Here is a 251,208-nt window from a genome sequence, read left to right as displayed (position 1 = left end):
AAATAATTCCATTATTAATGGAAGACATAATTGCAGAATTAACGGCAAAAATTTTTCCAGCATTAATAAAAATCTATGAAATTTGTATTTTTTCTTTTATAAGAAAGTATTCTGAATAAATACGAAATACTGCGACACTAAAAGAGGAATTTAAAGGTGGGTTGAAGGAAATAATGGAAGGTTGAGGTTTAAAAACATCCTTTGACTTGATAATTATGTTGAAAAAGCTTGAAAAATAAGAATTTTCTTTTCCGGTTAAAATAAGAAATAAAATAATTGGCTAGAAGTTACTGCCAGTTTGCATGCACCTCTCTCTCTCTACTTTTACGAGCCATTTCTGTTAAAAATTTCTCTTCGGACAATAAAACACAATTTTAGCTGTTTTTGGCAGCAACTAAATTACTACTTATAATGGAAGAGCACTAAACTAAAATTTTATGGTACAGACAGCCGCGAATCTAAGGCGATGGGTTGGGTGGGGAGATTAGGTTTGCCGAATCATCCGTATTTAACGGGACAGGAAAATTTGTCTCGCATTCTTATTTCTTAGGGCGATCGCCCCCCCCCCCACACGGATCCACACGTGAGCCAAGGCAGACATCTTCAGCTGCGGAAAAAGCTAAGGGAGATATTTTCAGCTACGAATGGAGCCGAGGCGATATCTCCAGCTATAAATGAATCGGAGGCGGATGTCTTCAGCAGTGAAGGGAGTAGAGGCAGATATCTTCGGCCTAGAATGAAGAGGAGGCGAATGAAGCAGAGGCAGACATCTTCAGCTGCGAATGTAGCCGAAACAGATATCTGCAGTTGCAAATGTAGCCGATGCAAGCAATCCCAGCTGCGAACAGGGCCGCGATTAGGGAGGAGCAGGCGGGTCTCGTGCCCAGGTCCGGGCGCTGGACCATAGGGGGCGCAAATTTTATTTTCAAACCTCTCCTTCAACATTACAAGGGGGCGCCAAAATGCGCATTTGCCCCGGGTGACGAAGCTCCATCTCCCAATGGAGCGGAGGCAGATATCAGCTGCGAATGAGGTGGAGGCAGACACCATCAGCTGCGAATGAGGTGGAGACAGACACCTTCAGCTTCGAATTAAGCGGAGTCAGTTATCTCCAGCTCCGAATGAGACAGAAATATTCAGCTCTAAATTGATAGGAAGCTCACATCATCAGCTGGGAATGAATGAAGCCAAGGAAAACATCATCAGCTGCGAATGTAGCGGAGGCAGTCATCATTAGGTTCAGTGAATCGTCCCGCATTTTACGGGACAGATGAATTTTTCCATACTTTGGCTCTTGGGAGGGGCGATTTCCTCCCTTTGGATCCCCCCATGGGTACAAATCTTTGGTTTGTCAATTGTTCTTTAAGAAAAGGGGGGGGGGGATTTATCTCACTTCTTTTATCATTTACATAAATAGAGATATCCGCCTTATATCGTATCGACTTTTTCTTAATTTATTTTTTCTTGGTGATGGACTATATCTACTGCTTTATTCGTGAAGACGTTTTTTTCACTGATTTATTTTCACCCTTGCAGATTAACTATCTAACCACTCTGCGGCTTTATTATTGCAATAGACGTTGATAAGATAAGAAGTGGCTATCTATTTTGAAGCTTTTCTGTCATGAAATAGATGCGTGAATTGAGGTATATAATCATGAAATTCAATCAATCAAATTTATTTGCTTCAAAGAAGAAAAGGCAAGGCGAATGTGGTGAACAACGCTCACCTGTTTACCCATAACCGCTCTTAGGGAAGTGCGACAGGGGCGATCGCACCGGGCCCGCACTCGCGATTAAATTATTGGAAGCTTTCACCAATTCTGGAATTAAATCCTGTTTTCAGTTTCCTAAACTTTTCTTGCGTTGATTCTGAATATTTATTAATTCTGAAATTATTTCTTCCATTAATTCTGGAATTATTTCTTTCATCAATTTTGAATTTTCATCGATTCTGAAATTATTTCTTTCAATTATATGTAATTCATCAATTCTGAAATTTTAATTCGTTTCGGCCCGAACTGTTTCTCCCATTAGTTCAAATTTATCTTCAGTGATGAATTTTCATAAATTTTTGTGTTAGTTTAAATTTAACCATGTTTTTGCAAATTCTTTCTATGCATATCTCTCAACATTCCTGTACATTCTGAAATAGTGGACGCCAATTTTCCCTTTCCCCCCCCCCAAAACATATAAAATCAGGGCGGTGGGGGGTCCTAAACATTTTTTGGTAGTCCAAAATTGTCGAGCCGCACTTGACACCACTATTATTTTCGCATCGGGTAACGTGTCTTTCTTTCTTTCAAACCAAGCACAACTCAGGTCTATCACCATCTATGGGCGATTTACTACCTAGTGAGTTGTGCCGGAAGTGTAACTGTGTGTGTACCTGAGTGCAGTGTCGAGTTTGATTTTTCAGTGCTGCCATCTATATTTCAGAAGGGAAGTGAGTGATTGAATTACATTTGCACTGTTTGTAGGTCTGTTACCACAGGTGGGAACCACAGAAAACCAACTTCAGCCGACCACCACTATGGCCACGGTGGGGTTCGAACCCGGGTCCTGGTAAGGGCAGCCCTGTGTTTACCATATGTAGGGAAATAGCTACAAAACTATCTATATTGCACTGCGTCGAACAGTAATACATAACGAACCAGAAGTGAGTCTGGTCCCCCCCCCCCCGAAATGTAAGAAAATGGCCGAAAAAAGGGAAAAAGATGACCAAATCTACTGTTTTAACTTTTTGGTTTTCTCCCCCCGAAATGAAAGTGGTCCCCCGGAACGAAATTTCTGGCTACGGGCCTGAGTCTGTGTGTAATCAAATGAAGCACTAAGGGGACCAAATGAATCATGAGTGAGCAAGAGGGCAAATGAATCAGTGAGTGAGCAAGAGGGCAAATGAATCAGTGAGTGAGCAAGAGGGCAAATGAATCAGTGAGTGAGCAAGAGGGCAAATGAATCAGTGAGTGAGCAAGAGGGCAAATGAATCAGTGAGTGAGCAAGAGGGCAAATGAATCAGTGAGTCAATGATTTTCTCGCCAGGTAGCTCACTCTGTCGCTAATTTCCTAGGTCACTCATTCTATCACTCACTAGGTCACTCATTCTATCACTCACTAGGTCACTCATTCTATCACTCAGGCCGCTCTTTCACTCCATGAGTAGCTCATTCTATCCCACACTTTAACCCACTAAGTAACTCACTCTGTAACTGACTTACTCACTAGATTGCTCATTTCATCACTCACTCACTAACTTACTAGTTCATTCATTCTCATTAGGTCGCTCACTCAACCACTAGGTCACACTAACCGCTCTATTACTCATTGATTCACACGCACTGCCATTGTTCACTCAATCACTAGCTCACTCACCGGTGTTCGTAAATTGTTGGCCAGTGAATTTTCCGGACACGGTTCGTAAGGGGGGCTCCCCAATGCATTGCTCGGCTCGGAGACCCGTAATGGTATTAAGGTGACCTTGAATAACCATAGGATTTCCATTCCCATCAGACACCCTTCGCGAAACATCCCGAACATTCTGGGTTCAAATGATAAAAGAAATATAAATAACAAAGAAAACGAATTTCTATCATTTCCAACAGGAGTAAAGAAAACCTGTTTTAGATTACCCGTTATAACGCATATATTGAGCGTACGTTCCGAAAAGGTAGGAAGGTCACGGTCGTGGAGGTAGGTAAATAGAGGCAATACGCATAATATGTGCATGTCACGGTCGGGTGCAACACCTCTGTAAGTCACGTGGTCCGAAAAAGACTCCTTGCAGATTGGCTCTAGCAAATTTCGTCATTATCACCAAATATGTTACTGTACTATCACGTGAGGTCGTTGAGGGAGAACCATTACGGACATTTCCACAAGCTATTAACCGGGTGAATATTTTTTGTTGAATGGCGGACCGAGGGCCCCATAATTTTTGGGTGAGAGGACCAAAAAGTTAAACAACATACCGTATTACCCCTCATTAGCCGGCATGCTGCCAAACTCGAGGGACACCAGATTTTTTAATGTTCGGGTCTGGTCCGTTCCCGTCATGCCGCGAAAAGTGAGGTTTAATAAGGATCAAAGTATGCATCCAGTCGACCCAATGAATTTTTACAATAGAGGTATTTAAAAATTTTACGGAATCTCCATGATTCAAATTTCCTGACGTGCCGGCTAAAGGTATCTTCACACACATCCGTCTCGTATCAGTTGGAAAAATTATTTTTCTCTTCCCTCCGCTGCTAGTAAGTGCAGCAACCCGGAAATAGTAGAGGGAAGATTTCTTTTTTGAACCGATACGAGCCGTGACGGATGTGTGTGAAGATACCCTAATGCGGGGGGGGGGGGGAGAGGAATACGGTATATTCACTGATTAATGAGAAACCTTTAACGCTAGTCGTAAGGCCCCTATTACCTGCTTTACTCAGGGTCACCCCCTTCGTGTCAAAATTCGGGCGGACGGACTGAATCGCCGTAATTCAGATCAGAAACGAATTGAAACAGTACAAATCGAAACATTGACAGTTCGAAAATTAAAAGTGTTCAATGATTATAAAGCTGTTGGGGACGGGGGTTGAACTTTAATAAGCCGCATAATTTAATTGATGTATACCAGCGTGAAATGGGAATACCCATAACGATACACGCTTTAACATGGTGCTGATACTTTCTCTACTACGGCTGTAATCAAACCGGACATAATATAATAAATATCCCCCCCCCCCCAAGGAATTGTTAAGACGTTGATACACGCCGGACCGGAAGGAGTCAGTGTCAAGTCATCTTAGCACGAACTCATTTAAGAAAATGGCCAACATGTAGGGATTTTTCAGGAGAATTGCAGCTGAATTTCAGGGAACTAACAGCACCCATTGCAAGAATAAATATAAATATGAAACCTGCCCAAGGCCGATATTACACTATAAAAGTTTTAGAAAAGTTATTTTTTAAAACTTGAAAAATTCAACCAATAAACGTATTACATTTGAGTGAATGTAACCAATAGGCATATTGGTTTTTTTTTTTCATATGTTTTGTAAAAAAATCTTTTGCCAAACTTTTATAGTGTAATTCCGACCTATTTCTTCTTCTTTGGTGTTCTATGCAGGAAAAACTTAGGCAATTTTTCCCATTATTCTAGCACCAAGTAGTGTAACATGACTTGTGGGTCATGTGTTTGTGAAGAAATATTATTCTGTGAATTCCAAGAAGTTTTGCAATCGGCGTAGGGGGTGTAAAGTATGGTGTCAGTTACCATAGGCGTAAACTTATTGAAAATGTTGGGGGGGGGCTCCGGCTCTAATAGAACCTCGTTTATACGACGCGTCGTATAAACGCGAAAGCAGTACTGCAAAACGAACTTTTTCCGAAAATTACCCCCCCCCCCCCACACACCTTTTTTTTACAGACGTTTCCGAAAAAAAATTTGTGAAAATCTGTCGTTTTGATTCAAAATCTTATGCTTGAGAAGAAATATACTTATAATACTATCATAACATTACTGTTGCTAAAGTTTCAAGCAAGTTTACGGTATTCATTTCAAGATTCAACAGAAAAAAAAGTGTTATTTAAACGTTATGTAAAACGTCCTTTGCTTGACAGAGAACACTGTTACAAAATTATCGAATGTGGGGGCGACAAAAATCCCAGTTACAGCCCTGGCTATCAGCATACCGTAGCCCGTTCAGTAATTATTTCAGTACCTGTCAAAAGCCATTGCACACAGGGCCACAACTAGGGAGGAGCAGGCGGGTCTCGTGCCCCGGGCGCTAGACCGGATGGGTCCGCTTACAACGTTTCTTCATGATGGGTTTTTGAAAACCGTAAAACACTGTATTTCAGTGACACGTTTTCACCAATTGAAAAATTATGTGATTCGATTGATAGAAAAGGTGTTTTCCAAAGACTTGGGAGTTCGAATCGAAGTGAAAACGTCGATTAATTGAAGTGTATACAGGCAGGGCCCTGGGTAAAGCAGGAATTAGGAGGCTCTTGCGACAAGAGTCAAAGATGTTAATTGGTCAGTGAATGTATGTTGTTTGAATTTCGGGGGCTCAAAGTTATAAAGGCTTCATTTGCCCATGAAGAAATTAGGCCCTGTATACAGGGATAATGTATAGAAATGTATAGCAACTGAAGCAAAACCTCGTACAAATAAGTAAGGTCAGAAACGTAATAGGGAGATATATACAAAGGGTTCCATTACATTTTCCTAAATACAGTAAAATCTCCACAAATGATCCCCTGTACTCAAACACAAATATGCATCAGTGGTCGCCTCTATTCGGCGTAAAATTTCTATGGTGGAGCCCCGTACGCTCTCCTCTTATATTCATTTATCGAATTTACTGATTTATTTTCTTCGAGTGGGTGCGGAGCCCCCGGGAAGTGTACACGGAGCACCGGTTGAGAACCGCTGCTTCAGTGAAAAGTTTCCCAAACTTTTTGTGTTCCATAGCTCTTCTTTAAAAAAAATTTCTTTCTCATTTCTCCCAACTCAAGCCCACCCATAGGATCCTATACTAAACCCATAGCTTCTATCGACCCTTTGGACAATTGCATCGACCCCTTCCCCCAGGGGTCGATATTTCACATTTTGGAAAGCACAGCTTCAGTGGCCATTCTTGGTTATTATACAACTTAATTTAATAAAAGGTCACGGGAAATTGACCTTTTTATTTTTGATTTATTCTTTTTTTTTTTTTTTTGCACTATTTATAAATTTGTTATGATTAGTCCTGTTTGTTGCATTTATATAAATTAACCTCTTTTTAGCATTAATGTGTGTATAAATGTATGTAATTGAAGAATTTTCAGAATAAGTGCAAATTTTCAAGTTGTGCGGAAGATTAATTAAATTTTTGTAATTTTTCAAATTAATATTGCTCATAATACAATAAAATTTCGTTATAGCAACTGCTCACAACCACAAGAAATGTTTTCGCTGTAACGTAGTTCTCATTATTAACGAATTTTCACGTTTCGCTCTGTAAGGACATAAAATTATTGAAAATTGCTGCTTTATCTGCATTGGGACGTCTTTGAGATCATTTCGTTCTAATATTAACGATTGAACGGAACTCTAGTCATGTGAAATTGATTTTTGATCTCAAATCAGTTGATTCTCTAAGAGTATAAGACGTTTTCCATAGAATTTCGTATCATCAAAGCGGTTTAGATGACCAACTGAGCAATTAAAAGTCTGAACTTATTACATTCATGCTCACTTCCATGGATTTATGGATCAGGCAACATCGTCTATCGAATCGGAAATTCGACATTTTCAAATAGTTTGGTTGCTCAACTCCAAGGACCTTCTAGCTACATGGACCATACCCGAAGCCCGGGTGCTTTATTTGCTTGTCATTTCTTTTTTTTTCAAGTAAAAAGAAGTAAAATCTCAGGAGAAAAATCCGCCCATTTTTGTCATTATTCATGTTTTGTTACTTGTGTGCACGTGTAGTTTGCTTCGTTTTCGAGCAACTTTTTCTTTCTATTAGTGAGCAGCTACAGTACTAATAACTAGAAATTCCTAAATAAAATACATGTAGAAATCATTTGCATGAGAATGTTTTTGCAAATGAATATGCATCGAGATAAATAGAAAAGGTGCATTGCTTGGTTATTTGTTCTTTAGCACATATTTTCTCAGTTTTAGTTCATATTTAGCCATTTTTTTTAAGTGGAAAATTCGGGCTCTAATTACAGGCGAATCCCGTTTTAACGAATACCGTTACAGCGAAAATATCGTTTTAACGAATGGTTTTCTAATCCCTCTAATAAGTATACATAGGAACAATGCAAACAATCTGAAATTTTTTTATAACGAAGTGTTTTCTCCGGTTTCTTGGACTTCGTTATAACAGGATATTCGACTGTATAACAATCATTTAATGTATTGTTACCAAAGTGAATGGGACAAGGGCGTAGCCAGAAATTTCGTTCGGCAGGGGGGACCAAAGTAATAGAACAATAGATTTGGTCATCTTTTTCCCTTTTTTCGGTCATTTTCTCACATTTCGGACGAGGGGACCAGACCCCCAAGTCTTCCTCTTCGCTACGCCCTTGGAATGGGACTACCCCTGAGCATGAGCTACCTAAGAAAACCAATCTATTGGGGGAGGGGGGACACGGAATTTCTTCCAGAGAATTTTTGAGTTGGTGCCAATTTTCCAAAAGCATTTAATTAACAAAAATTTATTTGATTGTTGGGGGCGTAGCCTTTGCCCTTGAGCCCCATTCTAGTTTGATCACGGTCCAAGTAAAAATATACTTTCATTCTCTCTCTCTCATTGAAACGAGCACAACTCCGGTCTATCGCCATAGGCAATTTATTCAGATCTAGTCATGCCGTAAATCTGAGTATATCCTCCGAGGATCCCCTAGATCTCATGAATCCCGAAATCCCCTGGGCGGGGTCATGAAAATGACTATATACAAAAAATATATTTAGAACAGTATATGCATCTTTATTTATTCCAGGGTTGGACAAACCCCAAGTGCCAGGTCACCATGGTGACTGGAAAATCTGTATTCGCGCCTAAAATTTTGTATATGTGATTGCTAAATCAGAATCTAGTGATGGCTCAAAATTTTCCGATTTCATAATTGTCTTTCAACATGGAAAGGAGCAGAGCCACAACTAGAGAAAGCAGGTAGGTCTGGTGCTCCGGACGCTGGACCAGAATGTGAGTCGAATTCACCCTTTAACTGCTTCTTCTACATACAAGGGGCGCCAAAATTCCGAATTGCCCCAGATGACAAAGTATCTAGTTGCGGCCCTGGGAAGGGGTCATCAATTCCCAGAAAGGTTGAAAAAAGATTATTTAAGATACTTTTCTCGTGAAAAAACCATGCTTGGCTCTTACAAAATTTGGCTGGTGCCTAAATTTTTTAATGATTTTTGTCAAGCCCTGTATTTATTTATATTTTATGATACAGTGTGTATTTCCCCCAAAATCAAATTACATGTCACTTATTTAAGATTTATTTTACTCTCATATATTGAGTCATATATCAGGTTTTAAATTAGAAAAATAATAATTTTTTTAGTAGCATAAATTTCTTATTAAAAACTCGATTCAAATATTGTCACTTTTACAAGTATGCAAGCCAAATGGAGTTTAAATTTTTCTTAAATAAATTTTAAATATGATTGAAAAAAATAAGACATATAGTAAGTTTTATTAATTTATTGATGTGTCTAACAGAAAAAAAATTATTTTATAATACGCTTTTTTGATTATAAGTATTAGAGGGCTGCAAAATCTAGATTGTTTTTGAAGATTCTGAATAAATTATCATTAAAGAAAATGCTTAAAATGCGTGAATTTATCAAAAATGTGTAACTATATTTAATATTGCTTACTTTTTCTGTCAGGAAACTGTGCGGAATCACGAGGAACTGATCGGGAAAGGAGGAACCCTATTGAAACCTTGAGAATAATTCTTCATTTTGAAATAAACACAATTTTTTGAATAACATAAGTAAGAAATACTACATCCTTTTTAGAAAAATTCCCCAATTTAATTTGCAATGGAACATAGGAAAAATTACAGTATTTTCCGATAAATAGAGGTCGCATCCTGTAAAATGGCCGGAAAAAGTGTTTGTGGAAAAATCGCCACTTTTTTTTTTACATGTCACAGCTTCGTATAAAGGCCGAAACTCACTGTACTGACGTGATGTGATTATTCCGAGTCTAGGTGTGGAAAACGTGTCCATGCGATTTTTTTTGGGGGGGAAGAAGGGAAGATTGAGCCAGCTCTCCGAAATTAATAAGAGGGGGGGGGGGTTGAGTCTCGATCCCATTGGCTTAAAACAAGTTACGACAGGTAATACAAGTTACGACTTAATGCACTTAACATACGACTTAATACAAGTTACGCTTACGACAGGTCCAAGCACTTCCCTGTGAAAAATCGGGGTCCTCGCGAAAGATCTGTCCAAAAGCCCGGTCCAACGGAGACAGGATCATTTTAGTCATATACGGGACTCAAGCGTGTACAAAGGAGAGGGAGAATGCATTGCACAATGGTTTTTTTCAGTAATTACTGGGAGCAAAGCGTATTAAAGCGTATTATTATTGATACGCTTTGACTGGGAGGCTCAGTCCCCTTACAAAATTTATTGCGGGGGGGGGGGGGGGTTGCTCAAATGGCCTCAGCCTCTAGGTTCTGGCACCTATTCTTTATAGAGTGTAATTTATTTCGGTTTCAATATCATTGCTTCCCAATTTTCAACCTCCCCCTCCCCCCCACCATGCATCTTTGGGCTTATTTTCATGTCGGCGCCATGGCCGTCCTCCGGTCGCAGTGAACAAAAGAAGAGACACTCAGTTTTTGCCACAGGCAAAGAAGAAAGAGCCCCCTCAACACCTCAAAGAATCTTCCTCTCAGCCGTGCCTTCTGGCAGTAAGGATTGGAACCGATGGAGGGTGCAATTGGGGATTGAACGGCAGGGAAGAAATGAGATAAACGTATTGTCATGGAACAAGAAAGCCAAAGACCATCCAGATTTTTTAAAAGAACTAAAATTTTGAGCAGATTGTTTCCATTAACTAATTCATAATTAGGACAACTTTTGGTTAAAAAAAAATTTTTCATCATTGCAAAATGAATAAGCCATATTCATACGAATTTTTGGGGGGGCTGAGCCGCGTCTTCAAAAATGTTGGGGGGGCCCTATAGAAGTTTACGCCTATGTCAGTTACCATATTGTTGAGCCTCTTTAGTGGGAAAACGGTATAACTGCAAACAGATATGGGCCCTATCTAAATAATGAGGAGGGGTTGCACCTATCTGTGATACCCTTTTAAAGGAAAAAGGAGCAGAGGAGATCTCCTAAGGATATGGTCAAAACTCAACATGAGAGGTTATTTAAAATAACTCATGAGAGTATGAATCAGAGCAGGAAAATATATACTCAACATGAGTTCAGGTGTTTAGTATAATTAAGGAAATTTACCAAGTTGTAAATGCTAGTTGCATTTACAACATCACTCAGTGTCACCTAATGATCACCAAAGTAGTTCCTTCTTGGGATTGAGAAGGCAGGGCATCATCCCATACAGTGAATTGGAGTTTCGTCTTCCTCTCCATACACGGGACAAATAGGTGAATCTGTATAGCCATAGTTGTGTAGGTGTTTCACAAGGTTAGCATGACCAGTGATAATCTGTATAACCTGTCGAATCTGTTTTCTATTCAGTGAAGTTTATTGGCAATATTCGGTTGGGTTTCCAAGGCCAGCTTGGCTTGTCTGCAATCCTGCCTTGAGATCCATTGCCACAAATGCTTATTTTTTATCTATTGTTTGACATCTCCTTTCGTGGCAAAGTTCTGTCATTCATTTATTCATGACATCTCCTTTGATGGTTAACATCGAAACAGAATAGAAGGGTTCAGGTCCAGATAGCTTCAGGTTTGCTGCCTCTTTGGCTATCTGGTCTTACAAGTTCATTTCCCTGGAAATTTTCATGTCCAGGAACCCAGTAAAGGTTGATGTTGTTGCCGGCCTAACTTGGACATCTATTTTCTTATAAAAATCTATACAAGTTCAGTGTCCAAGATTCAGAGGTACAGTATTATGGATATTCCGTGATATAGAATTATAGCTGGTTCCGTTCAAAACTATCAAATGTAAAAATTAAGGCCAAGTTGGCAGATTTTAGCGTTCCTATCTATGCTATACTACTACGACTTAACCATACATTCACCTTGTACTCATTCCTCAAGTGAAATTTCTAACGCAAATGAATAGATACATGTCAGAACATGTTGTGCAAGTATATGTATATGGATGGCCCTAACATATAAGTATTCATATTCTTTGAGTTGTGCTTGTTTCATGTTCTTGCTGGTGCTACAATTTGTGTTTCTTACTTTGAAGTAAATGCTCAAATATTCATGTTATGTAAGTATCATGTTGAAAGTCTGCCTGCATGTTGAAAGCCTCTGCAGAGAGACTTTTTCAAATAGGAGACTGGCTTGCATTCATGCCTCAAAGTTGGAAAACTGCAGAAAATCAGCTTAACTGACCACCACTGCACCATCAGCAGAGTTCGAACCTGGATCCTCATGATGAGGGTCCAGCATGATACCCACATGACCAAATCACTAGTCCACATCACAGCATAGCTCTTTCCACACCAGTGACAGCATAGCCTTATCAATTCAGTCGAAATAAATTTAAGGCACCTAGAAAGGCGGGCAGACCCATCATTCTCCATCTTGGAGAAGCAAACCAGTTTTCCATTCAAAGTGACTTCTAATCATCAAAAAGAAAACAGCACAGGAAACAGAGTTTGGCTCTAGCCACTGGAAAGATTCAGGGCAACTCACCAAAAGCCATTGCTGCGCACTGTGACATCATTATTATCGTTACACCCAATACCCATCTGTGAAACTCACATTTCATCTGTATGCATGTGGTCTCAGGCACATAAGAAAAAAAAAACCATTTCAGACATTGCAATGCTGCTAATCAATGTGTTACAATTCCCCCGAGGAATGTTTATGATGTGCATGTACAGTTAAGTAGTAAGAAGTAGTAACATGTTATTTCTTTTGAGACATTCCATGAAATTTCAAAGCAACAAACTTTTTTTCCTTTAGACAGTTTCTTGCATTTTAATCAGTGAATGCTGTCTGAATCTCAAGCTATTTACATGGCCGATTTCAAAAATTTACAAGGTAATAGTCATTGTATTGAGAGGTTTGACATGTCATGTTTTCATATATACATATTATAGACATAAATTTCATATAATGACAAGCAATAATATTTTTCCTCCTATCTAATTTTTGCAACTTGTAATATAATAACAATGATTTATTTGAATGGTAAGTTTAAGATGCTGAAACAACACACTGCAAATTAAGAGAACAGCTAATCTAATAGCAAACAAAAAGCACAATCAAATCCTTTTATAGTGCCCCCCCCCCACTCCGATTTAGCACCAAACATGTTCAATGAACAAATCTTTGTATGCACAGGGATTGCAGGGGTTCAGCCATGGCCCCCACAATGACAGGGCTCTAGCCCTGATGACCCAGAAAGATTCTTAACACTTTTTGATTTTTCACACTATAAATTAGCCATAAAGAGGGCCTGTGGAAAAGCTGGTTTGGGGCTCCGCCAACAATCCCAGCTTACAGCCCTGTTGCAGGATGTGGGAACCGAGAGTCAATATACAAAACTTGTTATAGCACCAGAAATCTATGAAATAAATAGTGGCATTGAATCAGGGTTTGACTGTATATGCAGATCAAGCAAACAAAAAACCCTTTCATCTGATTTATCACTGAACTGGCAAAAAAAAATTACATGATTTACTTGAAATTTTTCCGATATAAATATGATTGCCAAAGTTGTTGATATGTATGTAGTTGTATGCACAATGTTCTATACATCAGGGCTCAACAAATCTAAGGTGTCAGGTTGCCATGGTGACTAAAAAATGGTAATGGCACCTTAACATTTTCTTTATGTGATTATTGAATCACTTTTTGAAAATTTTGAGCACATACATAATTTTGTGTTGTTCCCATGAGTCTGACAATCACATGAAATTTTCTGACTTGGTTTCAGAAACTTTTTTACATGCTCATAAACACAAAAAAAGTTATTTTATATAGGCTGTTTTTTATCACAAAAAACGGTTTGGCTCCGATGAAATTTAGCTGGCTCTAAATTTTTTAACAATGTGTTAAGCCCTGCTATAGATAAGCATATTTACGCTTTTATCAAAAACTCTTTGGTAACTGAACCCCATGGATACTCTGCTCTCTCAAATATATACATATACATTAGAACCCCACAATTTAATGATTTCCTCAATTTCAGGACAAAACTGCTGGCCCAACCCACACAATTCCTTTAATTGGGGTTCGATAAAAGCTGGGTTGAAAAATTTTTTTGGGTAAGACTGCATATAGATATTTGTAAAGTAAATGTGTCCAACGACACAGAAGTATGGGAAAAAATTGGCACCATTATACATATAGCAGGATATGCACAAGATATGGGACTCAGTCAGTGAGATTTCTATGGACCACAACTAAGAGCTGACATCTGTTCCTCGAGTACTGGAGATGCTGGATCGAAAAGCTTGAACCGCAAGTTCTGGTAGAGCCTAAAATCAGGAAAAAGTCACACATAAATATGAATTAATTTTAACTGTGATTCGCACAACTCTGAAACAAAAATGCATAAACTAAATGACAAAAAAATATATTAAAGCAGTATTGAGGGAGTAACCTCTAAAAGAGATGGCTCTTAAAAATTTGCATGAAACCAAATCCGAAAGACAATGTATTAGAAAAATGATTTGTATGATTTTTTTTCTCATATCATAGACTAATTATACCAGGTCTGACAGTTCAGTGTCATTTATACATCCTAAACAAGGATTTGAACCCTGACTTGAAATAGAGATTGTTGTGTAAAGCAGCAAATGTAATAAACAGGCATCATTAATTTTAATATATCTAAAGATTTATTCAAAGAAATATGAAAGAATCAGAATAAGGTAGAGAGACAAAACAAATAATCACCCATCAGTTTTCGACCAATTCTGCAGCATTTTGTCATTTGCCTTCTTTACAATAAACTTGATGTACTGTGAATTAGAAAAAAAAATAATTAATGAATAACAGGAATTTAAAAAAGTGATAAAGTACTTTCAATATTCAAAGCAGAATATGCCAAAATCTGTGATGTGCGTCGCAGAACAATCAGTACTACTGAAGAACAGTCTGGAAGAATTTTAAGAAAAGTGTAGAAAACACTATCAGAGATGTGTCCAGACTTTTTTGATATATTTTACGTTTTTATACATTTTTAAATAGATATTTTTCAGCACATTTCCTTACTTCCTATTATTAATGTTATGTCTTTATTTTAATGCAGACTTGCCTCGCCAATATATAATATCTAGGCTCAGGAAGCCTCCAAAATGCCAAGGTTCTGGGCCCCGAAATCATTTCCTTTTGAAAATGCTCATCTACTCTGGGGGGGGGGGGCCTGCATCCAGAGTTCATGAATGAACTGTGTTCCCAATATGCACATTCCCTCGCTATGCATGAGGCATGTTGACGTCATCATGATTGGGTCTGGTCCACTCACGAATGCTACACATGGCTCAATTTGTACCTTCCCGAAGAACCACCTTTCTAAACAGCCAGCTTACTGAGGAATGGAGGATGATCCCATAGCACCTCACATCCTGGAGCCAGGCCCATAGCTTGGGATCATTAGCAAGGATCACCAAGCCAGAATTTTTCACAGGTATTCCTCTACAGTAAGTTTATAGTGTAAAATAACATTAACAATATTTATCGATGCTTTGCCCATATTTACCCTGCCAACCCGTCCCCATATGTTGAGGGGGCATGCCCTCTATGAGACATTTTACTGTATATCGATTTTTGGCCAAATTCATAATGTTTTATGAATTCAAAAAAAACCGTCCTTCTACATCTGAAAAAAAATATGAACAGTCAACCTCACTTATAATGTTTCTTCAAAAACCATCATAAAAACATTATAAGCAGGAAAACTTTAAATCAGACATTCAGATGAGCATTAGTAAGAGTTGGGACAACAAAAATAATTATTAAAAAGAAAACGTTCTAAGACGAAACGTTATGAGCGGGATCCACTGTATAATCTCATGGGGGCGGGGGGGGGGTGTTCACACCCATTTATATATAATTGATTTTCTGGCTGGCTGTCTATGCGTATGTTCTCTATACAAATCCACAATTTTAGACTGATCATCGCCAAATTTTACATTTATACCAAATGAGGCTCGACTTGGACGATAGGCTAAATTAAAAGTTTGTCAGAGCTGGGCAAAAAAACTGTCAGACAACAATGGTTTCTGGGCCTCAACAATCACTTTCAGAATGTGTACTTTGGTTACTGTAGTACCCTAGCAATGCGTTTCAGACATGTACGGGGTGATTATAAAAAAACTATCCCGACATATGGGCCCCTAACTATCATACCATTCACAGAAACTGAATGAAATTTTGGCATAAGGTATTTTGAGGTATGCGCTCAAGAATGATATGGAAAACAACAGTGTCACTCTAACAGTTACGGTTACAGTGAGAAAATTTCGAAAATATCAAATGGCAACACCAAGTTTTTTGTATTGGAATGCGATCTCCATACTGAAAAACACTAAATAGTGTTGGAATGGCACCTGTAGCACGAAAATCCCCGGAGCTAGGCAAGGGAAAAGTAAAAAGGACTTTGCCGTGCACCAGAGCATTAATGTTTGTTTCTTTGGCTGAGATCCCAGCCTGATTAGTCCTCCACAAGGTCATGTGGAAAATTTGTGAAACACAATAAAATGCTTTATTTTATGCTGCTTCTCTGTCCTTATTGGTTGTCCTCACTTTTAGCCTATCTACCGCCGGTGATTTTCATGCTACAGTTGCCGTTCGCATGCTATTTAGTGTTTTTCAGTATGTAGATCGCATTCCAATACAAAAAACTTGGTGTTGCCATTTGATATTTTCTCACTGTAACCGTAACTGTTAGAGTGACACTGTTGTTTTCCATATCATTCTTGAGCGCATACATCAAAATACCTTATGCCAAAATTTCATTCAGTTTCTGTGAATGGTATGATAGTTAGGGGCCCATATGTCGGGATAGTTTTTTTATAATCACCCTGTATATGCCTTTACAATATGGTTTGCCACTTCTTTAATGCAGCCAATATATGTATAATAATTTATTCCTTCATACTGGTTTGTCACATTTTCAATCTGCCCAGTAATTGCAGAAAACTCGGGTAGCGATGAGTATTATAGCTAGTGCATTATAAAAACTCGCATAAAACTTTTACCTCATCAGAGACCATCAAATCTCCTTCATTCGAAAGCGGAATTTCTAGGCTTAGTGTGCTTCTCACTGCCTGAAACAAAATGAAAAGAACCATAATTAACAGAATCCTCGAAATCTAACGTTTCACATAAAAATAATAGTAAACAGGAACTTGTAAATACGGCGGTTCCTCAGAATTAAACTAATCTGACTTCAAATGATACAAAATTATGGAACAAACAGGCACGCCCATTCAACTGAGACTATCAAATTGCAACACACCATTGTATAATTTTGAATAAGTAATCATAAAATATACACATATAATACACTAATAAAATATGATTTCGAAAAACATATTTACCAAAGTGATTCGTCCTGCTTTACTAACTGTTAATCCAGAATTTCTGAACCCATTTGCAACACATATAGCTTGCTATAACATACATATAGTCTGTATTACTTATCTCAAACAGTGAAACTCACATGTAATGATAATCTTACCTTATATACAGGATGATTCAAAACTCAACATATAAACTTTTAGTGGAGGTAGAAAACACAAAAACAATACAGAATCACATGAATTAGTATGAACGGAAACCCCAACCTGATCAGCTGGAAGATAAACAAACATGCAGAAATGACAAGCCAATATATAATGGGTGGAAAAAAATTCTTTATTTAGCTATACTTTATACGAGGACAGTACGTGTACGTATTAAGTTTCACAACAAGTGCTCAAAGTTCTTACCATACGCAGTTATGCATTGAGGATGCCGTTGTTCGCCAGAGCTGTAGTTGGAATGCCACGCTAGTCAGTTAAAGTTCTAATTGTGTACAGAGAGCATGCAAAAATTCATGAATATTGAAATGACGCTATGTATGGTGCCTTTGAAAAATTGTTGCAAGAATCTCTGTCACAGCTACAAATGTCCGTAAAATGACGGGCATTTTTGAAAGGATTAGACAATCGATGTGTCACTGTTGTGAAGCGTGAATAACTGTGGATGGTAAGAACTTTGAGAACTTCTTGTGAAACTTAACGTATACATGTGCTGTCCTCGTATAAAGTATCACTAAATAAAGAATCTACATTTCTACATCTTTGTTTACCCTCCAGCTGATCAGGTTGGGGTTTTCGGCCATACATTCCTGTGTAATTGTTTTGTATTTGTGTTTTCTACCTCACCCTAACAATTTGTACGTTGAATTTTTAATCCCCCTGTATATAACGATATTACTCTGGTGTATGCAATGGGCATTATGCACCTTTAATAAAGTGAAAAACAAAAGAATTCTACTCCCCCCACCCCAAGTGACTATACAGTAAATAATGGCTTACCTAAACTGGGATACATTACTTTAGAGGGCAGTAAATTAACCGAGCAGTGTGCTACTGCACTCCGGCATGGCCCCCCCAAAGGGTGGGCTGGCAAGGCTCTAGCCCTGGGGCCCGGGATGATTTTTATTATTTTTTTGTTTTTCACGCTATAAATCCACCGTAAAGGGGCCCGTGAAAGTCTGGTTGGGGGGCTCGCAAAAGATTCCAGCGTAGGGCCCTACTCCAGGATGTGGGGGTCATGCACTCCAGAGTGCCAATGACATAATCAGGGCTGCCGCAAAATATTTTAAGGATAAAATTACACTGAAAGTAGTAATAACAAGGCTGTGATTTCAATCAGCATGTTGCAATACATTAGTTGAAGTTGTGGTGTACTGCTGTGGTGATCGACTGGTCATAGTGATGAACTCGCATTATAAGGATCCGGGTTCAAACCCCAGAGTCGCCACAGTGGTGAGCAGCTGAAGTTGGTTTTCTGGAGTTCCCAACTTCAAGGTGCAAATGCGAGCTGACCTCCCCTTTAAAAAGTCTTGCCGCAGAGAGCAACAGGCCTACAACAATACAATTATTCAATCATTGCACTTCACTCATAGTTAGAAAAATTGAGGGGCAGATGGAAGCACTGCACACAACAAGCATTACACAGAAACAAACTTCATGTCAGGTTCAATACACATACACACACATTCCAGCATGCACAAATTCATTAGAAGTTCTGCAGAGGAATATGGACAAGCAACAGGCCTACAACGTTACAATTATTCATTCATTACACTTCACTCACTATGAGTTGAGGAAAAACTCACAGTTAAAAAAAATTGATTGCAGATGGCCGCATTACACAGAAACAAACTTCACGGAAGGTTCATTATACATACACACACATTCAAACCTGTACCAATTCGTTAGAGGTTCCTCAGAGGAATATGGACGAGGTACATAGTTTAGTAGTTGTAGTTGAAGTGGTGACAGGGTTTCTCAAAATTAGTCATGGGTGCGCCAAGATGTATCGAATTGCAATCTCATTCCCAAGAGTGCAGTTCCTAAGAGAAAAAGGTTTAGGAAACCCTGGTTTTTTTGGGCACCATGCTAGTTGAAGGAACTTTCCTTTCGTTTCTCAAGGGAATGAAGTTTCTCGTTTCTATGAGCAAAATATGCACATTTATTCTAGCATCATGCACACTCTTACACAAAAATGCACTCCTCGCAAACTGCTCAACTAATGCCATAAATTTATAAGATATCGTTTTCGGTATATTAATCCAGTGAATTTTCTAGAGTTGAAGTTTTTGCTGCTACTACTTAACCACACATGCACCTTGTACACATTCCCATTCCTCTACGGAAATTCTAACAAATCAGTACATGTCAGAACATGTTGTGTGAGTGTGTGTATATGCATAGTCCATGTATTTATGTTGTTAGAGTTGTGCTTGTTTCATGTCCTTTCTTATGCTGCCATCTGTGTTCCATATTTTGAAGTAAAGATGCTAAAGTGCTTGAACTTTCATGTTATGTAAGTACCATGTTGTGGATCTGCTTGCTCTCTACGGAGAGACTTTTTTAATGGGAGACAGGCTCGCATTTGTGCTTTCAAATTGGAAAACCACAAACCTGCACGAAAACACTTGAATAATAGCGGCAGATGCTACTGCATTCCTTTTCTACTTTTATATTCATTGTTTTGATCGATAGGTATAATACCATAAAGCAAGTACAAATATGTACATGCAGTCGAACCCCATTGTAATGCCACCATTCGTCCCAAAGAATTTTGGCTCTGTAACGAGTTTGGCATTATATCGGATCATGGTCAGACTAGCATTTCAGAGAAGCTCAGTTACATAAATTCACGTTATTATGAACTACTGTATCTCAGTGTCTTATTAATTTTTTACTCCATAAATAAAATAACCTATTTTTTATGAGCATTCACTTTTAAGTTGAGAAAATTTGTAAAATTATAAAAACTGTACGATTAATTAGATATTTCTTGACAAAAACTTAACAGAAACACATACCACTTACTTTATTTTAATTCTGAATAAATTTAGTGATGCATTTACAAAAACAAAATAAACAAAGGGAAATAATGGCTGCATTTGATAATCACAAATTTCCTGTTTCTCAGGCATTGAAAAAGTTGGTTTCCTGTGGTTCCCGACTTCAAGGCATAAACGCCAGCCGATCTCCCCATTAAAAAGTCTCTTCGCCACAGAGAGCAAGAGGCCTACAACAATAAATCATTCAATCATTACACTTCACTCATAGTTAGAAAAACTGGTGGCAGATGGCAGCACTACACATAACAAGCATTACACAGAAAAAACTTCACACCAGGTTTCACTACACGTACATGCACATTCCAACATGTACCTATTCGTTGGAAGTTCCACAGAAGAATATGGATGAGGTGCATGTTTAGTAGTAGTAAGCATTGAAAGAACAACTCCTTTTACGACATGATCTAAATGAACCAAATCGAGCGAGACGATAGCACTCAAAATGTAATGACCAGCGAGTAAAAACATGCACCGTTGAAAAAACTTTCTTGGCAACCTTGAACAAACTGGTGCTTTACACTGGTTGTATATCTTCCCTTATCAATAAATCAATTTCTATGAATACATTGTTTAGCTATGTCCTTACACATGTTGTGAATGCCATTTGCCCCTCCAAAATATTCAAATTTCCGAAATTGCTAGAGAGAATTATTCTCATTTGAAATATAGAGAAACACACTTTTCTTTTCTTTCATATCATCTCTTGCTTACCACTTTTTGATGTACATGATTGAAACCAGTGTGCCATGACTTTTGTGTCTACTGATGATGTTAAACATTAAAACATATAAATGTAGATATCATTCCATCCTCACACTTCAATTAACCAATCAAATTAGAGCTTTTTCTTTTAATGTAGAAGTAACTCTTAGTTACACTTACTTTCTTTCAGGCCATTTTGTGTAAGGGTTTGCGTATAGCTAGTTCCCTGAGGTGCTTATAATAATTAAGCAGGGGAACCCCTTCAAAATATTGAAAATGTAGTATTTAGTGCCTCTTGACCATCCCTTGACCGCAAAGGAGCCAGTGGAGATGAGCAGTACCTTGATAAGTCCTATTTATTTATGTGTGTGGCATTTCATATATTTCACATTATGATAATCTATTCTTTTACATTTGATTAATAATTAATTGAGTTAATTAATTCAATTCAAATATGGCACAAAGATGAAATTGAATATGCTTAACAGAATATTTAATTCTAGTTTGATTCAGTGATTCTAAATATGTTCGAAATGATAAGAAATAAAATAGAATCTATATTGCGGCACAACGCCAATCTTGATTATTTATTTGTGTACATGCATTTTTTTAAAATAATTAATATGTTTGTGATACGGCTCACAACACACATGTTCAGGTATTCAACGTGCTTTCTAAGACTCTCTGGCCACACTATTCTCTATTCTTCAGGTCATTTGCTCTAAACTGTTGTTACGCTGACCAATAATGACAGTGGAATGAAAAGGATAAATCCTCCACTCTTTTGGAGAAAAAAGGCAAAATAATGGAAGAAGAAATGCTGTGAAAATTCTTGGAAAATGACACATATACCTTGTATACGTCCAAAGTTGGCATTATAATGAGTTGGCGCTAAAACAGGTTTTTTAGATTATAATCTGTATATGGAAAATTTGTGCCACTAATTGGGGTTGGCTGGTGCCACAATTGGGGGAGGGGGGGGGGGATATAACGTGATGCAACTGGAAATTGAATAAAATGTGAAACAGTACAAATAAAATATACAGACATATTTTCAAAAACTACTGATAGCTAACAACAGATAAGAAAACGTTTGAGCATTATTGAATGAAAAGCTGGTAAACCTACAATTTTCTGAGCATCTGGCAATGAAATGCACCGTACATGAAGAATGCATGGTTCAAATTTGAAAACAGCCGATCCTGCGCAACCAGCAAGTGACTTGATCTATTCACATAAAAAGAATACAATATTCATAATAAATCATCACACACAATGTTCTCTCTTAAAAGCAATAGATCTATTTCCGCAACCAAATCAACTTTTGATTTTAATTTTTTTGCTTTGAACGGATTTCTGATAATGTGTATAACTTTTAAAATATTTTTTTTAAGGTTTCGATCTTTAAATGTTTCCAAAATCTTCATAACAAAAAAAAACCTTTTAAACCTCTCACCATGACAGTGGTGTCAAATAGTACATAAACAATGTATAATTTGATCATTTTTTGTGGTGCACCTTTTCTCCTGATGCCAACACCACCTATAGGCCTCATCACAAGAAGCTCATGACGTGACGTCACTGGAGAAGGCCATTTCACCTAGTGCCATTGGATATAGCAGGCCGATGCATGTGATGTCTTTACCTTTATTTGTAGTACATCTAATACCAATAGGAGAAATGACCTTCTTCTTCAGTGGCATCATGAGCTTCGTGCAGAGGCCTTCTTCTGTAGGTGGTGTTGCCTAAGCACATGATTATTTTGCTTATTGGTTAATCCAGCCCTGGTCCCAACTAGTAATGCATCACAAAATTTACGACTTATTTTTCCTCTCTTTAGATGTTCTTTACCTTTTCCAGTAGCTCAATACGTTTCTTGTCTAAGTACATCCTTCAGTTAGTTAACTTGTGTAATTGCAGTAGGATTCTGTTTCGAGTTTCATGTTTTCCTTATCCTAGAAATTCACCTGACATACCTTTCACTGAAAGGTATATGTACACACCATACAATCTATATATGTAAAATTGATTTTCTGTGTGTTTTCTCTTTGCTTCCAGCAAATCTACAATTTTAGATGGATCGTCGCCAAATTTTGCATATGTACCAAACGAGAACCGTCTTGAACAATAGGCTACTTTAAAAATTCATCAATGCTGGGAAAATGCCAAAAACGAGCAAAAAAAACTGTCAAACAACAATGGTTTCTGTGCCTTAACAATCACTTTCGGAATGTTTACTTTGGTTACCATGGTTCCCTTTACGATGGTTTGTCACTTCTTTAATCCTGTTACCATATGTATATTAGTTTATGCCTTTGTAAGGTTTGTGACTTTTTCAATCCTTCCAGTAATAATTGAAGAAAACCCGGGCAGCGCCGGGGATTAAAGCTAGTAAAATATAATCAGTAAACTTTTAATTTATGGGTGAAAAAAAAAATTTTTAATTACTTTGACATACTTAGTTGTAGTCACACAAGCATTCGGCCGAATGATGCTTAGGTATTACAAGCATTAGGATGAAATTCGGAAGAAGGGTCGATTAGCAGCCGAATGCTTGTGTCATCTCTATTTTATAATATAAACGAAATTAGTAACTGAAAAGAATATTCTTGATTATTCCCCCAATTTTTACGTCCAGGAGAATACTCTTGCCTCGCGTCTCTAGGTAGGGGACATTGAATATTTTCACACATTCACGACATTCTCCCAAAAATGACTTGCATGAGCTACACTTACAACTTCATCATGTTGAACGAGATCGTGTGATGTGAACAGCCATTCGCAACCTTTAGATTTGGACCCCTATTGACAAATGAAATTAAAAACAAAATTAGGATCAATATTCAATTAATCGAAGAGATCTCATAATTCAGATCTGGATAAACAAAAAAATTAAATCAACACCCTGGATCTCAGTGGTTTTAAAAACGTACACTGTAGCTTGCCAAACTGGCAAAGAAACAAATGGAAAAAATGAGTCCACACCTTACATGAAAGCATTTTGACAGTTTAAATGTAAAAAAATGTTTCAGTTTCCATTTAAACCGCAAGCACAAACTGAAATGCCAGGCTGCCAACAAAAGCCTTCTAGATTTCTAGATCTCGCCAGCAGTAGGCAACTTTCTGAAGAGGTCTAAACTGCATCCCACCCGAAATATGCAAATTAGTGACGATTGAGACATAATTTCAAGTACAAAAATTGAGCAATCATTAAGAAAAATTAGAAACATGATTTTAGTCAGTGATATGGCATGTTTTTTGACATGGTTTGTGTTAGTGTAAATAATGCCAGATAAATGGCAGCATACGTAAGGGGAAATTCTTGTTATTTTATTATACTGAGAATGTTTATTTATATATTATTTATATTATAGTTGGTTTCCATTTGTTATGTTTCCTATCCGGCGATTCATTTTTTGGACAATTCCCAATATATGGTATCCTGTTTTGTCGTCAAATTTTCGTATGCACCGAAACAGCTATATGTTTAAGAATAGCCAACATAATTATTCCAGGTCCTAAAACATAGATGGCGCCACTGTGCCAGATTTTATTTTCCAGCTTATTGTTGCAATTTCATTTTGCTCAAAGTTGGTTTTGCTTTTCCCGTGACGTTTTTTCACGCTATTTCCTGGGTTGTTTTCACGTTGTGGCTGATTGCTAGACTTAATGTATCTACACTACCTACAGTTTGAAGGGCAGAGAAGCATTATTGACTTCCGTATGAAGATGGGCCTTTTCAATTGTTTCTGGGTGTTCAGGCAGTAACCCTAGTGCATAGCTCCTTACCATAGCCTTTCTGGTGTTCCGGGGCCGCCCCCTTATAAGTGTGAAATTGGTGGCAAAGCCGTATCTTTGGAACGCCTATATGAAGGACGGCCTACAGGCATATCCAGAGCTATTACGCCAGCCCTGGCGATCTGGATTTGATGATATTCCTCTGATAGTGATTTATTATTTAAAACAGAGTCCGGGTTTTATTTTTCTTAATGAGAAAATTTATTCATACTATTATTGATGGTTTCCTCTTTTGTTACGTTTCTTAAGCTGGCGATTTTTTTCTTTCGGCGACCGTAGCGTCTGTTTGGCCTTGGCGACAATCGTCCGGGACGAGGTGTTTGGCGACGACAATAAGGGAGCGAAATATCTGGATCATACTGCATCTGTTCCCTAGATTTTTGTGAAGGGTCCGTTTTTCAGATCCAGATTTTTGTGAAGGGTCCGTTTTTTAGATCCAGATTTTTGTGATGGGTCCGGAACGTGGACCCAGATTTTGGCTGGACAGACCCCTGATTATGTGATCCAAATATGGTCACCGTTAATTTCATGACTTAAACCTCGCAGTCCAGTCGTTAGGGAGAATTCATGACTTAAACCTGAGAGAAAGTATTGATATGGAAGGTGAGGGAGAGAAAGAAACAATTTATACTCATTAGTTACCGCCAAATTGGTGAAGACGACTGTCCTACCAGAGCACGAGCTGGTCGTGTAATACTCCTCCAGGTCGTTGATGCAATTGACGAGATCGACAATCCGACTGTCGATGGAGCCTTTGATACTCTGGTCGGTGCTCTTCAGACGATCCATCTTCTCCGACTGAAAGCTGTTGGAATTTCGCTTTGCCATGATTGCGGCCGGAAATAATCAGAAAGACCCGCGGAAAGTTTGTTTACATAACTCTTTTGTTTACACTCGTTAGAATCGGTGTTGCCATTAAGTTGATACAAAATGTTTGATTTTATCTGTAGAAAATATTTATTTCTATAAATGATAGAAATTTCTTGAAATATGTTGTCCTCAATAAAAAATTTTAAATAAAAAATATTCAAAATTCTCCTTTTTTAATAATGGAGTCTAAAATTGTTCAAAGTGGTCGAAGTATGAAATTTATGCTGCCATCTAGTGCTACGTTATGGTACTTGTCTTTTATACTTCGGCGTACTTTTGTTTCTCTCTTTTGCCGCTAGATAACAGCACGGGTTCTAATCCGATAAAAAAAATTAATATTTAGAGAGCCAATTTCAAATCATAAATTTTCGTTATCTAACGAATTTATCTCGGGTTTTTATAACAATTTTTTGATGAATTTAATTTCAATTCATGAGTTTGTCTTCTCATGAGATAAAATGCCTTGGAGCAGTGTTTCTCAACCGCCCGGCCCTGAGATCAATCAAACCGGGCCGTGAGAGATTCACTGTTTCATTTACCCCCCCCCCCCCCTATTTATTTCCCATTAGTTGGGTCTATGACCGGCATAGGTGGAGATCGACTTGGAAGTCTGGGAAGGGGGGGAGGCATAATAATATGTTGATGTCAATTCATATATACACATATACATTAGATCAATCGACTCCACCTTTGAAGCTGGGGGATGTTGACCGAGCCTTCCACTCAGAGAGCCGCATGCATTCTAGGGTTGAGAACCGCACTGCCTCATAGGCGTCGATAGACGCCTATGATAGACGCCTATCGCCTATGATAGACGATAGACGCCTATGAGGCAGTCATTTTTGCTGGGGGGGGGGGGGGCACAATGAGGATGATGTAAATTCATATACAGGCCCTACATACACTTATATACATTCGATCAGTCGACTCCCCATTTGACGCTGGGGGACATTGCCCCCCCCCCGTATCTCCGCCCATGCACTGCCGACAGGTGCGGTCGCACTTGACCCCCCCCCCCCCCCCCCCCCCCGCTTTGTGAGGGCCAAGCACTGACGGTAAATTTTTGGAGGCTTTTATATGAGTTCTTAAAATATTTCTCGCATTAATTCCGAATTTTCATTGATTTTCTAGATTTCTACTTTTCATCATAGGCAGAGATAGTCATGAAAGGCTGGAGGGGGGGCATGACAATGAAAGCTGGGGGACCATGATAATGATGATGCCAAAAAAGGCCTATGCCTATGCTTCAGATCAGCCGACTCGTCATTGAAGCTGGGGGAGCATTGCTCCCCACGTCCCCTCCCCGTATCCCTTCCCATGCTTTTTATTAGTTATCTCGGTAATTAAGTAATTATCTCTTTTCCATTAATTAAAAAAAAATTCAGTTCCAAATTTTCGTCAATTTGTAATTTCAGTGTTAATTTACGTTTTACACATTATATACCAGAACACTATTATTCAACTTTTTCAACAACAAAAAAAAACGAAATATATGAAAGGTAAATTATTTTTGGAAGAAAAAAGTTTTATATTAAATTAAAATGATTGATTAATTAATTAATAATTATTCATTAAAAATTTTTTAATATTTTTATCGAGTTTGTAACGTTTACAGCAGACAGTTCTCGAAAAACTATTTGCTGTGACACTTTAAAATATGATAATAAAATTGAATATATACAGTATATGTATTTCATAATAAAATGAGAACATTCACCAATCATAACAGATATCATGGAGGGAAGGATTGTTTCGAAACGTTAACATTATTTGCGTTAAAAAATAAAAACATAATTTGTGTTATACGTAATCTTCGTTTTATTATCACTGTGTTTCTTTCTATTGGAAATAAATATATTTTCCCTTTCTGTTTCTGATCACGTTGTTGTGTTTACGTATTGGGGGAACTGATAACAGAGAGGGCAAGAGTTCTCTTGTTATAATCTTTATCAGCAACCCTCGGAATCAGCGAAACGTTTTATTCTGTGTTGTATCTCAAACAAACGAGAAGAGTTATTTTTTAGGGATCGACGACAACCATGGCGTTTTCGTTTCGGACATTATTCATCGCGACACTTTTCGGCGGAATATTTTGCTTCGACTACATGGTGAACTATTTCGATCAAAAGATCGATCACTTCAACTTCAAATCGAATGGCAACCGGACTTTCTTGCAACGGTATCTCATAAACGGTAAGTACTGTACCTCGATGAGATTGACTAACCCAAGGCCGCACTTACCAGACACTGAGCACGATGCGAAAATACTGTACAGTCAAACCCCGTTATAACGAACTCCGAGAGACCGGAGAAACCACTTCGTCATAACGAAATTTCGTTATAAACGAATTCCAGGTTTTTGCATTGTTACTATGTAAACTTATCGGAGTGATTAGAAAAGTGTTCGTTAAAACGAGATTTTCGCTATAACGGTATTCGACTGAATTTTTCAAGTGTCATAAATGAACATTTCTAAAACTTTTAATAATGTAATCCCGGCCCAAGAAACAAAAAATTTATCTGATGTCCAACATTCACCGAGCTATGATCTTTCCATTTGCAGACACTTGGTGGGACCATGATTCCGGACCAGTGTTCTTTTACGCCGGGAACGAAGGACCGATAACAGGTTTTTGGGATAATTCGGGATTCATACACGAAATCGCCCCGCACTTCGGGGCATTAGTTCTATTCGCCGAGCACGTGAGTATATACATTACATACATACAGTATTTTATTAGAAGTTTATATCGTTTTTTCGTAAGAGTCACAGCAGAGTCTGATAGAACACCCATACAATCTCACCTCTCAGGGCCTCATTTTCTCATGGCGGCAGTTAGGATATCCAACACTATCTACAGCAGAAGGCCTCCGCGCGAGCATTGAAGTCACTGAAGAAGTCCATTCCCACTTGTAGCCATTGGATATAGCAGGCCGATGCGTGCGATATCTTTACCTTTTTTGCCGTATATCCATTGACTATAGGTGAAGTGGACTTCTTCAGTGACGTCACGAGCTTCGCGTGGAGGCTTTCTGCTATAGAAGGTGTTGGGATGTCTCATCCACAGTTCCCCATTATTCCCGGAGTCCCAAAATTTAAACAGTATGTCCAGTGACAAAGTAAATAAACGTCTTTGAAGATGGATTTTTCTCTGCCCAATATATCAACGAAATGGATATCTTCTGAATTCCTTATTTCACGCACTGTGGCGTGCTGCTAATGCCTCTACTGCAGCACCTCGCGCCACAGTGCGAGAAATAACGAAGGCAGGGTCGTGTTTAAAGTGGTGTAGATGGTAGCATGCTTATCCTGTATGCAAGAGGGCATAGGTTCGAGTCCTGGCGGAGACCAGATGACTTTTCTTTCCGAGTTCACATCGGCATAAAATCCAGAAAATACCCATTTTCCTTGATAAACATCTTTGGTTAGTCACAGGTCCGCCACACCAATTAATAATTCACTCAGCATTCCTCCTCATCCCTCAGTGTTAAAGTCGAGTCCTGCAGACTCATCATTATGACCTGAGCGTCTAGAATGTCTTGATAAATACTACTGCTTGCCACAAAAAACTAAGAATTGTCCCAGGGCCCCTGTGTTGGATACCTGCCAGTTCCACCCATGGCTGGCCATGCCCCTCCCCCCGTATCGATAAAATGGTGTATGCGTACTCCTTGTACCAATAAAATAGAGGCCGCAGACCTATTTTCAGAATATTATTCACTGTACAGGGTGCCCCGTAAGTCCTAAGTCAGACTTCATCTCGCCAACTGTTTGTCGTAGAGGTATGGTTCCAATTCGAAAAACGCTCAAAATGTGTTCACAAATCGCCCTGTACCAGTTTTGAGAGTGAATATAGAGTGTGTCGTGAAATAAAAAGTCTAAATTTTTATATGGACACCCTGTCCTCAAAAACCCAATTAAAAACTTGCTGTCTTGCTTCCTCCTCCTCCCCTCGAGACAAACAAAAAACGTCGGGTTTTGTACCCTCCTGTGCCTCTACGAAAAACGGGTGATGAGATAAAGGCCAAATTAGGACTCGCAGGACACCCTGTATATTATAAAAACAATTTAGTTTTTTCATCCAAGCTCACGGAGTCCCCTTCCGAATGATTCCCCCAAGGGGGTCTGTGCAGGGTCGCAACTAGATGCTTGGTCAAGCGGGGCAAGCACGCATTTTGGCGTCCCCCTCACCCATGATGGAGAGAGAGAGAGAGGTTAAGGGATGGAATTTGTACCCTCTCTCTGGTTCTGCCTCCTGGGCCACAGACTCAGTTGTTCCTCTCTCCCTGGTTGCGGCCCTGGGTCTATGGACCCCCTTCTTAACAACCCTTGTTTTATAGGGAAAGCAGAGCTGTGTGTTCATAATAAATAAGAATTTAGGATCAACACCAAAGCTGAAAAAAAGAAATGATTTTGCATTCAATTGGTTTTATTGAAGCGTCAAAAACCACGAGCTCCAAAAATGCTGTGATTATTTTATACATTCACAGGTTTACGGAAATTTCCCCTCTGACATTTCACGCCGGCCATTTCCCCTGCCCTGACCGTGTGAGTGGGTGAGTTACCAAGAAAGTGACTGTATGAGTGACCAAGTGAGTGGCCGAGTGAATGCGTGAGCAATCGCATGAGTGACCAATCGAAGAGGAGAGGTGAGTGACCGTATGAGTGGACAATTGAGTGGAAGAGGAAGCGAATGGGTCCATGACCGTATGAGTGAGTGACAGTCTGTGCCCATATGTGAGACCAAGTGAGCGTGGTCCCTCATACGGTCACCAACCTGATAACTCATACAGTCACTCATTGGGACAAGCAATTGCGGATCCCGCATTCACAAGACAACGATCGCCGAAGGACGTTTCGGTGCGGGGGACCTCGAGCACAACAGGCCCAGTCCGTCACGTATCCTGGAACTGGAAGACGTCAGGACGAACGGAGTCCACAGGGAGTGGAGCTCGCCGATCCACAGAAGCCAAAACCTCGTGAATTCGTCGGCGGCGTACCTGGAAGACAACGACTCCACGAATTTCATGAGGCACCAGGGTGTCCACGACGCGAAGAAGAGCACCGTCAGCATGAACGGGGTCAACACGTCCGCGTCCTGTTCGTCCGAGTCCTCGCGCACCACCGTCGAGGACGCGGCCGCCGATGCTGCCGCCGCGGCACCTAGTATGTTCCCGTACGTGTAGAAGAGTGTCAACACCGTCGGCGTCAGAACCAGGAACCCGACTGTGACGCTGTACGGCAACATGGCGCTGGCGTTCAACATGCACTTGAAACTCTCCTCGTAGAAGTGGCCGTCGACGTTGCCCAAGAGCGGCGGGCAGCACAGCGAGAAGGACATGATCCACGAGAAGAGCACCCAGCACGCGCAGCGGGTCCTCGTTTGGATCACGTTGTACCTCATCGGCTTCTTAGTGGCTATGTATCGGTCCACGGACAGCCACATGAACGTGTAGAGGGACACCGCGCACAGGGACACGTGCAGGTATCCGCTGACACTGCACATAACGCCGCTCAGGACCGGGACCAGGTCGCTGGTAGCGGCCACGGACAACGGAATCACCAACAGGCCAGATATGAGGTCCGCCACCGACAATGACAGCACATAGAAATCCACGGCTTCTTTCTTCTTCCTGTGTAGGCACGTTGTGGAGATAATGGTGAGGCAGTTCCCCAGCACAGTAATGGCACAGAGCACGAATATGGCCGCCGATTCCACTGCGTGGGTAAGGGACGCGTAGAAATGGTCGTTGAACTCTTCCGGGTCCTCGCTTTCCAACGAGAAGATACCTGGTACGTCCGACTCGTCCATTTCTGAAAAGAAAAAAACATGACACCAAATGAGTGGAGTTGAAGTCAGAGCAAAGCCGCTTAGGAGGTATGTGACGGGTGTGGTCTCACCGAACCCCGCGGTTTGGCGGCACTTAAATTGAGAAAATTAGTATAAGTGAAAAAATATGTAAATGTGTGTCATCGACTAGTTTTTTCGGGGTGAAACAAGGTGTCTGATCTTAAACTGATTAGATTCTGGAATTTCCATGAATTCTGGAATTACTTCTCTCATTAATTCTGAATTTCAATCAAAAATTCTGGAATTATTTCTCTCACTATTCTGAAATGTCATCAATTTCGTGATTATTTCTCTCATTAATTATCAGAATTTCAATCAATTCTATGATTTTTCTTTCATTAATTCTCGGATTTTTTCTTTCATTAATTCTGGGATTCTTTCTGTTATTAATTCTGGGATTTTTTCCCTTTATTAATTCTGGGATTTTTTCCCTTTATTAATTCTGGGATTGTTTTCCTTTATTAATTTTGGGATTGTTTTCCTTTATTAATTTTGGGATTGTTTTCCTTTATTAATTTTGGGATTGTTTTCCTTTATCAATTTTGGGATTTTTTCTTTCATTAATTCTGTGATTCTTTCTTTCATTAATTCTGTGATTCTTTCTTTTATTAATTCTGGGATTTTTCTTTCTTTTATTAATTCTGGGATTTTTTCTTTCTTTTATTAATTCTGGGATTTTTTCTTTCTTTTTAATTCTGGGATTTTTTTCTTTCATTTAATACTGAGATTTTTCTTTTATTAATTCTCGATTTTTTTCTTTCATTAATTCTGGGATTTTTTTAATTAATTCTTGGAGTTCTTTCTTTTATTAATTCTCGATTTTTTTTCTTTTATTAATTCTGGGATTTTTTTCTTTTATTAATTCTCGAATTTTTTTCTTTTATTAATTCTGGGATTTTTTTCTTTTATTAATTCTGGGATTTTTTTCTTTCATTAATTCTGGGATTTTTTTCTTTTATTAATTCTGGGATTTTTTTCTTTCATTAATTCTGGGATTTTTTTCTTTCATATAATACTGAGATTTTTCTTTTGTTAATTCTCGAATTTTTTCTTTTATTAATTCTGAGATTTTTTTTCTTTCATTAATTCTGGGATTTTTTTAAATTAATTCTTGGAGTTCTTTCATTAATTCTGGGATTTTTTTTAAATTAATTCTTGGAGTTCTTTCTTTTATTAATTCTGGGATTTCTTCTTTCATTAATTCTGGGATTTTTTTTCTTTCATTAATTCTGGGATTTTTTTTCTTTCATTAATTCCGGGATTTTTTTCTTTCATTAATTCTGGGATTTTTTTAAATTAATTCTGGGATTTTTTTAAATTAATTCTGGGATTTTTTTCTTTCATTAATTCTGGGATTTTTTTAAATTAATTCTGGGATTTTTTTAAATTAATTCTTGGAGTTCTTTCTTTTATTAATTCTGGGATTTTTTCTTTCATTTAATACTGAGATTTTTCTATTGTTAATTCTCGAATTTTTTCTTTTATTAATTCTGGGATTTTTTTCTTTCATTAATTCTGGGATTTTTTTTCTTTCATTAATTCTGGGATTTTTTTCTTTTATTAATTCTGGGATTTTTTTCTTTCATTAATTCTGGGATTTTTTTCTTTTATTAATTCTGGGATTTTTTTTCTTTTATTAATTCTGGGATTTTTTTCTTTCATATAATACTGAGATTTTTCTTTTGTTAATTCTCGAATTTTTTCTTTTATTAATTCTGAGATTTTTTTTCTTTCATTAATTCTGGGATTTTTTTAATTAATTCTTGGAGTTCTTTCTTTTATTAATTCAGGGATTTTTTTCTTTCATTAATTCTGGGATTTTTTTCTTTCATTAATTCTGGGATTTTTTTCTTTCATTAATTCTGGGATTTTTTTCTTTCATTAATTCTGGGATTTTTTTAAATTAATTCTTGGAGTTCTTTCTTTTATTAATTCTGGGATTTTTTCTTTCATTAATTCTGGGATTTTTTTTCTTTCATTAATTCTGGGATTTTTTTTCTTTCATTAATTCTGGGATTTTTTTCTTTCATTAATTCTGGGATTTTTTTAAATTAATTCTGGGATTTTTTTAAATTAATTCTTGGAGTTCTTTCTTTTATTAATTCTGGGATTTTTTCTTTCATTTAATACTGAGATTTTTCTATTGTTAATTCTCGAATTTTTTCTTTTATTAATTCTGGGATTTTTTCTTTTATTAATTCAGGGATTTTTTTCTTTCATTAATTCTGGGATTTTTTTCTTTCATTAATTCTGGGATTTTTTTCTTTCATTAATTCTGGGATTTTTTTAAATTAATTCTTGGAGTTCTTTCTTTTATTAATTCTGGGATTTTTTCTTTCATTAATTCTGGGATTTTTTTTCTTTCATTAATTCTGGGATTTTTTTTCTTTCATTAATTCTGGGATTTTTTTCTTTCATTAATTCTGGGATTTTTTTAAATTAATTCTGGGATTTTTTTAAATTAATTCTTGGAGTTCTTTCTTTTATTAATTCTGGGATTTTTTCTTTCATTTAATACTGAGATTTTTCTATTGTTAATTCTCGAATTTTTTCTTTTATTAATTCTGGGATTTTTTTCTTTCATTAATTCTGGGATTTTTTTTCTTTCATTAATTCTGGGATTTTTTTCTTTTATTAATTCTGGGATTTTTTTCTTTCATTAATTCTGGGATTTTTTTCTTTTATTAATTCTGGGATTTTTTTTCTTTTATTAATTCTGGGATTTTTTTCTTTCATATAATACTGAGATTTTTCTTATGTTAATTCTCGAATTTTTTCTTTTATTAATTCTGAGATTTTTTTTCTTTCATTAATTCTGGGATTTTTTTCTTTCATTAATTCTGGGATTTTTTTAAATTAATTCTTGGAGTTCTTTCTTTTATTAATTCTGGGATTTTTTCTTTCATTAATTCTGGGATTTTTTTTCTTTCATTAATTCTGGGATTTTTTTTCTTTCATTAATTCTGGGATTTTTTTCTTTCATTAATTCTGGGATTTTTTTAAATTAATTCTGGGATTTTTTTAAATTAATTCTTGGAGTTCTTTCTTTTATTAATTCTCGAATTTTTTCTTTTATTAATTCTGAGATTTTTTTTCTTTCATTAATTCTGGGATTTTTTTAATTAATTCTTGGAGTTCTTTCTTTTATTAATTCAGGGATTTTTTTCTTTCATTAATTCTGGGATTTTTTTCTTTCATTAATTCTGGGATTTTTTTAAATTAATTCTTGGAGTTCTTTCTTTTATTAATTCTGGGATTTTTTCTTTCATTAATTCTGGGATTTTTTTTCTTTCATTAATTCTGGGATTTTTTTTCTTTCATTAATTCTGGGATTTTTTTCTTTCATTAATTCTGGGATTTTTTTAAATTAATTCTGGGATTTTTTTAAATTAATTCTTGGAGTTCTTTCTTTTATTAATTCTGGGATTTTTTCTTTCATTTAATACTGAGATTTTTCTATTGTTAATTCTCGAATTTTTTCTTTTATTAATTCTGGGATTTTTTTCTTTCATTAATTCTGGGATTTTTTTTCTTTCATTAATTCTGGGATTTTTTTTCTTTCATTAATTCTTGAATTTCATTGGTGAGTAGATATTTTTCATCATTCCTGTACACTTTGTGATAATTTATGAATATTTGTATGCCCGATTCTTTCCACAGTATATATAAAATCGCAGCTGAGGAGACCCGAGATTATTTTCTCACCGAGCTCGCCGAAAAAATTAAAAGAGAAAATAAGTAGAATGGGAGGAAGGCAGTAGAATTTGCGTAGCCCACCATAGATCCTCGTCTGTCCAGAGAGTGATGGACTAGGTCAGTGAGTGACCAAACGAGTGACCTAAAGCATGGGCAAACATGCGAATGATCAAAAGCGTCCACTATAAAGCGAGGTACCAGGTTAGCGAGCGACCAAAACAGCGAGCTAGAGGGTGTATGACCATGGGAATGAACAAAAGAGGGAACTGGAGTGTGGGTCAAGCATGTGAATGTCCAAAAGAGTGACCTAGAGCGTATGCAAGAATGTAATTAATGATTAAAAGAGTGACCTAGAAAGAGAGGGATCAACTCAGTGAGCAACAAAAAGAGTGGCCCACACAGTGTGTGAAAGTGGGACTGAACAAAAGAGTGACTTAGAGTGTGTGCAACATGGGCGGAGATACGGGGGCATCTCCCCCCCCCCCCACCTCCAGCGTCAAAGGTGGAGTCGACTGATCTAATGTATATGTTACTCAAGGGATTTCTCCCCATTCCTCCCCAATACACATAACGTAGTTTATAAAAGTGATCACAATTATTAGTTATTATTATCATAATCGTGCAAAATCGTTTTCTCAAGGCTAAGGATGGAGTACGCCGTTGACTGAAGTCATCTAAAAAAAGTTTCCGTCAATACGATTGGCCAACTTAAGATTTTGATATCCGACTTGTTTATTCTGGCGTATGCTAATTGGGGTCGTCCTCATTCATGGTAATAGGAACAATAGAGATTAAGATTTTCAAAGCAAAATATTTTCGTAGATCTACAAAGTATATTGAAAATCATTTATACTGAAGAAAATGGGCCCCCCTCCGTTATCATTTTCACACCAGGGACCCGCGCCTAGAAAGGTCGGCCCTGTCTACTGGGTCGCTAGACTACTTGAGATCACCGTTCCATTGGTAAGTTTATTACATCTCTGGCGATATGCAGACTCTTTCCTCTTGCTATCGATATTACGGCCGACGTCCGAAGTCTTAGCACTTCAAATGTTTTTATGGCGACCATTTTTGCTAGACATGGGGCCCAGTGCGCAAATAATATTGATTGGGCCAGCGATGCTTCAACAATTCAGAAAATGCAGAATTAATGAAAGGAATTGAATACAGAATTGATGAAAATTCAGAACTAATGAAAGATATTGCAGAATGTATTACGTAAATGATTGCGGAATCGACGAGAAAGAAACGATTCCAGCATCTGTGAAAGAAATGATTGATGAAAATGTTGTTGGAAATAATTGATGAAAATGTTGTTGGAAATAATTGATGAAAATGTTGTTGGAAATAATTGATGAAAATGTTGTTGGAAATAATTGATGAAAATGTTGTTGGAAATAATTGATGAAATTCAGAATTAATGAAAGAAATTGTTTAATAGTGAAATTATTCAATAATGATTTGATGTCCCTTGCTGGATTTGGGAATTTGGGTCCTTTTTGGTTCACAACTAGAAACAAAAACGTTTTAGTCAACATTTATTTCGGCGCTCCGCCCATGATTTTGGATGGTGAGTGAATCGAGTGCCTCAAATGCATAATACTCACCTTTACCTAGTGATGGTTCCTCAGCGCAGTCCCCTTCGCGAGACGAATAACTTTATTAATTTATTTTCACAGCTGAGGCTCAGATAACTTTTTTTTTATATAATTAATATATTTTTTTCACCTCTATCACTGTCAGTGCAGGGCCCGATGAGACCGCACCTGTGGCACAATCCTGAGAGCAACTCCGGTTTTTGTGAAATGGCCGGACACTCCTCAAAGTGTTCAAACTTCGGACATTGGTCATAGATAGGGCCCGTAACTAGGATTTTTGTCGGGGAATTCATACATAACTCTACCGCGTAAAATTCAATGAGTTTTATAACGGTGTTTTTTGTTCCCACACCTAAAATAAGCCACCCCTGAATTATGTCGCACGGGACAGCTGCCCTTTTTGCCCCCTCCCCCCAGTTCCTGCCCTGGCCACCCATATCGATATACTGTGCATTCATGCTGTTTTTATCTCGTCACGTATGCAAGAGGGCAGAAGTTAGGGCCTTATTATCTCCGCCAGATGATCTCCTGGGCCATCAAATATTTTGAAATGGATGCCGAGCACTGGATTAATGATGGCTCTCCACCCTATTTATTGTACATTCAGTATCACAGCCGCCCCAACCCCTCTTTTTTTTGTCCTTGCCCAACTAGCGGGTTTTTCAAGGGACGCTCGAGTGAGTCCCGTTTACGTCTGGTTTGTCCTGCTCTAATTGTCCATTCGAAACGCTTACAAAAATAGTTTTAGAGTGGGTTGTTTTTTTTGTCACCATTGATACCATAAAATTGCAACTGTGTGTGTTATAACTCCTCACTACAAATCCATTTGAGACTAGATAACGCATATTCATTCACTAGTACGTGCCCGTAGGGGACCTTTCTCGCAAGCGTGGATCCAAGACGATGTCTCTGGAGGAGCGAATCGTGTAAGCTCGTTGGGTCGTCCTGTATTTTACGGGACACAAATTTTCCTACAATATCTGGCTCTTGGGAGGTGGCGATCGTTCCCATCGCCCCCCCCCCCTGGATCCGTGCCTGTGCGAAGGCAGACACATTCAGCTGTGGAGCAGAGGCAGGCATTTTCAGCTGCGCATGGAGCGGAGGCAGGCATCTCCAGATTCGAATGGACCGAAGGCAGACATCTTCATCTGTGAATGAGCCGAGTCAAGTACTTCAGGTATGAAAGTATGTGAGGCACTTACTTCAGCTGCAAAAGAAGCTGAGGCAGACATCTTTAGCTGCGAATGAAGTCGAGGCAGACATCTTTGGCTGCGAATATAGTGGAAGCAGGCTCTTCCGGTCACTCCTATGCTTACACACTCTAAAGTCACGCTTTTAGTCATTCACTGACATGTTACTCTCTCAAGACCACTCTTTTGGTCACTCACATGCATACTTTCTTGGTAACTCACTGATCTAGTCCTTCGCTCCTTAGGCAGAGACGGATTTATGGATTTTTCCGCCTGAAACCTATAAACGTTTTGCTTCCCTTCTGTCATTCTATACTAATTTTCCAGCTCACTCATTCCTCAAATTTGCCCCCCCCCCGAACTTGCCGCCCTGGGCTATATCCCGCTAAGCCTCCCCCCCTCCCCTGTAAATACGCTTCTGTGATCGAACAGGTTCCGCGCCACTGGATATAATCTCTACATCAGCGGTTCTCAACCTTTTTTGATTCGTGGAGCCCTTTTTAGCAGAAAAATTCTATGGCCCGTAAGCCAATTTTTTAATTATTCATCAAAAAAAGTTATTGATTTATTTTTACTATTTAAAATATTTATAATAATTTTTTTTAATTTTACTGTTCTTTTTTATTTTCCTCGAGAGGCCGCGCCCCAAAGGCTCCGCGAAGCACCGGTTGAGAACCGCTGCTCTACATCATTCTATGTACTCATTTCTACATTCAATATGCTTGAGTGGGAAAAGCTTCCTGAAGCCCGGGGCACTGGCGTGGGCAGAGTCCTGTTTATTCCCAAGGGTTGTATCATGTAACGAAAACCATTTAATAATTAAACTGTTGTTACAATGGATTTAGATATTAGACCCGGAACCCCAAGTGCGCAGGTGGGGCCCGCCCTGGTAATGAGATCTGGTGCGATGTATTATTCCATGAGTTGATGACTGGAAATTTCGGGCTATTCATAATGAAACGCTGTCTATTGTTAAGACACTAGTAGCAATAGTTAAAAATGATACTCGTACATCGCTCCTCGGAGTGAAAGGGTTTACGGAAACTTGGCCCCTTCGCCCCGTATGGGGCCAATTTGTGTTTGAGCGACCGTATCAGTGACCGAGCGAGTGGATGAGTGACTAAGTGAAGGTGTGAGTGACAGTGTAAATGACCGAAGGAGCATGCGATTGAGGGACCTAGTGAGTAGGTGAATTACCGACTCAGCGGGCGATTCAGTGAGGGCCCGTATGGAAGTCTCACTCACATAGTCATTCATACATTGGCTTACCCCCTTACTTGGCCACCCAAATGATCACTAACCAACTCACACAGTGACTCACCCACTCCTTATCTGATCTCTCACTTAGTCACTCATATGGTTACTCCCCCACTCACTTGGTAACTTATAGGGTCACTCACCCACTTACGCGTGGTCACTCGTACAGTCACTCACTAACAGTGCTGTCTTAATGCATGGGCCACCCGGGCACGACCCGGGGGCCTCAAGAGAAGAGGGGGGGGGCCTCGGAAAAACGAGAAGTAGTTGAATTCTTGGAGAATCGGTCAGGTAGAGGGCCTCAGAAAAATCACTCGGCCCGGGGGCCCTTCTCACCATCTCACTTGATAACTTAGACGTTAACTCACCCACTCATTTGATCACTCACTTTGAATTTAATTTACGTTTCGCAATTTGTGAACCTCAATTATTGGCGTAAAAATGCCGAAAAAACTTCAAAGTCAAATATCTCCGCTTTTAAATAGCATTTAAAATATACATTTTTCTTTGTAACTGACTTCCCAGAGCCGCTTTACATTCTACTAACTAGAAGTTTTAGCATACAGGGTCTACATAAAGTATTAATTACTTTTTTATTTATTTTTATGTATGCGACCCCCTCAAAGATATCATGATATTTTTAAATAACCGCAAGCAATTTGAAAACTTTTTGTGACTAAAAGTATGTTTCTAAAGCCAACGGTTGCAAAGATACAGTCGAGTCCTCTTTTAACGAATACCGTTATAGCGGAAATCTCGCTTTAACGAACACTTTCTAAACCCCCCCCCCCCCAGTAATTTTTTACAAAGGAATAATGAAAATACCTGGAATTTCCTTAAATCGAAATTTCGTTATAATGAAGTGATTTCTAGGTCTCTTAGAGTTCGTTATAACGGAATTCGACTGTATCAGCTCTACAAACGATTCGGGGCAGCCTGTATACGAAAATAAATAACAGATGTGAAGGAATAGCACACACACACACAAAAGATAATATCAACTTTCATAGTATCAAAAAGAACAAATCAAATTTAGGGGGTGATTCAAGTATTACGTCAGCATCGATGGGGGTTCGAGTTTGCTGATCTCTGATGACAAGGGGAGGGAGGAAGGGTTTGAATGATGCTTACGTCATCAACCACCCTTCATAAAAATATGAAATATTCTTTACTCGGTGTGCCGAAAACGAGAAAAACTTTTCCCTAGTTTGTGGGGAACTGAACTGACATTTCTTCCTATTGAGATAAGTTCTCTAAACACTTTAGTGATCTCTAAATATTCCGAGGATCTTTCAAGTGATCTATAAATTCGTCTGGGCCGCTCAAGTGCTCTAGAAACGTGTTGCGGGCCACTTAAGTGCTCCAGAAATGTACCACGGGCCAGCTTAAGTGTTCTGAAACTGTGCCGTGGGTCACTCAAGTGATATGTAAATGTGCCATGGGCTTATTGAAGTGATCTGAAAATATGCCGCTTAGTTCATTTTCGCAAAATTGGATTTGAGGTGGCGGGCCACATCAGATAACCCCGATGGCCACATTTGGTCCGCGGGCCATGTGTTAAACATAGATGGCTTAGACTGCTTAGAGCGTTGTTTCTCAACCGCCGGGCCCTAACATCATTCATACCGGGCAGTGAGTGATCAGCCGTTTCATTTTTTTTCATTCATTTTCCGTTGATCTTGTGTTTGACCGGGCCTTCCACTCACAAAAATGAATGAAACCGGGCCGCGGGGGCTTGCCAAGGTTGGGAACCACTGGCTTAGAGGGTGGGTTATAATGAATATAGATATATCAAGATAGATTTTTTGAGTTCTTAGAAACTTCAAATAATCATTATTAAAATTTTTTTATAATAACGTGATCCTCATGTATTCCCACAAGGGATCAGCATGATCCATCCAGAGAATTTGTTAGCCTCAGTAGACATACATGCCCCAACCAGGATTCGAACCCAGACCTGTACAGTGAGAAGCTAGTTCCCTAGCCACTCGATTGAAATAACATTGAAATTAATAGAAATCTATATATAAAATTGATTTTCTGTCTGTATGTGTGTGTGTGTGCTCTACAAATGTACAATTTTAGATCGATCGTGGTAAAATTTTGCATTAATACCAAACAGGACCCGACTTGAACGATAGGCTACTTTAAAAGTTTGTCAGACCTGGGCAAATGCCCGAAACGGGCGAAAAACTGTCGGGCAGGAATGATTTCTCTTCCTCAACAATCATTTCCGGAATGTTTGCTTTTGGCTACCGTGGTTCCCTAGCAAGGCGTTTAAAGCATGCATATGCCTTTACAATCGTTTGTCACTTCTTTGATGATGCCAGTATTATGTATGATAGTTTATGCCATCATAATGGTTTGTCACTTTCCCAATCCTCCCAGTAATTTAAGGAAACCCGGGCACAGCGCCGGGTATTATAGCTAGTTTATTATAATGACACATAAAGGTATTTTCTTCCGAAATTTTAATTTTTTTTTAATGTTTTTCATCAAAAAAATAAATTAGCCTCGCCCCTATTTCCTCCCCCCCCCCCCCCGCGTACATCTCTGATCCCAATATGCGTTCGGAGGGGGCATATGCATAGCTGACGAAATTTTGCTGATAAGGGGGGTGGAGGTGTCACAAATGGCTAAAAATCTGCTGACGTAATACTTGAACGGCGAATTAAGACACTCCCCCTCCCACTACTTACTACACGCATCTCGTAAACATTTCTAAATGAACGTTACATAATTCGCTGAGATATTGGAATTCCAAAAATCGGAGTAAAGTTGGGAAAGAACAGCATAACCATTAACTTATTATTATTTTTTACATTGCTCTGTACGGAATATTATTTTGTAAAACGGGGTCGCGGCTTTTATTTTATTGGTAGGGATGCGTAGACTCCAAGCTGTTAGGACAAAGGATCCTAGAAACACCAAGGATTAAGAAACACCTGACATAGTATAAGTTGAAATTAAGGGCCCACTTAATCACCAGCACCACGAAAAAGACCGAATGATGCTAGTGATAACAATCATTCAGTTCATTTTGATCAAAATTCAGTTTGAGTTCGTGGGCAACATCAGAGGAGTCCGAAGACCATAATGGTTGAGCATGTATCAACTAAAAAGCAGCGTTTCTTAACCTTCTTTAGTCCATGGTTCCCTTTGGACCACAATTTCTACCCGTAACCCCTTGTCATTCAGGAGCGAGATCCTTTCTACTTATTGAGTTCGTTTTTAGAGTAAATTTATAGTGAACAAAAAATTCAAGAATAAAGTCGATCTTTGAACCCTTGGACCAGAGTTCAGTAATGGTTCTACGCTAGGCCGTCTCAAAATATCGTAGGCCTCGGGTAAAATGATATTCTGCCGACCTCCTGAATTTTCTGGAGGTCCATCAGCTCACATATTTCAATTCCAAAATCATAGCTCCAATTATCCTTATGAAGCTTCGTGTGGACATGGGCACCCCCCCCCCTCTCACGTGACATACTCGGGGAGGCCCATGTGTTAATATGTTAAGATAGCCTTGGTTCTATGGGCAGTTTAGGCTGTTGGAGTTTAAAAATAGCCACACTTTACTTAAAAAGCTCCATTTCTCCACATCTAAAACTGTTTTTACTCTCCTCGGCTTCCCCTTTGCCACTTTCTATGGTTGCCCTCCTATTTAATTTTCACCCGTGTCCCCTCTTAGTGCCACGAGGGTGGGGGCACATGGCCCCAAGTTGAGAAACACTGAACTAAATAATGCGGTCCACGGGGCCTTTATAAATACCAAAAATGAATAAACTAATAATTCCTATATTAATTAATCAATTGGAATTTTCTGAAGAAGTTTTTTAAAAAAGTATATATCTTACCACATGCGCCTGATGAGAGTCCGCTATTCAGCGACGAAGGAGCAAAAATGAGTAGTTTTCTTTTTTTTAGGCCGGGCTCGTTGTTTTGGTCCGCTCACGTGAAATGACCGTAACTTTTTGCCGGTACGCGGCCGTTTGTTACCTTGGGAACTTCTCCCATCTCGTTAGTGAAGATCATTATTGACTGCAATCATTCGATTATTCTTTTTTTATTCTCTCTCTCTCTCTCTCTCTCTCTCGTGTGTGTATGTGTCTAAAACGGGCGCTAAAAGAAGTGGAAACGTTGCCAAAAATTTCCTCCGTTTTCCGATTCCAAAAAACCTTGAATTTTTTTTTTTTTTCATTGAGCGGAATTGATTTAAAAATCGAGCACCTGGGGCTTGGCTCTATTTGAGCGGTGTTTTATCTCATACTTTTTTCTATGGAACTCCATGTCACATTGAGAGTCCTTCGTTAAAAAGAAGCTGGAAATATACAGGAAAAACGGTCATGTAGAAAAAGTGCGGGTAAAGTGCCGTTCAAGTGTTACATCAGCGGGTTTTTAGACGCTTTTGACCCCCCCCCCCCCAACCTCCTTGTTAGCAAAACTATGACCCCCACCCCCTTGTCAGCAAATTTTCGTCAGCTCTGCCCCATCCCCAACGCACATTGGGATCAGAGGCGTACACGGAGTGGGGGGGGGGCTAGGGGCTCGTTCCCCCTATGTTCCCCCCAGACGATCAAAAATTTATTTTTGATGCAAAAAATATTTTTTTTTTAATAAAATTTTTCGGAGAAAATGCCTTTATATGTAATTATAATCAATTTCTGTTAATTTCAATGCTATTTGAAGGCTAAGAATTCAAAATTTCTCTTTAAGAAATTCATTGCTAGCCCTCCTCTAAACCATATATGCTATGTCCCTCGGAGTTATCTGATGTGGCCCACCACCTTAAAATTTCGCAAAAATGAACGGTGGCACATTTACAGATCGCTTAAGTGACCATCGACACATTCACAGATCACTTGAGTGACCACCGACACATTTACAAATAACTTAAGTAGCCATCGATACATTCACGGATCACTTGAGTGTCCCGCGGCACGGTTCCAGAACACTTGAGTGGTTCGTGGCACATTTAGAGGTCCCTTAAGTGACACGTGGCACAGTTTTAGAACACTTAATTACGGAAATGTTTGTCAACAAGGGAGGCGGGGTGGGAAGGAGAGAACACCTTCTAGCCTTCTACTAGATAGTCTTGCAGCCTGATAACTATAACTTGCAAGACTAAATATCGTAAAAATAATAATACACATAAAAAAATATGCAAAGTCATAGAAATCCGAGCCCTAGTTATCAAATTATTGTTTTTTGCAAAGAACGGAACGGACCAATATCATAACATGGAAAAAATTCGATCTGGACTTCGTGGATAAAATTACATTCCCACAAGCCAAATTATCGCTCAAAAACAAAATTATTCCGCATAAAACAATTCTTAGACCCACCTTATTATATGCTTCTCCTGCATGGTCTCATTCATGTAAAATGACCATTAAGAACTTGCAGACCATGCAAAACAAGATACTCAGAAGATTTGCAAAAGCTCCCTGGTTTATTAGAGGAGTCAATATTAGAAACGATTTGGGTATTCCTCGTATATTTGACTACATTAAGAACATAAATAAAGATCAATTTGACAGAATGAAAGAATCTACATATCAACACATCTTAAAGATATTGTGGACTATGGTACACAAGTGTTGAGGAAATACAGAAGGCCTCAACAAATCTTTCATTTAGATTGGAATTCGTTATAAACTGCATTTTTCCCCTTGTGGAAGTTCGGAAAAATAGTTTGAATATCACATATATTGGACTCTCTCATCAGCTTCTTTTTGCATTCATCATGAAGATTGTTCAATAACTTTTTTTTTTGTTTTTCATATTTATATATTCCTAACGGAACCCTATGAACGTAGTTGATTTTTTTTTCCTTTTGTAAATATTTTTGATTAAATGAGACACTCATTCTATTTTGGTTATTGTTTTCATGTAATTGCATATTTAACTTGGATCAACAAGTTTGAAATGAACATTGTACATTGAATTATTGTTTTCTTTGGTGAAATAGTGACATTTCTCCATAGTGTGTGTGCTCAAATAGTTTGAGCAGTTAAGATCAGAACTCATACCTAAGTGTTAAAATGTATAGTACACATATCTGGAATATTTTTTAACTGTTTTAATTTCGTATGTAAGGTTTTTGCGCTGCGACACCCATGTGCGGTGTTTTTTCTCTTTTTTCACCTGTGAACTGAGCTGTTTGAGTGGTTTTTTTTTTTTGGTGATTGTGGCCGTATGCTCTGATAATCTTGTATCCTGGGTCTGGCTGTGAATGTGTTGGTTGTGGTGACAATAACTCCCTGGCATAATTTTGTTTAGCCTGTCTGATGTTTTTTGACCATTTTTCTGTTCTTCTTGTTATTCTTCATTCTCTTTCTTTCTCTTTCCAATTTTTCTTTCCCTCTTGATAGGCCTTCCTGGCCAATTTGTATGCCGACAGGCGTCCTGGCTTGGATGGGAATCGGCTCTACATTCTATTCTGGTCTGGTCTGGACTTCGCGGATAATGTCATCATTTTTTTTTTTTTTCCTGTTGAAAGGTTTTTTTTGCGAATTCTGAAGCTAAGGTTTAATTATTATTTTTATCGGAAGTTCAGATCGAATTTTTCCCCATGTTATGATATTGGTCCGTTCCGTTCTTTGCAAAAACTAATAATAATTTGATAACCAGGGCTCGGATTTCTATGATTTTGCGTATTTGTTGTTTTTTTTTTTAATATTTCTCTGTTTTTTTATATATTTCTCTGTGTTTTTTTTTTATATTTCTCTGTTTTTTTTTTAATATTTCGCTATTTTTTACGTAATAGAGCATATTTTTTTAAATTTTCAGGCATATTTCGCATATTTCATAATTTTCGATTAAAAAAAGTACATTTTTTCCTCCGCTTTTCAATTTCGTTTCAGACTTGATTATTCTGTCCCCCGCCTCTGACGAGAGCTTTTTTCCCCGTTATTCACAGAAATATGACTGATAACCTTGGCACCATCGCCCCCACATCCTGGAGCAGGGCGCCTAGGCTGGGATCTTTGGCGGATCTCAAGTCGGACTTTACACGGGCTGTTCTATAGGGAATTTATAGCGTAAAAAAACAAAAAATAATGATAATTATCACGGGCTCCCAGGGGCTAGAAAAATCTGAAATTTAGGTTTTTCAATCAATTAGAAACGACATTGCATTTTCAGAGAATAAAAATACTAGTCCTTCTTGAATACTGGTGTGTGGCTGTACATAGTCATCTGAATCACCCGGTGGTGGTAATTTTTTTTTTTTTAAATAACGTGATTTCCACGTATTCCCGAGGGATCAGCATGATCCGTCTAGGGAATTTGTTAGTGTTAGCTTAGTAGACATGCATGCCCGAACCGGGATTCAAATCTGGACCTACACAGTGAGAAGCTAGTTCCCTAACCACTGGACCGACAGGGGGCGTGAGAAATTCGACATATTCGTGGGAAAAATCCACCAGTGTTCTATAGGTGATGTTGGACGTCGACGTACAGAGAAAAAATGATGCCACCGTCTACTGTTGATACAAAGTGCAGATGACTGGATACAATTCTTCATTGAAGGCCCTGCACAAGGCCGTCTTCCAACTAAAATTCTACAAACTGCTCCTAGTTATTTGGAAGCGGCACCACTATATAAGTGGGTAGAAACAGAGCCGTCTCTATTCTACCGGTAGAATAGAGACGGCCCTGGTAGAAACCTGCCAAAATAATCTCGTCATTTTTCGCGTGATCTTTACACTTCCATTGGCGCAATGACTTCGCCAAATCATCGCTATCGCCAAATCTACCAGGTTTGTCGTCAATTTGGCGAGATATACAGAGAAATGGATTAATGATCGTTTACAGGCGAAAATGACTATTTACATAGTTTTCATAACAATATTGACACCAGATTTGCTCCGCCGGGGGTCATCGAACTGTTGTCACCAGATTGTCACTTCGCGAGGATCTTTCGGGGTTCTTCACCGGGTTCTTGACGATGCGTGAAAACTCACAGAGGAACGAGGATTTGAGAACGAAGAAACTGTTTTATTTGCGTCAACTAGAATTCCTGCTAAAACTACAGCAGCCTTCCAAACACACGCCTTCTCTCTTTGAATTCTCCTGTCCGAGTCCTTTTTGGAATTTCGCTCTTCTATTCGAACAGTCGCATGCCGAGCGTCCCTTACATGCGTTCACAAGCTCTCTGTGTCCCCCTGTGTCATCGTAATGTCATTTTTTTGTGGAGGTTTTTTTTTTTTTGCGTGTTTTTCTCAGTTGTTTTGATTGTATGTTTTATGTGTTGTGTTCAGTCCAATTAAAAAAAAAAATTTCTACCCGTCGTAACAATATTTTGAACACACACATAATATTGTTATCTCACCAACAGAGGTACTATGGGGAATCGCTTCCATTCGGTAATCAAAGCTTCGAAGGCAACAACATCGGATACCTTAGCATGGAGCAAGCTCTCGCCGATTACGCTTTTCTTATTCAAGAACTTGTGCCAGGTTACCAAGATCCCGGTTCTTCTGATGTCAAGGTGATAGCATTTGGTGGAAGGTGAGACAAACCTCTTTCTTACTATTTTAATAGTGCGTTTAGTCAACGCCTCCTAGAGATATAAGGCCTCCGCACGCTGCTCGTGACGTCAGCAAGTAGTACATTTTCCCTTAGAATATTCCGGGGGAAAATTCCCTGCTCGTTGCCAGTATAATCGTTGTGCGGAAAAAAAATGATCGGGCTCAGAATTTGTGGTTTCTATATCCCGCATCCAATTACCATACAGTATTTGTGAGCCAACCAGGAAGATTCTACGAAAAAATAAGAAAAAACAAAATAGGATGTTGTGATTTTCAAAATGTGGCAAACTTGCTAGGTAGTCTTAATGGCATTACAGATGAACTTGGCAACCGGTGCGGAGGCCTTCTATCTCTAGGAGGGGCTGGTTTAGTCCAGCGTTTCTCAACCTATGGTCCGCGACGATTATACAGGTGGTCCGCAGGCAGACCAGGTAATTTAATTCTAACTGAACGAAAAATTATTGAATTGGTGTAATTGATAAGAAGTACAGTGATGGTTTGAAAGAGAAAAATATATGAGAAATTGCGTTACTAAATACAAGATATAATTGTAGCCAAAAAATTCAATTTACAGCGAAATTGCTAATTATTGCTGAAAGATATGGAAATGAAGAGCAGCAAACAAGAATTCATTTCAACAGAATGACATTCATCATGATTTAAGTGGCCATATTTCATTAAGGGAAATCCGGGAAATTGAGAGATTTAATACGGTAAAATATACGGAACAACAGGCAATTTTCACCTAAAACGTTGCCAGAAGTCAGAAAAATCACCAATTATTGGTTATAAATTACTAATTATCGAGTAATGAATCCCTGGAAATGGAAGAATTGTTTACCGAAAATTTCTGGCGCTAAGCGGGATTGGTGCGACATGGGGGGGGAGAGGCACTATAACGGGGTTCGTTTTTAGTCGTGATTATCATAATATAATGAAGATAATCAAAATTATCTTCATTCACAATTTTAGGTAAGGGGTCATTCAAGTATTATGTCAGCATCGAGGGGGGGGGAGAGTTTTCGGATTTGCTGTCTTTTGATGACAAGGGGGGGGGGGTTTGAAGGTTGCTTACGTCATCAACGACTCCTTTTTGAAGATATGAAATATTCTAAGCTGCTGACGAAATTTTGCTGACGGGGATGAGGGGGATCAATGTTTTGCTGACTTTTGCTGACAAAGGGGGAAGGGGGTCAAAACTGGCTGAAAATCTGCTTACGTAATACTTGAATGCCCCCCGAGATTGAAAATATTTGCGTAGAAAAGAGACAAGTGTGTGAGAAAGAACGAAAAAAAACCAGGAATATATCACTTAAAATACGGAACATTTTTATTTTCTTCCTGAATATTTAAGGCCGAGCACACATAGTGAGGCGACCACGAGGTACGGGAGTGCATAATATAGACTAGAGACGAAAACAATTGTATTGTTTTGTTCTACACCTGATACTCGATCAGCGAGACAAAGAAGAGAAAGAGGCCACTCAACGAGGTGCGTGACTTGAACAATCCAGTTTGTTTTCGATTCGATGTGCCAATTTTCACTATCTGCTGATTGGTCCGCTTCTTCCCCCCCCCCCCCTTCTCTCTCTCTCTCTCTCTCTCTCTCCCTGTTCTGGGGAGGAATAATCATCATCATACCCCTTCCTAGTCCCGATTCTCGTACCGCTTACCTCTTAGCTCTGGTCATCGTAAGTTGATGGTCCGTCGAATTGTTTCTGACATTTTATTGATCCTTGGGTATCAGGAAGGTTGAGGGAACGCAAGTCAATTCCAACCCTTTTTTTGAGACACAAGTACCACCTGGTTTCCAAGACGGTATGGCAAGACTAACATACACTCAAGCCAGAATTAGCCACATCTAGCATTTCCATTAATTTCAGAAATTAAGTCAATTAGGAAGAAAAGTTTGTAGCGAACACAGACCTTTATATAAAGAATAATTGAAATAAACAGTTCTTCAATATACATGTGCTGTACAGTCCTTTCGTCGCTGTGTTATAATTATCACTCTTTCTTTAGTTTCATTAATTCATTCGTCTTCTTGTTTTTTGTTTTTTTTTCAATAACAATTGTGTGGAAACAGTTACGGGGGAATGTTGGCAGCGTACATGAGGTTCAAGTACCCGAACGTGGTTGCGGGATCCATTGCCGCAAGTGCTCCAATTTATCAGGTTTCTGGATGGGAACCACAAGGAAACCACTTCTTCCAGACTATCACTAAGGTAAATAATTCATTATTTCTAGCCTGGAATTGAATTATATATTGCCGGAAGGGAGCACCTTATATGTACAGGGTGTCCTGCAAGTCGTGATTCGGCTTCTATCTCATCAACCGTTCGTCGTATAAATATGGTTGCATTTTCAAAAATGCTCAAAACGTGTTCAATAATCATTCTGTACCAGTCTCTAGAGTGAAAATACAGTGTACACAAAATAAAAAAATCTAATTTTTTTACACGTCCCCCCCCCCCTACTCTTTAACTTCCAGTTAGAAAGTTGTTGCTCTGTCTCTTCCGAGCAACAACAATATTCGCTGAGTTATTTGAATTCAAAAATCAAAAAAAGTTGGGAAAGAGCAGCATAAACGCGGGAAAGAAGCGTAGTCCATTAGGGGTCATGCTGTTTTTCCCCAACTTTTTTCCGATTTTTGAACTTCAATGCACCGAATAGATTAGAAACATGGATTTCTTTTTTATTTTTGGCCTCAGGGGGAAACAAATCATACACTCTCTGATTGGAAGTTACATTACACCACTTTGACGGAGGAGCGTATAAAGATTAAGATTTTCTTATTTTGCGACGCATTGTGTTTTCACTCTAGTGATTTCGGAGCTCATTTTGAGCATTTTTTAAACTGCAACCATATTTCTACGCCTAACGGTTGATGAGATAAAGACAGAATTAGGACTCACGGGATACCCTTTATATAAAGATACAGCGAGTTTCTTACATATTGTGGCTTTGTTCCTCCGTCTGCTTTTTTTATAGGACTTCAGAGATGTATCGCCGAAATGCGAAACGGTTGTGAGAGCCGCCTACAGCCAATTGCAAAGTTGGGCGAGTGTCGGAAAACCAGGTGAGAATTATAAAGAAAAATGCTATGTGTGTGATTATACAGGATGTCTTTTTGAACTCTATTGCCAAAATGAGAGGCACATGGTAGTGCATGTCAAAAAATCAATTTTTTTGCAATTCAACCTAGAATAGCACAATTTTTTTCGTAAAATGCATGACGTCTTCCAGGGGCGCAGCCAGAAATTTCATTCGGGGGGGGGGGGCACTTTCATTTCGGGGGGGGGGACCAAAGTGACAGAACAATGGATTTGGCCATCTTTTTCCCTTTTTTTTGGTCATTTTCTCACATTTCGGGGGGGACGGGACCAGACCCCCAAGTCCCTCCCCCCTCGCTACGCCCTTGACGTCTTCATGCCAAAACGTTGCTGACCTGTCACGAGTAAACTCGTGATCGGTGCGCCTTTGGTTCGGTCGGTACATTCTTGGATACACTCACTTGGACTTTTATAAAGTCACTCACTTGGTCATTTATACAGTCACTCACTCACTCATACAGTCAGTCACCCACTTACATAGTCACTCACCTAATCACTTGGTTATTCATACAGTCAGTCACTCATACGGTCAGGGCAGGCGAAATGTGAGGTGCGAATCCCCGGAAGCGAAACGTACCGGGGGAAATGTTGGGGACGAATTTTCCGGATCCCCCAAAACAGGGAGAAAAACATTAGCCCCAAAATAACTCTGAGAGTCAGAGGGAAAAAATATTTCCCCTACACTCACATAATACAGCACCATTTAGAGGTAAACATCCTTTTTCTTTTCTCCTATAACTTTCTTTTTTTCTCATTCGTGTGAATAAACAGCCTTGATGAGGCTCGAGCTCCCGTGGAAAAGATTCGACTTTCTGATCTTTCCTATTTTCTCTTCTTTTTTCTATTTCGGCCACCAGGATAGGCCAATCTTAATTTCTAAACTTTCTCAATATCCTAATTCACTGAATTCTTTCAAGCGCCATACTATATGGCACATCAGTAAAGGTAAGTTGTGGCTTACAATCTTACAGGCGTAAACATGAAGGTCTGTCCCATCCGTCTGCCCGCTCCTGGTCAGGCCACTAGCGATTTCGAAGCCTTGAGCAAGCTAGCGAAACTCGCTCTTGAACATGACGATATACGTCAGATATACCAAAAACGTCTAATGTCGTTCTTGGGACTTTACTTAGCTGACTATGACAATCGTCTTCTTCTTGTTGAGGACAAATGTAGCGTTGCTACAAATTTCAGCACCGTTATGGCACACTATGAGGATTACTTAGCTGATGAGACTAATACTTCTAACTTAGATGAACTCCTCAAGTATTCTGTTTGTTTCTTTCTCGAAATCGATGAGGCCCCCTGTAAGCACACGCTTGCATCCAAATTCAAGGCCCAGGAAAATTCCCCGGTATCATCGCCGCTCATTATCAAGTCTTCTCTTAGAAGTGCAAAGAAGGCTAAAAAGAAACACAATAAGTCGCAAGATTCTGTCCCAAAGTTGGTTTCTCATTCTCAATCTGTCCCAGATGACGACAGTAATATCCCCTCTGCTTCCAATGAAGCCCATTGTGAGGTGCTGTCACAAAGTGAGGATGAAGATGGGAATCGTAGAATACAACAATCGGACCAAGGCGGCAGTAGCACGGTACTACAGGATCTCATTAGCTCAGAGGATAAGGGTAATGAAGATGATATAGCTAATGAAGATATTGATCTTACCGGTTTTCAGAAGGTGACCCACACTAAGAAAAAAGACAATATCCCTCCTGTCATGTTGAATAAATGGACGGGTTGGCATGAGCACTATCCTAAGATCGTTGATATGTGCAAGCACAAACCCGAGGTTAAATCGGGTGCTAATAAGATGTCAGTTAAATTCTTTCACACTGATGATTTTCGTAACTGTACGAAGCTCTTTAATGAGCTTGGTTTTGAGTATCATACGTTCCAGGTGGACGTTGAACGTCCACTAAGAGTGGTTATCAGAGGGCTTCCAGTAAACATGGAAGTTACTAGCATACAAACGGCTCTTATTAGTGAGGGTCATGATGTTGGGAAAGTAAGCCCAATGAGACACTTCAGAACCAAGAGATTCATGCCCCTGTTCATAATTGAAACGGGAAAAGGAAATAGTGGAATATATAAAATCAAGGAGTTGATGGGGCTTCCAGTCACAATTGAGAAACTTAGGGGTGGCCCTGGAAAATTAATGTGCAGAAAATGTCAGAGGTTTGGCCATTCGGCCCAGACCTGTTTTAATTCTGCAGTCTGTGGCATTTGCGCACAAAAACACAGGGTTCAAGATTGCCCCCAACACACGAACAAAGCGCATAAAAACAAGTGTTCTCGTTGTGGTCTGGAACACAGAAGCTCATTTCAAGGATGTCCGAAGTGGCCCTGGCCTAAACCTAAGACCCTCTCTTTCACTCCTTCGGGTGAAAACGCACCTCAAGTAGAAAAAGAGGTTAATCTCATAGACTTCCAAGATAAAAACAAGGAAACAAACACTCAGCCCAGGGTAAGTTTTTCCGATGTGGCTCAGCCTAAAAAGGTGGTTAACAAAATCCACAAATTTGTGGGAGCGCTGAAGAAACGTCCTATCCCTCATACTTTGAGTGGGGAACATGCTTCAACAATGACCTCAACAACGGAGGCCCAGGACCCACTGGTCCCATCACTGATCGATGTAGAATCACAAGGGCCGTCGAAAAAGGTTGTTGAGAGGAACGAGCACACTATTGAGCATGACGCAAATGACATTGCTACTGCTCTAACAACCATCACAAATACCACCTTCCAAAAGCTTAAGGATACCACTGAAGAGAAAGATAAGCTCGCAGTTATCTGGCAGAGCTTTATAGAGGTTATCCTATTGGCCAAGAAAATCTAATTCACTTATCACTTTCTGCTTTTTGCGAATATCAAACACTAATACGATAACAATTAGTAACACCACTTTTACAACGGCTCCTAAGCCTTTTAGAATCATCAGCTGGAATGCTGACGGAATCCATAATAACCGCCATGAATTGCGTGAAACTATTGATGAATTTGACCCGGATGCGGTTCTCATACAAGAATCGTGGCTTTCACCGGCACGCAACTTCAAAGTCCATAAATATGAATGCCATAGGCTTGACCGCCCCAACCTACCTGGAGGGGGTGTCCTTATTCTTATCAAGAGGAATTTTCATATTGAGACAGTTGATCTTCCTACATCCACAACTTGTGAGGCCATCGCTATTAGGGTACATCACCCAAATCAACAACCGATGGTAATCTGTTCCTTCTACAAGCCACCACGATATCGACTCGATATCACCTTAGTAAAAGCGATATTTAGAAGTAACGGTAATAAGCCCATATTTGTAGCTGGTGATTTCAACTCTAAAAGCCAACTTTTCAATAGCAACACAACAAATCAGGATGGTAGGATGCTCGCAAATTTTTGTCATTCAAATATGATTGATGTTCATGCGCCGCAATCATCTACACATTACCCCTACAACCTTCAGCATAGGCCAGACGTACTTGACTTTGGTTTGACAAAAAACCTTCTACACGGAGTCACCATTGAGGTACTCAGTGCTCTCGGATCTGACCATAATCCGGTACTATTCGAGATTGACAGTGGTATCACTTATGAAATTCCATACATGCTTCGTACAGATTGGACCAACGTCCGTACAACACTGGAAAATGAACCGGTCATTGAGATCAATAGTTTGACAAAAGAGAGCATTGATATAGCAGCAGAAAAAATCACTGAGGTAATTCAAAATGCCGTAAATAATTCGACAAGGCGTATTAAGCCTTTTAAAAATTATGGCATCCCTGAGGAGTTGAAGTGTAAAATTAACTTCAAAAATCAACTCCGAAGACGAGTGCAGCGTACGAGAGATCCCAATCTCCGTAACATGCTGAACCGTATATCCAGAGAAATAAGAAACAGCCTCAAGGAATATCACTCTCAGAAGTGGAATGATTTTCTTGATGAGGCTGATGTATCGGATGGGTCTCTCTGGAAATTAATTAGAATTTGTAAGCCCAGAGCCATCAACATCAACAGAATACATGGTACAAATGGTCTTGTATACACTGATGAAGAGATAGCGGAGTCATTCGCTAATACATATGAAGACCAGTTTTCACCAAATAGTAACCAACCGCCTATTGTAGAAACACACTTTGAACAGGTGGTTAACAACTTTCTACAAAACAACCAGCCACATAACATCGTGACGGCTGCTCCCACTGATCGTGAGGAGATCCTCGAGATAATTAAAGGACTTAAAGAAAAAAAGGCCCCTGGGTTTGATAATATTATTAACACAGCTTTGAAGATACTTCCATATAATATTATCACCACATTAGTAAACATCTTTAATGGTATGTTAAAAATTTGTCATTTTCCGTATAGCTGGAAACATGCCATTATTAAAGTCATTCCAAAAACTAGGGAGATAAGTCTATTTGCGAATGATTTTCGCCCGATCAGCTTGCTTCCGGGATTGTCCAAGATTTTTGAACGAGTTTTTAAGGCGAGATTATCTTTGTATCTCGAGGATAACAGCTTTATCCGAGATGAACAACATGCCTTTCGTAGCGGACATTCTTGTGTAACACAACTGGTCCGTGTTGTGGAGTACATACAGGATGCTTTCATCCACAAGGATTATGTAGCATGTTTTGATTCAGACATACAGAAGGCCTTCGATAAGGTTAAGCACTCAACACTGATTGCCATTATGATACTTAGAAGGTTTCCTTCCCACTTTATACATATGGTTCACAGCTACCTCAGGGATAGGACATTTCAGGTCCGTATCAAAAACGCCCTCTCCACCAGACGTCCACTAAAGGCATCTATTTGTCAAGGGTCGGTAATTGGCCCAATACTCTTCAATATTTTTATTAACGATTTTCCTGCTCCACAAAGAGGAATCTTAGCTTCTTATGCTGACGACTCGAAAATCCTTATGGCATCTAGGGACCCTCAGCAAGCTCTGAGGAACTTGCAAGAAATGGTCCGAAGGGTCGAGATCTGGTGTCAGCTACATGCAGTGGTCTTAAACGAGGGTAAATGCAACTTTATATGGTTTGCAAGGAGACAACTCCCTCCGAACACCACTATCACAGTGGGGCAGACCATATTACAACCCAAGTCTCAGACAAAATATCTTGGTGTTATTTTGGATAAAAAGCTCAGTTTCAAAGCTCACATTCATGAGGCAAAAGTTCGAGCCGCTAAGGCTGCAGGACTTCTAAACAGAGTCTGTTACACACGCTCTGCACTTAGCCTCAAAAACAAAACCATTATGTACAAGTCAGTCATTAGACCAATTATGTGCTATGCAGCACCATGCTTTTCCACAGCGAAACCCTCGGTCATCAAACAATTACAAGTGCAGCAAAATAAAATACTTCGGCGATATACCGGGGCACAATGGTATATCAGAAATCTTGACATAATGAAGGATTTGAACATTGAAACCATACATGACTACTTAGGCAAACTATGTAGAGGATATTTCGATAGAGCTGAAACATCAGAATATCAGCACATAAGAGACATCTCGCCTTATCCTGCGGTAGAGGTGTTGAGGTTTCTTCGACCTAAGAACATACTGGCCTGATATGGCCCAATGAATTGGTTTAGTTTTGTAAAAAGTGTAAATAGTTCTAATTCTCTCTTCATTGATTGGAAGCATAGTGTTGCATATATACTGAACGCCTACCAATATTTATCGCATTTAATCTTGTATCCACATGTAATCATATATATTGTATTCACGCCATTTATTAGAATGAACATATATATATATACTCTTTTGTAACCATTAGGTGCAGTATTCCACTTTTTTGTCAATTATTTGCTGAGATAATTGACTGATTTTGTAATTGTGTATAAAATGCGTTCTTGAATTTTGATACTTCACCTCCTTCGGACATAGCTCTACAAATTTCAAATTTCTGTGATAAGTAAGCCACAACTTACCGAATTCATTTTTTTCTAATATGATCTGAATTAATTTGACGTATACTGACTCTCTGAGTACAGCATGGGCTGTAAATTTTATTATCTTTTATTGACACGCCTCTTATACACTTACACTCACACACTCAACTATCACATACAAACAGCTTCTTAACTTCTTCATCCAGCTCGTACGGAGCAGCATCAAACAGGGAAGCTTATGGGAGTCTTTAAGACTCGGTACGCCCTGAGAAAATGTATCTACCTCAGTCAGTCAGTCTTTTTTTCTCCTCATAATGTGAACAAGGTTGCCATATTTTGGGAACTTCTGAAGTAGGGTAATGTACGTATCGGCCGAATAAGTGGGCTGTGAGCCCAGGTTACATTGGAAAAATGATAGTCTTGACGCTTACTATCACCCATCTCATTTTGGAGAAACTGATGGCAGATGGCAGCACTACAAGCATTACACGGAAAGCTCACTACACGCACATTCATATACCACTTCGTTAGAAGTTCCGCAGAGGAATATGGACGAGGTGCATGTCAGTTTAGTAGTGGTCATCTTTATTTGATAGATATGTTAACAAACAAGGCGGGGCTTGTTCCAGAGGCTTGGAAATGGCAAAAAATGCCTAGGGAGAGTGTATACCGATAATAATTTCTTGTAGATTATTTCCGAACATACAGAACATGAGGGTGATACTGCCGGTTTTAAGGTTGTTCGTACAATAACAACTTTAAAACAAATAGCTGTCGATACTCAAGAAGTCAAACTCGCACCGCTGCTCTCCAAAAGATATGGATGACCGCACGTGCTCGTATTCAAAATCATCTGAACGCGTATCTGAACGCGTATCTATCATACAACGGTACGTAGAGTTACGAGTTCAGCATATCAATCGATCTTGCTACCAGATGATCATCAAAACTACGAGCATCTACCAGGGAACTATGAAAAATTCGGCCTTGTCCAAACGTCTGGCGTCTCGCCGCCAATGAGCTGCGTCGTAAGGGGTCATTCAAGTATTACGTCACCGTCGGGGGAGGGGTTTCGGATTTGCTGACTTTTGATGAAGGGGGGTTTGAAGGTTGCTTACGTCATCAACCACTCCTTTTTGAAGATATTAAATATTCTAATCTGCTGACGAAATTTTGCTGACAGGGGGGGAGGGGGTCAAAAATCGCTGAAAATCTGCTTACGTAATACTTGAATGACCCCTAACGTCCTGCTTTGTTAAGGACCCTCGTCACCTTTTGGACCAATCCAAGTATGCCTGCCTGGATGATTATTATGCCTGGCTGTTCGATTTTTCAGAATGTTCTTTAATTAATATCTATTACTTCTCTGTGGGGAAATTTTTTAGGCCTCCAGAAGATCTCTCGTTATTTCCACTTGTGCAAGGAGCTCAAGACCGAAGCCGATTTCCACCACTTACTTCTATGGAGCCGGAACGCTTTCGTGAGCGCCGCGATGGGAGATTATCCTTATCCAGCGAATTTCGTCGGCGATTTCCCGGCTTATCCCGTAAAAGTAAGTAAGAAAGTCACTACGATTCTTTTATTTCTCCCGTCCTTAAAAATATTACTCTATTACTAAAACCGCGCAGCACACACCGCCTAAACATTCCTTTGACGAATTTCTAAAGAATTGGTGCATGCAAGAATGCGATGTGATTCTGTAAGCGTCACTCTAAATTATCAATGATATCAGAATCGCGCGTGTTTCGTGTTAGAGAAGTAACTGCCACCTGTCTTCCAAACTAAAAGTTAAAGTAGCAGAGGTCTAAATTTTCGTGTTGCTTAAAATTATGGCAGGAATTAGAAGCTTGCTAATGTGATTCCGATATTTAAGAATTCCCCCGGGTTATGGTGAATGGGGAATTTCCTGATTTGATTAGTTGTGAAGAGTGGAGCGCCCCCCCCCCCTCAAGGAAGTGTTCTTGGGCAACATACTTTTTTCACTTTTTATCGATAAACTCGATCAGAATATCGATGGGATTGTTAACAAATTCGCAGATGGCGTGAAGCTAATGGGGTAGTCGGAAATCCAAGCGATAGGGACATTCTCCAGATGAACTTGAATATGATTGTAGAAGACTAATGAATGGAGCATGACCTTTGGTGTTGATAAGCGCATGGTTGGTCATTTTGTTTCGTACAACCAAAGCCTCTTAGATATTAGGAGGCTTTGGTTAAAAATATATGGAAAAAAACCACCTATCAGGGTATAGAAAAAACAAAGAGGGAAAAAATGCTGAGGTTACAATAAAGCTTCGCGTTGATGAGAAGAGAGGAAGGAAAACAGGGCGAGCTCTTGTTTGAATTTATGTCACTGCGTCTAGACGCAATATTACGTCCGTGCCGTGATCGTAGAGTGGTTAATAAGCTGTGAAGGAAGACTTGATTTCTTGAATATGTTCACATTAGAGGAACGCAGGTTTCGGGGGGGGGGGTATGGTCGAAGTGTTTAAAATTTTCAGAGGGATGGATAAGATGAGTTATTAATACACCGTCAATCAACTGCTTGGACAAGGGGACACCAATATCAATTAGTAAGAGACAATTCCAGGCTGTGGTGTCGCAGGAAGTTTTCCCTCTAATAGACCTGAGAATAAATGGAATAGCTTACCATGGGGGGGGGGGGGGGGTTCGTGAATTCTAACACAACTGACACGTTTAAAAAGAAGTACGATAGATATAATAGGGTAAATCGAGAAGCTATCCATACTTAGAATAAGACAACCATAATCTTTTTTTTTATGGACAGTTTATTATATATACAGTCGAAGTGGTGGTCGCTGTGGTGGTCGTGTGGTTATAGTGCCGGACTCGTGATGCGAGGATCCGGGTTCGAACCCCACAGTGGTGGTCGGCTGAAGTTGGTTTTCTGTGGTTCCCAACTTCAAGGCGCAAATGCGAGCCGATCTCCCCGTTAAAAAGTCTCGCCACAGAGAGCAACAGTCCTACAACGGTAAATCATTCAACCATAACACTCCACTCATAGTTAGAAAAACTGGGGGCAGATGACAGCACTACACATAACAAGCATTACACAGAAACAAACTTTACGTCAGGTTGCACTACACGTACACGCACATTCCCGCATGTACCGATTCGTTGGGGGGTTCCGCGGGGGGGGGGGGGGAGTGCATGTGTGGTGTAGCAGTAGTAGGTAGGGCCTCCAAAAAATGGCTCGGGGATCCATGATGTTCTTAAGTCAGCCACCTCGTTGGGCATTTGCCTGTTGTGGCGTTGTATTTGTATTTATATTTGAATCCCGTTATAACTAACTTCAAGAGACCGGAGAAATCACTTCGTTAAAACGAAATTTCGTTATAACGAAGGAATTCATTGTTCCTATGTAAACTCATCTGGTGGATTAGAAAAGTGTTCGTTAAAACGAGATTTTTTGCTATACCGGTATTCGTTAAAACGGGATTCGACTATATCTGACACATCCATAGTTTTATGGGAATCTTTTTCCATCCACTTCGTTGGGCAATTTGCCTGTTGTGACCTTTGTAATTGAAATGTAATTTCTTCTCAGAATTTTTGCCTGAGAAATAGTTTTAAAGCATCTTTGTGCCAGAACATTTACACATTTTTCCTCTTGTTTTCCCTTCTCTACGATTTAGGCCATGTGTAATTTGCTGCTGAGTGCCGACTCGCCAGTGTCTGGTCTATGTACTGCCAATGGCCTCCTCTACAACTCTAGTCGGACATCGAAATGTTTCGATATCTGGAACGAATACATCGAATGTGCCGATCCCACTGGGTGTGGGCTGGGAGACAGCAGCAAAGCTTGGGATTATCAGGTACTTATAGGACACTATAAAATTTTTATAAAAGATCTTTTACGAAACTTGAAAGAAAAACCAATCAGTAATCCTATTGGTTACATTTGCTCAAATGTAACCGATTGCTAATTCATTTCATTTCATGGTGACTCAGCGTCTTTTTGTTTTGAGCGATACCATTTCACTAGGTCATTATTACACTACAAAAATTTGATAAAAGGTCGTCTTTTACAAAACGTGAAAAAAACAACCAATAAGTAAGTCAATTGCTTGAATGTAAATCAATGAGCTTATTGGGATATTCGGAAGTTTCGCCCCATTTTTCGCCTGCCTGCCTGCCCTGACCGTATGAGTAAGTAAGTGCGAGTGTCTATATGGGTGAGTGAATGACCATATGAATGAGCAAGTGAATGATTGTATGAGTGACCAAGTGAGTGTGCGAATGACCGTATTAGTGACCAAGTGAGTGTGCGAATGACCGTATTAGTGACCGACGGTCGTGTGAGTAACTGAGTGTGTGACTGTATGGTTGAGTGAATGAGTGATCAAGTTTATGAGAACATCAGAAAAGAGTGTAAGTGACTGTATGAGTGAGTGAATGACCATATCAAATGAGTGTATGAGCGGTGAGTGATCGTATGAGTGAGTGAGTGACCATATGAGTGACCAAGTAGGTGTACAAGTGACCATATGAATGAGAGTGAGTGACTGTATTAGTGAGGGAATGACCATATGAGTGACCAAGTGAGTGACCGTATGAGTGATTAAGGGATCCTACTCTGGCGGTGAGTGACCGCATGAGTAGTCAAGTGAATGGGTGGGTGGCCGTATGAGTTACCAAGTGAGTGGGCGAGCGACTGTATGAGAGTGAAAGGTCGTATGAGTGACCGCATGAGTAGTCAAGTGAATGGGTGGGTGGCCGTATGAGTTACCAAGTGAGTGGGCGAGCGACTGTATGAGAGTGAAAGGTCGTATGAGTGACCGTATGAGTATGTGAGTGTGAGTGATTGTATGGTTGAGTGAATGACCATATGAACGATCAAGTGAGTGACTGTATAAGTTAGTGAGTGATCATATGAGTGACCAAATGAGTGTACGAATAACCGTATTAGTGACCGCGTGACCGATCAAGGTCACTCACTCGTTCATTCACTTGTTTATTCATACTCTATCACTCACGTACCTCACCCACTTTGTCACTCATACGGTCACTCACCGACTCATTTGGTCAGTCTTACGGTCATCAGCTCATATGGTCATTTCACCATTCATGTGGTCACATCACCACTCATATGGTCACTTGACCACTCATACAGTCGCTTACTTGGTCACTTCGTCTCTCCAACGATTAGTGCAACCGATATGTCCTGGACAAAATTTCCGTAAGCCGCTTATCGGTTGCATTTTAAAGTTTTATAAGCGAACTTTTATCAAACTTTTATAGTGTAATCCCCATCTTACAATTTTACCATTTATACATTCGCCAGAATGTATAAATGGCACGATTCGTAAGATGGTGGTGGTGGTCTCCTAATTTTTTTGTTGTCAGGCCTGCACTGAAATGAACCTGGAAGTGAACTCGAACGGCCACGACGACATGTTCCCATCGCTCCCGTTCAATTCCAGCGCCAGGGACCAGTACTGCATGAAGACTTGGGGTGTGCTGCCAAGGAGAAACTGGATGCAGACCCTGTACTGGGGCAACAGTAAGTGAATGGGGATTTAAAAAATGAAATCTGCTACAATTATTATCTATGATTATACATGATATGATTATACATATATATGATACTACAAATATAACGAGAATAGTTTTCGTAACCCCCCCCCCCCCCAGAAACAGAGTCAATTTTTATATAGAGCAAATATGAGTTACTTACCCCGACCCGGAGAATGTGAATCTCCATACAGGGGTTATAGGGCATATATGCTCAACCCATGGCCCGCGGGACCTCAACCCTAATTTTATAAAAATGAATTTAGCGGCACATTTCCTGAGCACTTAAGTGACCTTCAGCTCATTTACAGATCACTTGAGTGATCCGCGACATGTTACGGATGACTTGAATATTCGTAGCACAGTTCTGGAGCATAATATCAGTTATAGATCATTAAAGTGACTCGTGGTGCTGTTCCGCATCATTTTAGTGGTTCGCGGCATATCCCCAGATCACTTAAGTAACTCGTGACGCTGCTCCAGATCACTCGAGTGAACGGCGGCACATTCTCAGATCACTTAAGTGACCTGCGGCCAAGGAACATGAGGATGGGCTAAGGAGCCTGCAGAGACAAAAAGCCGATTGGCCGGCAACTACGAAAAGGCGGCAAGGGCTCAATCCAGCAATGTGGGCTAACCTGGGAGGCCTACCACCCAAAGACCCATTGGTTGTCCTCAGGGCCGGCCGGCAACGATGGCAAGAGAGCAAGGGTTCAACCGAGCAATGGAGCTCACTTGGGAGCCCACCACCCAAAAACTCACTTTCCACACTTTAAGAGCATTACTCGTGAGAGGGCAAAAGCTGCTCCGTAAACGGTGGGCAGCTGTGTATGCTATGTGTTGCTTGTATACTTTGTATATAATTTTAATCGCGGCGCCCCGTCTAGGGGTTTGGGTTCCAGGAGGTTGCCTCCTGAAGGTTGAGCACCCCTGATATAGGGCAATGGTGTCCAGCCCTTAGGAGAGTGCAGGTCACTTCATTGATTTGAAAGCATGTCGCAACCCAATTAATTAAGTGATCTGGAAGAGCACCGCATGTTATTTAAGTGATCTGTAATTGTGCCACGGGCCACCTGAGTAATCTGCTATTATACCGTGGGTCACGACACGAAGGGCTCACCCGAGCCACCAAGCTAACAAGAATAGACGTGGTCCAGGACCTGGCCTGGCTACGGTAAACAACAAAGGACTCACTCTATAGCTACAAAGCCATAGACATTATTACTAAGAATTTTTAAAGTGATATTATTTTGAATTGTTTATCGGCAGAGAAAAGCTTCTCGAGGGATCTTTTGGCGTCGTGACATCGCCAACTTATTGGCACTGTCGCCAAACGTGCCAGGTTTGTTGTCAATTTGGCGAGATTTAAAGAGATGCCTAATTTTCATTCTCACATAATGACTATTTAGACATGAGAATGTCGTAATAAGTTAATAAATGGTAAATAAGAACTATTTACATAATTTTCGTAACAATATATATAGTAATACATAGTTGCCGGCCAAAGTCCGGTGAAAGCTTGAATTTTGAACATTGGCTGGGTTAACTGGACCAGCCAGTTCGCGAATCGGCCAATTACGGGCTTTGTCATTACTATCCGAATGCAGCAATTCGTGGGGATAAACAAATTACCGTTTTTTTCTCATGTCGAGAATGAGCTAATGTATGTTTCCCAAGTGTGTGATTTGCTTTCCTTTTTCTTCACCAGAAATTTCTACAGCTTCGAACATTGTATTCAGCAATGGCGATTTAGATCCATGGGGTCCAGGAGGCGTAAGTATAGATAGAAATTTTTATTTAATCCATTCTCTCTTTTTTGCTCTAGATTTCGCCACACATAGTAAGTAGTTAATAGTTAATAATAATAAAAAAACAATATTCTATTAGAGAGAGCCGTCTTAACGAATAAGCGTAGCCCTCGAAGCTCGGGTGACAGAACAATAGATTTAATCATGTTATTCCATGTATCTCAGTCATTTTCCAACATTCCGGGGGGGGGGGGGGTGTCCGGTCTCCCCCCCCCCCCCCCCCCCTCGTGATACATCACTTTAGGGAGGCGTGTGCTTATAATCCCAGTGAAAGTAAATGCCCGAGTCTCAAGATGCTCGTCCTCCACTGTGAAGGCCCACGGGTTCGAATCAGGGCATAGAACGTCAGAAGTTAAGCTTGGCGCGACCACCGATGGATGGAGTCTTCATTTCCCACCCACCTCCACTGTTTGGAAATTGCCGTATGGCGACGTATAACCAGAGTTGGTGTGCGGTAAAGTAGGTGAAGTAAATAATAACCATCATCATGGCGGGGCGAAAATGCCTAGCAGGGTCAAAGGCGTCTTAATAATTTCGGGCCCCTCAGCTTCGATTTCATATATTCTGTGGGAGACGAGCATCGGCATCCAAAAATTTCTGTGAATGTAAATTAACACAAAGAGAGAGAGAGAGTTAATGAATTTTGTGAACTGAAGAAAATTTTAAATTAAAGAAAGAAATAATTCAAAAACAAATTAAAATTTGGTCCCAATGAAAGGAATTGTCTGAGAACTAATGAGAAAATTCAGAATCCATGAATTGAAAATTAGAAAAATAATTGAAAGGAGATAATCCAGAATTGGTAAAAATTCTGAATTTATTAAAGAATAATTAAAAATGGTATTTAATTATTCATTAAAGAATAATTAAGATGAAAATGCAAGAAATTACAGAATTATTTCTCTCTAGATGAAAATGCAGCGTTCTGAAATAATTTCTTCTTGATGAAAAAAATGCATAATTATGGAATTATTTCTAGTTAATTTGCAAATTCCTTTAATTGATAAAAATTCAAAATTTATTAACGAAATTATTATTACTGTAAGAGCACTTGAGACGGGATACCCGGTGCAACGCCACCTGTGGTACACCCTAAGGTCGACTCTGCGTCATGGTGATTGTGGGGAAGAGATATTCAATTTATATTTTCCTCATATTGTATATATGTCTCTTGCCTCAGGTGTGTGGTTTGTTCTTATTTAATTAATTTGTTTAAAAAAAATTATTTCAGGTATTGAACAACATTTCTGACTCACTCGTAGCAGTCCTCGTCAAAGGAGGTGCTCATCACCTTGATCTGCGGTAAATAATCTACTTTCACCTACTTTTGCCATGGCAGATTTTCATGAATATTAATACTCGAAATACAGTCATCGTTGCAATGTCTTACCGCACGCCTGATGCACAAAATGGCTCTCTATTCAAAGAATTTGATCAGAAGAGACTTCTCCCCCCTCCCCGGTTTTCAACCCACATATACAAGGGGGGTAACATTGGCCCAAAATGTTTTTATTTTTCTAATCAGTTTAAGTTGAAAAAGAAATCTGTTTTTTATTTACGTATATAGAATATATGATGGCCTATCGAAATTAAAAAGGTTACCAGAACTTAAAAGTAGTATTTTAATATGTACAGTCAAACCTTTCTTTCGAAAAATGACCGTATCTCGAAAAATGAAAAAAAAATTTACATTATCTGTTCTAAATCATCAATGCATTTTCACCTGTGTCCATGTAATTTTCAAAATCTCGAAGGCCAAGCCCAATAATAGTGAAAAGAAAACACAATTTTTCCTTTCGCGCAAATAAGGCTTTTTTCCGAAGCTGAAAAAAACTGATAAGGAACGATTATTCTTATCATAGCCATTGTGTTGATGGACCTCGTCAATCATAGGCGGGTACTATGATTGACAGAGAGTGGATGTCATGTGAATGACTTGTTCAGCATGGCAAAAAGTCTGCCAACAAGCAATTTAAAATTGCTTCAAGAAAGCTGCGGGTTCGGAACCAGTCATCTCGGTGATGAAGGATCAGATCCGATTGTTTACTGGTGATTCTCAGAACAATTTTGAAGATAAAATTGCAAAACAGTTTGGGGCATTACTAAAAAACATTTGAAACTAGAAATTTTATCTTCCGATTTTGTTGAAATAGGCCAAGTTCGCTATAAACTTGTTGCACCTACACTGATACCGAAATTATTGGTGAATGCATGGCCGACTCATGTGACGAGAATACAGCAGAAAATGCTCCAGAGGAATTAGAAAAAAAGTGAATGAAAAATGCCGAACGCGCATGCTGTAAAAACGCTGCGTCATTTTCTGAAGCAAACTGAGAAGATAGGGCCCAAAATATTAGTAGCTCTTGCTAGTATATATGAAATAGTGAAGGCTCTCGAAGAGCAAAAAATATCTATCAATCTAAGCTTAAGGATTGTTTTAAATATGGTATGTGAATAAAATTGAATTGAACCCCAAAAAAAGAAAAAAATTGAACATATTTTAGTTTCATTTGCAAACACTGTAGTTGAAAATTGAATGTCTAATGGATTGTGTGAGTAACCAATAATTTCATTTAGTACGTAGTAAAATACAGTACGGTATTTTTTAGTTTTTATCAGTCGAATTTTTCGCCATTCTTGGTGTGTTTTTCCATTTTTACTGAAAAACTCGAAAACTCTCTATCTCGAAATTTTTTCCGTCCCGTCAGTTTCGAAACAGAGAGGTTTGATTGTATACTAATATGGGGTTAATAAGTAACACTGGGTTTATTGGAAAGTGAATTTGAAATTTTTTTAAAAATGGACCAAAGTAGGCCGCGTTTATGGTACAGGAAGAGTTTTCATTCGTTTCAAATTTCATTATATATATGTTTTTTGTTTTTGTTTCAGTGCTCCGAATCCAGCGGATCCCCAGTCGGTTATCGACGCGAGAAAATTCGAAGTAGAAAATATCCAGAAATGGGTATCCGGTCGGTGAGATCTGTTTCCTCTCTATTCACACCGAACAGAACATTTTATTTTCAAATTTATGTAACAAATGAGGAAATTTAGTACAACCCATTTGGAGAAAAATCTTTATGTGTATGTGAATAAAATATTTTACTAAAACACCCGCATGTTATATGTAATCAATGTTTCTAAAAAATCGACTATGCATCTAACTGAACAGGCTGCATACAAAGCAGAATAAAAAAAGTTGACAGTAACTTCACGAAAAACAGGTCCCCCCCCCCGTAGAAGACCGGACACACCCTGCTTCCCATCTTAGAGAGATATCGAAGCGCTCCCGAAGGATAGGTGTATCCGGAAAGTTTTATTATAAACAACAAAACATTGTTGCCTCAGATAATGGCAACAAAAATAAAATATATTGCATATTTGCAGCAGGGTCCCTAACATAGAATCTAGCCAACACCTCCTAGAGATAGAAGGCCTCTGCACTGTTCGCCATAAACGTCATTCAGACTACCTAGCAAATTTGCCACATTTTAAAAAACACAGCATCCTATTTCGTTTCTTCTTATTTAGGCGTAGAATCTTCTTGACTGGCTCACAAATACCGCATAGTGATTGGATGTAGGGCATAGAAATCGCCAATTCTGATACTGTTTTAATTTTAAAAAAAATTAATAATAGTTCCCGTTACATTTGTTCGGTTTGAATACGTACTGGAAAGTTGCGGGAACATGTTTTTTAGCATCCCGATGGGCCGTAACTCGTGCACCAAGAATCTCGAAGGCTAGAGTCAAAAATGTTTGGTCAGCCAGTTAATAAATATAGGTGATCGGCTGAAGTTGGCTTTCGGTGGTTTCCAACTTCGAGTCTCAAATGCGGGCCGATCTCCGCATTTGCGATAAAAAGATTGCCGATAAAAAGTCTCGCCGCAGAGAGCAACAGGCCTACAACGATACAATTATTCAATCATCACACTTCAGTCACGGTTAGAAACATTGACGGCAGATGGCAGCCTTACTCATAACAAGTATTATACAGAAACAAACTTAGGTTCACAACACGTACACACATATTTCAACATGAATTCGTTAAAAGTTCCGCTGGACGAGCTGCATGTATGGGTTTAGTAGCGAATAAATATAGTTTAAATTTCGTCTGTCAAAATTTTAAGGTTCCCGAAAGCTGACCAAATGCCCCTTCGCTCTCCCCTTGTCCCATCAATCATGCTCGGAACACATATCATCTCAAATGATGATTATTGTGTTAAAATTCATCCCTACCAACGCTGCAGACATACGTAGAAAGGGGGCAAAGAAGGCTCGTGTGCGCCACTCCTCCCCAGAAGGCGATCAAAAAATTGAAAAATACTTTTATACAATATTTTAATCAACTTAAAATGCTAATTTTCTCGTTTCAAGGTTAATAACTTGAATCTTTCCTTGCATCCTCCTCCTCCTCTCCATTCCACCAGTGCGCCTCTTCATTACAAAGGAGGGTCCTGCGTAAGCCCCTGGCGAGTAATGTACGAAGTGTAAAAAATAATAACCGCAATCCTACCCTATAATTTTTATTGTTATTTTTGTCTGGACATAAGTTATGATTTAACCCCCCCCCCCCTTTCGTGGATAGGGGTAGCTCAGTGTTTCTTGACCTTTCTGAAGACCAAGAACCAGTTAAATGTGTGAAACAATTTGACGGACCAATTGTGTCCCGGGACATTCCTGCAATTTGGTTGTTATCCCGTTTTTTAAACGATTACTTATTTGAATTTGTAATACTTACTGAAGTCGTGAATGTGCACAGCTTTTTCATAATATAAATTATATTATGATAATTATGGCAAAAAGTATAAATATTCATCTCACACGTCAAGTTTAACGTGTTTCGTCCTCAATTTTTTTGGAATTTCAATAACGATTGAGGTGATGTCCCGTATATTTTAAGGATTATTATCAAAGTTCCCAATTTATCGAATTTTATTTCTCAATATTCAAATGATCTGATGACCATATTTCATTGAGAAATATGGTCATCAGATCATTTGAATATTTTTTTCCATGGAAGCACATTTTTGTTTACTGCAATTTGCAGCAATCCTTTATTTCCACACCTTCAGCAATTTTAGCAGTAATTAGTAAATTGCACTGAAAGCAATGAATTGCAATTTTTTTTTTGCTAAATTCAGTGTCACCCCGTGTTTAGGATTCGCAATTTCCGCTATTTTCCTGAAGGATGTATGGTGAACCTAAATATGAAGGTAAAATTTTGTTTGAACCCATATGGATGTTAATAATACCAATTACAAAGGGTGAATAATTTTATCAACTCTGCCTGCAGACCACCTATGCTATCGTCACGGACCGCATGTTGAGAAACGATGAGATAACTGAATCCCGATCTCAACCCTTGGGAAGTAGGGAGAGGGGGTTGACATTCGTTCACATAAAGGAGGTTGATGGGGCAGGGTTGTCTTAAGAGCATCTTGGGCCTCCGGGCCAAGTGGTTTTTCTGAGGCCCTACCTTGTAAATTCTAAAAAATTTCAACTGGATTTCATTTTCACTTCTTGCCCCTCAACGACAAGAAGCTGAGGTTTCGGCAAACCCAGATGACCCTGTTCAAGAGCGGCATCGGCATCACGAAGTTACCGAGGCACAATGTGTTCAGTGCGGCTTTCGTGAGATATCCAATTGGACCCTCTTGATGTGCGATACGGAAAGTTTTGAGCTTCTCGGACGGAATCTCTGGTACGTTCATCACTACGTCGTAATAATTACAGATGTCTAATCGCTCAAGTTCTGTGTAATTCTTAAATAACAGGATCAAGTCGAGACCGTGAAAGACACACAGAGCCTCGGTGAATTTCCTCATCTCTTTGAATCCCGCGAACTTTTCGGCACCCTGGTGCACTACATCGCAGTTGCAAAGTTCCAGCACCCGGAGCTTGGGGCAACCGCTCTGGAGCTTGTCGATCGGGCACGACAAACGAAAGTTCGTTCCGACGCAGCGCGTCTTCATCAGGAGGAGTTCTTCGAGCTTAGGACAACCAGACAGTTTCGAAATCAGCTCGTCATCGCGACTCAAAGCACATGTGTCTAAGTCCAGATGCCTCAGCTTCTGGCCCCAGCCGCTGAACACCGGATCCAATATGCGTGACGACATCACCATGAAATACTCGAGCTGATGTTCGGGATCGAAGTCGCCTTTCGAACCGGTGACGTAACGGATGATCAGTTCCTCGACGTGTGGACAGGTCACGGTTAGGTACTCCATGGCAGTATTCGACATCTCGCTCGAAGAGATGTTCATCGACTCCAGGATAGGGGGCAGAAATTCATAAAAGGGTGCAGTGCAAATCAGGGCCGCCCTTAGGGGTGTGTGACAGGTGCGGCCACACCGGAGCCCGTGCTTCTGGTAATTCAAAAAAAAAAAAACAATGTTGCAATTTTTGTAAAAATTTCAATAATAAAAAAGTTTCTGCTGCATTTTGACAAAGAAAATGTTAGAAATAATCAAAATAATGTAATGAATAAGCGAAAATTATTCGTCACACATTCACTAATTAGGGGCCGTTCAAGTTTTTCGTAAGCACATTTTTAGCGCACATTTTTGACCCCCCCCTCCCCCTTGTCAGCAAAATTTCGTCATCAGCTCTGCCCTCTGAATCCTGACGCATATTGGTGAGATCAGAAACGTACACAGGTGGGGGCTCGTGCGCCACCCCCGACGATCAAAAATTTATTTTTTTAATGCAAAAAAATATTTCATTTTAATTAAAATTTCGGAAGAAAATACTTTTATATGCGTTATTATAAGCAATTTCTGTTAATTTCAATGTTATTTGAAGGCTATGAACTCAGAATAATTTATCTAACAAATTCATTGCGACCCCCCCCCCCTCCAAGCCATATAATGATAAATCGCATAAAGGCCCGCGATCCAAATACGCCCCTGGGGGTTATCTGATCCGGCCTGCCCTTCTCAAACCTAATTTTGTAAAAGTGAACTAAGCGGCACATTTACAGATCGCTTGAGTGTCCCGTGCTACAGTTTCAGAACACTTAAGCGATCCGTGACACATTTAGAGATTCCTTGAGTGACATATGACGTAGTTTTAGAGCACTTAAGTGGCCCCCAGTGTGGTTCTACATCCATGGCCCCCACAAGGGGTGGGCTGACAAGGCTTCAGCCTTGGGCCTGTGAGGATTTTAATCATTTTTTTGTTTTTTCACGCTATAAATTAGGGGGTGAAAATAAAGGGGGCCCCGTGAGTCTGGTCGGTGGGCCCGTAAAATATCCCAGCGTAGGGGCCCTGCTTCAGGGTTATAGAGGCCATGATATAGATATAGAGGCCATGTCTACATCACTCAAGTATAGGCGGAGATTGACTTGGAAGTCTGGGGAGGGCAAGGTCGTTATTTCTGGGGGGGGGGCACGATGATGATGATGTCAATTCATATATACATATATACATTAGATCAGTCGACTTCACCTTTGACTCTGGGGGGCAATGCCCCCCACGCCCCCGCCCCCCCCCCGTATTTCCGCCCATGCACTCAAGTCACCCGTGACGCATTCTAAGATTATTTAAGTGATCCGCGTGCAGCATATAATTGCGGATCACTCGAGTGATGCGTGGCACAGTGCCAGAGCACTTAAGCGGCCCGGACACATTTCCAGATAACTTGGATCCGCGAAACATTTAGAGATCACTAAAGTGGGTCTGTAAGGCACTTATCAATAGGGGTGAATGTTACTTCAAGTGTCCACAAACTACCGAAAATTTTTCTCGTCTTCGGCACACCGAGTAAGATGCCAGTAAAAAAATTTCATATTTTCATAAAGGGTGGTTGATGACATAAGCATTATCCTCCCCCTTGTCATCAAAAGTCAGCAGTTCGGAAATCCCCCCCCCCCGATGCTGACGTAATATTTTAATGGCCCCTTATATACAGTAATGATAAAACAAAAAAGAATCGTTATTTGGTGAGAGCGGATGTGGGAAGCAGTTGGGAAAAATTGTGCTAAACATCCCAAAGAAAACCTCTCGCCTTGCTTCAGCATAAGTGATAAAACTGACTATAGACCATCGAGGTATGACTATAGACCTCGTGTGCTAAACATCCCAAAGAAAACCTCTCGCCTTGCTTCAGCATAAGTGATAAAACTGACTATAGACCATCGAGGTATGACTATAGACCTAAGCTATAGACTGTGAACAATTCATTATGAGCGAGGGGGAGACGGATCATTAAGAAACATTGCTCGTTTTTTCCCCCCTGGGTTTCTTCAGTGGTTCCGTTTGGGGCCGTTCAAGTATTACGGCATCATCGTTGGGGGGGGGGGGTTCCGATTTCCTGACTTTTGATGACAAAGGGGGGGGGGTTAGGATAATGCTTACGTCATCATCCACCCTTTATAAAAATATTAGTTAGGATTCAGAGGGGCAGAGCTGATGACGAAATTTTGCTGACAAAGTGAGGGGGTGTCAAAAATAGCTAAAAATTTGCTTACGTTATACTTGAACGGCCCTTTTTAGTTGGGAGAGATAGTGTGATGACGGGTGGGGGTCTTTTGTTTGGTATAGCGGTGTCATCTGTTGGGGAAATCGAGAAAAGTAACGTTATCTAAGGTGCGTAGGGTGTAATCTACGTAGGGTGACCATACGTCCCGTATTTCCCGGGACAGTTCTGGTATTTTCTGTTTTTTTGGCTGTCCCGACTTTTTAGCAAAAAGTGTCATGGTTTTTCCCGTATTTTGCACGAAGCCTACTGGAATTTTTATTCTTTATTGAAGTCAAAGATTGAAATTATTTTCAACTTATATAAATTATATTATTATAACTACAACTATAAATGAGTATATGAATCTCGCACATTTGTCTTAGTGAAAAATTTTTTTCGTCTAATTCATTTTAATCCACTGCAATTAGCAGTAATGCTGCATTTCCCGCCATTGTGATTTCTCCGTTATTTCAACAATATTTGGTAGTTTTGTTCGGTTTTGGCGTCATTTTTGGCGATAATTGGCGATGCCCCGTATCTTCCCGTATTTGGAATCCCAATGTCCCGTATTTCTCTCCAGGAAATATGGTTAGCCTATGCATGCGCAAGCGTCTTCCTTTCTCGGTTTTCGAATCTGGTAACGAAGCCTGAGAAATTTTTTTGGAAGAGTAATTTTTTCATTGGTTGTGAACGATAATTTTGTTTTTTGTTTAGATACATATCTCATATTTTGGAACCCCTAATGATTATTATTTAACTTCATTCGCTAAAGTATGTTTAAAATTTCGAACGTCGTTTGTAACGGAGCACACGCCCTCTAACTTGTGCTTGTGCAAATAATTAAAAGTGGGTTTGTTGTCATATTGAGTTGTACGAATTCAGTATCTAGAAACTCGTGGTAAGTTGGTTGGTAAAGTTTATTTCTATGTGGAAAGCAACGTTTTAATTCTCTACGTCCACCAAGTCTATGGCTTGTTTCGTTCTAGTGGGATAACTCGTAAAGATTTTATTAACGGGTAGGGCCTGTCTTTGATGCTCAACTTATGGTTCGCTGACCGAATGTGACCCATGAACTCAGATCCCTGACAAACCAGTCACGGCCCAGACTCTGTCCCTCCAGGGATGTAAGCCTTTTACCCTTGCGGGTTGGGTCGCGCTGGGGAGTAAAAAACACCCACGGGTACTTCGAAAAGTTCTCATGGTTACTGATGCTTATCTACGTTGCGCTTACGATGATTACGAACTCAGATCCCTAGCACGATTATTAACTAATTCACGCTTGAGTCACGGAACAGCTACAGCAGTGTTGCCCGACTTGTGGTCCGCGAGTTCCCTGGGAGTACGTGAATGCTTTGTAAGGCACGCGTGCTGAACCTGTGGTCCTGGACCTCAAACTCAAGGAACAGCATTTAAGTGGCCCGTGGCACATTTAAAAATCAGTTGGAGCACTAATAGATCACAAGTGGCTCGCTGCACATTCTTACCTCCTTTAAGTGCACATTCCCAGATTGCCTGAGTGACGCGTGGCAGGACTGTCATAAGAGCATCGAGCCCCCTTTCCACTGGCAAATTCTTGAAAATTTCAACTAGATCTCATTTTTTGTGAGGTTCCCCCTTTTCTCTTGAGGCCCTAGTGAGCCCCCATGCATTAAGATGACACCAAGCCGTGGCACTCTTAAAAATCAATTTAAGTGACCTGGGCCACTGCTCTAAATTTCCCAATTGATTAGCGGCACAATTTGGACCCCTCAAGTGGCACTCTCCACATTCCCATATCACTTAAGTGACCTGCGGCACATTTACAGATTACTAATATAGCCTGTGGCAGAGAGTGTGGCACCCTTTGAGAGTGGTGTACACTCTTCAAAGGGTTCAGCACCCCTGTTATAAGGAGTCTGTGGGATCGTTTTCTTTTATCACCATTGCATGAATAACACATTCTGTTCCGTGAATTTAATTTACTCTATTTTCTATGGTGTACCAATTATAAAAATATTTAAAAAAATACATTTAGGATTTTATGCGAGTTGGTCATGTTTTCACAAGGCTGAAAATAACTTTGTTAAAAATCAACAAAGTTAATGCCAACTCTGTTAAAGTTGAGTAAAGTTGCTATTTACAGCTGAAGAAAAAATTGTCAAATGCAAGAAAAGTGGTCATATACAGTGGCAAACATTGTCAATGGCGACAAGGCAAGTGAAGTTACCATTCAAAGCCAAAAAAAAAAAAAATTGTCAAACACACAAAGGCACGTAAAGTAGCCAATTACAGCAAAAGAATTGTCAAAGTCAAAGTAAAGTTGCCAACTGTCATTAAAATGCTGAAAAATCGCCAGTTGCGGGAAAATGATGAGTACCACAAATCAAAGGTAATTCAGCAAAAAAATGTATAATGTTTGGCAAATATGGGAGATGAATATATTTATTATGACTATAATAAACTATGATTATTGGAGTCGCATAATTATATTAGTCAATAATAAAGATTATTATCATGAAGTATCTGGCTCATGAGTGGCAGAAACACTGCATGTCCACAGACTGAAAAAGTTGTGCATTTCTAGTATGCTTAGTAACCATTATTTTCTGGTGGTTATGACGACCTGGGATTTTTCAAACCCTGATAACCTATATGATTTTTAAACTAGACATCACTCTTTTATAAAAAATATAGTGCAGCGCATAAAAGTAGTTTTTCTCTTTCCTAAATTCATCTTCTAATCAGCCAGCTGTTGAAAACCTTCGGATGGATAGGGAAAAGTGACATTATCCTTGATAAGTTGCCATCTGGTAGCAGTTGCTGCAATTATGGACTTTGGCTTGAGTTAGATCAGACCTTCTATATATGGTCTCATTCAGCGTACAAGAACTCTGTGGAAAAGATTGAGAATCATTGCCTTTGTGGTCTAGGACACTCACCTGGCAAATGAGAGGACGTGAGTTTGATTCCCCACAAGGGCAGTTGAATTTTGTATTTTCTAAATTCATCTTTATGTCAACGAGCTGTTGAAAAACGTCGTGTAAAAGTATTACAGACTTAGACCTTCAAATATGGACTGCCTGCTCTAAAAATGAAGTTGATTCCCAAATGAATGCAGATATTTGGTAGAATTCTAATGACATAAAGAGTTCCACACTTTTCGTTAATCATGGATGAACCCTATGCAATCCCTTTCACATAAGATTTGTTCCCTGAAAATTTATGGTCAAATCGGGCAGAGGAACCTGTAACAGGGAAGGGTGCTGTAGATGTCTTGTAACACCATCTGTGTGTATTTAAATGCCGAATTTAAAATGCTGCTTTATAATTGTTATCTGGCATAATTCTATCCTATGTTTACTTGCCTTGAGCTTTGAATTTCTTTTATCTATTTATATGCTCGTATTCAAATGAAATTTGTTTCTGATTATCTTTGCAGTACTATATTTTGCTGTGATTAAGACGCAAAATGTCAACAAACGAAGCTGAAGATGAGCTGAACCTGCCTCGTGCGGCTATGAATAAGATGATAAAGGAATTGGTTCCACACATCCGCGTCGCAAATGATGCTCGAGAGCTAATCCTCAACTGTTGCTCAGAGTTCATCCATCACATTGCTTCTGAGGCCAATGATATTTGTAACAAGCAACAAAAAAAGACTATATCGCCCGAACATGTTCTAGCAGGTGCAGTAAGAAACTTGTTTCTTTTTTTCCCAAATTTATTTAATGTTAGTTCTTCCATAAGATTGTGATGTAAGTCATTGATTTATTTATTCATCAGTAGCAGTATAGAGTGGCCAAACTGTTTTTTTTAGTTTATTTTTGATGGTTTGTTTAAACCAGGAATGAACAACCTCCAGCCCATGGGCGAAATGTGGCCCGTGAAAGGTGTTCCACTAGAAAAGTATCAATACACACAACATGATAAATTCCTAGGCTGGCCAAATTTCTCTCATAAATGTGACAGACAAAGAAAGGTGATAACTATCAATAAAATTGTCGAAAAATCACCAATTGTGGAAAATATTGGTCGCTTTAAGTCACAATGTATAGAAAATGCATGTTCATTCAAAAAAAATTTGCGAATGCAGTTTGTGAGATGAATATGTGGACAGCTTTTATATGAAAGGAACCAAGCACCATTAAATTAAAACAGAAAAAACTATTTAAAGTTATTTCTGATTCAGTTATCTCTTCCGTTTGGTAGTTGGTTCAAGTGCACATAGACGCCATCACAGCCTTTATGTCACTTAGTTCTATTTAGATTTAAAAAATCCCACCACTTTTAACAGTTCAGATGTGAGTATGTCTCAAAAATGTTAAAAATGGTGCTTGTGGTTCCTTTTATATAAAAGCCGTCCATATTTATGGGACTGTAATTAATTATGATAGTTATTGTTATCATAATATAATTTTTAAGTCATGAAAATAATCTTGGTTTTAAAAATTCAGCTAGCCTTGTTGAAAGTGAGGGGAAAAATAGGACATTTTCTAAAAACATTGAGACAATGAAAATTACTGAAATATTCATTAAATTTCATGTCATATGGCCCAAACCCACCCTTAGGAGTGTGTGAGATGGCTACAGTGGTACCAGGCCCCACATTAACGGTAAATTATTGGGGGCACCAGCTGGTAAGGGCAGCCGTGATATGGTCACATACTGAATTTCATCTGCTTTTTTTTTTTCAGCACTAACTTCTCTAGGATTTGGCTCATATACTGAAGAGGCAGAAGCAGTCTTGAAGGATTGTAAAGCTGCTGCTGCAAAACGCAGAAGGCAAAGCACTAGGTTAGAAAACTTGGGGATTCCAGAAGAGGAACTTCTGCGTCAACAACAGGAGCTTTTTGCAAAGGTGATATTTGGTTCCTTTCTTTTAACATTGTTGTGCTATAAATATTTATTAAATCCTTAATGATCAGGGATGGCATAGCTCGTCCCAATGCAAATGGAAGATAATTATTTCAGTTATCTCCTTGTTTTTTTTCCCTCTTTTCTCATTATCACTAAGCGTCATTGTTATCCTATGAACAGAAGTTTCTCCCTTCTCTGCTCAGCTCCACATTTTTTTTCTTTTTATCGTCTTTATGGAACTGTGTAACGCAAAGATTAATTAATTTAAAATTAAAAAGACAATTAATTCCATAATTTATTCTTCTTGTGTAACATATTTTTTTCCTTAAAAATTACGAAAGAGAAATCAACTGCGCTCATCTTTTTCTCCCTTCTTCTATTTCTAACGTGTCAAAGAAACCAGTTTTTGATATTTATCACAGATATTTCAAATATGGATCATCCAAATTGGTTGTCAAAAAATCAAGGTTAAGGATTGCCAGAATATAGGCCTGACAAGTACGGTTTATGACGAGTGATTTGCAGGTGATTGTCAAAAAGACATATTAAAGATATAAAAGAACAATGGTTTATATTGTGTTGGAAATTAGAAACATTTGTTATAGCGTCTGTAAAATTCCCAAAAAAAGGCCAGTTTTTTTCTTTTCTACGTCTTCTAGAATTAAATTTAACTGGAAATTTATACCACTTATCGTTGCATGTGTTTTGTGTAAACAGTATTCTTAAGTATAGTCAAATCACGATTTAAAGCAATGCACACGACAAGCATTACACAGAAAAAAACTTCACATCAGGTTCGCTACACATACACTCACATTCCAGCATGTACTAATTCATTAGAAGTTCCTTGGAATATAGACAAGATGTATGTATGGTTGAATAGTAGAGTATATTAATTCCTTGTTTCAACTCTTTTATCCAATGTGATGAGTCTATCCTCCTCAAATGCTAGAAATCCCCATATTTCTTGGAATGGCATCAGTGCTGAAATCCAAAAGCTATTGAAAAAGAGCTTCAATGACAGAATGCATGTGCTGTTGTATCGCTGATTTCCAAGCTTTTTACATTTACAGCACCATTGAAATTTTCAAATATCTTGCACCAGTGCAAGATTTTTCGATTGTTTCTACTACTACTACTCAACCGTATATGCACCTCATACACATTCCTCTGCAAAATTTATAACATTGGTACATGCAGGAATGTGTTGTGTGTGTATGCACAGTGATTCTAAATTCATGGGACAAACTTGAAGAGTTGATGAAATACACTTGAAGAAGCATTTTTGGTCATAGAATGTGTGGTTGAATTGCAATAGCAGAGCACCCCCCCCCCTAAAAACACCCTCTACCCTGTTTGATATTGCGATTTATGACTACACATTATGTGTCCAATAAATGCTTGTTTAGGAGTTTTATATTACCTCTTAAAGTTTGTCCCATGAATTTAGAATCGCCCTGCATGCCTTGCCCTAATGTATTTATAGTGTCAGAGATATTCTTGTGTCGTGTTGCATTGGAACTGCTTATAACTAGTATAACTTTATTATAAACACTGGGGACAAATTAATTATGTTATATGTGATATGGAAACCATTCGTGGGCCAAAAATGAGCATATCCATTGATCCAGGCAAGATGCCCCTATGGGCTCAAAATACAATGAAAAATAATTGTTTTATCGCATAAAACAGTTCTCAACCAGTATTCCGTGGAGCCCCAAGAGCTCTGTGTGCACTCTCAGGGGCTCTGCTGCCGCTCAAGAAAAACAAAAAAACAGCAAATTCCAAACATTTATAAATATTTTTAAATAATAAAAATAATAAAGTCTTTTTGAATGAAAAGGGGAATCATAGAAATATTGTTAAATAATGCAAATGTAGTAGATTGCAATTAATGATTCTGCCAAAGCAAAAGTTATATCTTTTTTTTCAGGTTCTTTTGGGTGGCATATGTGAGGCTAGGTGGTTTATTAATTTTTCTTTTGCATAGTTTGAGGGTTCAAAAGCTCATTTTGAGATGTTTTTAGTAGTCATTAAAACTTCTATCTATATAGAGAAAAATAGTTCTGTATTTACTACTTCATGATCTTGGAAGTATTGTAAATTAACATACATCATTCATAATTTAGGTGCACAGTTTGTGTATAGGTTAAAAAAACAGCATAACAAAGCAGGTGGAGACATAGGCCTATTCTAGGTTTTGTGACTCTGATGCTATCCAATAGCATTCAATTAACTTCTGTATTTTTAGGACATGCACGCATGCAAAATGTTTACAAAGTTCTGCAAAGAGCTAGAAATGAAAGTGCTTCATTTGTCAAAAATGATGACACTGGCATTTAACAATAAAATGTTAACAAATCCTTTTAAAAACGGATGTAAAATTATCTGGTTCACCTTGACTTATTTACACTGGACTTTGTCATTTACAAATTTTGCACTGTGCTTTTGGAAATGGTCTCGAAAGTGCTCTATTATTTAAAAAACTTATATGTCATCATAATTTGCTGTGCATTGTGGAAGAGAGTTGACAGACTGGAATTTGGAAGAGTCCTCTAAAAACAGAATGTAGAAAAAAAAAGTAGTAGTAGTAGTAGAAAAAGAATATAGGTATATTATAAAGAGAAAAAAGAATTGTCTGTGGTTGTAGTGTGCTGTTTTAGCCCAAAATTGTTTTTGTTACCAAGTCATTTCTGTCATTTTGCTTTGGCTCGAGTCAATCTTATAGATACTGAAATAATGCTATAGAAAAAAAAATTTAATTTTAAAAATTTTTAAAAATAAAAAAATAAATTTAGGAGTTTTTTTAATTAGGCTATGATTATATGTTGTCATAAGGGGGAGCATACTCTTCCCCCTTGTCTTACTTTTTCTAATTTTTCGAGTGGGAGCTCTGCATATATCAATATATTATGATATAAAGTTGACTGTGTATCACAATGTAAAGTTTTCAATATCACCCGATCCCAGTGAGCATATTATTAAGATGGGTCTGGCAATGACACAACAACTCATTTGTTTACCACTGATTAACATAAATCAGAATGAAGTACCAAAATATCACATGCATGCGCCAATCACTGACACTAAAACACTGAACAAGAAATCACTCACTTAAAACTTGTCTTTTTCTCCCCACCCCGTTGTCACAGGCTCGACAAGAACAGGCTGAACTGGAACAGCAACAGTGGTTACAGATGCAGCAAGAAGCTCAACACCAGTTGCTTTTACAGAAACAGACTAGTCGCACTGATGATGATGATGAGGATGAATACTAGCATTTTATGTAATTTTTTTTATACAGGTTTTTAGTGAAACATCTGTTACATTTATGTGTGTGTTTTTTCCCCCTCGTTATTTTTGTTTGTATAAAAGCTTTTGAATTTAGTCTTTGTGCCAGTCTTTAGTTGAATTTAGTCTTCAGTTCATTAATCTGTAGTGAAGTTTCAAGCACTAGCAGGTATTTGGTTATGATATCATTTGTATGTGCATAAGATTTATTGCCAATTGGATTCGTGAAACTGAATTACTTTGCAATAAAATTCAGATATTTCTCCCGTCAGTTATACAATACTGTATTCTCCTGTATTAGCCAGCATGCCGGGAACACCTATATTTTCCCATATGTAGGGGAATTCTGAGTCTCAAAGTGCAAATATTCAAGAATCGCCTAGAATCTAAAAGTAGATTGAATTTCGGCGGATTTGAACCCTAGTTTTTTCTCTATTTTAGAATTCTTTGTTTCATGAACTGCATTTAGATAGTTTAAACTTAATGTTTGCTTTTGCTTCCACAAATCATAGTTGATCAGAAATGTCGGATATTAAGCATACAATTTGTTTGTATAGATGTTAGATAAATAAACACAAAAGAAGAATGCAAAGTATTTTTGTATTCCTCAATTGTTTTGTATTTCTTCAATCTCTGCACAGATGGGAAAACGTCCAAAGTACAGTATCTGTAAATCATATCAGGTTGATGATAATTAGAGCAATATTAAGTAATGCTTATTTTTTATTGCTGTTATGAAATTCCTTTGCAAGAAACATTTGTGGGGAAAAAAATATTATTTTATTCTTTTTTTTTTTTTTGCTTATTTAGTACTTTGGTATGAGAGTACAATGAGTTGGTATCAATCTTTTAATTTTGAAGTTTATTACACACATACAACAAATGTATTCTGTGATCCCTATCAAACCTAATTTTTCCCAGAGTGCTGGGAATAGACCAGACTCCAATATTCAAAAGCTGGTGTCCCCCTGATTTTTTGCAGCATGCCGACTAATGCAAGGGAATACAGTAATTACTTTGTGGAAAATGTGTTAAAATATACGTGATTTCAAAATTTCACATTAAAATACAGTTTCAATACTTTGGATTACATGTTAAATATAAACGCTAATATCAGTGGATATCTCACAAACTCGTTTTAAACACCATGCCATACAAAAGTGAGGCAAGAGATGTACAAAGAAATTTATACTCCGATTCTTTTTTGTATGTTGTGAATTTTTTTTCATTTGTATAATTTTCTTTTCAAATTTAGAATTTTCTTTTTTAATTTTAATTGATGAAACAATTTTCTTCAAGGAAAAAATACCAAGACTTCAAATAGCGATTAATTCCAAGATGTAGGCCTATTTGACTGTGCAAGGTTGCAACTGTCAGATAAAGGAATAATTTTTACAAATTTGTTCTTTGAGCCAGTATTGACTAAAGTGGAAAGAATTACCCCTTGGAGCGGAGAGCTACAGATAAAACATGAAATATTTTTTCGACATTGGAAGGGGAGCGATGGGCAAAAATCTCGGGTTTAAACATGTGAAAGAGAACATTTTCGTAGTTAAAGAAAGCAGTCTCCTTGTTTTATTATTTGTAAAAAAAAAAAAATCATTTCTACTACTGCGTATGCAGGACTTGGTGTAGTCGCATTGCATACTCCAAAGGGCGGCTCTGTCAACACCATCTATAGCAGAAAGCCTCCGCGCGAAGCTCGTGACGTCACTAAAGATTATCTCACCTATAGCCATTGTGTGTGTGTGTGGATATATAGTAAAACCTATCTTCAACGGAATCGCGAGCGACCGAGATTGTTTTCCGTTGAACACAGGTTTCCGCTTAATAAAGGTTCAGTTGGATACATGTAAAATTACATAACGATCTCGTGTGTGATTGAAATAAAATAAAAAACATTTGAAAAGATGAAATAAGTAAAAAAATAAATAATTTAAGAAAAATAAAATAAGTCTATAATTACATTAAATACTTTAGGTTTTGACACTTCTGTTTTTCTTCTAAAATAAATGGCATTTATAGGTTCTTCGAAAATTTCCAATTAGGGTGTCAATATCTGTCGCGTCAGGTTCAGTTTATACATTATGGTCTATGTTTATGTTAAGGCGACTGTATAAGGATATAGTGACTATAGTTTATGTAATCCTTGGCGTCAGGGCCGTAACTTAGAATTTTGTGAGGGGAAAGAAAAACGACTTTTCCACCCCTACCCTGTAAAATTCGATTGCATAACAATGTTTTTGTTCCCTCCTGAATTTTGCAGCCAGGGCAGTTGTCTCCTTTGCCTCGGAGAAAAATAATTTGTAAATTGAACGTTTGCTTTCCAAAAAAATTTTGTTACAATTTCAGAAAGCAACTGCTTTACTAGATGGTTTATCGAAACCACAGCACATCAAGTAGAGAAACGGTTTTGGCTAATCCAAAGGGCGGATGACGTAAAACTAACATTTACAAGTATAGATTGCGTAAAAAATTTCGGCGGAGCACTTTAACATTTTGTATGATCCTTTGGTGTGTTGGTCGCCAAACACTCAGTGTTTGTGTGAAATTTTCCATTAAAGAATAGAATTTTCTTTTCCGTTTCCACGTTAGAGACAGGTTCCGTTTAATCCAGGTTTTTAATGTGTATTTTGGCACTGAAATCATGGGACCACGATTTTTTCCGTCCGTGCAAGACAGGTTTCCGCTTAGTACAGGTTTTGCTGTAGCAGGCCAACGCATGCCCCCCCCCCCCTCTTTACTCTTTTTTTTAGTATATCCAATGACTAGGTGAGACCTCCTTCAGTGACATCACGAGCTTCGTATCGAGGCCTTCTGCTATAGATGGTGTTGGCTCTGTAACACAATAAACGACAAATCCGCCATCACTCTTGACTGATAAAAACCTAACTGGAACGTAAACTATTACTTGAAAAAAATGTCCTCGGCTCCAGAGCTGTGACTGTCATGTGAGAATGCAGGGCAATGTTTCGTAGTTGTGGTTGGACTTGGTGGGGGAAAAAGACATATAGCAACCATATTTTACGGCATAAAAAAGTTATATTCCACACTATTTTTAAACTTTAGAGTACGGGGTAGTTATAAAAAGGGCACCGAAAAAACAGACCCCCCCCCCCCTTTTAAGCATAAAACTAATTCAGTAAAAAACAAAGAGAAGGGATTCATCCGGATCCCCTCCGGCTTCAGCCCCCCCCCCCTTCATGCGAGTGGCCCTGAATGCGGCTTACATCCTGGAGAAAAGTAAAAAATATGTCTGTTGGCAGTTTTTGTCTCAAGCTGCCCCGGCTGAGGGGATGCTTGCTGCTTCTGTATCAGCGACTGGGTTTATCTCTGGGCTGCGAACCGAAATTTTAAATCTTGAATCGGAGAGACTTTTTCTGAATATTATGCCGAGCGGAGTGAACTCAGAAAGAAAAGCCTATCGGTCTCCGACGGAAATCGAATCCTGGTTATCTTGCAATCCAGAGACACAAATGCTCTGTTGCAGCACTACATACACGACTGTGCCAGAGCCGTCTTAAGGCATGGGCCCACCCGGGCACGGCCCAGGGGCCTCACAAAAATGAGATTTTTTTTCGAAATGTTCGAGAATTTGCCTAGCAGGGCCTCAGAAAAATCACTTGGCCCGGATGCCCATGATGCTCTTAAGACGGCCCTGGACTGTGCTTCTTTTATAACACGAACAGTAGCCAGACGTGCTGAAGTATAGACTTGGCAGACTTCGGGGGTGGCTCAAGGGTTGTGCGGCTGCATGGGGGGTTCCAGATCAGGATCAAATGAAAAATATAATTGGAAAAACGCGTCTGTAAAATATCCAAACTGTGAATGTATTGTATGAAATAATTTGCAGGGAAAAAACAAAGTTTTGGCATGAGTAATATATCTGCGAGTTTTCGGGACAGTTTCACTAATATCTCATACACCAGAGGGGCCCCGACTGGGCCGGATTAACCATTAAGCAAAATAAGCACATGCTTAAGTCATCAGGAGGAAAGGGGCAACCACGAAAGGTAATCAAATAGTACATTGTTTTAAATGAACAATTTTTATCGAAAGGTTGACCAGGGCCGCAACTTAAAGAGGACAGGGAGGGTCTGTTTCTCCTGGGCACTGAACCAGAGAGAGTAATGGCGTTGAGTATATTTTTTTACGTTAAAATTTACAGGGAGGTGCCAAAATACACATAAATGTAATATATTTTTAGTAATGTAGGTACACCAAGCGACAGCAAATTTTCGTTTCTAGTTGTGGCTTTAAGGTTGGCACAAAAGCAGAAAAACTAAGTTAATTTCGAACAAGAATTCGCTTACATGCTCAGTTTCCCGGTTGAGATTTTGTTTCCATAAAGTAAGCCCGGAGCTGTCTCAACAACATCACCGCCCCCCCCCCCCCAGGTAAAACAAATTTTAGTAGCACAATGATATTAGTAGGATATCGTGCCAGATCTATCTTCGTCGTCAGAACGTCAAATGAATATCGAACGTCAAAAAGAGGTTGGAAATTTCTACGCGTCCGATATCCAACGATATAGTAAAAATGCATTCACTCAATAAAACCTAAATATTCTCTAAAAATAGTTTTACTCTCATTTTTATAGCATTTCGTTTCGAAGAAGAATATCTTATACAATAATTAGTTTCTTTTGAAATAATAAAATTTCCTCTATGTCGAACTAGGTCGACAAATGTATGACATTTCTACGTCGAACGGTATTGAAACCTTAACGTCGTTCTATATCGGTGTGCTACTAGCGTATCTATATACCTGTCTATACTACACAATTTGCATACACACATTCTTCTCAATTTTAACATTTTAACCAGATCAAATTGTTATGAAACTTTCCCGGCACTCGAATCCTCCTAGTCATGATATCACAGGACTCAGGGAAAATGATTCTTCTGAGCCCCACCCATCACACCTAAAATTATATTTTTATTGGTACCTGCTTACCAATTTTCATACTTATGCTAGAAAATTGTAGAACAAATCTAATTATTGTCATGGGGGGGGGGGAGCGAAACATGCGTTAAGGTTAAAAGTAGGAGGGGGAATGAGCACCCCAAAAATCACTTGAGTGCTTAGGGCCTTCATAAGGGTTAATCCGGCCCTGGGCGCCGAAAATATGTCTCGCACGGGTGAGAATTTTATCTCAAAGTCCTTCCCTTAAAGTCAGCAAATATAGACGTTTCTTTCCAAGTTCACCTCGACATAATATCCAGAAGAAAGTATTTTCTTCCATTATGTATCGGGCTGAAAACATGAAGAAAATATTGGACGGGGCTGAAAGTTGCTGGTCACCCTTTATACACAGAACTCAAGCGCATATGTCGGAACGAGAGGGGTGCATTGCATTGCATATTCATTACCCATGGGGATGGGGGGCAAATAGCTTCAGCCCCCCCAAGTTCCAGTGCCTATAGTTGAGAACAATTCTCACTAGGGCAGTGTGTGTTTTTAACTTTCCTACGGACGTCGCGAACCTTTGTCGGATTCGTCACGGCAAGCTGGCAAATGCGAGTGTTTGAAATATCTATGGAGCTAAAACTATTCTAGGGATCGCAGACTTGAACCATGAATTGTGCACAGGGCCGGACTTAGGCAGGTGCGAAGGGTGCGACCGCACCGGGTCACAAATATTAGGGGGCCGTAGAAATGCATACAACCAATTTGATTACATTTGGATTTCGCCTTAACAAAGTTATTGCTTAAAATTCTGTCCTGGATAGAGAACCTCCAGGATTCGGACGTTGAACCCTCTGGCTAGGGCTTTGACAGATCCCTCCCCAGCCAATTAGGGTGGTACAGGTAGATCTGGTTCCCGGGCGCTGAACCAGAAGAAAGGGTTCTTATTTTATCAACTTATTAAACGAAGGAGGCATATGCGTGCTTACCCTACTGAAAGAATATTTAGTTTTGGCCCTATGTGTAGATAATGAGTTCTCTAAACCTGAATGCCTCCAACCTTCAAGTGCCTGAGGGGCAAGTTTTGCAATTTTTCCGCTGGGAAGCACTTACTATTATCCAAATTTATTCAAGAATGGCTTATTTATGACCAAGAAATAGTGGTTTGATAGCTATTCTCAATTGCCAATGTAAAGCTAGCGTGCACGAGGGTGAGGGTGCTTATGGACAACGGAGAATTGAGAAACCGGTTTTAGATGGCCGCAAAACTTTTTCTTGCACCGGCCCGCCCCTGATTGTGCACGGAAAGCAACTGCACTAGGGTCAAGGCTGATAAGCGCTTGGTCAGCCTGGACTAGCACGCATTTTGGAACCCATTGAAATGTTTCAAAGTTAAATGCTGAAATTCACGCCACCTCTTTCCCCTTCGTCTGCTGCCCCCCCCCCCGTACAAGTTGTGGCCCTGACTAGGGTAACCATAGCCAGAGGCACATTCATGGTTTTGCCACCCCTCTCCCAATCTGGTCTAACTTTCTTTACTACTCTTTTCTCGAATTCGCCACCCTGTGCTATAACCCGCGTTTCCTTTCTCCCCCTCTAACTCCTACAAGTGCAATTGTTTCTTTTTTGGTCACTCCCATGCTCGCACACTCTCTAAAGGCTCATTTCTAAGTCATTCACATGCTTGCATCGGTCGCTCACATACTTGCAGATGCTATGTCGTTCTTTTGGTTGCTCACTGACATGGTATCTTGTTTTATGAGTCACTCTTTTAGTCATTCACATGCTTACTCACGTTGTAAGTCACTTTTTGGTCCATTCATATGCTTTCACACTCTCTAGGTCACTTCTTGGTTGCCTTCTGATCTAGTCCCTAGCTGTTTGAGCAGATGATGATTTGTCATGGGCCCCATATCCTGCATCAGGGTCCTTAAGCTAGGATATATTTTGCTCCCTCCCACCTACAGTGGATTTAAAGGATGAAAAGAAAAAAAATGATGAAAATCCTCCAGGGCTGGCAGGGCCGTCTTAAGAGGATCATACATGGACCCCCAGGCCAAGTGGTTTTTCCGAGGCCCTACCTGCCGAATTCTCGAAAATTTCAACCAGATCTCAATTTTGTGAGGTCCTCTTTTTTCTTGAGGCCCCCGGGCCGTGCCCGGATGGGCCCATACGTTAAGACGGCACTGATGGCTAGAGCACTGTTAGCCCTACCCTTGTTGTGGGGGGGAAGGCCATAGAATTTATTGAGGGTATACAAGTTTGGTTTGTACAAGAGGGTTATACAAGCTATGGCCCACTAAGTCCCCCTCTCATACCAATTTTTTTTTGTAAAATATCCCGTTATTTTCAACGAAGCCACCTCAAAGATATATTCTTTACTGAAATCAAGATTTAAAATTATTTTCACTAGTTACAATTTATATTATAATTATGAATATATTTATCTCTCATACTCGTCATTGGTAGGGTGACCATACGTCCCGTATTTCCCGGGAAAGATTGAAAGAAGTCAAAGATTGAAATTATTTTCAACTTATAAATTATATTATGATAACTACAACTATAAATGAGTATATGAATCTCCCATATTTGTCTTAGTGAAAATTTTTTTTTCGTGGAATTCATTTTAATCCACTGCAATTAGCAGTAATGCTGCATTTCCCGCCATTGTGATTTCTCCGTTATTTCAACAATATTTGGCGACTTTGTCCGGTTTTGGCGTCATTTTTGGCAATAATTGGCGATGTCCCGTATTTTCCCGTATTTGGAATCGCAATGTCCCGTATTTCTGTCGAGGAAATATGGTCAGCCTAGTCATTGGTCTTTTTTTCGTTGTATTCATTTAAATCTACTACTACAGTATTTGCAACGGTGCTTCGTTTCTCGCCGTAGGTAAATTTTTTGGCAATAACTTGCAACTTTTTGTTTTTCTTTGGCATTTTCGGCGACAACTAGCTATTTATTTTTCCCCCTACGTTTTTGAAATCCTGTATTTCCTTCGAGCAAATATGGTCAGGTTATATTATCTCACTGTTTTTCAAATCAGAGTTAGGTTGGCAAACGAACAAAAGCGTAAAGTCTGACGTCTTCTGTTCAAAGTGGAGTGCATCTTCCCTGCACTTCGTCGAAGTCAACAACTCAACACAGCGTACCACCAAGACGTCTTCCTCCATTGTCGTATTTTATCTACACGCCATTTTAAGTAATAGCACGTTGTTGTTGTTAGATTCACGGAAATGTCGGAATTCAGTGCTGTAGCTCCACCGAAATCGCTCTCGGGAAGTTACGATACTAGTTCTGCATTCGCGGACGCTGTTCAGAGAGCTCGGCAGGTTCGTAGTCTATTCAAAATCTCGACATGTATTCAGTTAACATGTGCCGGTAACCGTTATCACGAATACACAATCCTTTGTGTGTTATGATGAAGAATTTATTTGATGCTCTTACACGTGTGAAATTTTTTATGTTGCTCGTGGATTCTCTGAATAACGTAAATAAAATAGGTCGTTGATGGGCCGTTGAAATTTGATATCTCTAGACGAGGTGGCCACAAAATGGTTAGGTCCTAGGGTCCCAAGGAAGAAGCCAATAATGCTCTTCTAGCATGAGTGCCCATTGATCGATCGCAAATTTTTTTGTTCACAATATAAGTTAATCCAGGCCCCCATCGAAAGTTGCAGCTCAGGTGTGGTTCTAGGGTATATGTAGGGGACACAGAGCAACAAGCCTATAACGGTGTAATTACTCATTCATTACACTTCACTCACTATGAGTTAAAAAAAAAATGAATGCATATGGCAGCACTACATAACAAGCATTACGCAGAAACAAACTTCATGGAAGGTTCACTATATGTACACACATTCCAACGTACCAATTCGTTAGTTCCGCAGAGAAATATGGATGAGGTGCATGTCTGGTTTAGTAGTATATGTAGGGGAAAGGGCATCTTATTTTTTATGGTGCCTGGAACAATTCTGATAATTTTTTTTCATACTATAAAGAGGCCCGTGAAAAGTCTGGACTTGGTAGCCTAGCCTGTGTCTGATCCAAGATGTGGGGATGCACATCCAACTATTGCAGCGTCATTACATGGGGTAGGCAGAAATGTAATAAAATATGTTCATCCGACACAAACTGCAAAATACTTCAGGCAACCACAATCATGACAGATGCAGAGCTTCAAAAATTTATAGCGGTTGCCTTTTTTTATTCGCCTCTAGTTTTTTTGACATGTTCCTCCGCTATACATTTCAAAATATCCGAACATTCCCCATTGTTCGCTAATTGGGAACAAATGTAGTATAATCTGGGTCCTTGGCGACTTTTTTCGATGCCAAACGTGTCTAACGGCCCAGGGAAAAAGTCGCCAAGGCAGTGACTACGGACCCAAAAAAACCAGTGTGAAAAAAAACAAAAGCGGAAACCAGCAATAATATTACAAATGATAAAACAAATGAATATATCCCCTTGGCAACTTTTTTTCGGTGCCAAATAGGTGGAACAGCCTGATGAAAAGTCGCCAAGGCCACATAATTGACTGCAGGCACCGAAAAAAAAACAGCATAGAAAACCTAAAAGCGGAAACCAACAATATAAAAGTATAAATAATCTCTGTATATAAATATAAAACCCGGACTCTCTCTTGGAAATAATAAATTTATCAGGGCATAAGTCTATCTGGGTATCTAGACTCTTCAATCCAACACCATTGTGCCGTTCTTTTATATTTCTTTACGACACTGTGAACGGAAGGGGGAACAGCTGTTGTATGGTCCGCCACTTGGCGATTATTTGGCGCCACACACGTCTGATGGTCCGACGAAGAGTCGCCAAGGCCTTCAGACACTACGGACGCCGAAAAAAAACCATCAGCGTGCATAACATAATAGAAACCGCCAAGCATAAAAATAGAAAAAAATATCAGTTAAAAAAAATTACACCTGGCCTATTTTTTTAATAATAAAAAGATCGGGGCATAAGAAATTCCGGGCATAAATATTCTATGCATTAAAACTAAAACCCGGACCCTTTTTTTTTAAATAAACGGATCCGGGCATGTTGAATAAATAAATATTTATGCATTAAAATTAAAACCCGGACCCTTTTCTTTAAGTAAACGGATCCGGGCATGAAAAATTCTGTAGGTTCATTTTAAATAATAAACCGATAAAACAGAAGGCATGGCAATGGATGAATAACTAATAAATACAACGAAATAATAAAATGGTATGATACAACCTGAGCAGTAGATAATCCAAAGAGAGAAAGAGGCGCGCTGGAAATGGAACAACGGCTGCTTAGAATTTTTGAAAAAACGCGGTGAACAAAAGAAAAATCCTGTTTGTTGAAGCCAGCGCCATCTAGTATCACCCAACAAAACTGGAAAAGTGTTAAAAAATACGGCAACCCAGAGAAGCATTATGACGGTCTTAACGACTTATCGCGAGAAAAAAGTCGCCAAAGTCATGGCGGACCATACTGCATCTGTTCCCCGTCATTCTATTGGATTGAAAGCGAATTACAATGATTGCTTCCGAGGTCCACTATACTCCAGATTCGAGACATTGTTGGACCGTGCCTCTAGAGATGTAAAATTCTCGAGAATAATCTTTTGGAGAATATTCTCATCGAGGAGAATATTCGAGGATATTCTCTGCTAGGACTACTATTATAAATAACTTCAGAATATTCGTAAAAGTTCTTGATGAGAATATTCTCCTCTTATTTATAATATAGTTGCATATAATATCCTTGAGAATATTCTTTGGAAGGACCACTTTCATAAATTACTGGGGAATATTCTTATAGAAAATAAGAATTATTCTGAAGTTGTTGATAATAGTCCTCCCAGAGAATATTCTTCAGTTACCGAAATCTTTCCAGAGGGTATTATCAAGAATATACGGGGTGATTATAAAAAAACTATCCTGACATATGGGTCCCTAATATCATACCATTCACAGAAACTGAATGAAATTTTGGCATAAGGTATTTTGAGGTATGCGCTCAAGAATGATATGGAAAACAACAGTGTCACTCTAACAGTTACGGTTACGGTGAGAAAATTTCGAAAATATCAAATGGCAACACCAAGTTTTTTTGTATTGGAATGCGATCTCCATACTGAAAAACACTGAATAGCGTTGGAATGGCACTAACTTACTGTCATCAAAAACTTACTGTCATCAAAAACTTACTGTCATCTGGTCCCTCCATAATTTTGAATAGAAAAACGAGTGAATGTAATGTCTTGGGCACCATACTTTTTTTTTTCCTTCTCTGTTTGAAGGCCACTATATTAACAGTGAAATTAAAACTTTTTCCATATTCTGAAGTTATTTATAATAGTAGTCTTAGTAGAGAATATTCTCCTATATTCAGCAATATTTTGATAATGTGATGAGCATTTAAAAAGAATATTCTCGAATATTCTCAAGAATATTTTCCGAAAGATTGTTCTTGAGAATTTTACATCTCTAAGAATGAGTATTTTGTAAGTCATAAATAAGAACTCTGGATTAAAGGGTTGGTGGTGGTATTGATATCGTTCGCCATTAAGAGAGTTGCAGCAGACTACTTGGACTGAATTGAAAGGAATAAATTGACAAGCTCGTGATTCAAGCCAATATCAGAGCATGTCAATAACGCAAATAATAAGTGTCTAAAATAGAGATCAAAGGGAACTTTGGCTATTTGAGCAGTGGTCCACATGTCTAGATCCACAAAATCAACTATGACTGTTTTTTGGAGCCAATCGACAGAGAATTTAGATGTATATTTCATACAGTATTTTTCCTTTGGTCATGATGAATAATGACTTGCCATCACTGAAGTATTTCAGGAAGAAGTCGTTGGTCTGAACCAGAATTTTTCCTTTCAAGAAAGTTAGAACATTCTAAGAATAGTAGTAGTACCAATCTAAATTCAGCAACATTTTGATAATGTGATGAGCATTAACAACATTTGCCAACATGCATAATTGTCGCCAATGGCATGTTCATGTGAAAAGGCAGAAGATATGTATATGGAGCCAAACATTATTTGTTCGGTATATTGCAGAAGACTTGCAGTGCTGTCACGCTCCTTGCTGGATCTTTTAGAGACATGCTATACTGGACATTTATTTGATGTATGGCAGATATAATTAACTCATGCCACCAGCTTGCTGTATCTTTTGAAAATAATTATTGCATATTGTGTGACGAGCCACTTTTCACAACTGGGATCTTGATGGGCACCACGAAGCAACACAATGAGTTGAAATCTGAACTTAGATAATTTACAACAAAATTTACTATTTAAATTTACCACTTAGAAATCAACAAAATGACATCACACATCATGTGGAACTATGGTCCGTCAATCTGAACATTCATTCTATGGAAAGTCCCCAAAGCAGAATGTGCCGAAATGTGCGACATACATCGCAGAACAACCAGTGGTGTTGCAGAACAATCTGGAAGAATTTTAAGAATAGTGTAGAAAAACGATATTATGTATAAGCGAATTTTTACCGCAGAACATTTTCAGTCAGCTGAGGGCTCGTTGCAGAACATCACAAAACATTCTGCTTTGGGGTGGAAAGTACTGTCCAGTCCATGCCCTGGATGTCCTCTCTGAACCGAGTCTACTGTTCCTTTACATTCGATTGTCTTTGCAACATGAAGCGACACTTGTGGATTCAGGAATGTGTCGATTCGAGAGCTAATCCATAGCTCGGATGCACAGACTCTCCAAGCGAAGTCTGGATTTGACTAGATCAATTGAGAGGAAGAGATCAAGAAAAGTAAGCACAATGATGACAGTCATTACATTATATAGAGGCGGTGGCCAATTGCACCAGTATCTAAACTCCCTTTATGTTTTCAATGATTAAGAATAGAAGTTGTGATGAGCTACTTGCCCTCACTGAATAATTGTGAGATTTAATTTGCTTTTAACCCGTGGGCTCTAACGTGAAAATTCCCTTTCATGTGTGTTTTCAATAATTGATAATGAAGGTTGTGATAAGCTACTTGCCCTCACTGAATAACTGTGATAGATTTAATTTGCTCTGAACCTGTGGGCTCCAATATGAACATTCCCTTTCATATCTGTTTTCAATAATTGATAATGAAGGTTGTGATGAGCTACTTGCCCTCACTGAATAACTGTGATAGATTTAATTTGCTCTGAACCTGTGGGCTCCAATATGAACGTCCTCTTTCATATATTTTATCAATAATTGATAATGAAGGTTGTGATGAGCTACTTGCCCTCACTGAATAACTGTGATAGATTTAATTTGCTCTGAACCTGTGGGCTCCAATATGAACGTCCTCTTTCATATATTTTATCAATAATTGATAATGAAGGTTGTGATGAGCTACTTGCCCTCACTGAATAACTGTGATAGATTTAATTTGCTCTGAACCTGTGGGCTCCAATATGAACATCCCCTTTCATATCTGTTTTCAATAATTGATAATGAAGGTTGTGATGAGCTACTTGCCCTCACTGAATAACTGTGATAGATTTAATTTGCTCTGAACCTGTGGGCTCCAATATGAACGTCCTCTTTCATATATGTTATCAATAATTGATAATGAAGGTTGTGATGAGCTACTTGCCCTCACTGAATAACTGATAGATTTAATTTGCTCTGAACGTGTGGGCTCCAATATGAACATTCCCTTTCATATCTGTTTTCAATAATTGATAATGAAGGTTGTGATGAGCTACTTGCCCTCACTGAATAACTGTGATAGATTTAATTTGCTCTGAACCTTTGGGCTCCAATATGAACATTCCCTTTCATATCTGTTTTCAATAATTGATAATGAAGGTTGTGATGAGCTACTTGCCCTCACTGAATAACTGTGATAGATTTAATTTGCTCTGAACCTGTGGGCTCCAATATGAACATTCCCTTTCATATCTGTTTTCAATAATTGATAATGAAGGTTGTGATGAGCTACTTGCCCTCACTGAATAACTGTGATAGATTTAATTTGCTCTGAACCTGTGGGCTCCAATATGAACGTCCTCTTTCATATATGTTATCAATAATTGATAATGAAGGTTGTGATGAGCTACTTGCCCTCACTGAATAACTGATAGATTTAATTTGCTCTGACCCCGTGGGCTCCAATATGAACGTCCTCTTTCATATCTGTTTTCAATAATTGATAATGAAGGTTGTGATGAGCTACTTGCCCTCACTGAATAACTGTGATAGATTTAATTTGCTCTGAACCTGTGGGCTCCAATATGAACATTCCCTTTCATATCTGTTTTCAATAATTGATAATGAAGGTTGTGATGAGCTACTTGCCCTCACTGAATAACTGTGATAGATTTAATTTGCTCTGAACCTGTGGGCTCCAATATGAACGTCCTCTTTCATATATTTTATCAATAATTGATAATGAAGGTTGTGATGAGCTACTTGCCCTCACTGAATAACTGTGATAGATTTAATTTGCTCTGAACCTGTGGGCTCCAATATGAACGTCCTCTTTCATATATTTTATCAATAATTGATAATGAAGGTTGTGATGAGCTACTTGCCCTCACTGAATAACTGTGATAGATTTAATTTGCTCTGAACCTGTGGGCTCCAATATGAACATCCCCTTTCATATCTGTTTTCAATAATTGATAATGAAGGTTGTGATGAGCTACTTGCCCTCACTGAATAACTGTGATAGATTTAATTTGCTCTGAACCTGTGGGCTCCAATATGAACGTCCTCTTTCATATATGTTATCAATAATTGATAATGAAGGTTGTGATGAGCTACTTGCCCTCACTGAATAACTGATAGATTTAATTTGCTCTGAACGTGTGGGCTCCAATATGAACATTCCCTTTCATATCTGTTTTCAATAATTGATAATGAAGGTTGTGATGAGCTACTTGCCCTCACTGAATAACTGTGATAGATTTAATTTGCTCTGAACCTTTGGGCTCCAATATGAACATTCCCTTTCATATCTGTTTTCAATAATTGATAATGAAGGTTGTGATGAGCTACTTGCCCTCACTGAATAACTGTGATAGATTTAATTTGCTCTGAACCTGTGGGCTCCAATATGAACATTCCCTTTCATATCTGTTTTCAATAATTGATAATGAAGGTTGTGATGAGCTACTTGCCCTCACTGAATAACTGTGATAGATTTAATTTGCTCTGAACCTGTGGGCTCCAATATGAACGTCCTCTTTCATATATGTTATCAATAATTGATAATGAAGGTTGTGATGAGCTACTTGCCCTCACTGAATAACTGATAGATTTAATTTGCTCTGACCCCGTGGGCTCCAATATGAACGTCCTCTTTCATATCTGTTTTCAATAATTGATAATGAAGGTTGTGATGAGCTACTTGCCCTCACTGAATAACTGTGATAGATTTAATTTGCTCTGAACCTGTGGGCTCCAATATGAACATTCCCTTTCATATCTGTTTTCAATAATTGATAATGAAGGTTGTGATGAGCTACTTGCCCTCACTGAATAACTGTGATAGATTTAATTTGCTCTGAACCTGTGGGCTCCAATATGAACATTCCCTTTCATATCTGTTTTCAATAATTGATAATGAAGGTTGTGATGAGCTACTTGCCCTCACTGAATAACTGTGATAGATTTAATTTGCTCTGAACCTGTGGGCTCCAATATGAACGTCCTCTTTCATATCTGTTTTCAATAATTGATAATGAAGGTTGTGTGATGAGCTACTTGCCCTCACTGAATAACTGTGATAGATTTAATTTGCTCTGAACCTGTAAGCTTTAGCAGTATTTCTGCAACCTGGGGAAAGTCAGGGAAATGTTCTGTGAGGGAAAGAAAAATTTGAAATACAAAAATTCCAAATTAGTTAAATTGTTTTCATTTTTAGGGTAATACTTCAAGACAGCACGGGTAGTATCTACACAAGACTGCTCTTTATCGAAAAGCGTTCACACTGTTTGAAATTCAAGAATTAAATAATTCTTGCTAAATAACATATTTTAATGTGTAAAAAGAAACCTTTTTGTCAAAAATTGGATGCCAAAATAGGAGGGGTTTCATGTTAGTATTAGTCAAATTTTAAACCCAAAAGAATCGGGTTTCCTATGAATGTTAAAATAAGGTAAATATTCAAAATAATTCAATTTCATTAGATCTTGATTGAGCTAGAAAAAACTGGGACAATGTATCCATAACGTCTTTTTTGCAACATCTGGCCACCTTAACATCCCTTTTATATCTAGGGTCTCATTTAGACCAGTGGTTCTCGACCATTGGAAGCCCACGGCGGGGTTGATTTCTTTTCTTGTGAGTGGAAGGGTCGTTCATACGCATGACTAATGAGCAACAAAGGGATAAAAATGAAAGTCACTGTCGACCATCCGGTTTAGCTGATGTCAGTTCCCAGCAGTTGAGAAATTGATCTAGACTCCTCACTGAACAATAGATTCAATGCTTTGAATCTGTAAACTCTAGTATTAACATCCAGACCAAATGATTAAAAATTAAAGTTGCGATGAGCTACTAACCCAGATAATATTTGTGATAGATTTATGCCTGTATGCACAGTGTTTTTATCTTTTCAGCGGCAATTAAGATAGCTCATCTCAAAATCCTGTTATTTTGGAAGTGACAAGCCCACATAGTTTTTATTGTTGGCTTCATATTCGAGCATGTATTCCATCTACTCCCAACCTGATCATCGACAGCCAGAGGAGGGGAGCCAGCTATTGTTCATGTTTTGATAGCGGAATTTGTTACTTTTCCCTTTGGGCAGGGCTTGACAAATAAAGTAATAATAAAAATTCTTAAGAGCCAAAAATGATTTTGAATGACACCCATGGATTCTAATGCTACAAATCAAAAGATGTGATGAACACTTGCCCTGACTGATGATTGTGATCGAGTTTCTATTGTTCTGAACCTGTAGAACCTTTTTTTTAAAATTGGTATTTACAGGAGGAAACCAAGGACAGCCCGTCTCATTAATTCTATTTTCTAGTGTAAAATTTTTTTGTTTATATTTCTATTGATGCAAACTGAAGGTTGTGATGAGCACTTGTCCTCGCTGAATGATCGTGATTGAATTTTTATTCTGAACCTGTAGATTAATGTTTTTCAATAATTACTTATTCAGCCCCTGCAGATTTAACCGATTGAGGTTTCACCATTTACATGAGTTTTGTTTTTGGTTCCATGATTTTCTGTACCAAATATTTTTACTTTATGCCTTATTTTTAATGTGTGGTTATGATCTGGACTCGACAATTGCCAGGTCACCATGGTGACAAAAAATACTTGTGTTGGTGCCTATTCTATATATGTGCGATGACTAAATTGGAGTGTGGAGATGGCACAAAATTTTCAGAATTTGTATAATCGTTTCCATATGTTATGAATGGTTAGCATTCAAAAATATTCAATTAATCAGTCAATTAATAGATTATATTCTGATTAACCAGTTGAAAATTTTAATAGATTCCCAGCTGTATTTTTTGCTGTTCTGGCTTAAACCTTACCGATCCTGCTCTGAATGTTGTGAATTAAATTACTGTTTCGGATAGTTTCTCATATTTATAAATTATCAATACACGTTGGGTTGAACTTTTAATATTTGAATTCATTTGCAGATTGCCGCCAAGATACATTCTGGTGGTAATGATACAAGTGCGAAACGCCCCCTGGAAGATGGGCAGTCTGGTAAGTCTTCATAATACAAATTTTTGTGATGTTTTTTTTATAGTAGATTCAATTTTTTTTTTTGACAGCATGTACAATGTTACATTACAAGTAAAATTGAAGGTAAGATGTTAACCTCTAAAGAATTGGGGTAAAATAAACTTGCTCTGGACCTGAAGGTTCTTGTACAGTGATACCTCAGCTAAAGAAGATGTGTTCCAGAAACGCATTCATTAGCCGAAGCATGATTTATTCTTTATCAGGAATGTCTTGACCAGGGTAGCAGTGTGACTAATTGCTCCATCTTCCTTAAACGTGACAGTAGAAAGCACATCTCTCATGCAAGCATGGCACAACCTTCTCGTGCAGAAGCATTAAATAATGATGTGCATCCACTCATTTGCTGGCCGCTGCTTTTTAAAGATGATGAGTTCTATGAACGAACCTGTGAACCCACACCACACTGTCACTTTTGGGGAATACAATGGTTTCTGTGTGTACTCACATGGATTAGATGCCACACGGTTATGGGTATTAACGGCGCCATTTTTGAAGCGAAAAATGAGCTTCATCTGTCCACAAGATGTTAAAAGACCCAGGTGGGATTCTGTTCGATTTTGGAGAAAGTCCCTGCCTCGCAAATGCTTCCCTCTGTACGGTATTCGCTGCTGAAAGTTCATGGCACGACTGCAATCTGTATGGGTACAGATCAAGGATTTCATGAAGAATATTGCTTACCGAGGATGGTGGTAAGACCAAGCGTCTGGCAGCTTTACGAGCGCTGCTGTTCCCTGCAGCTGATTAGGACGCTAACGCTTCCATTTCAGCTGCAACATGTGGCAAACATCCCATCCTTAAACATGGTCGTCCGGCTCTTGCACAATCCTCCAGTTTCCTCAAACTGTTGAACAAGCTTTATGAGGCCTGATGATGTTAAAGGCCCTTTTCCAGTCCTCGCATTTTTCGGAACTCTGAATTTACGTAAGGCAATGGTCGCTGATTCCCTGTTCACGTAAAACTTCACCAACAAATCTTTATTTTTTGCATTCAGCATCCTTGTTCACATACACGGTTTACAATGGTGAACTGGCTGTGGATTAGAAGCGTAAGTTCTTATAACTGTCTCATATGCATATTTCCACTGAAGTTGCTCGTCCCAGCACCATCTATTGGCTGTTTTTCTGTTATTTTTTTCCTGTCTTAAAAAATTCCTGTGACCTAGCGATGCTAATCCCGCAAACCGTTTTTTATTTCGGTTATTTTTCAAGTTTTTATTCATTTTTTAAGTTTCTACAGACTTTCTGCTCACCCTGTATTTGGTTTATAAAATTGACCATACAATAAGGGAATAATTGTTCATTTACAGCCTGGGCGGGTTTTTTGTCAAAATGAGAGGAAAGTTTAATTGCCTTTTTCCACAACCTCAAAAATATTTAATTTAAACATGTATGTACCGTACCCATAATTTTTAACAGAATGACTTTATCTTGGGTTCTAAAAGTTGTAGAATGAAAGTTGTCTTCACAAAAAAATTATGGTTTGTGACAGGGTTGTTTGGTTTAAACCACGTTGGTTTACACCAAGTGGTTTTTTTTCAAAAAATCAAATAAAAATTGCCTAAATATAGTTTTTTTTCCTTGAAAAAGATCATATTGGTTCATTATTAGCCAAAATGTTTCATTTTTACCACATTTTATATTCTTGGGGTACATTCTGATGGTATATCTTTAAATGACATAAGATTTTATAAGCGGTTTTTTTCAAAAAGTCTCATAAAAGTGGTCAGAATATATATATATTTTTCATATGAAGTATCTTAGTTATTTAAAGTTATATACAAAAACCAAAATTTCTCATTCTTACAACATTTTCTACCCTTTGGCTACATTCTGATGCTCTATCTTTAGCAAATTCATGAATAAGGATTGCATCACACATATAAATGTAGTGGTGTATTATCTCACAGGGTTTCTTTTTCCCTTCGCAAAGAAGCAGCAACAGTAGTGACACCATCATGCTAGGGGCAGGTGGTCCTATAATCCAATAAAGACACCAGCTGTCCTTAAAGGACAAAGACTAGTGTACTAGTAGTTACATTACATCACATACATTTTCATTTTCTTTCCTATAAGAAGTAGCATGTCTCCTACTGTATATCTCCCAGTCTTAATATTCAATAGTAGTTTTTTTTATACTTTCACACTGTTAAGCCCAGTTAATCAGGGTTCTACTGAATAATAATAACAGATTTATGAAAAATAATCAGCTATATACAGGGTGATTATAATTAAAGTTTTGATTCCAAAACTATACAATAAGTACTGATCAGAATGACTTGAAAATTTGCATGGATACTCCTGAAGCAATGGAAGTTTCTTTCGCAAAAGAAAAAAGTGCAAGTAGATGATGCTGTACTTGGCCAACAGTATAATCTATTTTGTGCAACCACATCATTTCGGCACTTCCACAGCATCAGTGTGTGGATAGAACTTCTATCAAGATGCACATTGCAATACCAGCAAAGCAGCTGTTGAAGACCCATTTTACAGGATGCACCTTAACCCTTGCAACTTCTGGCTGTGGGTGTGATAAACAGTGGTCAGATTGCAAACGTTGAATTGCAATCTCCAGCACATTCCCTATATGTTAGAAGTTCCTCAGGAATATTAAGGGGGGGGGGGCATTTGGTTTATTTAATAAAGCTGAATTGCAAGCACATCTACATCATGACCATGGCATATTCCGATTCTGTTGTTGAACAACAACTTTTGTGCTTTCAACCTCAGGTTCGGCAACATATTTAACATTTCTTAAGTAAGTTGTAGTTATTTGTTCAATTACTTCGTTTTTTGTGATGCTTCCATGAATTATGAAATCATGCAATGCTATAATTAAGGTATCATTTTGCCATAACTGGCTATCGTTTCCATTCTGCGAGCAAATTTCCCACATGTTGGATGATGTCATTAATTTTACATTTTTAAGTATTTTTTTCCCCCTTATCAAATAAAATTGAATTTTTTCAGGAATATTCATGTCAATTTTCAAGTCATTCTGACAATCGTTCTTTTTTTACAGTGTTTTGAAATCAGAACCTTAGTTATAATCACCCTGTATATCATAAATCATTGCTAATTAATCTGCATTATTTATGCTTTATTATTAAATACATTATATTCACCTAATTTTTATTACTTTTTGCAAAATAGCTTCCTAATTAAGTATACTGAAAGTAGCTGGAGAAAAACCTTTATATATATTATATGATTAATAATAACATTAAAAGAATTTTCAAACACAGTAATCCATTGAGTTGAGCAAAAAATAATTACATTGCAAAAGTTGGTTTTTGTTAAAATGTAAGAAATATTTATTGATTAATTAGTATGGGAATAGTATTAATTACATTAATAACCATTTCATTTTAGTTAATTATTAGAAGTTTGAATGATTTTCAGAAATTTCATTGTTTTTAATGTTAATACAATACTATTTAAAACAAAAAACCGGTTTAAACCAAAAAAACCCGGCTTTTTGGTTTTTTTCAAAAAAACCGGTTTTTTTACCAACCCTGAAGAGCAGTAATAATTAAAAAATGATCTGGTTAAGAGGATTCGTCATTCTGAAGATACACATTACTCTAGAGGTGTTTTCCCACTTGTCCAAATTAGCTGTTTTTGGGAACTTAAAACTACAGAATAACTTGAATTATCATTAAATCGAGACTCGTCAGACCAGGCAACGTGTTTCCAGTCCTCAACAGTCCAAGGTCAGTGTTGTCGGGCCCAGGCGAGGCGTAAAGCTTTGTGTCGTGCAGTCATCAAGGGTACACGAGTGGGCCTTCGGCTCCGAAAGCCCATATCGATGATGTTTCGTTGAATGGTTCGCACGCTGACACTTGTTGATGGCCCAGCATTGAAATCTGCAGCAATTTGCGGAAGGGTTGCACGTCTGTCATGTTTAATGATTCTCGTCAGTCGTCGTTGGTCCTGTTCTTGCATGATTTTTTTCCGGCTGCAGCGATGTCGTAGATTTTATTTTTTACCGGATTCCCGATATTCATGGTACACTCGTGAAATGGTTGTATGTGAAAATCCAAATTTCATCGCTATCTCGGAGATGCTATGTCCCATCTCTCGTGCGCCGACTATAACACCACGTTCAAACTCACTTAAATCTGGATACCCTGCCATTGCAGCAGCAGTAACCGATCTAACAACTATGCCAGACACTTGTTTTGTTATATAGGCGTTGCCGACCGCAGCGCCGTACTCTGATTGGTTCCATATCTCTTTATTTGCATACGCATGCCTGTACCAGTTTTTTTGGCTTTTCAGTTTGTATATATATATTATCTCCTAAACACTCCACTATGCAGCAATTTTCAGAATACATAAATTAACCTAAAATAAAACTTTAACCTGAAAGCAACACATTTTCTTCGAAAACAGTTCCCCCGAAAAATCCAGTCGGGGGGGGGGGGTGTCTACCTGGGGAGCAAATATGACAACCCTGATTCTAAATTTTCTTCTTCAAATTGAAATTATTGTTTATTAAGTTCTGAATTATATACAAATACAACGCCACAACAGGCAAATTGCCCAACGAGGTGGCTGACACTTAAGAACATCATGGATCCCCGAACCATTTTTTGGAGGCCCTACCTACTACTGCTACACCACAAATGCACCCCCCCCCCCCGCGGAACCCCCCAACGAATCAGTACATGCGGGAATGTTCGTGTACGTGTAGTGCAACAACCTGACGTAAAGTTTGTTTCTGTGTAATGTTTGTTATGTGTAGTGCTGCCATCTGCCACCAGTTTTTCTAACAATGAGTGAAGTGTTATGATTGAATGATTTATCGTTGTAGGACTGTTGCTCTCTGTAGCGAGACTTTTTAACGGGGAGATCGGCTCGCATTTGCGCCTTGAAGTTGGGAACCACAGAAAACCGACTTCAGCCGACCACCACTGTGGGGTTCGAACCCGGATCCTCGCATCGCGAGTCCGTCACTATAACCACTCGACCACTACAGCGGCCAGTGGTATATAGATTTGAGACTTGTACTGCAGGGTTTGACAAACCGAAAAAAACATTTAGGTGTCAGCAAAATTTTCTTAGGAGCCAAGAATGGCTTTCCTCTGTTTTTTTGTTTGCTTATTTTAAAAGACACTGTCACGAATTCAAATTTTTTGGGTTATTTATACCGTATATACTCGTGTATAAGCCAAGTTTTTTTGTGGAAAAATTCGTTCCTCAAGTAGGGGGGGTCGGTTTATACTCAGGTCAGTTTTTGATGAAAAAATATTGACCCCCGAAATCAGTAGTCATTTTTGTAGCAGAGGTCGGGAAACCGGCATTATTGGTATAGGCTATGTTCAAATACCACAGAACCGGTAATGTCACTCGTTGCAAAGAATTTGAAAATTGGCTTTGATACCAAGTGGGCTAACATTGATTGTACAGCCCTTAGATGTGAGCATCAACAAGCCTTTCAAGAACTATTTGAGGAATTTGTGGATCGAATGGATGAGTTCCGATGAAGAAACTGCAGAAAGTGGGTGCCTTGAAGAAACCTGACATTGGCCTAGTGTGCTAATGGGTACGAGGCTTGGAATTCTGTTTCCGTCGAAATTATCATCCGATTCTTCAAAAAGTGTTGCATCATCAATGCGATGGACGGAACTGAAGATGATATCCTCTTTGAAAGTGACAATGACGATGAGGATAAAAACAAAGATGCCACACCCTCATGATGATCTGATGGATTACCATGAGCTTGGAGACTCAGAAGGAACGGATTAAAAAGTTTGAATCATTTTCTATTGTAAATATCCGCAAGCTATTCATTTTGCATGAAAATATAAGAATTTTTTTTTTCTCCGATTTGCACGGATTTTTGAGGGTCGGCTTATACACGGGTTTTCAATTTATTGCGGTTTTGGTGGTCCTGAAGTGGGGGGGTCGGCTTATACACGAGTATATACGGTACTCTAATTGCACTAAGAAAAAAAAAATTTTAGGCGCCAATGCAGATTTCATAGTCACCCTGACGTTCTAGTACCTGGTATATGTCCATTCCTGTTGTACTGTTTGATTTTTCTCACATTCATTACCAATGACCAGAGCAAAATAAAAACTTTTATTTTACTGATGCGTCCGTTACTGACCATGTGTATTATTTTCAAAAAGATTTGCTCTTGTAAGGTTTTTTCATGATAACGTTTCATAAATTTGGTATGATATTCTTGCACCATTTTTATTTTCAGATGGTCTTCCTGAAACCAAAAAACTGGCAACGCAAGATAGTAAGTAGAATTTGAACTCTAGTTTAAACCTCTCTGAAAAAAAATATAATGATTAAGTGGATTTTTTTTTAAATACATAGGTTAATATAAAGGTTCCAATATAAAATCTGTGAATGGTACTTATAGAGATGCGAGGTGAGAATATTCTCAGAAAACGAGAATATTCTCTTGGATGTAAAAATTGGAGAATAATCGAGAATATTCATTTTTCTTTTAAATAATATAAATTTTTTTACTAATTTTGTTTATATTATGAAAGATAAATCAGTTATTTTTTAATTGCCTGAAATGTTTACAAGAAAACAATTTTTGGTATAATAACTCCTCAATGACAACTTTAGTTCAAGAATATTCTCAGAATATGCTATATTCTCCTGGTCATGAGGTGTTTTAAAAAGTTTGGTTATGAAATTTTTAGAAAACTTTACATTAAAACCTTAAAAAATAATTTAAAATTAGATAAATTTTCAGAAATTAGTTCAAAAGAAAGAGTTGGAAACTCAAAGTTGATTGACAAAGGAAGCTATTCTTATACAGTCGCCTTCATACTAAAAATATACAGAACTGTTGTTTTCGTCATTGTACATACACTTAAGTTCTGTATCACTCACATTTCTTTCAAGTTATGTAATTCAGCTGTGTTGGTTTCATTTTCTTTTAAACTTTAATATTGTGGGCTGCAAATTTCAGTGTTCCTGTCTTGACAGGGACAGAATATTCTATAGGCAGCGGTTCTCAACTGGGGCTCTGTGTGAACTCCCCAGGAGCTCTGCGTCAGCTTGAGAAAAATACAAAAAAAAAAACCAGTAAATTCTGAAAAAATAGTTATGAATAATAATAATGAATCAGTAACTTTGATGAATGAATGAATGAAAAATAGACCTAAGGGTTCCTCCATAGAAATTATTTACCAGAAAGGGCTCCGTGAGTCAAAAAAGGTTGAGAACCGCTGCTATAGGATATTCTCGAAGGACTATTATTATAAATTACTAGAGACTGTTCTTATCGAAAATAAGAATTATTCTCAAGTTATTTTATTATAATGCATATTGTTACAAATATTCTTGAGAATACTCTCTGGAAGGACTACTATTATAAATAACTTCAGAATAATTCTTATTTTCGATAAGAATATTCCCCTGTAATTTGTGAAATAGTAAAAAGAATATTTTCAGGAATATATATTTATATTATAAATAACAGGTGAATATTCTGATCAAGAATAATAAGAATATTCTCCTAAAGATTATTCTCGAGAATTTTACATCTCTGGATACTTAGTTCTATTTCACCAAAGTTCATTGACATATCACTAATCACTGATTTTAAATGTTTTTAAACTTTTGTGAGAGTTTATATTCCCCTTCCTACATTAAAAGACACTCATGAAATCAGAAAATTATGTGTCGTTCATAGAGCAATCACACACACAAAAGACTTTAAGTACCAATATAGATTCTAGTCACTGGTGGCCTGATGCCGTGGAGTTTCCTGATCACACACATTGGAATTAAAATTTAAGTAAATGAGAGAGAACAGGGTCCATTTGTTCCCTGGTGTTCAACCAAGGTTTTCCTCATTTGAGTATTAATTAGAAAACACTGATCTAAATTTTAAAGTTTCCCTGCTCTCTGAATAGACTTAGTATGAATTTGACATTTCATGTATAGAAAATGGACATATGTCTCTGGTTGTTTAGTCTTCCAATCATGAGATGAGATTTGGCTGTCACATTCAGTTGCACGATTCTATTTTGTTTTTCCAAAATTAGAAGCCAAATATGTGAAAATTTAGTTGGGTGATAAGCAATTCAATTGCTTTACCTAAAAGAAAATAATATTCGCCTGACTTGATGTGGCATGGCGAAGCCTCATCACGCATTAAGGGGGGGGGGGCTATAATCAAATTTATACTATGGGTGAATATGGGGAGGTTGGCCCCTTCTATTAAAAAATGTATTACAGGTATGAGTAGCAGTCCAGAGGTGAAACATATCCCTTGTTCGCTATTCTACCCCTATTTGAAGAGCCTGTATCTGCTTATGATGGTCAAGAAACATGATAAACATGTTGGGGTAAATCGAGAAGCTATTCATACTTAGAATAAGACAACCATAAGTATTCTTTATGGGCATTGTATAATATTTTATCATGTGTATATATTGATTACAATTTTTGTTAATTGCATTTTTAATTGGGTTGCTATATTTTTTAAATATGACATCCATATTTTTATGGGCATCTTTTTCTCAGCCACTTCGTTGGGCATTTTGCCTGTTGTGGCGTTGTATTTGTATTATGATGAGTGTCAATTGTGTAATTTAAATTTTGTCATTATAAAGAAACATTTTACAGATATAATGTGACGAATTAGGACTAAACCTGAAAATCACAAATGACACAAATATACAGCCGTAATGTCATGAACTTCACTAATGCAATAAGATACAATTTTGTTTTTCATTAGCTTTTAAAAGTCTGTAAACGTTACGAGAAATGAAACTTATGACCCCCTTTTAGAATCTGTGTACACAAGCTTGTGGGTTGCCTTTTCTCAGGGTTCGTGCAGTCCTTGAAAATCCTTAAAAGTCATTGCAGTCCTTGAAAAAAAATCATTTTCAATTGCTTCTAAGTTTTTTTGTGTGAATTTCTCCCATCAATTTTTTTCCCCCTACGAAACCAAATTCCACTCGGGCAAAAATATATAGAGCAACACTCATACAATGAGTAAAGAGACTGTTGAAAACAGTAAATATGGGTCACCAATATAAAGATATATATCTTTAGTATGATGTTGCCCATACTAGAGATATTTCTACACTTAAAAAGGTGTCTAAAATCTGGCTGTAAAACCAACACCAGTTAGAGCAGCTGTTGTTGATAAAACACTGTGCTTAAGATATTGCTTTAAAATATTTTAATCTATTGAATTAATGGATGTCAGTTGCATATATGTGGGCTGACCATATATCCTCGATAAAAATATGGGGCAATCGTCTAATGTCACCAAAAATGATACCAAAGGTAAGCAAAGTTACCAATTATTGTTAAAATTTCCCAAAAAACACCAAAGGCAGAAAATGAAGCACCATTGCATTGAAGCAGTAAATTTAAATGAATTCTATGGGGGGGGGGGGACATTAAAATTACAATATTTAAAGTCATAATTATCATAATATAATTTATAGCATTGGGAAAATAATTTTTATACTCAATTTCAGTAAATAAAAATTTCAATAGGCTTTGTTGAAAATATATGGAAAATAATGGGACATTTTTTCATGAGAAGTTGAGATGACCAAAATTACATGAAAATGTGGGAATGTTCCCATGAAACACAGGTCATATAGTCATCCTAGATATATGATTACATGCTTTCTAATTTTTTTTATTGAAGGCAAATTTTTAATACTGTTTCAAACAAAATGATTTTTGCTTAAATGTAATTTTTATTCTAAACTACAACAGCCTTTTACAAAAGCAAGACCCCTTTAGAACTTTGCATTGTCTACAAGTTGGAATGAGAAATATAATTGTTTTAAAAAATTATCTTTAATAAATTGGCATTTCAAACACAATTAAAAATGAGTAAATGGTGAATATAAATTTTAAAAATCCAAGTAATTTCATTTTTTAAAAAAATCATGATTTTTATCAACTGCAGTATGAATGTCCTTGAATTTTTTCAACCTCTGGGAGTTGGCCCTGGTTTTAATGATTTTGTGTTATTGTTGGGAGTCAATTCTCAACTCTGAGTTTAAAGAATTTTTACAGCAAGAGAGAAACAACCTTACGTTTCTGTGCTCAGATAGCAAAATGTTATAAGTCACTTTTCCCAAAAAATTGAGTTCACATTCTGGAGTCTCATTCGCCAAAATTTTAGAAAATGGCAAAATTTTGTGTCTTTCTCTTTCAGTTAATCTTATTAGAAAACAACGGAGGCAAATTGTGATAAATCAAAAAGCAACAGTATTTCATTTTGGCAAAATATTGGTGATAAATTTACCATTGTGAAATTTTGAAAAAGTGGCAACATTTTGCCATCTGGGCACAGATTTATACTATGATATACAGTACTTGGGTCTGAAGCAATCCATAAGTATTCTAATTTCTTTGGCTTTCAGATATGCAACATAGTTTTATTTTTTCACTGTATAGTACTGGTAAATGTACAATTGCACTTCTGATTTGATCAAAAATCAAACTCGTTCGGTTTGTTAATGAATCATTTTATGTCATGTATTTTCCTTATTCAGGTATTGCATTGCAGATAGCTACCATGCAAGCTCAAAGGTATGTATAAAATGTAATCTGAAGCTCTTATTAAGTTGTAAGCTATTTATGATGACTATTTTTATTTCAGTTGGAAAAGTTAGCTATTAATATTTCTGGAAATTGAGAAAATAACTCTCTTTTCTAATGAATGCCTAAGCTTAAAAATTTTTTGGCTAACAAAGATTTTTCTGCTTCGGATAACAAAGATTTTAGTTGATATACATGCAGGCGATAACATAAAATAGTCGTGTGGTGAGCTGAATTTTCGTTCCAATCAAAATGAGTTCAATGGAGTTACTGCCATTCACAAGTCAGGTTTATTTCTACCTTTGATTAAATTCCTGATACACCTTTCTCTTTAGAAAAGGTTTGAGCCCTTTCATGTAAAATGAAAGATTAAGCTGAGAGAAAATGCATCAAAAAAGTGTAGAGGGGAGAGAAGTCTTTTATACATATAGGGGCATCTCCCACACCGGACCAGCGATACAACCTGCAGCTTGACACAGAATAGCTAAAAACCTGAATTTCAGGTTTTTAACAATCCGTATTAAGTTGCAGGTTGTATTGCTTGTGATATTGCTCCATTGCCTTTGACTTGAATATTTTCAGTGCATAAGGTTAAATTCTTAGTACCAAATTAGTACAGAACTTAACATTCTGGACATTCTAAGATCTTGTCTTTTTCCATTTCTCTGCATTTGTGTGAGAAATTAGCTGATTATATCACGTAGCAGCACGCCACCTTATACTTTTTTTCGCTATGGCTCACGAACCTGGCGGCATAGTCTATATCAGGGATTCTCTTAACCTATGGGTTGCAACCCAAACTTGGCTGCCATGGCTTTGAGATGAGTCATTTAGATTAAAGGGGTAATTCAAGTACCCTTTACGAAGATATAAAATATTCTTAATGACATCTTATTTGGTGTACCAAAAACGGGTAAAAAAACTTCTGATAATTATTGGGCACCTGAACTAACATCCTCCCTATTACTATTAATAAGTCCCTTACAGAGCCACTTTAGTGATCTCTAAATGTTTCACGAATCTTTCAAGTGCTCTGGAAATGTGTTCAGGCCGCTTCAGTGCTCTGGAACTGTGCCACGCATCACTCAAGTGATCCATAATTATGCAACAGATTACTTAAGTAATCTTGGAATGTTCTGCGGGTAATTTGAGTGATGTAGAACCGCTCTGGGGGAAGCTTAAGTGATCTAAAACTATGCCACATGTCACTCAAGGGATCTAAATGTGCCACAGATAGTTAAAGTGTTAAGGAACTGTGTCGCAGGTTACTTAAGTGATCTTTGAATGTGAAAGTGCCCTTTGAGGCCTACTTCAGTGATCTGAAAATGTGCCACAGGTCACTTAAATGCTCTGGTATTGTGTCGCAGGTGATTTAAGCAATATGTAAATATGCCGTTTAGTTCATTTTTACAAAATTAGGTTTGAAAATGTGGGCCACAACAGATGACTCTGGGGCCACATTTGGTCTGCATATATGGCTTAAAGGGTGGGTCACAATAAATTTCTTAAAGAAATTCTGAGTTCTTACCTTTCAAAATAGCATTGAAATTAACAAATTGATTATAATAACATGAAGGTATTTTCTTTCAAAATTATAATTTTTTGAAAAAAAATGTTTGCATTAAAAAAAAAAAAATTTCATCTGGGGGGCACACGAGCCCCCCTATTCCCCCTCCCTCATATGCTTCAGATCCCACCAATATGCGTTAGGAGGTAGGGGCAGTGCTGACAGGGGGGGGTCAAAAAATGGCTAAAAATTTGTTGACGTAATACTTGAATGGCCCCTAACCAACAGCATGGGCGCTTGAACTGTGGGTCCCGATTCAAACTTGATTCGCTGGAGCTTCCAAGGCGAGTCGTACAAATCTACTTACAGCCAGGGATTATTGAGCCATTGGTTACAACCTATACTTGATTCGCAGGGCTTCTTAAATAAATCTTACAAACCCACTTAGTCCTGTTAGAATGCACTTATTGCATCACTGGTTTTACCAATTTCAAAAAATAGTCTCATGGGTCGTGAAGCTGCTCTAGTTAATTTTGGGTTGTGGCTGAAAAAGGTTAAGAATCCCGTATTATTCTACATAAAGTAAAATGAAAATGTGTTTTCTCATTCCTTTAATTGCTTTCATCCGATTGGGAATTTTATTTCATCCTTTGGTCAGTATTTTTTTTACAGTGCTTTTATTTTGAAATCATGGCCATTGCCTGTGGAATGAATTAAGCAATTTTCCTTAGAAACCTATGGAAAATCTAGTTTCAGTTATCGAATGTGATTCCAGAACGAATTATCTTTGTTAGCCAAGGTATCACTGTGTTAACCAAATTAGATTTACAAAAAATAAAAGTGTGATTTCGTACAGAATTTCATTTCAAAAAGGCTATATTGTTATTTTTCTTCTCAGGGCTGCAAGTGCGGTTGCCAATGCTATCACCGTTGAAGAGTGGAAAGTTCCAGACAAAATGGTGGGGTTGAGTAAGTTTCTTTTTTTTTTTAATTATATGGTTAATTAGATATAGTATCTAGAAAGGGTCTATTTCCTTGATGCATTAGGATGAGAAAAATCATTCTTACCCTTCTATGTAAATATTGTTATTTACAAGTGATTGCTAAAAGATATCTTCCTTTAACTGCAGGATCAGTTTTTTGCACCAGATAGTGTATAGAAAATTGAATGATATTGGTTTGTGTACTTGCAGACTAGTATGTGTTCCCCCACACAATAGTATTTCATGTGAAGCAGTGTTGCCTGTGGTGTCGTAATCATGCCAACGGGACTGGCCAGTCATGGGTGAATATTCTGCTAAATAATATAGATCACCTGTGTTAATCCAATTCCAAGGTGCAAGTACTTGATTCATGAACTCAAACAGCAGATTCTACCAACATCATCCTTGTGGCCGACCATACAGATAGTAATGTGGTCATGGTTTATAGCAAAGCGGAACCAATCACGAAAAAATCTAGGTGCGAGAACAATTTTTACCCAAAGAAAAGAGTCCAAAGTAATACTTCTTTTGACTTTTTCAGGGCATAGTGACCCTCTTTCATGTTGGCTATAAATTCCAAACATTTTATATCCTCTCAGCCTGCAATTTAGTAACTACACAAAAAATTTTAGGCACCAATATCAATTTTTTAATCGCTGTGGCAACCTGACACCTGGGGTTTGTCCAGCTCTGCTTTACAGTAGTATCATTATAAATGAATGTGCTGTACTTGGCACACAGGAAAATGAAACCATGATTTCTCTAAATCAAATTGGTGTTCCCTATGCGTGTAATTGTAGTGTTGAAAATTTCTCTTTGTGGATGATAATGCCTGTTCCATCACATGATATGTGTGGATGATTTTTTGAAAAGTTAGTGAATATACGAATTCTATCGTTTTACACCAAGGATGTATAGCCTTTAACCAACTGACAGTTTGAGGGTGTTGAGAAAATCTACTTGAAAAAGGTTCAGGTAATTGTCACAAAACCTCTTCGAAAAAAATCCAACAATTTTTCCTTCCCCCCGTACAAACAGCGGGATATCGGATTTGGTGTTGTGTGGTTTAAAATTTTTTGTTCCGCCCACTGTTGAATGCTTCTTTGTAGGAGAGGAAAAGAAAAGGTGTGTTCTCTCATAAAAGGATTCAAATAAAGTACAATACTTGGCTTTTTGTAGGCTCGTCTTTTTTCCCATTCCTCTGCGAACGTATTTTTTACTTTTCAAGTAAAGATCTGGGCAAAATGGAAGTGATTACACGAGCGCTGATTTGAACAACTACCAAATTATTTTACTCAAAAATTTCAATAAGCTTACCGTATTCCCACGCATTGGCCGGCACACGGTAAAACACGAAGGGCACCAGCTTTTTGTATGTTGTGGTCTTGGCCACTTTCGGCATGCCGGAAAAAGTGAGGTTATAATAGGATCACCGCATGCATTCAGCTGAATCAGTGGATTTTCCGAATAAAGTTTGATATACAGTATATGTGTATATTTTTCTAAATCAACTTCCTCATTTTCAAAAAAATCAGTTTTCTTTAAATATTAATTTGGCTCGTTCTTCCTCAGGAATAAATTGAATCTATGCATTATCTTGTGTTCATAAAACTTTGAAAAGAAAGTATTTTACTTACATGATATGAATTCAACTGTCAGCCTTCATTCATACACAGGGCCGCAACTATGGGGAGCAGACGGGTCTCGTACCCCGGGCGCTGAACCCGAAGGGGTGCAAATTTCATTCTGAAACATCTCCTTTACCATTACAAGGGGGCATAAAAATGCGCGCTTGCCCAGTGTGACCAAGCATCTAGTTGCGGCCCTGTTCATACACATGTATAGAAGACTAATCAAATTTTACCTTCTTTCAATTACAGTACCGACATTGAACAATATTTCTGATTCTCTATGAAATGTTTCATTTCCTTCTTCCTCCCATTCAGTTATTCATTATAATATTAAATATTCAACTGTTTGTTTTCAGTAACATCCAGTAAGAGCCATCATTGTTGGCTCCGGCGATATGTATAATCTATTTTCCTGATAATAAATTAATAAAAAATAAAGATATTCAAGAATTTTCCAGAATCCGTGAATCGAATTTATTGGCATTCCGGAAAATACGGATATTTTCAGCATGCTGGTCTGCCTCACTGTTTCCCAGCATGCCAGCTAATGTGGGGGAGTACGGTAACTATTTTAGTAAGAAATTAGTTTTTCCTCACTAATTGAATTCAATTGCTGTGGCCCGCTTTACATCCAGGAGCTGAACTGTTTTTGATCGTTAAATTTCTTCCTAAAAACATTATTGTGCAAATAAATGTTATGGTAGGTTGTTTGACCTCAAGACCTGGAAGACCTTTCTGTTATGTGGACAATGGTGCTATTGGAAGAGCCGTAGCCAGAAATTTCTTGTGGGTTGGGGGAAGGGAACTGACAGTGCAGTACTTAGTCAAGATTCCACAATATATAAGTAAAATTCTGGCATTTAGGGTGATGACTGGCAGTGGGGGTGGAGCCAGACAGTGCAGTGAGTGCTCGAGTACCTACAGTATTCTGTACCACTGATCTGAGCACCCCCAAAATTCATTCAGGGATCAATAGTTTCCATGTAAAGCTCAAGTCAAGCACCCGACACCAGATCACTATCTTAGATGGAAAAAAAGGAAGTCAGTCAACCATTTGGATGTTTCGTTTGTACAATGAGCACACTTTTTATAAGAAGTGTGAGTATTTTATTTTTAAATTTAAATATACTTTTTTTTCGTTCAATGTTGAGGCATTGTGCTTGATGAGCACGTACAAGCTTATTCATGTCCTGTTACATAAGTGTGAGGAATTGATAGATGAGCTGCACATTTTTTTTTAATTTTTTGTACGGAATGCTTAATCATAAGCCGTGGCTCAGCTTTTACAGCACAATATTTTACTGGATTTTCACCCGTGGCCACTTAGTATATTCTAGAGCTACTGTGTCGTCGCGTGGACATCATTCTGGGATCTCATCACGAGCATCCAAGTTTGTACCTTACTGGCGGCAGAGTGGTGGTCTACAGAAGTTCGTTTTCTGTGGTTTTTCCACTTAATGAACGGTTACAGCAGCGGTTCTCATCCTTTTTGGGCTCGCCCTTTTCAGTATATCATTTCTATGGTGGTGCCCTGTTTCACTCGAGGAGCACTTTTTGCATATAATTTTTATGGTAGAACCTTGTAGGCCTCTTATTTTTTATTTATCTATCAAAGTTACTGATTTGTTTTATTTTCCTCGAGTCACGGCGGAGCCCCTGGGAAGTGTACACGGAACTCCAAGGGCTCCGCGGAGCACCGGTTGAGAATCGCTGGGTTACAGGTTTATCCTGCTTGAAAGTTTGAATTTACTCATGACCGGTCAACAATGTGATAACATGCTTATATTTATTTCCACTTCCAACTGTTTTTTTTAAAAATTCTTACTATAACCGATAAAATTTAAAAAAAAAAGCCACACACGAGTGCCCTTGCATTATTTATTTTTTAGAGCATTGCTCAACGAAGCGATGAACAATGATATAAAAATGTATATATTTGTATAAGTAATGGTACTAGCTGAAAATTATCAACTAAGCAATGAAATGTTGCAGAGATTGAATACATGCGTGGATTTAGGTATTGCAAATGAGCCGCATTCTCGATTTCACTGAACATTAGCATGGCATAGTTTGCAAAGCTAACAGAATTTCATACATGTTATATACGTCTTACCACAAATGTGATGCGCATACGTTCCCATATGCTTTCTCTGTGTACGTTCGCCCAACTCTGGTTCACAAGTATGGGCTGATCCAGACATAGCCAGGGGGGGGGGGGGTATAATGTCTTCATGGGGCCTACATGATAAAATTCTGGCACACAATAATTTTCGAAAGTATGTAAATATGTAGGCTGTTACTTCCATCGAAATACTGAACCCCCTTCCCGAATATCACTTTGCACGCGGGAGGGGGTGGGTTGGTGCGATCTTGGCATCACTGCCCAGCGTATAACCTTCACAAGAGGGAAGCTCGCTGGACTCTAGAGACATGACAGTCTTGACAGACACTATGACAGTCTTCGTTTATAAAATTTTCGCTTTCACTATAAATTTTTTCAAAAAAAAAATAGTTTGTATACTTAGAAATGGTTTACTCTGCTGGGTGAGGTTAGGGGCCCAGGCAAAGGCGAGGGCCAAGAAAGCAAGGAGTGAGAAGAAAACATGGTCCAAAGAGGGTGACGGTGTAGGGTAAAGGAGTTAAGAAACACTGGTATCAATTATGCTCTGCGTAAATAAACATGATATTGTATTTTTTGGTTTTCTGGTGTAGGGTTTTCCAATCATATCGGATAATTGAGGTTCTGCCGTATCGTATTTGAGTAGTGATAAAGAGGTAAAGATAAACAAATGAAAAATAAAATTAAAAAATTTCGCCAATACTGTGAAAAAATTAGAATCACTGGAAAGCCAGGATGTCACAATTCGGGGGGGGGGGGGGAATCTGTTTATCTCTATCTTGCATTCAGTGTTTCGCAGTCAATGAATTTTAATACGATGTAGTTTTCATGCCAAAATAAAAGTGAATGCCAGTACATATCCTACAATCAAGCGATAAGAATTTCTATCATAAGATAAAGACATGCCTTTTAGGTGGGGCATTTCTTGCTGAAGAGCAGCCTTTTTTATACTTTCTGAAAATTCCTCTTCCTTTACAAAAGGATTAAGGCTTTTTTGAACTGACTATTCGAGAGCTGCTTGTCAAACGTCTATCTGCTAAGTTAATTGAAAACTGTCCCCTCCCGCCGAAGAGGCAGAAGCCATTTTGTCATTTTCAACGCCCAGCGCTGTTGCGAGTACAATGGTCATTTTGTGGAGAAAGGAGAGGGGCGTATGCTAAGCCAGCTTAATGATTCTTTATGGGGGGAAAACAAGGCAGTATATTTACGGCCAGGACCATTTGGAAGTCGAAAAGTTCACACGTAAAAATACGGCCTGGACCGTTTGGAAGGCATGAACTTCACACGTACATATACGTGCAGGACCGTCAGTCGGTTAAGGCTGTGGGCCAGAACCAAAATATATGGTTATACCTTGTGGGCCATAGTCTGGTATGATCATGTAGTTTGGAGATAAGTTTTTTTAATGTTTCATAGTCTGGGTGAAAGTGTTTGGCTGGACAAAGGTTGTGTACCTGTGGTTTACACGTTCCCCCCTGACTTCTGCCCTATAAAATGGACATTTTTAATCTTTGGCACAATGCAGGCCACATCTGAAGTTTCTAGGTGAGCTGGTCTCTGGATAAAATTATTTTGGTTTAGATCTAAAATTTGTTTATTCAGTTTTTTCTTTTAATCAGAAGCATTGATTAATAAATTTTGACTAAATACCTCAATTTACACTTTGACAGCATTGGTTGAGAGGCATGGAAGCATGACCATTCAAAATCAACTTTATAATTTAATTTTAACCTTGTGTGTTTAAAATTACTGTGATGCAACAATGATTGAATTTTTAGAATTGAAATTATTTTATACCATATGCAGGGCTCCCACTCATCATACTTTTTGTGAAATGTCCTACTTTTTTACCAAATCCTATCAATAAAATTTGTTAAATTGATTTTAATTGAAGGAATCATCAATATAATGCCAAATAATGCAAATATAGTAGATTACAATTAATGATTCTGCCAAAGCAGCAGAAGTTCTATGGTTTTTAAATTTATTTGGAGGGAAGTATGTTGACCATTTGGTGGTTTATTAATTTTTCATTTGTTTAGTTCGAGGGTTCAAAAATTAGAATAGTCATTAAAAACTTCTGCCTGGTTAAAAAAAAGTTATTTTGTATTTACTACTCTTTATGGTCTTAGACAGTAACTAACATTCATCATTTAAAATTATGGTGCACATTTTGTGTATAGGTGAAACAACAGTTTACATGACAGAGCAGTTGGGTACATAGGCCTATTCTAGGTTCTGTGACTCTGATGATTCCCAATAACATTCAGTTGTCTTCTGTATTTTTAAGGCATGCGGAGGCGTAAACAATATTTAAAATGCTCAGCGAAGAGCTAGAAATTAAAGTGCTTTATTTGTTAAAAACGATTACACTGGCATTGAGTGCTAAAATTTAAACACATCCTTTTGAAAAAGTGATGGACAACGCAGTAAAACCATCTGGTCCACCTTGGCTTATTTAATACAAATACAACCCCACAGGTAGGTACAATAGTAGGTGCTGCGGCAGACATCAAAAACATACCTGGTATCTACGAGCGTGTCCGGGAATCGTTTTTACATCGTTGTAGACTGTGTAATGACGTCAGCGGCCGCCACTTCCAACAAATACAAATACAACGCCACAACAGGCAAAATGCCCAACGAGGTGGCTGATAAAAAGATGTCCATAAAAATATGGATGTCATATATTTCAAAAATACAGCAACCCAATTAAAAATGCAATTAACACAAATTATAAACAATATATACACATGATAAAATATTATACAACAGCCATGAAGAATACTTATGGTTGTCTTATTCTAAGAATGGATAGCTTCTCGATTTACCCGAACATGTTTATCGTATTTCTTTTTAAACGTGTCAATTGTGTTACAATGTACTACCTCCGGGGGTAAGTTACTCCATTTATTAACCCTATTAGAGAAAAATTCCCTGCGACACCATAACCTTGCATTGTCCCTCACCAATCGATACTGGTGTCCCCTTGTAAAAGTAGTCGATTGGCGGTGTACTAAAAGTTCATGGTCCAACCTATCCATCCCATTGAAAATTTTGAACACTTCGATCATATCTCCTCGACACCTGCGTTCATCCAATGTAAACATATTCAAAAAATGAAGTCTCTCTTCATAACTCAAGCCCTGTGTGCCAATAAGGACACACGTAGCTCTTCTCTGCACCCTTTCAACCAAGTCTGTCAACCGCTGAACAATGTTCAGAAAACCTAAGCCGCTCGTAAATGAGAATTCCCAAATCAGTGACCCTAGTTGCATCTGGGATAGTGACACCATTCAACCTGTAAGAGAACCGTGGGTTGTTCGAACCAAAATGTGCGACCATGCACTTATCAACGCTAAACGTCATGCTCCATTTATTTGCCCATGCTGTAATCCTGTTTAAGTTGTTCTGGAGCAACTCTCTATCGCATTGATTCCCGATAACCCCCATTAGCTTCACATCATCTGCGAATTTGCTAGTAATCCCATCGATACCCTGATCGAGTTTATCGATAAATAGTGAAAAAAGTATGGGGCCAAGGACATTTCCTTGAGGAATTCCACTGGTGACGCCTGTCCAACCAGAGAATTCCCTTACAGCATACTCCAGTCCAGTTCACCATAACTCGTTGCGACCTATCTCTTAACCACGATTCTATCCAATTCAGCAAGTTGCCCCAAATTCCAATCTCGTGTAAACGCTTCAAGAGTTTACCATGTTGGACACGATCGAATGCCTTCTGGAAATCAAGGTAAACGACATCTGCATTTTTGCCCTTACCCAAACCCTTTGTCACGTGATCATAGAAGCAAAGGAGGTTAGTTACACTTGACTTCCCCTTCCTGAACCCATGCTGATTATCCGACAATACATTATTCTTGTCTATCCACTTCACAAACTGCCTTTTGATGATAATTTCCTTTAGACCTCCACGTCTTCTACTTGAATATAATTGAGGGTTTTATTACTCCATGCAACACCCGTAAATCTAATATCATGAATCTCCATTAAAAACCGACGCGAAAAAGTCATTGAAAGCACTACACATGCCTACATTGCTCTCTAACCTAGAGCCTCCCATCGAGAGGGGAGCCACCTGTCCCCTTACATCCATTATTGGCGTATCGAAAAAATGATTTTGGGTCAGAGCCAATGTTATCTGCCAACCTAGATTCAACTTCCTTTTTACTATCCCTTATATATTTTTTTTTTTTTTGCATTAAAAAATACATTTTTGATTGTGTGTGTGTGGGGGGGGGGGCCTCCCTCCCTCCCTTGTACGTCTCTGATCCTACCAATATGCATTAGGATTCAGAGGGGTGGAGATGATGACAAAATTTTGCTGATAAGGAGCTCAGCTCTGACCCTTCTGAATCCTAATCATATTTTCCTTAAAGGGTGGTTGCTCACATAAGCATTATCCAAACTCCCCTCCCCCCTTGTCATCAAAAGTCAGCAAATTGGAAATCTTCCCCCCCCCCCATCGATGCCGTAATACTTGAACAGCCCCTAAGGGGAGTTCAAAAATGGCTAAAAATTTGCTTATGTAATACTTGAACGTCCCCTTTGAGTATCCTGTAAGATTGACTTCAGCCAAAGAAAAAAAGGGATTTTTTTAAAATTCTATGATTATGTTTTATGGGGGGGAGGGTAACCTCTCCCCCCTCCTACTTTCTTTGAGTGGGAGCCCTGCATGTATAATATATATATTTTGTATTTAGTAATTGGAAGAGGAGGTGAACAAATTACCAGGTTACAAGCAGAATCCGGATGCAAAGTGCAAATGGCAGCGGACAGTGGCGGTATGCCTGAGCGGATATGCACCTTGACAGGGACAAGATCTGCCATAGAGTAAGAACCACTTTACATGGACATAATGGAACAAAGTTATTGCCAATATCAACGTTATTCACATTAAGCAATTTTGCAATGATTTTTTTTAAAATTCATAAAGAATTTGATTTATGTACCTGTAAATATCAAACCTAAATAGGATTGGCAAACCCCAAGTTTTTTCAGGGTTTTTGGGGTTTTTTTACAGCTTTTGGTATTGAAGCATAAGGAGGAAAAGTTATATATGCTGTTAATAAATATAATGCAATTTATGACAGTTATGTATATAAGTATATTAATCAGAAAAGAACATTAAATTAATAATAAAAATTTTAGCTGGTTTCATATGTGCTTAAAGTGTAACCAGAGTTTAAACACCTCTAGTGGAGAAACACTGTTCCCAAATGATAAGAAGGAGCATAGCATTTATTAGAACTGTGATTAAAAAAACAAACTGTAATGGCTAGAGATGTATTGGAAAGTTAATAATTATCTTTGTATAAGGAGTATGTTGCAAATCCCAATAGAGTATGACAATCCAGTAACATCATCAGAAAGTATACTGTTTGCGAGTAAATGCAGTTTAAGAGGTAGTTATTGTTGGGTTTTTGAAGTGTTTTCGGGTTTTCTCCTGGGTTGGGCAAAATCGGACCAACCCTGAGGCTAAATCACAGGATAATGAAGTGATTAGTATTGTTAATCACTTATGATGTTTGTTTTAAAGAATTGTTTTTTATTTCTGGATGTATTTTTAAGTTTATTTATACAGGTGATTGTATCCGTTCTTGGAAATGATGTTGCGCATTGGCAACTCCATAATGTTTTTGGTCCAGGGGCTAAATTTTCAAATGAATAGCTTCAGAGAAAGGGTTTAGCCGGGTTTTCCTATTAGTAAAACTTTTGCGCCATGTGCAGCGTAAAAACGCTGATTGGTTAAAAACCTGAAATTCGTTTTTTTTAGACCAATCAGCATTATCATGCTGCACGTTCTGTAGAAACATGCTCCTAGGAAAACCTGGCTTTAACAACATTTTAAACCTAAAAAATGGTACTTATCTTGTGATTAACAGACTTTCAGCTGATGTGTATTAATATTTGAGAGCATTCATTTGGCATTTCTCCTTATGTATTCAGTTGTGTGAAATATCTATAATTGAATTTATTATTTTTTATACTAGAGTTATTTTTTCTCAGTTTTTTTGAATTGAAAGTCTAGTTGAATTTCTCACTTTATTGCTTGAAACTTTTTCCAAATGGTTACAGTAAAGCAAAGGACCTCATGACGCAAATTATTAGTCGGGGTGGGCCTCCTCTACCTATGCTGGATACAAATCATGTTCCCGATGGACATACGATTGTGGAAATGGCAATACCTGGTCCAAAAGTTGGTCTTGTGATTGGCAAAGGTGGAGAAACTATTCGTAACTTACAAGTGAGTTTATTGTTTTTCACAATTTTTATCGATTTGTGGTTTAATTTGTGGTAAGTTGAAAATTATAAACATTTCAGCTGATGTGTGAAATGGTGCAAGTCAAATCTCTGTGATCTTGAACCTGATTTATAACAAATGAAATTTTTAACCCTGTCAGATTTCCTACACCTGTATTTTTATTTTTGCTAGAGCAAACAAAATATAGAAGTTGAGTGTAACTTTCCGAATGGAAACTTACCCATTTGCCGGAAAATTAGATGGTTGCTATTCCTGAATTCCCAAGAAGTTGGTCAGGAGAAGAGTTCTGATTTATTAACTAGAACTCTTCTCCTGACCAAGCAACTAAGAAATCTATCATCCATTTAACATGAGACTTGAACAATCAAATGTGTATAACTGTAATGATGGGTGTATAGCAGGGGTTGACAAACACGTAAAAAAATCTAAGTGCCAGAACAGTTTTTCAGGGGCTGAAAAGGTCCCCCCCCCCCCCCCCCCCAAGAAAAACTGGTCAAAATTATTTCAACTTTTTCATGACATGGTGACCCTCTTTGGTATTGATAGATATGCTGGTATAAATTCCAAAATTTTTGTGTTGTCCTCGGATTTCAATTTAGTAACTACACATAGGAAGTTTTGAGTGTCAATGCCAATTTTTTAGACTCCCTGGCACCCTGGATTTGTCAAGCGTGCCGTGAAACGCTATTCTTTTCAAGGGAGCATATTTTATTCCTCCGTATTTAAGCACCACTTCCCTCCTCCCATTTTCCATAGTTGTACTATCTCATGGCCTTGAAAAGTAGATTGCTGTTGGGGGGGGGGGGAAAAAAAAAAAAAGCTCACTGGCTAACCACTTGTGCTTTTCACGCTTTGCAAGTACGTACTATAATGGCATTATTCAAAAAACCTTGAAAGAAATTTTTCGATTCAAAAATATTTATTTTTATTTACCTTTCCTTTATCCCAAAAGCAGCTTTTTTTTCCAAGTGCCACAAACATGTCGCACCGATAATCTAGTCTCCTTGAAATGTTGCCAGAAGTCTAGAAAAATTTATGAAATTACGGATTTATTTGTTTGGAATCAATTTTCAGATTTTCTCACGAAGTTCTCACGCTAAACATTGTAAGGATGAAAGGAGTAGACATCCAACCATCAATCATTAGCATTTTGCTAAAGCTTTCCCTCCATTTTTACTTTTTTGTGGAAGGACTTTTTTATCTGGCTTAAACCCTGATGCAGCTGAAGATGGTTTATAATGGTCCAGGGCTTTTTTTTTTTCAAACCGAGCACAACTCAGGTCTATTGCCACAGGCAATTTACTACCTAGTGAGTTGTGCTGGAAGTGTAAGTGCGTGTACCTAACAGTCTCAGTGCCTATCTAGTGTTGTGTATGATATTTTTCAGTGCTGCCATCTATATCTCAGAAGTGAAGTGAGTGATGTGTAGTGACTGAATATTTGTACTGTTTGTAGGACTTGCTCTCTGTGGCGAGACTGTGGGAGATCGGCACGCATTTGCGCGTCGAAGTTGGGAACCACAATGGTCCAGGGCTGTAACATGCCTTCTTGGGACCCCCTTGAAAGGGTTATTATTGCAGAATAAATATATTTTTCTGGGAGTCCTCATTCACATCTCTGGCCCCAGGCCTGTATCCCAGTTGTCCCCCTCCTGGTTGCAACCCTGTAATGATCCTTTAACTTGAAAGCTCAAATGAGTCAGTTTCCATTTTCAAAGAAAGGGAAAAAAAAATAAGGTCTCCATTGCAAAAGCAGCAGAAATTACTATAGTCGATCAAATACTGATGTTTGTGATTTTTGCATCAAATCCTAATTTTTCGTGAAAATTTGCTCATTCCGTAAGTAAAAGAGCTTGCCTGTCAAATTACTGGTAACACTGGTCTACAGCTAAAAAGCTTCAGAAACCAAATATTACTAATTCAAGGATGCTGAACAAGAATCTGACAAATTATATGGCTCTAGTTTTTCAGATAAAGTGAAAATTAAATTTCAGTGTTAATAACATAAGCAGCATACGAATCATTAAAACTGCACAGTAAACAAATATTGTAAGTGATTGCCACAGATAATTCAGTGATTTTAGAGTGATATTGGGATGCTATAATTCCGAATCTAGCATTGGTTTTGCCGAATCGGCCGAAGTTTTTGGGATAATGCATATTTCCAACAATGTGATTGGATATGTTGCTTATGTATTACTATTGAAATTTAATTTTCCCTTTATCTCAAAAACTAGAGCCAATCTGATAAAACCAATGCCAGATTCAAAATCAGCAACCCTAACTAAAATCATTAAAATTTTTGAAGGAAAAAAAGTTTGTTTCTGTTGAGCAGTATAATATTTACATATACAGTCGAATCTCTTGTTTTAACAAGTACCGTTATAGTGAAAATCTCATTTTAACACTTTTCTAATCCACCAGATAAGTTTACATAGAATCAATGTTAAAAACCTGGAATTCCTTTATAACGAAACTTCACTGTAACGAAGTGATTTCTCAGGTCTTTTGAAGTTCATTATAATAGGATTCGACTGCATACACATTTTTTCGCAATAATGCATACCCATTACAAAAAAACCATAGCCAATTCAGCCTTTTCTTTGTCATATTTGCATTCGGCTGAATTGAATTAAGAAATTACTATTTTAATCTCGGAAGCAGAAAATTTTTGAAATTTTGTAGACCAGTAGTTTGACAAATTAGCCAAATTACGAGTGCAGGAGTGGGAACTGTGTGCCAATTGCGCTGCACTGCGCCAAAATTAACATTTTTCGCCATCCTGCTACAATAGGGTATTTTTCTGCGCCAAATAGCCAATTTTGCTTTAGTATGCCCGGAATTTTGAAAAGGACGTCAAGAAATTTTTGTTCCTGCTTGCTGCGAAACGATTCTTTCTGAAAACAGTGTGTTTTATTCCACTGTACTTCAACTATCGTCGTATTTAAACTATCGGCCCATCACATCAGGCTATCCATCGCAAAACCCCAATAATTTCTGTTATCGTGCAACTGAGAATGGTTTGCAATGGTCTCTCAGCTTTAAAGCGCAAATGTGAGTGAGTTTCCGTTTTCAAAAAAAAAAGTTGCCACTGGAAGCAGAAGAAATTACTGTAGTCGATCGTCATTGCATCAAATCCCGATGTTTCGTGAAAAAAAAAAAATTCCAGGAGTGAAAAGAGCATGTCTGCCGAATTATGATTGCTAATTTAGAAACTTTGCCGAATAATGAGTGTTAAATAGTCAAATAACGAGTAAGATCGCTAATATCACCAAATAACGAGTGTCAGATCGCCAATATCACCAAATAATGAGTGCTGAATCACCAACCATCGTGTTGATTCTTCCGAAATTCTCTCCCATTTTGCAACAATTTCTTTCTGAGTATAAACATATTGAAAACTTGATATAGAAAATTTATAATATTTATAAAGACTAGAAAATGTTTAGCCCATTTGAAGGGCTGCTGTTCCAGACAGCAAATAGTGCCCTGAGTAAGCAAAAATCATCTTAAATAGACTGGTGCGAAAAATGTTATGACAGTCGCTCTTTCAAACAAGGTGTCAAAAGCCTGAAACACCAAAAACAAAAAACAATTGATGAAAAGATGTTTGATAATAAAAGACAGTGCAGTTGTTTTATTTTGAAGAGAGTTAACAAAAATATTGTTATGTTTCGCTGCTCCAATTTATAAATATTTGCTCCGAATCCTCAATTTGCTGCTCCAAAACTGCTCAGAATACTGAATTTTGCTGCTCCAAAACTGCTTAGAATACTGAATTTTGCTGCTCCAAAGCTGCTCCGAAATGGACTTTTAGCACTCACGGGGATGAGAAGTGACAATTGCCAAAAATCATGCTGATTCTTCTGAAATTTTCTCTCATTTTGCATGAGTATAACAAGAAGTCAGTAGGAATCATGGCCATAAAAGTCAATTATTTATATTCATCCATTATCAGTTTCTCACTTTTGATTTGGAACATAAGTGGTAGCATCTCCTGCTCACATAAACACTGCCTAATTTACTGAACAGTTAATGTTTTATGATTTCAAAACCGTACTCATTTATTCTGTCAACAGGGGCGGTATGACGCAGGTACTACTCTATGAGTGGTTCTAAATCTGGAGTGAATAAAGAAAATGATTGTCAGAAAGTGAAAAAAATTCTCTTTGAAGTTCTAACTATTTACAATGCAATGATTCTGTAATATAATTCTAAAAATATAATGTAGGATATATCTAGCCACAGTGGGTGAGAACACCTCGTTGGGCATTTTGCCTGTTGTGGCCTTGTATTTGTATATTCTATTTTGTATATATCTATATATACAAAATATATAATATACTATACTAATATACTATTTGTATATATTTCTATTTGTATTTCTATATTATAGAGTGGGTGAAAATCTGCAGCATTTCCAGGACTTTTAAAGGTGCAGATTGGCACCTGCGCATTTTCCAGTAGTGGTTGGCTAAATGTGACTTTCTATGGTTTTCCATTTCAAGTCTGCTATTCCTTTGAAAAAAATTAAAATGTTGTTATGGAAATCAGCAGACCTACAACACAAATATACACCCAGTTACATATTCATGTGTCACGATTTGGAGGATAGGTAACATCAACTACTATTGCACACAAAAGTATAAAAATATCAAAAATTAAAATTTTTCTGTTCAATAAATTACTAATTTGAAGGAAAATTCAAAACTTATTATAAAAACTTTTCGGCCTATTTAAATTGCTGCTTTTCTAGACAAGAAATAATGCCCTCAGCAAGTAAAAAAGTGAGTCATCTTAAATAGAGACTGGTGTGAAAAGTTCAAGAAAAAAAAGGTTCCTCCATTTTTGTTATCAATCCCAAATATAATCGAATCCTGTTATAACAAACGCCAAGAGACCAGAGGAATCCCTTCATTAAAAACTGACTGCCAGGTTACCTAGCATTAGTCCTATGTAAACTTATTTGGGGGGATTAGAAAAATGTGATAAAATGAGATTTTCGCTATAACGGTATTCGATTGTATTATTGCTGTAATTCGATGTGTTTTTTTTTCTTTTAACATTTTGTTGCTCCAATTTATTGCTCTAATACTTAATTTTTGCTGTTCCGAAAACTGTTCCAAATCCCATATTTTGGTGCTGCAAAATGAACATCTTCTGCTACCCCTGTTGATGTAATACAAAATGTACGGAAAAATGGCTGCATGAAGAAATATTTGTAATTCAAGAAAGGGAAATTCATCTCTGCCCTCACTAGGACTTGAACCTCTGTCTTTTGTTTGTCGAACGAGTGCTTTACCAACCAAGCTATAAAGACAGGTTGTTCCTTCCTTGGAGCGTATGTATATGCTGAATGGCGATGGACAGTGGCAATATTCATTTGATAGCTTGCAAATGACATCAGGGCAACCAGGTGGTGACATACATTTTAAAAGACAGCCACTCTCTCTTGTTAATATAATATATACAAAGAACTGGCTGCATGAAGAGATAATGGTGTTTCAAAAAAAGAAAATTCATCTCTGCCCTCACAGGGAAGTGTCTGTCTCCCAAACCTGCCTCTCATTTGCCGGACGAGTGCTCTGCCAACTAAGCTATGAAGATTTCCTCCTTAGAATGAATATTCTACTGTATATACATATGCTCGAATATTCTATATATGAATTGAATATTCTACATACGTATATAACAGGGTTCGCACATCCTTACAAACTCCTTAAAAACTCCTTACTTTTCATTTCCCTCTGGAAGGGCCCTTATAACTCCTTACTTTTTGCAGCGCCTGAAAAAGTCTTTTTTTTTTTTTTTTTTTTCTCTGAAGGGATGATCTTTTTTAGAATAGGCGTTCCCCACGGTGATGAATAGCATTGCCTAAAAAAATAAGAGGAAGCTTCCCCCCAATATAAAGAGGAAGAAAAGATTTAAAAAAAACGCGCTCTCCCTTTATAATAGGAAATGTGAAAGCAGGGGATGGGATTGGAACATCCAAAGGTTGTGCATACCTGCCAACCGTTACGATTTTGTCGTATTTAGTAAATTAATACGATTATACGCTTTTGCTTCTAAAAATGCGATTTTTTACCGAATCGCTAGTTTTGACGTGTTTTCCTGCCTATGTCGCAAACTGGTCAGCGTTGGAAATCGATGGTCCGTAGAACGACATCACTCCGCTGAACCAGTAGCCGAAAATTCCCCCATGCCCAGTGGTGAGAAAGTTTTTACTTATGTGGCGAAACGATGTCTCGAACCTCCTATATTACGCAGTATACTGAGTGCAGACCTCGCAGCTTTCCTATTTATCCTACTATTTTCCTACTTTCGCCGCAATCGTCTTCTTTTTTACCACAGTTCTCTCCTACTGTTCCTATTTTATCCCTCCTTCCTATTTGCTTACAGCCAATATCTCACTACGAAAATTCCGAGAAACCGCAAAATGTCACTGCTTTCCGCAGTTTTTTTGACGTGTTTTATTCACATTACAACTCGCTACTGAAAAAGAAAGGAAAAAAAAATTTCGAGTAAGGGACGACGACAAGCGTATCTTTTCGCCGCCGCGCCTTAAAATGCTAAAAACTGAAGTCCAGTGGGGAAAGCGAATCTGTTTCGCAGATTGGTTGCCGTAAATAAAAAGGCAAAAAAAAAAAAAAAGAGGTACAGGCTCTATCCACACACAAGATTCCATGAGAGAGAATGGGTTTATCTCTCCTGGGATCCCGTAACGAGCGTTCATCCCTGAAGCCAGGTTTTCCTAGGAGTAGGCTTTTTGCGCCGCGTGAACCTAACTGGATCATTTCGTGTCGGCAGAAATGAGTTACATAATGGCGTTACGCATTTGCGTTTTCCAAGCGTGGCGCATCGGCTCAGGATGGCTATATAGTATATGACCCTGGCGTCATCTACTCTATCGGCTGCATGCTCTGGTTTAAAGGGAAGAGAAACGAAAATGAAGGGAAGATCGCTGAAACGCGCGGCACACGACGCTTACTCACTAGAAGCAGTCTGCCAATCACGCCCGATGTAAAGCGCTGTCGTGAGCCGTATTACGCTCTATAGGAAAACAGTCGAACTGCTTTTCATATTGATGAATAGACGGCGTGTAGCGCTGGGTGATTCACGTTGCGCGTGGCATAGAAAACCTGCTAGTAAAACCCGGCTTTTAAAAGTGACAGCCCGAGCCACGTCTGGTTTTACAGGAGGGGAGGGGGGAGGACGAGCCGATCAGCCGCTATAGCTGAACCCACTTTTTTTAACCTTTTAACCTTAACCTTCTGAAAATAACTTTCGGGTATCTTTATTTTAGGGGTCATTCAAATATTACGTCAGCATGGATGGGGGATTTTCGATTTGCTGACTTGATGACGTGGAGGGGGGGGGGTTGGATGATTCTTACGTCATCAACCACCCTTTATAAAAAATATGAAATATTCTTAATGGTGCCTTACTCGGTGCGCGAATAACGAGTAAAACTTTTCACTAGTTTGTGGGCACCTGAACTAACATTCTCCCTATTGAGTCCCCTACAGAGCCACTCTAGTGATCTTCAAATACTTAGCTGATCCAAATGCTCTGGAGCTGTGCCGCGCGTCATATAAGTGATCCGTGATTATGCCGCAGATCATTGCATTTTTAATTGGGTTGCTGTATTTTTGAAATGTGACATCCATATTTTTATGGGCATCTTTTTCTCAACCACCTCGTTGGGCATTTTGCCTGTTGTGGCGTTGTATTTGTATCTCTCTCTGGCAGAAGTGGCCACAACTCAAGCAAGATAAAAACAAAATTTATTGCAAACTCAATACATCACTTCCGATTTCTTTAAATCATTTTAATACTATATACTCTCTCTTCTTTCTTACTACACTTCTCAATACCTAATCTTGATCATCATGCTCTGTTACTGTTCAAATTTGTGTTCTCTTGTCGCTTGTTACTCGTGCGTACAGTCACGGCATATCTCTTTCTTTTCAGCTGAAATTGCTACCCATCATACCCTTTATTCTGAAAGTTGAAGTCTTGGAAACATTGAAAAAGATATTAAATGAAAATCAATTCACATGTGGGCTTCTTTTGTTTTTCTGTGGGCTTCTTTTATTGTCTAGTGGTGCAATTTTTTTTTCGGAGGGGGCGTGGCCCCATGACACCTTAAAAACTCCTTACTTTTCATTTTGAAAATTTTATATGAGCCCTGAAGAGTTGCTGCAAATATAAATAATTTTGTAAGAAAAATCTTTGTTGGCTGTGGTTTTTATTTTGAATAATTGGAGGGGGAATGAATATCACTTTTAGAATTTTTATAATTTATGTGATGCTATTATGAGTTATATTTTTGACTAACACTTGAAGGTTTTAGAACACTTTGGTGATGACAGAAAGCATGTACGTGGATTGATTATTTTATGAATTCTTATGATGTCGGGTAACAAATCAAAACTTGTAATTTTTGAACCACTTCTACATCTATATTTTTGAGAAGAGGGAAAGTTTGTTTGCAAATTCAAAATAAATTTGCATATGTGCCCCGCCCCTTTTTTTGCTGTAAAACTTGTAAGTTATGAAGTTTGTCATGACTCCTTAAAAACTGCTTGAAACTCCTTAAAAAGTCCTTAAAAACTCCTTACTTTTCATTTTGAAAATTTTGTATGAACCCTGTATAAGAATATTCTCTCCCCTTGAAGCAAATATTCTGTTTTTATAGCTTAGAGCACTTGTCCAGCAAAAAAGACACTGGGGCTCAAGTCCGCATGAAAGCAAAGAATTTTCCTTTACTGAAACACCAATCTCTTCATGCAGCCAGTTTTCTGTATATATTGTATTAAGAGAGTGACATTCTTTCAACAAATTATTGATGTCTTTCAAGTTGGTGTGACCTTTCTGATGTTTCTTATAATTTATTTTTGTGTAATGCATTCTGTGTTGAATTTGACATGCAAACGTCTGCATATAAGAAACCAAATACTGTGAAACCTTGTTACAACTATACTCGGTATGATAAATCCCTTTACAATGATATTTTTCCAAATGCCTTGGTTTGGAAATGTTTGCAGTCTAATGTTAAACAGCTGCCTCTCGATATAACTATTATCTCTGTACAATGGATGTACAACCTTTTCAGTACGCATTCCAGATATTGGTATTTCTGCCACTTGTGGGTCAGAAACTGGTATACGTAGGGATGACCATGTAACTCATTTTAAGGGATAGGCTATTCCTGTAATTTTGGTCATCTTGACCTTATTTATATATATAAACATATAAAACATCTGTTTTTTCAACAAAGATTGAGATTATTTTCACAACCTATAAATACTATGATAATTAAATGACCAATTATCATAAATACAGTCTTATGAATATGTACATACATATTTGTCTCTTATGTTTTTCTATTTTTTGTGAATTACATTTCAACCATTGCAACTTGTAGTAATTGCCACCATCTGTGGTTTGTCTGTAATATTTGTTTATATTTTTACTTATCTGTGACTATTTTTTAGGCTGTAATTGGTTTCTGCAGGGTATAATTGTATAGAGATCTTTATATTTGCTTGAAGTAGCAGGTTTGACTGTCATCGCACATCACAAAATTGTTTTTTTATATATAAGAATTTTCAGATTTTGAACTTAAAATATATGTAATAACCATAAGAATCATATGTATAAGTTTTCGCCTGTATTTTTGTATTGCACATATTTTAATGATAAACTTTTCTTTAACAGGAAAGAGCTGGTGTAAAAATGGTTTTGATTCAGGATGGTCCACAGCAAACTGCTAGTGAGAAACCTTTGCGCATTACTGGTGAACTTGACAAATGTGAAGTAAGTTTTTGTCTGAAATGAATGAGAAAATTTTCTTATGAAAATAAAAATGCTACAACAGGAGTTGCCAATTTTTGAAGGGATTCTGCCCAGACAGGGTTAGGTTTTTGATGTCAAAAACTGGTTTAAAAACCGTCGAAAACCATAAAAATCGTAAATGTTTTTTGATAATGTTTTGAACACAATAGGTATATAACATGATAAACTTATTTTTTTGCAAATTACAATGTTTTATTTTTTAAACACTAATTTATCGCAATCAAAAGAAAAATTCAAAATTGCAAATTATTTTGAACATAAAGATTCTAGAGCATATAAAATATAATTTTGTAGTTAATTTTATCTAAGCTACTGATTACTTGTGTTCAATTTGCTAAGCGGAACAGAGCTGCTTATTCAAAATATGTATGATAGGGCATCAGAGTTAGGTTTTTGACTTCAGAAACTAAATCAGTATTAAAAGAGTTAAAAACTTGTTAATGTTGTCAAATAGTTTTTTTAACGTGATAGATATGTTAAATAATAAAACACTTTTATGTAAAGGGTTTTATATTCGAAATTGTAATTACTGAAAAAAAAACTCTTGATATTTCAAATTTTCTGATCTGCCAGAATTTTATTCCATATTGAATGTTCTCGAGCAGCGTCTAGCGCATCTTTTATCAATCAAACTAATTTATTTTCACCTAAAAATTTCTTAAATATATATGTATAAATTCACAGAGTTTTAAAGAGTATTTTCAACCAAAGCAGAGTTGACAGGACTGTATACCCAAAGCATTTGTTTTGCACATTTACATACAGCTTCAATTGGAAAACCATTGCATTATAAATGCTAGTAAATATACCATATTACAGTGAAAAAGTAAGAACAACTAAGTTTGACTAAGGATAAGTTAAAAGAGCTTCTTAAGCATCATATACAAGCCAGCATTGCCAAATTAGATGATATTTTAGTCCTACAATTTAGTATTTTGATCGCTAGATATATTTCAATGTTATGCACAATAAGAGTTTCGTTTTAAGTATCTGTGATTATCTAGATAATTTAATAATGACAGAAATCAACATTACCTATATGATGTACTAAACTTTTTTAAACACTTATCTGTTGTAAAAAGAGTACAGCAGATGGTTTATATCACTGCACATATATAAGCAGTTGAAGAAATTTCGGAAGGTCAAGAATCATCTTGAATCAGAGAATGTCAAATCAAACCATAGTTTTCCCCTTCAGTGTTATGCTTTATTCAATTTGTATATTTTGTAAGAGGTGTACACACAGGGTGATTATAAAAAAACTATCCCGACATATGGGCCCCTAACTATCATACCATTCACAGAAACTGAATGAAATTTTGGCATAAGTATTTTGATGTATGCGCTCAAGAATATGAAAAACAACAGTGTCACTCTAACAGTTATGGTTACAGTGAGAAAATATCAAATGGCAACACCAAGTTTTTTGTATTGGAATGTGATCTCCATTGTGAAAATCCCTAAATAGCGTTCGACTGTAGCATGAAAATCACCGGCGGTAGATAGGCTAAAAGTGAGGGCAACCAATAAGGACAGAGAAGCAGCATAAAATAAAGCATTTTATTGTGTTTCACAAATTTTCCACATGACCTTGTGGAGGACTAATCAGGCTGGGATCTCAGCCGAAGAAACGGTGTGACGAATGAAACGAACATTAATGCTCTGGTGCACGGCAAAGTCCTTTTTACTTTTTCCTTGCCTAGCTCCGGGGATTTTCGTGCTACAGGTGCCATTCCAACGCTATTTAGTGTTTTTCAGTATGGAGATCGCATTCCAATACAAACATTTTCTCACTGTAACCGTAACTGTTAGAGTGACACTGTTGTTTTCCATATCATTCTTGAGCGCATACCTCAAAATACCTTATGCCAAAATTTCATTCAGTTTCTGTGAATGGTATGATAGTTAGGGGCCCATATGTCGGGATAGTTTTTTTATAATCACCCCGTATATATATATATATATATATATATATACACACACACACACACTATCTACCAATAAGTATTTGGACACCTATGCAAATGACGATATCTGTGGTCCTGAGATACGTCATGCCCTCCGCCGGTATATATCTTGTAGGAAACAACATCGCATTAGTCGCATGCAAGATGCCGCACAGTTCGGAGCTCTCTGATTTCGAGAAAGGTATAATTATCGGGTATCACAAAAATGACCGATCCTTAAGGGACATATCTAGCGAGCTGAAGTACCCAAAATCGGCAGTGGCCTATGTGATTAGGAAGTGGAAGGTGAGCTATGATTGTCGGAATTTGCCCCGAGTCGGCAGACCAACGAAACTGGGAGATAGAGACAGACGGGTGCTGTCCAGAGCAATTCGGAAGAACCGCACCCAACCAATGGCCCTCATCCGCGAGGAGTTTCAACAGGCATCCGGGAGTATTTTTTCAATGAATACCATCCGTAAGGAAGCACATCTGATTGGTTTTCATGGTCGTGCTGCTGCCCATAAGCATTTGATCACAAAGTCCAACCGCGTTGCTCGGTTAATGTGGTGCAAAGCACATAGAAATTGGACCGTAGATCAGTGGAAACGGGTTCTTTGGAGCGACGAATCAAGGTTCACCCTCTACCGTTCGGATGGCAGGGTCTGGGTCTGGCGTCTGCCTGGAGAATGTCTCCTGCCAGAATGCATTGTGCCAACAGTCAAGTTCGGCGGAGGTGGAATTATGGTCTGGGCGGTGTTTCTCCTGGTATGGACTGGGACCCTTGGTTCCCATTCATGGTGAGCTCAACGGCGATGCCTACTGCACTATTTTGGATGACAGTGTGCTTCCTACGTTGTGGCAGTTTTACGGGGTGGACCCCTGTTACTTCCAGGACGACAATGCCAGCTGTCATACTGCAAGGTTAACCAAGGCTTGGTATGGTGCCAATGGGGTTCATCGAATGGACTGGCCTGCCCAGAGCCCAGACCTGAACCCTATCGAGAACCTCTAGGACGAGTTGGATCGCCGAATTAAGGGGTGCCCTACCGTCCAAAATCTGTGAAGGAACTGGCATGTCTTCTCCAAGCCGAGTGGAAGAAAATACCACTAGCCGTCACACAAGGACTTGTGGAAAGTATGCCCCAGAGGGTTCACGCTGTAATTGCCTCTCGTGGAGGCTCTACCAACTATTGATTTTGAATAAAGTTAGTTTTTCTTTTCTATCACAGGTGTCCAAATACTTATTAGTAGATAGTGTATATATATATATATATATTTGTCCAAAATAATTCTGTAGAGAGTAGAAAATTATTTGACAATCATATTAAATATTTATTCTTTGTATGGCTGGTCACTTTAAACATTTCATGCAATTTACCTGTGTATTTCAATGGGAATTTTTATATTGAAAAGCAATATTTGAAGTTTTGGATGCGACAGTTTAAACCTTCAAAAACTGCCATTTGTCGAAAACCTGTGCTCAGAGAAGCATGGAGTAATTTTTTTTAACTAATCAATCATTTTTTTACCTTATGCATTAATTTGATAGATAGGAATATCTATATATCAAGTGGCAGGGTGAGCATTGCTCTTTGACATTTCAGCTAGCAAATTTTTTCTTGGATGTAGATTCACTTGCACCATGAAATAGCCACATTGTGAGCTGAAACAGGGTTCCCAGATGCTTGGAAAAGCAGTCAAGGAAAATACAAATTTTTGGCAAAGATCTGCAAAATATGAGAATATTTGATAAAAATCAGAAGTTCTGTGAATGAAAAAAAGAACTTAAAAAAAACAAAATTTAGAATGTTAAGATTTGAATTATATTTTTTTCCTCCAGTTTTTTGGTTAGGGAAATGATCTAGCAGATTTTACTGGGAAACCTGTAAAATCTTGCATCTTGAAGGGAATTTTTCCATTTAATAATAACGGTAAAGTCTAATTCACTCTATCTACATTATATGGATGTACTTGTATTAAAATCTAATTCCTTTACACAGTATGGTGTATTTATATCATTTGGAATAAAGTTTTGTTTGTAATGTAAATACTAGAGATGTGAGGTGAGAATATTCTCAGAGAACAAGGATATTCTGAAAATATTCTCGTGGGTGTAAAAATTGGAGAATAATCGAGAATATTCATTTTTCTTATAAGTAATTTAAATTTTTATACTAATTTTGTTTATATTGTGAAATATAAATCAGTTTTCATTGCCTGAAACATTTAAAACAAAACAATTTTCGGTATAATCACCCCAATTCTCCAGGTCATGATGAGAGGGTTTAAAAGTTTGGTTATAAAGATTTTAGAAAAACATTAAAAAATTATTCCACAATTAGATAAATTTTCAGAAATAAGTTCAACAAAAGAAATGAAACCAAAGTTTATTGATAAAGGAAGCTATTCTTATATAATCACCTTCATTCTAAGAAGATACAGAACTGTTGTTTTCTTTAATGCACATACACTTAAATTCTGTATCACTCACATTTCTTTGAAAGTTATGCAATTTAGCCCTGTTGGTTTAATTCTCTTGCTTTCTAACTTTAATATTGTGGTCTACAAACTTCAGTGTTCCCATCTTCTTGACGGGAAGAGAGACAGTGACAGAATATTCTTGAGAATATTCTCTCAAAGGACTACTATTATAAATTACTAGAGAATATTCTTATCGAAAATAATAATTCTCAAATTATTTATCGATATTATTTATTATAATACATGTTATTACATATATTCTTGATAATACTCCTCTGGAAAGATTTTAGTAACTGAAGAATATTCTCATCGAGGAGAATATTCTCTGCAAGCACTATTATTATTTAATAACTTCAGAATAATTCTTATTTTCTATAAGAATATTCCTCAGTAATTTATGAAAGTAGTCCTTCCAGAGAATACTCTCAAGGATATTATATATTATAAGCTTTCACTTGTTCAAACTTGGTTTTTTTTTCTTTGTGTCATAGTTTGGTCAAATTTTAACTCGTAAAGCATTAAATACTCTATTAAAAATCTTTTTTTTTTCTTTCCTTTTTTCAATATTTGTGTATTTATTTAAAATATAAGGTTATCCTGATTTTGAACTTTTGTTTCTTGATTTAGTTTGCAAAACAGCTGGTTATGGATCTTATCACAGAAAAAGAGCTTGAGGTAAGGTGGTTAATACGATGATAATTAGCTTAGATGCCTGTAGTAATTATTCTGTATTATTGAATGATTGATAATTTAATTTTTACAGCTTTTAAGAGTTTTTTAGCCATCAATTGACCCTGTTTGCACAGGAGTCCCATTTAAATTGCGGCATTCAAGAAATGTTATTTCTTTGTTTTTTCCCTTTTGTATTATAAAGTACAAAATGGAATTTTATAGAAGTTCCAAAGTTTTTATAATATGTATCTTCAATAAAATGTTGAAATTACGAGGTGCCTCCTAATTTGATGCCCAAATTCCTCTAGACTGCATGTGCATGTAAGGTGTTCACTACCTTTCTTGTCATTTTTCTTTGAAACGGTACTGGAGTGAACTTTAATAGTTTTTGATAGAAATTGTCCCAAAATGATAAAAACAATAATAAACTTTGGACCACTTGTCATTTGCATATAAAAGGTAATTTTCATGTCAAATTTTAAGCAAAATTCACGTGAGATTCCAAACACGATTGCAAATGATTCTGTGAATAGAATGTTTTGTTATTTTCACAATAAATTCAGCAAGTAGTAGTGCAGGTTATGGACTGAAATTTAAAGATTGTATGATATGCTCATAAGTTGCACTCAACTCTGTCGATGTACAAGCAAATTTTTGGAAATTTCATTCTACATTTCGTCTACTACACTAATTAGATAAATATATATGATAGATCTTAGATTTTAGCTTATAACCTCTGCAATATATAGTAGAATATCATTAAAATTTCATGATGCAATGAATAGATTTTTAGAAATTAAATATCAAACTCAAGTCAAATGTCAAAAACAGTATTCTCTATTAAACACTTTGTTTTTATTCACGGAATACTTGTATGTGAAAATGCAACACTAAAGTGGATGCAACTTTGATTTTGAGCATCATATAAACAAAACAAGGCCTATTTTAGATTCACTTAAAATGGGGGCTTTCATGAAAAATAAAAATCAATATTTTCTTTGAAAATTAGATTTTTATCGTAGTGGAATATTTTAATTGCATGATATGATTTTTGGTGTATGACGATGAGGATGGGTATTCTTGTATGACAATTTTTTTTTTGGTAATTTGTATTACTTCAGTAACAGAGTGGAAAAGTGGAGTGTCAAATTGTGAGCCATTGCTGTATTAGGACGTGCATATTCACTTACTGCAGACTTTAAATGTTACTATATATGTAATAATAACTATATAAAAGTGAGCAAAAAGTTGAATTTTTTCTTGTGTTTGTTTAGAGCCTGCAAAAAAGTGGGATAGATGGAACAAATGATTATGGTAGTACAGCTGGTGGGGCACCAACTCCTGGTGGTGGTGGAAGTCATGAGGTAAGACCAGAATGTGTGGGTTAACTGCGTGTAACGTTAATGAAATATTTTTCAACCATTTTATGGTGAAAAACCTAGTGCGAACAGCATTGAAAATTTCTATGACATCCGGTGGCATTAATACAAATAAAATAAGCCACAACAGGCAAAATGCCCTGGTGATGGCTGAAAAATATGTTAAAAAATATTGATATTAAAATACAGCAATCTCTCTAAAATAATAGCAATTATCACAAAAAAAACATGGTAAAATGTTGCTCATAAAAAAATTATGGTTATCTTAGTATGGGTAGCTTATTGATTTATCTCAATCTAAACATTGTAAACAGTCAAGAAATCAAAGCTCTTGTTATAGCTCAAGCCTTGTGTGCCTACAAGAGCATGCATAGCTCTTCTCTACACCACTTCAACCAAGTCTGTTCCTCTGTAGCTATGGTTTCCGAAACCTTACAGCATACTCCAGCCTAGGACAAACGAATTCCCACAGAAGTGGGAAAATGACTTAAGTAGAGCACAGAGATCTTTTTAGAATAAAAACCAAGCATTCTTTATATTCCAATGTGCAATGCAACAGTTCTCAGAAAACCTGGGTTTCCTCATCTGAGTTTTAGTTTGCATCTAGAATAAATATGTTATGCAACTCTTAATTAAATATTAAATCGGGTTCGAACCAAAATGAGCAGCCACGCACTTGTCAGTGCTGAAAGTCGCGTTCCACTCATTCACCCATGCCACGCAATCTATACTAATCAAATGTTATATAGCTAAATCAAATTTCAAAATGGCTCGCAGGATACAAGAAGGGCGCTACAGTGCTTAAAAGTATATGGTTTCTTGAATGCTAATAATAATTTATATTTCATTATTGTATGCTGTGGCTTCTAATATCTGAATTGATGCCAATTTAAATCAAGGAGATTCCAGAGAGTTAGCATTCTGGTGTAGGTTTTAGTAAATAAGCCTTGTAAGCCTCATTTTTTGAATTTATATCCTAATCCACAGTTATCTTACTAGTGTTGCGGGTCGTGTAATGGCATATTATTAAATTAAATAATTTCATTACAGAATATAAATACGTGGAAAAATGTTTGTTGCATATAAACTTTTAATGGTGTACACATACTTTATAACATTCACTCGCCCTGAACTATAATGATAAAAGCACCTTTACAAAGAAAACATTGCCCTAGCAGTCACTTAAACAGTGACTGCAGTTTGGTCCAAAAATTAAAAACTAGGTCAAAAAGATGTTTTTTGGATCCGAATGCGAGAACATCTAAATTTCAACAGCGATCAATAAACTGTAAATGTCTTTTTTGATGCCAGAGATATTGTAAAAAAGAAGGCATGTTATACCATGAAGATTTTGTCATGTAAGCAATGATTTAGACGACTGCGTCATAGAATTTGTAGTGTGAGAAAGAAAATACGTATATACTGTGTATAAGCCAAGTTTTTTGTGGAAAAATTTGTTCCTCAATTGGGGGGTCGGCTTATACTCCAGTCAGTTTTTGATGAGAAAATATTGACCCCTGCAATCAGTAGTCATTTTTGTAACTATAGATGGCATTGCAAATCATCAAAGTGATTTTTGTAGCTATAGATGTTGTGTTAGTACTTTCCAGGTTAAATCCATGTGGTAATTTTGTTCCTGGGCAGTACAAGTCGTGATCACCCACAGAAAAATGATTGATCTATGTTGTATCAGGAAAAAAGGGTTGTGTATGATGCGTCTTTCAAACTGAAAGTTATCAGATTCGCCCCGAAGAAAACAATAACACTGCTGCAGCTCTAACATATAACATCAATGAGAAACAAGTGAGAGAATGGCGGAAAATGAAAGAAACTTATCAAAAAGGAAAAAGTCATGCGGAAGACAAAAAAGACTCTTCAAGGAAAAGTATCAGTGTTCCCTGAACTTGGGAAGGAATTGAATGAATGGGTGCTACACTTCAGACTGAAAGGTATAATCGTGACAAGGACAACCATTTGTCTAAAAGCATCGAAACTAGCCAAGAGTGTTAAATGCAAAGACACAAAACCAGAAAAATTCAATACATCTCCGAGATGGTGCACTGGTTTCATAATTGAACTGTCACAAATCGGTAATAAGAACGAAACCCCAGTTGCTTTCGATTTTTTAAACAATAGAACTGGTGATGAACTCGAGGGGGGGGGGAAGAACCATCTTTGTTAGAACAACTGGGCACGAGAAAACACGATTTACTTTTGTGCTATTATGCATGGCCGATGGAAAGAAATTACCTCCAGTTGTGATTTTCAAAATTAAGAAAATTCCTCCAAACATGAAGTTCCCACCAAGAATGATTGTGAAAGCCCAGGAAAAGGGCTGGGTGGATGAAAAGGGCATTCTACAATGGATCCAGGAAATATGGAACAAAAGACACAGAGCATTATTGGTATGGGATATGTTCAAACCCCCACAAAACCGATAATGTCAAAGCCTAGGCAAAGAAATCGAAAACATCATTGGCTTTGATACCAAGTGGGCTAACGTCAATTGTACAACCTTTAGATGTGAGCATTAACAAGCCTTTCAAAGACTATTTAAAGAATTTGTGGATTGAATGGAGGAGTTCCGATGATAAAAAAAACTACAAAAATCGATGCCTTGAAGAAACCTGACATTGGCTTAGTGTGCCAATGGGTACATGAGGTGTGGAATTCTTTTTCAACCGAAATTATCACCTGATCCTTCAAAAAGTGTTGCATCAGGAATGCGATGGACGGAATTGAGGATGATATCCTCTTTGCAAGTGAGAATGGCGATCACAGCCCAGATGAAGATAAAAACGAAGATGCCACATGCCACACCCTATGATCTGATGGATTACGATGAGCTTGGAGACTCAGAAGAAACGGATTAAAAAGTTTGAATCATTTTGTAAACTTTTTTTCTCTGAAATGCCGATTTTTTGGGGTCGGCTTATACACAGGTTTTCAATTTATTGCGGTTTTGGTAGTCCTGAAGTGGAGGGGGGGGGGGGTTGGCTTATATACGATTTAGCTTATACAAGAGTGTACGGTATGTATTTGTAGTGATTATTCGATCAGTGTTTTACTTTTAATAAACTTTATTAAATATTTTAAGGTGGGTATTGCGATAATGACACTAGTTAAGGTTGAGTTGCATGTAAAGCTAATTTGAAAATTATATTTTTAGATAATGGTGCCAAAACAAGCTGTTGGTGTGGTCATTGGAAAAGGGGGTGATATGATAAAGAAAATCCAACAAGATTCTGGAGCTAAAGTTCAATTTTTGAATGTGAAGGATGAAGGGCCTGAAGATAAAGTATGTATAGTGTCTGGGAGCCCCGAGCAGATCCAGAGTGCCACAAATTTCATCAACGATTTGATTCAAAGTGTGTTGGTGTGTATCAATTTACTATTTTTCATTGTTCTTAAAACTACAAAGCTGTATCATTAACTTTCATAAAAAATATTTGTTGCATTACTTTTTATGAATTTGTAATATCTAAACTCACTGGTTGAAATTTCCAAATTGCAGGGGTGGGAACTCTGCGCCAAAATAAACATCTTATGCTACCCTTCGCCAATAGCAAAGGGTGGCAAAATAGGATATTTTACCTTGGTATGCCTGGAATTTCAAAAAAGGATGGCAAAGAATTTTGTTCCTACTTGCCACAAAACGATTCTATCAGAGAAGAGCGTTTTTTATTTCTCTGCACTTTTTGGTACCATTTCTCCTTCCATATTCCGTAGTTGAATTTTCTCACGACCTTCAAAAAATAGGTGTCTGTTGGGATGTAGTTTCACTACACTGCAAAGTACAGTATTGGGAAAAGCTTTCGAGCTAACCGTGTGTGCTTTTCACACTTTGCAAGCACTATAGAGATGTTTTGATTTTATTTACCCAGACAGTTTTTTCTTTAAAGTGCTACAAACATATCAAACCACTAATCCATCTGGTCTCTTGTTGAAAGATTTGCTGAAAGTCCAGAAAAATTAGTGAAATTAGAGGTGGTTGCAGATTTTTTATTTTATTTTTAAAATTTTCCTGACAAGTTCTTTTGCTCGACTTTGTTCTCGAAAATGGGATTTCGATAACAGCAGCCCCTTATTTAAACTATCTGGCTTTCCATTGCAAAACTTGGATAATATTCGTGATTGTGCTGTTGAAGATGGTTTGCAATGGTTTAAGCACAAATGCGAATGAGTTTCAGTTTTCAAAAAAGAAAAAAGTTGTCATTGTGTCAAATCCCAATGTTACGTGAAAAAAATCGTCATTCCGTAAGTAAAAGACCATTCTGCCATATTATGAATGCTAATTTAGCAACTTTGCTGAATAGCGAGTGTTGTCACCAAATAACGAGCATTGAATCATCAATCTTGTCAAATAACGAGTGCTGAATTGTCAAACATAGTGTTGATTCTTCCAAAATTTTTTCCCATTTTGCCACAATTTCTTTCTGGGTATAAAAAATTATTATAAAAAATTTTCATTGCATTTAAACTGCTGCTGTTCCAGATAGCACATAGTGCTCTCAGTAAGCAAAATGTGTTAGACTGGTATAAAAAATTCAAGAGAATATGGCTGCTTTTTTTCCCTCATTTTATCAATCCCAAATATTGTTTCTTTAACCCTTCGATGGGCAGCGCCGTATATATCCGCTCAAAAATGTTGTGGCGAATCTGGGCAGCGCCGTATATATCCGGCCGACCTGATCAGTTGCCTTCCCCTACTTTCTTTGTGTAAATCTGTCGCCCCTGCAGTTGACGAGCTCCTCCTCCAGTATTCAGAAGAGATCATGACATTGTAGGACGCTCTATACAGCTACACAATACAGAAAGCACACGGTAACAATGCTATTATCCCTTGCATTGTAATTGCTATCTTGAGGTGCAAAGGGTTGTAGGGAAAGAGAATTCTTGAAGATGTTTCTGTGGTCTGAAGTATTTTTTTTTTCAGTTCAAAAATAGAGTATCGCTTTTTTTCCCTTTCACTCAGTTATTTCTTCTATATTTGATTTTTTTTTTATTTTTGAAACTTTCGGATGATGATTAGTTTAGAAATGGATATGATACAGAATTTATGTTTCAAAATAACTATGAACGTTAAACTAACACCTCTTGAGCTGAATTTTTTTTCGTAGTAAAGAAAGAACCCCCCCACCCCTTCACCCTCTCATCATAAACTGACTTATTTTCCGCTAAACTATGCTATATAAAATTATCCGTGGTCAACTATGATACTGTAACTAAGCCATCCATCCTATATCTCTAACATAATATAAACCGTCCCCAAAAATTAAATCCTATTTCTGCATCTTCTGACTATCTATAGTCGAATGGAAAAACTCTCTCCCCTCAACTATCATTGATCACAGTCTGTCACAATCAAACACATTCTTTTGTATCGGTCTCGACAAACAATATTGTATGAGTAAATGTAAGGAATTTCGCAATTTCAGCATTTCTTTATTTTTTCAACTACAATCTCTCGTTATTATCTATGCATATCATTTCCTCAATAAACTCAGTCTATAAATCGAGTTTATTACACTGCTGATGTATTCCAAAAACATAGAAATTTTAGTATCCATTACACATCTTTCACGTTCTTTGCGAGCATCGAACTTGAATATTACCATAATTATTTTAAACTTCTGGAACTTTAGGTCGTACATTGCAGTCAGTTCTGTGAAGTTTTTGAAGTGACACTTTCCCAAGCCTGCACAATCTTCCAATCCTAACTTATCACATTCCTGAGTTAACGCAAATGGGAAGGTCTAACCACCCCGATGAGCCAGTATAATAGTGTTATTTTGCAGGAAAAAAATAACCCCCCCCCCCAAGGAAATATTAAATTGTGAAACGCACTTCTCTCCCTCTGAGAAAATCCTGCCTACGCCCATGATCACATTCATCTCTTTGGCGTAGTCTTGTCTGTTATTTCTGTGATTGATAAATGTCAATATTGTGTTCAGAAAAGTGCTCTTGTAGCGAAACTGCGTGGATCACAGAATGCCCACTTACATGGGTTGTGATATACGATGCAGTTCATTGGAAAATTCTGTCGCTCTCAAAATAATAACATTTTGAAAGTACGATGAAACTTTTTGAAACGGCCGTTCGGTATTCCGAAAAAAAAGAGACAGTTTGTGAAGTTGATCACTGAATAGAAGTTGGGCGATGGTAGAAAGAAGAATAAGGTGGAAAGCGTGTGGTGTGTCAAAATTTCGGATTTCATTGTCACCAAAGAAAAAATCTCATGCTCAATATATTTTACAATGCCCAAGAAACAGGTGCATATACTTTGGGCAGAGCATTGGATACCAGATTATCCGATCAATTCTTGAATCTGTATTATCAGAGATCTGTTTTTTCCTCGTAGTGAGTGCTACACTCAATGAAAAGGAAAAGCCTTGTGTTCGTTCTTTCCTCGCATTATTTTATCCTCTCACTGTTTTTATACTATATGTCTGCGTGCTAAAAAGTAAAGAAAGCTCCCACAAAAACTTTCACGTCCTGTTTCTATTCAGTAAAGATCATTGGTGATCTGTCGTATTTATCCTGGGCCATGGGCGAAAATTTTTTAACTGTCTTATCAGCTAGGATCAATTGTATAGCATTAGCTTTTGTCATCTTATTTACAATTTTTTTTAACCTGATAATGTCACAACTGAATAGGAAATTCGATTGAGCTGGAAAGGTATTTATACTGATGTCCGAAGATTATGAGGTTATACAAAGAGAACTATATAAGGTGTTAATGCATTCAAATAAAACGAAGAAAAACTTGGTTTTTTTTCTTCAACTCTTACGGCCTAAGTTTGAAAGAAAAAACAGCTTGACAAATGTGACGGGACCACGGATCAGTCTGGATTAGGGAGTTAACTCAATTTTTTTGGAAGAGACTCTGTGAACACTCCTTCTTTTCAATCCACCAGTGTCTCTTTTTCACCCCCTCCCCAAAGGTAGGTTTTGCGGACGCCCATGGAAGAAAGCAAGCAGTTCATTCAAAATAAATTGGTTGCATTGACCAGAGCTGATCATAACTGAACGAGGCAGAACTAAATTCTAGGAAGAGGAAGAATTTCAAGAAAAAGACAAGAATTTCTCATTTGGTACCCGTGAAGTTATCTGTATCCGCCCATTAGTATAAGCCTCTTATCATCGTGGCTTGTTATAGCCAACACCAGAGGTAAACACAAATAAGCATTTGGTTGTTTCAAACAATGCTTGTCTCGTGATCTCACACATTCCTACTTTCCCACCTATTTCCTTTCTCCTCGCTCTTCTTTTCTACTTTTTGAGCCATGTGTGTTTCACAATGGTTTTTGATGATTCTGTATAACATTCATACTATTTGACAGGCGAGTAAAAGCAAACCCCCCCATAAGTACAATAATACTGGCTCTATTGAGTGAAGATGAATTCGATGAGAGAAGTTAATATCAAGTTCGGAGAACGATTGCTCGTTTTCATCAGTTTCATCCGAATCTTAGGATGAACTCCAGAGTGTAAGAGACTAGTGCAGTCGTGTTGTATTTAAAATTCCACCACCACCTCGAGTACGCCATTTTAGTGGGAACCCAGGCATATAGGTCCCACTATACAACGTTTCAAATTCATTCAACTAGTTAAACCTTTTTTTTTTTTTATGATCCAGTTATTGAAAACATAGTAACGTAGATCAATGACTTTGCTACAGAATATATTCAACAACATAATGTGGCACCAAAATCAAAGCGCGTTGGTGCGACACGAACAATCCACAAAAAAATTCCAAGTTTCCAAGTGCTATATTCACAGAGATATTCAAATTCGAAAAGTGGAGGCAATTTGGGGAAGAACAGAGTTAAAAGCGTGTAAAACTGTTTTCCCGCATTTAACGCTGTTCTTTTCCGAAATCTCCTCCGTTTTTCGAATTCGAATACCTCTGTGAATATAGCATTTAGAAACCATGGAATTTTTTTGTTGGGCATCGGGACAGACAGGACAACAACTTTCTAATTGAAAGCACGGAGGACGGTATAAAAATTTAATTTTTTTTTATTTTGCTACACACTGTATTTTCATTCTCAAAACTAGTACAGGGGAATTTTTGAACGCCTGCTGAGCGTTTTTTAAATTGAAATCATACCTCTATGACGGACGGTTGACGAGATAAGGGCAGAGCTAGTACTAACAGACAGGACCGTAACTAGAATTTTTGCCGCCCGGAGCCAACATTATTTTGCCACCGCCACAACTTTAAAATTCGATATACTTTTTTTAAAGGTGCTCTTGTTACCACCTAAAACTACCTCCCCCTAAATTTTGCCGCCCGGGCAGTTCACTCCCCCACCCGTCTAGTTCCGGTCCTGCTTACAGGACACCTAGTATAAAGAGTTGATGAAAACTAACTTGTATATTGAAAATAATTGGGGCAGCTTAAGACAAACATTTCACGAAACTTTGTCGAAGACAAAATTATCCACGAAAAAATTATTTCATTTGTATGGTAACTAATCAACTGTTAATTATTAATATTTTTTTTTCAAAACATTTTACGGAAGTTTAAATATAGCGTACATATATGAATATTCGTATCATCGCATACTGAATACCAACAGATAAATTAATAGACTGACATTTATCCAGTAAACATTGAATGTCCACAATGTGTGTCACGCAATAGAAATTGATTTTATATTGAGTATTCACGAAACTTGCGATTCAATCCCCGTAAATTCCGGTAAGGATGTATAAGCCACATCTAGAAAGGAAAAAAGAAAAGTTTTCGTGGAAAAATATTGTCGTCGAAGCCTCAAGTAAGACGCACATAATTTTCGTCAAAGAATTTAAAAAAAAATGATTAAAATTCTTCGTACGTTTCCACTTACGTTCTTTGATTTCTTTATTAATTTTTTTTACCATTACTTGATTAAAAAAAATAAATTAGTAAACATTGAGCGTTTTTCAGAAGTGAAAATTTATAGAATTTATTGGAATTCTCGAAGTTTTCATTATTTTCAATCGAATACTCTGTTGTAAATGAAAAAACGTTGACGCTCGAGATTTTCATGTAATAATAATTATTTATGATTATCTTTCAATTAAAATAATGATCTATTTGCATGAATCCAAAAAATAGAAAGAAATTGGTGAAAATGAAAATTTCTCATTTTTCTCCAAGAAATCGGGGAAAAATGATTTCCTAGGTTTCATAAACATTTAAACACTCAGTGAGGCCATTGTGGCTAACCTACAATAGGTCTATTCATGTTGTTGAGGTATTGTTGCGATGGGAGGATCCCCAATTACCGAAAATCCGGCTACCTGCTGGTGAGAATGGGGGAAAGCATCGTCTTTCCTGAACAGGCTCTGCCCATTTTCGAAGGATTTATCTGAATATGCGTAACTGTCGAAGGGTTGTCATTGTGTCAAATCCCAATGTTACGTGAAAAAAATCGTCATTCCGTAAGTAAAAGACCATTCTGCCATATTATGAATGCTAATTTAGCAACTTTGCTGAATAGCGAGTGTTGTCACCAAATAACGAGCATTGAATCATCAATCTTGTCAAATAACGAGTGCTGAATTGTCAAACATAGTGTTGATTCTTCCAAAATTTTTTCCCATTTTGCCACAATTTCTTTCTGGGTATAAAAAATTATTATAAAAAATTTTCATTGCATTTAAACTGCTGCTGTTCCAGATAGCACATAGTGCTCTCAGTAAGCAAAATGTGTTAGACTGGTATAAAAAATTCAAGAGAATATGGCTGCTTTTTTTCCCTCATTTTATCAATCCCAAATATTGTTTCTTTAATTCATAGTTTCCCAAACGTTTTGTTCCATCTCCCCCTTCAGAAATTTTTTCTCTCTCCTAGTCCATAACTCAAGCAAACCCATAGGATCCTATGTTATACTTATAGCTTCTATCACCCTCCCTGGGCCATTCCATCACCCATCATAGGAAACACTGCTTTAATTCATTACTTTTTCTTGTAACTGGAGATAGGATGAATATTCGGTTGCTATTTGGTATTCTACTGTTTTGCCAAATATTCAGTTCGGCCAAATGTCTGTGTACATCTAAGTACATCGAACTACTTGAAAAATATATATATTAAAGGGAATTTTTCCCATAAATTTAAAATTTACTGATTATACATTGTATGGTGTATATCCTTTCCTGTGAATATGGTTAGGTCGGGGAATTACTGAAAATAGAATCACTAACATCAAAAAGTTCACTAACTGAAGAATGTATCTAGACAAGATATGTATTGAGCTACTGAAAAAGGCAAAGAACATCTAAAGAAGGGAAATAAGAAAATAAGTCGTAATTTAATGCATTACTAGTTGAGAGTAAATATTGATTGGCATTTTTTCTTAATTAGATGTAAAATTGTAACAAGTGTTAAAAAAATTGTAAGTAATATCAAAATACAATGTCATCGTTAAATTTGATTGTCAGTATCATAGCAATAAAAATCCCTCAATTACCAGTTTTTAATTTTTAAATAATAAATTGCATAATTAAAATTCAGTATCAATCATTTGAAATAACTTCATTTTCAATTAAAAGCATCCATTTTATTTATAATTGCTATAAATTTTAAGAAAATTGATATGCAGTATTTGGTTATTCCACCAAATTACTAATCATCCCATTCCTTCTTGTGACAATAATTTTATTGCTCCAATTTATACATCCTTGCTCTAAAACTGCTCCAAATCCTATATTTTGCTGCTCCAAAATGACATTCCTTCCCACCCCTGAAATTCTGTTATTAGAATCCTAAGCAGATACTAGCTCTGAGAATAGGGATGAATCACAGGGTATATGTAGTGAACGGTAGAGGGGCTTGTCCGTCTTCCTCTTGTCTGTGTCACTAATACCCTTTTTTTAGTAAATAGAGGTGTTCGCGTGCTTCCCTCCTTGTATTTGCTCGTAACATGAATTCTCTTAGTACAGTAGACTCCCGCTAATCCAGCACATATCAGACCAAGGTATGGTGCATTACTGAAACCACCAGATTACTGGAAGTGAATTGAAAAAACTCATTCTCAAATAATACAAACTTCTGCGCAGACATGCAGTGGCATTTTTTCCTCTTCTGTACTCGAACAAAACCTAACAAAAAAAACGCCGGATCACTGGGTTGGATTATTGAGTGTCTGCTGTATTTGATTCTGTGCTCAGATGGCAAAGGGTTATAAGTCACTTCTCCCACAGAATGGGTTTGCATTTCAGAGTCTTGTTTGTTAAAATTTTGTCTTTCTCTTTCAGTTTATGAGGAAACAGAGAAAATTGATGAGCAGACCTCCTATTTTTCCTACTTTTCCTATTTTTTAGAAATGTCCTCCTATTTTCCTACTTTTGCCGCAATCGTCCTTTTTTACCCCAATTCTCTCCTACTATTCCTATTTTATCCCTCCTCCCTTTTGTTTACAGCCAATATGTCACTACGAAAATTCCATGCAACTGCAAAATAGCACTGCTTTCCCTCCCTTTTTGACATGTTTTATTCACATCACTCGCTACTGAAAAAGAAGAGAAAAAAGAAAAAAATTTCAGTTCCACTGAAGTAGGGGGACGATGACAAGCGTATCTTTTCGCCACTGCGACTTAGTCTAAGTGCTAAGAACTTGAAAACTGAAGTCCAGTGGGGAAAGCGAATCCGTTTCCGAGATTGGTTGTCGTTAATAAGAAGGCCAAAAAAGTGGGGGGGGGGGGTAGGCTGCATGAGAGAAAAAAAATTTTTAGGTTTTTAAGTATAGGTTTCTCTCCCGGGATCCCGTAACAATCGTTCATCCCAAAAGCCGGGTCTTCCTAGGAGTAGGCTTTTTGCGCCGCGTGAACCGAACTGGATCATTTCGCTTCGGCAGAAATGTGTTGCATAATCATGTTACGCATTTGTGTTTTGCAAGCGTGGCGCATCAGCTCAGAACGGCTATATACTATATGACCCTGGCGTCAGGTACTCTGTTATCTGCATGTTCCGGTTTGAAGGGAAGGGAAAGAGAACAATGAATGAACGGGAAAGAGAACACAAAAAATGAAGAGAAGATCGGTGAAACGCGCGGCACATGACGCATTTAACTCCTCCAGAAGCAGTCCGCCAATCACGCCTTACGTAAAGTGCTGTCGTGAGCCGTATTACGCTCTGTAGGAAAACAGTCATAGTGCTTTTCTTATTGGTGAGTGGACGGCGTGTCGTGCTGGGTGATTCCCGTTGCGCGCAGCACAGAAAACCTGCTCCTAGGAAAGCCCGACTTAGGCAGTATTCACCGACATGGTTTAAACATTAGTCACAATTTTTTGGTGAGAGATCGACACGAATTGGTTAAATTCAGGTTTTTAACCAATCTATATTGATCTCTTATCCAAAAGTTGTGACTACAGTTTAAACCATGTCCGTGAATACGGCCCTTAACGGGATAGATCTTGTCTGGTTTTACAGGAGAGGGTGGGGAGAGACGAGCCGATTAGCCTCTGGCTGAACCCAGTTTTTTTTAACCTTCAGAAAATAACTTTCGGGTGTCTTTATGTTCGGGGTCATTCAAGCATTACTTCAGCATTGGTGGGGGTTCCGATTTGCTGACTTTTGATGGGGTGGGGGGTGGATACGCTTACGTCATCAACCACCCTTTAGAAAAATATGAAATATTCTTAATGGCATCTTACTCGGTGCGCCAAAAAAAACGAGTAAAACTTTTCACTAGTTTGTGGGCACCTGAACTAGCATTCTCCCTACAGAGCCACTTTAGTGATTTCTTAATACATAGCGGATCTAAGTGATCTGAAAATGTGTTGCGAGCCGCTTAAGTCCTCTGAACCTGTGCCGCGCATCATACAAGTGATAAGTGATCCGTGATTATGCCGCGGATCACTCGAGTAATCTGGGAATGTGCCGTGTATAACTTGAGTGATGTAGAACCGCATCAATACTCTAAAACTGTCACATGTTATTCAAGGGTGCCCAAGGGTGTCATTCTAAATGTGCCACGGTTCCGCACAGGCCAAGTGGTTACCTATGTGGCTTACAGGTATCACTCAAGTGGCTTGCGGCGCATTCCCAGATTATTTGAGTGACCCGCGGCACATTCACAGATCAAGCTTATAACCTGTGACGCTTTTCTAGATCATTTAATTAAGTGGCCTGCGACACGTTTTCAAATTAATGAAGTAGCCCCGCACACTTCAAAAGGTTGAGTTGAAATGTACCGCGAGTCATTCAGGTGGTCTGAAAGTGTGCTGCGAGCCGTTTGAGCCATCTGGAGATGGGCCGCAAGTCACTTGGATGATCTGAAAGTGCTCAGCGGGCCACTTGAGTGGCCTTTAAAAGTGTCAACAGCGCCGCTAAAATCTATAAGAAATGCATTGAACCACTTAGTGTTAATGTATTGCTGACCATTAGGTGATCTGTGTGCCGTGAGCCACTCATGTGCCAAATGTGCCTCCAGTCACTTACAGTAATCTGCAACTGAACTACATGCCACTTTAGTGAACTGGGGGTTTGCTGCAGGCCGCTCAAGTGATTTGGAAATATGCTTGGGCTCACTTAGCTGATCTGGATATATGCTGTTGGCAGCTTGAATGATCTGCAAATGTGCCGCAAGCCACTGAAGTAATCTAGAAATGTGTCCCACTTAAATGATTTGATGATCGTTGGTGGGCCACTTGTGTGGTTTTGTTATTCGCCCTGGGCCACGTGAGATGACTCCGAGGGTCATGGGTTAGCATGTTTGTTTTAAGGCATACTAGGTTCGTGCATATGCTATTGACGATATGTTAATTACATATGCGGGCCATTCTAATCATTGTATCCTTTGGATGTAATGTAACTCCAGGAGTTGTTACATCATTGAAGGTGTTCAACATTCAGTAGAGTGTGGGCCATTTCATTGATTTTGAAATGTGTCGCGGATCACTTAAGCTGACCTGTAAATATGTCTGGGTCAATTGAGTACTCTGGAACTGTGCCACGGTGATCAGTAAATTTTCTGCGGGTCACCTAAATGATCTGGGAATGTGCCGCAGCACACTGAAAGAATGTGGAACTGTGGCGCAGGTTATTGAGTGATCTTTAAAAGTTTCATGGGTCAATTGAGTGTTCCAGAACTGTGCCACAGTGATCTCTAAATATGCTGCAAAATATTTAATGATCAGGAAATGTCCCGTAGGGTCACTTGAATGACATGTAAATATGCCATGGGTCACTTGAATGATATGTAAATGTACCTCGGGTCACTTGGAGTGGTCTGGAACTCTGCCGTGAGTCACTTAAGTGATGGTAAACAGTGTGCAGATCACTCAAGTGATCTAGGAATGTGCCACAGCTCACTTAAGTGAAGTGGAACAGCAGCTCGGGTAACTTGAGTAATCTGGAACTGTGCCGTGGTGATCTGTAAATGTGATGCGAGCCACTTGAATGACCTGAAACTGCTGCAGGGCCTCTTGAACGATCTGGAAGTGTATCGCTTAGTTCATTTTTACAAAATTAGGTTTGAAAATGTGGGCCACAACAGATGACTCTGGGGCCACATTCGGCCCGTGGGCAATGGGTTAAGCATGCATGCTCTACATTTCTATGGCACCTAGACAGATTTTCTTTCTTCGAAAAACGGGGGGATGGATCAAAAGATCATTAAGTGGACTTTTCAAGTAACAGTAGAAATTTGATTAATTTCTTCTTAGTTCTGCCATTTGCATTGTTTTTGATCCCACATTCTGTGGAAATGAAAGATATTTAAATTTGTTGGGGGGGGGGGGAGAGTGTGTGTGTGATTGAGTTTCTTGAAATATCAATAGATAATACTATAGTTAAAATATATAAGGTGTGAATCTCAATGACACAACATTTTTAAATGCCACAATAATTTGGGAATTCTATTTTTTCCTTCCTATTTTTTGTCGGTGTTCCTATTTTTCCTACTTTTTTTTCAAATTTTCACTTCTAGGCCTGGATAAGTCAAAAAAGCTACAGTATTGCATGTTGACAGAATATTATTCACAAATTTGCCATCATGAAATTGTAAAAGTGACTTATGCCATTCTGCCATTTGAGCACAGAATGTGTATGTAATATGTCCATAAGTAATTGAAATTTAAAGGAAGATCGATGTGGTAAGATTTTATATTTTGCCCGAAGTGAAGTTTTTCTATTGTATAGGTTCGAGATCAGCAAAACATGGGTCGTGGACGAGGAAGGGGAAGAACTGATGGACCTGGTTTGGGTGCTGGTAGGGGAAGGCCAGATGTGCCTGAGGTTCATTATTCGGTTCCTGCAAACAAGTGTGGCATTGTCATTGGGAAAGGTAAGTTTTTGTGGTGATGTAGTTTCTGAATGCGTAATTAGATTTACATATATGCTTAAGGAGATACGTACATGCTTTTGAGAAATTTGATATAGTTAAAGTACCAGCAGTAACTATGTGAAATTATCTTTGTTAGCATTTAGGTAATAAAAGGGGGATATGGGGGAACAGGTTCCCCCCCCCTTTTTTTTTGTTAAAAATCTCAGATTTGATCATAGAATTTATATCGTTTTGAATGTGTATGAAAATGAACCAGTAAATATAAGTATAGTTTTGATGTCATATGTTCATATGGTAACATCTTTTCTTTTCCAAAGTTCAAATTCTATTTATAAATTCTTTTTAAATACATGAATCATTTATTTATTTGAAATATATTGAAGTCCTGATCCCATTTGGCACTCCCCCATATAAGGATTATACGCAAGCATAAAGTTACATATAAGTAATACACTTGTAATTCTAATTTTTTTTTTTTTTTTATTTTGTTCTTTTACAAGACCCATGTGCATGAGAGGGTTAATTTCAAGTTATATAATCTTGTATTGCAGCAATCAGCATGCATCTCTTCATGGGTACTTTTATCATCAGAGCATAAGATTGTGACCTTTATAGATATAGTGTTCTGATGACTGGTTAATATAGTTCTGTAAAAGACCATCTTTGAGATTAAAAAAAATATCAAAACATTCAGAATATTTGTATTGATACACAATAATAAAAGTACAATAACCCCCCCCCCCCTGTTATGTCCATGTTGGGGAAAATCACTGGCTATTAAGAAGGGAAAGAAAATTATTTTGATTGGTCTGTGATGTGTTTATTATATGTCAAAATGACCTTTAAAAAGAAAATAATTAACTGATTACTTTGAGTTTATTTTTACTAGGACCACTTGAGTTAGATACACGCATGTGTGCCTCAGGTCTTAACTTGAAAAAAGAATCATTGAAACCATTAAAAATTAAGATATACATACGTGCACCTCTGGAACGCGCACAGAGGATATGGTAGTCGGCTGAAGCTGGTTTTCTGGGGTTTACCAACTTCATGATGTAAATGCGAGCGGATCTCTCATTTAAAAAAGTCTTTCTGCATAGAGAAACTAGGCCTACAACATTTAAAATAATCATACATGACACTACAAGCAAAATCTTGTCTCTCCACATAATGTGTGTAGTTGTCTACTTCCAAATTCAAAAGAAAGGGGACAGAACTTGATAAGCATTAAAGCCCGTGTACACTAGCACACAGATCATGCAATGAAAGCATTCAAAATTGCTTGTTCAGTAATTTGTACTGTGTTGCGAACGATTCTTGAGTTGTTTTCACTGGACCCACCTGGAATCAGGTTTTTCAACGAACACAAAGGAAGTTTGTGTACCCCCGAGCTGATTAGAACTGCTGCAGGGGGTCGTGCGTTGCAAGATCGGCGCATCAGTGTATACGCGCCTTTACACAACAAGCAATCCTCAGAAACATGTTAGGTTCACAACACTCATTCCGACATATGCCCATTTATTAGAAATTCCATAGATGGATATGGATGACGTGCATGCAATCTGTTTTGCATGAAGAGTTGGGCAACATATTTGATATTAAAATTCACTAATGAATGTATTGTAATTTGCTCTGCATATAATCTTCAGATTAAGAAAGTTTCTTAATGCTTGTCATATGGTCATTTAATGTAATTCGTATTCAGATGGTTACTTTAATTTTTAAGAAATTTATCTTATTAACAACCATAAATATTTTTTATGGGCAGTGTATTATATTTTATCATGTGTATATATAGTTTTTATAACTGTACTTTTGATTGTGTTGCTGTGTTTTAGAAATATGACATCCATGTTTGTTATGGGAATCTTTTTTTAAGCCAGCTTGTTTGGCATTTTGCCTGTTGTGGCCTTGTATTTCTATTAAAAATCACAGTCTTACTCATTAAATGCTGTGTGCCTTGTAGATGGAAAATTAGATAAAAATTAAATATTTGATCATAGGTGGTGAAACAGTAAAGAGCATAATATCACAGTGTGGAGCCTACGTAACATTGTCAGCTTTGCCTCCACCAAACCCAAATGAAAAAATATTCATTATAAAAGGGCAACTTCAACAGATAGAACATGCAAAAGAGTTGATAAATGAGAAAATGGGCTGTGTAGGAACAGTTGTAAGTTGGTTTTTTTCTCTTGATATTCTTGACACATTATAAGTGGTATATTGTATATAAAAAAACCTTTATCACTAGAGACCGGAAGATTAGCTACTGAAAATGGTAAAAATAGGCAGACAAAAAGTCATTAACGGCATAGGCAAAAAGACATTTTTAATTGATGTTTAAAAAAAGGGGAAAATTGAGACATTAAGGGTCCGAAAAATGAATAAAATGGATGAAAATTTACTCCATCTGTGTTTCCATATCAGTTTACAAAAACTGCATTATCCTAACCAGGTTGATACTGTCATGCCAAAAAAAAATGATTGTGATCCTTCACATTATGTCGAGGCGATTTTATTCAACTAGATCCAGTGGCTTGCCACATCGAAAAAAGTTTTAGACTTCAGTCGAGTTTAAGAGCCAAGAATGATTTTAATCTGTCGAAAAATGGTCCTAAATGATGTTTTTCGACTTTTCCCATTACTTTATCATTTTCTTATGTTAAAAGAGACGCCCTGTCATGAAATCAGTAAAGTTTGTGTTCATAGACTCCAATTTAGCAATTGCATTCAGAAAATTTTAGGCACCAAAACAGATTTTCTAGTCGCTGTGGCCCCTGGGATTTGTCCAGCCCTGAACTAGATGCGTAATTAGCTTGCGTGTACAAAATAATATCTAAAATGGAAGATCAATAACTACTTGATTATTATAATTATATTTTAATTGCAATCTGTTCTTACAATTTAGATGTGAATTTGATGGTATGTTGATTTCGATCTGAAAACTCTGTATAGCAGAGATGATGTCTATCTCTTTTATGCCTGGCAATACCAAGTTTTGTCACATGTCTTATCTCTCAGGCATTTACTCCTATTTCCATTTAAATTGGACTGGGGTTTTATAATTCATACTAATAATTGAAATTTTTTTTAACAATTCCTTCGAGGTTTTTGAAACCTAAAATATTCTAGTTGTACAGAATAAAGCCTCTAAGATTCACAGACGCACATAAAATGTATGTAACACACGTGTCAAAATAGGCATTTACAACAGGAAAAATTCAAAAAGCATATTTACAAGGAAAAGTTTAAAAATATGTAAACAAAAAAAGCATTTATAGCATTTTGCCCTAAACTTTCTTGCTCTAGCTACCCCCCTTTTTCTGAAAACTGTATATGATCTTAATATTTCTTAATAAATGTTAACAGTGGTTCTCAATATTTTTGACTTGAGTCCTCTTTTAGAATCAATTTCCATGACGAAGTCCCCAGGCTTTTTATATTTATTTACCAATACATTATCCTGGAGTAACTGAATAGCACAGGTTGAGAACCCCTGAATTGAAATCATAATGCCCCTAATTTTATCAAATTAAAAAAAAAGTTTTTATGTCTTGTTGTGTTGTGGTTAAGTTATAACCTTGAACGGAAAGGTTGTTAAACCATGCCGCTGCCCCTTATTTAAAATCTTGTGCTTGATAAATGAAAACTGCTTTTTCGTAGTTTTTTTTATCAGTATGTGAAAACAAATTCTGACACTTCACTCTAACATTCATTAAAAAATAAATACTGGTACATATTCTAATGTTGTACTGTTTTTTGAAATTAGGTTCAGACACAGAATGCTCCTAGTCAGGCTCAGCAACCATACCCACCTCAATTTACTCAACCTCAACAACAGCCTCAACCTCAACAACCACAGCAGTTGTAAGTAGTTTTCCTCAATTTATTTCCTGCTGATGTTATCTAAGGTTTTCTTTAAATTCTCTGAAATGCAAAGTTTCTAGAGATGAAAAAAGAATGAGACGGTGTGTGACAGCAACAACTATTCAGAAATATATTACCAAATATGATCATAATATCCAGATCTCAGAAATATATTATCAAATATGATCATAATATCCAGATTTTGACAAATGGGAAAATGGTTTGGGCACCTAGTTAAATTTTTTGATGAAAATCATAATTTCTTCCCAGAAAAAAACTATCCAAAATATTCATGATTTTGTTTTTAGCATTTTCATGACTTATTGACCCTTTTTTTATGTTGATAGACACACATAAATTCCAAAAAATTTGTTTCACAGACTTCAGTTTTGTAATTACATATAGGAATTTTTTTTCCTAAATATAGTGAGTTCCAGATAGGTTGGATAGTCAAGATTTCTATACATTTACTCAGTTCCTATTCCCACCCGTACCATCAAAACAGTTTTTTATACCACAAAACCTGCTCTTATTCATATTTTCTGAACTCTGTATAGTAATATTCACCTGAAGTACAGGTGAGTATTAGGGATGGGATGAATAGTGATTTGGCCGAATATCAGTTTACTTGAAATTCATCACAATTATAAATAAAATTAGCATTTTTAATTGAAAATAAAACTTTGTAATTTCAGGTGATTGAATTTTAATTATGCAATTTATTATGTAAAAAAATATTAAACTAGTAACTGAAAATTTTTTATTGCCGTGATACAATAAGATTTTTCATCAAAAATTTTTAACTAAATCCATCTTTGTTAGCTGACAAATTCATAAGCTCAGTTGTTCATTAGCCGAGGTATCACTGTACTTATCGAATCTTCTTTTTTCAACACTTGTTACAATGTTACAGCTAATTAATAAAATTTCAATCATTATTAATCAAGTATGACTGCATCATAAAATTAACATTTTTTCTCTCTATGTTCTTTGCTCCTTTCAGTAGCTCAATACATATCTTGTCTAGGTATGTCGTTGATAACCTCTTGCACAGAAAGGGATATGCACAACACAATAAAATATAATCTAAATTTTTAATTCATGGGAGAAATTCCAATTATATATTTTTCAATTAAGTTTGTTGTGCTTTTGTGCTTACATTTACAGAAATATTTGGGCGCATAGGCTGAATACCAAATAGCAGCCGAATATTCGTCCCATCTCTAGTTAGCATTATGTGCTTAGTTATGTGCTTCTGAAATGTTCTGTTTAAAATTTTACTACATTTTTTTTCATTTCATTCCGTGCACCGTCCAGGCTCTATCGACCATTGTCAATAAAATTTTATTACAGAAAAGGAAGTAAAAATAAAAATATTGCACATATTTTTAGATAAACTTTATAATGTCTAATTTAAATTGTAACCTCACTCCACTGGCCCGATGGAATTCAAAATCATTTTTCTTTTAATTACCTTCAACGTCTCATAAAACTCATCCAACTTGCTCTCTGACTGGAAAATTAATAAGATTAGCCCGCCAGTCGCTATCACCTCTACATGCTGCAAATTTTTTGAGCACATAGTTGCCAAGGAAATCCGTTTACACTTTGATTAAATAAAATTTTTCCCTAATCACAACATAGCTATCGATCATCTTTATCAGTAACTACCCAGTTAGCTCTTTTCATACATGATTTATCAAGCAGTATCGACAAAAACATCCAAACTGATATTTTCTTGGATTTCTCTAAAGCTTTTGACGGTACCCCACAATAAACTTCTACTTAAACTCCAAAACCTTGGCCTATGTGTTCAACTGCTTAAGTGTGTGGAAGCCTATTTACCAACCGCAGTCAGTTTGTCTCCTTCAAGGGCCAGAACTCCCAATTTCTCCAAGATACGTCTGGCACACCTCAGGGTTCTGTCCTCTCGCCATTATTATTTTTGATTTATATAAACGATCTTCCTAATTCCATCAATTGCCATATCAGACTCTGCAGATAAGTGCACAATGAATCCAACCATGCATCTCTCCAAAACTATCTCAACATTATATCGGAATGGTGCTCGTCTTGGCAGTTACCCATTAATTCTTCAAAAACAGTTTTTATGAGCCTTACTCCCAAGATTCGATTCTTCTTACTCTATCAATAATTTGCTAATCAACGAGGTTTCCTATTTTAAATATCTGGGTGTAATTATTTCTGCCGACCTCCTTTGGAGCCTCCATGTTGATTACATCTTTCATAAGTGTTTCCAAAAACTATTCTTTCTTTGTTGAAACTTGAAATAAAACCACCGGTCATATCAGACATCTGTGCTTCCAAACCTATATCCTTCCTCTACTCTCATATGCCTGTGAAATGTGGGACCCCCATACTCTCTCCAATATAGACAAACTGGTATATATTCAAAATAAATTCACCCGCTTCATTTTAAATTGTTGGTCATCCTCCTCCTCCATTATTGAACTTGAGCATCAACTCAATATCCAACCACTTTTCACCCATGGACATATATACAGGGTGATTATAAAAAAACTATCCCGACATATGGGCCCCTAACTATCATATCATTCACAGAAACTGAATGAAATTTTGGCATAAGGTATTTTGATGTATGCGCTCAAGAATGATATGGAAAACAACAGTGTCACTCTAACAGTTACGCAGGGGTGGGAACTCTGCGCCAATTGCGCCGCACTGTGCCAAAACTAATATCTTGCGCCATCCTGCTCCAATAGCGTATTTTCGTATTTTTCTGCGCCAAATAGCGAATTTTGCTTCAGTATGCCCGGAATTTCGGAAAGGACGAAAATTTTTTTTGCTCCTGTTCCTCTTTGCCTGCTTGTCCTCTACGAAACGATTCTTTCCGAGAAGAGCGTGTTTTATTCCACTATGCCTAAACTATTGCCTTAAATTATCGGCCCCTCATTGGGCTTTCCATCGTGAAACCCCGATATTGACCGTGATCGTCGAACTGAAGATGGTTTGCAATGTCTTTCAGCGTCAAAGTGCAAATGCGAGTGTTTCCGTTTAAAAAAAAAAGTCGATCGTCATTGTGTTAAATCCCGGTGTTTCGTGAAAAAAAATTTCATTCCGGGAGTAAAAAGCGCATGTCCGCCGAATTACGAATGTTAGTTTAGAAACTTTGGCGAATAACGAGCGTTAAATCGGCAATATCGCCAAATAACGAGTGTCGGATCACCATTTTCGCCAAATAACGAGTGTCGGATCGCCATTTTCGCCAAATAACGAGTGTCGGATAGCCAATCTCGCCAGATAATGAGTGCTGAATCGCCAAACATCGTGTTGATTCTTCCGAAATTCAATTCCATTTTGCAACAAAATCTTTCCAAGTATAAAAAAGTTGAAAACTTATAAAAATGTTTTAGCTCATTTGAAGTGCTGCTGTTCAAGGCAGCAAATAGTGCCCTCAGTAAGCAAAAATCATCTTAAATAGACGGGTGCAAAAAATTTTATGACAGCCGCTCTTTCAAACAAGGTGTCAAAAGCCTTAAACACCAAAAACAAAAATCAAGCTGACGAAAAAATGTTTGATATCAAAAGACTGCAGTTTTATTTTGAAAAGGGTTGAGGGTTAACGAAAATATTCTTGTTAATTTCACTGTTCCAATTTATAAATATCTGCTCCGAATCCCATATTTTGCTGCTCCAAATCCTGAATTTGCTGCTCCAAAACTGCTCTGAATCCTGAATTTTGCTGCTCCAAATCCTGAATCTTGCTGCTCCAAAGTGGACTTAGTCACTTCCCACCCCTGGTTACGGTTACAGTGAGAAAATATCAAATGGCAACACCAAGTTTTTTGTATTGGAATGTGATCTCCATTGTGAAAAACCCTAAATAGCGTTCGACTGTAGCATGAAAATCACCGGTGGTAGATAGGCTAAAAGTGTGGACAACCAATAAGGACAGATTAGCAGCATAAAATATAGCATTTTATTGTGTTTCACAAATTTTCCACATGACCTTGTGGAGGACTAATCAGGCTGGGATCTCAGCCGAAGAAACGGTGTGACGAATGAAACAAACATTAATGCTTTGGTGCACGGCAAAGTCCTTTTTACTTTTTCCTTGCCTAGCTCCGGGGATTTTCGTGCTACAGGTGCCATTCCAATGCTATTTAGTGTTTTTCAGTATGGAGATCGCATTCCAATACAAAAAACTTGGTGTTGCCATTTGATATTTTCGACCGTAACTGTTAGAGTGACACTGTTGTTTTCCATATCATTCTTGAGCGCATACCTCAAAATACCTTATGCCAAAATTTCATTCAGTTTCTGTGAATGGTATGATAGTTAGGGGCCCATATGTCGGGATAGTTTTTTTATAATCACCCCGTATATATATATATATATCTCTATTAACTTTCCTTTTCAAAATCCTTCATGGTCTTTTTCTCATTGACACTTCTAATTTTCTAACTTCAGCTTCATACTTTTCGAATAGAATTAACCATTCCTATAACATAGCTGCCAAGTCTCCCGAATTTTTCGGGAATCTCCCGAATTTTATCTTCATCGCTCGATCTCCCGAAAAGTTCTTAAATCTCCCGAATTTTTACGAAAATCACAAAAATCCCTAATTGTCCCTAAAAATTCCCTACTTCATTAAAAAAATCCCCGCTTATGAAAACAATCCCTAAGGAATTTCTTGTGGGGCATGAAGCCTCTTTTTTTTCCCTTTCGAAATGACGTCACACATCGTAAATGGGGAAATTCCCTTTTTAAGAAAGTTTTACAAACCCTCTGATGGTAACAAGAAAGTTGTTTGTCTTATCGTGCAGGGAAATGGCTTAGCAGCCAATAGTCCTGGATAATAATTGAAGATTATGGTGATGCACATGTGGTCAAAATTTCTTTTGTTGAAGTTGCGTACGTGCGATATAACAAAGCATGAATAATGATAAGCAAAAACATATTTAATCAATTTTAAAGATACTTATTCTGATGAATTTCCTTTCATCAAACGTTCCAGAAGAGGGCTGACTTTTCCTTTTTGTACAAGTTGTGTTACGGACATAAACATCGGTCATGGAAAGACTGCCATCATCAGTCGTGAAGTGAAAAAAAAACATCAAGCAAGTGTCACAAAAAGTCAGTGTTCTTCAAAAATTGACGGTGTTTTCCTTCATCTTCCGATGATTTTGGGGTCATTCGCGGAGAATGTTTGTTCACAGTGTATCTGATTGAACACAATATTTATTTTTACATCATTGAAGTTTTGTCCTCCAATTTCACTTGTTTTTTGCGTAGGAATTTTATTCCCAAGGGTTTAACTTCCATGTGTGTAAAATCCCTATTTTAATTGGACTTGTTTTTGAGTAGGGATTTTATTCCCTACGCTTCAACTTTTATGTTTGGAAAATCCCTATTTTATTTGGAAAAATCCCTATTGTATTTATTAGGGAGTGGTTTTAGCATAAAATACGGGTGTGCGCGAAAATCTCCCGAATTTTCATTTTCAAAAGTTGGCAGCTATGCTATAAATTGAAACTTATCTTTACACCCACTGATTGTTTTAAATTTAGTTTCTTTCCTTGAACAATAACCAATTGGAACAATCTCCCATCAAACAATATTGATTGTACAACAGTTTCCAATTTCTTTTTTACATCAACCATCTCCTCTGTCAAACTTCACCACTGCATTCCCTTCTATAAGCGTCACCAAGCGATATTGAATAAATAACTTGATGTTCAGGAAACAAAATTATATACACTATAGCAGTGTTTTTCAACAGATTTCTGTGGGTTCTTTTTCATTCACTATTCTTGCTGACCCACAAGATGCTTGGTCAGCCAGGGCATACACATATTTTGGTGTCTCTTTGTGATGTTGAAGTTAAGATGTAATTTGCACCCCCCTTCTGATTCAGGCCACCAAATTGGGCCTGGTTTCTTTCTCCCCCCCCCCCCAACTTAGGTTGCGGCACTGATTGCGTGAAGGACACATTTAATGCTGTGAAATTGTAATACATTTTCAAAATGAACAAAACAAATGTGAAACATAGGCTAAGTTCTTACTCAAATTATTTAAACTTATTTTACTGTTCATTGGTAAGTGATTACACAAATGAGGAAAGGCAATATTCTAATTCATTAAGGTGTTATTGTTTTAAACTATGCCTGATTGTTAGGAATATATTAATTGCTCCTCATTCAAGCTGTTGGCAATAAATTTGGGTTAGCTGTATTAGACGTGTATGTGGTAAATAATACATAATACGTTTAAAAAATGAAGAAAGAGAAAGAGGGAAAAAAGGAAAGAAATAAGGGTGGGGAGGAACAATATGGAGATATATTGGGTACGAGAGTATTAATACAGTGCCTTGCTTTACCGCTCTCGTGAAACTTGTTTTGTAGTTTTTTTACTTGTTCTAATTCTCATTTCTATGTACATTATATGTATAACAGAAGAATGCAAGAAAGAAAAATGCAATATATTTATGTGGGGATGCCGTGGAGAACAAAAAGGGGGGGAAAGCCAAGGAGAACCACCATCGTTATCTCATTGGGATATCATGGTGGTGGGGAAAACGAGAGGAAACACGCAAGTTTCATGTGGTCACAATAAACCTTCACCACAAGGTTTAAAAAAAGTCATGTAGATAGAATTTATTCCACTGGTACGCAATATTATGTCCCTGATCGTTAAAGGGGTAAGTTTTTTTAGTAACCATGATGAACCGGTCCCTGGGATTTGTCAAATCCTGATAAAATATCCAGAATTTTCATTTATAATGGGGTATAATACTTCGAAAAACTTTTTAGCAAAAAGTTATTTTTAATTATTTTTTTTTTCATTTCAAATTTTTTAATTAATTTTTTTTTTAAGTTTTTAAAGTTTACTCACTAAATGATGAAACTCCATTTTCATTAACAAATCTTTGTTCTGTCAATTTCATGTTTGAAGACATTACTAGTATTTTGTCCAACTTATTTATTCAAGTTATAACTATTTCATTCAAAAGCCAGCCTCCAGCAGCACCTCCACAACAGTTTGCAGCTCCTCAAGGATGGACGAATCCATATCAACCATGGCAGACTCCTGGAGCTCCTGCTACAGATCCTAGTAAGTTATTCAGATAATTTCACAAAGCTGATCAGGTAACGCTGAATTACATTAGGTAAGTTTAGTTGCTATTGTTCTGTGAGCAAAGTAGCTGGGTAGCGAGCAGGTTGCATCTCGCCCAGCAAGTTTCAATCAAACACTGCTAGTAAAATTAAGCAGATTCTCGTGCACAGGCCCATCATTTCAACTTTTACTGGGAGAGGGGACAAAGAACATATCTGTACTTCAGAACCATATTATCATGTCCATTTTTTTTATTTTTTTATTTCACAGTGTGAAGAGGAAACAGTAATTTATCTTATTATTTTGTTGATTTCTTAAAAAGTGTGTTGTATATTTCCAAATATTATTTAAAAATTATTTTAGCTAAAATTCGAAACTATGGCCCCTAAACTACAGAATGAGAACTACAAAAATACAGTAGTATCTCAAAATTGACAAAAATGGACACAAAATAGTATTGTTCTGAGGTACAGATTTACTCAGTATATATGTAGATATGTTTCAGCTTGTTTGTCCATTGCTATTGTATTTTTAAAAATTTTTATGAAAGCTGCCCCCAACCCCAATAAATAACAGGCCTGCTTGTGTATCTCATTTTTTCTTTACTTAATTTTTTATCTATTTTTCTTTTGCTGTGAGCTGTAGCAAGAAAGGTATTACTCATATTGCACACAGTAAGTTTACAAACAAAATAACATGCCAGCAATCAGCAAGAAAAGTATCCCACCCTTCTATTTTGCTAGTAGAGTTAGCTGCGATTATTTTAGAAAATGTTATTGCAGAGCAACTTTTTAGTAACTAGTAAACTTGCTTATTGTAATTGAGTGGTATATTTGATATAAAAATTACAAACTAAAGGCTATTTCTTGTATTTGTTTTTTCTGGTAAAAAATATCAAGAGAATGGGTCTTTACTAATTTTTTTATTTTTTGTCTAGATGCTGCAGCTTGGGCAGCATATTATAGTCAATATTATGGTCAGCAGGCAGTTCAGCCAGTACAGCCTCCACAGCCTGGCCAACCAGCCCCAGCAGCTGCTGCAGTCCAGCCTGGTGTAGCACCTCAACATGGCATTCCCTCCCAACCTGAACAAACGCCTGGTCAACCACAGCCACCTACTGGTAAGTTTTAAACATCTGTTTACCTTAGTTTTTTTTAAAACTATTTTTAAGTATTTTGAGAACCTGAAAAAAAAATCCTTTTGACAGCAACTGCAGCACCTGCTGTAGCTCCTGCAGCGGCAGTTCCTTCTGCTACTGCCACTGGTCAACCAGATTACAGTGCAGCCTGGGCTGAATACTATCGTTCATTAGGGATGTTTCGTGAGGCGGAGATGATTGAGAATCAAGCTAGAGCTCAAGCACAACTTACTGGTGCCATGGGTGTCCCACAGGTATGTTAATATTTGTTTATAAAATTCTTGTCTGACAAGACGTTTCGAAATGGTAATTTTTCAGTTCATTTGTTACAGTAAGACTGTCTAATGTATGAAAATTTGATTTAAACATTACAAAAAAAAAAAAAATCATTTCATTATTGGATTTTTTCTAGTTCAAAATTATTTCACTACTCCAGTTAAAATTTGATGCATCATTTATATGCTACGCTTAATTAAGTACAGTTTTTTTTCCCCCATTTTGCAACAATTTCTTTCTGAGTATGAAAAAAATTCGAAACTTTTCAAAATTTTCAGCCCATTTAAATTGCTACTGTTCCAGACAGCAAATAGTGCCCTCAGTAAACAAAAAGTGTCATCTTAAATAGACTAGTATGAAAAATTTGTCAAGAAAATATGGCTGCTTTTTTTAAAAATTTTTTTTTTCCTATTTTTGTGATTTATATCTTCAAATTTAAGTACAACTAATTTTTAAAAAATGTTAATTGGAATTTTTTCCATAAATTTAAAATTTACTGATTATATTTTGTGGTGTGTATTCTTTCCTATGAAAAAGGTTGTCTGGGGGGATTTCTAAAGGTTTATGTCAGGATCATGAAAACATTAAACTGAAAATATAATCTTAATGCAATAAAAGGTGAAAGTGGGCATGAATTACATAAGTTAACTAACTAAAAGATGTGCTTAGACAAGATATGTATTGATCTACTGAAAAACGCAAAGAACATCTAAAGACAGAAAAATAAGAAAATAAGTCTTGATTTAATTACTTCATTACTTTTGACAGTAAATATTGGTTGACATTTTTTCTTAATTAGATGTAAAATTGTAACAAGTGTTGAAAAAGTTTTTAAGTAATATTAAAATACTATATATCATTAAAATTCAATTGTCAATATCATGGCAATAAAAATCCCTCAATTACCAGTTTTCAATATTTAAATTGTATAATTAAAATTCAATGTCAATCATTTGAAACTAATTTAATGTTCAATTAAAAACACCAATTTTATTTATAATTATGATGAATTTTAAGAAAATTATTATTCGACAAAATCACTAATCGTCCCATCCCTACTTGTAACAATAATTTTGTTGATCCAATTTATACATCCTTGCTCTAAAACTGCTCCAAGTATTAGATTTTGTTGCTCTGAAAATTACTCCCAAATGGACTTCATCCCTTCCCACCCCTGCCTTTAGTTGCAAATGATGCATATTCAAATTTATGACAATATGATTTTAGTCTAAGGAACATCTAATTCTATTTTCCCAGCTAAGAATTATATACTTCCAGTTAAATATGTTCAATTTGTGCTTGTTTGCATATGTAATACAATTTCCATTTTATTAAGTGTTGCTAGGATATTTTAATATTCTTGTCTAGTTTCACAGTTTTTTCATTAGAAGTATTTTATTGAATTTAATCTACCTTTGATTCAAGACTGCTTATTTTTTGTGCAAATGATATATTATACAAGAACCTGTATTTATTGGTTAGGCATAACTTTCGATTTGCCAAGCATGGTACGTAGAAGTGAACCAGTTTTCAACTTCTTAAGTGTGTAATGTAAGCAGGTTTTACTGCTGTGTCTTTTTATTCTGTATCATGCTGTTCAGCTACCATCCTTTGCACATGCATCTAGTATATATATTTTTCTAATTTTCATCGCATCTACTACATTTTATTATTTTTCTTGTACTGTCGTGCACATATTGAATTTCCCCCATGTTGACTGTCTTAAATTGTACTGTGTAATGGATATTTACTCTTACTATTTTGATCTCCCATTACCCTAAAGGCCTGTTTACATGCGGTAAGTTGGTAATGAAATTTTATGTTGCCAAGTATGTTACAATGTATGTAGATAAGGGTCATTTACATGGGTATAGTTTATAAGTGGCAAGTGCATAAGTGATTTAGTAATTTAGTGAAATAAAAACGGTTTTATTTTTGTGGTTAAGTAGACCTATCTGCATGCGCCAGTGAGCGTGGCCTGCCGCTCTTGGAGGGATCTTTTTGCTCTCTCACGGAGGGGTTTATTACTTTATTTTGATCTCAAGTGTGAACCTGTTTGTGCTCCGTCGTCTCCTACCATTTCGTTAGAATTCCGTGGAAATATAAAATGGTGAACTAGCCAACCTTCAAGTTTGTTTAAGAATATCTTCGCCATGAATGTTTTTTGAACTATAGAAATGAAAACTACCTTAACAAACAAGCTAAAAATTATCGATGTTGGAAATAAATGGAAGCTGTGGAATATTCGGTCGACGTGCTACCAGGAGTTGAAAAAAAATCTGAAGATTGAAAAATATATCGGGTGTAGGTGTGGAGGATTTATTATATATTAAAAACTAGAGGGAGGGTTGGAATATTTCTCTTATCCAGAACGAATTTGCTGCCATCTATTGTAAAAATACATAATCAAATATTTAACACAAAGATAGCATCTCATTAAATTTAAAAAAAATAAAGTTAATAATTTTTATGTTTAATAAATTTTTATTATTTAATTTTCAAACGCCAAGAATCTTGTCCCATAATCTTTTCGGCTTACAAAAATAATTCGTAATTTATCTATTCTTTAACTTTGATTAAAATATCATGTAATAGATATTTACGCCAGTCTATAATATGTTGTGTATTGTTTTTTTCCCCTCCTGTAAAAGTGAAAGTGAATAAATGTATTCTTTAAAAATATATATATAATGTGGCTCTGATCACAGTATTCGTAAGTTCTACCGGATCATCTTCATCCATTGTTCCGGAAGCTATGAGCTTTAAAAAAAACACCTTTGAATGCCAGATATATAAAAAAATCATTATTATTCTCCCGCACGTTGTGTCTCCCTTCCTTCATTGATTCGGGTCGAATGTAGCGCGCCTCCTTAAAAATTATCCAATAAGCATCTAAATCACTTATCGTGTAGACACTTTTCTGCACAATCGGTAACTTGAAATTTAGTTACCAACTTAATCACTCACCGCGTGTAAACGGGCCTTAACTCTCCTCTCCCTTCCCTTCCCAAATTTAATTGTTTTTTATGTACCTTTCTCTTTTCTTGTATACTTTGACTTTCTGACATGACCACATTCTGAGGCAATGTGCTTTTATTGCTTCTGCAGCAGAGCCTGCTCAGTTCATTCTGTTTTATATCTTCCATTTTGCTTCTTCAAGAGTTGCAAATGATGCATATTAAATTTCCTGACAATGTGATTATACTCTAAGGAACCTCTGATGCAACTCTTAGCATAAAAGTTTGAAGAATATGCATATTTTTATCTTATGAAATGTACTTAATTGGTTATGGATATGCCTAGGCTTAGCTTATGATCATTGGGAAAATGATACATTACTGAAATATTCAAGAATTTATAGAAATGATTTATGTAAACAGGTTTTACTGCTGTGTATCTGTATTCTGTATCATTCTGTCCAGCTACCATCCTTTGAGCATGCATCTAGTACAGTGGCTCCCAACCTTTTTCAGTCCGCGTAACCCCGGCTGGATTGATTCCTTTTTGCGTACCCCGAATCCTTCAGGCATCTCTCCACCCCCATCTGTTTCACCCATTATAGATTCTGAAAACTTCCCTCAAAAAAGTATGTTTAATTAAATTAAATGGTCTATTTTTCATTATACAGTTTTTTTTTAATTTTTGAAGCAAGCAAATAAATCAAAACAAAGATTGGAAGGAAAAAAATTAATGTAATGTTTGGGACTATTGAATTACAAAGTTTTGAAAAATTGCTCAAAAGAGGATAAATACAAACTAATCCGGAGCTTTATTCAATTTGCTTCTATATTTGTTATGTAAGTATATGAAGAAAATGCTTGTCTCTCTATCTCACAACAAGCTCTGTGCTAACAAACTGCAACGAAAATATTATGGCTTTTCTAGAAATTTCACTGACTATATTCATCATCGCAGCGAGCCCAAAAACTGACTAGGTTCACCATTCTGCCATTGATGAGGATCTTCAGAGTGGTATGTGATGCGAGCTCTTACAATTTCTCTTTTTCCTGGAATTGACAATGAAGCCGGTTCAAAATAATCTTCTTTGAAAGAATTAGATATCTACCGATCACCCATTTCCAGCTCTGAAAAATATTTTACAATGATTTTAATCCTTCCAAGTTACAGACTGTTACATTTGGTTCGGCTTGTGACAGGAAATTGTGAACTGTTTCAAACACTTCCAAAAAAAGGGGCTACTTTGTGCCGAAGTTTGAACAGCCGCTGTGACGTCCCTGCATAATGACCCAGGATTCTGATCTGGTTAACTTGACACAATTGACACACAATGAGAGAGAGACAAATGATTCAAGAGAGTTTTTAGATTTTAACAGAAGTAAATTGATTAACATTTTAAACAATTATTTAGGTTACGATTAACAAATTAACATGAAAGTATTTTTCAAATTCATACCAATCCCCATGCAAGTCCGACTATACATATCACATTATAGTCCAGCAACTAAAGTTTGATGACCCTTCTTGAATTACACTAGCCGTGTTGTCATTGACCTTGACTGGAGCGAGCGAAGGTCACTGCCCGAGACAATGCTCCACATGGCAGGAAGTGGCAGCGTGAACTGCAGGCCCAATAGCTAGAACCGAGGTGACAATCAGGCCGCCATGATCAGAAGTGCCAAGCAATACAACAGGAACCAGGTAGTGACAGTAGTAATAATGGATGACTAGAGAATACGAGGAGCCATGAGATCTGGAACCAGCCTCAGATGTGCCGACCACCAGTGAAATGATTATATCATACTGCTAGTAGGACGAATAGATGATTTACCAAGACGTGATCACCTTACCTCAAGTGAAGTAGTAACGAATACAGAATTGGAAGCGGGTCGAATACTCGTGACTCCGGGTAAATTTATACCTGAAAAAGGAAGTGTGTTGGACCGACTATCTCAAAAACAATACATCAGAGCATCACCAATAGGAAAATATAATATCCAATTTTCATAATGAAAAGATAAAAAAGATAACAGATTTTTATAGGAACTTTTACTGAACAAAATTGGCAACAATAATTCAAAATTGTGACATGGTCAGGATCACACATTTTTCCAGTCTCTGAACAATGAAAATATCAGATTAATTTAATCAACCGTGCACGGTTATAAAAGGTAAGATAATATAACAAAGTTATATATATAAAATTCATTTTCTGTCTGATGTGTATGTTCTCTATACAAATCTACAATTTTAGATCGATCATAGCCAAATTTTGCATATATACCAAATGGGACTCGACTTGAACGATAAGCTACTTTAAAATTTTGTCAGAGCAGGGCAAAAATACCCCGAATTGGCAAAAAACTGTCAGGCAACAGTGGCTTTTGGGCCTCAACAATCACTTTCAGAATGTTTACTTTGGTTACTGTGGTTCCCTAGCAATGCGTTTCAGACATGTATATGCCTTTACAATGGTTTGTCACTTTTTCAATAGTCCTCAGAATCATCAGCTACTTTGACGAAGAGGCAAAGGATGATCCCCATAGAAATCAGTGTAAATTGCCGATTTTAACTGTAGAAATGTGGGAATTTAGTGGGGGGGGGGGGGGTTTCCTGCCACATCAATAATTTTAAAAATTGTATTGAAATATCAAGTTTGTTTAGAGATATGAAGCCCAGAAAATTAAATGAAGTAATTAGCCGGATCTACGTTTGAGTTGGATATCCAGGCAATAACATTGATTTCAACTTTTTATTTATATCTTCTCAAGCATAAAAAATATCTCTGTAAACTCTTTTGATATTCAACTGCATGAATTCACGTGGATTAGGATATTTTAAAATTAATTATGGGCCCGTAAAAAGTACATTAAAAAAATTCCACAGCTTTAATTAAGCATTTTTGGAAGCTGAAACAGGCAGATGGATAACTTGAAGGGGGGGAATCGAAATAACTAGCGCCCCTTAAAAAGGGAAAGAATATATTCATTTCTACGTTTCTTTAAATATAGATTTGTTTGTCATGAGTTGCACAGGAAGTCGCTATATTGGTTAACTTAGATATGGTTTGCATGTCCCTCAAAGAAAGTGGGAGATATCACTTGATCCAAAAAGCCTCATTGAAGAAAACTCGGGCAGCGCTGGATATTATAGCTAGTCCTATTATAAAATTATACAATTACAATTATATGAACATGTGTCAAAATAAGAGATAGAGGCGAATTTGGCGAATTCCCCCAGGGTTCCTAACTATTGTTACACCTCATCAGGACTTAACCCCGGGATAACCACTTAACTTCGGTATGCAAAAGCAAAGCGTTGTGAAGGCCGTCTATGTCTTCACACAGCATTTTAAATGACTTGTAGTTGGTAGGATTCACCTTGCAGACTTGCCAATTCTCTGGATTTAGGTGGGGGACTCTGGATTTTCACCCTTTTTCCTGCTCTCCGGATTTGTTAAAATTTCTCTGGATATTGGCAGAAAATTAGATTTTTCACGTCGTGACGTCAATGGCTTCTGTCGTTAGGGAAAACACCCATAGAGGACAGCCATGGTAATTTTTGTCGAGCAGCCATGAGAAAAGTCTTGGTGACCACGTTTAAGTTACTGGCAAAGATGTGACTTTGTTTACGTAGCGTTTATCGGCAATCATTTATCAGGGGGGATGACCTTGAATATTAACAGCCATGTGGTAAACACAAGTTTTTCATCAGCAGCTTTGTATTTTGAAGTTTTTAATTGCTTCCTCTGATGAAATATGTCATCAGAAAAAAAATATGAAACTTCTTTTTTACGAGTTCATGTACCCAAGATTATTAATCACTGATAGCATCCACGAAAGGAAACACTCGTGTTTTATGAACATTATGTAGATGTGATTTCTCTATTCTACATAGACATTGAATTATATTCTGCTCATTGTTAATGCAGAAACCCGTCGGGGGGAGTTTTTTTGTAATTGATTTAAAAAAATTGCCAGTATTTTTTTTGTAAAAAAAAATGTTTGATTGGGTTTATGAGCTGAGAGGGGATACCCCCTCCCCCTGGTAGAATCTCCGGATTTCTGTGTGTGTTGGCACATCTGACCTTGATAAAGTTGACAACTTTGACTACTTCATCAAGAATGTTTCACAAATTTGGAGGCAAAGATTTCGAGATGCATGGCTTGGTGTGAATATAGCAGTGAGTCCATTTCATTTTAGGTGCAACTTCTGTCATGCATGCACGAAGGCCTGAGTAGCAAACTTCCATGGATTTTCTTCCATCTGTGGTCAGCCCAACGTATTTTGACCATTGAATTCCTATTTCAATGAAATAATGATCAATTGTTTCAAATAAGTCTTTAAGTCGTACGACCCCTTCAATGGGTGACAAAAAGATTTTCTTCGAATTATCTTTCAGGTACTTAGAAATTAAAAGTAGCACAGAATATTACACAATGTCTGTACTTTCGTCGACTTGGATAGAAAAAAATTTGCTGCCTTTGATGTGACTTATGACTGTGTTCTCAACATCGTCTGCAATGTCCTGTATTCTCTGCTACACCATATTATTTGACAGATATTAAACTCATTATATGAGCACTTTCTTCTGTAAACATGCATCTGACAGCATCTTGAATGCACAGTGAAATTACATTTTTTTTCTCGTCTCGCAATACGATAGTGCTAATGTAGGAGGTGGTCTCAGTAGCTTTGACAGAATCATATTTGGCAGATCCAAAATATGTTATGTTTACAGGTGCACTATACTTCATTTTGGTGTTTCAGTCAACTTCCGCTTCTGCACAGATCCAGTTTTTAGCCACTGATCCATTGCATAAATCACAGTAGTAGGGCTTGGTTTTTGTGTACAGCTCGGCATGCGTGCGTCAACAATGGAATTTAAAACTGCAAAGATAAGTGAACCGAGAGGAAGGAATGCACGAATCCTGATCATAGATTCGGCGCAGGTGGGGGGGGGGGAAGCTGATCCTTCCAGCGGATGCCATCCTTCTTTTATGGAAGATTTTATTGATAGGGAGGTCAATATATTACAACTGGCAATATTAGTAAAAACCTCTACCTACTTTTTTAAAATTCTTTTTAATTTTTTTGTTTCTTTTTAGATGGGTGGCCGCCATTACCATTTTCGCATACCCTTAATGGTCTCTCACTTACCCCCAATTGGGAACCGCTGATATGTATTTTTTCAATTAGCATCTACCACATATTTTTTGCACTGTCTTGCACGTATTGAATATCCCCCTGTGGACTGTCTTGAATTGTACTATATCACCTGCAACACATACTTTTCTCTCACTATTTTGACTTCCCATTGCACTGTAACACTTCTTTTCCTTCTCAGATTCAATGGTGTTTATGTACCCCCCTCTCTCTCTCTCTCTCTTTTTTTGTACACTTCAGCTTTCCAATGTGATTATACCCTCTGAGACAGTGATGCTTCTATCACTTTGACAGAAGCTACTCATGTTCAGTTCATTCTATTCTACATACAAATGCCACAACAGGCAAAATTCCCAAAAAGATGCCCATGAAAAATATGGATGTCGAATACATATCTAAATATCTTCCGTTTTGCTTCTTCAAGAGTTGCAAATGATGCATAATTCAATTTCCTGATAATATGATTATACTCTAAGGAACCTCTGATGCAACTATTAGCATAAAAGTGCAAACAATATGCATATTTTTATCTTACGAAATGTGCTTGATTCGCTATAAATGTTGTTGAGCTCATCTTGAAAAATTCATTTGAAAAATATTGATTGACCTAGTTTTTGGTTGTTTTCGGTAGATGTGTTATCTTTATTTTTATTCCTTCTAAGCATGGCCCAGGTCTTTGACCACCTGCTTGTATTTCTTCGTTGAGACACAGCAGCGGGACATATTCTTGTTAGGAGGAAGGCTCACCTTAATTGGGAAAATTATACATTTCTGAATATTCAAGAATCTGTAGGTTCTTGAATAAGGGTAGGTTTCTCCAGTTAAAAATAGCATTGGAAAACTATTCTTGTATTTTAATTGAAACATATTGTTAATTATTGTAAGAACCACCTTGGTTAGTTCTAGGCTTGATTTGCTTAAATTTAAATGCACGTGGCTTACTAAATACACAGAGTTATCTTTAAAAAAATTAGTCATTCTATTTCATTTGTCACTAGAAACATAATCAAAGCATTTGAGTTAAATACTGAGCCATTCTGTGATGGTTAGCAGTGTCAAAGCAGAAATACAAACCTGCAAAATAATTTGTGCTTTTTCATTCTTACAATTTGGGCAAAGGTAAGTATCTATAATAGAAAACTTCAGCTTTAACTGCGCCTATAACCCTCAAAGCAGAATATGCCAAAGTCTGTGACGTATGTCGCAGAACATTTAGTGCTACGGCAGCACAATCTGTAAGAATTTTAAGGAAAAATATATATACAGAAAATGCTTTGAGATTTTTATCGCATAACATTTCTAGTCAGCCGAGGGGTCATGGCAAAACAATGCAAAACATTCTGCTTTGAGGTCTACATCGCGGAAGCCGAACTCCCCATTACTTTGACAGACCTGCCAACTCTCCCGATTTAGGCGGGAGACTCCGGATTTTTCATCCTTCCTCCCGCTCTCCGGATTTTGGCAGAAAATTAGATTTCACGTTGCCGTGGTGTCAGTAATTACCGTCGTCGTTAGGGAAAACAGCCGTAGTCATTTTCATCGAGCAGCCGTAAAAAAAAGTATTTGTGACCGCATTTAAGCAACTGGCAAAGATGCGACTTTGTTTTCGTAGCATTTATCGGCAATCATTTATCAGGGGCATGACCTTCATTGCCGAAATTCCTGTATAATCGTTATTGTATTCCATTAACGGCCGCGCGTAAACACGTTTTTTCATCCGCAGCTTTGTAATTTGAATTTTTTTTAATCGTTTCTTCCGATTAAACATCTTCAGAAAGAAAATATAAAACTTTAAGGTATATACAGCTAAATATAAAGCTTTTAAGAATTCATATACCCAAGATTATCAATCATTGATAGCATCCACGAAAGGAAACACTTATAATTTATGAACAGTATGTAGATGCGATTTCTCTATTCCGCATGGAAAGACTGGCATATAATTATATTCTCAGGGGCAATGCAGAACGTGCCTTGGGGGGGGGGGGAAAGAATGTAACTTTTTCTTAATTTATTTAAAAAAAAAAAAATTGAAAAAAATTTTAATGTTTTTTTGTTTTTTTTTTTGATCGAGTCGAGGGGGGGGGGGTACCCCCCTCAGGAGAATCTCTGGGTTTCAAAAGTTGGCACGTCTGCTTTGAGTTGACAACCACTAACTAGAACAGAATTGATCTATTTAATTTGTGTGGTTTTTTCATACGTAGTTTCTTTATAATTTCTGGGGTCATAGCGTTGCCTAACAGATAGTGGCCAATAAATTTTTATTTTGTAAGAACGTTTATTTCCAGCAGGTAATGCCAAAATTTTCAGTTACTGCTATACAAGTGTGATAGTTATTTCCTGGGCATTTCATTTGCACCAACCGAGATTTTGTATTGAGGCAAATCGCGGTATTTAACATTTGAATTTTTTTTATAGCCTGGCCAGCCATTTCCTCAACCAACTGCTGCAGCCACTGCTCCAGTAAGTGTAGCTGCACCAGTTCCCGCACCCCAACCAGCTCAGCCTGGGGCACCACCACCTGGTCCAGTTCCTCCAACATCTGTGCCAGCACCAGTTCCATCGGCTGCCAGTCAACCTGCTCCAGCAGTTCCCGTGCCAGCACCCGTACCAACAGGAGTGCCTGCACCCGGACAGCCACAGCCATTCCCAAGTGCAGCTCCTCAGGGACCGGGACAGTGGCCTGCTGCTCCAGCTCCTTATCCTCAACAGTTCGGCCAACAACAGCCCAACGCATTTGTGGGGTATAATTTCCCAAACTATGGCCAGCCACCTTTTTCAGCTGCACAGACGGCAGCACCAGCGCCACAGTAATGGTGAGTTAAAAGTGGTTACATAATAACATCACATTGTTAGAAAATTAGATGTCTTTTTTGTTGAATATTTAAATTTATGTCAGTAAATTTATTCCAGCTTCAAGAGTCTGCAATGAGTTTTTGATTGTGTGTGCTTGAGCTTTTTTGATTTTCTATAATTTGGGGATCGACGGCTTAGCTCATGTGTTATAGTTTTAGAATGTCAATACTATCTTCGGTGCATGGTAATGCTTCAAAGAAAAAGCTTTAGAGGGCCGTCATTAAAATAAATTCATTTAGATTGTAAATAATGGCTTCAAATTAAATTATTCTAGCTTATTGAAAACTAATCTATATCAGAGATAATTTTCTTTACATATAAATGGAATTTATCTAGTAGGAAGGGGGCAAGGTTTCTGTGCTCTCCATTTTTAAAGTAGGGAATCACTCTCATTATTGCTAAACTGTTAATTTTTCTGTGGTGCAGAAAAGGCTTCTCTGGTGGGGAAAGATAAACACATTGAATATTTCATTAGAGCGGGCCATGACGGATTGCAAACCACCTGCACTTCCTAGGTTGCCTGTTTGGCATGGCTCTTCTATTTTTCATTCCATATCGTAGCAATTGCAGGTGATTACTATATCATGATAGAGGGCAGCTCTTCTCTGAGATGATCGAAAGGAGTAGATAAATGTCTAGTATATGGATGTAATGGATTACACACATTGTTTTGTGACACTATTTTATCGTTGTTTGTTGTATATATATTTATATATATTTTATGAATTTTTTTGCTTTGTGAGATCAGCAATGAACTTTTTTTTTCAGTTTATCATTAGCAGAATGAGGAAAGATGAAATGCTCTTGTTTTGAGGGGTTATTTTACTTGTGCTTATTCAAAGCTATACCCTTATTTGTGTGTGGAAGGCACCATGGTTGTTGCACTACATTGTGCGTTAAATGATTGAAATGAGTTGTTCGTTTTTCTTATTCTTTGTGGTTGGATATTATGTTCGTTCCTTAACCAATTTGCTGATTTTTGCTGTGACAAGGTTATTTGGACTGTTATTCTATTGATTTTATTTAGTTTGTTTTTCATGTGAATGCATGAAATAATGCAAATTGATGTCTTCTGTTGTCTAATGTAATTTCCTGTTTTCTTTATTTTTTCGTTGTATGAAATATTTCCTTTTTTTAGTTGTATGTATGATTTGTTTTTCTCCTTATTTTGCTGAGTGGTTTCTTGTGTTTTTTTTTTCAGTATTTTTTTGCCGAGTTGTCATAACATGTTACAAATCACTTGTGCTAAGGCTGTGGTTATTAATCAAGTTCTGATTTTACATGTTGGTTAATTTTGGTCCAATTTTTTTATGCTGTGGTGGTTGTTTTTGTTTGTCGTGGTTGATGTTGTTTGGAATTCGTTTTGAAATTGCGATCTGATTCATTGCACCTGTAATTATAGCGTAGAGAATGAGTTGCACATAGGCAAGGGCTGTGCAAAAACGAAGTTGCAATAAATCCAGTCCAAGTTGGTAGGTATAAAAGATTTTCTCTATCTGAGGGGGCTACCAGGCTGTGTATGGTAAGTAAGGTATAAATAACAGAAAAATTGCAGAATTGTTTTTTGCTGGAATTTTTTTGACTGATTTGTGATTATGATTTTCGCCCCTTGCCCCTGTTTAGTGTCATTTATCAAAAAGTGTTATTTCCTTTAAATTGCTGACTTAGTTATGTGAAGTTTGTTGTTTTCTTCGTTTTGTGTATTTGCAGAGTATCTTCTTGAAAAAAAATCGTTTTATGTGCAGTGATGATGATGTCCATTGAAGTTATTTGACCATTTGTGACATGTCAGTTTCAAGTTATATTTCATGCCAAGACGTCTTGTACAAGTTAAATTGTTCTGTGTTGAATTGATCAATCAATGTGACTTGATGTTTACTTTGCTACAATGGAACTAACTCGCCTGCACAGTATTTAGTGCTACACATTCCTGTTTGTCCATGTTCTATTTTTTTGTTTTCTATCTTTTGTTTCTCTTTTTTTCGAGCTCTGCACTCAAGATACTTAGCGCAAGTGTTAAAAGCCACGTGTAAATCCATACTAGTGCTGGGAAAATAGCCAGTCTCTCGCACAGTGGCAAAGTGGATGAAAAGGGTAAAGTTGTTCTAGAGCGTTGTTTTTTTTCTTTGTGAAAAGTATAACATCCCATGTGTGCGTGTTGTTACTTTCGTTTATTGATTGTAAATAAGTGCATCTAGTTTTGTTTTTTAATCATACTGATATGTTTTTAGTTCGATTGACTTGCAATTAGTGTTTTGTCCATGTGCATTTACGAAAGTATCACAAATTATTTCGCTGTTCAATGTCTGTCTCTGGTGTATCCTAATATTTGCCAGATTCGTTTTTGATACGATTAGTTTTTCCTGAATAATTTTGTAAGTAAATGTCTGAAAACTTGAAGGATCAGGTGAGTTAATATTGTTGAGAGATTGGTAGTGATGACAGGAGACTGGAGAAAAAAAATGGTAAGGTCATGCTAGGGTGTGTCTTTTTTAAAGAAGTGACATAATTTGCACCTGTCTTTTAGTAGTTTATGCAGTTGGTTTTTTTTTCTCCCCATGGTTGTGCTTTTCTATTCTGTAGCAAAATTAGCTTCCGAGTAATCCGCCGAATCATAAAGAATCTGCAGAAGGTATTCCTTTTTGCCCATCGTGTTTACTTTTTGTCTTACGAAATAAAATCATTTGTCATTTTCAAAAATTATGTGTTTTGTGACTTTTTTTTTTGACGATTTTTGGTTTTTCATTGTGAACTTATTGCATGAAAGCAATTAAGAGAGACAATGTTGCTCGTTATACAAAAGAAATACCTTTTGTATACAGTGAGAATGATGAAAACCAACTATTATAACTCAAAATATGAAAATAAGATACCAAACTGCTATGTTGAAGCTAATATTCTTCCTTCTTGAGTGGTAGAAAGTCTGTTACAGCACAGACTGCTCACTTGAGCACAATACGTGGTTATGATGTCGACCCGTGATGATGGCAGAGGAAGTGATATTTCATTTGATAGTGATAATGATGCATACGATTGTGATTGTAGTGTATATATGATGGAGTGGAAGAAAATGGGCAATTTTAAGAATTGAGCGCTAATGTTGGAGAAATTATTATATACGCCATATTTCTCTATTTGGGCCCCCTTTCTTTCACTCAACCATCTATACATTCCTACACTTCCTGTCCTACAATCATAATCGTATGTATCACGGGTTGGCCTCATAGCAACCACGTGCTGTGTTCAAGCGAGTAGTCTGTACTATAGCAGGGGTTATACACTATCTACCAATAAGTATTTGGACACCTGTGATAGAAAAGAAAAACTAACTTTATTCAAAATCAATAGTTGGTAGAGCCTCCACGAGAGGCAATTACAGCGTGAAAGCTCCGGGGCATACTTTCCATAAGTCCTTGTGTGACGGCTAGTGGTATTTTCTTCCACTCTGCTTGGAGAAGACATGTCAGTTCCTTCACCGATTTTGGACGGGTAGGGCACCCCTTAATTCGGCGATCCAACTCGTCCCAGAGGTTCTCGATAGGGTTCAGGTCTGGGCAGGCCAGTCCATTCGATGAACCCCATTGGCACCATACCAAGCCTTGGTTAATCTCGCAGTATGACAGCTGGCATTGTCGTCCTGGAAGTAACAGGGGTCCACCCCGTAAAACTGCCACAACGTAGGAAGCACATTGTCATCCAAAATAGTGCAGTAGGCATCGGCGTTGAGCTTATCATGAATGGGGACCAATGGTCCCACTCCATACCAGGAGAAACACCCCCAGACCATAATTCCACCTCCGCCGAACTTGACTGTTGGCACAATGCATTCTGGCAGGAGACGTTCTCCAACCAAACCCAGACCCTGCCATCCGAACGGTAGAGGGTGAACCTTGATTCGTCGCTCCAAAGAACCCGTTTCCACTGATCTACGGTCCAATTTCGATGTGCTTTGCACCACATTAACCGAACAACGCGGTTGGACTTTGTGATCAAAGGCTTATGGGCAGCAGCACGACCATGAAAACCAATCAGATGTGCTTCCTTACGGATGGTATTCATTGAAACTACTCCCGGATGGCATCTTGCATGCGACTAATGCCGATGTTGTTTCCTACACGATATATACCGGCGGAGGGCGTGACGTATCTCAAGACCGCAGATATCGTCATTTGCATAGGTGTCCAAATACTTATTGGTAGATAGTGTATTGGCCTCAAGACAGCAATTTGGTGTCTTATTTTCATCGTTCTCACTGCTTGCCATACCTATGGTAACAATCTCTTTACAAATATCAATTATGGTCAAAACATGTTGCCAAGTCAATCTGAAATCCCCAAGAATTTTCAAATTTGACTCTTACATTATGCAGGGTTGGGAACACCACCAAAATAGATATCTTGCGCCATCCTGCTCCAATAGTGTATTTTTCTGCGCCAAATAACCAAAATAGCGAATTTTGCTTCAGTATGCTCGGAAATGAGGCCAAAAAATTTTAGTTTCTGTTTGCCGCGAAACGATTCTTTCCGAGAAGAGTGTTTTATTCCTCTGTACTGTAACTATCGGGCTTTCCATCGCGAAACCCTGATAATATCCGTGATCGTGCAACTGAAGATGGTTTGCAATAATCTGTCAGCTTTAAAGCGCAAGTGTGAGTCAGTTTCCGTTTTGAAAAGAACGTCGCTACTGGAAGCAGCAGAAATTACTGGAAAAACCGCGAGACACCCAGGCTCTGTCGCAAGAAGCAACGTAAGCTCTTGCCCCCACCCCAGAAGGGGGAGGTCCAGGGCATCTCCGGCAAAACCATTATTTATTGATACGTCAAAGATTACATAGTGAAAGGAAATTAAAAATTATGCAAAAAGAATCAATCAAGTTAAAGTCAAGGTGCAACGGGCATAATAAATAATCGTGGAAAGTTGTATAAAATCATATCGCAAAGGAGCAATTAGAAATTTGATTAAATTAAATTTGAAATTAAAATTGAAAATAAATAAATTTGATTGATCGAGGATTGTTTGACAGAAAGGCAGAGCATTCCATTGCGCACGGGCAGTTCAATACACTGTCCAATTCGCTTTTGATCACAGTTGAAGGTCTTTAAAATATCTCCGGGACACTTGATGATAGATTTAGGATTTATCCTGCTCCCCGCCTTCAAACAGTTCCACCAGCGCACTGTCAGGGTGAAGACGCGGCGATCTCCTTAACGGAGGTGCAGGAGCTGGAGGATACGGATCCCTTATCTTCCCAGGATGTTCAAGGAATTTCACCATTTTTCTTATCTTTTCTCTTGATTCCTCTCGACGTAGTATGCCAAGCATCCATGGTCTGTGTAGATGGGCAGCCGGCGAACGGAAGTCATAGGGTGTCGTTTCTGGACAGCATGTGGCGTTGTTCCGGGGCGTGCCAGGCTCAAGACAAGAACATTTGTCACTGGCAATCACTTTAAAGCGATTTAAGTTTGCCGGAAAAGGTCCATGACCGGTGACAAATAAGATGAGTTCGCGTAACCAGCCCCTGCTCCTAGTATCTACTTTCCTTATAACTTCATGATTTGATCTTCTTGATGCCTCCGGTATATCCCAATCCAGTTGCCACTTTGCTATCATGTCCCTCCAGAGGAGAGACTTGGCGTACGAAGCTGGATATGAGAGTTCCTCGCAAAAGTCTCGGGTATTGGTCGCTTCTTTAGCTGCCGCATCCGCTAGCTCGTGTCCCCACTGGCCGTTGTGGGCTTTTACCCAGGAGATGCGTATTGAAGGATGAGATACTAGTATACTACTGATCCTTCTGGCCATTGCATTTTCAGAGTGGATTTAGAATGGCCTGGATACTCGAACGGCTATTCGATCTTATTACAGTCCGTGCCCTTTTTGTAGCTGCATCCAGAGCTGCTGTAAATATAGCGAACATTTCAGCTTGATACTGAATATACTGAATTGTTTTCTTTTAGTTTAGCAGCCCATTTATCCACGATCTCCGTTCCGACGGTTTTTATACAGGCAGCTCCTGTACCTGATTCCAGTTTAGAGCCGTCAGTGTAATATACGACGGATTTCTCCTTAGGTATATCGTCCTCCGAAGAATCTAGAAGTACTTGATTGACCTGCAGATTCTGCAGGATGAGAGGACCAACCTATAGTCTTCTGCTCGAAGGCGTCCGGGACTAATGTTCCTTCAAGCAATGAACGTGACTCTGGCCAGGAATTCCATCTTCAGGGATAATGGCGGAAGCCCCAGAATCACCTGAAGAGCATTTGTAGGTGTAGTTCTGTACGCACAAGAGATATATATCATTTATCAGGGGCATGCCCTTCGTTGCCGAAATTCCTGTATAATCGTTATTGTATTCCGTTAACAGCCGCGCGGTAAACACGTTTTTTCGTCCGCAGCTTTGTAATTTGAATTTTTTTAAATCGTTTCTTCCGATTAAACATCTTCAGAAAGAAAATATAAAACTTTAAGCTATATACAGCTAAATACGTATAAAGCTTTTAAGAATTCATATAACCAAATTATCAAACACTGATAGCAACCACAAAAGGAAATGCATACTTTATGAACAGTATGTAGATGTGATTTCTCTATTCTGCATGGAAAGACTGGCATAGAATTATATTCTTCTCAGGGGCAATGCAGAACGTGCCTTGGGGGGGGGGGGGGGTAAGAATGTAACTTTTTCGAAAAAAAATTTTGATTTTTTTTTTGATCGAGTCGAGGAGGGGGGGGGGGTACCCTCGGGAGAATCTCCGGATTTCAAATGTTGGCACGTCTGGATATCTTTTTTCAACTTTTTTCCCGAATTTTAAGCCCAAAGAATCGGGGGGGGGGAAGAGTCCCTTACGTTAAAATACGGAATACCTTCGTCAGTTTTGGGTCAGAGCAAGTAGACTGCTGGTAACAGAAATTATTTTTAAAGTTGAGAAATAAAAAATATACATAAATAGTTCAGAGAATATCTTTTTATTTAAAATGACAAGAGACAATTTGTTTTACTTGGTGAAAACTGTTGGCACTATGACAAAAAATAAAACGAAAAAACGCGATATTATGTTGATGGGCGACAATAAAAATTTCTCTTTATCCTTCACTCTTGCATGTATACTTCCATATCCATTTCATACCCGATGCAGTTTCTGTGAAGAATGGTATTGACCAACCAAAGCGGTTTTTTAAAGTTCATACAGGATTCTTGAGACAAAAAGTCCTTTCTCTCTCGACGTGAAATGACTTTCAGAGAACTACAGCTATGCAACATAGGTAATGCGTAGGTGCAGATGCTTCCGATTTACGCGGACTCCTTCCAATCTTTTAGCTTTAGGCTGTGCTCATAGTGGAGCGAAGAGGTAGGAAAGAAAAGAATTCATGGAGAGGAAGAGATGTGTCCGCTCAGTAAAAGAGGAGGAACATAGAGAAAATGGCTGGAGGGGGGGTTCTAGAATGTAAGGGTGTGATGATCCGTCTACGGAAGAGCATGGGCGATGCTCCCCCCCCCCCCCGTATCTCCAGCGTCAAAGGTGAAGTTGACTGATCTAATGTATATATGCATATATAAATTGACATCATCGTGCTCCCCACCCCAGACTTCCGAGTCTATCTCCGCCTATGCGGGAGAGAGGGAGAAATGAACCACACAATCAGCAGATTAAGGTAAAAAAAACCAGGTTTCAAATCGCGCACCTCGTTGAGTGACTTTTTCTCCTCGCTTCTGTGCGTGTAGTGTCTATTACGCAGTCTCGTGCCACTTTAAAGTGCGAACATAGTTCATGCTGGTTTCCGATTCTGCAAGTCCGCGCCGTTACGGATTGGTTGAAAAAACCTGAAATTCAAAATTTTATGCAATCTGTAACTGCTCGGATTTGTAAGAACCAACCATGTGCGCCCCCCTCCCAACCCAGCATCAAAGGTAAAGTCGACTGATCTAATGTATAGATGAATTGACATCATCATCGTGCCCCCCCCCCCCAACTTCGAAGTCTATCTCCGCCTATGGAACCAGCGTGTACTATGTTCGTAATCTGGTCAGGAACCAGATTCTTATTTTTCGTACCTTTATACAAAGTCCTCATTGTGCTACGCTTGAATGGAAAATACCTAAAGAAAATACTTTGTGTTCTTGAAATTCTAGGCTCGTTTTTCTCTGGGAACTTATGCCGATTTTTTTTTTTGTACTTGTAATCCTATGTTGCCAAATATGATGTCAAAAGTAAGCGAAGTTGCTAATTGTTGCTTTCAAAATAAATCGGGGTGGCGGAAATACGGGAACGTTTTGGGGAAACTAGTCATCTGATGTACTCTTAAAAAAAAACAGCGAATAACGGTCCTTACAAAATTTAAAGTGCAATCATGATAGCCATTCGTTGTCAGTTCCGTCTTTAGTAAATAGATGGCGGCATCCGAACTTGTACATAAGAGAGCATAAATGCATTATTAAGTTACGTGAGGATAAAGGTTTGTACCCCGTTGACGCACAGTGGTGGTCATGGTGACCGACAAGCATCGCGAGATCCCGAGTTCGAACACCACTGACGCCATGATGTTTTGTGGCAACAGGCCTACAAACGGTACAGATATCCAATCATTACACTTCACTTCTGAAATATAGATGGCAGCACTGAAAAATCGAAACACTAGCTGTTCACTCAGACTTAGATACCTGCACAACCCACAGGTAGTAAACTGCACGTGGCGATAGATCGTAGTTGTGTTCGGTTTGAAAGAAAGGTGATCGGCTCAGTGACGGATTAATACAGTTCATTAGCAAGTACAACTCTAACAACATAAATACGTTACGGCCATGTATATACAGTACATACCCACACACGTTCCGACATGTACCGCTTCGTTAGAAATTCCTCATCGAATGTATACGAGGTGCATGTTCGGTCAAGTGGAAGTGTTAGGTTACTGATATTGTGGATGACAAGACAACTAGGTCATATCGCGTCGAGGCAGTTTACGGACTGAGTATTGGTCAGGAGAAGTTTTGTCAAAGAAATAATCGGCTATAGAACTCAGACACCCCTAAATATCATTTGTTACAGAAGGCGAGTACATACACCCAACGTATTACTTTCAATATAACAGTGTAATTTATACTTACTTGATAATTTACTGGATGCAAATTGCACATAGCTGTATCTCCATTTTATTTGCAGGTCGAAAGGACTTCCCCACGCTCACCCTGTATTGTTATGGATTTCTACGCTATATGGATTTTAATGCTATTACACGTGTCGCCCGTGATCGAGTCTTTCCTCTAATGCCCTGGATTAGGAGTTAATCGGTTAAAAAAACAATTGACAATGAACAACGCGGAGCACGAAATGACAGGCACTTGGCATCCTTGTACGTTTAAAGGAATGACGGTTAAAATCATCAGATCAGTTTTTGAGCAAGGATTCCGGACAGTTTGGTTCTTCGGAACTGATGAAACGTAAATGATTGGTTTTAGTTTCGCACAGCAACTTCTCCACGTTCATCACCGGAAGTTCGAACAGCAAAGACAGAACGATGGATACTGCGTAAGTTATCACCAGGTTACCGATGAACAGATAGACCTGCAGCGAATAAAAAATACGTCATTATAATCAGTAATGAATGGTTACAATCACAGATTCGGTAATTTTTATGAATATTGGGGAAAGAGGGGGGGGGGGGCTTGTACGATGTTACACTTTGCGCAAAGAGGAAAAAATCGTTTATATTAATTTTTGTATAGAATTAGGATTTGCTCGAAAACCTAATTCTCATTCTCCAAAGTTGGCAGGTATGCCATATTTTGGTGACTTACGAAGTGGAGTTCTGATGCGTGTATCCTCCGAATAAGTGGGTTCCGACTTCTATAAGTTCCACGGCAAAAATTTTTGGTCGTGACTTATTCCACGTCCCCCACCACACACACACTCATGTTAGCGGTAGAGTTCTGGGACAACCGGTTTTTACTCTTTACAGCATATTCCGGAACCATGTTCACACATTTGATTGTTAATTTTAAACAAGGTGTTGACCATCGTGGGAAAGTCACGAAATGACAAAAAAGATAACAGTTGTTTTTACGAATAGAGATATTTTCGGGTTTTTCCCTAACAAGTTTCCGTGTACGGTGGGGGGATTTAATTTTGGCAACAAAATATATATATCTCTGTCTCTCGTGGAAAGTTTTCGGATTTTGAGAGAGATAAATGGCTTTTTCTCAGCCGGAGATGTCAAGGAAACAGTTATTTTCCGGATATTGTGCTGAGGTGAACTCGGAAAGAAAAGTCATCACGTCTCCGCCGGGACTCGAACCCAGGCGCTCTTGCATACCGGGCAAGCATGCTACCATCTACACCACTGGAGACATGACCCTGCCTTCCTTATTTCACGCACTGTGGCGTGAGGCGCTGAAGTAGAGGCATTAGTAGCCTCTTAACTTCAGGAAATGGCCCCCGGGTGGGACGGATGTCTCCAGTGGTGTAGATGGTAGCATGCTTGCCCGGTATGCAAGAGGGCCTGCGTTCGAGTCCCGACGGAGACGTGATGACTTTTCTTCCTGAGTTCACCTCAGCATAATATCCGGAAAATAACTGTTTCCTTTTTGGATTTTTCTCGGCAGTTTTACGTGCTCGATTTCATCGCCGAAAACCAGTCCCTCTGATCGGGCTTCCCGACGCAAAAGCCCGGTAGATACCTGCGATCGTGCAGTGGTGGTCGGCTGAAGATGGTTTTCCGACTTAACCCTTTCCGCGGTATCAGTGCCACAGTAGAAATCTCCAAACCTTCTGTAAAATATGCCACACCTTTTCAATATTATATTTTTTTCCGATTTTGTGCAGGTGATAGTGTTGCTCCTCCGAACCACGCCGAGAACAGTAAACCGAAAAGAAATACTCTAGCCTTTCTTATTTCGAACAAGGCTTTTTTCTGTTATCTAAATCAGTGGTACGTAAACATTTTGAATTGACAATAGCGACAATTTCTTCATCGGTTATTTCATACTGATCATCATAGTCTAGACGGGTGCGCCACTGTGCAGTCGGGGGTAACTAATTAGCTGCGGTAGAGTCCGGAGCAACAAAAACTAAACTAAGCTCACGCTCGCAACCTGCAGTTCTTCTTGCCAATTGATGCGTGTTTGTGTTGTTTTTTTGAAGCGGTAACGTCGGATAAACGAGACTCTACAGTAAATGTTTACTTTGTTTTTTGATGTACTTTAATGTCCCTTATGCAAGATGGAAGTGTAGCGAGGTGTATGGTCCTTGATTTTCGGCCTACCTTTTCGATTTACCATTCGTATACAGGGTGATTAAGAAAGAATCATCCGATTTAAAAATGATTCTACACTTGAAATCGACCATTAAAAAAAACTGTTCATAAAACGTAGACACCCCGTATATTCACATATTACTTATCATTCTATTCTGTGTTTTTAATTTTTAAGGAATATACAATTTTGAAATCGGGCGATTCTCTCCAAGTCACCCTGTTGTCAAATTGCTAACTTGATACCGTCCGCCGAATGCGCCAAAAGCACGAATGTGCAAATTTTCTTTCTTTTTTTTTATCAGCTGTTTGGATATGTTGTTTTGCTAAATCGTGCCTGAAACGCGAATGTAATACGTGCGTTTCATTGAACACGCGACCCACATTCCCTATTGAAACACGCGACCCACAGATTTAAATAAGAAGAAAAGCTTTCTCTCTGCCCATTGGCAGGTGGGACGCATGCTTCTGGGGGGGGGGGGGGACACAACGCAGTCTGAGTTCGTCATTGCCGAAATAAGAGGATTTTAAGATAATCTAAGGGTTAAGGGGTTATCTGAGGATTAAGATATCTCTTGCCAATGTATCGTTTACAAGGTTAAAGCGCAAATGCAAGTCGGTTTCTGTTTCGAAAAGATCACCACAGCCAGGGCCATAATTAGAGGGGGGCGGCAAAATTTTAGGGGTGGGAACAAAGAACACCGTTATAAAATTATCGCATTTTAAAGGCGTGAAATAATTTTTGTTCAGGGTGACTGATCATGTCTGCCCCCTGGCGGCAAAAATCCTAGTTACGGTCCTGACTACAGCGATCAGCAAAAACAACCGGGTCTCTACTGTCGATCGTCCACGAACCATATAAGTCGAGGAAAAGTTTACCTGTCGAAGAAACTTATTTAAAGAGAGATGAGAGAGTTACGCAAAGTTACTTACCAGCCACGACAAGGAAAAGTCAAAGACCGCTTCTCTGGTTCCGTAAAAAATGGCCATCAACATCGGGTGGACAAGGTAGGCTGAATAAGTTAATCTGCTCAATGGTACGGTGATGTGAGCCGAGAGTATCCTATTCAGTACACCTGGGTACGAAAGAAGACGAGAAACTGTTTGAGATTCCATCGGGAGAAATGATGCTCAACTTTAGAAAGAGTGGGAAAATGAACTGAAGATGTGGTACACAGTCGGACCCGGTTATAACGAACACGGATATTACGAATTTCCACATTTAACGAAGTTTTTCCATGTCCCATGAATTTCGTATTGCTTATCTGTGTTATTTCGATTGCTTATAACGAACGCCGATGTCAGCAATGCACGCCTATAACGAAATTTTAACCGGTTTTCGAACAATAATTTTCGAGAATTTCTTTGTATTCTTATCTGGGAATTTACCTTCCTACAGTGCTTAGCCTACAGCTGAAAAATGTTCCTTTTTTTCCCGGAAGACATTCTAATTGGTGCGTTTTTTTTTGTTATTTACTGTAAAATCTTTGCTTATTTATTTTATCTATTTATTCCAATGAGTCCTAATTTTGCTTGAAGGAAGAAGAGAATGGTTATTATTATTATTTTTTAGTCTCAAGATCAAAATGCTTTTGTTATATTTGCCACTAGGGGCGTCAGAGCCACTAGTGGGGCTGTGGATGTTCCCCCACAGTATTCTTTATCACTCGGGCAGAGAATTGATTCAGAAATCAGTTTAGAGGTGTCGCGAGTTCGATACCCGGTTCGTCCTTGTCAGAAAACTTTCCGGATACAGGGGTACAACAAAAAACGGCGACTTGACCGCAGCAAAAAATTGCTACCGCAGGGAGCTAACCCCATCGAGGGGTTAGCGCACCAACCTTTCGATGAGTATAAAAAAAAACAAGCCTGCCGTTCGGAATCGGCAATAAATTGTAGGTCCCGGTCTAATTAGCCCTCGTGTGCAGAAAATGACCGTGGTGCGACAAAAGTGATCAAATGATCAGTTTCCGATTCGATTCAACTCGATTTGAGCACCCTTAGGTCTACAACACTTCCGACGCCCTGTTTGCACTTTTATTTAAATAGACTCGGACGTTGGTTGTGGTAGTATTATCGCATGCGAGTAAATTTTGAGAATGTCCAAGCGTGAAGCGCTTTCTACTGGTTTCAAAATTTTAGCTGTACAGTTGGCTTAAAGCCAATAAACGGACAAAAAGGGAGGGGGAAGAAATTCGGGATTACTAGAAGTTCGTTTTTTCTCAATTTTGTAGACAGAGAAATTGAAGGGAAATTCCAATTGAGAGAGACAGTGCCGTAACTAGGCAGATGCACCCTTACTGGGCCCCAGAATGGGCCTAAATGCAAAGTCTTGCACAGGAATGGCTAGTTACGGCACTGGAGAGAGAATAAGAATCCGATGGTGATATGACATCTGTAAGAAGCAGAGGCGCCGACATGAAGATTATATTAGAGGCTGAATGTTGTTAGTCGTCCTGTATATACGGGACTTAAACGCGTACGCAGGAAGAGGAAGGTTCATTGTTTTTTTCAGAAAGTATTGGGGGGGGGGGACTCAGCTCCCTTAAAAAATTTCTGGGGGGGGGGGGCGCCTCAAATGGTCTCTGCCCCTAGTTTCCGCTTTTTACCTAAGAGATTCATAGAATCACACTGATACGGAAGCAGCGCTTTACATTGCTCAAAAAAGGTGAGAAGGAAAGACTACATATGTTCCACTGACCCGGACCCTACTAAAAGACAAAAACTTCACATTTGGCATGGCTATTGGGCAAATATGCTGTTAACACAGAACATTCAACGTCCGAACTCATATCAAGGAAAAATGAAGTAGTAATGATTAACATATTTTTGTTCACGCGTATTAAATTATAAAAAATTTCAATTTATTTTTATAAATATGCAGAATTAATTTTTATAATAATTTATTTTTAAAGTATTTGTATTATTAAAAAATGTGGGCACGTGAGTAGTAGAGTGTTTGGTGCGTTTCTGGAGTGGTGAAAATCCCAAACACTATTTTTTCTTTCTTTTCTTTTAAACCGAGCACATCTCAGGTCTATCACCATCTATGGGCGATTTACTACCTAGTGAGTTGCGCCGGAAGTGTAACTGTGTGTGTGTGTAGTGTTGTGTTTTATTTTTCACAGTGCTGTCATCTATATTTCATTTTGCTTAATCGTACCATTTTCCAAGCCAGTACGGATAAAATGAAGTTCGCGTATAACGAACAAATTCGCTGATTTTTCCTACTTCGTTATAAGCGGGACTGACTGTATATATTTCGTAGCTTCTTTAAGGAAGATATGGAAAACTAGAATTACGTATAGAGGCGACTCACTCGAGTTGTCAGAGATGCATACGATGGTCACCCAACCCACAGTTGCGGCCCAAGCGGTTCTCGCGAGGCCGTTGTAGACAGCTGCTTCGGCATCCGTCGGTGGATTCGAATTGAAAACCCTAGACATGGATAATATCACTCCACCGTTTACTAGTATCGCTATTATCCAGCCCATCGCTTGATATCCCTGTAAGATATCAAAATTCTGTTAGAGACATCTGCATTATGAATCGTTCCGAATATTGCATCAAAAATACTGTACATGCAATGGCAGGGTGAAGTGGGACATAGTGTGCACCTTGTCCGTCTGAATGTGATTTACAATCATTTATGCGCTAATTAATACCGTCTGGGGCTGGTCGTCAAGCAACTTTTTCAACTGAAAGCAACTTTTGCTCGCTACTCAGTTCGCCGCGAGTGCACTCCATGCAGATGATGCGTGTTCGTTAAATAATGTCGAAGAAATATTGATTGAAAACTAAAAATTTTTTGAGAAAATTCAAGTCCATACTTAAGGAGACAGACATCTGACACAAAACTCGGAGAAGGCGTTCTTGCGCACTAATAATATTAAATCGATTACAACATCATAACCCATGAACGGCAATTAAATAATCAAATTTTCAAATTCCCTATTCACGCGGATAAGTAGGGAGAGGAGAGAGAAGAAATTTAAAAAAAAAAAGCGTAAAAAACAGTACTGTACTGGCGTAGGTACGGCTAGAGGCTCAAAATCCCGTTAGAATGGGAAATCTTCGTTGTTTGCTGTTGTAGCCGGAAATCACTAGTTCAAAGTCGTTTCTAATGGACGAAATACTCGCACTTTCTGTGCGATGGGATCAGTCTTATTTAAGTACTTAAAAGCCCACATAGGGTGCCAACTCTTACAAGAAGAGTAAAAAATTTCTAAAAATCTGCACAAAACGCTATGGCTTCACGCACACACGCTAAGCAGGTGGCGAGGAGAGATGAAGGGGGTATGGGCCGCTATCACAGCGGCGTTTGGGACCCCGGCCCACCAAATATGGTCATGGTCATGGTCATGGATCAGTCTTGCGAATACACACAACTGTGCGCGACTTGTCCCTTCAAGTCGTTGCCAGTGGACGACCAGCTCGAATCGTGTTGAACCTCTTAATCTCGCCCCCCCCCCCACTTAACGATCAAGGACGAGATGTTTCGTATCTTTGTAAACAAATGAATTACACATTTGCGCTCTCCCTCCCTTCCCCCATCAAGACTCCTCATTGGTGATCCTGTAAAAGAAAAAGTGGTCTTTTTACCTCAACATCAACTTTTCTCCCTCGTTTAAAATAAAAATTTAGTATACGACATGCTTGGGGAACGGGTAGCTCCCTCTGGGAAAGGAAGAGAAAACACCTGCTCTCGCATCTTTTTCCCTTTCACTTCCCCTTGTGCAAACTACCAGTTTTGATGAAATTTATCTCTGCTAGTTCAACTGCACGTCGTCCAAAATCGTTGCCAATAGTCCCGTACGTTTAGGGGTCAAGAATGCGTGTCATGTAATGTGGCGTGAGGAAATGTTCTTGGATAGAGATGCCTCTTACCTTTGACAGCTTAAATGAATTCTTTCTGTGCAGGAAATATGCCAAAGATATTCCTACCAAATACGGCCCCATTCTGCAGTATGGCTTTATGTATACCAGTGCGTAGTATTCGTTCAAGAGACTCACAGGCCTGCGGTGAATCGAAAAGTGTTATGTTCAAATTGAAAGCATTTGAAATGAACGGTGTCGATACTAGTAGACGGTAAAGCCGAAAATCTTATGGCAACACATTTCAAAAATCAATCGAGAGTGGTTTGCAGTAGAATGCTTACCATGGTGATTGTTTGTTAGGTGAATAAATATACAGGGTGATTCCCCCTTGCCGCATTTCACTGGCGGACCGTTGATCTTAGAGGCATAGTTCCAGTTAGAAAAAAAATCCAAATAACGTTTAGAAGTCACATATGTCATTCATGCTGCATCCTCTCCTCTATCTTCCAATTAAAAAGTTGTTGGCCCGTCTCTCCTGCGATGCTAAGGGGTCATTCAAGTATTACGTCAGCATCGAGGGGGTTTGAAGGTTGCTTACGTCATCAACCAACCCTTTTTGAAGATATGAAATATTCTAAGCTGCTGACGAAATTTTGCTGACGCGGGGGGAAGGGGGGGGGGTCAAAAACGACTGAAAATCTGCTTACGTAATACGTGAATGGCCCGTAACAAACGAAAATTCCACGTTTGTGCAGCATTCACTAAGATATTTTAATTCAAAAATCGGAGAAAAAGTTGGGAAAAAGCAGTATAAAGTAACGGAAAATGCTTCTTTCCCTCCTTTACACACTGTTCTTTATCCAATTTTTCTCCGATTTACAAATGAAAATATCTCAGCGAATGATGCACTTGGAAAAGTCGATTTTTTTTGTCTTCAGGAGAGATAGGGCAATAATTTTTTTATTGGGTATTATGTTGTCGAGTTGCGCTTGTTTCGTGTTCCTGCTGCTCTGGCTTCCATTTTCTGAAGTGAAGATAGAAATGCTTGAATTTTTAATGTTTTGTCAGCATCGTGTTGTAGGCCTGCCTGCTCTCTGCGGAGAGACTTTTTCAAATGGGAGACCGGCTCACATTCGTGCCCCAAAGCTGGAAAACCGCAGAAAACCAACTTCAGCCAACCACCACTGTGCCGTCAATGGTGGTCGGCTGAAGTTGGTTTTCTGCGGTTGAGAACTACTGGTATAAACGGTGCAGTGCCATCTAAAGGGGTTCGAAAAAAGTCACCCCCAACGTCAATTGTCTCGAATGAAAAAGAGATGAACGATTTAAAAAATAATTCACTATTTTTTTCATGTTTTTTGGACAGCCTTTACAATTTTAACAGGTATGTAGTAGTTACACAATTATACGAACTAGAGAACGCTAATCTTGTTTTGGCTGTCATTGGATCACGTCGGCCTTGGGTTTATGTATCCGCTACACACGCAAGCACAAACGTGACAAATATGTGGGAATAATATTCATATTTATATACTACGAATATCAATTTTTAAGTTGAAAAATTATTTTAATCGTTGATACCCGTAAAGAAGAAAAATGCTTGAGAGGGCTTCGTCAAAAATACGGGAGATAACGGTACATTTTATTATTTAAAAAAAGTCAGAGTTGTTAAAATTACTGGAACGTCCCGGAAAATATGAGTCATATGGTCATCCTAACTATGCGCATCTGATTTGTATCAGTGTAGTAAACTTTAATTTCTAACGAAACCTAGGAAAGATTGTGAATAAAACTTTTACAGGCTGTTTTGACACAAAACATGCAACAAAAATTTCCTTCCAATCCGGGTTTTAAGATATTCAATTTTTAAGTTGGGGGGGGAGGGGGGTGTGCGTTTTAAATCGTTAGATTTTCCATTTTGGCAATCATTCTACTTACAACTGCACTCTCGTACGCCAGTTGCTTAATTTCATAACAATTGAGGAGCTTATTTTCAAAAGGGAGCATTTCCACTCTTGCTAAATTTACAGTAGAAGTAAAAAACGTAAAATTTCCCCGGAATATACGCTTGCTTTGCAAAAGTAGAAAATAGCCCAACAGGTAGCAATGTAGGAGGAATGGTAGAAGAATATTTAAATACTGTATGTGTGTGTTTCTTGATCAACATTCAAAGGTTGTTATTCACATTTGAATTTTGGAAATGTTCCGTTTTGAAAGAAAATCAGTGTAAAATGTTACCAATTGACTGAAATTTGAGCTAATCAAGTGCTTTGAAGTGATTATTTTATAAGGTAAAATATATCTATAAAACTATTCTGGGGAGCCGCAAATGGACCATGAACTGAAAAATTTTAAATTTCTACATCATCTGTTGATTCCAGAAGGTTTTAACTAGCCCAGGAAGGTACCCTTACACTGCCCTCTCATCATTAACATAAGAAACGTGATCATTCTGCAGTGGAACCTCCCATATAACGGACACCTCCACTGACAGGCACAATTTTGAATTGCATCGACGGTACTCAATGTGTATCTTACTATCCATTAACGAACACACTCTCCGTTAGCGGAGAAAATTTTCGTTCCCACGGGGTGTCCGCTATCGAGAGATGAAAAATACCGAAGTGTAAAAAAAAAGGTGAATATGTTCCCCTTTTTGATAGAAACGACTACCCCTTTACATTATAATTCCTACCAAAATATTCCCGTTTGAATATAATCCCGGTTACATAATCTGAAAGAGCTTATCCCAGAGATTCACATAAACCGTTAACAAGCGCATTTCGGGAAAAAAAGTGGATCTGTTCCCTTTTGAAATGAAGCCACACCACATTCAAGAGAACGTGCATTGAAATTCAGTAACATCTCAACATGACCGTTCCAATGAACGATTCATGACTGATACTTACACTGTATCACTGGGAATCGCGGGTAAATGATAGATGATCGTGTACACAACGGGACAAATCGACGTGACTAGAAAGGGCACAACAACAGCAGCCAGCCCGCGGTTGACGTACCTGCAACGAGTCATGCATACATCATTGTATTACACACAATATGCATAACAATTTTTTTTTATCTACTCCCAAACATACATCCCTATCAATGCGTATAGAGCAGTCATCGGGGTTTCATCCGTGAACTCACTTGTACAGCAAACAGATGATCCCTGGCGCTACAAGATAGAACTGCATGTCTACGGCAGAGTACCAGGTATGACTCTGACACTGAAAACAAAAAAGGAACTTATTTCACATGCGGCGCTTTTTAATAGTAGTAATAAGGGTGCCACATAGGCGGAGATAGACTTGAATAGCTAGGGGAAGGGGCAAGATAATGTCAATTCATGTAGAGGGTGTCCCATAAATTCGTAAATAATTTAAAAATTAATAAAAATTGAAGGAAATGAAATATTTGAATGCCGTGTGCGAAATGGTTGTTGTTACGAAGAGGTATTTTGTTTTGGCACAGAAAAAAAAATTAGTTCGAATTTTCATCAATAGAGGACGCTGAACGAAACCAAATCCTTATTTATTGGTCCTGGAGATGTCCGAAACGTTCGCAAAGCTTCAGCAGCTGATTCGTGGATCAAGTAAAAAAACTTCACCAATAGTGCTTAATCGTCCTAAATGGATCATGGCCGCTCTGTCTCAATGGAGATAGCACGTGGTCGAAGAAGACCTGAACTATGCTGGAAAATGTGCGTGTAGGTGCTGTAAACCTAACGTGAAGTTTGCTTGTGTGTAATGCTTGTTATAGTGCTGGCATCTGCCGTAAATTTTTCTAACACGAATGAAGAGCAACGATTGAATGTTTGCTCCGATAGTGGTGTGTGTCCACCAATGTCGACATCACAATGAAAACCTTACGTATGCTCCAGTAAATTAGGAAAATTCAGAAATGAGCTATTTATCGTACACCCCGCATTTTTTAGGACTCGAATTTGAATAATTACAGTGATTTGCTTTCGTTCAGCACCCTCTATCGACAGCAAAAATGTGAACTATTTTTTACTATGCAAAAAAAAAAGCAGAATCCCCCCTCCAATGAAAATAACTTTCTTTCAAACCGCGTTCAAAAAAAAATATATGTATACAGTCAAACCTCGTTAATGAGTCACTCTTGGGAGAGCAAAAATATGACTTAGTAAGCGGAGTGACTCTTTAAACGGAGTAAGCCACAGCTTTCCAATTCCTGTCTGAGGACAATTGGGACTTCCAAAAAAGTGATCCGGTAAGCGGAGTGACGTGTTAACCGGGTGACGCACTAACGAGGTTTGACTGTATATACCAATTCCTTTTCAAGTACTACGAATTTTTTTTTAACTATTTACGAATTTATGACACAAACACCTTGTACACCCTACAAAAAAGGTGGTCTTACAATAACTTAGAATTCTAACATGAGCCCCTAGCGGCTGCAAAAATCAATGAATTTAGATGGAATTCGACGTATAGGTGTTCGAATGGCAACATCCCATTTTATATGCATTGCGAAATGATCAGCGTATCAAAACAAAAAACAAATGGCGTTAAAACGGTACCTGTAGCACCATAAATGCTGAAAGGACGCAGACGAAGAAAGATCTCACCAAAGAGTTGGTGCGCTAACCGTTCGCATCTCGGTCAGATATACAGGAAGTCACCGAACGAACGGATAGTGCTCCCAACCGCCTTGGTGAAATCTTTTTTTTCTTTGCCTGCGTCCGCATTTATGGCACTACAGGTACCGTTCCAACGCCATTTATGGGTTTTTTTTGATAAGCTGATCGTTTCGCAATGCATAAAAGTGGGTGCTGACATTCTAACTTTTGGCTGTGACCGTAACCACAAGAGCTATGTTTTTTTTCACATACTCTGAGAGAAACACTTATATCTCGAATTCCATCCTAATTCGTTGATTTTTGCGGCAGCTAGTGGGGGAGGGGGTTTGTTCATCGGCAAAGTCATTTTATGAACACCCTGTATAAGCAGATACAGTAAAACCTCTGTCTTGCGGACATCGGCGGGTCAAAAAAAAAAATTCTTCCGTAAAAGAGGGGGGGGGGGTGACGTTAATCCAGGGTTTGAAATGCGAATAACTTTATTCTACAGGGGGAAATTATTATTTGGCCATAAAAGAGAGGTGACTGCATCTGAGGGGGTGTCCGTTTAGAGCAGTGATTCCCAAAGTGGGCGATGGAATGTTCCAGGGGGGCGGTAGAAGCTACGGATATAACATAGGATCCTATGGGTTGGATTGCGTTGGGGGCGATGGGACAAAAAAAGTTGGGAAACTATGGTTTAGAGGGGATTTTGCTGTACATTAGATTGACACAGTAATTCCTCTCCCCGACCTCTCTCCCAGTGTGCCTGAGAGAGAGGTCGGGGGCTCTCTCTAATTCTGTATTCGTTTTTATTCGATAATTTTCGATTGGAAAATGAGACTTTACCATGTGGTGGGTCTGATAAAAGTTCTGCATGTACAGCGCGTTGACCCACCAGTTTTCTCTGCACCAGTCGTCGTACATGACGGTGGCTTGTCTCCAAGAAGGTCCCGAACCGAGGTATTTGAGGAATGTCGAAGAGAAAGCGATCACCATCATCATGACGGGAGTCATCCTGCGATAAATTGCAATAAAGAGATCACGTGAGGTATTATTTCTGTATTCAAAATTCACAATTCGCGGTTCGGGATGAAAATGATAATAGATGAATTCGCGTACCTTAAATATCTGTGGATGTAGAAGTGGAATATGTTGAAGCGGCCATCAGTCAGTTTCAACCTCTTCAGTAGAGTGTAGGCGACCAAAAAACCACTTGAACAAAAATATTATTTTACGAATAGAAAATATACGAATTTTTCTCACTTAATAATGCAAAGAAAAATCGGAACATTCTTGAAATACGCGGAAATCAAAAAGAAATTTTTTCGAGATCGTCCGCACCACAATTAATGTTGGCTCTGTCATTAGTGGCCATGAATCTGTCAATAAAGTGCGCCAGAATAATAACTGGGGTATGCATGCTCAACCATGACCCTCGGAGTCATCCGATGTGGCCAACGACCTCAAACCTAATTTTATAAAAATGAACTAAGCGCGGCACATTTTCAAATCCTTTAAGTGACTCGAGGTGCAAGTGTCACCCACGGCACATTTACATCATTCACATCACGGCACATCACCAATGTGACCTGCAGCACATTTATAGATGACTTAAGCGAGCTGCGACGCTGCTCCAGATCATTTAAGCGAGCTACGACGCTGTTCGAGATCTCTCAAGCGAGCTGCGGCACTATTCCAGATCACTCAAGTGATGCGCGGCACATTTTCAGATCACTTATGTGACCTGCGGCATTGTTCCAGATTACTTAGTGACCCTCGACTCAGCTCCAAAACATTTGACGGTTTGCAGTCATTTATAAATAACTTAGGTGGCCTACGACACATTTAAAGATCATTTAATAATTAAGTGGCTCGCACTCTCCTAATGGTTGATCACCCTTGAACTATGGCCTACATCTCCATCATGAGCATCACTTGGGTGACGTATCGCAAGTAGACAGAGAAACCCGAGAAGAAAATGTTGTTCAAAGGGGGCCGTGGGCTAACTAAAGTTGAGAAACACATCGCTGCACATGAAAATGAATTTCATTATATTGTAAGCTATACTGTGGATTCCGCTTATAACGTTCCCTCTTAAAACGTTTTCCTGTTTAGTACGACTTATTTTCGTGATCGCAACTTCTATTAATACTTCGAGTTTTTTCCCGGTTAAAGCGTTTACTCGTAGCGTTTTTCGAATTTCTGCGAGAAGTATTACAGAAATTGAGTGAAAAAAAATTTACGCATGATGGGTTTATGCTTTAGGCCCCTTTCACACGGAGCGGATGCGGACATGGGTCCGCATACCCTTTTAGTTTGAAATTCGTGCATAAAAACTATTTTTTCGTAATTTTTGTAATTATTTTTCTCCTTCACCCCTGATTCAGCGCCTAGAGGCATTCTTTGGGGTTTAGTCTAGAGCCCCATAGAATATGGGTCTAAAGATGTCTTCTTTCCGATCCTCACAAGTAGTCGATGGGAGAAAATGTCTTCAAATATTTTCAAAAGATTTTGAAAAAAAATCTTGTTTTCTCGGAAAAATATGAAAGAAAAATCCAATCCAAAAACATCCAAAACATTCGTTGTTCCAAAAAAAAATAAAAAATTCAGGAGATATCAAAGAATTTGCAAGTAAAAAAAAAGGGGAGGGGTGGGAACTTTCAAAATGTCTGAGCTTAGAAATATTCACATCACAATTCTGTGTTAGGCCGGGATTACACTATAAAAGTTTTATCAAAGTTCGTTTATAAAACTTGAAAAATGCAACCAATAGGCGGATCAGTTAAGTTCGCTCGAATGTAACAGATGTGTTTATTGGTTACATTTTTCAAGTTTCATGAAAGAATTTTTATCAAAGCTTTTGTAAAAGCTCTTTGATAAAACGTGAAAAATTCAACCAATAAGATCACCGGTTGCATTTGCTTGAATGCAACCGATGCACCCATTCGTTGAATTTTTCAACTTTTATAAAAGTTATTTTATAAAACTTTATAGTATAATCCCGGCCTTAAGTCCGGATTACAGTATAAAAATTTAATAATAATTCTTTTAAAAAAATCAACTAATAAATTTATCGATTGCATTCGAGCAAATGCAACCGATAAATTTATTAGTTGCTTTTTTCCAAGTTTTATTAAATAACTTTCGTAAACCTTTTATAGTGAAATCCCATCCTTAGATTAGTCTCCCTTCTGAAATATAAAATTTCATTTTTTTCAGTTTATAGACTGAATATTGAGTAAAATATATTTGTAGGTATCGGGGGAACCCCCAAAAATATTCAAGCGCTAGGGTCTTCAAACGTCTTAATCGTGCCCTTAGTGAACACGTGGATAACATTGTTTAATAAAAGTATTTCTTTTAAAGTTTAAAAATATTAAAAGATTAAATATTTAAAAAATAATAAATATTTCAAATATTTATATTTGTTTAAATAATTTTAAAAATTTAAAAAGAAAAAATTAAAATTTTTAAATTAAATTTAAAAGTTATTAAAGTATGTAGTCAATTAAATATTCGTAATGACCAGAATGGCTTATAATTTCGGTCCCGTCAGTGGCCGTTGTTGACAGGTTTTATTGTATAAAATTGTGAAGTATGGACAAAAGGCAGTTAAAGTTGCTGTATCTCTTTCATCTCAGAAGGAAACGGAGGGATAGACGTATGTGGGTACATCATATTTGATGAACAGGGACCCTCATATGGTGTTTTTAAGGGTATTTATGGCAAAATAATTAAAAAAATTCCGTTAAAAAGTAGCCAAAGATGCGGACGAATTCGCTCCGCATCCGCATCGTGTGAATAGCTTCGAATAAACCTATTGTCAAAACACATGTAGACACATGTTGACACATGTGGACGACGGACGCACAGTGGTGCGTTTTGCGAAAATCGTGGCCAAAACCCCAAAAAAAAAGTTTTGCCGTTCGACCCTGATTTTTTCACAGATGAAGAGTGAATAACCCCCGGCTTCTGACGTACATTTTATTTCGTTCATCACCTCTTAGTTTTTGCCCAGAAGGACCTCCAATGTGGTGATTCAAGTAGCAGTATACCGCACATCAATCTTAGGGCCCTTTCACACGGAGCGGATGCGGATGCGGGTCCGGAAGAAGTTTTAACAATTGGAATATACTGCGCCTTTCAGACGAGCCGAAAAATCTCCGCACCTAGGAAATGTTCATGCGGGTCCGGACGTCGTCCGCATGTGTCAAAACCTAAGTGCGGGCTCCGCATCCGCACATAGAAGTTTTGGCAATAGGTTTATTCGGAGCTATTCAGACGATGCGGAGCGAATTCGTCCGCATCTTTGGCTACTTTTTGAAGGTGATTTTGCACGGAATTTTTTTAATTATTTGCCATAAATACCCTTAAAAACACCATATGAGGGTCCCTGTTCATCAAATACGATGTACCCACATACGTCTATCCCTTTGTTTCCTTCTGAGATGGAGATATAGCAACTTTAACTGCCTTTTGTCCATATTTCACAATTTTATACAATAAAACCTGCCACAAGGGCCACTGACGGGACCAAAACTATAAGCCGTTCTGTTCATTACGAATATTTAATTGACTACATACTTTAATAACTTTTAAATTTAATTTAAAAATTTTAATTTTTTTATTTTTAAATTTTTAAAATTATTTAAAAATATAAATATTTGAAATATTATTTTAAATATTTATTATTTTTTTAAATTTTTAATCTTTTAATTTTTTCAAACTTAAAAATAAATTCTTTTATTAAACAACGTTATCCACGTACGGTGTTCTCTCAGGGTCGGATTAAGTCGTTTGAAGACCCTAGCGCTTGAATATTTTTGGTGGTTCCCCCGATACCTACGAGTATATTTTACTCAATATTCAGTCTATAAACTTAAAAAATGAAATTTTATATTTCAGAAATGACTAATCTAAGGATGGGATTTCACTATAAAAGGTTTATGAAAGTTATTTTATAAAACTTGAAAAAAGCAACTAATAAATTTATCGGTTGCATTAGAGCAAATGCAACCGATAAATTTATTAGTTGTTTTTTTTAAAATAATTGTTTTAAAATTTTTATAGTGTAATCCGGCCGAGCTTATACTATAAAGTTTTTTAAAAGAACTTTTATGAAAGTTGAAAAATTCAACCAATAGGCGCATCGGTTGCATTCAAGAAAATGCAACCGGTGCACACACACACACACACATTTTGCATTCAAAAAATTCAACCAATAAGATAATATAGGTTGAATTTTTCACGTTTTATCAAAGAGCTTTTACAAAACTTTTATAGTGTAATCCCGGCCTAAGGCTGGTATTACACTATAAAACTTGAAAAATGTAACCAATAAACACATCTGTTACATTCGAGCGAACTTAACTGATCGGCCTATCGGTTGCATTTTTCAAGTTTTATAAACTAACTTTTATAAAACTTTTATAGTGTAATCCCGGCCTAAGACAGAATTGTGATGTGAATATTTCTAAGTACAGACATTTTGAACGTTCCCACCCCTCCCCTTTTTTTCTACTTGCAAATTCTTTGATATCTCCTGAATTTTTTTTTTAGGAACATATTAGTTTTGGATGTTTTTGGATTGGATTTTTCGAACATTGGATGTGTTTTTGGAATTTTTCTTCCATATTTTTCCGAAAAGACGGATTTTTTGTTTCAAAATGTTTTGAAAATATTTGAAGACATTTTCTCCCATCGACTACTTGTGAGAATCGGAATGAAGACATCTTTAGACCCATATTCTATGGGGCTCTAGACTAAACCACCAAAGAATACCTCTAGGCTGCATATGGGCACTGAATCAGGGGTGAAGGAGAAAAACAGTTACAAAAATTTCGAAAAAATAGTTTTTATGCGCGAATTTCAACCTAAAGATGCGGGCGAAACACCCGCATCTTCAGTGCTCGTGTGAAAGGGTATGCGGACCCGCTTCCGCACCCGCATCCGCATCCGCTCCGTGTGAAAGGGGCCTTAACCTTTTGCAAAGCCGCTCTCGTTCAGAAATTTCGTAGCTCTCCGGGGAATTTTGGGCAGTTATTTCTTTTCTTTCATGTGTGTTAGCGATTCAGAAATACATTTTGAATTTCGTTTTTGATATTTTTATTAAAAAATAAATTATTTTTAATGCGAAGTCATTTTTTAAAAAAGTTCATTTTTGTAAGCGGCGGTAGAAACAAGTGACGTGATGTGACCTCCTGAAATTCATTTCCCAACATACTTTAACATGTTTAGTTTATGAAAAAGGTGAAATTAGCTGCTAATATCTGCTACTCCGCTGACCCCAGCGACTTTTCTTCAACATGCCATAGCTGAGGCTTGCCTATACAAAGGCGGAATAGATTTGAATTTGAGAAAATTTCTTTAAAAATAGCAGTGTTTATTGCTCTGATAACCGCAGATTATTTGAGCTTTAACACTGGAAGCTGCAAAACATGCCTCAGATTTTTTTTTTTTTTTTGTCGTTTTTAGTTTCAAACTCATGGTGCTCCACTCTGAAAAAAATTTAGATTTTTAACGAAATACTTATAAAGGATCATAGCTCAAATTTTAGGCAGCAATGCTCCGATTTAGAAAATCGCGTAAAGAAATGAACACAGAATGACTTTTTAAATGCTTAAATGAAGTAAAATTTGAAAGGTGTACAGAAATCGTAGAAAAATGAATTGTAAATCTTGACTGATCTTAACAAACGTTCTCATTTTCTGCGAAGTACTGTACACACAAAGAATCGGTGGTTAACACATATCAGAATTTGCTGAGACTAATAAGAGAACAAAAAGGACAATAACTGATTCATTACGGAAACAGCACATACATCAAAAAGTTAAATAAATTCGAAAAAGTTTCTTGCAAAAATTATCAAGATGTGATGCGCGAATTAATAACTTTTTCTCATCCATTCATATCTAGCATGGGGGAAACAACGAAAAAAAAATTTAAGATTGCCGCAAAACGTCTTCAATAACCCAAAACTAGTTTTGACTATTTGAGTGATATCTATATATGTAAAATTGATTTTCTGTGTATATATGTTCTCTCTTGGAATTTACAATTTTAGATCGATCGTTACCAAATTTTACGTATACTCGTAAACGATACAGGACCCTACTTGAACGATAGGCTACTGTAAAAGTTTGACAAAACAGGTCAAATGCCCGAAATTATCAGGCAAGAATGGTTCTTGGGTCTCAACAATGACTTTCGGAATGTTTACTTTATTCACCGTAGTTCCCTAACAATGCGCCTCAGACATGTTTATTCCTTTACAATGGTTTGTCACTTCTTCAATACTCGCAGTATGTTGAGAAAACCTGGGCAAAGCCGGTATTATAGCTAGTTGGTAATAAATTATAATTACAATTATAAAATTATGATACACAATTAATATATAGTAGTGACCATAAGATTTTTTACACCCAGACCACGACCAGAAACATTTTTCCATTCATTACAAACTTTTATTATAAATTTCTGTGTTTAAATTACGTTTTATGCTTATTTTAATTTCCTGTTTTTACTTTTTTTAAATACTTAATTAATTTTCTTATCTTAAAATTGTTTTAAAATTCTTTGCAGAATTTTTATGTTATAAGTTTTTAATGCATCTCAGCAATATTCTTATATGTTACTGCAATTCAAATGTCATATAATGATGAGATATCATGAACAAATCCATGCTATGTTTTTTATCGCAATTCTATCAATAGCCATAATGCAAACATATTTTATCCATTTCATATCCTTAAAATCCCTTTAATCATATAATCTGCACCCTGCCGTTAAAAAAGCATAGTATTTACTGTTCCAAACAGTTTTCAAGAATGTGCAACGAATTTCAAGGCGAGTAAATAGTTTTGACCACGTTTTTCGCAAAAAGCACCACTGTGCGACGTCCGGACCCGCATGAACATTTCGTAGGTGCGGAGATTTTTTGGCTCGTCTGAAAGGCGCAGTATATTTCAATTGTTAAAACTTCTTGCGGATCCGCATCCGCTCCTTGTGAAAGGCCTCTAAGAGCTCTTGAAATTCGCGCGCTTTTTTTTTTCATTTCTTTCAGCCAATCAACGTGATTCAAATCAATTACTATGAGAAATATGCTGCCATCTGTCGGTGCGTTAAAGATCTTGATCTGCTTCCTGATTAATTAATCGCTGATCAAATCTAATCGACCACAACGTATCAGTGCGTGTTGCAATATTATTATCAATTTTTTAAATGGTTGTTACAATACGTCTTTTAAATTCCTTATATCACTTGATTTTTCTTCAAATTAATTTGAAATGAAAAAAAAACATTTTTTTTAAATTTCCTTGTTTACGTAACCTGTATTCATTAATAAATTCAAAAATTTGAATTTTATCTTCCTTCAAAAATTATTGCATTAGAATTGGACAGAACTGGGCGGTTAAGAGTAAACTGAGCCACTTAAGACCGGTGCACACTACTAGGACGTGACGTGTAACCACGTCAGGTCAGATGGCGTGGAATCATATCAGACATTATATGGGGTGTACACTGGTCTGACGTTTTAAGAGATGCATTAATGCCGAAACACACTACGATGACGAATTTGTGAAATCTTATTCGTGGGAATTCTGTGACGTACAAATTATGTAACGTGGAATTCCCACGTCACAGAATTTACAACGTGTCTGTCATGACGTGAAATCACGTCACGTCAGTGTAGTGTACTCCAGTCGAAGTGAGCCATTGTGCGTAAGGCCGTATCGAGAGAGAGGGACTTGGGGGGTCTGCCCCCCCCCCCGCGAGAAAATGACCGAAAAAAGGGAAAAAGATGGCGAAATCTATTGTTCTATCACTGTCAAATGAAATGAAAGTGGTCTCCCCTCCGAACGAAATTTCTGGCAACGGACCTTGATAGCGTGTGTTAGTGTCGTGATATCTACTACTGCACTAAGTTATAAGTTTTGAGAACTTGTAACTGTTTTGACTTTTTCAAAAATAGGTTTTTTTTTCAACACCCATGGATGTGAGAAGTGTTTTGGATGATCATGATGAGGAAGAAATTACTACTACTTCACCAAACACCAACTCTGGCCATATCGCTATATTTCAATTTACTGCCATTGGCGAGATGGGTTGGAAGTGAAGGTGCTGTCTATCGGTGGTCGCCTCGAGTTCGTTTGGGAAAATATCTTATCTATATCTTCCCTTGGGTTCGAACCCGGGACCCTGACAACAACCTTCACGATGGTAGACGAGCATCTTACCACCATGCCACTCGGGCACAGAAAGAAATTACTAGCATTCAAGAAGTCGATGCATCCCATACAGGGCCACTTTTGCCACACATGGGGGCCGGTGCGAAAATAATAGCTGGGCCCCGTAGCCCCCCGATTTTGTTTTTCTTCTGTGAGAGAGAGGATTCAAAAATTCAGAAAATGAAAATTCCAAATAAATGCAAGGAGGAAATTTTCTCAGAATTGGTGAAAATATTTAGATTAGAAATATAGTGAAGCAACGTTCCTCGATATCACGATAAATCCTTCTACAACGATATTTTTCCAAGTCTTGCTCAGAAATGTCTATATTCGAATGTTAAACTGCTGCTTCTCGATATAACGATAATCCCTCTACAGCGATATTTTTTCCTATAGATTCGCAGAATATCATCATATAGAGGTTTCACTGTAATTCCAGAATTTTGATGAAAATTCAGAAATTATTAAAAAAAAACAATTCCAGATATGGTGGAAATTCAGAACTATTTCTTTCTAAATGAAAATGCAGATTTCAAAAATTTATGGAAGATTATTACTATCGTAAATGTATGTGTGTGTGTGTCTCCCCAAAACGCAGGGTCCGGTGCGGGCGCACCTGTCCCACACCCTTAAGAGCGGGTCTGATTCCCATAAATGCAGATCGACAGCAAGCTGTCTAGCGAGACAACATCTTATATAGCAGAAAACCTCCGCGCTAAGCTTTGGCGTCACTGAAGTCGTCTATTTTTTTTTTCACCTGTAGCCATTGGTACAATAATTAATTGCTCCAACTCTGATATAAACTGATCTTTCTGTTTATATCAGAACCGGCAGGGTTTGTAAGCCCCTCCTTTGCTTAACCCAGGCTGAGGGGAGCTGCTCTCGCCAACCCTACAAGAACTGGACCTTAGTTCCTCTGCCACCAATGGCGCATCATAAAGAGGAACTGTAGAACCAGACATGGCCCAGGCTCTGTCCCCATGGGAAATATAAGTACTTTACCCCGATGGGTTGGGCCACGCTGACGCTGGATAATATAAAGAGGAACTGGAATTTCAAAATTTCTTAGTCTCCAATAAGAAAAACTTAAAGTTATATAATTGAGTTATTAAGTATAATATTTCACTAGTTATACTTAATAAGAATAATTACTGAAATTATACTTAATATAGTGTAATTATTACCCAATGTAGCTGAGAGAGGATGGAACGTACCGGGGGAAGGGGGGGAGGGTAATATCTAAGGCAGGGATTCTTAACTTAAGGGTCACGACCGAAACTCGCAAGGGCTTCCTAGATGAGTCGTAAAATTCACTTGCAGCCAGGGATTCTTGAGAGAGCTATGGGTCACGACCCCAAACTTATAACATCGATATAACCGAGTTTGACGATCATATAACATTTTAAGACGAAATTGTTGTTCTCACCTCAAGAAGAAGAAGGTATCCACGGAGAAAGTTCCATTAGCGAAGGCTTGAGACAGAGTGTGTTTCGTAGCTGCCGTCATTACATCGGGGTTACCTGCAAATTTTCATTCGAGAAATACGCAAAATCACTTTCGTAACAGTATGTTTGAAGTAGATTAGGTTAGCAATAATACATATATAGAAGCATTCCCGATAAAATCCGAAACCATAGACCAGTGTATCCCAAAGTAGGCAATATCGCCCCCCCCCCCCCGGGTGACGGTCCGGAAGGAAGAGGGGTGATAAAACCTATAGGATCAAGGAAGCAGATATTTTCCAGATTTTATACCGAGTTGAGCTCGGAAAGAGAAGTCATCGGGTCTCCTCCGGGACTTGAATACAGGCCCCTTTCCATTTCCCGGCAAAGCATGCTACGATCTACACCAATATGGAGGAGACACGACCCTACCTTCCTTATTTCACGCACTGTGGCGTAAGGTGCTGAAGTAATGGATGGTATAGTAGTTTGTAGTATGCTTGCCCGAAATGCAAGAGGGCCTGGGTTCGAGTACCGGTGGAAGCATAATATCCAGAAAATATGTTTCCTCGATATATTAGGCTGAGAGAGAGAAGAAAAAAATTCGTCTATCTCTATAGTTTGGGATATTATGGGTTGGTTGACTTAAATCGGGAGTTCTTAAACTCTGAGTCACGAGCCAAACTTGAGTCTCAAGGGCTTCCAAGATGGGTCGTGCAAAGGTTATTGAGCTATGGGTTTCGCCCCTTCTGATTCACAAAGGTGAGTAAGAAACCTACTTACAGGCATGGGTTTTCGCGAGCTATGGATCACGACTAAAACTTCATTAGTATGAGCTTTCGACATGGGTCATACAAATACCAGGGATTCTTGAGCTAGGGGTTACACGACCCAAACTTGATTAACAGGGGGCTTACGTGATGGGTCGTACGTGATGGTCACCATTTGCAGTTGGGGATTCTTGAGCAATGAATGGATCAGACCGAAACTTGATTCACAGTGACTTCTGACATGGGTCGTACAAATCCACTTACAGCCAGAGGGACTCTAACACAACTATGGATCTTGACTCTAACTTGATTCGCAGGGACTTTCGAGAAGGGTAGTGTGAATCTTCTTACATTCCTGCTATAAATGCACTTATTGCGTCAATGGCTTCACTAATTTCGAAGAACAAATAGTCATGAGAGTCGCAAAGCTGATTTTGTTGTTGATTTTGGGGCACGGCTGATAAAGGTTAAGAACCTCCTGGCTTAAGTTGAGTTGGCGGTGAGAGCAAAAACAATTCCTGAAGAAGGAAGTTTCAAACTCCCGAAATCATCGAAACTTTCTCTCATCAAAAGTTGTTTTCTTCACATGGTAAGTTATCGTGTAGCGAAACAAACTTGAGAGAGTTGGTTTTTCTCATGTTATTATATCATGTTGGTTTTTCTCATGTTATTATATCATGTTGGTTTTTCTCATGTTATTATATCATGTTGGTTTTTCTCATGTTGTTATAAAATTACGTAATGAATGAACGTTTTTGTTATGGCCCATCTCATTATATACTCTGTTTCGATCTCTATCTGAATTTCAGCGTGCACTTGGATAAGTGGACGCCGCTCAAATAACTCGTGTCGTGAAAATGCTTTTCAATTCATCCCCAACAATAACCTCCAAAATACTATTATCTATGTAGGACAGGGGGTTCTTAACCTATAGGTCAGGGAAATCCGAGATGGGTCGTTCAAATCCACTTATAGCCAGGACTTCTCGAGCTGTGGGTCACGACCCAGACTTGATTCGCAAGGGGGTTTTACCGAGACGAATAGTACAAATCCACTTACAGCCAGGGATTCTTGATCTTGAGAACCACACGCATCCTCATGGAGGTCATTCCAACAAGGACCTCTAACGTATGGGAGGGGGCAGATTCTTGAGCTACGGGTCACAGGTCGAATGGCCTTTCTAGATGAGTCGTACAAATCCACTTGTAGTCCTGTTATAAATGCATTTATTGCGTCACTGGTGCCACTAATTTCGAAAAACGAAGTCTCGTGGGTCGCGAAGCGTATCTTTTTCTTTCTTTTTTTTTGTTGATTTTTGGGCGCGGCTGAAACACGTTAAGAATTACGCGAAATAAGAGATTCTTTGTTCGCAATACTAAAAAAATGTCTGAGTGACAACTTACGAAAGAAGAGCCATTTCTGCGCGAAAACAAAAGTGTGGCCGACAATGATCCAGGCCATGCTTAGAAAACGGATGCCGTGCAGCGCTCCTAGTGTGGCGCCCTCTGGTGACGGAGGGGCGAGTATCTTGCGTACGTTGCTCGTCAAGGAGAATGAACGGAGGAATCCGACTAGGAAGCTCTCTGCTGGAACAACAAGAATGGGGGGAAAAAAACCGCCATTATATTGAAATTATATAATCAGTGATATTTTCACACAAAAAAATCTAAAAATTAAAGAAATAATAACCTTTTCGCCGATGATTTTGCGCCAAACTGGAGGTAGTTAACCAGGGATTTACCCCCCCCCCCCCGGAGCGCCCTTGGAGAGATTTTAGGGAGTCCGCGCGCGTGTGCTTGGATGAGACTCAAATTTATAATTGTTTTAAATTGCAATATACTGAATACTATTTTGCGAAGGGATCCAAGGCCATCATTTTATTGGCACAAGGGGGCGGAGGTCTATGGACTCCATATTAGCAATAAGGGTCCATGGTACACAAAAAGCATGACCCCCACAAGGATTGAGCTACAGAACTCCAGCTCTGGGGCCCAGGACGATTCTAATCATTTTTTGTTTTTTCATGCTATAAATTAACTAGAGAGAGACCCCGCTAAAGATTTCAGCCTAGGGGAGCCTAGCTCATAGCCATTATCTTACCTTACCTACAGCGAGAGGGAGGACATTATCTTAAATACGAGGCGATACACATCCCGGGAGGAAATTATCTTAGCTATAGCGAGATGCATCATGGGAGAACATTATCTTAGCTATAGCGAGATGCATCATGGGAGAACATTATCTTAGCTATAGCGAGATGCATCATGGGAGAACATTATCTTAGCTATAGCGAGATGCATCATGGGAGAACATTATCTTAGCTATAGCGAGATGCATCATGGGAGAACATTATCTTAGCTATAGCGAGATGCATCATGGGAGAACATTATCTTAGCTATAGCGAGATGCATCATGGGAGAACATTATCTTAGCTATAGCGAGATGCATCATGGGAGAACATTATCTTAGCTATAGCGAGATGCATCATGGGAGAACATTATCTTGCCTCTAGCGGATTACACTATGGAAGAACATTATCTTAAGTATTGCAAGATGCATCATGGGAGTACACTATCTATACTATAACGAGATGCATCATTGGGAGTCATTATTTTTACTATAATGAGATGCAACATGGGAAAACATCATTTTAAGTGTTGCGAGATGCATCATGGGAGGATATTATATTTAAATTAAAACAATTTTAACAAATTGAAACAATTCAAAACAATTACTTGTCGTTTTCTTGTTGAAGAGAGGTTCCGATGATGACAGTGATGACGATGACGTGGTGCTGGCCGTCGAAGACGTCGCCGTGACGTTCCCGACGCTTGTTGGTTCTGAGATGGTGGGTCTCGTTCTCGGGCTTTCATCGTGATAACCTTTCCTCAGGTCCACTGCAGTTCCCACGATGGTCAGGAGAACTGAGGATGCGAATAGCCATCTGTATAGGATGGTTCGAGAAGGAGTAGGATACATTTTGATATCAATCACTTACAATCATGGTTTCGACCATTTAAATTCATGTCATTTATTTTCATGTCACGGATTCTAGAAAACGCGCAGTTGGACTTACATGATGAATCCAGACGCAACATCTGGCATGAAACTCTCGATTTCCACGTAGCATTCGTCTGTTTCTGCTTCCGCTTTTCCGCTCAGGTACTGTGCAGCTGACCAAAAGATTAATATTTTTAAAGGGGGAGAGAAACGTAAATGTGTTGACATTTCATGTAACAAACATTAAGCAAGAATCAAGGCCGGTATCATGATGGATTCAGTTTAGTTACAAAATAGACAGTACGTGACGTAACATGCGTTGTCACCGATGCTGATGAAACACACATCCTAGGAGTTCAAATCTCTCTAGGAAACGGCTTCTTAACCCAGAACTATCTTCTCATCACACCATTGAAAACCTTTCGAATGAAATTTAAAATTCGTGGGCAAGGCCATCTTACGAGCATCATGGGACCAAGAGGTAAGTGATTTTTCTGAAGCTCCTAACTGGGTAGAAATTAAATATTGAAAGACCGTACAACATTGAAGGGAGTCTTCAATGTTCAACTGATAAGTAATGAATAATGATAATTAATGATAAGATGATCTTGTAGATAAATTTCGCAAGTTCACATTTGATAATATAATCTCGAATTTGTTTTTCCGCGTGATGATTTTCCACAGCATTCCTTGATATTAAGTTGATGAAGACCGTAGTAATTCTTCCTTGTTAATCTGCATTAACTGAAAGTGGAACCTACAGGATACCGTGTGGAACTTGCAAGTTGCACTGCTTAGCTGAAAGTGTCGTCTACAGACCACTGAGCAGAACTTGCATGCTGTGCCGCTTAGCTGAGAGTGGCGTCTACGAACTACTATGCGGAACTTGTACACTCTGCCGCTTAGCTAAGAGCGGTGCCAACAGGCTATTATGTTGAACCAAAATGCTTTCCTGCTTAGCTGAGGGTTGAGCAAACGGGCTACCATATCCAATCGGACAACTCCACTTATTTATGCTACGCCAACGGGCGATTCAGACCATGGGCCATTTCATCTGCACCACAAATCAGCCACATACCTACCCTGCCTCAGTACGAATAAAATTTGCTCCGACGCTCCAAACGCATGCGTGACGACATTAACAGGGATTATTGCGGACGAGAGGATTAAGGTAGTCCGGTCCTGCTGTTGAAACAGAAGCAGATAAGCTGGATGAAAATTCAATGTGCGTAGCTATACAGTAGTTTCATCAAAGCCTCCAACAGGCTTACGAACAGCGCCGTCTACCATGACTACGACAAGAAGAAGCTATCGCACCACACAAAGAAGGCTCCAAAACTTTACAGGATATCTTAAAAATTGCATTCCAGACCAAATAGCTAATATTAAGAGGTGTTATACCTCACAAGACCTGGAGAAAGCGACGAAATCCTTGTTCCAAGTACTGACGACGGCGAGTGACCGGACACTTCTTGCAGCCGAGACCAATGAGAGAGTCAATGACAAAAAGAATCAGTCGAAGTGGTGGAACAGAGAGTTAGAAATCGAAAGGAAACATTCAAGAGCCTTGAAGAGGCGTTTCCAGAAGGCATCAGAAGAGGACAAACCCAGGTTGCGAGCGATGTTTTGTAAACACCGGGCGATGTATACAAAAATGGTACGTAAAACTAAGATTGCGTCTTGGAGAAAGTCATGTGAAGATGCAACGGTGGTTTACGGCACCAACTATCGAGCAACAATGAAAAGTAAATCTTTTCCCCAAGTCATGATGGGGAAGACAGGTAACGAGACAATCCTAGAAGCGGCCACCCGACAACTTCAAACAATATATCCAGATGTCCCAGTCTCTTCAACCCAATCCACACAAGATTCTCATAAGGTAGCAGCACATCCTGACTCTCCTAGATATCGTGATAGACCAATTTCCAAATCAGAGATAAGAAGGATTATAGACAATTTAGACAATAACAAGGCGCCTGGATTGGATAGAGTGAATAATCGAATGACCAAGGCAATCAACAGATCCTTTCCAGATCTACTACACACCTTATTCAACAAGTGCTACTCGATCGAATGTTTCCCAAGTCATTTTAAAATCGGAAAGCTCCTCTTATTTCTTAAAAGAGGCCGTAACCCCAATGACTTGAGGTCATATAGGCCAATATCTTTACTCTCCTCTGTTGGTAAAATATTGGAGCGAATTATAGTTCAGCGCATCATGTATTACACGGAAAGGGTTGACTGGTGGCACATTCATCAGTATGGGTTCCGACAAGGCAAATCAGCTGAGATGGCTTTGGAAGATATGATGGTAGAAATTAAGTCTCAGCGAGACAAAGGAAACGATGTAGCCGTCATATCTTTAGACATTGAAAGTGCCTTTGATAACATAAGGTACGAATCTATCCTTCGCCGAATCGTGGAAATGCCTGTCCCTCCACAGCTGAAGGCAATTTTGTGTGACATTCTTCACGATCGACAAGCTGCGATTGTGACTGACGCGGGATCGACTACTAAATATCTGCAAAAGGGAGCACCACAAGGGTCGTGCTCGGGTCCTCTTTTATGGAATCTAGTTCTCGACGAGCTGTTGAAAATGGAGTGGCCAGCCAATATCCGTGTCCAGGCCTTTGCCGATGATATACTTGTTATTGCGTCTCACCAGACGATCAAAGGAACTGCAGACCTAGCGGAAAAGGCTCTCCAATCCATCACAAATTGGTTATTATCCCATAGCCTTTGCCTGTCGGCGAGCAAAACGAGATTTCTCTGGATCTCAAAGAAGCGCCCCCCATCGATTTGGATGATGGGAAAGACAATAAAAAGAACTACGGTATTGCAGTATCTAGGAGTTTCCATTAGCCAAGATCTCAAATGGGAGTCCCATATCCAGAAAATGAAGGATAAAGTTGCTGCTACCCTGCAGAAGATGCGACTTATGGCCGGAGCAAAGTGGGGCATTAATCAAGAAATGCGCAGAATCCTCTATTTGACGGTGGCAGAGCGAACTATGGCTTACGGTGCGTCAATCTGGTGTGCATCGCCTCAGGTACAGCTTTCAAACAGACTGAACTCAATTCAGAGAGGATACCTGTTGTACACCTCAGGAGCTTATAGTACAACCCCGACAAATGCTCTCCAGACTATCTTGGGCCTCCCTCCGTTGAGCCTGAAAATGGAGTTTCTAGCTAAGTCGGCTCGCCTACTCCAGCTCCGCAAGGCAGTCTCAACGACGGAAAATACATTGGATCCTCAGGCATATGAACGAAAAATAAAGGGTTGGTCATCCCACCCGTCAGTCGGGCTGCGGAACAGCCAAATACGTTTTGACGAACCAGAAAACGAAGGTGAGCTGCTTCAGTCATCCACACTTATATACTACACGGATGGATCAAAGTCGGAAAAAGGGACCGGAGCAGCATACGTTAAGACTAAAGGTAAACAAGTAATAGCCCGATGGTCGGTCAAGCTAAAGGATGATAACTCAGTGTTTCAGGCTGAGCTTTTCGCCATCTACAACGCAGTCTTAGATGCTTCTTTACATCGAAAAGCTGCCCTAATTAGATCTGACAGTCGCTCTAGCATACTGGCGGTCTCTAATCCTCAGTCTAGTCATGAAATGGCTAGGACAGTAAGACAGTTTCTCTGCAATCACACCAGAATAAGCCTCTCTTGGGTAAAAGCACATATAGGCCAATGGGGTAATGAATTGGCGGATACCACGGCGAAGGAAGCTACCGAATGCGAAATCATTACAGGTGATCTGCTGCTTCCCGCATCACACGCCAAAGCAATCCTATGGAAGGATCTAATGAATAAATGGCAACAGAGGTGGGATGACAACGCAGAACCCGGTCGATCAACTCATAGGATCCTACGACATGTAATGCCTCGGAACCATAAATGGTCACGTGAGATGATTATGTTCGTAACGGGCCATGGTCCATTTCCGGCTAACCTTCATAGGTTCAAATCAATCCCCAGTGATAAATGCTCATGTTTGGCCATAGGCACGCCTCTTCACTACGCAACTCTATGCCCCAAGACAACGGCTTTCCACTTCAGAGAGCCAGCTGAACATCTGCGAATACCTTGGCTTGAGTGCATCCTGAAGCGGGAAGATTCGAAAAGTAAAATACGTAAACTGGTCCGCTTTCTAGAGCAGCACCCTGAGGATATCAGAACTACAGTCCCGGAGCCAGAACCAGATAGAGAGCCACCTATGCCAGTTAGGAGATCCACTAGACTACGACGTCAGCTACACCCAGACAGCGATCTCGTACATCTGTTTAGAGAAGAGGAAGAAGAAGAGGAGCCTGAGTAGTCGAGAATAGTTTGATCCACGCTGGCTTATCGAAAAGCTGGATACAGGCAGCAATTACTGACGAATGTCTTTGGACTAAATCAAACTACACGGTGCAGCGATTAGATCAACCCAGCAGTAGATTGACAGCTTTCATTGATGTGATAGTTACTGATCCAATGAAAATCCCTGAAGAGAAGCAGATCAAATTTTATCAAGAACTATTCACGATTATGACGATTATTATGAGATTTATAACCTGTGATTTACAATTGTGATTTATTTACAGAATCACCATTTTTCGATTACAAATTTTATACTTGTTTACTGGCGAGGTGCGTAATGGCACCTGCCCATGTATGTAATATATCTTTCTCAAGATCAATAAATGGTTAGGTTTCCCCGGAGGCACCCGAGTCCCCAGGGACAATGTGCTTATATCACTGAGTGTGACAGAGCCTGGGTGTCTCTCGGTTCCTATCACTATCCTATCGTATAAAAACACAACTGTTATAGTTCTTTGATTAAAATTGGTGCCAGTTTTTTGATTGATATGCTGCACAAAAAAAATCTGATATGATATACGAAAATAACTCTATTAAAAGAAAATAACTGCTAATTTGTGTGAAGGAGTATTTTGATTTCTCAATTAAATTTGAAGGAGTAAAATCGAATTTTGATGCGTGAACCACGCATTTAGATGCGTATTGGCGAACACTGCGTTCACTCTTGAGGTTCGTGACTTTGACAGTTGAAAGCCCTTCCAGTACATATACAACTGTACCTAATATAAACCTCGTCCTAAGACGTATGAAGCGACACTCTTTTCGGAACAGATGTGCACATATGTAACTTATATATCATGATAAAGCACCCGACACCGTCCAGCCCCTCATATGGTGCAACGGCTAAAATTGACAATAGTCGATAGAGCCTGGGGTGTGTACAGTATGAAATGAAATGAAAATTGAGACAAATTCTCATTCAAAAAAATGACAACTTGATGCAGTTTGGACTCAACCGGGCCAAGGAGAAGGGGTTGAAACAAAAACAAAAAAAAAGAAATTGATGTATTTCTACACAGGGTATTTTGAATAGATTATTATGCGTTGTATTCAAAACCGATATGTAATTTGTGACAGACATTTTTTGTAATTAGTTACATAATTATCCATTAATTAATTTTTACAAATTCTTTTACAAACAGTGTTATTGAATTATTATTTTTATTTTTTTGGCTATGCTTTATATAGTTAGTTTCGGGTTTCTTTTTTTTCAAACATTAATTCAAAAATTAAACTAAAAAAGGTATTATTTTTTTTAAAAATTCAAAACTTTGGAGAAAAAGATTCAATGAATTACTGGGGTTTTTTTCACTTATTAATACCAGCAAAAACAACAATACATACATGTTTGTTTGATACTTGACTGAACTTTTTGACGTTCTCTGAGTCATACTCACGACAGTATAAAATGTATGCGCGCGCAGCATGCTATTAACACGGGCTACGAATTTGAATACACCGAAAAATAATTTTGAATATTAATTGGTATTTTTTTCCTCAATCGAAATGAAAATTAAGTACAATCGCTCGCCGAAAAAGAAACTTTTGCAGTGAATTCCGCGACACATTTCAATGTCGATATGTTAGTAATGCTTTATATATTTCTAAAAGAATTTAAAAATTCAATATTTCTCATCATTTCAACTTTCCTGAATAAGTCAGCACATTATAGAGATAGACTGCTTTTTCATATCCCAATATATCAAGAAAAACAGATATTTTCTGAATTTTATGCCGAGGTAACCTCGGAAAGAAAAATTCATCTGCCCTCCGCCGGAACTCAAACCCAGGCCTTCTTGCATTCCGGGCACAAGCATGCTACCATCTACCCCACAGGAGACACGACCCTGCCTTTCTTATTTCACGCACTGTGGCGTGAGGTGCTGAAGTAGAGGCATTAATAGATTCTCAGCAAAGCTCCCTCCCCCCTCCCAGGTAGGACGGTAGAGATATATAGTAAAGATAGAGATAGGTAGATAGATAGGGCTCGGGTCCCAGCGGAGACCAGATAACTTCTCTTTTCGAGTTTACCTCGGAAAGAAATAAAATTCAGAATATATCTGTTTCCTTCAGCATGTTTTGGTTTTTTTCCTCTCGATCCCCCCCCCCCCCAAAATGCTTTGCCGCACTCTTGAGGGTGCGGGCACGACCGGTTGAGAACTACTGTTCTAATGCATGCATGTAAAACACAAGACAAAAAAACACGAATAAAAAAATGTTACCAGACTGAGCAGCCTTGTTGATTTCATGCTGATTGCAGCTCGAAGGCACGCAGAAGCCGACGGAAAAATCCCATAGTCGGTGATCGTATGTCGATTGATTCTGCGAAGAGAAATATTAATTACGCAAAAATCATGAAATGAAATACTATTCGAAATTTCCAAAGCACCCCCGTGATACACCACACTAAAGCACGTTCTTTATTGTAAACTCAATGCTCGACAGGCTGTCCCAAATTGTTTGCACAACAGCTGATGTCTCCACAACCGTTTGCCTTTGGAAACATTCTTTCCATTACGAAAAGTTTTTTGAATGACGTGCGGTCGCTCAAAATGTCTTAAATTTCCCAAGGGGGTCGTACACATAAAAAATAGAAAAATTAACCGCGTACAAAATATTGAATTAAATTCAATGTATACCTTGTGTGCTAAAACTTCCAATTAGTGAAATGTAAATGCGGCTGTGAGAAGTTATTTACAAAGAAATTGCTCCTTTAAATGCAATATTTACGAAGGTATTTGACTTTGAAGTTTTCAGCATCTGCAACCAATGATTGAGGGTGTGGTTTACAAATTGCGAAACGTAAATTAAATTCAAAGGTGTAAAAATTCTGTGATTGTCAAAAAACGCAATATCTATTTAATGTGAAAGAATAAAATAAAATGGTTGAGTTCATTCTATTTGGATACAGTCTCTGAAAATTTTGCAACTTTTGAGCCAATTAAAACTTACGAACACAGCTATAAGTTGCCAAAACAATGATTTTATGTATTTAATAGCGCGATAAATATTGGATTTAAAAATATGAATTTTTTTCAAATGACTTTTCAAAGCAAGATCCAGATCTCTACTGTAATTGGAGGTTTTGGTAGACGGGGATTGTATAAAAAGTTATTATCTTTCTTTCTACGTATTGACCCTTCAATCAAATTTTGAAGTTTTAAGTAACTGCGCGTCATTTGAAAATGTTTTTGTAATTGAAAGTGTGTTTCTCTGAAGTCAACGGTCACATCAGCTGTGCAAACAATTTAGGACCACCTGTATAGGTTAAAGTTAGAATTAAAGATAATCTCTGTCGAATGAAATTACTTGAGCAACAGGATAAGTTTCCAGAGAGATTGTCCCCGCTATTAAGTAAGTACACGCGAACTTGGCTAATTCAAATATTGGAGTTTTCTATTCATTATAATGTTCAAATTACTTGTTTAATTCGATTTTTTCCCTCATATTTTGGGTAATTCGAAGTTTGATTCGGATGTCATTTGCAAAATTTTTTTCTCAAATTCCAAGCTAACTTTTACTCAGTCTTTTCTTTATTCCTTGGTTTCCTGATGTTCTCCAGAATATAACGTGTGTAGCCTACATTTAAACATGAAAAAATAAAAAAAATTAAAAAAATTAAAAAAATCAACTCCATTTTTTTCTTGTGGGTTCTAGGCAGCAATGATTATAGTACCACTTTCATACACTGGTGATTCCCGCTTTAGCTGGTGTTTTACCGAATTTTGGATGACTTCATTAACACCTACCAACTGCAGATGAAAACGCTACTGCTCAGGAAGCACGTTTGTGTGTCTCTGTGGTAGTTCCCTACTAAGACAGAATTTTCAAAAGCTGGGGTGCCGAAATTCCAGTCACTTTTCTGATAAAATGTGTTGAAGAGTCATGTCTTCCTAGTAATATTGCTTGTTAGTGTTTTTGGAATATCAATGTAACATTTTCCACTTTGTCCCAACGAGGTTAATACGCTTGTTTAACTCTGAAAGAAATTGTGGTTAACTTACGGATGTGAATATTGCGAATAAAGTCACCGTGAATATTCTCACGAAGAAGTAGAAAACTAATCTAGGAAAATAACAGAATTCTATATTCCACTACACACACAGTAGAGCATCGATTATTCGAAACGATTGGGGACTGGGTATCGATTGGGTATCGAGTGGGGATATCGGAAAAAACAGTGATATCAAACACAAAACTTCATATATTTTGTATCACGCGTCTTACAAATAATACAAATACCTTACTAGCCTAGTTTGACAAGTTCAAAATGGCCATTAAAATAGGCCTACAATTTAGTAAAAGAAGTCCAAAATTCTCTTTTGCTTCAGAGCCGAGACACTCGTTTTTTTACCGCTAAATCTCGCAAACGTTTTAAGCAATTGGACAGCACCACATTCTTCTTCTTGTTGTTCTAACCACTTCATAATCATCTCAAGGCAGTGAATTTGTGAACTTGGAACGGTTCCGGTTGATCGGTATTTGGATAATCGATGTTCAACTGTTACTTTCAGAAACTACGGACATGTTACGAATAACAAGGTCGTTCGCGAAAGTCGCGTCTTTTTAATTCTCTAAATCAACTTGAAGATTTTGTGCAATGTTCAAGAGCATCAAAAATAAAATTACAAATTTATAAATGAAATAATTTTCGCGTGATTTCCTTTACGTTTTATACAAACCCTAGTTTTAACGAAGAGAAAATTAGCAAAGTAAGTGATAGCATTCAATGTACATTTTTGATAATTATCAAGAGTTTTCGATATTTTTATGAAAGAGTAGTCATCCTATATTGATGAATTGGATACTTTTTGCTGCGCCCCCTTGAGATTCGAATTAAGAAAATTCGACTATTCGCTCCAGAGGTGCACACACGTGTACCTCATTTTTAATGGTTTTTGATGGGTTTAAATCGGGGCTTAACAAATCTGAAAACAAATTTATGCGCCAGACAAATTTCTTAGGAGCCAAGCGTAGTTTATCCCCAAGAAAAACAATTCTAAATATTGCATTTTCGACTTTCCCTAGACTTGACGACCCCTTTTCCATGTCATTGATTATGAAATCAGAAAATTTCTCTTTCTTAGACACTGATTTAGCGATCACATAGAAAATTTTAGACGCCAACGCCGATTTTTTAGTCACCATGGCGCCTGGGATTTGTCCAGTCCTGGTTTAAATGGTATTTTAATGATTCTGTGTTTCCAAAACCTGAGGTACATATGTATACCTAACTCAAATGATCCTGGTGAAGATATCGGTCCAAATTTGCATACAATAAACATAAATCAATCAAAACGCATTGTTTTTAATAAGTTTAATAATAACGGTTTCTTTGGCTCAGGTGTGAAGGTTCTCTCACAATCTCTGAAGATTCCCACCCACAAAAGATAAGAGATGTAATTTTAGCCAGGGATTTTTCTTCAGTTTTTAACACTATAAATTCATTAGAAAATCAAAGATATTGCGCAAAAATTCAGACCTGGGTGTAGAGAGAGAGCTGGTTTCTCTTGAATATTTCACTAACACTAAATAAGAAATACATGATCTCGAGAATTCTCGGGAAATGTGATTAAAATAAATAAAAGTTTTGAAGACGATGATTTCACCCTTGAAGAGTAGCATTAAAATAAAGCAAAGGTGCTCAACCTTTTAGAGAGTGCGGGCCACTTTATTGATTTGCAAATGTGCCACAGGCTGCTCAAGTGATCTGGGAATGTGCCATGGACAACTTAACTAAGCGGCCACAGTCCACTTAGGTGTTCTGGAACAGCGTCCCAGGTTACTTGAGTGATAAAATGTGCTGCGAGTCACTTGAGTAATCTGAGAATGTGCTGCGGACCATATAAGTGATGTGGAGATGTACCGCGGATCATTTAAGTGATCTGATCTGTGGAGATGTACCGCGGATCATTTAAGTGATCTGATCTGTGGAGATGTACCGCGGATCATTTAAGTGATCTGATCTGTAGATTTGCTCCAGGTCACTTGAGTGTTCGGTAAATTTGCTGCGGGTCACTTAATTGAAGTGAAAATGTACCGAAGGCCACTTAAGTGCTCTGGAACAGAGTCCCATGCCACTTATGTGATCTGGAACAGAGTCCCATGCCACTTATGTGATCTGTAAATGCGTTGTGGGCCACTTAAGTGTTCTAGAACTGTGTCACGGGTAACTTAATTGATTAGAGCCACGAGCAACTCAAGTGATGTGGAACTGCATTGCAGGTCACTTAAGTGATCTGGTAATGTGTCGCTTAGTTCATTTCTGCAAATATAGGCTTGAGGTCTTTCTGCAAATATTTGGCCCGCGGGCCATGGACTGAGCATATACGCATTAGAGCTTGTTTACCTGTTCGGGCTCGACTTGATGACGTTGGAAATTGACTCGAGTCAGGCAATACTTGCCATTGACGTTTCCGACTTCGTTCTTGCCCTGAACGCATTCCGAGAAATATCCTGGGAAATTGACTCCTCCATTCAAGATCCCGCTTCCAGGTTTCCCCATCGAGTCGAAAACTGTTTGGGAATAAAGCACAGAAACATATATATAAATAAATAAATTGCCATACAAATTTTGTCATAAACAAAATATATATAAATTTACTCAATTATTTTATAAATTATCAGAAAATTATTGTGTACTCGGGGTGCCACAGTCTGATAGTTTTTAGCAGTCATTCATGAGAGGACTATTGATGGTGTCTACATCGGTGGTTCTCAACCTGGGTTCACATGACCATCACGTGAGAGAGACCAGATCAGTGAATGACCAAAAGAGTGAACTAGAAAGTGTGTGAGCATGGGAATGACCTAAACCTAGATAGTATGTAAGCGTGGAATTGACCTAGAGAGTGAGAGACCGAGTCTGCTACAGTGGCGTCTTAACGCATGGGCACAGCCCGGGGGCCTCACAAAAATGAATCCGGTTGAAAGCCCAATCAGAAAATTGTAGCCCTGTCTCTCCTGACGCCAACTTAAAAAAATTCCACGTTTCTAAGTGCAATATTCGAATTCGAAAAAAACGGAGGAAAGTTGGGGAAAAAAAACAGCATTAAATGCGGGTAAAACGGTTTAACCGCAAGAATCGGTGGTTTTTTTTCCCTTCGCCAAACTTAATTCGCTGATTCTAGAATAGGCACGGATCTAGGGCGATGAGGGATGATTTATTGTTTAGGTTCGTTGAATCTTCCCGTATTTTAAGGGACACATAAATTTTCCCTCGTTTTTGACCCTTGGTAGGGGCGATTGCTCTCATCGCGCCCTCCCTCCTCTGTATCCACACATAAGCAGAGGCAGACATCTTCAGCTGAGAATAAAGCCTAGGCAGATATTCTCAGCTACGAATGCAGCCGAAGGGACACCATCAGCGGCAAGTAAAGCCAACGCTAGCTACAAATGAAGCGAAGGTGATGTCTCCAGCCACAAATGAAAAAGAGGCAGACTTGTTCAGCAGTGAATAGAGCACAGGCTGACATCGTCAGCTATGAATGAATCCGAGGAAGACACCATCAGCTGTGAATGACACCTCGGCAGACACCATCAGCTGCGAATGACACCTTGGCAGACACCATCAGCTGCGGATGTTGCGGAGGCAGACACAATTAGACTCGTCGAATTGTCCCGTACTTTACAGAACAGATAAATTTTCCATTTATTTTGGCTCTTGGAAGACACATTGGTATGCCACACATCCAACGTAAAAATAAAATGTTTATTTAAGCTTTTCACACCCCACCCCCCTAAATTTTTTTAGCAATAGTCTTAAATCATAAATTAAGTTCTTATAAAATCTATTATCAAAACCTGAGAGTGTGTGTCCAAGTAACTAAAACTCGAGGATAAGTGAAGGCCGCGATTCAGAGGTGATACAATAACCCCGTAAAAAGAAACTATTTGAAAGACACGGGATCGGAATTTATGATGCGAAACCGTCTAGAATTCTAGAAAGAACAAGAAAAAAAAGGCCTTTTCTTTCTTTCTTTCTTTCTTTCTTTTTACGGTATGGACAACGACGTCCGTTAGACAAGTATTTCATCTCTTCTCTCTGTTACCTTTCCTCAAACAAAAGACGGGTTCATCAACATCAGTAAAGAAAAGGGAGAGAGAGAGAGAGAGTTCTCAAACTGGGTGGCCATTCAACCTTCAATCTTTAGGAAGTAAGTAAGTACCCGCGGCACGTGCCGCACATCCCAACCACCACCAGTCATCATCACACCGAGATTTCTAGAAGACTAACTTCCAGACAAACGATAAGAGAGACTAGCTAAAATAAAATAAAAATTTGAAGTTAAAGATCCTCGACACACGTTATATATCGATCTTAAAGATCTCGGTAAAAATAGTACAAGGAGGTTCAAAAATCCCATCTCGGTCCAAGGCCGATCGGTCATTCATTCGGCCGGGTTATTGGACCACACATATGTGTGTGTGTGTGTGCTTGTCACATAAAAACCCCCTTTCTGAAGATTATGGGTGACCATGTGTTACCCCCTTTATCCCCATTACAATCATTTTTTTTCCCCATCCGGTGGCCAAGGACATCTTTTCGAGCATTGTACCGAAATGTCCAAGGACAGTTCAATTTTTTTTTTCTCCTAACTATATAAACAAAACAAGTTTTTATTTGAAAATTTTTCTACAATAAGAGATATAAAGAAGAGGCTCTCGTAAGGTTAAGTTAGTTTTTACTGAAATAACTCTAGTGAGGTCATTGAATTTTTCTTTTTTGGTGTGAGAGAGGTTAGTAACCAGTTATTTTTCAACTGAGATATAGCCTTGCTAATTCCTCCCCGAACCTCGAAAAGCATCTACTGGAATCCACTTTTTTTTTTTTGGGGGGGGGGGGGGTTTCGAAAAAAAAAAGTCTTATAATAATGATTATGATGGTTATTATTGCGCGTGGTACGTGCTGAGATAACTTCTTGAGAATCTGGATGAACTTTTTCAAGGCTGTGACCGGACGTCTCAAAAACCCTCTGACATTAAATTCACTTCGTGAAAATAATTGAAACCATAAACCTTGGAAGGCAGCCATCAACAAAAAACTACATTGACAGGATTTTTTTTTTTTTTTAGTATCACAACCTAGGATCTTATTCGGTAAATTTGACCAGCTGTTAGCCGAATGGGTTGGTGTTACACAAATGCCAACCCCCCCCCCCCCCAACCATTTTCGCGTCGCGAGCAGAGGCGGGTTTATGGTTTTGCCGGCTTCAGGCTATACTTGTTTTGCAGTCCTTTACCCATTCTGGTATAGTTTTCTTAACCATTCATTCCTGAAATTAGCCACCCTTGGCTATAGCCCGCTTAGTCCCACCAAGTAAATATGTCCCTGTCTCTGAGTCATTCGTTTGGTCGCTCTCACATTCTCTAGGTCACTCACTGAAGTAGCCTCTCATCCTCTAGGTCATTCTTTCAATCACTGACCTACTTCACCAATCATCAACTCTGGCCATATCGCTATATTGCAATCACTGACCTGGCAACTCACTCTTTAGGACATTCTTCCAATTACTCAATAGCCTGGCAACTCTCCCTGTAGGTTATACTTTCAATCACCGACTGGCCTGGCAACTCGTCTTCTAGGCAAATCCTTTGGTTGCTCACACTCTCTCACATTCTACAGGTCACTCACTAACCTAGCTCCTCACTCTCTGAATCACGCTTTCAATTACTCACTGACCTGGCCCTTCTCTCCCTAGGTCACTCACATGCTTACACGCTGTCTTGGTCGCTCTTGTGCAAGCTGATATGCTTGCACACTTACTATGACAGTGCTATGTTATCTTGTGGTTGCCCTCTTCTTTGCACACTCCCTAGGTCACTTTTGAGGTCACTAACGTGGTTCCTCACTCTCTAGGTCATTCTTATACTTACAGACTTTCTAGGTCACACCCATACTTACCCATTCTCTAGGTCACTCCTGTGCTCGCACACTGTGTAGGTCACTCACTAATTTTGCACCTCGCTCTTTACTCCACTCTTTCCGCTCACTGGGTCACTCATTTTGTCCCTCACATGCTCGCACACATTTTCGAGGTTACGCTTGTGTCACATGTGTGAGTGATCCTCCGTTTCAATTTTTCATTTATTTCCCATTACAGTAGTAGTGTGTATATAACCGTAACTTTCATTCACAAAAAGAACGGGTTTCCAAACGTTGAGAACCACGGCTCTAGATTACTCTTATGGTCGCGCTCCAACATGTCCCTCGCACTCTAGGCAGAGGCAGATTTACGATTTTGCACCGTTTTCCCATTATAATCTAATTTTCTTGACCAGCCATTCCTCAAATTTGCCGTCCTTGATCACGTAGCCCCTTTCTTCGCCTATAAATGCGCGAGGACCGTTTATTAGGTTGGGTGGGGAAAAAAACCCAAAGAAAACTGAAACAGCGCTGACTGCACTATGTGATAGAAAGGGGCAGGCAATTTTGTCATAGAGATTAGGAACATTCTTTCAAACACCACTTCAAACTGTGTCTTGAAACTTGAGGGCGGCTCCTCCCTCCCTCCAGTAATACAAGTTCGATGGTTGTAGCTCTGTCCAATTCACTTCAGAACTGGATCAAGAGCTTTTTTTTTCCTTAAAAAGGGGATCGTATACAAGATTCCTCTAAAGACTGGTTATTTTTGGAGATGATGATTACAAGGAAGAAAATTCATCTCTGCCCAACCCCCGGTTCCGCGTTTGCCAGACGAGTGCTCTACCAACTAAGCTATGGAAACAGAATATTTCTCCAGAGATAAACAATTTCTTCCTTGTAATCATCATCTTCAAAAATAACCAGTCTTTCGAGGAATCTTGTATTAACAAGTAGAGAGGACATTTCTACATACATGACACCATCTGGTAGTCTATGTCATTCACGAGCTATTAGTTGATTGCTGCCATCGTCCATGTACGGAGCCTTTCAACACATATATATATATATATATATATTATATATATACACACTCTAAGGGGGAAATATTCTGTTTCCATAGCTTTGTTGGTAGAGCACTCATCAGGCAAACGAGAGACCGGGGGTTCAATGTCCCCGTGGAAGCAAAGGTAAATTTTCTTCCTTGTAATCATAATCTCCAAAAATAACCAGTCTTTCGAGGAATCTTTTGTACAGTAAAACCTGTTTTCAACGGAATCGCAAGGGACCGAGATTTTTTTCCCGTTGAACACTGGTTTTTCCGCTTAATAAAGGTTCAATTGTGTAACGATGTCGTGTGCGATTGAAATAAAATAAAAATAAATTAATCAAGATGAAGTAAACAATTTTGATGTAGGTAAAATAAAGAAATAATTAGTCTAATTATAAAAACTGTATTTAATAGTATTGACATTATCTGTATAAAAAACCCCGACCTACACTGTTTTTCTTCTAAAATAACGAGATTTACGTTCATTTTAACTTCTTCAAAAATTTTGAATCAGGGTGTCAATGTCTGTCGTGTCAGGTTCGGTTTGTACATTATCGCCAATGTTAATGTAATCCTCAGCATCAGGGCCGTAACTAGAAAATTTTGTGAGGAAAGAGCAACATGATTTTGCGCCCCACCACTGTAAAATTCGATGATTTTATAACAATATTTTTGTCATCACCTAAAATTTTCGCTGCCAGGGCGACCGCTCTAGACAGGTTCCGTTTAATCCAGGTTTTTTGGTGTATATTTTGGCATTGAAATCATGGGACAATGATTTTTTCCCCTTTCCGTTGAAGATAGGTTTCCGCTTAATACAGGTTACGTTAAAGACACGTTTGACGGTATTAACAAGTGGAGAGGACATTTCTACATACAAGGGGATTGTACTTCTAAGGGCGATATTCACAGACGTGGTTTAAACTAGTCACAATGTTTTTGATAAGAGATCGACACGGATTGGTTAAATTCAGGTTTTCAACCAATCTATGTTGATTTCTTATCGAAAAAATTGTGACTACAATTTAACCGGTGAATACGGCCCTAAATCACTTCAGAACTGCATTAAGTTGTTTTTTTTTTCACAAGTAGATGACGTCCGTGATCGTTGTCATGGGACAGTTTTCATCAGGATATGAATTCGACCAATAAAAACGGTGATTTTGCCATTGAAAAAAAAAATTCACTTGGCGTTTCCAGAATAAAAATAAGAGCAGTTTTGCAATTTCTGTGCAAAGTAATTCTCTCAGACGAAAGGGATAATTCTCATTCATAATTCTCTTGATTCGTAATTTTTCTCGAAAAAGAAGTGGTTCTAAAAAATTCACAACTTCACTATTTAATAAATACATAAAATATACTTTTGTACGCATTCGGAGCGAAATCATGTGTCAAAATCACAATTAATAGCTAAAAAAAAATTGTTGGTACAACTTTGAAAATTGAAATTTTAAAACTTTTCTTTGAAATCACTAGGAATTGATGAAAGGGGGGAGAGAGCTACTAAGGCCGGTATTACACTATAAAAGTTTGGTAAAAGTCCTTTTATAAAACTTTAAAAATGCAGCCAATAAGGTCACCGGTTGCATTTTCTAGAATGTAACCAATAACCTTATTGGTTAGATTTTTCAAGTTTTATAAAAGGGATTTTATCAAAATTTTATAGTGTAATACCAGCCTTACTTTTTTTTCAATTCTTATTCACTTTTCTTTGAATTTTTTTCCAATACTTGTAATAAACGTTTCATTAAAATGACTTTAATCCCCCCCCCCCCCCACACGAGTTATGGTTTCCAATTAAAAATTCAGTCACGCTTGTGTTTATGGATACGCTTTTTTTATATTAGCATAGGCATGTATATCAAAACTATGTTAAAACCATTCTTTTATGAGTCTATCCCGTTAGCTTGCGCATTCAGATTCAGCTATATACATAACAGACACTCATTATAACATTTCATGAATTGTTAAAACCTTATTTACCGAATCCACAAAGGACACGTGAGAATGATCTATTCGCGAGATTATTAATCATTGATCCAGATTCCCATTTTCTATGGATCAGTGGAAGAACATATCTTGATAACACTCTCATTGGGTATACATAAAACATTGTTATTCAATGATGGCTGCAAAATAGGAAATCGTCTTTGAAATACCATTGATGGCAAGGTCAAAGAAATGAAAAAGGATGACACCATTTTTTTGTACAAAATTTATAACGACAAAACGCATCTAGTACGTTTCTTTTGTATTATTTTTTTATAAGATATTTGATCGTGTAATTTTTAAAAGTGGGTTAAACAAGGGGAATTTGACCATCCCTGTGTATGTGAGAAAAACAAAAGCCTATGTTGATGTCCTATATGAACAATATCAGGTGTCAAGGCTGGCCATCTTCATATAAACGGTCATCATTTATTCGCTTCGTTAATGCGAATGTCGGTCGACTGACCTGTATCGGGTGTTACGTCATTCGGTTAACGTGAGTTTTCTTCTTATGTGGTGTGTGTGTACGCGTATGTGAAAGTTCATCCGCTCTCTCTGACTTCCTTTTCATAGAAAAATCTCTCCTTAACCCACATTCGCTGAGAGTTCACAAATTGTTACATAATGTTTCCGAATTAAGACTCCGACAACGATTTCATCCGTGTCGACAAAGAAGTAAAAAAAAACAAAGCTTAACCATCAATTGTGATGAACCGCAACAATTGTGAAATCGGTTACGGACGAAAAGATTATGCATTATATATTTATATTTACATTATACAGAGTGTTTTCACGACCACGGTCCGAAAGGAATAAAAGTTCCATTGTTGATTATGAAATTAAAGTAATATGAGTATTGGCGTACGCAAGGGGGGCTTGGGGGTTCTAACCCCCCCCCAACCCGAGCCAAAATTATAGTGTTATTTTGCAGGAAAAAATCTGACCCCCCCCCCCCCCCGAGAAAATTCTGCGTACGCCTATGAATACGAGTACAGTACATCAAAAAAAAATTATCAGCCAAAAAAGGAAGAAATCATTCATTTCTCTTCGATGAAAATATTGGGGATTGTATTTATATACTGTATATATGTTTCGGCAAATGTAATAAATGCGGTAATTATGCATAATAACCGGTTATTATACACACTTACCAAGCTTTTGGTAAGTTTGATAAATTTCCCCTAAATTAATCTCTTTTACCGGCGATTATGCATAGTACCCAAGCGTCGTTGGTAAATTTGATAAGTACTAAAAAATTAGCACTTCTACCGGTGATTATGCATAATACCAGACTGTCGTGTCGTTGGTAAAAATGGTAAATCGTACTATATGATATACTGCACATGATAATTCGCTCATGTATGTATTGTATTATTATATCGAGGTACGATCTTAAAATTTGTTATCATTATATCGAGGTACGATCTTAAAATTTGTAATCATTATATCGAGGTACGATCTTAAAATTTGTTATCATTATATCGGGGTCTTCCTATATTCATAACACATACTAGAATCATTTGGAATTTTTTTGATAGTTATCAAATTCACCAATTACACTGGGGTATTATACATAATCACAGATGAAAGCAATAAATTTCCATTATTTATCAAATTTACCAACGACACTTGGGCATTATGCATAATCACCGGTAAAAACTGATAAATTTATCAAACTTACCAAGACGATTTTTAAGTATGCATAATAACCAATTTATCACATTTACCGTAACACACACACGCACATATATATATACACAGTCAAATCCTGTTATAACGAACTCCAAGAAATCGGAGAAATCACATCGTTATAACGAAATTTCATTATAAAGGAATTCAAAGGTTCTTCCATTGTTTATATAAAAACTTATCTGGAGAATTAGAAAGGTGTTCGTTAAAACGAGATTTTTTTCGCTATAACGATATTCGTTAAAACGGGATACGACTATATATAGATATATAAACAAAAATTAAAATTTTTGTACCGTCCCGTCAAATAGTACAATTTGAACCTCTATTGTATCGAAAGATATTTATCTCGTAACATTTGGATAAAAATTCGTTACGATACCGAGGATTCAAATTCTTGATTCTTTTCATTAGTTTTACGGTTTTTTTCAGACTTTTAGCGCTTAAAAATAATCAAGCATTTCAATGACCGATATCTCGACTAATTTTTATTCAACATTGGGGAACAAATTTCTCTCGGTTTCATGGAAAGAAATGACAAATTAGCTTCTTTTTTTTTTGATTGATCGATTGAGGGCAGCCTCTGCGTAAAATTGATTCATTTACAGGACAGAATTTTTATCCCTCTCTTCGTGCAGCACAAAGGAATATGCAGCATGATCTTCAGCATTTAAAAATGCATGGTAGCTCAATTTAGGTTGCGAGCTAGCTTGTAGCAACAAAGTGCCTCAGTGGCGTGGTGGTAAGATGCTCGTCCACCACCGTGAAGGTTGTCGTCACGATCCCAGGTTCAAACCCGAGGACGGATATAGATATTTTTTCCCTAACGAGCTTGAGATGACCACCGATAGATAGCGCCTTAATTGCCAACCCATCTCATTAATGGCAGTAAATAGCAATATGGCCAGAATTGGTGTTTGGTGAAGTAGTAGCTTGTAGTAACAACAATGCAACTCCATTTCATTTGCTGCAGAACCTCATCAAGAGTTTTCGTAGTGTGGGTCTGTCCGATTTGCTGCATGCCTTCACCGAGAGTTTCCCGTTATGGCGGTTTGTCCCGATTTGTTGCAGGTTTCGTTATGCGGGTCTTTCCGACGACTATCTGCAGAACTTTACCAACAGTTTTCCCGTCATGTGGGTCGGTTCGATTGTCTGCAGAACCTCATAAAAAGTTTTCTGTTGTGTGGGTCCGTCCAATTGTCTGCAGAACTTCACTATGAGTTCTCCAGAGTCTCCGATTTGCTGCAGAAGTTCATAAAGTTCCGTTATGTGGGTCTGTCACCATTTGCAGAACTTCCTGCAGAGTTTGCCATTGCGTGGGTCTGTCCGACTGCCTGCAGAACTACACCAAAAGTTTTTGGTTATGTGGGTAGTAGCTTTCTCGAAGTTCTACTCAAAGGGTGGGTCGCAGCTCTATTCTTTCTGTTTTAAATCTTGATCAACCATTTCCCATGTAAAAGTCTGCCCAATTATCTAGTAATACATACTTATTGTATACATATTTCCCTTCCATCTTTTATATTTACGTTCTTCTTTGAATAGAGAGAGAGAGCTGAATATATCGCAAATAAAATAAGCCAACTCCAGCTGATGCCGTATCCCTATTCGTCTAAATCCGCTGAAAAGCAAAAATAAGTAGATTTCAATTTACTCTCATTTGGGGATTATTAATAATCTCTTTCGGAGGTGGCATCAGATGCGAGTGTTTGTATATTTATGTATTCAGCGAATTCAGCTGCAGAATAAGGAGAGAGAAATTATCTCCCGGGGTGGACGAACTGCTCTTTTTTCTCGGACACGGAAATGGAGCAGGATTTTTTTCGAGCCCTCACTTATTACATAATGCACTTACGTACCCGGAAGAGAGTCAACGACTTGATTTTATAACTTGCCTTGTGTAGGCCATAAAAAGTTTGCCCAAAGAAAGTGAGAAAATAGAGAGAAACACAGCACGCACACAACACACTTATAAAGTTAGATCAGGCAGGCACCAATATATGTACTACGCAAGGTGCAAAGCTAACTAAAAGGACCTTATATAGGTGGGGACTGCGTCCTCATTTTTTTGTGAATCTCAAACCAGATGAGCAAACATTATATATACGTGCGTATTTACGTAGTAGTCTCGTAAAATATGCATCGCTCTCCCGTTCGTTGGTAAACAGACATTGCTTCTATGCAATGTGAGGTCTTTCACTTCTTAGTTAAGGTTCACTTCCTTGTCTCACTATCAGGAAATCGATCCGACGACGATATACGGAACGCATATCTTTTTTATTTGAAATTTGGGAAAATGTTGGATTCGAGGTTGTGAAATTCTTGTCCAGTCGTTATGCGATAGGTGGGAGCGGAACATTCCTCTGGTGCAGGCGTTTTCGACATGTTGCTCGCGGCCACTGCGGTGGTCACTGTGGCACCCCTGATTGCTCGATGCTTGTGTTTAGTTTTTTCCCTGACTTGAAATACGTTTTAACATTTAGCAATATAATTTAGCATTCATTTAAAGGATTAAATTATCTGCTCGCAAAAAAGTGAATGGCTTTCTCACGACAGAAGGACACAAAAAAAAGAGCGAGTTAAAAATCACTGCATTTTTTTTTGAAGATATACACTTATTATACTTTATACATGTTACTGCCAAAGCCCGAAGTTAGCCAATTCACGACGGGGCTAGTCCAGTTGACGCGGCCAACGTCCGAAATTTGGTCTTTAGCCGGCCGCTATATATCGATCCCCTAGACATCCCTATATATGGATCAATAAGATATCGATATTCAGATTCCTTTGATCGTTAGGGATGCTATAGCTAACCATAACCATTATGGTTAACTCGGCTATGGCCCCGAATCATAGGGACAGATATAGAAATGAATATATGGGGGCCGGCAAAAGCCCGAAATTCCGGATATTGGCCGGGTCAACTGGGCTGGCCCCACCACAAACACTCATTTACGCTTTATTTATAATTCGTTTTATTTATACGGGTAGCGTGTATGCGCCTGTTTCCATAATATAGTACGTACGTCTAGTTTTATTTCAAAATATTCTCATTCAATAAGTAAATATGATTAAATTAGAATAACTTATCTTGTTTCATTTAGTCATCTCCAGTAGTTAGACCTGTGTTACTAAGTTACTAAATACGATATTTGTATGAATCTCTCCCCCCGCCCACCCCACTCTGAAATCGAGAATTCCGATAAGTCGAACTAACGGTAACTCGAAGTCTTTTGTCGGCCTCTGCACATTCGAGATTTGACTGTATTACGGAAGAAGGATTGCTATTTCACGACATGAATCAAAATTCAAAATATGTGTATGATTGTTCAACTGTAGATGACAACTCCTATGAAGGCGGCGTCTTTTCTGAAAAACATGCCATTATACCAAGAATCGCATTTTCACTAAGATTGTTGTTTTTTATGCTAGCCTAGAAGAAATTAGAGCTTACAACGAAAGTCTTATTCTTTATTTTATTATTGCTGTTGCTGAACTTGACCGTTTCTTGGCTTTTTGTCACCACAAACAACTCGTTTTTCCTTTCGAAGAAATCGTTTTTATCATTTCTCATTGATGTCACTTCCTCGTTTATGGCCTCTTTTTCTTTCAATTTTTTTGTTACACTCTATTTGAATATGATCCGATGGTACCATTGTTAGTTCATTTACTCATCGCGAAAAGAATACCACTTTGATTAAAAGACGAACTTAATGAAGACACGTATAAACCACCAATCATTTAGGTCAGCGTTTCCCAACCTTCCTGAACCCAAGAACCAGAAAAATTTTCAAACAATTCGACGGACCCTTGTGACCCGTATTACGAGACATTCCAGCATTTTAGTTCCGAAATTTTTTGTACATTTATCCGTATTTTTTTTTACTGTATATTTATCCCGTTTTTTCAATGATGCTTATTTGAATTTGTAATGTTTGTTAAAATCGTGAATAAACATCACTTTAACTAACTTACTATGGTAATTATAGCTATGAATACAAAACTTCATCTCGCATATTTGTGAAGTTATACGTTTTTCTTCAATTTTTCAGTGATTTTAACAGCGATTTTGGGGATTTTACCGACGTAAGCTAACGTTCTGGTGACGACTGGCGAGGTCCAGTATTTTACCGTTTTTAAGATTTCAGAGCTCCTTTTTTTCTGAATGAAATATGGTCATCTACTTATTTGAATGTTTTTCTTTTTCCGTCAAATACATTTCTTGTAGCAGCCCTTTATTTCCTCCACATTTCACCCATTTTAGCAGTATCGTCGTAAATTGCCTTTTTTAGCTACAATTAGTGATATCTCGTGTATGAAATCGCAATTTCCCGCATTCTCCTTCGATAAGGAGAATGCACCAAGTAATTCACCAATTACTTGGTGAACCTAAGTATGAAGGTAAAATTTTTATTTGAACCCATATGGATGCTACTAATATAAACTACAACGACTGAATAATTTTTCATCATGTTAAAATTGAATAATCGAGCCCTGTCTACGGACCACCGATGCCATCGTCACGGACCATAGCTTGAGAAACGCTGAGTTAAGGGTTAATAAGAAGTGGATGCACAAAAAGAGGAGAAAGGGCCATATTGCCGTTTTTTCAGTTCAAGAACATTTTCCTTTTATTTTCTTTCACACGAGACGAAATTTCAAGAATTTGCTGCACAGAAATGAACGACTGAGACAACTTATTCATTTTTTGTATCTGATTTGGAGACATTTTTCATTTTTTCGTCAGTTGCACCAGGAGGTGATTTAGAGACCTAGTGCTGTAGTTGTTTTTTTTTTTTAATTCAAATTTGAGACCCTTTCGAGGGCTGAAGATTTTTGAAGACCATTTTCAAGACTTTTTTTTTTAAGCCGAGCACAACTCAGGTCTATCGCCATGGGCAATTTACTACCTAGTGAGTTGTGCCGGAAGTGTCCTTCTATTATATACTGTACATGGAAGTGAGAAAAAGAACACATATAGGTGAGGGTGGGAAAGCAAGGTACTTTGCATCTCTTATCTCTCTGTGACTCCCTTATCTAATTATCTACTGTCTGTACTGTTCCTCCCCCACTCTTATCACTTGTTTTTCTTTCTTTCTCTTCCTTTCTTCCATTTTTTTTAATGCGCACAAGGCTACCGTATTTATCCCCCATACGTCTAATACCGATCATTCAAATTTATCGCCAACAGCTTGTTGACGAAACGGTTAAGATACCATTTTTGAGATTGCTCAGGCTTTTCTTCGAAGACCATTTGAGACTGCTCAGGCTTTTCTTCGAAGACCATTTGAGACTGCTCAAGCTTTTCCCTAGCGAACCACCAATGACTTTGATGAGAGTCACATCTCACTCTCTGCATGTCTCGTGCTCCTCAACGGATGTTCTAGGCCATTTACCCACTAATAAATTTTTCAGATTCTCCAGAAATTGTTTTCGAGTGCCCTTCGGTTCATGGCGAAGGGCATTCATTCCTCTGGTGAAAAGATGGGGAGGAAGGAAAGGTTGGGATGAGAGCCATTTTCTCAAAGTAAGAAAAATGAACATGTTGGTAGTGTGATTACCATGGTTCAGCAACTGCCGGTGTCACCGATCAGGATGGCACCGGAGACGACCGGCTCCGCCTAAACCAGACGCAGTGACCTTCGAAACCAGACTCTTTTATGCAACGGCCACAAGTTGGTTTTTCAAGAGCGAACGGGTAAAAAAAAAGAATAAAGAGCGCACCCCATAGGGGTTCCTTACCCCATTCTCATGGAGGCCACACGCTTGTTTTTTCGTTTTTGTCTTTTGGCGAGCCGTGTCACGTCTGGATTTTTGGCAACGGACCAGGAAATTCCAAGTCGGGGAACGGACGGACGAGCGGACATTCGTTAAAGCTCTTGTATATTGACCCTTTCTTTGTTCTCGATACCGCGATTTGCTGCTCACCTTCAAAAAATGGCTGAGGTTCATCGTGCCGAATGCGACTCAGAAGAAAACACATTTTTTGGCACTCGTTCAAAAAATTGGATTGGTGGTTATATGAAGGCCGAAAGGTTATGGCACACCTCGTTTATATTCAGCAAAGGAATTTATTCATTAATTATTTTCTGGTCGATCTTTAGCTGCGGCAGGGGGAAAAAAATGGTCGTAAATGCTCTGTAGAAAAATAGCAAACTGATTTCTAGTCTTGAAATAACTGCTTAAACATGGAGTGAGGAAGAGCTGAACTGGGCGTTAGAATTTGTGACATCGGTCCTGTTATCAGGTCGGATGGGTTCTGTTTGCAATGGAGTCATTCACAGCTGAGGTAAGGAAATCTCCATGAATAAGACCATGGTCCCACAATAAGGGACGCGAGTGCTACGTACACAAACTTCATAAACATTCCTCTGGAGAATAAAAAACGAATTTATGCATGCCGAAAAGTGTTGAGTTGTCTGTATATGTGTGATGCTAAAGTATTTATGTTAGAGCTATATGCGTGTTTTGTGTTCGGAAAGCGCTGCCAACTGTCTTCCGTATTGGAAGTGAAAGCATCAGGTGCCTTCTGAGTTTCTGTGATGTATCGCAAGGAAGACTGAAAGGCATCTATCTCGTAAACCCTGATGATCAATATACAGGGTAGTCATAAAATAGCTTTGCTGGTATACGAGAACCCTGGCAGCAGCAAAAATCAACGAATCCGAATGAAGTTCGAGATAGTATAGGCGTTTCAAAAGTATGCGCTCGAGAATGAAGAGAAATACAAAGAGCCTAACTTTTGCGGTTACGGTTACAGCAACGAAATTTCGAAACATTCTATTAGCAACACTCACTTTTATACTCGTACATTGCAAAGTGATCGCCCTAGTGGAAAACCATGAATGGCTTTGGAACGGCACTTGTAGCACCATGAACGCCGGTGAAAGGCGCACAGAAAGATCTCACCAAAGGGATGGAGAGCGCTATAATCACCTCGGTGGGGCACTTCCTGCTGTAACAATACAATCTGCATTGGTTGTTTCTACTTGTTTCTTTGTCTGCACTTAGCGAAGGTGTTTATCATGCTACGGGTATCGTTCTAACGCCATTTACTGTTTCTTTACACCACCGATCACTTTTCGATGCAAAAAACGGAGTGTTGTTATTTGAATTTTTCGAAATTGTTTTGCTGTAACCGTAACCGTGAGAGCTAGGGGTTTTTTTTTTGATGTACTCATTCCCGAACGTATACTTTGAAACACCTACTGGGTGCCCCGGAACTCCACGTACAAACTTGGAGGGAAGGTAGAGAACATCGTTAGGAATCATAATCACTAGGGGCTCGGATTTTTATGACCTAAAAATGTAAAAATATGACCTTATAATTTTTCCATTATTTCATCTCTTCTTTTTCAGTTATTGCTTCTTATCTTTCAAGTTAACAGAAATAACATTAAATACATCAATTTACAATTTTAATTAAAATTCTCTCACAATATTCAAATGAAAACTACGCCTGCCTTATGCACAGAAACTGTTTTTCGGTATGTTCTAGAATCGCACCGAATTTTTTCGAGATGTAGATCAATTCATTCAGCTCGAATGAATTGATGACTTCATTCAGCTCGAATGAATTGATGTAAACCTACTAAGAGTGGTTAGAATTGACCAGAGTTTACATGGGATTTAGCCATAGGATCTGAGGGCAAGAAAGCCACTGTTCAAGATATACGCAAAACTGGCTGTTGTGTTAAATTTCTTGTGGAGGGAGATAACTGATGTTTCGGGGGAAGGGGTGACTAAAGCGACAGAACAAAAGAATTAACCATGTTATTTCATAAAAAAATCAGCAATTTTCTAACATTTCGGGGAGAGTGGAACCCTCAGGTCCCTCCCCCACTTGCTATGGCCTTGGGTGGATTGGACGGAGCTATTATCCCTATTTAAGAAAGAAAAACTTGACCCATTTCTAAAGCAAATCATAGAGAGCTACTATACCTACTCAAGAAAAAGAAAACTCAATAAAGTTCTGAAGCGAATCTCGGCCAGAGCTTGCAACCCCCTTATTTAGGACGGGGGAAAAACTTGATCCAGTTCGGAAGCGGATTGGACAGAGCTATTATCCCTACTTAAGGCCGGGATTACACTGTAAAAGTTTTGTAAAAAAGTGCTTTTATAAAACTTGAAAAATACAACCAATAAACTAATCGATCGATCTATTTATTGATTGCATTTTTCTAGTTTTATAAAAGCACGTTTACAAAACTTTTGTAGTGCAATCCCGGCCTAAGAAAGAAAAACTTGATCCAGTTCTGAAGCAAATCAGAGCTACGATCCCTACTTAGGGAAAAAGAAACTTGATCCAATTCTAAGAGGCGAATCAAACCGACATTTCAGGGGGGAAACAGTTAAATCTTCATATCCTTGTACGAGTTCGTTTAGTTGAAACTAATTCTCATTAGTCAATCTGTTTGGTAACAATTTCATAGGTGTATCCAGAAATTCCGTCCGAAAGAATGCAGAGATATTTATTACATAAATACAGCATTTTTTTTTTCTTAACTCGCCACGACTCGTCAGCCAATCGTGTGGCTCGTTCTTTTTTTTTTTTCTTTCACCAACTCAAACTTTAAGATCGCAAATATATGATCATCATCACCCACCCCATCTGCATCATAATATAGCGTATGCATGAATAAAAAGCCGCTTCTTGTCCACGACGCAACATAATAACCCGCCCTAACGTCATCTGCATCCCTTCAGCAACAACTAAAAAATGACCTTCAACTCGCCGTTAACTATCATATCTGCTTTGAAAGAAACTAGTTTTGTCCTTGGCACAGTTTTTACGAGCTCTCTTTCAACCAAAAACGAGCTATTTAATATGCACGTTCGCTTTTCTTTCCTCTTCTGTCGTTGTTGAATTCTATAAACGAATCACACTGAATCGTTGATATCGATCGAACGTAAACTTCCAACGCCACGTGTAAAAATTATTAACGTTTTTTATACGCAACTGCAGATCTTTCCCTTACATTTGAAGGCTTTTTTTATCCAGGTATTTGCAGTATTGTGGAATTTTTAGCTGCTAAGTTTCCAGTAGTCAATTTTTGATTTCGTTCGTTTCCCACATATATTCCATCGCCATCTACTTCTAAATTGATCGAACTGCTGTTTCAAGTGAAGTACCACTTCCATATACTCCATGAATATTCATACATTAGATGAAAAAAAAATAATAACAGGTCTAAAATTCAACTTCTGTGTTGTGTGAACGAACACCCTGCTCAGATGTCCAGAATACACCGGATACGATAAAGAACCAGACTAAACACCTCAATAGACTTTCAACTTCCTCCGTGTTGCCACATAATATTTATTTATTTATTATTATTTAAATACACACCATAGGCTGAAAACATGCGACTACTAATTCTTTGGTTTTCTGAAGTAAATCAGACGCAGCTACTATCCCCAAAATGCAGTATAAGCTTAGTCAATATCTAAAGCCAACCGGACAGAGCTACTAAAAACTTGATCCGGTTCTGAAGAGAATCGGGAAGAGGAAGAGCTACGACCCCCCTCTAATCATGAAAATAAACTTGATCCAGTTCTCACGTGAATCGGACAGAGTTACGGTCGCTATTCGGGAAAAGCGCGATCCAATTCTGAAGCGAATAGGACAGAGCTACGATACTTGCATAATCCCTTCGCTTACAAGCTATTGGCAAGAAATTCGTATGATCTCTATTCCAGGAATCGGCGATAAATATGGTAGCATAACCACACGTTAGAAAATGGGGGAAAAAAACAAATGAAAGAAAAACAGTGTAATAGATAAGTGGATAAGAGAGCAGGTGCGAAGTACAGATTTATTTTTTTACCCTCACCCTAACTTTTATTTCGCTCTTACATGCATATAGTAGAAGGATGCATCATATGTGGGAAAAAAATCACTAATGGGAGTATGAAAATAAACGGAGGTAAAACTTTGTTTCATTGGGTTACAACAGCCTCACGATCATGAGGAGAAAAGAAAAAAACGAACTCGTTTGAATTTATTCCACTGGCGTTTGGACGCAATATTACGTCCTTGGTCGTAAAGTGGTTAAGAAAAAAAAAACTTGATCCGGTTCTGAAGTGATCGCTACTTAGAGAAAAAATTCATCCCTTTCTGAAGCGAATCAGACAGAGCCTACGCGACTCTCCTACTTAAAAAAAACCTCGCAGCCAATCTCCACGCAAGTCTCGCCACAGAGAGCAATAGACCTACAACGGCTCAAATATTCAATCATTAGATTCCATTCATAGTTAGAAGTGCTAAGAGACAAAACTAAGATCCCATATCTGGGGTATAAGAAAAACTTGATCCAGAGTGATTTGCTTCTTGTCAGGAAGGTGTTCAGACAAAGCTACGAAAAAAGACTATCCAGCTGTTATACAATCAAAAAGGGACTTCAAAAAAACATTCCTTCAGTCAATGAATTCATATTAATCGAGCGTATATGTATACTTGAAAAATCAATAGTGTAATAAAAAATGACGAATTATGGTGAGTTGGTTGCCATACTAATTAGTAATTTTGAGGCTATTGCGTCAACCTCTAATAATTTTTGACGTAATCCAACGGCAAAAGTTTTCTAACCAATAGTTTGAGGAATCGATCGACTTGTTTAAGGAGGCAACGACCATCAAACGGACCTTATTTACACACAGTATACACAACGCACACTACTGACCCCGATCCGAGAGGTCACCAGTAGGAAAAGGTCAGTCGGACTTTGGCGAACGATGACCGCGGAAAGAGAAGTCACGTTTGTCTGTCTTTCTTTCTTTTCTTATCTATTCTTTCTCTCCTTCTTAATAAACTCGACTTTCACTTTCGTTTCTGATTTTCTTCTTTTTACTTTTGAACTGACAAATTGTATCTACTTTTTTTTCTTCCAATTCTATGTTTATAGTTCGTTTTGGTCTACATTTTGCGTTATTCTGTAATAATCAAGTAAATTGAAAAATTATATTGTGATAATTAAAATTCTATATATTGTAGTAATTAAAATACTTTTTAAAAGTCATTTAAAATGTTAAAAATCCAGAAAAAAAATTAGATATGTATTTTTAAACGTTTTCCTAACGTGATCTGTTCAGGGACGTTGATAACAATTTTAATAATTAAATAACAATTGCTTCTCTTATACTGATTTCTTCTACATGGGGGTACCTCAGGGTTTTGCACTCTCTTACTTGATATGTAATTATTATACGTACGCGACTTCATATGATAACTGATCATTAAATATTGATTCTGTGGCTGTATCAATACGATAGGATTAATAATAATGAGTATTTATTTTGACGTTATCCTCTTATTGTGAGGAATTTTGGTAATTCTGACGGCTATCGAATCGATTTTCCTCAAAAAATTCCATGAAAAATAAAATTAACGAAAACTCATAATTCTTTTTTCAGTATTTTTAATCTTTAACTACAACAATTATATTGAAATTAATCCAAGTAGAAGTTATTCGAAGACCCTCCTGGTTAAGCAATGAGCCAAAAAAACACTTGCTTATGCACAGCCGCTTGCTATATTTCCATTCTACTTTGTGCTTCGTTCAGATACACAGCTCGTTGGACCTTCCGTAAAAGCAAGCTCTTGAAGACCCCTAGAGATTTACGGGCCATCAATGGGGAATCACTACAATGAGGCGATTTTTTTCAACTACAACTAATTAGAGGAAATAACCCAGAAGAACTAAGGACCCCCGCCCCACATGCGCTAGACCATAACTGTTCGCTATTTTTATTCTAATTTCTTCTCTGTTCCAAAACGCATCCTATGAAAACTGTTAGAAACCTCCTTAGTGTTCACAGACCTCTTTTTGAAAATTCATATTTTATGCACTAACTATAAAATCGGTTAACTATCTACTGACGATTTCATGGCATATTTTTTGTTCTCCCCTTTGAATTCAGCAGTAGGCTTTCCAATCTTTATCGTGTCCAAATACTGTCCAGGCCTATCCTGAGAAGGTGAATACCCATCTGTCAACCAACACAATCTCGGTTTTTAAATGCAACTTGTTTGAAGTAATTTAGTTTGAGAAATCCAACAGCAAATACCTCCCAAGTATGAAATTGAGCTGTATAAGTACCGAGCACTTTTGAGGTTTTTCTCCTACAAAATTGTGTGATCGCGAGCAGTGAAGATAACTGATATCTAGAATTTAAATAAAAAAGAATGGAATCCTATCCCCCTAGAATGTAATTTCATGAACCCTGAACCCCCCCCCCCCCCAAAAAAAAACCCCTATTACGATCTCTACTGAATGCTGACTAAAATAAAAACTGATAAAAACTGCATGTTAACTGCCTATATGTCTACGTTTCTGAGAAGTAGAGCTAGAGTTCTAGGGTTAATAAAAACAACTTGATCCAGTTCTGAAGAGAATCGGGCAGAGCTACGATCCTCTATGTAAAAAGTTATCTAATCTAGTTATGCAACCAATTAGAACTATGATCACTACTTATGAAAAAAAACGTGATTCAGTTCTGAAGTGAATAAGAGCTATGATCTTTATTCATGGAAAAGAAAAACTCGATCCAGTTCTAAAGCAGATCAGACACACAGCTACGATCCCCTACTTCAAAAAAAAAATCTGATCCAATTTTGAAGCGCATCAGAGAACCGATCACCAGTTCTCATTGCCACGGGAGCCCCCAAGCAGCCCTGATCGTGAACATATTAAACCCGATCCCTAGACCCGCAAAACAAAACGTTTACTTACTTCTCATGGCCCACTCGTGTCCAAGACCGGCTTCCTGAACGACTTCATCGACGTCCGACCGGCATCTCTGGTCACCGGCACCACCGTCGCCGTTCCTGAGTTCATACACGACTCTCTTCAAGAATTGATAAACCGTCGACGTGAATCTCTCGACTGGATCACCGTCATCGCCATTACTATCGATCCCATCGTGATCGTGGTTCCTTCCATCGCAAAAACCCAAGCAATTTACAACGACGACTATAATCGTCGTAGTCAGTACCAGCGATGGCCGGGAACCGAAGACTAGAAATTTCATTGCTTCTTACTTTACAAGGGACCAAAATCTGCACCAAAGATGAGATGACGGTGGTTCAACACACGCGGACACTGTCTGTCGCTCTATCTCCGCCGGTCCCGTATTTTAAATACCTTCGCGTGGAGGGGGGGGGGGGGGGGTTCTATTCTTTTTAATCAATCGCGTAGCTTCGTGTCAGTTTAAGGGGTGGGATGAAAACATATTATGGATGATGATGGAGATGCCAATGGGTGGATTACAAAACATAAAAATAAATAAATAAGGAAGGTGCGTACATCACGGCGTCTCCCTTCCCCACCATCTAACCAACGTGAGATTGAAAGTTACGCTTAACAAAAAAAGGGGATAGTTGGGTGACTACGACGTTTCCGCGCGTGACGATCTCGACACGTGACCTGAAGTGTTAACTACGTGATTGGTTGGTTTTTCTTGTTTTTTTTCCTTTCCCCCTCTCGTTCCTCTCCCCCTTTTTTGTCACGTGTTCGAACATCAACCACGTGGTGATTGTTGTTGTGATCTGTCACTTTTCTTCTTGTCATCGATTATCCGATGCGAAGGTTTCAACAATTTTTGACCCCCCCCCCCCTCCCCTGTCCAAAAAATTTCGTCAGCTCTGCCCCCCCCCCTACCTTCTAACGCATGTTGAGATTGGGATCAGCGACGTACGCGAGGGGGCAGAGGGGGCATAGGGGGGATTGAGTTGGGACGTAGAAAACAGTGGGGTATCGTGCTCCCCCCCCCCTTCTTCCCCAGACGATCAAAAATTTATTTTTTTGATGCAAAAAAATATTTTTTCAAAAATTGAAATTTGGGAAAAGAAAACACCTTTACACATGCTATTATAATCAATTTCTGTTAATTTCAATGTTGTTTGAAGGCTAAGAACTCAAAATGTCTTTTTTAAGAAATTCATTGCGACCCACCCTCTAAGCCATAGTTTCCTAACCTTTTTCGTCCCATCGCCCCCTTCTTCAGAAATTTTTTTTCTCCCATCGTCCCCCAACGCAATTTAACCCATAGGATCCTATGTTATACCCGTAGCTTCTACCGCCCCACTGGAACTTTCCATCGCTCCGAAGGGGACGTTAACGCCCACGTTAGGAATCACTGCTCTAAGCCATATATGCCAAACCCATGACCCACGGACCGAAAGTGGCCCTCGGGGTTATCTGCTATTACCCACCACCCCAAACCAAACTTCGTAAAAATGAACTACGCGGCGCACATTTACAGATCACTTAAGTGACCTGCGACAGAGTTCCAGAACACTTAAGCGGTCCGTGGTACATTTATTTTATTTCCTTCGTTCTCGTGAGTTTTACTTAGCGTGCTGTTTATTTTTGGGTCATATTCTGGGGTGTTTTCTTTTTATTTCTAGCACACGTTGGATTGCGAGATAAGTGGTTTTTTATTATATTGCTCTCAATTTTTTTAATTTTCGATCGACTTAAATTTATTTTCCTTGTCCGCATTTCATTTTCATTGTACTTTCGCCAGGTTTGTGTTTTGTCGCTTCTTTGATAAAAATTCATAGGCTTTTTAGACATTAGTGTTAGCAAACAGTGCATACTTTTCCCCGGGTACTCTCAATAACTTTGTTTTTCCTTCCACTTGGGCCTATTGTTGTAGTGTTACTGATTTGAGATAGTTAGCTAATTCTAATAAGTATAAATTGTACTTTTGTAGCTTAATACTTTTTTTTAGAGTGTGTTGTATTCTTTATATACATATATATTTTCTTCTTCGTGATTTAGTATTGAGCATTCTATTTTACGTAATTTTTTCGTACAATCTATTACGTATATTTCGCATAGTAATGTATTTTACATTATTTTAATTTCCTGTTAACGTTTCTCATTTTCCTATTTTTAAGTATTATTATTATCTAGCTTTAGCAATAGTGTTAGTATGCCTCGACCTCGACTAGTGTTGTGTAGAGCTTGCTACGGGAGGTTTCCCTGGTCTAGGGGTATAGTAGCTTACAGTTTCAATTGTAAAGGGTGCTTGGATAGGACAAGGCTGGAACTCGAGGTCGAAGCTTTACGGGGAAAAGTTAGGGTGCTAGAGGGACCGGTTATAACGGAGCCTCTGGTCGTCGAGCCACCTGTTGATGAAGAAGCAATCTCCACGAACAACGACAGTTTAAAGGGCGAATGGGTTTTCGTGGATGAGGTAGAGAGGGATAGTGATAGGGGTTTAATCATCGGCGATTCTATGGTTAGGGAACTTCTGAACAGAGTGTGTAGGGATTTTCGGGGTTTCAAGCGCTGTTGTCTTCCTGGGGGAAGATTTGCAACGTTCGAGACGTTTTTCATCGCCGAAAGTTGTCCTTGCGGGTGATTCTGTGGGTGGGAACGAATCAGGTAGGAACAAATATTAGTGAGTCTCTGTCAGAGTACCGGGATTTACTATTATCCGCTAGGGAGGGGAGGGGGTTCAGATGTGGCAGTGATTCCAGTGCTGCCAAGGGGTAGTAGGAAGGAGTATAGGAGTAGGATCCACCAATTCAATATAGGCCTGAAGGACATTTGCTCCTCACTTGGGGTCACGTTCTTGGAGCTTCCCGCATTTACCGATAGGTGGCTTCGTTCGGATGGGATCCATCTAAATAAGAGGGGGGTCTGGGAGGTTTACAATAGTCTTAGGTCAGGTTTTTTACTCCCAGACCACATAGTCGGGAATGCGGGTTAATTAATGATAATCACAACAGTACTGACAGGGAATTACCCACCTCTGACTTGGATGTCTTCTCGATTGACACTAAATCACCGGGCAAATTAAAATGTGTGTTAATAAATGCCAGGAGCTTAGGTAATAAGAAAGATTTTTTAGAAACTATGATAGTTGTGGAGGGCTTGGATCTTATAGCCATTACAGAATCTTGGGCAAACGATGGGGATGAATCTTTCTTACACATCTCAGGATACGATACTTTTTTGAGAAATAGATCTGATAGGAAAGGGGGTGGAGCGTTGATATACGTGAAATCCTGTTTGAAGGCTAGAGAGTGTAACGTGCAGAGAAGTGATATTGAAACCATATGAGTTGAACTTGAGAACAAAAGACGTCATAAACTTATTGTTGGGGTTTGTTACAATCCACCGAATAGGGATCAAAACTGCATCCCCAAATTGCATGATGAAATTTCCTACATGTGTAAGCGTAAGAGGGTTCTCGTACTAGGGGATTTCAATTACCCAGGTATTGATAAGGAGAACCTTTCATCTAGAGATCAGTATGAAAGAGGCTTTCTTAAGTTGGTGCTTGAAAATTTTTTGTATCAGCATGTATCAGAAGCCACTAGGGGTACTGCTATTTTGGATTTAGTTCTTACTAGCTCTGAGGATCTTGTTGAACATGTTTCGGTGGGGGAAGAGTTTTCTTCCAGTGATCATCGTATAGTCAGATTTCACTGCAACTTTTTCTCGAGTAAGGTTGATAACAAAAGACTGGTTCCTTGTTTTCTAAGAACTAACTTTGATGTTTTGAGAGGAAGGTTAGCGGAAGTTTTCAAAGACCGGTTGGAATCAGTAGGGGTGGTAAGTCAATGGGAAGAATTTAGTACGAAGCTGTCCTCTGTTTTGCACGACATCATACCATTTGTTCGAAAAAAGCGTGTTTGTACATCGTACCCTCTATGGTTCACGGATAGCGTGCGTAACCTTTATCTTGAAAAGAAAAGACCATTCAGATAGTATAAAAGTGGAAAGGTGACCTATCACTGTTTACTGATAAAAGAAGAGTGTTCAAGAGAGCGATAAGGGATAGTAAAACAGAAGTTGAATCTAGGTTGGCAGATAACATTATCTCTGACCCAAAATCATTATTTCGATACGTCAATAATGGATGTAAGGGGACACTTGGCCACCTCTCGACAGGAGGCTCTAGATTAAAGAGAAATGTAGGCATGTGTAGTGCATTGAATGACTTTTTCGTCGGTTATTCGATATACGGGTGTTACGTGGGGTAATAAAACCCTCAACGATGTTCAAGTAGAAGACGTGGAGGTTCTAAATCTTCTAAGAAATGTATGTGCAAGCAAAGCACCAGGACCAGATGATATCTATCCCAGGTTCCTCAGGGAATGTGCTAATGAATTGTTGGGGCCAGTCGCACAGATATACAGGAGTAGTGTTGCTGAGGGTATCGTCCCAATGGATTGGAAACTTGCTAATTTTGTTCCGATATTTAAGAAGGGTAGTCGAGAAAGCGGTGTCAAATTATCGTCCAGTGAATTTGACGAGCTCCATCTCGAAAATTTTGGAAATTATCATAAAAAGGCAGTTTGTGAAGTGGAGAGACGAGAATAATGTATTGTCGGATAATCGGCATGGGTTCAGGAAGGGGAAGTCATGTGTAACTAACCTTTTTTGCTTCTATGATCACGTAACTAAGGCTTTGGGTAAGAGCAAAAATGTAGATGTTGTTTACCTTGATTTCCAGAAGGCATTCGATCGGGTCCGACATGGTAAACTCTTGAAGTGTTCACACGAGATTGGAATAGGGGGCAACTTCCTGAATTGGATAGAATCGTGCTTAAGACATAGATCGCAACGAGGTGAACGGGGAATTCTTTGGTTGGACAGGCGTCACAAGTGGAGTTCCTCAAGGAAGTGTCCTTGGCCCCATACGTTTTTCACTTTTTATCGATAAACTCGATCAGGGTATCAATGGTATTACTAGCAAATTCGCAGATGATGTGAAGCTAATGGGCTAGGTAATCGGGAATCAAAGCGATACCGAGTTGCTCCAGACCAACTTAAACAGGATTGCAGCATGAGCAAATGAATGGAGCATGACGTTTAGCGTTGATAAGTGCATGGTCGCTCATTTTAGTTCGAACAACCCACGGTTCTCTTACGAGTTGAATGGTGTCACTAGTCACTATCCCGGATTCAACTAGGGTCACCGATTTGGGAATTCTCATTGACGAGTGGCTTAGGTTTTCTGAACATTGTTCAGCGGTGGTCAAAAAATCGAATAGAATGCTTGGTCTCATTTTCAAAAAGGTCTCTTCGCGTTCTCCTAGAGTCATTCTTCCGCTTTTTCGAGGCTTAGTTCGTCCTGGACTGGAGTATGCTGTAAGGTTTTGGAGACCATACCTACAGAGGGAAATAGACTTGGTTGAAGGAGTGCAGAGAAGAGCTACGCGTGTCCTTATTGGCACACGGGGCTTGAGTTATGAAGAGACTTCATTTTTTGAATATGTTTACATTGGATGAACGCAGGTGTCGAGGAGATATGATCGAAGTGTTCAAAATTTCGCTCTAACTGGCCATGTAACTTAATTTTGGCTCTAACTGGCAGATTTACTTAAATTTGACAGTTTACTTTCGTTAAAAGTGGCAAATATACTTGCGTTTGACAGTTTTTTCGACTAAAATTGGCAAATATACTTGCGTTTGACAGTTTTTTCGACTACAATTGGCAATCTTACTTGCCGGGCCGGCACACGGCTCGCACAGCTGGTGTGATGATATGGGGTGCCGTCGCATAAAACAACCGATCACCTCTAATATTCATTCACGGTACCATGACAACCCACCGATTCTGCTGTGACAGACCAGTGATTCTGCTGTGACAGACCAGTGATTCTGTTGTGACAGCCCTGTTCGTGAAATCCTCCAGCCACTCGTGGCAGGGCTCCAGGAGTCATTTTTCAACTGGACAATGCTCGACCACACACAGCAAGGGTGTCACAAGAATGCCTCCGCCACATTAACACCCTTCCTTGGCTTGCCCGATCCCCAGATCTGTCACCAATCGAGCACATCTGGGATCACTTGGGACAGCAAGTTGGGCAGCGTAGGAATTCGAGTGAACTAGAGGCGCGTTTACAGCAAATGTGGAATGAGATGACGCAGGACACCATACGGGACCTGTATGCCTCAATGCCCACCTGTATTCAAGCTAGAGGTGGTCCAACAGGGTACTAGAACCTCCATTCATTTGTATTTTTTCCTGTAACAAATGATTCTTTTGCTTTTAATTATGCCATCACTTACTTATATTAACGTTGTACTCACATATGTAAAATTTCGTTCCATTCGGACAACTCTTTCTCGGTGCGCAAAATTTTGTGGCAGCAATTTAAAATACTCCTGTAGTTGAAAAATCACTTCGCATTATAGAGCAAGGGAGACTGTGCTACAATCATGAAAATATTATGAGTATTCAAATAATATAACAAATCAACTAAAATTATTCTTCCTACAAAAGGAACCCGGAAATATTTTTGCATTGGGCCCTGGGTTTGGCCATCAAGTTAACCACTCTGCACCATTACAATGCACAAGATACGCATTCCGTCCTAACTTGGCGCTCTGTTGATGACACCGGCTGCAAGATTCAAAGCCAAAAAGCGTGTGGGTAGTTCAGAATTTTATGATAAAACAGAGTTCTTTGCCAACTAATTATCGAAAAAGGATTTGATTTCATTCGTCATTGATTACGGAAACCAAAGCATATTCATTAACAAAATTTCAAGAATCTCCTGGAAAACTAGGCATATGGTCACTGGATACGACGTCATGGGAGGGGGGGGGGGTTCATCGTTAAAATTCTTATCAAAAGGAGGGTCGTGCCTCATAAAGTTTGGGAACCACTGCTTTAACCCATTCATGCTAAACCCATGGCTTACTGGGTTGGGGCTAATTGTTTATCGGCTAAATGTAGCCGATCTCCCAATTGAAAAGTCTCACCACAGAGACAAAGGGACAAACTGCGATACAATTATTCAATCATTATAAAAAAAAAACTTTACTCATAAAACTGACGGCGAACGAATGGCAGCACACTGCACCTAACAAGCATTACACAGAAAGAGGTATCACGTTAGGGCCACAACACATACATGCACAACTTCCAGCATGGCCCTGTCTTCTTCGACCACCTGCTAAAATCTCTTTATTCAGACAGAAGCGGCGGGTCATGATCTGGTTAGGAGGCCAAATGTAGCCCTCGGAGTCATCTAATGCGGCCCGCGACCTCAAACCAAATTTTGTAAGAATGAACTAAACAGCACATTTCCAAATCACTTAAGTGACCCGCGTTGCAGTTCCGCACCACTTGAGTGACCCGTGACGTATTCTCAAGTCACTTAAGGGGTCCGTGCCACATTCACAGATCATTAAAATGTCCCGCGGTGCATTCCTAGATCATTTGAGTGGCCCGTGGAATAAAGATCACCTCGGTACAATTTTAGATCACTTAAGCAATCCACTCCACAGTTTCAGATCACTTGAGTAACCCGCGGTAAATTTTCAGATCCCTTAAATGACCTGCGGCATGATTCCAGATCACTCAAGTGACCTGCAGCGCTGTTACAGATCACTAAATTAAGTGGCCCGCGACACGTTTTTGAATCAATGAAGTGGCCCGTACTCTCATAAAGATTCAACATTCTTGATTTAATCTCACCATCAACGTTACGGGGGGGGGGGGGGGACAAAATGTGTGCTTGCCCGGTATGGCCCAGCATTTAGTTGCGTCCCTGCCTTAGATACTTCTGGTTCTGACAGGTTGGGTTGCTGTAAATCACTACCTGTTGCCAACATCCTCTTTTAACTTATCCCATCTCCCTTTGATGACTTACCTCTGCAGCTTCGGTCGCAAATACCACGGTTTTTGTTTTGGTCGACGATAAGACGGCGTCAAGGTTCCATGGTAAAGGTTCAACGAATAATTTAATACTGAAAATTTTACGTAAAAGTCTTGCCAGCAAAAATTATGTGGAGAAAATACTA

At 38.2% G+C, this 251,208-nt stretch overlaps 5 protein-coding genes and 2 non-coding genes across 12 annotated transcripts; 5 read left to right on the top strand and 2 right to left on the bottom strand.

Moving 5' to 3' along the window:
- Positions 1-9,512: 9,512 nt before the first annotated feature.
- LOC149087765 (tRNA wybutosine-synthesizing protein 3 homolog) lies at positions 9,513-25,656 on the bottom strand. Of its 2 annotated transcripts, XM_089231668.1 has the most exons (7): positions 25,394-25,656; positions 23,690-23,755; positions 22,082-22,180; positions 17,208-17,279; positions 16,866-16,934; positions 14,560-14,624; positions 9,513-14,138 (listed from the first exon to the last, which is right to left on the bottom strand). In XM_089231668.1, exons 1-7 carry the CDS (start codon positions 25,577-25,579, stop codon positions 14,051-14,053), a joined length of 645 nt encoding a protein of 214 aa, XP_089087794.1. In that variant the 5' UTR covers positions 25,580-25,656; the 3' UTR covers positions 9,513-14,050. The 2 variants fall into 2 exon arrangements, with proteins under 2 accessions (XP_089087794.1, XP_089087795.1); XM_089231669.1 differs by lacking the exon at positions 22,082-22,180 and having other exon boundaries at positions 13,922-14,138; positions 25,394-25,642.
- A 1,929-nt stretch (positions 25,657-27,585) lies between these two features.
- LOC149087764 (dipeptidyl peptidase 2-like) lies at positions 27,586-67,213 on the top strand. Its single transcript, XM_089231667.1, has 11 exons — positions 27,586-27,814; positions 28,185-28,324; positions 47,553-47,725; positions 49,832-49,970; positions 50,737-50,824; positions 58,146-58,312; positions 60,417-60,596; positions 62,128-62,284; positions 64,004-64,068; positions 65,335-65,405; positions 66,993-67,213. The coding sequence occupies exons 1-11, from the start codon at positions 27,661-27,663 to the stop codon at positions 67,078-67,080; spliced, it is 1,422 nt and encodes a 473-aa protein (XP_089087793.1). The 5' UTR covers positions 27,586-27,660; the 3' UTR covers positions 67,081-67,213.
- Positions 67,214-73,203: 5,990 nt separating this feature from the next.
- NC2beta (negative cofactor 2beta) lies at positions 73,204-80,783 on the top strand. The gene is made up of 4 exons (XM_089231666.1): positions 73,204-73,458; positions 75,979-76,225; positions 77,234-77,397; positions 80,549-80,783. Exons 2-4 carry the CDS (start codon positions 76,009-76,011, stop codon positions 80,672-80,674), a joined length of 507 nt encoding a protein of 168 aa, XP_089087792.1. The 5' UTR covers positions 73,204-73,458; positions 75,979-76,008; the 3' UTR covers positions 80,675-80,783.
- A 7,804-nt stretch (positions 80,784-88,587) lies between these two features.
- Positions 88,588-179,089, top strand: LOC149087760 (far upstream element-binding protein 1-like). 4 transcript variants are annotated; one of them, XM_089231661.1, is made up of 19 exons: positions 88,588-88,930; positions 98,226-98,295; positions 104,546-104,584; positions 108,840-108,876; positions 111,291-111,361; positions 119,850-119,979; positions 121,225-121,393; positions 131,131-131,229; positions 136,326-136,373; positions 137,645-137,734; positions 140,919-141,125; positions 152,886-153,030; positions 155,034-155,203; positions 156,800-156,897; positions 163,892-163,992; positions 164,933-165,115; positions 165,203-165,387; positions 175,952-176,349; positions 178,100-179,089. In XM_089231661.1, the coding sequence occupies exons 1-18, from the start codon at positions 88,835-88,837 to the stop codon at positions 176,345-176,347; spliced, it is 2,334 nt and encodes a 777-aa protein (XP_089087787.1). In that variant the 5' UTR covers positions 88,588-88,834; the 3' UTR covers positions 176,348-176,349; positions 178,100-179,089. The 4 variants fall into 4 exon arrangements, with proteins under 4 accessions (XP_089087787.1, XP_089087790.1, XP_089087789.1 ...); XM_089231664.1 differs by having other exon boundaries at positions 88,715-88,930; positions 152,898-153,030; XM_089231663.1 differs by having other exon boundaries at positions 88,716-88,930; positions 177,792-179,089.
- Positions 168,572-168,635, top strand: LOC149087762 (small nucleolar RNA SNORD42). Its single transcript, XR_016192626.1, has one exon. It is a non-coding gene; the product is annotated as a small nucleolar RNA SNORD42 (small nucleolar RNA).
- LOC149087761 (small nucleolar RNA SNORD42) lies at positions 173,960-174,024 on the top strand. Its single transcript, XR_016192625.1, has one exon. It is a non-coding gene; the product is annotated as a small nucleolar RNA SNORD42 (small nucleolar RNA).
- Positions 179,090-183,345: 4,256 nt separating the features above from the next.
- LOC149087759 (O-acyltransferase like protein-like) lies at positions 183,346-243,583 on the bottom strand. 2 transcript variants are annotated; one of them, XM_089231659.1, is made up of 15 exons: positions 243,166-243,583; positions 222,196-222,362; positions 218,069-218,168; positions 211,555-211,651; positions 211,214-211,422; positions 209,882-210,064; positions 207,693-207,786; positions 198,159-198,251; positions 197,886-198,054; positions 195,602-195,681; positions 195,361-195,471; positions 192,521-192,650; positions 190,953-191,139; positions 188,567-188,709; positions 183,346-185,949 (listed from the first exon to the last, which is right to left on the bottom strand). In XM_089231659.1, the coding sequence occupies exons 1-15, from the start codon at positions 243,461-243,463 to the stop codon at positions 185,773-185,775; spliced, it is 2,238 nt and encodes a 745-aa protein (XP_089087785.1). In that variant the 5' UTR covers positions 243,464-243,583; the 3' UTR covers positions 183,346-185,772. The 2 variants fall into 2 exon arrangements, with proteins under 2 accessions (XP_089087785.1, XP_089087786.1); XM_089231660.1 differs by having other exon boundaries at positions 209,882-210,061.
- Positions 243,584-251,208: the final 7,625 nt, after the last annotated feature.

The sequence above is a fragment of the Pholcus phalangioides genome, unplaced genomic scaffold, assembly GCF_987345545.1.
Source record: "Pholcus phalangioides strain wild (caught in Gottingen) unplaced genomic scaffold, Ppha-v1.0 ptg000004l_1, whole genome shotgun sequence".
Classification (NCBI taxonomy): domain Eukaryota; kingdom Metazoa; phylum Arthropoda; class Arachnida; order Araneae; family Pholcidae; genus Pholcus; species Pholcus phalangioides.
Note: the sequence above shows the minus strand (reverse complement) of the source record. Positions and strands in the feature narration are given on the sequence as shown.

What these genes read in the sequence shown, in the direction of transcription:
- LOC149087765 (XM_089231668.1), bottom strand. Translation starts at nt 25,579, where the DNA reads ATGGCAAAGCGAAATTCCAACAGCTTTCAGTCGGAGAAGATGGATCGT. An exon ending in TCGTTCAACATGATGAAGTT is followed by an intron (nt 22,181 to 23,689) that starts GTAAGTGTAGCT and finishes TTATGTGAATAG; the next exon opens with ATCAAGTCACTTGCTGGTTG. An exon ending in AAGCAGGACGAATCACTTTG is followed by an intron (nt 16,935 to 17,207) that starts GTAAATATGTTT and finishes ATTTTGTTTCAG; the next exon opens with GCAGTGAGAAGCACACTAAG.
- LOC149087764 (XM_089231667.1), top strand. Translation starts at nt 27,661, where the DNA reads ATGGCGTTTTCGTTTCGGACATTATTCATCGCGACACTTTTCGGCGGA. An exon ending in GTGATAGCATTTGGTGGAAG is followed by an intron (nt 47,726 to 49,831) that starts GTGAGACAAACC and finishes GTGTGGAAACAG; the next exon opens with TTACGGGGGAATGTTGGCAG. An exon ending in GCTCATCACCTTGATCTGCG is followed by an intron (nt 65,406 to 66,992) that starts GTAAATAATCTA and finishes TTTTTGTTTCAG; the next exon opens with TGCTCCGAATCCAGCGGATC.
- NC2beta (XM_089231666.1), top strand. Translation starts at nt 76,009, where the DNA reads ATGTCAACAAACGAAGCTGAAGATGAGCTGAACCTGCCTCGTGCGGCT. An exon ending in GCCCGAACATGTTCTAGCAG is followed by an intron (nt 76,226 to 77,233) that starts GTGCAGTAAGAA and finishes TTTTTTTTTCAG; the next exon opens with CACTAACTTCTCTAGGATTT. An exon ending in AACAGGAGCTTTTTGCAAAG is followed by an intron (nt 77,398 to 80,548) that starts GTGATATTTGGT and finishes CCGTTGTCACAG; the next exon opens with GCTCGACAAGAACAGGCTGA.
- LOC149087760 (XM_089231661.1), top strand. Translation starts at nt 88,835, where the DNA reads ATGTCGGAATTCAGTGCTGTAGCTCCACCGAAATCGCTCTCGGGAAGT. An exon ending in AAAACTGGCAACGCAAGATA is followed by an intron (nt 104,585 to 108,839) that starts GTAAGTAGAATT and finishes TTCCTTATTCAG; the next exon opens with GTATTGCATTGCAGATAGCT. An exon ending in GGGACAAGATCTGCCATAGA is followed by an intron (nt 119,980 to 121,224) that starts GTAAGAACCACT and finishes AAATGGTTACAG; the next exon opens with TAAAGCAAAGGACCTCATGA.
- LOC149087759 (XM_089231659.1), bottom strand. Translation starts at nt 243,463, where the DNA reads ATGAAATTTCTAGTCTTCGGTTCCCGGCCATCGCTGGTACTGACTACG. An exon ending in GTTGCGTCTGGATTCATCAT is followed by an intron (nt 211,423 to 211,554) that starts GTAAGTCCAACT and finishes CATCCTATACAG; the next exon opens with ATGGCTATTCGCATCCTCAG. An exon ending in GCAGAAATGGCTCTTCTTTC is followed by an intron (nt 207,787 to 209,881) that starts GTAAGTTGTCAC and finishes GAAAATTTGCAG; the next exon opens with GTAACCCCGATGTAATGACG.